Here is a 272,001-nt window from a genome sequence, read left to right on the forward strand (position 1 = left end):
TAGCCGCGGACAGCCCCTTATATTCGGAACCTGGCTCAGTGCCGAGCAGGGCCACCAGGGGGCGATGCAAGATCTCGGTTGGAGAGCGAGGAATGGAGCCGGGGTGGGAGGCGGGTGGAAAGAACCTGAGACAAGGAGCCGGAGACCCTGGGCCTGGGAGGGGGTGGGGTGCGTGCCGTCTCCATGGCAACACTTCCTCATGTCCTCCGGGGACCCAGCGAGCAAGGCCCGGGGGCTTAACCCCTCCCGTGCGGCCCCCGCCCCAGCCCTGACAGGTACCAAGTGAAAGGGCGCGGGGGGCAGACAACTAACCGGCTCTCTCGGAGAAACCCCTGCGGCGCGCCGTATGCAAATATTTTATTTGCATATGTAGACATGCAAATAAACCGGCCACGGTCATGGTGGCAGGTGGCAGAGAGCGGGAAGGTGTAGGGAAGGAAACTGAAGGAGACGAGGAGTTTGGGGACCTGGGAGCGGACCAGTGAGAGGCAGCCTGGGGTGGTCGCTGGAATGGAGTAGGCAGAGGGTCTTAAGCTTGATGGCGGATGGGGGGAGGGTCAACCTGGCCAGCTAGAAGATCCTCTTCTCTTCTGCCCGTTGTCTGCCAGGCCTGAGGTTGGCACCGCCTAGCAAGGTTGGCAGCGGGAGCCCAGGCACCATCTGCTGCTGGCGGGGAAGGGTAGGGGGAGGACAGAGGCTCAGCTGGGCTGGGGAAGAGGAGGGCCCGGGATGGGCGCGTCCCCCTTTCTTCCAGAAGGCTGAGGTGTGGTGGGGGTAGAGAAGCACACAGGAGGACACGCTGCAGAACCGGATTGTTTCCTGTTCCTTTGCTCTTGACTGTACTGGATTCCTTGGGGGACGTCGGGGTTATAAAGGAAGACTCAGGCTGCACCCCTTTAATCATGCTTGGGATGAAATAAGAACAGACCACAGGCCTCCCCCCCCCCACCACCACCACCACTATATACAAATAAAGCCTTTTGTCCCCATCCCTCCTCGGAATCTGCCTACCACGAATGGGGGTGAGACAGCTAGGACTTGGGTCGCATCTCTTCTTCAAACTGTCTGAGGGACTCAAATCCAGAGCCCCCCGAGATCCTCGAGTGGGGCCCCCCACAATGCTGAAGCAAAACCAATTTACTGGCTCATTGGGCGGCGATGCTGGTGTGGGGGTACCGAGAAGCAGAGAGAGCGGCTGTTCTCCCCGCCATACACTCGGGGGGCACCCCCCTTCCCCGCCTCGCGGAGCCGGCAGCTGTCCCTAATTAGAACGGCGGTTTAATTGGATTTATCAGCAGTTAATAGGAAATTAAGCAAAGGGCCCGAGAGAGGGAGGGCTGGAGAAGCGGGAAGGCCGGCTGTGCTGAGCTCGAAGGACGGGTGCTGGGGTGCCAGGCTAGAGACACAGGGCCCAGAATCTCGATTGAGCCCCATGGTAATGCCCCCCCACCCCCACCCTCCAGTACTTGCCCGCTGGTGGAGCTCTGGCGCGCTGGCGAAGAGCTGGTCTCAGGAGACAGAGTCGGGAACAACAGCGACCCTGTGGGGGCCCCAAACGCCCCCTACTGCCGCAAGCGGGTGGCTGAGTGATGGATAATGCTGCCTCACACTGCAAAGGTCATAAGTCTGGGCCAAGGAGCGGACTGAATTGAAAACAGACCAGAGGAGGGGCCACGTTACTAGGAACCTAGACACAACTTGCACCCTACCCCTCCTCAGTGCCCCCCACACTCTTAGCAAAGAAAGTGCCCCTTGATGTCAGAAGATTGGGCAGCACAGGATCAAGGTGATACAAAGTGATCCTCTCTTCCATCTCCTGCCTCCTGGCTGTTTGGGGGTCCCGGGAGTCTCCCTATACAGCCACCAATGTTCCTCTATGGCTCCTGCTCTTCTCCCCAACCGCTGAGGTTGGGTTTGGCCCGGTTGGCTGAGACCAGAGTGGCCCAACCTCTGCTCCACCTGCCCTTGCAGCCAAGGAAGAAAGCTTGCAGGCAGTCAAACAGGGTGCAGGGTCGACAGCTCCAGGCGCCTCCTGTCATCAGGACCTCATTATATGGCTAGGCTAACAAGGCCTGCAAGCAGGGACCCCAGCGACCTCTTTACCACACTCCACCACCGCAAGGTACAGGCAGCAGCTCCTGTATATGTGTGGGTGCCAACCTGTGAATAAGGGGGGGGGGTGTCTTTCTGTGCCTCTGGCAATTATGGGTGTCTATGCCTCTGGTGTGTGGTATGTATGTATATCTGTGCCTCAAGTGTGTGAAGTGTATATTGGTGTGCGTGTGCCCCTGCTGTATGTACCCTGAGTGTGTATCTGTATATCTTCTCACCATTCTGTTCCCTGTCCCAACCTCTATTATTTCTGTCTGTCTACGCTGCTGGGTGTCTAGGTGTGCATATATGCTTTGGCTTGCCTGTGCATTCTTCATGCCTGGGTGTGCCCCGCGTGTAGGCATTTTTGTGGGTCTCTGCATGCAGGATTGTGTATGTGTGAGAATCAGGAAGAGCCTCTAGCGAATGTGTATTGCTCTAGAATCTACACTTGCAGGTGTGTATGTGTTTCTGTGACAGTGAGTGGGCGTGTGCCTGGGTGTGAACCGCACGCCCCGGCGGGTATTCGAAAGACAGTGTGACGCAGGCGCGCTCGTGTGTGCGCGCGCCTGGCTGTTTCCCGCCCCCGCCCCCGCCCCTTCCTCTCGGATTTCTATTCCTCTCTTCTTTCCCGGCCGGCTTGGCTCCGCCGTCCGCATCATCTCCATCCATTATTGAAGGAACAGCCGCGCGTTCGCTCCAATCACATCAACACCCCCCGCCCCACTCTGTTCTGCTCTCCCTGCAGCCCCTCTGGGTGTTGGGAGGAGGGAAGCCGCGGTGCGGCGGAGACACCAGGCAGGAGCGAGCTCATGACCCTGTGCCCCGAGCTGGGCCAGGCACCAGGACGCCAGGGTCCCCGGCGGAGAGCGCTTTGCATAAACAGATGGCTCGGGCGTCTTTGTCTCGCTCGCTTGTTGGCTCTCCAAGCGGCTCCCGGCTCCCGGCTCCTCGGCTGTTTAGCTGATGCAATCATGATACTCGCAGAGCCTCAGGACCCAGAGCCCTTAATAGCGGCAGGGAGGGTCAAGGGCCCCGGGGCTCCCGAGCAGATGCAGGGCACTGAGTCTTCCCTCCTGGGCTCCGCCCCACAGCTGCAGAGGGAAGACGGAGCCCGCGCGGAGGTGACGGGCATGTGGAGGTGACAGGGAAGGGGACCCAAGGCAGTGCCCTGAGGAGGACCCAGGCTGTCCCACAGGACTGCTGCAGCCCCCCAGGAGCAGCAAGCCAGAGAATGGGGCTAGAACTGGTGAATGGGAGGGGGAAGACAGAGATGAAGACGGTGAAAGAGAGGCATTTGTAATGAGAGACACAGTGAGGTGGAGAGATGTAGAGGGAACGAGAGACAACACAGTGAGACACAGAGAAACAGCTGCAGAAGGACAAAGCCAGGTAGAGAGCTGCAGAGAGAGAGGCAGGCACAGCCAGAATGATAAAGAACAGGGAGACACAAACATACACAGAGACACAAAGATAGACACAGAGAGACAGACAGGGCCTGAGGAAGAAAAAGGCAGAAAGAAGGGCAGACAGAGAGACTAGGACAGGCAGGGGCAGAGGGCAGTCCCCGTGCAGAGACGGAGCCCTGGGCATCTGGGGCCGCCCAGCCTCACAAGAGGACTCAGCCTGAACCTGGGGTGCCCAAGGCTGACGAGGTGGGAGCGGAAATTCTGCGTCTCCTCTCCGTACCCTCCACCCCGGCCCACTGCAGGACCTACTGCCTTGGCCGCGGAGGGCCGGGTGTGGACCCACACGGTGGCGCTGACTTACCTGACAAAAAGCCGTGAGGCGCAGGGCCCACTCGGCCCCACAGGGGGCGCCGGAGGCATATCCCCCCCCGCCCTCCCCCGACAGCGTAGAAGCAGCTCAGCCTCCAGGGGGCGTCGCGCCCACAGCCCCTGCAGTTCTCTCTCTGCGCCGAATCCAGTTTCTTTTGATATGTGGCGCCACCTGCAAGCGGAGTAGTGTCCTGCGCGATTTAGCGATTTAGCGTTCAAAGTGGGTCCCGGTGGGAACCCGGCCCTCCCTTGGCCACGCCTAATCCACTGCTAATGACTTCTGGCGTCTCTCACCTGCTGGGTCAGCTTGGTCTGGAGTCTTTTTTGGTGGGAAAGTGAGGGGAGGAGGTGGGGAGAGATGGGATCTGGAACCCAAGTTCTGTGTCCCAGATCGGCCCTAGAGATCATTATCCAGAGATAGGAAGGGGCTTAAAATAGGGTCATAGCCCAGCCGTGTGGCCCAGTGGTTGAGCATCAACCCACGCACCAAGAGGTCACCGGTTTGATTCTGGTCAGGGCACATGCCCAGGTTGTGGGCCAAATCCCCAGTCGGGGCATGCAGGAGGAGGCCAATAGATGTTCTCTCTCATCGATGTTTCTATCTCTCTCTCTCCCTCTCCCTCTCTCTCTAAAATCAGTCTGGAGTCCTTGCTTCCAAGATGACCAAGAAGGAGCAATGGTTGTGCCAAAAAAGGCTGTGGCCACGTGCAGCCTATTCATTCGTTTCACCAACTGCACTCTATGTGTGCCCAAGGACAAGGCTATTAAGAGGTTCCTCATTCGAAACATAATAGAAGCCACAGCCGGTAGGGACATTTCCCTAGCAAGTATCTTCAAAGCCCCTATGTGCTTCCCAAGCTGTATGTTAAACTACATTACTGTGTGAGCTGTGCCATTCACAGCGAGGTAGTCAGGAATCTATTCTGGTGAAGCCCAGAAGGACCGAAAACCCCCACCCCGATTTAGACCTGCGGGTGCTGCCCCACGACCTCCACCAAAGCCCATGTAAGGAACTAAGTTCTTAAGGACTGAAGAAAAGTTGTCTGGAAAAAAAAATAAATGGAAATTGTACTTTGAAAAATAAAATCAGTAAAGAAGAAGAAAAAAGTTAAAACAAATAGAGGGGCTGGATTGGAGGAGGGTGTCAATGGCGGAAAGGAGAAACATCTGTAACAAAAATAAAAAAATAATTTAATACCAATCAGAAAGAATATATGGTCCTGGCCGGTTTGGCTCAGCGGTTAGAGCGTCGGCCTGCGGTCCAGAGAGACCTGGGTTCGGTTCCTGCTAGGGGCATGTGCCTCAGTTGCGGTTTGTCCCCGGCCCTGGTTGGGTCGTGTGGGTGGCAACCACTCGATGTGTCCCTTTCACGTCGATGTTTCTCTCTCTCTCTTCCTCTCTCTCCCTCCCACTCTATCTGAACAAAAAAATGGAAAAATGTCCTTGGGTGAGGATAAAAAAAAAAAAGCTGTGGTACCTGTGCACAATGGAATACTATGCAGCTATAAGAAAGAAAGATTTCTTATCCTTTGAGATGGCACGGAAGGACCTGGAGAGTATTATGCTAAGTGAAACAAGCCAAGCAGAGAAAGATAAATATCACATAATCTCACTTATTTGTGGAATATAATGAACTAAACAAACTGCTGAACAAAATTAACCCAGAGACATAGAAGTGAGGTACAGACTTACAAGCCTCAGAGGAGGAGGGGTTGGGGGGAAAAGAGATAAACTACAGAACTTACATGCATGTATGCCTGACCAATGACATAGACAACAAAGTTGGGGATGGGGCGGGGAGGAGGGTGTTAATAAGGGAAAAATGAAAAACATCTGTAACAAAAACAAATTAATAAATTTTAAAAAACATACAGAAATTTTAAAAATTCATTAATTTTTAAAAATAGGGTCACATGCCAAGGCCTGTGTGGCTCTCTGGTTCAGCATTGACCCATGCACCAAGAAGTCGCTGGTTCGATTCCCAATTCCTGGTCAGGGCACATGCCCAGGTTGTGGGCCAGATCCCCAGTGTGGGGCATACAGGAGGTGGCTAGTCGATGTTCTCTCTCATCAATGTCTCTATCTCTCCCTCTCACTTCCTCTCTCTCTCAAATCAATAAAGGGAAAAAAAATTAAACAATTTTAAAGTAAGGTTACAAAAAAGGGGCCAGAGACTGGCACCAGAAGCAGGTGAAAGGTGAAGGAGTCCCGGAGAATGAGGCAGAAGCCCAAGGCTGAAAGATCTTCAGCAGCTCTAGGAAAGGAGCATGGCAGAGGGGCCGGATGTACTAGGCATGGGTCACTGGAAGTCACAGACACAAGAAAGGACACGGGAAGGCTGGAGGGGGCCTGGAAGCAAGGGGCATGGTGCAGAAGCCAGATGTCCCTGTTGGTGTCCTGGCACACCAGCTGTGCCACATAGAACCGGATGTGCAGCCCAGCTGTGTGGTCCCTTGAGCTTGGGCTCCCAGATTGATTTTTAGTACTAGAGACTAGAGGGCTGGGTTACACAGGTGACAGGGCACCCCACTCCCCTGGCCTATGGAGTGCGGGTGCTCAGGGAAGGCCTGGCACTGTGCTGCTCTAGGCTCTGACATCCCTTCAGTCTCCCTCCTCTGCCCCACCCAGGTGTCTTAGTGAGTAGTCTCTGTCTCTTTGTTTTTGCCTTGTCTCTGACATTTTATCTCATTATCCGCAGGAGGGAGGCAGAGATTGGGACCCTGCAGCCTAATTGCAGCCGCACTTGTCAGTGCAGGGGACAGGGGAAGTATCAGGTCCAGGGAAAGGAAGAAAGCCCCCAGGAAGCCTCCTCCCTCCCTCTACCCTGAGGGCCCCAGAGGTGGGTGCACAGTTTACCGCTGTCCAAGCCACCACAGGGCTCTGGAGGGGAGGAGGGGCGCTCTGTTGGATCTGCTGCCCAGGGGGCAGCAGGGAGCAGAGGTAGGGTGGAGGTTAGCATGGGAGTGGGAGAGGTGGTTAGGGTAGGCTCCTGGGTCCCTGAAACCCCAATTCCCCAAAGATGGTGAAACTGAGGCTTCTCACCTGGACGGCTCTGCACTCTGTTTCTGTGTGTCTTGTTCTTTCCACCTTCAATATCTAGTCTTTTTCCTTAACTGTTTTTCTCACTCCATTCTCCTTTCCATCACAGCCAGAGATAGAGAGTGGCCTCCTTGGGTGGCCCCACCTTCACTCCTCCCCAAGGTAGGCAGGGAAAGCAAATTTCTCACGCCCCCAAATTTCAACAACAGACTTACTCCGCTAAGCCAGTTCAAGATTGGCTCCCCTGGCCTCCAAACACTATTCCAGGACAACCAGAACACAACTTGGAGTAACCGCCCAGGACTACAGGGGCTTGGGCCACTTTAGTTCTTTTTTGGGGACTGTCTGCCCCTCTCCTCCTTCCACTTCACTGTGGAGGGGATGGAACCAGGGCCTCCAGGACCTGCTAGTTCCTGGATGCTCTAGGGAAGCGATTTTCAACCTTTTTTATCTCATGGCACACATAAACTAATTACTAAAATTCTGCAGCACGCCCTGGCCGGTTTGCTCAGCGGTTAGAGCGTCCACCTGCGGTCCGGAGAGACCCGGGTTCGGTTCCCGCTAAGGACAGTTTGTCCCCGGCCCTGGTTGGTCGTACGGGTGGCAGCCACTCAATGTGTCCCTTCCACATCGATGTTTCCCTCTCTCTCTCTTCCTCTCTCTCCCTCCCACTCTATCTGTACAAATAAATAAATAAATAAATGGAAAAATGTCCTCGGGTGAGGATAAAAAATAAAATAAAATAAAATTCTGCAGCACGCCAAAAAAAAAAATTTTTTTTTTGCAGATCTGACAAAAAATAGGTATAATTTTAATTCATTCACACCAGACGGCTATTGTGTTGGCTGTTGTCATTTTTAAAATTTCACAATCTAAGGAAAATAGTCAGGTTTTACATGTTTTAAAAATTCTTGTGGCACACCGGTGTGCCATGGCACACTGGTTGAAAAACCACTGCTCTAGGAGTTTCAGGGCAGCACTGCAGATGCCCTTGCTCTCCCCTGCCCCCCCCCCCTCCACACCTGCATTTTTCTGAAGGTCTGTCAGTCAGCCTGTCTCATGGTGAATCTCTCCCCCCATTTCTGGATCCCCTCTCAATCAGAATCTGGGTCAAAACCTGTGCGGCCTCTCCCCAGGACCAACCCAAAGCCCCAAGTATGATGGAGTCCCCGTGGGGGATGCGGGCATCTGGAGAAGAGAATGGAGGAGTAGAAATCCCTCAGCTCCCCAATTCTTCTCCACTCTGAACCTGGAACTGCGGGAGGAAGAGAAGTGGGTGGGGGTGGGGTGAGTTGGAAGTGACAGGCTGGGCTGGGCTGGGCTGGGCTGGGCTGACCCCTCCCCAGCTAGGGGCGGGACCCCAGGAGCAGCGAGGGAGCTGAGCACTGACTGGAGAGGAGCAGACTCTGGCGAGGCGCTATGGCGGGAACTAGTCTGGGGGGCCGCCTCTACCGGCAGATCAAGAGACATCCCGCGGTGAGTTCGCTCCCCACAGCCACTGATTCTAACTCCTAAGTTTTTCACTGGCCCAGCGCTCCCTAAATCTCCCAGTCCCTTCCTCTTGCCTAGCTCCCCCAATGCTCCTAACCTTTTTCCAGGGTCCCCTCAACTATCTCTGTAATACGCCCCCCATGTCCCTTGAATCCCCCTCAGAGAGGCTCCCTGTGGGGTGCGGGGGACTAAGGCAGGAGTTATGGTGTATGAGGTTCCAGGTCCCTTCTCCCAGAAGGGAGGGAGCACCAGTCCCCAGGCAGGGGTGGGGGCAGCTGGGCAGAAAAGCTTATAAAGGGCGACTGGGAACTACCCAGAGGGGGCTGACTCGGAGTGTCCTCAATCTTCCCCGCAGCTCATCCCGATGATCGGCTTCATCGGCCTGGGCATGGGCAGCGCTGCTCTCTACTTGCTGCGACTCGCCCTGCGCAGCCCCGACGTCTGGTAAAGGCCGCACTTGGGATGCTGGCAGGGGTCCTGGATAGGGGAAGATGGGGCAGGAAAGTGGGCCTCTCGGAATGGGTGGTCCTAGCGGGGGTCCCCCCCGCAGTGCACCTGCCCCTGCCCCTGATTGCATCACCAGGCTGGAGCCGGCTCCTGACACGCGAGAGCCCATCTACCCTTTGGCCCACCCAACCACACTCTCCTCTGTGGCTCCAGACATGCCCTGGTTGCCATGGCAACACTGCTCTGCCTGCCGCAGGCGGCCTATGGGCACCTCAATATCCGTGCCTGGGCACTGGGGATGTGGCCAGTTGAGTGTCTGGGGGTGCAGTTGGGACCCGTGAGGATGAGACTCCACTGCCTGGCTAGAAACAGCAGGGGAGAGGGGGTCTTCCTTGTCAGGAGCACACCTGTGTTGTCAGAATCCAAGACACATCACAGAAACCCCAGCCCCTTGGGATCCCTGCCTGATTCCCACTGCTCTGCTCTGCATGGCTGACCTAGTGTGGCAAGGTGCAGGCCAGGCCGGAGTCCCTGGGTCAGGTTGTCAGTCCCTCATCTGGCCTCACTCTGACAATGGTGACAGACTTCTCTTGTCAGCAACTGCTACTGTTCCCCCTCCCTAATCAGTCTCTGGGAAATGGGCCCCCCAGGGTAGGACAGGGGTGGTGGGGTAGAGGCAGAGACCCTGGGTGTTACCTTAGGCTCTAGAGTCCTAGTTCCCAGGGAGAAAACCCTAACTCTCTCCCTCCCTCCCCACAGCTGGGACAGAAAGAACAACCCAGAGCCTTGGAACCGGCTGAGCCCCAATGACCAATACAAGGTACCCCTTGGTGGCTCTAGGGTTGCACCTCCATCCTCTCATCTCTTGGCCCCTGGGAAGACCCCTTGGCACTCCCTGACAAAGGGAGACTTGGGGCACTCAGTGCAAACCACCCCCCTGCCCTTCCATAGTTCCTTGCAGTTTCCACGGACTATAAGAAGCTGAAGAAGGACCGGCCAGACTTCTGAGCCTGGCTGGAGCATATCAACGTACATACAGCCAGCCTCATTTCTTCCACTTTCTGCCCCCAGCCTCCAGGGCGCCACTCTTCACTACCCTGTCCAGCTCCTGCGTACACAAGGCTGGTTCCCACGTCAAGGGCAGGCAACTCCACCCCCTCCCTCTTCCCTTGCTCCCTGCAGGAAGCACCTCTGACCCTCAGCTTGAGTCCCACGGGGGGGGGGGGGGGGGGGGGGGGGGGGGGGCTGCGTGTGTGTGTGTGTGTGTGTGTGTGTGTGTGTGTGCACGCATGTGTTTAGGAGGTGGGGCAGCCTTGTAGGGTGTGGCACAGGCTACGTGTTGAGCATGGCCAACAGGGGCCTCTGAGTGCCAAGCTACGTGGCTGGCCTCATGTTTACCCAGGCTCTGGGCACCACCCCAGGAGGAAGGCACTGCTCTAGCTTGATTGGGCTTATTGCCTGCTCTGGATGAGACACCTCTATGCCCAGGAGGGGTATCATCTTGCTGTTCCCTGTGACTCTGGAGCCAACCGGCACCCTCTCCAGCTGTGCACCTGGGCCTCCCCCTGCCATCCCACCCCGCCTTGCTTCCCTCTGTCCCCTGGGATCAAACAGAAGCAGCCGTGGGCAAAATACAATTTCATTTAACAAATTGAATTTGCTGCGCCTGCTAATCATGTCTGGTGTCGGCTCTGATCAGAGACAGAGAAAGGAGGCTGCAGCCCCCGGGGTTCTTGTGGTGGTAGGAGGGGAGCAAGGAACACATGGAGGAAGACAAATCACCACCTTGCCCAGGGGACTCCTCCCACAGTAATAGAAGCTCAGGTCAGGTTAGCATTTTATTAGATAAAAACAGAAAGGAGGGTGCCTACCCACCCCTTCCTTTGGCTCATAAGGATAACTCCCCTGTCCCCAAGAAAGAACAGGGAGTCTATAACACTGAGACAATGGGAAATGTTAGGGCAGAAAGCCCTCAGCCTCCTTCTTCTAAGTCTTCTTACAAAAAGAAATGTCAGCTACAAATTCTGGGAAGGGAACTACATACATCTGGCTCTTCCCGAGTGAGAAGCCTTCCCTCCTCCAGCCAAAAAATGGGAGATAAGTGAGCCCTTCATTGATCCAGGTAGAAGAAAGTAAAATGATTTCAGTCTATGAGCCTCATTTCCTTGGTGTCGTCAGTGCTCATCAAAACCAGGCATGGGGAAGGCCCTGGCAAACTGCTCCACCCGTTGCCTGAGGTCAGCCAGCTGATGTCCCGTTTCTGGGTCACTGAGCAGGAAGGATTTGAAATCCTGCAGTTTGGCTAGAGAGGGGTGAGGAAAAGTAGTCAGAGCTCTAGGAAAGGCAGTGAGATCACTGGGGAAAGGGCAGATAGTGAATGTAAATGGCTGGCTCAGGGGGTGTCTCACCCACTTACCAGTCTTCCTCTTCACCTCCAAGCCAATGTTGATCCCTTCATCTATAAAGTCTACAACTCTCCGGAAGTCATCCTCACGAAACTGTCGAGAGGTCAAGGCTGGGGCACCTGGGAGAGAGGAAGAAGAGGATTAGTATGGCCCAAGTCCACCTTGCAGGCCCCTCCCCTCCTGGAACCCCAGGTCTCACCAAGCCGAAGGCCCCCTGGTGTGATGGCACTTCGGTCTCCAGGACAGGTGTTCTTGTTGGCTGTGATGGATACAAGCTCCAGCACCCGTTCAGCCCGAGCCCCATCCAGGCCCTTGGGCCGCAGGTCCACCAGCACTAGGTGGTTGTCTGTGCCACCTAAAGGGAGAGCAGTAAGCAGAGAATGGTGAGTCCTGGGCCTTTGCCTGAGGCTACAGAGGCTCTCACCCACCCACCTGGCTCACCAGATACCAGTGAGTAGCCTCGATCTAGCAGGGCATCAGCCATGGCCCGAGCATTCTTCAGAACCTGCAGGGAGTACTCCCGGAACATGGGGGTGCTGACCTGGAGATGAGACAGCAGCACCTGGGACCCCAAGTCCTGCCCCTTCTCCTCCTCCACTTCCAGCAAAGTTGTAACTCCAGCCTTGATCCCTCCCGTCCTGGCCCTTCCCTTCCAACAGCTCCAACTTCAGCTAGCAAGATTCATGGTCTGAGCATCCAGGTGCCCACCACACCAACAGTAGGCTCCCCAACCTGCTTTAGGGCCACGGCCACAGCAGCAATGGCATGGTTGTGGGGCCCCCCCTGCAGGGATGGGAACACTGCAAAGTTGATTCGGTCCTCAAATGTATAAGGGATCTCCCGGCCAGTCTTGGGATCCACAGACTGCACCCCCTTCCGGTAGAAGATGAGTCCTGATCTGTGTGGGAAGAGGATGGTCAGACTCTAAGCTGAAAAGAAAGGGCAAGGGATGGGAAGAGCAAAGGAAGCTGGCTGGTCCAGGCCCCTGAGCCCCTGAGGGCTCCGAGTCCACCTCAGTTGTGCTGGGTGTGCTTCACTCCAGTGGTCAAGGGAGCAGAAACCCTCACCCCCAAACCCAGGGAACTGCCCCATGGGCAAGAGAAAGAGAATCCTCAGACTGGGTAGAACTCTTCAGGTAGAATGAGTTCCTCTCAGACCAAGACCAATGCTTTGGGAATAAAGCACGAAGGCAGGGAATGGCAAGATCTGACCTCAGGGCAGCCTGACCTGGCCCCTCGAAGAGTCTTGTGAGTAGTAGTGGTGACAACATCCGCATGCTTGAAAGGTGAAGGGATCACCTTGCTAGCCACCAGGCCACTGATGTGGGCCATGTCTGCCAGCAGGTATGCCTTGATCTCATCACACACCTGGGCAAGTACAGAAACAGGCTTCAGTCTAGGCAGGGCCCAGAGAGGCCTGCCCAAGGCTGCTCCTTCTCCAGAATCTTCCCACCATCCCTTGGGGAGTGGCAGGTACCCCAGCCCTCCAACCTCTCTCATGCGGGCATAGTCAATGAGGCGAGCATAGGCGCTGGTGCCAGCTATGATGAGCCGTGGTCGGAAGAGTCGAGCAGTGATTGCCAGCTGGTCATAGTCAATAAGGCCAGTTTTGGGCTGGAGAGACAGACAAAAAGCTAATGCCCTTAGAAAGAAGCAGTGCAGTTCACTCTGCTCCTGGACCTTCAGGGCTACCCAGGGCTTCAGCCCCTTCTTGGCTCCCAGGCCCTGAACAGCTCCCTACCCACACCCTAGAGCGCTCACTCACATTCAGTTTATAGGGCATAGATTCAAAGAAGATGGATGTGGCTGAGATCCGCTTGATATCAGACATATAGCCATGGGTGAGACTGGGAGGGGAGGAGAGGAAGTAAGAAGGCTTCTTAAGCGGATTAACACCCAAACTTAACCACTCCTTTCCTGCCCTGCTCCAAAGGCCTGTTTGGAATACTGCTCCTAGCACCACCCTCATTGCTCTGTCCACTCTGCTGAGCACTGGTTACTAGGCTCATCATATCTTCTTCCTGCACTGTAACTTGGACAGGGAGAGGCCTGTTCCATATGCATGATACATGGTAGTGTGCAATAAATAACTCCTCTTTCATGCCCATCCTGCCCCCTGAGCCTATCAGCCACCCCATCCATACTCACTGGCCACCATCAGGCAGGTCCAGCCCCATGATTCGGTCGTGAGGCTGCAGAAGGGCTGTGTAGGCAGCCAGATTGGCTGGGGACCCCGAATAAGGCTGGACATTGACTCCCCACTGTGCAGGGTCCAGGTCAAAGGCCTCCAAGGCTCGGCGCTGACATAGCAGCTCGATCTCATCCACTACCTCTGCTCCCCCATAATATCTGCCATGAGAGAGGGGCATATCAGAGCAGGAAGACGACTACTCTAAACACAGTGCGAGAGTGCAGGCAGGTGTCCCCTACTGGGAGTACCATCCCTGAGGCTGCCCCCCAGCCCTCTGATGCCTAGCCCTCACCTCTTGCCAGGATAACCCTCCGAGTACTTGTTGTTCAGACAGGACCCCAGTGCCTCCAGCGCAGCTCGGCTGCAGAAGTTCTGGGGTGAGGGGTGGGGGCAATGTCAGAAGGTACAGAGACCCTGTGGAGAGACTCCCACAGTCCACCCTGCCAGAGCCCCAGGCTGCAAGGAGCTAGCTCTATAGAAAGCTCTGTTCATTCAGGGTTCCTTGCCAGGCTTGGGGCATTGCCAGAGGCGGCATCCTCAGAAACCAAGCTGCCATGACCGGAGTCCCCGCAAGCCCACCTGTCCACTTGTACCTGTGCTTCCAGGTTCCTCTTTTCTCTTGGGAGGGGGAAGGGACCAGACTTGACTGTAAATGGCCCTGGAAGGCTACGGAAGCTCTCTAGTCCCCCCATCCCATACCCAGACTGGCTCTGCCTTTGCTTCGGAGGGCAGCAAGAAAAGAGGGCGATAAGGCCTAGCAGGAAGGCCCTGAGTCTGAAAGGGAAATCTAAAGAAATAGCAGTAAGATGACCTGTTACTTGGCCCTGGCCAGGTTGCTCAGCAGTTAGAGCATAGTCCCCATATGCCAAGGTTGTGGGTTTGATCCCCGGTCAGGGCACATACAAGAATCAACCAATGAATGCATCAATACGGGGAACAACAAATCCACGTTTCTCTCTCTCTCTCTCTCTCCCTCCCTTCCTCCCTCTCTCTCTCAAATCAATAAATTAAAAACAATTTTTATTTGCAAAAAAATAGATGACCTAAAAAAAATAAATAAAAAAAATAAAAGAATAAAAAAATAAATAAAAACAAACAAACAAACAAACAAACAAACAAAAAAGAAGCCCTGGCCGGTTTGGCTCAGCGGTTGGAGCGTCGGCCTGCGGTACAGAGAGACCCGGGTTCGGTTCCCGCTAAGGGCGCGTACCTCGGTTGCAGTTTGTCCCCGGCCCTGGTTGGTCGTGCGGGTGGCAGCCACTCGATGTGTCCTTTCACATCGATGTTTCTCTCTCTCTCTCTCTCTTCCTCTCTCTCCCTCCCGCTCTATCTGAACAAAAAATGGAAAAATGTCCTCGGGTGAGGATAAAAAAAAAAAATAGATGACCCGTTACTTCCAGTACCCACGGTGGCCCAAGCCTTGGCCTCTCTCCCCAGGTCCCACCTCTGAGGCAATAAGTTCCAGGCCACGACATTGCCTGTCCTTCTCCCTTTGCAGCAGCTCCCATATCTCAGGGTCACTATCTGACAGACTCTCCTGGCCTGTCCAGCCCTTGGTTGCTTCTCCGGTCTGGGTCTGGGCTGCCTCACTGTGCTGGCACCGTATGGTTGTCCTGACCAGCTGACCATATCTCCGCAGAGGCTAGGGGAGGAAAAGCTAGAGTCAAATAAAAGCGTTCAAACAGTCTCCCAACGACCATCAGCCAAGCTTATCAGGCCTTCTGGTTTCAAACCCATAAGCCAGCTGTGTAGCCTGCCTGTTCTAGTTTTTACCACCCCCACCTCCAAAAGGCAGTTCTAGAGCCAAGGCTGAGATCAATGTCCAGGGGGTGGTTCTGATTCGGTCCATTCACCTCACCTCAGAATCTTCCTCCACCTTGACCCATGAACCACTCTGCAAAGCCGCAGGGCAAAGTTTGTCTTCTAGAAGCTAGAGGTTCCAGAACCTCCCCACCCACGGTACAAAAGAGTCTTCCCTGAAGGGACTCCATAAACTGATAACCCAGTGAGTGGGGAAGAGGCCAAATAGCAAGGGATTAAGACAACAGGCTTGGTTAGAGGTGGTTTTCAGAACAATGGAGGTGTAGCAGGATAGATTTTCAGCAGTTCCCGGGGAAGAGGGGTGGGGCTGGGGGGTTTGATGACAGAGAAGTCAAAAACCACATCCAGTCCTCTGCCCTGCCCCCGTTCCACCTCCTTCCAGCCCAGAGCTACAGGGCCCCTGATGCAATCAGTGGGCTCGGTTACATCATCGCACGGCTCAGAACTTACAGGAAAGACTCAGCTTGCTTGTCTAGGCTGAGAACCCCGCTGTTCGCCAGCACAGGATCCACGGGGCATCCGTTACAGGGCTCCCTTACTGCCACGTGACATGGACGGTCACATGGCCCTGGGGCTTCTGATTACCGTAATGGAGAGCGGCCCACAGTTACCGGGGGTCTCGGGGATTCCCTAGTTGCGTACCGGCTCCGGGAGGACCCAGATCACGTGCATGGAAAAGCCAAGAGAACCCCATAGTTTGTGAATGGATACTACGGTAGAGGGAAACTTGCTTTCTACAGGTCACCCAGACTCCGGAGCCCCACTCTTACCCGAGTCGCCAAGAGCAAAGAGAAAGGCAGCATCGTAACCCGAAGTCGCCGGAGGTAGAGCCACCAACTAGCTTGGGGAAGCAAAGAGTCGGAAGCAGACTGATCCGAGAGCGCATGCGTGAGAACAGCGGCCTGAGAAGCCACAGGATCAGGGATAGGGGCCTACGCATGCGTGAGATGACACCTTTATGGTCTTCTGGGAATTGTAGTTTATTCCACCTTTCTTCCGCTTCCTTTTCCGTCTATAGGCCCAGGGTCAGAGGTTCTAGCTTGAAAGAAAAGAGATCTACTGCCGCCACATTTCTTCATTGTTCTGAGATCTTAGAGTTTTTTTCCCCCCTGTCGTTCAGACAACCACTTATTGGATGCCTACTGAATACCTAGCATTATTAGGGTCCCTGGGAAATACAAAGACTCCTATATATACGAGCTAGAGAGCCATGCTGCATTGGAAGGGTGAGAGACATGAGTTCAAGTTCCAGCTCTGGAACTAACTAGCAAATTAGTCTATCTGGGCCTCAGCTTCCTCATTTGTAAATCAATAGTAAAATAACATATGGTGGGGATTACATGACATTTTGTATGTATACATGCTCTGGAATGGATTGTTTTCCCTTCCTTCTCTGATTTACTAACCTGCCTCCTTGGCCATCTCCTCCTTCTCCTGGGACATCCCAGAGCTGAGTGAGATGCCGGCTCTTGTCCTTGTACTTGTTGAATTTTATTAACTGTTCTCCTCTTGGCACCCTAGTAGTCAATGAAGCTCTCTTTATTTCCCCGGGGCTATAGATATTTGGAACAGAAAGGAATCTTCCTTTTAGTTTGACTTCCTCTGGCGTCATTCTTTGGAAGAGGGACTCACTCACTGACCCTTCCAGGAGTAGGTTCCCAAACGTGGGCATCAGAATTAGCTGGGCCCTGACCAGTGTGGCTCAGTGGTCAGAGTGTCAGCCTGTGCACCGAAGGATCTCGGGTTCGATTTCCAGTCAAGGGCACATACCTGGGTTGCACATTCCCAGCCCCAGTCCTTGCACAGTGAGAGGCCATGTGTCTCTCTCACATCGATTTTTTTGTGTTTTTAAAAAAATATTTTTCTTTATTTTTAGAGAGAGAGGAAGGAAGAGGGAGAAAGAGATAGAAACATCGATGAGAGCGAACACTGATTGGCTGCCTCCTGCATGCCCCCACTGGGGGTTTGACCCACAACCTAGATATGTGCCCTGTCCGGGAATTGAACTGGCAACCTCTCGGTGCATGAGTCGATGCTCAACCGCTGGGCTACAGTAACATGTTTCTGATGTTTCTCTCTCCCCAAACCCCACTCTCTCTAAAAATCAATGGAAAAAATATTCTTGTGTGAGGATTAACAACAACAACAACAAATTAACTAGGAAATCTGATATAAATATGACTGTGGAGCCTGTCCTCAGAGGTTCTAATTCAATAGATTTTAAAGAATAATGGTCATTTGCCCTGGCCAGTTTTGCTCAGCAGTTAGAGCATTGGCCTGAGAACCAAAGAGTCCCAGGTTCGATTCTGGCCAAAGGCGCGTAACTTGGTTTGGGTCCATCCCCAGCCCAGTTGGGGTCGTGTGGGTGGCAACCAACCGATGTGTCTCTCAAACATCGATGTTTCTCTCTCTCTCTCTCCCATTTTGTCTGAAGATAAATGTAAAAACAATATGTATCCTCAGGTGAGGATTTTAAAAAAATAATTAAAAAAAAAAAAAAAAGAATAATGGTCATTTGACCACTCACACTGAGACACAGTGAAACCTCTCCTCATAATTCTAATAAGCAGTGATTTTATTGTCTCACATAGCAATATTACACATTCATTCATTCAGCATACGTATTGAGCTCCTACTCTGTGCCAGACATACCATAAGAATAGATTACTGCCCTGGCTGGTGTGGTTCAGTGGTTAGAGTGTCAGCCCAAGCACCTGAGGGTCTTGGGTTTGATTTTTGGTCAAGGGCATGTACCTGGGTTGCAGGTTAGATCCCCGGCCCTGATTGAGTCTCCTTCTGGACTCAACCAATGGATGTATCTCTCTCACATTGGTGTCTCTTCTCTCTCTTTCTCTCCTCTTTCCCCCCTTCCCTTCCACTCTCTCTAAAAAAATCAATGGAAAAATATCCTCAGGTGAGAATTAACAACAACAAAAAAAAACAGAATACTGACTGCTGGGACATCAAGAAGTGAAAGGGTGCCCTGAGCAATGTTGTTCGGTGGTTAGAGCATTGGCCCATGGACCATAGGGCCATGAGTTGAAACCCAGCCCTGGTTGGGGTGCCTGCGGGAGGCAACCAATCAATGTGTCTCTCTCAGATTGATGTTGCTCTCTCTCTACTCCCTCCCCTTCCACTCTCTTTAAAATATCCTCTGGTGAGGATTAACAATTAGAAAAAAAGTGAACAGGTAACAAAATGCAACAAGTGCAATTACAGGCAGGGGGCACCTCACTCTGCTCCCTTGTCCAGATGTCTGAAAAAGAGGGTGGGAGAAGGAGGAGGAGATGATGGCCTTGGAGGAGGCAGGTTTATGACTCAGAGGAAGAAGAGAGGACAATTCATCACAAACCAAGTTCACATGCAAAATCTCATTTAATCTTAAAGTATTTTATTATTACTTTACAAGTGAGGAAACTAAGGCCCAGATGGGCTAACTTGCTAATTCCAACCATTCTCTCTTGGCTCTCATCTCAGGCCTCAGAAGTCCCCCCTTAGCTCAAACCTCCTTCCCTCCCACTCATGCTCCAGTGTTCTCAGGTCTTTCCAGCAATAGGCCTGTGTTAGGAGTCAGCTGAGTTCTTCTCCTTCCTCCAGTCTGTGACCCAGAACCACTTCCCACCTCTCTCCTTCTTTCAGTTGATCCTGTCATCCATCCATCCATCCATCCATCCATCCATCCATCCATCCATCCATCTCCATTCATTCACCTATCCATCCATCCATCCATCCATCCATCCATCCATCCATCCATCCATCTCCATTCATTCACCTATCCACCCATTCACCCATCCATCAGATATTTATTTTCCCCTTACAGGCTTTTCACTCCTAGGTATTTCTGTGTCACACTCATCTTTGACTCAGTTTCCCGCTGGAACCAATGGGCAATCCCCCGGAGAACACTGCTCTCTCTGAGTCGGTACCTTGACCACGGACTAAAGACGAAAGAAGGCTGAAGAAGACGCGTCCTTCTGTGCCGCAGCTTGTCTGTACCCCCCTCCCTAGCCCCCGTCAGGGGTCCCGAGGGGAGGGGGGCGGCCGAGCTTGAGAACTGCTAATGAAGCCGCAGCCAATTAACGCCCGGGCCAGGGTTGGGGGCGGATAAAATTAGCAGCGGCGGCTGCAGGAGGGAGCCGGAGGCGGGGGTGGCGGGGGTGGAGAGGGTGGGCAGCTGGCTGAAGGGGGCCTTGTTTGCAGGAGGCTTGTAGAGGCGACGAAGCCCCGCTCTCCGAACTCTCTCTCGTCCCTTCCCCCACGCCCGGGTCTCAGGCCTCACTCCCTCTCTCCCTCATCCGTCTGCAAACTCAGCGCCCACGAAATTAGGAAGGAAAAGGAAGATCGATGACTCCAGATGCCGCAAACACCGTTCCCCTTCCCCCCACCTGCCGCCTCCCTCCAGCTCCACGGAGCTTAGCAGGTTATCAGCGCTCTGCTTACGATGTCCCTGCATCTCCTTGAATGGAAATTCAAGGCCTTTATACCCCCAAATCGTCCCAAATAGCCCGCTAGTAGTACCCTCTCAGGTTTTATTCCCTATCCTATTTGCTGCAGTTTCACTTTGCCCACCTCAGGCAGGGCCCCTACCTGAAAGGTCGTCCTCATCTCTATGTGATCTGGTCTTGGATGACCTACAAGGTGCTAGCTTTAATCATTATTTGACTCAGTTTCCCCACGAGCCACAAGGGGAGGAGGGCCTGGCCCGGTCTCTGCCAGACATTAAAATCCACACCATCTCCCCCTTCCCTACAAAGGTCTCACACAAACTCATATTGGATTTCGCTTTATTTTGTTCCCTTTCCCGTATGTTTTGGAGTAGGAAAAAAAAAAAAAATCGCCGAGAGGAAGCAGCCGGAAAGGGGCAGGTGGAACAGGACTGCAGGAATGGGAGGGAGGCAGGCAGAAGGCAGGGGCCCCAGTCATCGCCTATGCCCAGGAGTCTGCTTCCAGTACCTTAATTGGGGGTATTAAAGAAAGAGAAACAGGCATACGGCAGGCAGAAGGGAATGGGGATAGGCCGCAGTTTACAAGTCTTGACAATCTTTACGAGAGTACAGGGTGGAGCGGGAGAACTAGACCTGGGGGTAAGAAAGGGTAGGATAAGGGTGCCAGGCCAGGCGTTATTCAAGCTATGAGCAAAGGGAGTGTCCAGCCCAGCGCCAGGGGCGTATAAGGGACCCAACGTGGACGTAGGGGACGCGGGGATCGCCTATTCTGGGGTTGCGCTCTTGTTCCTCCACTTTGGGGTGTAGCTGAGGGGGCCTCAAAGGCACTCCCCATAAGGAAAAGGGGACCCACGCCAGCTGATAGTCCTCAGGAGGGCTTTTCCTCTCTGCCCCCATATTGGAAAGGTGGACGCGGCCACAGGAGTTTGGGGCACTGGGAGGAGTCACGTGGGGAGGCCGAGATTTGGCGGGAAGCTCAGGGCTGGGGCGAGGGCGGGGTGCACTATCCAAAGTAGGGGTGCTCGCTCTGGAAGTTATAGTCTGGGCACACCTTCTGCACCAGTTTGTAGTCAAAACTGAGGAAGGAAACGAAGATGCAGATGACTTTGAAGGGTTTGGCACAGAGCCAGGCGGCCTGACTCTGCGTGTGCTCGGTGAAGCACACCTGCGATGGGTCGTACAGGCATGGGCGGTGCTTGCGCGCGCGGTTTGTCTTCTCATACTCCACGTGGCAATTGAAAGCGCGTGACTCTTTGGCCCCGGGCACTCCCAGCGCTCCCCCGAGTGGGCCCGCCAGAGCGCCCCCTAGGGTGCCTCCCAGCCCCGCCCCTGCGGCAGCTAACCCCAGAGAGGGCCCCAACCCAGGGAGGACCCCCTCCAAAGCCAGCGTAGACTGTAGAGGATGGGGGGCGGGGCCCGGCAGCCAGACGCCCCCGAACTCTACGCGCTTGGACGGCGGCACGATACTGACACTGAGGTTGCCCAAGCTGGACGAATTGTGGCGGAAGTACACGCTGAAAGTCCCATTCACGTGGTCCACGATCTTGCCGGTCACCAGCAGCGAGAACTTGAGGGTATGCACTCGGAAGTAGAAGTCCCCCCAGCCGAATATCTTTTTGGCGCGGGCCGCTTTGATAGACGGCTTTCTCTTGGTGCGCTGCGCGGGTAGCGCCCCCGCAGCTCCCACCCGGGCCAGTGCCCCGGTGTGGTTAGCCGGCCAGGCCCAGCTCCAGGCGCGGGCGGTGCCCAGGCTGTCGGAAGACTTCGGCGCCGGGAGCCGTTGGGCAGGGGCGCCCCCTCCGGCTGCAGCCTGGCGCAGTTCCACGTACTGAGGCCTCCCGGACTCCGGTATCTGGGTGCTGACCGCCTGTGGACGAAAAAAGAGGAAGAAAAAGAGACGCTGGAGTTGCCCTTGGCCACCCTACCAGGGCATTAACCATGGCAGCCCCTTTCCAGAGCCACTAGGAGACCAAATGGAATTGAGCAGTCCGCAGCAAGTGGTTCAGTGGGTGTGCGTTGGAGTAGATCTGCAGCCCTTTTTTAAAAATCTGTGTGGTTTTGGCCAAGCCACTTCACCTATCTAGCTCTCAGTTTCTACATCTCTGAGATGACACTGAGAATCCTTATGTTCTTCCAGATCTCCCATGCGGCTGAAAAAGCCCAGGCCAGTGTGGGTTCGAATAGGGAAATAGGGACTCAGTCTCCTCCAGCCTGGAGCCTGGTTGGTTCAGAGCAGTGATTTTCAACCTTTTTCATTTCATGGCACACATAAACTAATTACTAAAATTCTGCAGCACACCAAAAATATATTTTTGCCGATCTGACAAAACTAGGTATAATTTTGATGCATTCACACCAGACGGCTATGGTTGTGACGGCCATTGTCATTTTTAATATGACAATCTAAGAGAAAAGAGGAGGTCAGTGCCTCTGACTAAATAGTTAAGTATTGCATGTTTTAAAAATTCTTGCAGCACACCCGTGTGCAGCGGCACTTCTCTGGTTCAGAATAATGGGCCAGGGAGGAGTTGAACTCAGGTAAGTGAGGCCATGACTGCCGTCAACATCCAGCATCAAGAAAGAGGTGAAGACTTCCAGATGCCTCTGTGGAAACTAGAGCCCCCACCCCAGCTTCATCCTCCTCTCCCATGTGGGAAGGAGCACGGGAAACTGGTAGAACTCAGGGGAGCAGTGGAGAGTCTGAGCATTGGGGGTTAAGGCTTGGGGGCTACTCAAGTACTTCTCCCCACCTCCAGAATTCTGGCTCAGTGGGAGAGGCTGCCTGGTGGTTCTTCCTTGGGCTCAGAGGCGGCAGGAGAAGCTGCCTGGCTTGCCCCCACCCATCTCCTTGTGTCTCAGGTGGCAGCTATCTGGGAGACATCTCAGGCGCAGGAGTACAAGATAGATCGAGAGGCGGGGAGCAGTGGGGCCAGGCCTCTGCCATCAATTATCTTGGGGGGGGCAGGGGTGGCTGGGAGTGAAAGAGATGGTTGGTCATAGGGAGAGGAAGAAATATGGAGATGCTGTTCCAGCGAGGGGAGTGGGAGGGAGAGGAGCTGTATGTGTCAGTCAGACTGTGCTAGCTGTGGCTGTTAGGGTGGCCCTTACTGCGTGTGGATTCAGATTGGGGGAAGGGATTACTGCATGTGTCAGTTTGGGGTGGTTGTATTTCTTGTCTGTCTACCTGGAGTGATGTGTGTGTGTAGCTATGGTGATGGGTGTGTGTCTGCCTGAGGTGGCTGTGCATGTGGTTATGTGTGTGTGGCTGTGGTGACTGTATATGTGTGTCTGTCTGTATGCCCATGTGTATCAGTCTGCGGAGGCTGTGTGTATACGTGTGTCTGCTTGCTTGTGGTGGCTGAATGTTTGTTGTTGTCAGTCTGTGGTGGCTATGTATGTGTGCCTGGGTTATATGTGTGCCTGGATTGTATGTGTACCTGGTTTGGCTATGTGTATTAATCTGAACGAGGCTGTGTATCAGTCTGTGGTAGTTGCATCTGTGTGACTGGTATTAGTTGTATGCCTGTGTTGGCTGTATGTGATTCTCTGGGTGTGTCACTTTTCCTGTGTGAGTGCCTATCATCCTGTGTCCATGTGTCAAGCTCCTTCTAAAGAGTGTGTGTCGGGTATATCCACAATGATAGAACACTATATTCCCCCTGTGGGGGTGCATGTGTGTGAGTTGTATATGAATAGTCCCTACTGGCTGAGCTTTGGGTAGGTAAAGAGGCCTGACAGCATGAGTGTCCCCTTTATTTGTACATACCCATGTGTATACACCATGTATCCACAGGGGACAGGAACAGCAGAGTCAAGCTGCTGGGCTAGAATCTCCACCGCCTGGTCCCCATCCCTGCAGCGCTGCGATCCTGGGTTATTAATGTGGCCACCGCCACCGATAGTCATACATATTTATCGCCCCCTCATTCCTCCTCCGGTCCATACCTTCTCCCAGCTCAGGTGAGGGGTGTGGGGGTGGGGGGTGCACACAAGAGTGATTGACTCAGACAGACGTGCTTGAGCTGGCAGCTAACACCCTGAAGGCGGGCCAGAGAGAGGCTGGGGGAAGGGGGTCCTAGGCCACACAGGAGGGGAAGGACCTCCCCAGGAAGTGGGCTGGGAGAGAGCAGCACTGGAGCCCCAGAGAGGGCAATGGAGGAGGGAGTGTGTGAAGCTACAGGGAAAGTGGAAGGGTGGGGCTTGAGGGAGGGGGCATTTGAACTCTGACACCTTATCTCCTCACCCCTCTGAGCCCAACCACTGCTTTTTCCAGGGACTTCCATCAGTCCCTGAAGCTAGCTGCTACAAACTCCAAATGCCTCTGAGCCACACCCCTGCCCCCAGCACACCCTAGCAGCATCCAATGTCCTGCACCCTGCCCCGGACCTGTGGAGGGCTGGCTCAGACCAGCAACTCCTCCAGGCAGGGGTTGGGACAGGAAGCAGGTATCGCTGGGTGGTGGTGGGGTGTCAGGTGTCCCCCCTCTAATCCCAGACAAATTGCTGTCTGTGCTTCTCTGATCCTGGCAAATCCCTGGGCTTTGGGCACCTGCACCTCCACCTGCCATAGGAGACAGCCAAGATAGAAGGGAAGAGTTGGGAGGGGCAGCCACAGTGACCTTGTGGGGGGAGCTTGGACAGGGAGGACCGAGAGTCTGCGAGGAAACGAGCCGAGAAATGGGAACATGGAATAAAATAAAATAAAATCCTCCCTCTGGCTTCCTTGCTCGCCTGCTCCCTCTCCCTCTCCCGCTCTCCCTCTTTCACTGTTTTTCCATCTCTCTCTCTCCGACTCTCCTCTCAGTCTCTCTCGCTCTCTCTTTTTTTGTTTGGTCTCTCAGTCTCTTCCTCACTGTTTCTAATTTTCCTTTTATGATTATATTTTTCTCCCTGTTTATGTCTCTAACTGTGGATTTTCCCCCTCTATCTTCAGGTTGTCTGTCTCTCTCTCTCCAGCTGTGGGTGGGGGTGGGAGTGAGGGGAAAGCAGGGTGACAAGAGAGCCCCTCTTTGTCCAGACCCATGATGCTGTCCCCCCCTTCTAGGACTAAGATGAGAGCAGGGTATTGCCCGAGAAGGGGGACCCCTCAGTCCAGAGCTGGTTTAATTAACTTAATTGAGCATGGTGACATTTGCGGAGGGGAGAAGCCAGCCGGGCTGTCGGCTTGGGGGGTGGGGTGCGGAGGTGTTTGGTGGCAGACAGGGATATGGGGGTTGGGGGTGCGCTTCACCAGGTGCCTCCAGGCCCTTGCAGGGTGGGAGCCGAGCCAGGAGCGCTTTGCCCCCAAGGCAGTGAGCCCACGCACTGGATGGGAGTTGAGGCTGCCTCTTGCTGAAAAAACTCCTCCTGGGGGGGGGCGGGTTGTGCTGTTTTGGAATGGGACTGCTGGGAATGGGGGGAGGATGAGACTGTTGACCCCCCAGCCGCATTGCAGGGTGCACCTCCCCAGGGCCTCCAGACTGGTCGGTTGCTTCTCTTCTGCTTCATGGGGCCGGCGGGGCTGCTTAGGGTTCGGCGGGAGGGGATGGCACCCTGTGGTTGGGCAGAACCGTGCTCTAGCCTGTGTTGGGGAGGAAGAGGGAAGACTGTCCTGAGCCCTTGCACCTAGAAATAGGCGGGGGCACTGCAGTCAGGGCGGGTGGAGTAACTGGGGTCTGGCTGGGAACCAGGGATGGAGATAGGAATGAAGACAGAAGTGAGGTGGACAGGACAGGCTGGGGTGAGGACTGGGACAGAAATGAAGGGGTACGGGGAGTGTGGACCTGGAAGGCACAGGTATTGGGTACAGAGATGAGGATGGAACAAGAGTAAGAACAGGGATGAAGCATGGGAACAGAGATGAAGAGATCAGAAATGGTGGACGGGCATTGGGCAGAGACGGATGCTGATGGGGTAGGGACCAGGGGGATGAAGAGAGGGGACAGAATGGGTTGGGAGCCAAACTGAGGATGGGGTCTGACAGGGATGGTGGGTGAGGGCTGGGCTTCAGGGATGGGCAGGGATGAGAAAGGGATGGGGACTGTGGGGTGGAAATGGGGACTGGTTGTGGGTGGGAAAGAAATGGGGGGGGGATGGTTATTGGGCAGAAACAGGGATGCTGAGGGATGCAGAAACCCAGGGAAATGTGAATGGGGACTGGAATGGGAAATCCGGGATAAGTAGGGAGTGGATGAAAGGGACGGAGACAAGAGCTGAGGACAGGTATGGGAGACAAGTCAGAGGAAAAGGCAGAAGGACAGGATTAGGCTATGGGGGGCGGGGAGCAGGCAGGTAGAGGTGCAGATACCTCCCTCCAGACTATATTACAGTGTGAGGGGGCGGCGACCGCTGGTGGGGCCGGCTCTGCCCTTGGGCCGGGTACCCCCTCCCCCTCAGCCCCGCCTGCTCTCGGCCTGCAGCGCAAGGCTCACCGTTATCTGAATTTTTATTTTATTTTATTTTATTTTATTTCCCTGCTTCCTAGAGCCGGCGCGGTCCCCCCGGGAACGGCGCCCCCCGCCCCCCGCCCCGCGCCTCACTTTATTATTGCAATAAATGTGCCTATAAAGGCTCAGGCTCTGGGGCGCGGTGTGGGGGGGGGGTGTGGAAGCCGTGGAGCGGGGATGTAATTTCCCGAAGCCGGAGCCGGAGGGGGAGTGGGCGGGGTGGAGATGGAGGAGGGGTAGGCGAGGGAGAGGGGGAGACTCGCCAATTTCCAGCACTCAAGGCAGAGCTCCCTACTCTCCATCCCTGCCCCGCAGCTCGCTCCCACCCCACGCCCGGGACTCCCCACTCGCCCCAAACGCTTGAGCCCTGGGACCCCTCCCACATGACCCTGCCCTCTGTTATCTGTACCCCCCAGACCCCAACATGGCGAGTTGCAGGGCTCTGTCCAAAGTTCCCCATCTCCTTGCCAATGACTTCATCTTTGACCCCTGAGATGCCCTCTCCACTAATATGCTCTCTTCCAATATTATCTCCCCCCTTCCCCATGATCCAGTCTCTGACCCTAGTGATCCTTCTTTACCTTGTTTGTCCCTCAATGACCTCACATCTCCTCCACTCACCCAGTCCTGGATCTCCAGCTCCTCCACCACTTCCACCCAGAGACCGACAATCTGAATTTTTGCAGCAGGTACCCCTCCCATACTCACAGGCTTCCACCAAGGGTACTATCACAGTGGCCCCCACCCCCACCCCTAGCCCAGCTGCAGCCATGATTACCCCCAAATCCCTACCAACAGCTATGGGCCCTAACCCAGGCTACACGTGCCTAAGTGGCTCAGCTAGAGATTAGCTGGGGGGCTAGATGGGGTTATGGGAGGCGGGAGGGGTAGACTAGACGTGTGGCTGGGGCCAGCTGGCTCAGAGACTAGCTTGGGCTTAATCCTTCCCCCAGGCAGGATAGAGCAGGAAGGTCCCACAGGGCCCCACCCCTGCCCTCCCCCAGCTAATTAGTAATTAGTGATTAGTGATTAGTAACTATTGATCGCCTGCTGCTTCTCCCGGTAGGCAGACACTTTGGCAAGGAGTGGGGAAGACACGGAGAAGAGATGGAGAGAAGGAGTCAGAGACCAGACCATATTAGAAAGATCCTGAAGAAGGCCTGGCCCAGAAAGCAGGGCCTCAGGGTCAACGGAAGCCAGGAGTCCCGGGTCCTGAGAGGAGACCAGGATCCTGGAGCAAAGAGGAAGGAAAAAGAGGTCCTGGAGGAAGGGCAAGTGAACAGGGTAGGAGAATGCAGGGTTGTTAGCATGGACAGTTAGGGTTTCCCAAAGAGCTGTCCTGTAAACTGTTCCCCTCCAACCTCTTACCTAGTGTCAACCCACTGCCAACCATGGCACTGAGACAGCCCTGACCCCCCCCCCCCCCACACACACACAAGCCACACTCAGATACAGGAACACATCCTGAGGCTTACAGCCCAATACCCACACTCAAATGCACTCAAAACCACAAACACACAGATACACACTCACAAACCCCGGAGACTTGTACAGAAAACACATGGGCCGCAGCACACAGGTGCACTGGAGATCCACTTTGGGATGCACATGTGTGCACAAGCCATATTCACAAGTGCACACAGTACACACAGGTACTCAGACACACATTTTTACACACACTCCACATGCACAGTTATAAATATTCTCACACCCATGGTCTGTACACACAGGTAAACCCTCTCTCTCACACACACATATAAGATGGTCTAAATGGCAGATACACACTTCCTCACTGACTCCAATACAGAGACCCACAGCTGCAGCTCTCACACACACTCAGCCAGATCCCCATCGCTCACGTCCTCATGCTTACTCTCCCCCAAGTCTTCACCAGATGTTTCATTCCCCTTCAGGGGGCAAAGGAAATTAAACCAGATCTGTCCACAGGGGAATGTATGTGATGGGGAGAGTGGAGAAGAGAGTGGGAGGAAGTAGAAAGGAGGGACAGGGGTACCATCCCTCCTTCCTCTCCCCCAGGCCTTCACAAATATCCAGTTGTGGGGTACAGAACGCCCTGCAGTCTGCTAAGGGCAGAGCTGAGCAGCAAGTCCAAAAGAAGTTCCAGCTAGTGCAAGCAGTTTCTGTGGAGAGGGCTCCTCTGCCCACCTTCCAGCCCCTCAAGGTCACCAGGCTGGTTTGGAAACATCAGGAAGCTCAACTGCCAGCTTCACTGGGCAGCCCCTGCCCTGCTGGAGCAGCTGAGTGTGATTTGGCTGAGCAGGTGTGTGTAGGGGTGGTCCAAGTGCTGGGGGCAGAACTATACCCCTTCCAGACTCTTGAGGGGCTGGGGGTTGGGTGCAGGGAGTAGGGGTTTAGGAAGCCACCTGCTTGCCCCCAGACTAGCTAGATTACAGTTGGGGTGCAGGAAACAGAAGTCATGGGCAGGGAAGCTGATTGAAGGAGATTGGGGACCAGGGCCTAGGTCTCCACTGTGGGACACACAGCGGGGCACAGATGGCTGTGCTGTGAAGCAGGCACTTGCATTCACCCCTTCAGAGCAAGCACCACACACCATACCAGAGCACACATGCACCCAGGTTCCCAGCACTAGACACCCAAGGCTGGCTGCCCCACAAACTCTACACCAGCACATATAAGCACACCGTGTACACGAGTTGAAGCCTTCAAGTCAGGAGGGAGATAGATCAAGTCCCGGCTCCTTTAGCCTCGGAGTCCTGGCCCAGGAGCCTCGGAAAGAGTCAGCCTACAGAGGTGGGGCCATGGAGGGGACAGGGGGAGAGACTCCCCTTCCAGACAGCCCCTACCCCCTATCAGCCGGCGCCAGTGAGGGGTGTGTCTGTGAGGTTGTGCAGGGGAGATGGTGTCTCCGCGGGAAATGTGATGGGAGATTGTAGCCAAGTTCGGCCGCATCTGTATGCGTCCGTGTGTGCGCGCGTGTGTTCGGGCCGTGTATGTTCGGAACACAGTGCCCACCTGGCATGGTGACAAGTGCAGAGAAGAGAAATGCGAAGGCGCGAGTGGAGGAGTGGAAGGACAGACAGAGAAGGTGGCGAGCGAGATTGGCGCGGCAAGGCGGCAAGGCTCACACCCTGCTGGCTTGTCTGTCTCGCACTCCCGCTCCGTCTGGCGCACTCTGGGGTCGTGCTTCGTCCCCTCCCCCGCCGCGCCCGATGCTGGATCCGAGTCGGGCCTCCACCCCTGCCCTTGCCCCTGACAGCCAACTTGCGCTGGGAGAGCGTCCGTCCTGAATGGGGAGTCTGTCTATCGGCATCCCCCACGCCGCACAAAGTTGGGATGCTCAGGGCTGGGGGTGGGGCGGGCTCAAGGAACCCCTCGCACTCTGGGACCTTTGCGTTCCGGACCCCGTGCTCGCGTTGGAGCCCTGCTGCCCTTACCTTCTTCAGGAGCCACGGGCCAAAGAGCAAGAGAATCCATTCCGGGAGCAGCCGCATCTTCCCAAGCGGCGAGCGGGTCCCGGGGCGGGCCGGAGCCGGGCCGAGGGCAAGGGGCTCCGGGCTGGGGCGCTGGGGGGTGGCTGCCTGAGCCGAGGAGCGGCGGCGCGGCCGGCGGACTGAGCGCTGCGAGCGAGCGCGGCGCTGGGGGCGGGGCGCGGGCGGGGGAGAAAGTTGGGTCTGACTCGGGTGGCGGGCGGGGGCGGGGCTCCGCTGCGCTCCAATCCGGGCCGCGCCCCGCGCGCCCCCTCCCGCCGGGCTGGGGGCACCGAAGGTGACTTTCACCCCGACACGCCCCAGACACGCCCCCGGCCCAGGTGCGAAGCGTGGAGAACAGCGGGCCCAGGGACCATGAACACGTGAGGATGGGTCTGTGCACCGACTTGGAACAGGGCAGGGCATGGGGCTCGAGCTCCCGAACAGTGTCCCCAAAGGGTCCAGCACGACCAGGGTCCCTCGATGCTCCGGGCCAAGGTGGGTCCCGGGGCAAGATCAGGGCCAGGGCCGAGGTGAAGGCGGGCGGGGCCTCGGGCGGCTGCCACCGCGTAGTGCTGACGGGGATGGATGGGCGCCCCGCGGCTCATTCGGCCGGGAGATGAGAATCATTGATCACGGACGGAAACCCCATCACGTCTGTCAATAGGGCTGACAAACGGCGCCCGCCGCCAGTCCCCCTGGCCCCAGGGCACCTCCCCGATCTCAGGACTCCTCTGCTAGACCAGCCTTTCACCTTTGCCCCTCGATCGCCACCGCTGACCCCCACTCCCAGCCCGTCTCAGAGCGTCCCTGCGTGGGGGTTGGGCAGGAAGTCCCCCTCTGCGCCGCCTTGCCTGGCCTATCGGTGTAATCTCTGCCCCTTTCCTCTCACTGTCCCATCTTTCACCATCAGCTCCTCTCGATCCTTGTCCCCTTCCTCCTCTGTCTCTGTCCTTGTCTCTATCCTCAGCCCTGTCTCTGTCCCTATCTTCTTGGCTATTTCTTCACTGGTTCCCTCCTCCTGCTAGTACCCCCCCCCCCCCGCGCGCCAGGGAGTCTTCAGCTGTCAGCTGTTGCTATGCACTGAGACTGTGGCTGAGGTTGTTGTATGACCGACACCTAGACAGCAAGAGATAGGGGACAAGCTGAGAGATAGGAACAAACAGAGAGATAGGGGCAAGGAGAGAGATGGAGACAAGCAAAAAGATAGAGAAACAGACGCATACCCTGAGACACCAACACATACACCCAGGCGTGCACACATAAGCATTCACAGAGGCAGGCCATACCATAGAGGTGAGTACCTAGGCAGAGTGAAACACATTCATACAGAGGCCAGAACACATTAGAGGCACGCCAACACAGATGGACACACTTTGTTTAAACACACACAGGAGCACACACAGAGACAGACAAATGCATAGTTGCACCAAGAGACAAGTACACCCAACCAGGTATTCAGAGCCTACCCTGCTTCCTTGCCTTGACAGAGAGGCAAACATCCAGAGATGGACACGCTCAAAGGTGTACATTGGCACTGGCAGTCCAAAAGACAAGTCCAGGCACTTACAAACAGATAGATATAAGGATGTGACAGACACACACAAAAAAGATCAGAGATGCTGAGAAGATAAGGCAGACAAACAGACGTTAGCCAGGAGGCAGGAACCTGGGTGCAAGTGGGACAGAGAGGAGAGAGGTGGGAAGGGGCAGGAGTGGCCAGGCCTGAGGCTTCAAGGCTCCAACCAGAATCTTGAGCCCAGGTCCCAAGCCCATGGGTACTGCAACAGTAGGTGGGGGCAGTGGCTACACCCAGGCCTCGGGTGCCCAGGACAGATGCCCGAGAGTCTTGATCTCCTGGACTCCTGACCCTATCTCTTCTCCTTTTGCCACAATCTCAGGTTACCCCCTTCTCTCTCCAGCTACACAAACACACACACACCACTCCCCCTTCCCCTCTCTGGGTCTTTGCCTCTGTCCCTGTATCTTTCCACATCTGTATCTCTTGTCTCTCATTCTGTCTATATTGCCTCTGCCCCTGGTTCTGCCCGTCTCTTCTTCACCTCTGTCACAGGCCCCCTCTGCTATCCTTGCCAGGTGGGGAGTTTTCAGGACTGCCTCCCGGTAGACTCTCGGCTGTTCCTGGAGGGCAGAGAGAGGATGCTGACTGGAGGGGTGTGTATTCCAAGCCGCAGCTGGGGGCCCCTCTCGCTTTGCCCAGGATCTTGAGGCGACAGGCAGAGAATCAGTGGCTCCCCGGGGGCGCCAGATGCACGGCTGGCAGAGGGAGAGAGTGGGGGGTGGGGCTGATGGTGGTGTGGTGGGGGAGCGGGCAGGCGCTGGGGTGGAGGGGAGAAGAGAAGCTGGCTGGTGGAGGGTGGAGGGGGTGTGGCAGAATAGCCCGAGGGAAGAAAGTGAGAGGCTAGGCTGGGGTCCGCCCGCAGGTGCATAATTAGTGTGTTGGGGAGGGGGCTGTGCTGGGCTTCAGGATGAGCGGCGCTGCAGGAGTACATACGCCACCTGGTGGACAGATGAGTGCACAAACCTCCCTCTCAACGATCAAGGACGCCTCCTTAGCTCAGCAGGGTCTCTGTGCCCCGGGGCCCTTTGGAGAGACTCAAAGCAGTGGAGGACCTCAGAACTGGCTTGGAGGCAGAGGTTGGAGATAAATCTCAGGGCTAAGAGGCGAGGGGAGGGCTCTTGTTTCTAGAGGTGCCTGAACTAGGGAGGGAGGGGGAATGAAAAGCAGTGCTCCCTCTTGGGGACTTGGGTGAGGGTTCTTTGCAACCATCCTCTCCAAGCTCATATTTTCTGTCGAGGGAGAGTGGGGCTCATTGTAAAGCTGTGTGACCTGTAAGAAGTTCCCTTCTCTGGCCAGGGGCTGAAGTAGACCTGGGATCCTATGATTGTGGTTGTCCTTTCCTGTCCAGCCATGGGATGTCTAAAATGATTGGTGAGTTAGGTCTATTGGTAACCCATAGGGCCTGGCAAACTGGTTTTCCCTGCTCTTTCACTCCAGGGCCCCTCTTCTCCTGAATCCAGGGTTCTACTCTTGGCATCTGATTCATTAATCTCCATGAAATGTGAGATGTTAGTGCTGTAAGAGCAACATCAGAGAGCTGTATGGGACCACCTTGAAGGATTAGGAATCCCTTCCCAAACCTACTGTGTTCACCTCTCATGGTGGGAAATCTCACTGCGGGAGATCATTTGGGTAGGGGCGGTGGTGGTGTTCCAATAAAAGTGACAATGCAGAGAAACAGATCTTGGAGTTAGTATCCTAGAGCCTGAGGGAAATAAGATCCAGAGAGGTGAAGTCACCTGCTCAAGGTCACACTCCCCAGGAGAAGCAGATATTTCTTGTCTAGTCCAGTGCCACCCCCTTCTCCTGCCACCCGGAGACGGAGAGGGAGGGAGCTCCGGGGAGAAGGGCACTCTAGACAAGACTCTCAAGCCTGCCTCCAGCACGGAGCAGGGCTCCCTCTGGTGGCTGAAGCAAGCAAGCACAGCCCAACTCCCAGAGTCTCACACTCATAGGTACACACAAGTGGCATTTTTCTTTTCTTTCTTTTTTTTCTTTTTTTACAATTTTATTTATAACAATATCTGTTATTTAGTTGTAAAGGAATTCAGCAAAAATTATTAAAACGTTCATGTCCCCAAAACGGGGGCTGCCCTCTTGCCCTTCCTTGGTGCCCCACCTCCTCCCCACGGGAAGGGAGGTTGGGGGCCGTTTACAAAGAAAGTCTCCAGCCCTGGGAGCCACGTGGGGGCACTGGAGAGGGGTGCCTGTCTGGGAGGGATACTGAGCGTGGCTATCTCAAAGGTGCCCCTAGAATGGGGGCTGGGGCATGGGATGGATGCCCCAAGAACCAAAAACTCCATCCTTCCCTTCCTACCTCAGCTAAAGCCAAATCTTCCAGACAAGGGCAGCTAAGGGCTCTCCTCCCCAGAATTAGCCCTCAGGGAGCTGGGAGGGATAGGGGGGACTACAGGGGAGAGCCCTGACAAAGTGTCTTGTACAGGAAGGGAAGGTAGCACCACCAGCTCTCCCAGTGGGGGTGCATTTTGGTGGGAAGGTGGGAGATGGGGCCCCCTCATACCTGTAAGCCAAAGGAGCCCCCAGAGCCCTCCACGCCCCCCTTCCTGAAGGCAGCAGGGGGTGGGGCGCTGAAGGGGCAGGAAGGAGAAGAATGAAAAGAGATAATACTGTGCTCGCTTGTTCACTCACATATAAAAAGTAATTCCTTCATTTTTACATTTATACATCCCAGCAGGGCCGGGGAGGGCTGGCTGGGCAGGAGAGGGGCTCACTGAAGGACTTCTCTGGCAGGGGCAGGAGGCTCTCTGGGGGAAGTCCGATGGGGCAGGGGCCTATGCCAAAGGGTCCCCTATCTCATCCTCAGGGCCCCGGCCCAGGAGTTCTCTCTTCTCATCCGTGCTGGCCAGGGAGTGGCGGCTGCCGTGACCACCCATGTAGAGTGTGGCGTACACAGGGTTGGTGAAGTTGGTAGGCTGTAAAGTGACAGAGGGTTCAGGTGGGACTCAGAGGCTGGGCTCCACGGCCTTGGAACCCCACCTCCCACCTCAGTTCCATCATCCAACCCAACCCCCTTGGTCATCCCATCCACAGCCTCTTATCCCTGCCCTGGAAGGTGACCCCTCTGTCCTCCCAGCCCACCTTGTCAGGGTCCAGGGCAAAGTCAGCATCCAGGAGGCCTCCTACATCATCAGGCTCCCCTCCTTCGTACATCTTATAGGTGGGGTTCCCAATCTCCACATTCATGGCCCCGTTGGTCATGCGCTGGTGCTGGAAGCCCTTAGCTCTGGGGAGAGGCAGGAGTATGGGCAGGGATTTTAGGGGGGCAGGCTATGGTGGTAATGGCTAGAGCTCTCCAGGCTCCCTACAACTCACCCCCGAACTCGCCGCTTGTACCAGAACACCACTCCAACTACCAGCAGCAGCAGCAGCAACAGCAGCGGGATGAGGATGGAGGCCATGTCTGGAGGGAGGAGGTGGGAAACAGTCCAAAGGCATAGGAAGCACAGTCCCCCCAGTTCCAGGTCCCAGCAGCCCTGCCTCCCCACCCCGACACCTACGTCCAGGTTGCTGTTGACTGACCACTTGCTCTTCACACCGGGGTCCTGCCATGTGGGGCGGGCACCTGCAGACAGGAGGGCAGAGCTGAGCAGGCACAAATTCCAGAGCCATGGGCACCAGGGAAACAGAGAGGCTAGAGGATCCTGATGGTCCCACTGAGATTTGGGAAGGGGATGATCTAGGCCTCGGTGAGGCTTGGGTCCAACTCACTGGCACTCAGGCATCATTTTGCTGTTCATGGTGCAGGAACCGCCATTGCTGCAGTGGCCGGCACACGTCAGACAGCTGGGGGCCACCCGGCCATCAGAGCAGCTGCAGGAAGAAGTGAGACGCTGGGGCAGGGCTGGGAGAGGGGTGTCTGAGGTGCTGAGGAAAGGGCGGGCAGGGCGGGGAGGAGCAGGTGGGAAGCATAAAGCCGGGACAGGGCAGGGTCTAGCCAGGGTGACCGTAGGGCAGGGCCCCTCACTTGCAGGTGACGTCCCCACTCTGCTTGTTGACCATGCAGGCTCCGTCCAGACAGCGGCTGCACTTATTCACATTGCACCGGGGCCCCTCAAAGTAGGCGGTACAGCGGCACTGCTGGGAGCCGTCAGCCGCCATTTGGCACGTGCCCAAGTTCTCACAGTAGCCAGAGCAATGCCCTGTGGTTTAGGAAGTAGAGAGATTTCTGAAGCCCACCCTCAAGAGGGTCTTCCATAGGTTATGTGTGTGTGGAGGGAAGAGCTGGACACCTGAGGGGAGCCCCAGGTCTTTTGGGTGATCCCCACCTCACAGGCTCCAGGGTACAAGGATATCCTCAAGCATCCTGACAGGGCACTGCTTTTGCTTGAATATTCCTGATGCCAGAGGGCTCACCTTCTCAGAGGAAGTGCCAATACCTCCACCAGGGAGCACCAGCAACTTGGGCCTGGCTGTTAATGGCCTCCCTCCCTAGCACTGACCCCCGTGGCTACCATCCCCGGCTCCCCTTCCCCTCGCCCTGGCCCAGGGATGGGTGACTCACGGTACTGGCAGCGATCACCCAGGAAGCCCGGCAGGCATCGGCACTGGGGCTGGTTGCCCTGGTTGACGGTGCAGGTGCCGTTGTTGGCACAGTAGCCTGCACACACCTGCTGGGTGCACTTTGGGCCTGTGAAGCCTGTGGGGCAGCGGCACGTGGGCATGCCTGGGGGGAGAGGACGCGTGAGGGGGGTCGCGGCCCACGGAACCACCCAGCCCTAGCAGAGCAACGGGGCTTCCAGGTCCGGGGTGAGGCAGACAGCAAAGGGATGGGACACCGGGCTGCAAACAGGAGGTGCGAGGCGAGGCAGGGTGAAGCAGGGTAGGCCAGGGGCTGGGAATTTGCCCGAGGCAGGGCCAGTGGGTTGGGGGGCTGGGCGCAGTCCTATCAGGAGAACCCAAGGGCATACCAGAGGGGGAGGCAGCGCAGGTGCCCCCGTTTTGACAGTGCTCCCAGCACTGGTCCAGCTCACACTTGTCACCCGTGTAGCGGGGTTGGCAGCGGCACTTGGGCTGCCTCCGTGCATTGAGGAAGCAGCTGCCACCGTTGAAGCACTGCAGGTTACAGGTCCCGGGCCGAGGAGCTGCAGGAAGGACCATGGGGCAGAGCCAGGGGGAGGATTCAGAGGCCGCAGGGAGGGGGTCCTGGGGCATGGGGTGCGGGCAGGGGAGGGGTGTGAGCCTACCATCCGGTGGGGGTGTAGGTGAGGGCACAGCCACACAGGTGCCATTGTCCAGGCGCTTCCCGTTGGGGCAGGTGCAGACGGGCCCACTGGGGCTCAGCAGGCAGAGCCACTCACACTTCTTGCGGTCACAAGGGTTGGTCACTGCAGGTATCGGCCAGGGTGGAAGGAGGCTGAGCCCTCTGGACCCAGAACCCTCCCCTGCCCACCAGGAACGGGGGCCACAGCTTGGAGACTCAATGCCCTAGGCCTACCCTGCCCCAGCCTGGGCTCTCCCCCCGCCCACCTTCAGGCTGCTTGTGCTGGTGGTACAGGACCACGTCGGAAGCATGGTTCAGGCCCCCTGTCAGATTGATCAAGGGGCTGTGTCCAAATTTATGGATCTTGAAGACACGATTATTGATGTAGGTGACACCATAGATGTAATCCTCAAAGACGTCGATGCTGAAGGGGTGACTCAGGCCTGGGGGAGGACATGGAAGAGGCTCAGGCCCTGGTTGCAGTCTGCAGGACGCTGGTCTCCATGACCCCAGGCTCCTCAAATCCAACATATCCGAAACCAAACACCCCCCAGCCTCTTCTTCCTCCTGTGGCGACTACTGGCCAAGGTCCCATCATGCCTAGACTTCTGGGGTCAGAACTGGCTTCTGTTGCCTCCCTCAGCTCCCTATTCGTTGGTGCAACAAATGGACGAACAAGTGGGCCAGAGGGTCAGAGGGGGCAGGCGCAGGCCTGCAGGGCGGTGCAGGGGCAGTCCAGCTGGGGGCCAGGCCGGGGAGGGGAGGATGGCAGGCACTGGGGGAGGCCTGGGGCTCAGTGGAGAGGATGAGGTCTGAGGTCAGGGCCGAGGCTGCTGCCAGATGCTGACCTCGCTTGCTGTCAGCAGCCACGATGGGGTCAGTGCCATTGAGCCGGATGCTGCCGATGACTGAGAGCTTGGCATCCGCCCAGTACAGCCGTTCATTGTGATAATCCACGGCCAGGCCTGGGGGAGACGAGCAGGTGAGGCCCGGCCTCTCCCACCTCAGGCTGGGGGTGTAGAACTGTCTCCACGTTGAGATGGCTCCACCCCATTCCCATAACCAATCGCCTCTTTTGGAAAAGCTTTCATAACCCATCTGCTCCATTCCCGTCTAAGCTTGGTCCCCTCCCTAGCTTTCGTGTGACTTCAGTGGACCTGTCCCTTCCACACCCTGTCCCTGCTGCCACAGACCTGTGGGCCACTGGATGTTGTCCTGTACCAGCGTCTCCCGCAGGGTCCCATCCATCGCTGCCGTTTCAATCTTGGGGTGGTTCCCCCAATCTGACCAGTACATGGTGCTGGGAAGGGAGAAGGGGTGAGGTGGGTCGGACCTGAGGCTGCCAGAGGAGGCTGACGAGACAGGCACCAGGTTCTTGGCCTGGGCACAGGGACTTCCAGGTCTGAGAAGGAGGGCATTCTATCTGCCTCCTCCAGAGACATTCAGGGGGGACAGCTTCCTTACCAGGTCAAGACTTACTCTAAAACCACAATGTGCTGATCCAGAGTCAGCTATGTGGGCAGAGGAGCAGCCCCGACCTTGGCTGCCCAGGACAGCCAGCCAAGTGGGAGCCAGGCCCCTATCTGAGCAGCCCGAAGGGAGTCCGGGCAAAGGCAGCCGGGAGCAGGAAGACAACCTCAGGCTGCCCCGGAGGGAAAGGACACACCTGGGGTGCCGGGCCCCCACCCCGTCCCAGCACAGATGCCTGTCCCAGAGCCCTGCCCACCCCCGCAGCGGGTCCACCACGATGGCGTGGGGCTCGTCAATCATGCCGGAGATGAGCGTCTTGCGGTTCTCGCCCTTCATTTGCGCCACCTCAATCACGTCTCTGCCCGAGTCGGTCCAGTACACGTTCCCGGCCACCCAATCGATGGCGATGCCCCTTGGCATCTTGAGCCCGGAAATCTGAATGGGGGGTCACAGTGTCAGGGGCTACCACCTTCCTTTTGTCTTCCTGCCCATTATCCACCCCCAACTCTGCCAGTCTGTCTCTGCTAAAAACACACCCCAGACAGCTAACCCCTGGCTTTGAAAAGACCCAGCGCTTACCTCATGGGCCACCTTAGCACTTTTCTGGATCAGACATCACTGCCCTGCTTTACCGAGGACAAAGTGAGGCCCCAAGAGGACAAATCGGCTGGGCAAGATTGACACCGTGGGTGGCGGTGACGGTCAGGAACTGGACGTGGCTCTGTGCCCACAGTCCTGCTGCACTGGGCGCCCACCTGTGGTCTGTGCCTCCGATGTGACCCTGAGCCCTTGCCCTCCAGTCTCACCCTCTGCCCCTCCTCTGTCCTTTTCAAACTTTGCTCAGAACCAGCTGCTCTTGGGAGCTCTCCGCGAGCCATGTAGACCCCACCCCAGGCTGGGAGCTCACATTAAGGTGGGTGACACCTCGGTCAATCTCTCGCCGGTGGCGATTGGAAGTAGTGGGAGGCGCAGCGGGGGGCAGGCTCCGGTAGGAGATGGTGCCTGTGTGCCAGTTGGTCCAATAGACGCGGCCAGCCTTGACGTGGACATCCATGGCGTCGATGCGGACACTCTCATCACCCTGGAAGGCCTGCTCGTAAGCCGAATGGGGGTGACTGGGGAACAGGCTGCGGATCTCATTGTCATCAGCGATGTACAGGACCTGATACTCAGAGCCTGAAGGGGCAAGAGGCAGATGCTGGGTGTGAGGAAAGGAAGGAGCAGGAGGCCAGGGGTGGGGCCAGGGCCTGGTGCTGGGAGGAGTGTGCCCCACCCAGCCCAGCCCAGCCCCTTTCACACTAACAATGTCTTCTCTCCTAATCAGTCTTCCCCTCAAGCCTCTGTCCGTTCCGCCACCCCAGTGCCAGCCTCCATCTCTCCTCCCGAGCTGCCATTCCAAAAAGCTGTCCCTGCTCCTCCAGCCCCAGGGACTTCTGCCTCCTCATGGCCTCTGGCTGGCATCACCAGGCTCTCTGTACACACGGTCTGACACGTGTTCACAGGTGCACATGCGTGTGGGTTTATGTGCACAGACATGGAGGGGTGTAGGTATGCATGTGCGTGGGAGTGCAGCTGGGTGTGTGGGGTGGGGTCATGTGTATGTGCAGGCCCTCGAGTGTGCATGGGCGTGTTTCTGCACAGGCACGAGGAAGCTGCACGTGTGTGTCTAAGCATACAGGCAAGAACTTACATGTTCAAAACAAAAGTTAACTATGTGAGGTGATGATGTGCTAATTAACTCGATGGGGGGAATCCTTTAACAAGTCATATGTGTATCAAATCATCACCTTGTACACATTAAATATCTGACAAATGTGTCAATTATGTCTCAATGAAGCTGAAAGAAGAAAAGCACAAAGGGACTATCCAGATAGCATACACGTGACTGGAGTGTGGCAGTGTGTCTGTGTGCCCCTGGGAGTGTGGGTGAGAGGTGAGGGTGGGACACGCGTGTGCTACGCCCACCGGACCTGACGGCCGCCCAGGACCTGTGCCCCCGCGTGGCCACCAGCACAGTGCACAGGAAGGCGCACCTGCGGGTCTGGGTCCACACCCCGGCAGGGTGCAAGGAAGAAAACACCCAATTCTAGGCGCCCCCTTTCACATCCTGGCATCGCACAGCCCACCCTCTCTCCTTGTCCCTTCCCGCTCAGGCTCCGGCACCTTCCGCCTTGCAGGTGCTGTGCGTCTTCATGAAGTTCCGAGCGCAGCTGCAGAGGTGGCTGCCCTTGGTGTTGTTGCAGAGCTGCGAGCAGGCACCGAAGCGCAGGCACTCGTTGATGTCTGGGGTGCATGGGAGGGTCATGGAGACACCCACGTGGCTGGGGTTTCCGCCTGTGCCCTCCCACCGCGCCCCAGCCCGCCTTCCTACCCTGGCATCCAGGCTGGCCTGGCACTGTGTGGAAGCCGGAGCGGCAGGCACAGTAGGCAGCTTTCTCGGTGCGCACGCAGCGCGCCTCATCCCCACAGATGCTGGCGTTGGTGGCACAGCTGGTCAGCTTGGGGTCTGTGGGGGAGAGAGTGGATCCTCTCCACTGAGCCGCCCTCAGCTGGGCTTTGGTTCTGGGGCCCAGCTGCCCCCACGCCTTACCGATGCTGCAGTCCTCCTCGTCAGACCCATCCCCGCAGTCGTCGAACATGTTGCAACGCAGTGAGGAGGACAGGCAGCGCTGGTTCCGGCACAGAAACTCCTTCTTGTCTTTGCAGTGGGGGGTCTGAGCCGTGGGGGGCTCTGGGGAGGGTGGGGGCTTCAGGTCCTGGGCATTCACCACCCTGCCTCCTCCTCCCAGAGGGGCCCCCAGTCAGTAGTGGGTAAAAGTGGGACCCAAGCCTGGCTGTTTGCCAAGCTTGCAGGGGAAACTGTTTAGACACTCAGTCTGCACCTCCAGACCTGGGGCACTAGGAAGCTGCCAGCACCTTCCCCAGGGGCTTCTCAACCCCCAGGAAGGGCCCCAAGGCTCCCAGAAATGGAACCGCCCCTTCCTGGGGGAGTCCATTCCCCAGACACAGCTCCCACTTGGCTCACCCCTACACCCCAACACACCCCACTCTAGGCGCCCTAGCTCCTCCCCACCGGCCCCCTCACCACAGTCCTCCTCATCAGTGCCGTCCCCGCAGTTGTCGGTGCCGTCGCATTGGCGCCCGATCCACAGGCAGACCCGGTCATTCTTGCAGCGGAAGGGCCGGTTGGGAGGGCACACAAACCGGGCTGTGGGAGACAGCCAGAGTCAGCCCGGGGCACACTGGGGCCGAGCGGAGGGCTGCTCCTGCCCCGGAGCCTCACCGCACTCCTCGGGGTCCTCGTCCGAGTTGTCCCCACAGTCGTCCTCGCCGTCGCATGTCCAGGCCAGCGGCTTGCACAGGGTGTTGTTGCACTGGAACTCGTCCAGGGGGCATGTCCGCACTGAATGACCGAAGGAGCAGAGTGGACATCAGCCCGAGCCCCGGCAGCTGGGGCAGGACCTTGCCCAGACCCCTTCCTGCACAGCGGGGCCCAGAGGAGTCACCAGGCAGTGGTGCAGCCAGGTGGGACCCAGGTGTACTTTCCTAACAGCTGGGGCAGAACTGCCTCCTCTAGTATTTAAAGGAGAAAAGGCTTTTTGGGAAGAGTGTCCAGAGAGCCCTGTTTCTCTGGTGGCTTGGCGGGACCGGGTCTGCTGTGTGGTGCCGCGGCAGGCGCAGAGGAGACGGGCTGGGAGCCGGGAGACGAGGTTCCAGTCCCTGTCCTCAGCCAGGATGCTTGCCCTCACTCTTGGGGTCTCTGTTCCAAACCTCAGCCAACTCTCATCTCGGCCTCACACCGCCCCCTCGAGGCTGCTGAGCCCAGGAGGTCAATCAGGGGCAGGCAGCTCCTCACTTCCGGGGAAAGGACGGTGAGCAGGGACTCTGTTTCTCAGGGCACTGCCTGCTTCTAGGCACTTACGGGGCAAGGCCCAGAGGGGCACAGCCCACCGGTTTCTGTGGGATTTCAGCCCCACTGGCTCGCTGACTACAGCTGTTGGGTGGGGATGGGGCGGAGCGGAGCTGCAGGGGCTCACCGCCGGTGCCGCAGGCTTCCTCGTCACTGCCGTCCATGCAGTCAGCGTCCGCGTCGCAGCGCCAGCGCAGGGGGATGCAGTGGCCGCTCTTGCACTGGAACTGGTCCATGTCACAGCGGGGCGTGCAGTCTTTCTGTGGGCAGGGAGGGGCATCCTGGTCAGATCGGATACCCCTGTGGCCCCGCTGACTTTCCCTCCTGTTCCTTGCCCACCTCGTCCGAGCCGTCTGCACAGTCATGGTCCCCATCGCATTTCCAGCGCCCAGCGATGCAGCGGCCGTTGGCACAGGAAAACTCGCTCTCAGAGCAGGGCCGAGGGGCTGGAAGGACGAGAGGCCCCAGGGAGGTGGGCGTAGGCACTCAGCTCTTGGCAGAGTAATGCCACCCATCCTGGTGCTCCTGAGGGCCAGAGCTGACTGGCATAATGACGAAAATGCTCAACCAATCCTGTGCGGTCAACTGGCTGCCCTGGTGGGACCAGCTGGGCACAGAGGGTGCTCACTTCCCCGGGGCAGACACACAGAGCAGGGTTCCTGGCCCTGCCCTCGGGACACACTGTGAGGAAGGGAGAGGACGGACAGGACAAGCACCAGGGTTTAGGGAGCGGCCAGTAAAGGGCGAGGGGCTGAGGCACACACGGGACGCACGGGCTCCAGGCAGAGGCAGGGTGTGGTGGGGGCACGGCACGTCAGACACCTACCTCTGCGACCCCGAGAGGACAGTGTGGAAATGGAGAGAAACATGAGATGAGGTGAGATGGCACAAACTCAGAACACAACATGGAGTGGGGTGGGGTGAGGCGGGAGGAGCTCTTGCCCCCAGCCCTGGGGGCGGCCAGCTGTCCTGGTGCAGCCGGTGGCAGTGGGCGGGGGCTGAGCAGGGAGGTGCCCGAGGTCTCCGGGTGGGGGGCACCTGGCGGGAGGGCCGGGGCGGCGGGGACGTACTGCAGCTCTCTTCGTCGGAGTTGTCCCCGCAGTCGTTGTCATAGTCACACTGCCAGCGGCCTGGCACACAGCGGTTGTTCTTGCAGCGGAACTGGTAGGGCTCACAGGTGCGCTCGTCTAGGGAAGGCAAGGTTGGGGCGGTCAGGGGCAGAGGAGTGGTCTCCACAGGTGTGGTCAGGGTGTCCAGGGGCGGGCGAGTGGGCGTTCCAGCCTGAGACAGGTCAGCGGGAGGCGGTGTCTGAGGTTCGGTGCCCACGAGGTTATGGGGCTGATGCACAAGGAGCCCAGCTCCGCCCCATTCTCGGACCGCACCCCCCCATCCGGGCAGGACGCCTCCCTGGCAGTGGGACTGGGGAAGCTCACCACACTCCTCCTTGGGCTCGTCAGAGCCGTCCCCGCAGTCGTCCTCTCCGTCACACTTCCAGCGCGCCGGGATACAGCGGCCCGAGTCCTTGCAGCGAAACTCATCTACCCCGCAGGTCATCTGGGCTGCAAGAGGGTGGCCCCCGTGGAGAGGGGGCGACTTTCAGGAATGTACTACAAGGGTTTGAAGTAGGTGGGAGGGGCCACGCAAGGGTCCCACGTGGACCAGCAGACACCATGGAGCTCCAGGGGCTCAGGAGGGAGTGGGTGGCCCTTTGTGGGAGGAGGGCTGTGGGTTCCCGGGGTGCCAGGCAACTCACTGCAATTGGCGGGCTCGTCACTGCCATCCACACAGTCGTTGTCCCGGTCACAGACCCAGACTCGGGGGATGCAGCGCTTGGTGATGGAACACTGGAACTGGTTGGGGGCACAGGTCACCTCGGCTGTGGGGTGGGGGACAAAATGAGGGCTGGTCCTTTCTGCTTCCCGCCACAGTCCAAGATCACCTTCCCCTCTTCCAAGCCCTGCTCCCCCTGCTTCCTGCGAGCAATTTCCTGGGAGGAAGGGGCAGTTGATCTCTAACTTTAGTGCTTTGTGTTTCCTGGATCTGCACAGCTTTCTACCACGCTTGATGATTTTAGGAGCAAACCAAATGACACCCAATGAAATGTATGCTGCCCTCTCGTAACATCACTCAGGAGCAGCACGGCCCCTGGGAGCAGCGGCGGGTAGCTGTCCACGCGAACTGTCCCCACCGCCCGGTCCTGCCCGCGCCCGGGCACTCACGGCAGTCCCTCTCGTCCTCGCCGTCTCCGCAGTTGTCCTGCCCGTTGCAGCGGAAGATGCCGGGAATGCAGCGGTTGGTGTTGGTGCACTTGAACTGACTGGGCAGGCAGACGTGGATGTCTGGGGTGGGGAGGAGATGGCGGCGTTAATGGTGGGCAGAGGGGCCGGGGCAGGAGCGGGCGCCCCTCCCTTTGTGGGAGAGTGCAGGCCCGGGCCTGGAGAAGCAGGAAACCCCCAAATGCGGAGGAGGAAGGCAGGACGCGGGGCAGCCCTCACCGCAGTTGGCCTCGTCGCTGTTGTCCTGGCAGTCGTTGTCCCCGTCACAGATGAAGGCCGGGTTTGTGCAGATGCCTGTCGAGCACTGAAACTGTCCTGGGCGGCACTTGAACTCGTCTGTGGGAGGGGAGGCTCAGCATCAGAAGGACGGGGTGGGGGCTGCCTGCACAGGGCCCTCTCGCCCCCACCCCGGCCACTCACGACAGTCTGGAGGCTCGTCCGAGTGGTCCCCACAGTCGTCCTCGGTGTCGCACTTCCACCAGAAGGGGATGCACTTGTCATTCTTGCACACAAACTGGAGGGCAGGTGGGGGCGAGAGGGGTTGGTGGGGGCCTGGGGAACTCAGGAGGTTTTCTTTTGAGGGGCTGGGATGTTTCAAAGGAGAAACAGGGTCGGGGTAATTGGGGGAGGTTGTGTTGGAGGGTGGGCTGGGGCAGGATGAGGGCAGGAAGACCAGGTGGGGGTGTCTGTATGGAGGTCAGCGTGGGGAGTACTGGTGAGGGAGGGTCAGGGTCAGGGTGTGGGGTGTTTGTGTGAGGTAACGGGTGTAAAAGTATTGCTGTGGGGAGACAAGAGGTAGGCAAGAAATGTGGGGCTGTTAGCGTGGGAAAACCAGATGCGTGAGGACATTTGAGAGGGTGTTGGGGTCCAAAGAGGAGTGGGGGTACTGATGTGGGGAGTCGGGGGAGCAAGGCACTGGTGAATGGGGGTTCATGGGAGGAGCCTCACCTGGCTTGCTGTACAGTTGGACACACAGGTGCGCCCATCGCTGCCCAAGTAGAAGTTGGTGGGACAGGCACATTTGTGGCCACCCCCAGGGGACAGCAGGCACAGGTTGCTGCAGCCACCGTTGTTGATCTTGCAGGGGTGACTGGGCACTGCCAGAAAAAATGGGGTTCAAGGACGGCTGACGGCTCAGGGTAGGGCCCACCACTCCCTGAGCCACTGGCCCCTGGCAGAGTAAGGGCAGCACTCGCTGCTAACACATTCTCTGGTCTTTCAGAGCCTGCCTAGCCCTAGACCACTGGTTCTCAACCTTCCTAATGCCGTGACCCTTTAATCCAGTTCCTCGTGTTGTATGTGGATGTGTCTGCATGTGGGCGGACCTGCTTGGAGACGGATAGAGGATCGGTGTCTCGGTTCCTAAGATCATTGGAAATATGTATTTTCCGATGGTCTTAGGTGACCCCTGTGAAAGGGGTCACGACCCACAGGTTGAGAACCGCTGCCCTAGAGGGACCCAAATCCTGCTCTTTCACTGGGAGCTGAAGCCAGAGTCAGAGGAGAACCTTCTCAAGGTCCCAGGATCAGGCCAGGCCCGAAGCCCATACTGCCTCACCTGTGGCCTGCCTGTCTCCAGGGTCCCTGCACCCAGACCCGCCCTGCTTGACAGGCCTCGGGCCTTGCTGCTGAGAGACTCCAGGGCGGGTCTCAGGCTGGGCTGAGGTCCGGAGAGCCACACCAGAGCCTGTCTACAGCCTCTCGAATCTCCCTGTCTGGCAGGCGCTGCTGGGTCAATGCTGGAGAAGGCGTGGGCAGGAGCCCCTGGGAGACTGTGAGGGTCCCAACCATCCTGGGGCCCCATCTCATCCCAGGGGCTCCTCGTGCCTCACCCTCCACCTGCTCCCACCCCTTGCAGACTGACCGTCTGGCTGGCGCAGGGCATGGAAGACGTGCAGGTCCATGGGCCGGTGCAGCGTGCTGATGAGGAGTGTCTTGTTGGCGCCCGTGGTCTTGTGGGCTCGGTTGATGGACTTGGTCTCCCAGTCGGTCCAGTAGACGTAATCCTCAAACAAGGTCAGTGCGAAGATGTGCGGGATGTCCTGGTTCAGCACTGCGGACGGGAGGGACAGGCCACAGTGAGGCGTACTGGCGTCTTCCCCACCGGACCTCCTTGATCCCACAGCTCTGCGGGGCGGGTGCCGGCCTCAGCCCCAGACGGAAGTGGCTTTCCAAGGTCGCACGGCTAGCACGTGGCCGAGCTGGAACTCAAATCCAGTCCTGTCTGACAGCAGGCTCCTGCACCTTCAGATGGTGTGGTGTCCTGTCCGGAAGCGGGGGTGCTGAAGAACGCCAACCCCAGGCCCCCCACTCCCATCTGCCTCGCCCGTCACCTGGAACTGGAAAGGGTCCTCACGCTTAGGCCAGTCCCAGGGGTGCACCCTGCGGTGCTCTGAACCCACACACCCCTGGACCGTGCTCTCTGGCTTCCATGCCCTTGCCCTCTTGCCCCAAAGGCCTGATCCCTTATAGCGTCAACCCCACCCCAGCAGGCCTGCTACGCCTGGGCAGCCTCCCTGGCATACTGACCAACGTGACGATTGGAGCCATCTAAGCTGGCAAACTCAATGTAGTCCTCCCGGGCATCGGCCCAGTAGATGCGCTCGGTGACGTAGTCCAGGGTCAGGCCATTGGGCCACGTGATCTTGGTGTCCACGATGACGCTGCGGCCAGACCCATCCATGCCGATGCGGCCAATGAGTGAGTGGTCACCCCAGTCTGTCCAGTACAGGTATCTGGCAAGAGTGTGGGCAGTGAGCCCCAAGAGGCCCAGCGACTGGTCCCCCCCTCCCCCGTTCCCACCTGCTCTCATGGCCCTCCCACGCCTTGCTGGCTCACCCGTTCTGCACGTCCACCACCAGAGCCCTGGGCTCGCGGAGGCCGGAGCTGACCAGCACTGTCCGATAGGCCCCGTTGAGCTTGGACACCTCGATGGTGTCCCGGCCTTTGTCGCACCAGTACAGGTTGCCGCCCACCCAGTCCACAGCCAGCCCGTCGGGGTTGCTGAGGCCGGTCCGGTGAAGCACCTTCAGACAAAGAAGGAAGAACCTGAGTGCCCTGGGTGGGACCCTCGGCTCCCCTGGGGCTCAGCTTCCTCATGGGTCAAGTGGGGAGCTCGGCTGTGAGGACAATGGAAAAGGCCCAGCCTTGGGTCTGGAGTCAGCTGAGGCTCTAAGAAAGGGGTCTCTAGATGAGAGACCATGCCCCCAGCTCCACAGTGCCCGGGAGCATAGGGTTCAGTGAGGGCAGACTTAAGGGGACTTACTGATAATCAGGGGAGGAGCCAGAGGAATCGCCTAGACCCTCCTCTGGGCTCAGAGGTGAGGACAAGCTGGTGAGATAGTGACTCAGCAAGGAAGGGGGAGAGGAAATGATTGTGGCAGGTGAGTGGGGAGAAGGGAGATGGCCTTGAAACCGAGTACCCTCTGGGAGCTGGATCCCCGCACCCCCATTTGTCAGCTGGGGAGTGGGCTTCCCTGGCCTCACCTGCACATTGCTCCCATTCAGGTGCATCCTTCGGATCATGCTGCCCTGAGTCGTCACATCCGTCCAGTAAATCATCTGCTCTCGGTAGTCAAAGTCCAAGGCGACGGCGTTGTTCAGGCCCTGGATCAGGGGTGGGGACAGGTCTGACTAGACTCAGCAGAGGGGGGCTGGAGAAGTCAATCGGGTGTGCCGGCCATGGGCCCCGTGGGGAGGGTGTGGGCTGTGCTGGGTGAGGACTGTAGCGCTGGGCCTGGGGGCAGGTGCAGAAAGAAGGTCGGGCCTGGTACCTGCTTGAGCAGCGTGTAGTTGGAGCCGTCCAGGTTGAGCTTGCGCAGGTAGTACCGGTTGGCAAAGATCAGAAATGGCTCCTCATCTGGAGACAGAGGATCCTGGCTCAGCTGCTAGCACCCCTGGTCCCTAGCCTGGCGCGAGCTCTGCTGTCCCAACCCTCCCTCCACGGCCCGCTGCTGCCTCCACGCCCTCCACGCCCCATCTTACCAGTCACAGCCTTGCAACTGTGGGGGTCGCCACTGCGGGGGGCGTAGCCCTCTACGCACAGACACTTGTAGCCGCCATGGGTGTTGACGCAGAGCTGGCTGCAGGGGAAGGTGGTGCTGCACTCATCCACATCGGCGCACGTGCGGCCGTCGTCCTTCAGCCGGAAGCCGGGGCGGCAGCGGCACTGCGGGCACAGGGAGCCTTGGCTGGGGACTAGGCAGGGGTCTGAGCCTTTCCAGGAGCTGACGGTCCCCCACCCCGGAGACTCAGGGTCAGAAGCCCCCATGGGGCTGCGGTTCCCTCCACTAGGAAGTCCCGGACTTGACACAGGTACTGAGCCAACCGTGCCAGTGATCTGACCCTCACTCCACCAAAAGCACTAGGACGAGTCCCCAACCACCGCCATGTGTCCACGTCCACAGGGCAATGCTCAGGCTCGTCTCATGTGACCCGTGGGCATCCTGTGACAGAGCCGATCCTGTCCTTCTCCAGTGCTTTCTCCACCTGCTGTTCTTCAGCCCCAGCTGCTGCCCCATCAGGTGCCTCGGCCAGTCCCCCACACCTCCCAAGCCCTTGGGGTGGCCGAGCACAGGGCTCAGGCCTTGGACGTCCCCTTTTCTATCTCCGCCCACTCCCTTGGGAATCCATCCGACTTATGGACTTAAATGTCATCTCTGTGGCCATCACCCCAGGTGTCGCTCTGCTGTCTGGCCTCTCCCCTGGACTGCAGACCTGCACCTCGCCCCCTTGACTCTGCACCCCTGTATCCCCACAGCCTTCTCTCATGTCCCAGCAGAGCCTGCCGGCTCTTCCTTCCGGACGCAGAGCCCGACCAGCAGAGTCCTGTTCTGCTCACTGCGCGGCTCCGTGGCCCCAGCGCTGTCTGGCAGCGCAGGTGCCCACGGACCCTTGCTGAACGGACGAGTGAACCCATGGGGTGGAGAAAGGGGCTCCCATCAGGCTTGGGGTGTGGAAGCTGCCAGCCTGGGGTGGGGCACACCTTGAAGCCAATCTTGAGGTCCTCGCACTCTTGGCTGCAGCCGCTGAGCTTTCGGCTGAGACACTCGTTGACGTGGCAGCCCCGCTCATCCGAGCCGTCGCCGCAGTTGTCCTGGCCGTTGCAGAGCAGCGCCTCGGCCACGCAGCGCCCGCTGCTGCACAGGAACTGCGAGGCGGCGTAGCACTTGTGCTCTGGGGAGGGGCGGAGGGGCGGTCAGTGGGGCCCGGGCAGGGGGGGGGGCCGGGGAGCGGGACGCAGCCCACCTGGGCTGGTGCAGTGCGGGTTCGCCGGGGCCTCGTCGCTCTGGTCGTGGCAGTCGTTCTCGCCGTCGCACTCCCACTGGCGGGAGCTCAGGCAGCGCCCGTTGGCGCAGCGGAACTCGCTGGGGCCGCAGGTCGGGTACTCTGGGGGAGCAGGGGCGGGTGAGGCTGGCGGCCTGGGCGCAGCCCCACGGTGAGGGCCATCCCGCCGCGGCCCCCGGCTCACCGCACTCGGGGGACTCGTCAGAGCCGTCGGCGCAGTCGCGGTCGTGGTCGCACACGAAGTGCTTGGGGATGCACTGGCGGTTCTGGCACATGAACTCACGGTCGTCACAGGTGCTGTTGTACACTGTGGACACAGGCGGGCGCGGCCCCTCAGCCCCCGCGGGCCAGGCGCCCACCGCCCCCCCAGACCGTCCTGGGGCTGCGCGGTGGAATGGGCAGATCACCGCACACGGGGACCCGGAGCTACAGAACGGGCGCTACCACCAGCGGCCAGCGACCCCTGCTGAAGCACTTCCTCTTCTTGCCCTCGGTTTGCCCCGTGCCAAGTGCGACTGCGGCTGCTTGCTGCCCGCCCCACTCCTCACGACCCCCCCACTCCTCACGACGCCCCCCACTCCTCACGACCCCCCCACTCCTCACGACCCCCCCTCCTCACGACGCCCCCCACTCCTCACGACCCCCCCCACTCCTCACGACCCCCCACTCCTCACGACCCCCCCTCCTCACGACGCCCCCCACTCCTCACGACCCCCCCCACTCCTCACGACCCCCCCACTCCTCACGACTCCCCCCCACTCCTCACGACCCCCCCACTCCTCACGACCCCCCCCCACTCCTCACGACCCCCCCACTCCTCACGACCCCCCCCACTCCTCACGACCCCCCACCCCCACTCCTCACGACCCCCGCTCACAGCAGCCGGCCGTGACGCTCTCATCTGCGCCGTCTGCACAGTCCTTGTCGCCGTCACACAGCCAGCGCTCGGGGACGCACACGTGGGTGCCCGGGCAGGAGAAGGAGTTGGGGCCACACGTCTTGCCTTCTGTGGGGGGAACAGGGAGCTGCTGGGAGGCTCCGGAGCAGGCAGAGCCAGGCTGGGCAGCTGGGTGCCTGTGGCGGGGTGCCCACGGCGGGGCGTGCGTGGGGGCTGTGCTCCCCGGGGCCGCGCCAGCCGGCTCCCCGCCCTCACCACAGTGCGCCGCCTCGTCCGAGCCGTCCCCGCAGTCGTCGCTGCCGTCGCACAGCCACTGCTTGGAGATGCAGCGATGGTTCTGGCACTCGAACTGGGCCTCGGAGCAGAACTTGTCTGGGGGGAGAGGTGGTCACTCAGAGACCCACAGCACCCTCTGTGGGGGCTCAGCAGGAGCTAAAGAGATGATCCCCCTCTCTTGAGGGCCTAGATGGGGGGCCCAGGGTGAAAGCCCTGGGGTAGAGAGGGCTGGGACAGGGTCTCAGTGGCCATGGCAAAGCCCTGGCTCCCTGCAGGTCCTCTGGGCACCCAGCTCGGGGACGCTGTGGTCACTCACTGCAGTGGGTCTCATCTTCTCCATGTTCACAGTCGTCCTCTTTGTCACATGTCCAGCTCATGGGGATGCAGCGCCCACTGGGGCAGGCAAAGTAGTTGAGGGGGCATCTGGGGCGCTTCACACCTGGGGGTGAGAGAGGGTTGAGGGCCCTGCTCTCCTGCAGCGTCGCTGCCCACCGCACACCTGGCCGTGGCCTGCACCTGGGCAGTCCCGCTCGTCGCTGTAGTCCCCGCAGTCGTTGGCACCATCGCACACCCAGCTGGGCGCGTAGCAGAGGGAGGTCCGCTCACAGGGCTGGAAGCGCACGCCCTTCACCCCCAGGCGGAAGTAGCTGCTGCAGTCGGTGGCGCCTGGTGGGGGGTGGGGAGGAGGGGTGATACCAGTCCCCTCCAAACACCCTCCCGGCAGCTGCGGCCATGCAGGCCTTTGTGTGTTTCAGAAAGTGGAACAGCACCCTTCAGAGGGGTGCTGCCCACACTGTCCCTGCCCCTCCCTGAACCCCAGGGGAGCTCAGGCCTAGAAGCAGGGAGCAAGAGCAGGACAGGCAGACCATGAGGGGACTGAGGCCACCCTGTGGGCCAGGGAGAAAGCCAGGCCGGATGGGGGAGCAGCACTGCAGGAGCCAGGGAGGCCCGGGAAGGGGGCACCACTCACTGCAGTTCATCTCGTCTGAGGCGTCATCACAGTCCACGAACTGGTTGCAGCGGCTGGAGTTCCCTATGCAGGTGCCGTCCCGGCAGCGGAACTCGCCCACCCCACAGGCCGTCTCTAGAACAGTGCCCACCGCACCGTCAGGCTAGGTCCTCCCTGCAGGGGCCAGGACGGCCCAGGCCAGAGTGCCTGGCTCAAAGCCTGGCACAGAGAGCCCTGAACCAGGCCCCTTGGGGTCTGGGGCCCAAAGCTTGGCGAGGTGGGAGTGGGGCGAGGTGGGGGTCCGGGGCTGGGCAGTGCCCTACTCACTGTTGCAGGGAATCTCGTCGGAACCGTCGCCGCAGTCGTCTGCCCCGTTGCACCACAGCATGTTGGAAACACAGCGCCCGTTGTTGCACTGGCGAAAGGTCTTCTTGCAGCGGCGAGAGTCTGTGGGCAGGGGAGCAGGCCAGGAGTCAGCAGCAGCTACAGCGCAGGGGCTGCATCTGTTCCTTTGACAAACTGAGCCCCCGCTGAGGACCCGGGAGCTCACGGAACTCCTGGGTTGTGGAGCTTTTGCTCCCCTCGCTCCTGCGTCCCACCCTGCGGGGGCTGAGGCTGGTGGCGGAGGCCGGGGTCTGGAGGAGGTGGCTCCTTACTGCAGTAGGATGGCTTCTCGTCAGATTTGTCCTTGCAGTGGGAGACGCCGTCACAGGTCAGGCTGAAGTCGATGCACTCGCCGTTGGCACACTCGAACTCATCTTGCGCTCGGCAAGAGGAATTCACGGCTGGAGAAGGAAGTGGAGCTTCATGAGCCAGCGCCCTGGGGACCCAAGCACCCCAAGCACCCCTGTACCTCTCCCAGCCAGGATCTGAGGCCATCCTCAGTGTCTCCTTGGTGAAAAGTCCCGGGGCTGGGCTGTTGGAGAGTCTGGGAGAAGCTGGCCCCCAGCCCTCCTCCCTCCCTCCTCTCACCCCGGCAGGTAAGGTCCTCCTGGAGGATGCGGCCCCCTCGGCAGGAGCAGTTGACATGGCCTTGGTGGGTGAGCAGGCACAGGTCCTGGCAGCCCTCGTTGTTGATGCGGCAAGGGGAGAGTTCACCTGGGGCGGGACAGGGACGGTGGCTGAGCGCTCTCTGCCGCGTGCCCACTCCCAGTGTCCCCGGGCTCCCACGCACTGGCCGCGGCAGGCATGCGGTGAAGGGCCAGGTGGGGTGTTCGGGGCGCCTGAGGTGGAGGATGTGCTCTCAAGTGGGGCCATATGGAATTCTGGGTGTGCTCGGGCGATTCAAGTCTAAGGAGCCTTCAGATCATGTGTGCAGTGGGGGGAGGGGTGGCCCAGGGCCTGTGTGAGAGCCCAGGAAAGCTGCAGGTCTGTGGGGGACACTCAGTCAGCCAGGCCCAGAGTGGGGGTGTCTGTGCACATGTGGTGGAGGGCGGTGCAGGCAGAGCCCAGGGGCTCCAGGGGCACGTGTGGTCTGGGAGGAAGGACGAGACCGCGTGCCGGATGTCCACGGATTCAGGGGACCAGAGGAGGGTGCAGTGAGTGTGAGTGTGTGCGCACTGGCAGGACGGGCAGCGGCCCCACTCACAGCTGTTGGTGTCATTGGCCACGGCGATGATGCCCATGGGCTGCTGGGGGATGTCCACGCGCAGCAGCTTCATGTCACTGCCCACATACTTGTTGGCTCGCTGCACCGCCCGCCGAACCCAGTCGGTCCAGAAGATGTGCTCCCCGTACACAGCCAGCCCAAAGGGGTGCACTGGCTCTGACTTCAGGATTACCTGTGGGGACAGGGCCATTGCTGTCACAGGGGTCGCTGGGGCTTCTCGCCCTGACTCCACCCCTGCAGCTGGACCCTGGCCTAGGCGCCCGGACAGTCACAGATGGGAAGGGCCTGCACAGGACCTCCACCGCACGCCCTCGACGGGTGAGGAAGCCATGCCTGGAAGGCGAGGACTGCACAGGCCACACAGCTCAGGGCCGCGGTCGGGCCTGGATGGGACTCCTCGGGCCTCCCTTTCTGCTACTCTGCGCCTGGGCGGTCTCCTCCTGGCTGACTGGCCATCCCGACCCCAGCCCCTCGTGCCCCGGAGACTCACATAGCGGTGGGAGCCATCATACTCGCACCGCTCGATCTTGTCCAGGGTGGCATCGGAGAAGTAAAGCTTCTCGGCTCGGTGGTCGATGGCCAGGCCATTGGGGGTGCGGATGTCCTTCTCGATGAGCGTCAAGGCATTGGCTCCAGACAGGGCCGCTCGCATGATGCTGGGGTGCTGCTCATTCCAGTTGGTCCAGAACATCAGGCTGGGGGAAGAGAGAGCCACAGGGAACAGGAGTCAGAGCCAAGGGGCCTGCCAGGGAGGGCCCAGGCTGGGGCACGCAGATGGCCAGAACCCAGGAGTCGGCCAGGGTGTGAACCAGATCCCGGTCCCAAGGCAAGCTTTGAGCTGCAAAGGCCAACACAGCCCTGGTGCCCAGGAAGGGCCCAGCCACGTCTGCGCATGTGCTGCTCAGCAGCTGTGGACGACCACCGTGTTCACTAAGAGCACAGCCACCTGAGCTAGGCTCTTGGGCCCAGTCCTGGCTCCTCCACTTACCGCTGGGAACCTTAGCAAGTCACTGAACCTCTCTGTGCCTCAGTTTCCTCCTCTATGAAGTGGGGATGCTACTACCTGTCCCATAGGGTGGTTTGAGGATTAAACGAGATCGTATTCATCTTAATGACAGTCAGTAAACGCTCTCTGAGTATTTATTATTACTTTATCAATGCGCTCTCCTCCTTGCATCTAGGAGACCTATGCTGAGTGTCTACTTTGCCCTAGGTCCTGCGGATGCACGGATCCTGCCCTCAAAAAGTTCTGAAGAGCCTAGCCGGTGTGGCTCAGTGGTTGAACGTTGACCCATGCACCAAGAGGTTGCTGGTTCAATTCCCGGTCAGGGCACATGCCCAGGTTGTGGGCCTGATCCCCAGTGGGGGGCGTGCAGGAGGCAGCCAAACAATGTTCTCTCTCATTGATATTTCTCTCTCTCTCTCTCCCCCCCCTTCCTCTCTCTCTTTAAAAGTCAATAAAGAAAAAAAAAGTTCAGAAGAATCACTTTCTCCATAATTTTAGGACTTTGAATATTTGGAGTCTGAGTCCCAGCTCTGCCCTTGAACAAGCCTCTTGGCCTGCTCTCAGTAAAGGTGGTGGGGCGGACCAGCCACGCCATGCTTCTTTCCGGGGTGGTAAGGCTCCAGAGACGGGTGTGGAAGACCTCAGGGCTGGTCACGCGCTACAGTGGTGTAAGGGTGTGGGCCACACATCACCTGTATTGGTTCGTGATTCCAGGTCCTCAGTCCGAAATTCACTCCATCAGGCCTGAGGTGGAGCAGGGGAACCAGCCATCCCCAGGCTATCCCATGCACCCTGGAGTTTGAGAACCACCAAGTTCTCCAGTTTTCTGAGAATCTGCATCCTCTCCCCTAGGACCTCTGTGCACCTCCTTCCTCTGCCCCTCTGATGTCTGGCCACAGAGCTGTCCTCCGGCCAGTGGACTATCTGGCTTGTGTTCTGGACTCCTTGCAACCTCAGCCCAGCCTCCTGGACCATCCTCGGGCCTGTACCCCACCCCCCAAGGGGATCTTTTCATCAGGTGTGGGAGGCTCCTTGCAGTCCCTCCCTCCTCCTCCCGCTGTTTCTCAAAGCATTCCCGTCTGTTCCGCCCTTCCCTGGCCTTTCCACGTCCAGGCCCTGTGCCAACCTGCCGCCTCCGTGATGCCTCTCAGTCACCACGGCAGCCCTGTGCTGGTCCTGGTGCTTCCCGCCAGTGATTCTCTCCCCAGCCAGGTGATTTGCACGAGCCCAGCTCAAGGCATCCATGCGATGGGTGTTCAGTGAACAATGTTTGCCTGAGGCTTGGAGTCCCAGAAATACACAGGACCTACTGTGTGCCTTGAACATGGCTCTCTGATGAATGAATCGACTAATCACCACCCCAGAAGGTCCTCACAGTCCCCTCTCTGATCCCCCACTAGGTTCAGGCCCCTAAAATATTATTATCCTTATATTACAGATGAAGAAACTGAAGCTCAGAGAGGTCATAGAGCTGGTCCAAGGTCACACAGCAAGGAAGTAGCTGAGCTCAGGTTAGGGCCAGCCTCACCTGCATCCCCTGCCAGGGTCTGCCGGGGGCAGTTTCTGTGCCCTGTGGCCCGCCCCCCATGCCCTGGTGGCTCACTTCTGGCACTCATCCAGCACAAAGGCCCGTGGGTGGTCATCCCCAGACATGGTGATGACGGTCTCCCGCTCGAAGGCTCCTGTGCGGGTCTGGTCCACTGTGTGGCGGGTGATGGTGGATGTTGTGTAGCTTGTCCAGTAGAGAGTGTCCCAGCCACGGTGATAGGCCAGGCCTTCCACAGAGCCGACATCTGTAAGAAAGGAGCAGCCATGGCTGGGATAGGGCTAGAAAGCAGAGCTGAATGGACAGCCTGGGGCACCCCCTTCCCTGGCATATGTGGGGTTGGAAGAGAAGTATGGAAGCAGGGGAGCTGGTGGGGGCACAGCCCTTGGTGCCCCCAAACCCCAAATCTCCTCACTGCTCGGTAGATTTGACTTTACGTTGAGGTCAACCTTCCCTGGAGCCAGAGTTCTGCCACGTTGGGTGCAAGCTGCATTCCAGCAAACCAAATGCTACTGGGCCTGTCCTGGGAGCTTCCTGCCTAAAAAAACCCTGAACCAGATTGTTTGCAAACTTCTGAAACTCGGGTTAAAGAACTAAGGGCACAAAGAGACACAGCATACCGGCCTTTAAGAGAAAAAGATTCAGGGGTTTTAGTGGCTGCAAGCTGTGCGGCCCCGTGGCCGGAAGGCAGCGTTAACGGGGGCACTGGGCCTGGACAGAGGCCCCCAGGGAGGGGCCCTGCCAGGCTCTCCTGATCAAGCCACGATTGTGGAGTATTGAGTTTAGTTTTGGACACTACGTTTTCAGACAGACGGGTGGGCTGGACTGCGTGAAGCAGGACATTTCCAGGGAGACTGAAAGAACAGGTCTGTTATCATCACCGATGTGCACCCGGCACCCAGTTTACTGTCTGGCAGGTCTTCATGGACGGGGGGAACGGCCGAGTGAACAAATGGGTGAGTCAAAGGACCTGGGGTTACCCAACCCAGAGAAGAGAAAACTGCAGCGGAACAAAACAGTTTTCAGGCTGCTGAAAGGCTGTCTGTCCTAGGACGACAGCTCTGCACCCACGGCTCTTCCTGCGCGGAGCTCAGCGTTCACCCCTGCGGCCTCCGCTGCTCCTGTCTCTACACAGACAAGAAATCTGAGGCTTGAGGAGCCAGTGCCTGAAATCCTGTCTGGGCTTGACCTTGGCCCATCTCTGCAGCCATGCTGTGCGCACTGGACACACAGAGAGCCGGGGCTGTGGAGCCCGGGGTGGACCAGGACCAGAGGGGGATGTAGGAAGGGCTGACTCTGCCTCCAAAGGAGGAGACACAGTCCTGTAACCACCATGGGCAGAGTGCGATCCGCTGGCCGCCTGCCAGGGGCACCGAGGCACGTGGGGCTCAGATGGGGCGGGGGTGGGCTGGCTGAGGTCTCCCAGCTCTTCTGCTCTGAGTCCGTGCTGACCCTCCCCACAGCCCACACTTCTCCCGGGGACGACTCAGAATCTGGGCTCACTCTCCACAATGGTGGTTCTCCCCGAGCCATCATCATTGATCTGCTGGATGTTCCCAAAGTGGATGTCGCTGAAGAAGATGCGGTTGGGGGTGCCTGGGGAGGTGCCTGCTCGGTAGTCAAAGGCCAAAGCAATGACGTTTTTCATGTGCTTAGGGTCCTCGAAGGCCTGCACGGGTGCGTTGAGGTTGCGCTCATCCGACAGGTGGATGCTCTTGAGGATGGTGCGCTCCGAGTAGAGCAAGTAGCCGGCGTACTCGCGGCACGACGCCCCGTCTTCTGCCAGCATCCCGTGGGCACAGGCGCAGGCCCGCTGCCCACCGCCGCGGTACAGGCACAGCTGCTGGCACCCACCGTTGGCCACTGCACACACGTTGGTCCCTGCGGGGAGGGTGGGGGAAGGAGGAGGTTGTGGAGGGCAGGGCCTGCCTCAGGGGAAGACTCACTGCTGCCTCTATGGTCTCAGCTGAGGTGGAGACTCTGGCACCTGCCCAGCCTGTCTCCCCAGTTCAGACAGCCCCCTGGGCCAGCACCAGGCCAACCCTAGAGCTCCTCAGGCCCCGCTCACCACACCTGGGTCTCTGGGGTCACTGGGAAGCAGCCTTTTGCGTCTTTTCTCCCAGCGCCCCTCACTCCGGGTTCTCGGGGTGCACACTCACAGGCAGGGCCCCTGGCCTCACCTTTCTGCCGGTCCCGGTTGAAGACCTTGATGTCTTTGAGCTGGACGCCGATGCCCGTTCGCAGGGGCACAGAGTCGGTGGCGTTGTCTTTGCTCCCGCGCTTGATGGAGCCGTTGGCGTGAGTCCTGGGGGAAGGGAAGGGCCATGAGCAAGACACCCACTGGGGCCAGGAGGGAGGGAGCAGACAGCCGAGGAGCAGGCCGGGACGAAGGCCTCACCTGTCACTCCAGTAGATGAAATCCTCAAACACAGACACGGAGAACATGTCCATGTTGTTGCTGGACAGAACCACCTCGCGGTTCTCACCTGTCTCCAGGTCGATCCGCTCAATCTTGTCTGTCCGGGCATCGCACCAGTACAGCTTCCCATCCTACAAGCCAGAGGCACCCACCTCACCTCCGGGCCCTGTGCCCGGTCAGCCCCCGCCCCCATCCTACTCACTCCTGACTCTTGGCTTTGTCCTCCTTCTTCCATCTTCTCCCACTTCTGACCTGTGACTGCTGACCTCCAGGCTTCCCTCCCGTCCTCACTGAGTGACCCTCCCCCACCTCTCGGGGGTTGCAGGAGTCCTACTCTGGGTGGGGACTCGGCCAGAAGACCCCATGATTCTGTGTCCATATCTTCCCACCAAATGGGATGCTGTTACAGGGAGACCCACAGCGGGGCAGGGCATGGGATAAGGGGAGATTCCCGAGCGCACAGGGTCCATCCCTCGGCCCTGGGGCCAAGCCTGCGTCCAAACCTGATAGTCCACTGAGATGCCGTTGGGCCAGCTGATGCTAACATTAACCAGCACCACTCGCTCTGTGCCATCCAGCCGAGACCGCTCAATGCGTGGATACTGGCCCCACTCAGTCCAGAACAAGTACCTGTGGGACGGAGGCAGACAGGCAGCTCGGTCCCCAGAACACGGAGGAGAGACAGCCTGGTCAGTGTGGGCTGTGGCCGGAGCAACTGGGTCAGACCAGAGCCAGGAACAGGGACTGTCCAGCCTGTCCAGCTCCTCACCCCTTCTCTGGATGGACAGTGATGGCCCGGGGCTTGTCCAGGCCCTGGGAGATGACCACGTAGCGGAAAGAGCCATTGAGCCGGGCAACCTCGATGACATCAAAGCCCTGGTCCGTCCAGTAGATGTTGCCTGAAAAGGAGTAGGTGTCGCTTAGAGGCTGGGGTGGGAACACATGTACTCAGTCCTTCCCAGCCTCCAGACACCCCTGCTGCTCCCCCACCTGTTCCTGCCTGCCCCTTCTCCTTCTGAGACCCCACGTCCCCCATCCTCTGCCTCCCACGGAGCCCACACCCTGCCACGCCTCACCTGCGATCCAGTCCACAGCAATGCCCTCCACGCGGCCAATGCCATTGGTCACCACATCCTCGCGCCATGTCTGATCTCGTTTGGCCCGGCTGATGGTGCTGAGGCCCATGTCCACCCAGTAAATGGTGTCATTTTCTGGAGGTGGAGAAGCCAACATGGGGATGCCAAACAAGACAGGGCCAAGGTGGGGAGTCAAACTCATATGGGTCAGGATAGAGGTGAGTGGCTGCTGGGGGTGCTTGAAGGGGAGCTAGGGAGGGGTGGGGGAGCTGTGTGTAAGTGCTCCCCCTCCAGCTGAGGTCAGGCTGACACTGGACCCTCAGAGCACACCACCTCCAAAGGTCACACCCCGCTACCTCCTGCCATCAGACGGCTCACCAGCATGGAAGTCGATGCCCACAGCCAGGGAAGTCCCAGACACTGGGACCAGAGCGTCTGACTTGTCATTGGGATCCAGGGGGATTCCTCGGATTCCCTCATGCACAGAGTACAGGAGAAAAGAGCCCACACCTGAAACACAAGAACACAGGCATGAGCCTCACTGACACCCCTTTAAACGTGGCTTCTGTCACCTCAAACCTGTTCTCTGCATCCATTTTGATATTTTCCCCAGCTATCATGCTTGCCCCCTCCACACACACCCGAGCCTGGGCAGGAAGGTCAGCTCTCCTGGAGTCAGGAAAGGAACACCCTCGGTGGAACTACCTGCAAGACCTCTAGCCCCCCACTAGAGAGCAGCAGAGGCCCTGGTTTCTCTCCCTGTGCTCCGCCCTCGGCATGATCCTGCAGCCCCAAGCCCATTGTGGAGACTCTGGGAAGGTTCAGACAAAACAACCGCGCTGCATGACTCCCAGATTTAGATTTCCACCTTAGTTTCCTCTTCAGCGTCCCCTCTCTAACACCTGCAACTCAACATTCCCAACGCCTGTCTCCTGAGCCAGTTTCATTCTGGTTTCCCATTTCTTCTGAGACAATATTCATGTACCCCAAAATCCTCCCTTGCTACAGTGTGAACCCAAATGAATCCCCAAATGGGCCCTGGTTGCTCAGGCTCCACACACACACAAAAAAAGATTCATAGTTGAGTAAGTTGGGGGAAACTCCAAACACTAGAGTCTGCTCTTGAACACTTTTCAGTGTAGTCCTGGCCGGTTGGTTCAGTGGTTAGAGCGTTGGCCTGCGGACCAGGGAGTCCTGGGTTTGATTCCGGCCAAGGGCACGTACCTCGGTTGTGGTTCATCCCCAGTCTCGGTTGGGGTCATGCGGGCGGCAACCATGGATTCATCTCTCTCTCTCTCCCCCTCCCCCTTCCACTCTGATAAATGTAAAAATATCCTTGGGTGAGGATTAAAAAAAAAGAAAGAAAATTTTTCAGTGCAGCCCGGGCCAATTTGGCTCAGCAGTTAGAGCATTGGCCCGCGGACCAAGGAATCGCGGGTTTGATTCTGGTTAAAGGCACGTACCCTGGTTGCGGTTCAGTCCCTGGCCCTGGTTGTGCGGGAGGCAACCAGTCCCTGTGTCTCTTTTTCTCTCTTCCTCCCCCTCCCATTCTATCTGAAGACAAATGAAAAAATATCCTTGGGTGAGCATTAAAAAAAAATTTTTTTTTTTCCAGCGCAGTTGAGCATATTCAAGGCTCTGAGATGTTCTGCAGCAAAAAAATACCACTAAAGTTTGTTGAACCCAGTGTTGATTTCTGTAACATTTACCCACATCAAAGAGGGAGGTGCCCAGGAGTGCACTTTGGGACAAGTTGTCCTTGGGCACGGGCTCGTACGTAAATCAGTCACCAAGTTCGTGAGACATGTCTCTGACTTTCATCCCTTCTATTAGTCCCAGCTGAGGCCCCATCTCCTAACGCTGGGATTGCTCTAACAGCCTCCCAACTGGTCTAACTGCCTCAGTTTCTCCCACCCCCATTCAGCTGGCTCTATGCCACCAGGCTAATCTGCCCCAACCCACTTTCCGTGGCCCTGCCCTACCTCATAGCCTATCACCACGACTCCCTTGCACTCAGCCCACCACTCAGGCTTGGCACCTTAGGGCCCCTGCACACACTCTCCTGTCGCTCTGGACCCCTTGCCTTGCATCATATTGTCCCTTCTCCTTTGAGCCACAGTCAAATCCTACTTGTCATACAAAACCTAGCTCACAGCACACCTATTCCAGGAAGCTGGCTCTGGCACTGCCTTTTTCCTTTTTTTAATCCTCACCTGAGGACATGTTTATTGATTTTTAGAAAGAGAAGGGAAGGAGATACAGAGACAGAAACATCGATATGAGAGAGAAACATTGATCGGTTGCCTCCCATACACATCCCAACCGGGGACTGAACCTGCAACCTGGATATGTGTCCTGACAATGAATCAAACCTGCAACCTTTTTGGTGTGCAGGACAACAGGCCAACGCACTAAGCCACCCAACCAGGGCAGCACTGTCTTTTGACATCTGTTTCTCCAAAATCCTAAGTCAGAGCCATTTCATGGTCCAGCTTCCCGACATGTTAGCCTCTCTCTCTTTTTTTTTATCCTCACCTGAGGACATTTTCCCATTTTTTGTTCAGATAGAGTGGGAGGGAAGAGAGAGAGAGAGAGAGAGAGAGAGAGAGAGAGAAACATCGACGTGAAAGGGACACATCGAGTGGCTGCCACCCGCACGACCAACCAGGGCCGGGGACAAAATGCAACCGAGGTACATGCCCTTAGCGGGAACCGAACCCGGGTCTCTCTGGACTGCAGGCCAACACTCTAACTGCTGAGCCAAACCAGCCAGGGCATGTTAGGCCCTCTTGAGTAAGGCTGCAGACTATAGGGACAGAGACCTCTGTCCCCTGGCTCCCCCTGCAGCACTCAGCCCAGAGGGTCTTACTAAGCATCTAACTCAGAAGGCCCGTAACAACACGTGACAAATGCAGTCCCATTGCCGAGGTGAGGACAGGAAGGTGAGGCTGTAAAGTAGGACGGGTCAGGGTGGAGACGCGGGGGGGCAGGAGCACTGACCCTCACAGGCCTGCTGGCCACTCCGGAGGCTGTAACCAGCTGTGCACATGCAGGAGCGGGTGGACTCTGACGTGGGCAGGCAGAGCTGGGAGCAGTCCCCGTTGTTGACACTGCAGGGGTTGGTGACCTCGTGCCCTGGAGGAGGAGGTAGGAGGCACAGAAAGGGTTAGGAGCCCTCCTGGGGATCTCAGTGTCAGCCTCATGCTGCTCAGGGACAAGACGGTCACTGTCTTCACCCTGGACCCCGTGGGGATCATCACCCAACTCAGTGCTCAGGTCTTCTGCCCTTGGCCCAGTGTATACGGTGCCTCAGTGAGAATTAGAAAGGGGAACCCCTTTGGGTGGTGAGCGGAACCCACCCCATTTTCATTCCTATTCACTTGCTTGCCCAGGGCTTCCTGTAGCCCTGACCTCTCTGACCCCTCCGGCCTCCCCGCCCCTGGAGCCCGCCTCACCCAGCTGGATGCTCTCGTCATAGACCTTCATGTGCATCACGAGGGTGGTGCTGTTCCGCAGGACCACAGGTCCTGAGCCGTCTGCCTTGCTGCACGTGCCCATCTTCTCGGACGCCTGGTCTGCCCACCACAGCTTGTCCCCTGGGGCAGCAGGAGGGGAGGGTGCCTCAGGAAGCCTCTCCCACGGCTCTGCTAAGGCCTGTCAGGGCGGGCAGGCTGCCCCGGGCCAGCCCCGTCTCCCCAGCCAGTCCGGCTGGGCCTGCTCGACTCCTTTCCCCGACCCCACCCAGCGGCCCTCACCCATGATGGCCAGGGCCGTGGCCTTGCCCAGCTGGTTCCGCATGGTGTCAATGATCTCGAGGTCACTCCCGTCCAGATTGCAGCGGTTGATGGTGTGGTTCCCGGAGCTGATCCAGTAGAGTTTGCTTTCAGGGAAGTCAATAGCCAGGCCTAGGAGAGTGGGAGGGTCAGCGGAGGGCCCGGCACCGGGGCTGCTCACCTCCAGGGGATGTGCGGCTTTGTGGGGAAGGAGGTGAGGATAAACACTAAGCTGGGAGTTCGAGGGGACAGGGGGCAGCTAGGGAACCCTGAGAGCACGTCCTGGTCGAGGACCTAGGAAAGGCTTCGGGCAGGCAGGGCCAGCTCATACCCACAGGGCCCTTCTGGTCACTGAAGAGCAGGGTGCGGTTGCTGCCGTCCATGTTGGCCATGCTGATGTTGTCACCGTCGGTCCAGTAGAGCTTGCTGGGGGAGGGAGGGGTGCAAGGAGGGGCACTCAGAGTCTTCTTCTTCCCCTGCCCACACCTCACGCTCCCTAACCCAGGCCCTGGACCAACCCTCGAAGCGGGTGGACAACCAGGCCGTGGGGCTGCTCTAGGCCCTGCACCACTGCATTCTTGAAGGAGCCGTCCAGCCGGGCCACGTTAATCTGCTTCTTGTTGGTGTCGTAGCTGGTCCAGAACAGGTTCCGGGACACCCAGTCCACAGCCAGCCCATGGGCATTTGGCAAGTCTGGGGCACAGAGGGGAGGTGGTGGTTGGGGGTTTGCAGGGCAGAGGTTGGGAGGTGCAGGGCAGCCTGGTTTCTGTGGGGAACAGGGATCAGGAAACCAGGCTGAAGTACTTCAAGGGACCCAGGGGGACAGGGAATGGGCACTGAGGACCAGGGTGGGGAGCAAGGTCTGGGTGGAGTCGCCTGTGCCCACGGGTGTTGGCAGGGTTCAGAGAACCTGCAGAGACGACCGTCTCCACGCCTGTGCCATTGATGAAGGCCCTCTTGATGGCCTGTGTTCGCACGTCGGACCAGTAAACACGCTGCTCCCGGGCGTCATAGTCCAGCACCGTGACGTTGTCGATGTCGGGCACCGTGAAGGAGATGATGTAGTTGTAGTAGGGGGCGTCCAGGTCCACTCCCCGGATCTCCATCTGGCGTGCATACAGCAGGAACTTCTTAAACTCTGTGGGGGCATGGGGTAGGTCAGAGGGCAGCCTCCTGCCTCCACGCTTCCCACCCGCCAGATTAGGGTCCCTCCTCCTTTTCATTCCCTCTGTCTGCTGCTGGTCCTTAGCTATCAAGGAGATGCGCTTCCACTGGGTGTGACCTCCCTGCTGCAGGCCCAGCCTCATCCTCCCGAGACTGTCACCCTGGAGCCCCCATTAAGCCCCTCCCAACTGCACTGTCTACCTTCGGTGACAACAGGGAGCCACCTGGGCGCTGTCACCGCCCCCTGCAGCCTCGGCTCACCGCTGCGCTGCAGGAGGGCTCCTACCGTAGCAGGTGGTGTTGTCCTTGTGCAGCTTCATGAGGTGGGGACAGGCACAGGAGACTGTCCGGTTGTAGTTGATAAGACACAGGTGGGAGCAGGGGCCACGGCCCCCATTGGCCTCACAGGGGTTGGGAGCTAGGTGGGGGTAGAGGAGAAGCAAGGCCACCCCGTGACTTGCTGGCCCTCCATGGCCTTTCTCCCCTGCAGCACGCCTCCCTCTTCACCCCTCTCCTCCTCCCCGCTTCAGCACTGCCTGCTGCCAGCCCTTCTGTCAGCGGGCTCCACCCAGCACCCCTTCCTGTCCCCACGGGCCCTTACCCATGGGCTGCCGGGAGGGGTGGTACACCTGCAGGTCGAAAGGCTGGGTGTTGGTCCTCTGCACCACGGTGACATTGTGGCCGGTCCACTTGTTGGCCTTGGCCAGCGTGTTTGTTCGCCAGTCCGTCCAGTACACCTCCCCCCCATACAGTGTCACTGCAAACGGGTGCGACAGGAACTCGTGTCCCCGAAGCACCTCCATGTGGCCGGAGCCGTCGTAACAGGCTGAGTAGATGGCATCTGACCTGAGAGCGTGGCCAGGACAGAGTGAGGGTGCTGGCTGGGGATGCAGCCTCAGGGCACCCTGCCCAGGGCGCCCCTCCCAGGCCCTGGCACACAGCCCCCACCTCAGCACACTGGGGCATCCCTCCTCCCAACCCTGCTCGGCAGAGAAGGCAGACAGAGACCAAGCATCAGGGACACATGGTCTAGGGCCCACACCCCCGTCACTTCTCCTCGGGTGGCTGTCAGCACACCGGGCTTTGGTGCAGGTTAGAAAAAGGCACCCCTCTGCAGAGAACAATTAGAGAAAGTTCCCCTTCCCCTGGGCAGACAGAGCGCCCAGCAGCGTGCACAGATCTGTGAGGACAGGAGGTTGTATTTCAGCCCTCAGCCAGGCACTCGGAGCAGGGTGACATCTCACCTCCACCTTCTAGCTGCACCTGCCCCCTGGCCCAGCTTCTCCCCTCACTGAGGTCCTCCTGCTGGGCCCAGCCCTTGGCTGCCCTGGTTCTGGATCTAAACCCCCAGGCCTTCCTACCACCCTCCTTACTGTCAAGTCCTAGGACCCTGGCCCACCCTAGCCCTGGAGGAGAGGGGGAGATGGAGGCCTCCCAGGGGTGCTGGAGGGCACCGACCTGGCATCGATCCAGAGGATACGCTTCTCCAGGTAGTCCACGGTGAGCCCGTTGGGCCAGCCACCTGAGCCTGTCTCCCGGTGGATGGTGCGGCGCCCAGCCCCACTCATGGAGGCTGCCTCAATTCGGGGCAGGCTGGCATCCCAGTCAGTCCAAAACAGGATCCTGGAGAGTGGGGAGGGGGTCAGGAGGGACAAGGCCAGGGGCCTGGGGAAGGGGCTGTGGTAGGATCTTAGGTAAAGGGCCAAGAGGGTTGAGCAGCATTAAGGAGACGGGTGTCTCTGGCTAGGCTGAATGAAGCTTTGGGGGGACCATGGAACCAGAACAGGGCTAGGCAGGGTCCTCACCCATCCCGGGGATCAAGCGCAATCGCCCTTGGGTGCTCAATGTCACCAGCCAGCAAGGTGGTCCGAAGGGTTCCATCCAGCTTGGCCACCTCAATCTGGTCCAGGTTACTCTCGACCCAGTAAATGTTGCCTGCAATCCAGTCTACAGCCAGCCCCTCAGGTGTGGCCAGGCCGTACTGAATCACCACCTCGAAACTGGTTAGGGCTGGAGAAGAGAGAGTCGTGGGAAGTTAGAGTCCCATGGGGCAGGCTGGACCGAACTCGAGACATCTTAGGAACATCCCATGACCCACCCTCAACCCTCACACCTCTGATGGGCCCCATATTCAACTGGGGTTCCCAGACCCCCAACTCTCATCTAGGCTCCCACCCCACCAGGAGGTTGAGCAGGAGAGAAGGCTAACCCATGGGAGGAGGTCAGAGCAGAAGGTGGAGGCTTGGGAGACAGCACTTTTTAGAAGTCACCCCCCAGACTGCCTTGCAGATTTTCCCATGGAAGCACAAATCTATGTGGACCTCATTCTTTTAGAAACTTGCTTAGTGTGAACATGATCCCAGTCTACTTAGCCATCCCCTTGTTGATGGACATTTGAGGTGGTTCTAATTTTTCTCTACTACAAACTTCTGTAGTAAGATGTGCTTCTTTCAAGTCTTTGCTCAGACGTCACCTTCTGAGGGGCCTTCTCTGACAATCCAATTTAAAATGTCTACGCCCCTTGCCTCCTTTTTTTGGTCCACAGTGATCCCCAATTCTGTCACATTGAACAGTGTGACACCTCTGTTCATTGACTGTTTACGGCTGATGTTCCCACTGACATGGAAGTAAGCTCCATGAGGGCAGACGTTTTGGCCCATTTTGATCACTGCTGCCTCCCAGGGTGTGGCAGGAAATCAAAATGTGTGTTGACCGAATGTGATAGGTCAGGCCACCTTGGGACAGAGGCAGAGTTCAGGTACCCCAACCCCTAAATGATGTTTTTACTTTCAAGCCTGTAATTCTAGGATTTGGGGAACCAAGCTCCAGGCCTTTTCAAAGAAAGGCTGATCATTTTGTTAATTATCAGGCTGTAACTCTTCTGACAGTAATTATGGGTGTCAGGCACTGAGACCCATGGTAAAATCTAACCCAATTAACACGAGTGTGGGGCATGGGGGTGCTAAGGGCCTCTGCTTCGGGAGTAACACCCAAGTGTCCCGTCTGTGAGCACTTCACCCCAGTCAGTCCCGGTCACCTCCATTGTCCAGCAGCTTCCCGCGGTAGATCTTATCCTCCACCACGTCGGTCCAGTAGAGGGCGCTCTGGCTGAGGTGGAAGTCCAGGGCGATGGTGTTTCGCAAGCCAGGCACCAGGACGCTGTAGTCCCCTTTGTGAAGGTCAATGCGCCGGATCTCATGGCGGTTGGAGAAGATGATGAACGGCTTGAAGGGGTCTGAGGAGGGTTGCAGTAGGGGTTAGCAAGGGGCTGGCTGCCTCTGGGCACCCCTGTCCAGGGTGTGGATGAAAAGGGCCCACATACTAAACTTGAGAAGCTCAGGAGAGGCCTGCATGGTGGGCCCGACAAACTCAGAGACCGAAAATAACCGCACAGGATGGTCTGAACATAAAAATTCCTGAGTAAAACTGAGTCATAGCAGGTAGTCATTCCCAGGCTTGTAGCTTCCTTGACAAAGGTCAATCTTTACCTCAAGTGAGCCTGTCTATTGTCTTTTTGCATCTAAGGTAAACATACTTTTAAAATGTCAGAGTGATCTTCTTTTCCAGACCCCTTAGGGCACGTGCGCACCAGGCAGACACCACAGAACCCCCCACTGTCGTTGTGCTCCCAGGATGCCACCTCTTTGTGCTGTAAACTTTAGGTATTAACTGTCCTGTACCCACCAACGTAAAGACGTATGGCCTGGCCTCTCCATTTTACTTCTTATCTAATCCCAGAGATGTCCCTGCTTTTTCGCCCCCGCCCCTTAATCTACCCAGTGGACTTCATGTAGCCCTCCTCACGCCTCTGCCTTTGATTCTCATGTATAAAATATGCTGCAGAACTGCCATTCTCCGGAGCATTTTCTCAATCCATTGAGGTTTTGCTTCACAACAACTGTCATCAATTGGATTCAAGTAAACTCAAAAAATTATCTGCAGGTTTGGATGTTTCTTCTGTCTATAAGGGGCAGGCAGGGTCTCTGTTGGCTCTGGAGCTGGGCCTGGATGGAAACCTTAGCCTTTGGCATTCAGCCGCCCAAGCCCAGCTGACCACAGCGCAGGGGCCTGCCTCGGCCTGCCTGAGCCCGGCCACCTGCCACCCTCCCTGCGTTTTACCCAGGCTGCGGCAGCTCTCGCCGTCTGGCTCCAGCACCCATCCCTCGTAGCAGGAGCACTTCACGCTGAACTTGTTCTGGTCGCACTTCTGGCTGCACTTGAGGTGCTTGGCGCAGTAGCTCTGGATCTGACAGGTGTGGTTGTCAGGCCCCAGCTCCATGCCCAGAGGGCACGAACACACAATGCCTTCCCCAGGGGCCACGGAGCAGTTGTGGCTGCAGCCTCCATTATTCAGAGAGCACTGGTCTGGGGGTAGGGATGTGGGACGGGATCAGGATCAGGATCCCAGGGAAGACCATGGCCCTGCTGGGCCCCAAGTCCGGGGCGGTCCAGACAGAGCCCTGGCGCCCTGCCCATGGCACCTTCTTTTCCATTCCTGGCCAACCTTCTGTCCCACGACTTCCCAGGCTTTCTCAGGACCAGGGTTGGGACCCCAGCACCCACCATCGGGACTACCCCTCCCCTTCCCCTTCCCACATCATGACTGCATCTCTCTGGGAGGGTTAGAAATCCCTTCCCTTTTCCTGTATCTCCTGATTTGGGGTGAGGTGCAATGTGGGGTGTCCCACGTGGGTCCTGGCACACCCTGGGATCTGCCAGCCCTGACGGAGGACCCCATCGGCGGTTCTCAGGGCCTGTCCCAACCCGCCTTATCTCCCACGCCTCTCCCTTCAGGAACCCGACGCTCTGCCTGGCTCAGGAGATAAGACTGCCCTGCTCCGCTCCTCATCCCCGTGTCACACCATGTGGCCCCCTCTGACCCCCGTTTCTTTTGATCTTGAATGCACACCCTTCTCCCCTCACGTCCTCATTCACTCTGAAAGACTGCCCATCTTTGAGAAAGCAATTAAATCCCCATCTCCTCTGGAAAGCCTGCCCCGACCACCTCAACACGCAGCCTGGAGCCTTCATCTCGGACGCCAGCTCTGCCCTGCTCCGCAGTGTGGGTGAGGGGTCTGTGCCGCAGCGAGGGCTACGCTACTCTCTCTCCACTGCACTTAGGAGCTGTGTGACCTTGGACCAGTTAGCTAACTGCTCTGTATCTCAGTTCTCTCCTCCGTAAGACGGGAACGATAATAGTATCTGCCTCACAGGGCTGCTTTATGGATTAAATATTACAATAGTGCGATGTGCTTAGCACAGCCCCTCGCTAGGGTGAGTTGTAAATCAACGGGGGTTGTCGGTAACTGCTCTGGGTACTTCTCGTCCAGCAGCCAGAACGGCCCTTTCCTGTCTCAGACCTCTCTTCACAGAGCCTGTCCTGTTCTCCTCGCCTGGCCCCGGCCCAGATCCTCAGCAGCCACCCTCCCCACTGCTCTCCTGGGGCCTCTCCCAGGCCTGGGCCTCACCGCAGAGTTCTCCCTCATCGGAGCCGTCTCCACAGTCGTCATTGCCATCACACAGCTTGTCAGGGGGCAGGCAGACCGAGGTGTTGTTGGCACAGGGGTGCGAGGGTGGCCTGCAGGCCAGGGACTCACAGTTCTCCTCATCCGAGTTATCCTCACAGTCACTGTCGCCATCACATACCCATGCTTTGCTGATGCACCGAGCTGCGGGGTGAAAACAGTGAGGGGCCAGGCCTGGGCAGCAGGGCTCCCTACGTCCTCCCCAGACTCGGCTGACTTCTATAGTAGGGTCACGACTGCACTGCCTTAAGGTCCACTAGGAACCTTGAGGTTTCTCCGTGAAACTCACACAGGGAGCGAAGAAGGCAGGACTCTACGGGAGGTGTTGAAGCTCAACTCTGGTTTGGGTTTTGGTTCCCAGGGCCTTGGTGCAGGCCCAGGCCCCTGTATGTCTCCCCATGCATCAGGCACTAGCTTCTCCTGGGCAGGCTTTTGCCTCAGTGTCCCCGCCCCCACCCCGCACAGTACTGTGCTATCTCTGCTCTCAGTACGCTTTTCTCCTGTCCACGCTGCCCCATTCCAAGCTCCGTGCAATACTTCTTTTTACCCGAGTCCTTGCAGCCAAACTTGACGTTGGGGTCACAGACGTGAGTCACTCCCTCGCAGCTCTTCTCGTCACTGGAGTCCATGCAGTCAGTGTCTCCGTCGCAGCGCCACCGCAGGGGGATGCACAGACCATCCAGTCGGCACTGGAACTCATCACTGTGGCAGCCACCGGGAGGCCTTGTGGCTGCAGGGGGACAGGTGGAGGGCAGGGGCTTCAGGTCTGCCATTCCCATCTCTGCCTTCCCATCCCCATGATGCTATGCTCAGCCCGAGGCTATGAACAGAGACAGGGACCAAGAGCTCTCTAAGCACTGCTGACACCCCTTGGAAGCACTAACTGAGAATCAGGGATGGTATACCCTTCAAACCCCAAAGATCATCTCATTTAACCTCCCTATTTTACACGCAACAGCGTGCTTGGATAAGCAATTTGCTAGGCCAGAGCTCAAATGCTGCCCCCCTTAGCCTAGCCTCTGTTTCACTCATTCACTCCACTGATGCTTATTGATCGCCTACTGTGTGTCAGGCACTGTGTCAGGTACCCGGATGAGCAAGACAAAGTCCTCACCCTCATGAGGTTGAAGTTCTAGTGGGGAAGACAGACAGTAAGAATGTGACATAGAAATTCAGAATGGAATTGCAGGGAGTGATCAAAGCCATGGACACAAAGCCGGGCTGAGGCTAGAGAGAGATGAAAATGCCTCTGAGCAGGAGACATTTGAGCAGAGGCCTGAATAGCGGGAATCATGAGAACACCTGGAGGGAGGAGTATTCCAGGCAGAGGGAAGAGCTAGCGCCCGGTCCGGGACAGGACTCAGCAGGGCGTACTGGGAAAGTACCCAGGGCACATCTGAAGCTGCACAGCCCGAGCAGAGTGAGGGGGACGAGTGGCAGGAACATAGGTCAGAGGTGGGGGGAGCCCTGCAGGCCATGGAGCAACATTTGGTACTGATTCTAAGTATGCAGGGAACCAGTGCAGGCTTGAGGGCAGGGCTGGGCATCACGTGGCTCGGGTCGAGCGGGATCACTCTGGCAGCCATGCTGAGATCTGACTCAGGCCAGGGAAGGAGCAGGAACAGGTGACTGGCCTGACATTCACAGTGTTGCTGCGGCCCCGCCATCAACATGGCCGGTGCTATCATCTTGTGCCTGGACTTGAGCAGCAGGCTGCAAGCTGATTTTCCTTCCTCGGGGCCCCTGAACCAATTTCTGATCTAACCCCCTTCCAGGACTGTCTTCCTAAAGACCTCCTACCTCACATCACCTTCCAGCTTCGAAATCCTTTGAAGGTCCCTGGTGCCTGACTTTCACCACTGTAATCAGGCCCCTTCGAAACAGCTTCACTCCTTGCTGACCCCTCCAGTCTGAGGGGACCCCGTGGGAGTGCTCAGTTTCACCCTCTAAGCCTTACTGCTGGGTTCTCCAGGCCACCCCACCCCTGCCCTGCAGACCCTCCAGCTTGTCCATTTACCCACAGTCTAATCCCTCATCGGGGCCCAGTTCAAATGCCACCCTGAATGTCCCAGACCATTTCAGCTCACACATCATAGTTACCAACTGCTACCAACCATGAGATCTGTTCCCATGCGCCAGGCCTCCACCCCCCTCCTCTCACTTCGTAGAGGAGGAAGCTGAGGTGTAGAGGAAGCAACTTGCCCAAGTTCCCCCAGCTGGTAAGTGAGGCGTTTCCCACCAGGCCACACACAGGCCTCCAGGGACTCTTCTCAGAATCCGACCTGTTCTCCTCACCCGACCTTTGCCAGAGATGGCCTTGGAAACTCAGCCACTGTCTCCTGGGCCTGGTGACGCTCCCCACCCTCCCTCTCAGTGCTGGGCCACAGTGATGCTCGGTGCCCGCCCTGTGCACCCAACGCAACCAGGCAGGAGTTGCAAGCTGGTGGCCCAGGGGTCAGATGAGGCCTTTGGAAACATTTTGCCTGTAGTGTTTTTAAAACTTTCGAAACCAATTGCCAGTTGTTATTGTGGTTTGATTTGTGTTCCCTGAAAAAGATGCCGAAGTCCTAACTCACAGTACCTGTGAATGTGACCTTATTTGGAAATAGGTCTTTGCAGATGATCAATTTAAGATGAAGTCATTAGTGTGGGCCCTAATCCAATATGACTGTGTCCTTACATAAAGAGGAAATGTGGGCACAGAGACGGGGGAACACCACGTGAAGGTGAAGGCACGGATCGGGGTGCAGCGTGTACAAACCAAGGAATGCCAGAGATGCCAGCGAGCACCGGAAGCCAGGAGAGAGCCCTGCAATAGCTTTTCCCTCCCAGCCCTCAGAAGGAACCGGCCCTGCCGACATTTGGGTCTTGAACTTGTAGCCTCCAGAACTGTGAGACAATAATTTCTACTGTGGAAGCCACTCAGTTTGTGATACCTCGTTGTGGCAGCTCTAGGGCACTAATATATGTATTTTAAAATGGGTAGGTTTCACATAAAAATCTGCACTTCTGACTCCTCTTGAAGCCAGGGTAATCCTGGGTCTGCATTCTTCCAGGGTAACAATCAGCCAGAGCTGAGAAACCAGTGTCCCTTCCAGTAAACTCAGCTCCTCTGCCCCGGCTGGGTCCTGGAGGCCTGGGCACTGGGGACCCTCAGAGAGCCAACCCCTCTCCTTTGGTCCCCACTGCACCCCTATGCCTCTCAGCATCCTCTTTCCAAGCTGCCAGGTCCCAAATATAAGCATGTGCTGAGTGTTTTTGGTGCATGATCTCACTGAGACCCCCACACCAACACTGTGATGTTGGTGCGATTCCTATCCCCACTTTGCAGATGAAACGCAGAGGCCATCGAGATGCAGTAACTTGCTCAAGGCCACCCAGATAGTAAGTAGCAGAGCTGGAGCTCAAACCCAAGGCCACCCAGCTGCAAAGCCTGCGATCTTAACGGTGTGTGACACGGAGTTGTCGGCACAGCACTGGGACCTCCTGCAGGGTAAGAGCCATGTCTGGGTTATCTCTGGCTCCCAGATGGCGGGGACATGCAGTGGGGAGGACAGATGGATAGGTGGACAGTGTCGCCCAGCCCTGCCGGCCCTGGGGCCTACCCTGATTGGTGCAGTTGGCGTGCGTCTCATCGCTGTAGTCCCCGCAGTCGTTGTCCCCATCGCAGGTCCAGTGCTCTGGGATGCAGCGCCCACTGTTGCACTTGAACTGGGTGCTGGAGCACGAGTGGCTGCAGCCGGCCTCGTCACTGTTGTCCCCACAGTCGTTGTCTGGGGGGAGGCAAGAAGGGAGAGGCAAGGGGCGGGTCAGCAAGCAGCCTTCTCTGTGACCCCAGCTTGGGGCCCCCACTCCCACCTCCCGATTTCCATCCCCTGCCCACCCCAACCCCTCCGCCCCCCACTGAGAAAAAAACAAACAGAAAAGACACAGAAACTGCATAGACTGCAGCATGCACCATGGCCCGTGGGGGAGGGGCGGGCGGGCTCCAGGAGAGCCCTTCCCTGAGTCCCAGGAGGCTGGGGGAGGGGCACGGGACTTGTCCCTTTCCTTCGGTCAGGGTGTGGGAACAGGGGTCGGTCTGCTTTTGGGGAAAGGCAGGGATTTCCCTGGTTTTAGTGGAAGAGAGATGAGAGGAGTGTGGGTGAGGCCTCTCTGGTGGGGAGGGAAGGGCTTACTCAGGTCCCGCCCCAAACTGGGGCGTTGCTGGGCGCCCTGTGCTGCGCACCGGCCCACAAGGGCACTGCCCACCGCTGGGGAGGGTCACCTCAGGGAGACTCAGTGGGTGTCTCAGGTTACTGGACTTCCCTCCACGCTTTCAGGACACTCGGGGAGACTGGGGTTTGCTCTTCCCTTCGGTCGTGCTCCGCCTCTTTCCCACTGGATGTGCTTCTCTAACTCTCTCCTCTCCCGGGTTGGGTCTCCTTGTGCCCTCCTCTCTGCCATCTCCTCTCCTCTCGGAGGTTCCCTCTGCCTGCTCTGCCTCTTTCCTCCCGCTGTCTGCTCTCTCCTTTGCTGCCTCCTCTCTAGCTTTTCCTTCACATCCTAGGAGCTGTGGGAGGGGAGCTGCTGGGGTCCTGAGAGGTGGCCAGCGGCCAGCGGGGCTCTGGGTGATGGTGCATGTGCTTCTAGGCACTGACCGGCAGGCTCGGGACAGGTCTTTTCGTCAGAGCCGTCCCCACAATCCTTCTCTGAAACACAGAAACCGCCAGGGCAGCCATTGGCACACGAGACACGGCAGAGCTGAGGGCGGCGTGGCGCCGACCCAGTCCACCCTCACACGGCCAGGGCTGGAGCCACTGGTGAGCACGGCACACCACAGACACAACCAGAGCCCCCAGACGGCACACACACGACGGTCCACCGGCCCATGCTCAGGGCTGACATCACCTGGTCCACGGCTGACCGCCAGGTGGGCTCCTGAGCCTAGAGCAGGAGCCTGGAGGGTGCACCAGGACTTCAGGAGGTGGGGTTTGCCAGGAGAAGGGGGTGGGGCACTGGGCTCTCGTTCTCTGTCCCTCCAGCCCCCTCCTCCCAGCCCTTCTTGCTTCTCTCTCCCCAGCCCCCCAGCCTCTGCCAAAGGACAGGCGGCTCAGACCTGCCTGGGGAGGAATGGTGTAGATAGGTCATGGGCAGGGTCCCCCTCAATCCATCTGGGTCCCCCCACAGCATTCTGGCTCATCCTCCTTTCTCCCAGACAACCCAGTGGGGCTCCAGGGACCTGGAGGGAGGCTCTGGCTTGATTCTAAAACCCCTGGGGTCTGGCTGAGGCTTCTAGCTTTCCTGGGACCCAGGGCGAGGGAAGGGAGCTATGCTCTCACCGTTGTCACATCGCCAGTTGATGTTGATACATCTGCCGTTGTTGCAGGTAAACTGAGTCAGGGGGAAGCAGGTGGGATAGGCTGTCAGGGAGAAAGTGTGGTTGTTGAGTAGGGCCCTCAAGATACACAGCATCAGAGCCCAGAGCAGGGAGGTGCAGGGTGCCTCTTGTACCCAGCAGCCTCAGTGCAGCCAGACAGGGCAGAGAAGGCTGAGCTGCAGTGCCTCAGCCTGCAATGCTGCCCGTTCATCCCTACCTCTCCGAGCATCCTCTTTTTTTATTTATCCTCATCGAGGACATTTTTCCATTTTTTGCTCAGATAGAGTGGGAGGAAGAGAAAGGAAGAGAGAGAGAGAAAGAGAAACATCAACCTGAAAGGGACATATCGAGTGGCTGCCTCCCGCACGACCCAACCAGGGCTGGGGACAAACTGTAACCGAGGTACACGCCCTTAGCGGGACCGAACCGCAGGACGACGCTCTAACCGCTCAGCCAAACCGGCCAGGGCCTGAGCATCCTCTTTTATTTTATTTTTTATTTTTTTATCCTCACCCGAGGACATTTTCCCATTTTTTGTTCAGGTAGAGTGGGAGGGAGAGAGAGGAACAGAGAGAGAGAGAGAAACATTGATGTGAAAGGAACACATCGAGTGGCTGCCACCCGCACAACCGACCAGGGCCGAGGACAAACTGCAACCGAGGTACGCGCCCTTAGCAGGAACTGAACCCGGGTCTCTCAGGACCGCAGGCCAACGCTCCAACAGCTGAGCCAAACCGGCCAGGGCATGAGCATCCTCTTTTAAAGCTGGCAGTTACCACACAAGGGCCCTGTGCTGAGTGTTTTTCATGCATGGTCTCACTGAACCCCCATACCAACACTATGACATGGGTGCTATTATAATCCCCACTTTGCAGATGAAACACACAGAGGCCACAGAGATTAAGTAACTTGCTCAAGACCACACAGTACTAACTTGCAGGGTCATTCTAGCCTCCCCCGCCCCAGGATGTTCTCATGGGTGACCTCCTTTGTGCCAGCCTGGCCTTCCTGTTGTTCCTCTTACCACAGGAGGCTGACTCATCAGAGCGGTCCCCGCAGTCATCGTCCAGATCACATGTCCAGGAGATGGGAATGCAGCGGCCACTGGCACAGGAGAACTGGTTGGGTGGGCAGGTACGAGCTGAGGACAGGAATAGGTGTGAGTGCTCATAGTCCCATCTCCCCTTCCTAAGTTTCCTTTCCTTTCGTATTCTCTGTGGAGTAGGAAGTCTTCCCAAGCGTTTCAAAGCTGTTTCTCTCGGAGACTTTCAAAACCACCTCTGTGGTCTCAGTGGCTGCATCACCTCCTCTCGTACTTCTCGTGGTATCCTCCCCGGAGAAGATGTACCCTGCCTCTTCTCTCCCACCTAGAGCTGTGCTCTGCCCCCTGCAGGTTCAGTCCTCCCAGCCAACCTTGTCCTTCAGAAGGGGACGGCACCCCTCTCCGGCTTGGGGCTCCACTCTCTCCATCCCAACGCCTTGCGCTCTTTTCTTTCCCCTGAGGGCCCTCTGTCTGCCCACACCTGGCTGTCTGCGACCCTGACTGAGGGGTGCCCAGTGTGGTCCCCCCCTTCCACACCTGAACAAGTGGCATTGGACTCGTCTTCACTGTTGCCACAGTCGTTGTCCCCATCACAGAGCCAGCGATTGGGGATGCACCGATTGTTCTCGCACTTGAAGCGGTCTGAGGGGCAGGTGTGCTGATCTGGGGAGGGAACAAGTCAGAGGCCGTTGAGAGGGTGGGATCTTGCTCTTCCAGCAGCCCTGCAGGCCCACCGCCCAACAGAGGGGTGGGTGACTCACGGCAGAGGGCCGGGGCCTCGTCGCTGTTGTCCAGGCAGTCGTTGTCTCCGTCACACTTCCAGCGCTCCTGGATGCAGCGGCTGTTGGCACAGGCGAACTCGCCCGGCTGGCACTGGGGTGGAGGCACGTAGGATGGGTTCGCTGTGGGCACCACAGGGGTGTGAGAGGGGATGTCAGACCCAGACCACAGATCAGGTGCTAACCCCCCTGTACTTTGCTTGTTTTATTATTTAAAAATAACACCCAGTCCGTAATTTTACCCAGTGCATAACTTCTTCGTGAACAAAGGATCTGGATGAAAACTGCAACTCTGTCTCCAGCCACAGGGTGATGTTGACTCTAACGTGCCCCATACTTCAGCTTCCATGACAGCACAGAGCCTCCCCCACTTCCGTGCCCACTGAACAGACCACTCACCCTCCCTGCCATCTCCACAGACGGCTCTTTGGAAGGTGTTTCTGGGACACCAGGGCCCTGCCCTGGTTCCTGGACTCTTCCTTCAGATGCGGCCCTTCGCCAGCAGGAGTGAAAACAGGCCCAGAACTCTGCAGGCCCAGGCCCCTGGCCCCCAGCACTCACACCACTATCTGCCTTGGACCATTAGAAATAAAGTCACTGCGTCCTTTGTGTTCGCATCAGTAACCTCGAGAAGCCCAGGACTCCCATGTCAGACCCTGTCCCGGACCTTACAGCCCTGCGTCCCCCTTCTGACCCATCCCTCATCCCCGCTCTACCCCTGAAACCTCCCATGGGCCCTGTGGGTGGCTATATTCTCTCCCACAGCCCACGGACCATCGGGCCTGCAGGTGTCTGCCTTCCTTCTCCCTACTGCTTTCCGACTGTTCTCCCTCTGTCCTGTGCAACATCCGAGTTGACTTTCATGTTACCTGATCATCCCAACCCCTACTTCGACACCCCCCCCCCCCCCCGGCCACTCCCTGTCATCCTTAAGGGTTTTGAGATCCTGGCTCAGAGTTACTTCCTCCAAAATCACTCTGCTTTATTTATTTATCCTCACCTGAGGACATTTTCCCCATTTTTTGTTCAGATAGAGTGGGAGGGAGAGAGAGGGAGAGAGACAAAGAAACATCGACGTGAAAGGGACACATCGAGTAGCTGCCACCCGCACGACCCAACCAGGGCCGGGGACAAACTGCAACCGAGGTACGTGCCCTTAGCAGGAACCGAACCCGGGTCTCTCTGGACCGCAGGTCAACGCTCTAACCACTGAGCAAAACCGGCCAGGGCAAAATCACTCTGCTTTAATGTCCATGTGGAGAATCTTCCCATTACCCTGGCCACCCAGCTCCTCTCTCTGCTGATGCCTTTGCCCTCCACCTGCCCTCCGTCGCTCGCTCTTGGCAGGGACTAAGGCCCCGCTGACCCATGTGCACTGCTGGGTTCTGTCGTAAGGACTCTCCCAGATTGTGGAAAGGCATAAAGGTGGGAGAAATAGCACAGCGGGTGATTAAGAAATGGGATCTGGGTCAGACTTCTTGGGTTCATATCCCTGCTCCAACTTTGGGCCTCAATTTCTTTTTTTTTTTTAATCCTCATCCGAGGACATTTTTCCATTTTTTGTACAGACAGAGTGGGAGGGAGAGAGAGGAAGAGAGAGAGAGAGGGAAACATCGATGTGAAAGGGACACATCGAGTGGCTGCCACCCGCACGACCAACCAGGGCCGGGGACAAACTGCAACCGAAGTACGTGCCCTTAGCGGGAATGAACCCGGGTCTCTCGGGACCGCAGGCAGACGCTCTAACCACTGAGCCAAACCGGCCAGGGCTGGGCCTCAATTTCTTTATCTGAAAATTGGGGATAATAAAAATATCTTTCCTACAGGAATATTTTAAGGAATAATAAGTTACTGCATAGGAAGTGCTTATAACTGTGCCTAGTCTGTGCTCAACAGATACTGGCGGTGATTACAACCAAGAGCTGCCCCCACGGCGCTGGCAGTACACGGGTGCAGATCGCACGCGGTTTTTATTTTTTTATTAAGATGAAAATATTCATCTCACTATGAACCGGTTGTTCTTACAATAAATAACAGTAACTTACAAAGAATTTTTAAAAATTAAAAAAAACAAAAAACTGGAAACAACCTAATCATCCAACAGGAGACAAAAGCTTAAGTACATTATGGAGCTTTTACTAAGTGAAATCTACGTCAGCCATTAGAAACTGTGCCTACGTGTCCACGGCCCACTGTCACGTGACGAGGCAGGCAGCAGGCCCACCATGCAGCGGGCACTGGGAAGGGACCGCGCAGAGGGACGTTTGGCAGAATGACCTCCCAAGTGGTAACAGTGGCATCAAGGGGTGGTGGCATTTGGGGTGACTTGTACTTTCTCCTTCTATTTTCTATAATGTTTATTTATCTTTGTAATGAGCACGACCTACTTTTATTTTTAAAATGAGGCTATTTAAAATAATGCAAGAAGCCCTGGCCGGTTTGGCTCAGTGGTCGAGATCGGCCTGCGGACCAATGAGTCGCGGGTTCAATTCCAGTCAAGGGCACGTACCTCGGTTGCGGTCGTCCCCGGCCCTGGTTGGGGTCGTATGGGAGGCAACCAGTCAATGTGTCCCTCTCACATTGATGTTTGTCTCCTTCTCCCTTTCTTTCCCTGTCTCTTCCTCCCACTCTATCTGAAGATAATTAGAAAAATATCCCTAGGTGAGGATTAAAGAAATAAAAATAAAATAAAATAATGCAAGAATAACACAGAAAATGCTCTGACACATACGAACTCAAAAGGACAGAAGACATTTTACATACAGTATGCTCACAGCTCTGTAAAAACCAACCACATAACCCACCCAACAAAAAAGGGATAGTGTGCAGTTTACCACCATGCTGACGAGAGTGGGGTTCATCTGTCGGTAGGATTTGGGCTTTTTTCCTCTTTTCTAACTTCTAATACTTAGAACTCTTGTTATATTACTTTAATAATGGGGAGATCAATGTAAAAGAAGACTGTTTTCTTGTTCCCACAGATGTCCTGCTCATCGCTCAGTCTCCCCAGTCTTTGTGCCCTCCCAGCCCCTCATCCCCATGCTCCTGCCCCATCACTCCCCTCCCGTGGCCCCGCAGGGCCCTCTTTGCCTCCTTCATCTCTGACTGGACCCTGTGGCCTCCTCCTATTGGGATCTGCTTCCCTGCCTCCCACCCCGGCTGGACCCCTCATACCCAAGCAAGTGACACCGTCTGCGTCCAACACCTGGTCCTCGGCGCAGGCACACTGGCGGCTCCCGGGGGTGGCCAGGCACAGGCTGCTGCAGCCACCGTTGTTCACCCGGCACTTGTTGGTGCCCACTGTGAAGGAAGGCCGTGGGGAGGGTCAGGGGAGGAGGGACAGCGCAGGGGTGAAGGGGAAAGGGAAGACGGAGGAGACAGAAAGGGAGGGAGCAGCGAGAGGACCGTGAATGTGTTGAAGAAGAGGAGGTGGGGGGGGCAGGAGGGAGACAGGAAAGGAAGAGCGGCGGGAAGGAAGGCGCAGAGGCGGTCAAACAAGCTGCAGGCAGACCCCGTAGGACCCCAGGCCCGATAAGGAACTTGGGTCTCACTCTAAGGGCAAGGGCTGGGGCCTCTCTTTTTGAGAGCCTCAAAAGTCAGAGCCTAGGATCCCAGGGGGAGTGTCTTCACTGCCCGGGGAGCCTCACCCCCCATCTAGGTCCCATCCTATCACCAGCCCCAGCCCCAGGGGGTACCTTGTTGCTGCTGGGCATCATACATGCGGATTTCAAAGATGGGGGGCCGTTCACTACGCAGAAGGGTCACGGTGGGTGGTGCACCTCCTGTGCCCCTTTCCAAGCGGTAGACACTGCCACTCCGGTACTCGGTCCAGAACAGATAGTTGCCGTGGTGACAGAGGCCAAAGGCATGGTTCAGCTCAGGACCCTCATACACGATCTAGGAATGGAGGGGAGATTACTAAGGGGCTGGAGACAAACAGGGGGACTGAGAAAGGTCCAGAGAGATTATTGTTTTGTACCCTCATTTATCTATATCCTGGGTGGGGTCTTGTTTCCTCCATTAGCCTGGGAGCCCCTGAGGCTGAGAGCTTTGCAGGGAGCCAGACGTGAGACCCTGAACCCAGCAGGAGGTCAGTGGCAAGCCTGTCCGCACTGGCTTCTCCTGGGCCCATCCATATCCTTCACGTCCCTCCAACACACATACCACACACACAGCGCACTGAGCAGACAGCCAGAATTTAAACATTCATTTCTTCACCCAACAAACATTTGCCAGGATTCGTTAAAGGTCAACTGTGGTAGGCACTAAGAAACGAAGAACTCGGTAACCCAGGGTGGAAGAGGAGGCAGTCCCTGAGCAGTAGGCCAGGTGAGGAGGAGCTGGGCAGAGGCAGAAAGAACCGCAAGAGCAACAGCACGGACGGCAGCGCCTTCTGACACGTGCTGGGAATTACAAGCTGTGCTCAAGCCTGCAGAGAGCACGCACAGTCACGGATGTGGTCTGACAGGGGCAACACAACACACAAGACACACAAGCACACAGGTGTACACATCCATGGGGACCAGGTAAGCACACAGGAAGCCCACAGGCTTAGCCACACTCAGATGCCCACACATCACACACACAGAGCCTCACCCACACACCCAAGTGATCTGGCGACGCACATACGAGCACCCCCACGCAGGCACGCCTGCCCACCTTCCGGTCTGTGCCATTGAGCAGGATGGTCTCGATGCGGTCATAGAAGGCATCCACCCAGTAGAGGCGCCCGGCTGGGATGTCCAGGCTCAGCCCATTGGGCCACAGCACTGTCTTGGAGGTGACAAAGATGTCTCGGTGCGAGCCGTCCATCCAGGCCCTCTCCAGCCGCCCTCGCCGACTGTCTTTGGGGTCCTCCTCCCAGTCTGTCCAGTACATCCACCTGTGGGCAACAACTGGTCAGCACCCCTGCCATCAACAGCCTCCCTGGGATCCCAGTCCACGGTGCCGTCCCAGAGCCCTTCACAGGGCTCTGCTCAATTCAACCCTGGCCCACACATTTCATTCATGTATTCCTCCATTCAACAAATACTTCTCCAGTGCCTACTGCGAGTAGGGCAGTCTGGCACTTGGGGGCCCAGAAAAGACCTGGATGGCCAAGGCTCCTGCTCTTCTGGAGTCCATATCCCACCCAGGGGCACAGATAGAAGCAAGCCAACCAACAAGGGCTCACACGCCAGAAAACGATCAACCAGGAAGAACCCGAAGCAGGTGACGGCCCGGGGAGCGCCCGGGCGGCAGGAGAGGAAGGCCTCTCTGAGGAGGGGGCACTGAGCTGAGACGTGAACGCTGAGGAGCTAGATCTGCAAGTACCTGGGACTTCCAGGCAGAGGAACCACAGAGCAGAGGCCCTGAGGCAGGACCGGCTGGGGAGCCTCTGTGAGGCACAGACGGCGCAGTGAGAACAGGACTTCCAAGGGCAGGAAGTAAGGTGCTGATGAGGTCAAAAGAGCTTCATGCAAACCCCATAGCACCCCCAGCCTGATAAGGAATGTGGGTGTCACTCCAGGGGCAGGGGAGCCAGGGGCGGGCTCTGAGCTGGGCGTAACAGGATCAGACTATTATGTTTGAGGCACCACTGCCATCGCCCTGAAGACCGGATGCCTCCCCTTCCGGCTTCCCATTCTTGCCTAAGCATCCCATCTAGCCTGGCCTCCCCTGTTCACTCTGTCTCATTTGCCACTTCTGAGACCCACAGGGTGCCCGGCCCACCAACATGTCTCTGGGAGGACTCACCCATTGAGCGGATCCACCACAATGGCTCTGGGGTGTGTCATTTTGCCCTCTATTAAAGTCTTTCGGGTCTGAGCAGCTTTCTCCAGCCTTGCCACACTGATGGTCTTCTTGGGCCCATCATCTGTCCAGTACAAATTGTCCCCCATCCAGTCCACGGCCACACCCTCTACATTGTGGATGCCTGCGGGGAGTGAAGGGGGTGATGATGGTGAGCCTCAGAGGAAGCTGAGCACTGCCTGCCTCTGGCCCTTTGGGTGCGTGTACTTTGAGCAACTTGGCTAGTAGGGAGAGCAGGAGCCTCTGTGCCCAAGACAGTGGGTGGGACAGGGATGGAGGCTGGAGGAAGGAGCTGGGAGGTCACTGGTGTTGCTCATCTGTGTTGCGGCACAAAGCCTCTCAAAACTGCACGTGCCAGCCCTGGCCAGTTTGGCCCAGTGGTTAGAGCGTCGGCCCACAGATCGAGTCACGGGTTCGATTCCGATCAAGGGCATGTACCTTGGTTGTGGTTTGTCCCCGGCCCTGGTCAGGGTCGTGTGGGAGGCAACCAGTCTATGTGTCTCTCTCACGTCAATGTTTCTCTTCTCCCTCCCACTCTATCTGAAGATAAACAGAAAAATATCCTCGGGTGAGGATTAAAAAGACAAAGAAACAACCCAAAAAACCTGCAGGTGACAGCCAGCACACCTCCGAGGCAGAGGGGGCCAGCGGGAGGGCATGTCGGGCCGCGCTGGGTGGGCAGCTGCAGCAGTGTGCTCTGGGCACAAGAGTGACGCCACCTCCCAGGCCTAAAACTCCTGAGTCAACAAAATGAAAAATTAGGAAGTGATTTTTCACTTAGCTAAAGGCTTCATCTCTGAGGTCTTTTGCATAGCAGTTCCCCTAGTATAGGGAACCCCAATCTTTTCCTGATGAGGAGTTATTTTGATTTCTCCAGTCATATGATTGCTGACTGCTGAGGTTCTCTGACCTGTGGTGGGGGGTGGGGAGCAGGGCAAAGGGTGGCAACTGGTGTCAGTAGATTGATCAGTTAGGGAGCCCTGCCCTGGGGGCCTGCGTGTAGGCTTGGACATTCCTACGGCAGGGAAGGGGCAGAGCTCAGACCAGAGCCTCCATGCAGGTGGGTATTCAGAAGACAAGGCACTGTTGACCTGCCCAAGCAGCTCAGAGGGAAAAACTGGATTCAATCCACAAAACACACTTTTCTCAGGACGCGTGAGCACGCAGCTTTGGCGGCACAGGCCCTGCCTGTGCACAGGGCTGTTGGTATGCTCGCTCCGATTCAAGGCCTCTTCAAGGCCTCGGGCCTCTCCCAGGCTGTGTGCTCCCTGCAGCTCCAGGGCTTCGGCCAATGGCTGAGAAACCTTGAGTTTTCCCAAGGGCTGGCAAGGACCGCCCATGCTGCCTAATCCATCCATCCTCCTGCCTCTTGTCAGCTCAGCCAAGAAGGGGGGTCACACAGGGGTCAGTCTGTCATCCCCTCATCTCCATGACAACCAGCCCAGCCAGCCAGTCAGCAGAGGACTCTCCATGCTGAGAGGGTACCGGGTGAGATGCCTGAACCCCAAATCTCTTCCTATCCCAGGTGGGTGATGTCCCTTGGGAGTCCTACCCATACGCTTCCCATTTCCAGGGCCCTTACCATCCTTCAAGATGGTCTCCCGCTCAGTGCCATCAATCTTCTGGCGGCCAATGAGGTAGCTGGTGGTATCAGCAAAGTAGATGAAGCCGGTCTCAGCGTGGAAGTCCAGGGCCCGGGGGTTCATGAGGTTCTCGATGGGGATCATGTGCTCGTCTGGGACCTTGGCCCCCATATCCATGCCCCGGATGATGCCTGGCCGGCCCTTGCCATACACAAGGAACAGCTCGTGTTCCGGCTCTAGGGCAGGCACAAAGGCACAAATTCAGACACACCCACGCGCGTGCGCGCACACACACACACACACACACACACAACTGCTGCCCAGCTTGGGAGGCCGTGGCCAAAGGGGCTACAATGTCCCCGCTATACTGGGTCAGCAGAGGTTCTGAGTCACAGGGACAGACACATAAACACATCAGGCCTGGAGGACAATGCGCTGAGGGCTTTACCTGTCCCTTGCGGTGGGAAACGGGGCAAGTGCAGTAAGTAGCACGTTTTCAGTGAAGTGCACTGCTCTGTAGTAAAATTAGTGGTCCAAAGGAGCACATTCAAAATCTGTTGGAATCTGATCAATTTTCACCACTTCCTCTCCTACCATCCCAATCTCAGCCACATCACTTTTTGCCTATACCACAGAAATAGCCTTCTACCACTTCCCTACTGCCGTCCTCCACCCAGCAGCCAGCGTGATGTCTTTACAAATGTGAATCAAATAATGTCACTTTTCTGCCTGGAAACCGCCAAGATCACACTGGCCTCAGCACTTTGGCACTGCTGACTGTCTCAGCCAGAAATGCTTCCTTCAGGTAGCTCCTCCCCTCACGTCACAGATGGCTCGGCTCAAATTTCATCTCTGCAGAGAAGTCTACCCTGACCGCTCTATCTAAAGGAGCTCTCCTGTCATTGCTAACTCGGTTCTCCATTTACTTTCTTCTAAACACCACCACCACCTGAAGTTTTATATATATATATATATATATATATATTTTTTTTTTTTTTTGGTCTGTCTCCCCTGCCAGACTGTACTCCCCTGGAGGACACAGATGGCATCTACCTGTTCACTGCTGAATTCTTATTTTAGGACAGTGCCAAACACACAGTACAGGCTCACTACTTACTTGTGGAAAGAAGGAAGGGAAGGAAGGAAGGGAGGGAGGGAGGAAGGGGCCAGTTTACAGTCCTCTATGGAGCTGGACTGGGATAGTGGGAAAAGCCTTGTTTTCAGATGTGAGTTCGAATTCTATGACCTCCCCTTACTAGTGGTGAAACTTTGGGTAAGTTCCTTCATCTCTGCATCTCAGACAGAAGTGGTAGGGCTGTGGGGAGGTGGGTAAGGGCACCTGCCCACCCCACCCCAGCAGGCATGCACGCCCTGCCCTTCACTCACTCTTGCATGACTTCCCATCACTGCCCAGGCTGAAGCCGGAGCGGCAGCGGCAGGTCCTCGCCTTGTGGCTGTTGGCCAGCAGGCAGATATCGGAGCAGCCACCCGGCTTCCCGTACTGGTCATTCTCGCAGGCGTGGCTCCTCACTAGAGGCAAGGTGGAGAGCTGGTCAGAGCCCCTCAGAGCCTCTGTGCCTCGGCCCTGAGAAGCCTTCCTGAAGTCTGCCCACATTCCCTCCTGCTGTTGTCTCTGCCCACTGTGCCGTTTGAGGATTTAGAAGCCACGGGACAAGAACTCCTCTGCCCACCACAACCTAGCCATGCAGGTGGGGGCTGCTGCCGCCTTGGAGAGTCACACAGTTGCCCATGCCAGGTGCTTCTCCTCTAAACCAGCCAGGGGAGGGACTGTCCTTAGCAGAAAGGGGAAGGGGCTCCCTGGGGTGGCTCTGGAGGCTGAGGGGCCAGGGGACATATAGTCTGAGGTTATTCGGAGAAGCAGTCATGATATGAGAGCATCAGGGGTTCTCACAGGAAGGCCCCTGGAAGGGCCCTGGAGCACTGCTCACCTCGGGGCTGACGCCGCTGGTGGTAGATGTGGAGGGCACCACCCTTGTCCACACGGGTGACGACCTGGTAGTCAGTGCTGTTGAAGCGGTTCACGCGGATCACACTTGTCTTCTGCTGGGCATTAGCATTGTCCGAGTTGGTGGCGTAGAGATAATTCTCAAACACGGTCAGGCCATACAGATGCTCAATCTGAGATGGGCAGGCAGGAATGGTCAACACAAGGGAAAGGATCCTCCCTTTGCCTCCGGAGAGCCCCTCAGCTTCCCATCCAAACTCCATTATTTGCATTCCTAGATTCATCCCAGTTTTATGCCTCTGTGCTCTCCTCCTGCTCTGGCTGGACTATCCTGTTCTTGAGATCTTTGCTTATCAAAATCCCACTCGTCTTTCACAGAGCATCTCTTTGAAGAGCTTCGGGAATCTTCTATTTTTTTTATTCCTCACCAGGGGATATTTTTCTATTTATCATTAGATGGAGTGGGAGGGAGGGAGAGAAAAAGAGACAGAGAGAAACATCGATGTGATAGAGGTACGTGCCCTTGACTGGAATGGAACCCATGACTCATTGGTCTGCAGGCCAACGCTCTAACCGCTGAGCAAACTGGCCAGGGCTGGACTCTTCTAATCAGAGATGGTCTCTCCTTCCACACTCCATGTCTCTGGCTATTTCGCACTATCTGGTGATTTGCGGACTTACTCACCTAGTCTGCTTAAATCCCGTGAGGGCAGGGACCACATACCCCACAGAATCAGGCACACAGTAGAGGATGGCATGATTATGGATTAAATTGGAATTGGGACCTAAACTCTGTCCAGAGAGAACATTCTTTGTGTTGTTTTTTTTTTGGTTAATCCTCACCTGAGGATATTTTTTCCATTAATTTTTTAGAAAGAGAGTTGAAGGGAGAAGAGAAAAACATTGATGGGAGAGAGACACATTGATTGGTTGCCTCCCACATCTGCCCCGACCAGGGCCAGAGATGAAACCTGCAACCCAGGGACATGCTCTTGACCGAGAATCGAACCCACAACCCTTGGGTGCTCAGGCTGATGCTCTAACCATTGAGCACACTGGCCAGGGCCACCGAGAACATTCTTATCCCAACTCCAGCCTCCAGCTTTGGGAGGGTTGTGAGGACAGACTGGCCCCAAGCAAGCCCTTTAACAGCCCCTGCTGCCCACATAACTTATCTAAGGTAACCAACGGTCCCAGTTTGCCTAAGACTAGTTTCCTGGTTGTGGGACGTTCTGGGCTAACACCAGGACAGTCCCAGGCAAACCGAGATGGCTGGCCACCCTAATTAGCCCAGAATGGAGAGCCCCCTCTGAGCTGGCAGGGCTTCTAGGCTCAGTTCCCAGCTGTGTAACCCCAGGCAAACCCCTTAACCTCTTGAACCTGCTATTTTCTCCTGCCAAAAAGGAACTGAGTCACCTATGTGCTTCTCTCTCCAGGGGTTGCTGTAAAGATCAAATTAGAAAAAAAGAGTAAAATGTATCTCTAAAATTACTGTTCCATCAGAGCTGAAGTCATATCCTGTCCTTCTCCAAAGTGCGCATGACCACCTTGCCCCCCAGAGGGCCCTCCCCCAGCGGTTCCCCTGCGAAGGTTTCCCCCTCACCAGGATGCCCTGGATGATGGTCTGCCGGCTCTTGCCCTCGTAGTCCACCACCTCAATGTAGTCCAGGTAGGCGTCAGCCCAGTAGACAAGGCGGCTGACCAGGTCCAGCGTGATGCCGTGAGGAAACACAATCTTGCTATCGACCAGCTTGGTGCGGTTCTGCCCATCCATGTCACAGCGCTCCACCTTTGGGATCTGCCCGTAGTCGGTGAAAAACACTTTCCTGTGGGCAGACGGCACATTACAAGGGTCCTGGACATTGGGCACTGTAGCCTCTGTCTCCTGGGCAGCACCCTGCCTGCCCCTCTTACCCCATGGTAGGGTCCAGTGCAATGCCCTTGGGGTTGTAGAGCTCTAGGTCTAGCAAAGTGACACATGTGTCTCCATTTCGGTTGCAGACAAAGATCCGGTCATCGATGTCATCCACAAAGTAGAAGTTGCCCGTCAGCCAGTCAATGGCCATCTGCTCCACATCTGGAGGAATGCGAATGAGAGCTGTGGGGGGAGGGCCCCCCACAGACATGCCCACCCTTTGCTGGTGCAGAGCCCACTGCTGGACGTCCACGTCCTCCAGGGCACTCTCCTTCACGACCCGGCCACAGCCGTCTCCTCCCTGAGCTCTTCTGGGAGTTACCAGCAGTGGCATATTTTGCCTTGTGATCTTTGCCCTCTTTCCACCTAGCTGGTCCCTCCAAGAAGCAGTCAGTCTTTGAGTATCTTCCCACACAGCCCCACTCCCCATGCCGAGGCAGGGCAGGCACGCAGGGGGCACTGGGTAAGTGTGGGTTGGTACAAGCTTCCCGAACTCCAGCCCCTCCTTGAAGCCCATCTTCTTGGAGTCCCCAAAAACAGTGAAGACAGGTTCACTAGCTCACTTTAGTTGTTTTTGAAAAATCTGCCTGTACTAGAGATAAGGGCACTCCGGCTAATGAAAACATCGCGCATCTTTTTGGCTGGACTTCCATATACAGTAAGTTGAGTTACCCCATGCCAGCCAGAGCACTGACTGGAAGCTGTTACATGCTGCACGACCACACCCCCCATCATGCACTCCCACAAATTGTGCTGTCGAGTTTCTCACATTTGGAGAAATCGCAAGAGTCAGCACATCCGGAGTGCAATGGATAAGCCTCGCCCTGGGAAGACCACCTTGGTGATCATGGTATCTCCCCTGCCAGGTAGATATGTTGTTGCATGACTTTTAAAAATCGAAAAGCTGCCCTGACCCATTGGGCTTAGCGGTTGGAGCGTCAGCCCGAGGACCGAAGGGTCACAGGTTCTGCTCCTGGTCAGGAGTACGTGCCTGGTGGTGGGTTCAATCCCAGGCCCAGTCAGGTTCTTGTTGGAGGCAGCCAATCAATGTGTCTCTCTTACATCAACGTTTCTCTTTCTCCCCCTCCGTCCCTCACTTCCACTCTATCTAAAAATCAATGGAAGGGTATCCTCAGGTGAGGATTTTTAAAAAAAAGGTAAAGCAGGGCACTTATCAGTAGGCCCAGTCTGAGAGAAAAGAAGGCCAAATATGGGGCCCATGTGGATGGACAGGGAAGGCTCATGGTGGCCATAAGAGGCTGGAGCCAGTGCAGAGACCAAACTTCCTCTATTCACCCCTATTTCTGTTTCTTCAGAGTCCCTACTGCTCGATTTCCTTTTGTTAGGGAGGCTGGAGGAGAGCGTGCAGAGGAGGGCCATCCAAGGACTCTGAGGACACACCGAGGCTGAGCAAGAGGGAGGTTCAGAAGGGTGGGTGCGGGGAGAGGACGGAGGTCAGTTGCCACACCCAGTCTTTGCCATGGGTCTGGAGAACACACAAGAAGCCAAAAAGGCTGGAGAGTAAGGGTGGGATGAGGGCAGCTGGAAGTCTAAGAGGCAGGAAGCCTGGGGACAGGGACCCCTGTTGACCTCCTATGGGCCCCTCCTCTCCAGGATCCTCTGGGTCTGGTCCACCCACTGTCTTCTCCAACTACCACGCTCAGAAGTGATACCTCTTGCAAACTGGTAAATTTTCAAGACAGTGACTCCCTGGGACCCCGGCTTGCACTCCACCTCCACCAATTTCCCCAACAGGGAAAAAAGTCTCTGGGTGACCTGCCTTTGGGTGGAGCTTACCCCCATTACTTACGTGTTCGACCCAGTGGGGGCTACTCTCCCCACAGAGCCATAGGTGTGATGACTGGGCGTTCAGCTCAGCCCCTCCCATCCTTCCCCTAGGGTCTGTTTCCCAACAGGGTGGGGGTGGGGGGCAAAGGGAACAGGAACATGGCTCCCAAGGAACTTGGCCGGGCCCTAACCCTGACTCACAGTCACAGGACTCAGGCTGGGGGAGGGGAAGGGTAGAAAGGAGAGAGCCAATTTGAGGCTTTCATCAAACTAGTTTCCTCTTCAGGTCCCCCTGTTGAAACCCACTCCGAGGTGACTGGAGAAGGTCACATGGATGAGTTATCTTTGTAAGTGCTGATGCCACAGTCTCTTCTGGGCCCTGGTACTGACATGAGCGGAAAGAGGGATACAGCAGCCTGAAGATGTGGGTCCCAGCCGAGTAGAAAGAGGGCCCAGTGCAGGGGTGAGGTGAGCGAAATGCCCCACACACTGTTACCACAGAGAAATCAGATTAAAATGAACGCTGCTGGGCCGCCTCCAGACGAAGCCAAAGTCCCAAAGTCCCAAAGGGGGGGACCTGCCCACAGCCAGGCAGCCAGCAGGGTGGCCGAAAGGCAAACAGGGCTGTGTGCCCTTTCCTTGGTGGGCACGGTGGGGGTTGGAGGCTGCTGGCACGTAGACAAACTTCATCATTCGAGCTGTTTTCCCAGCACCAGCTGGTGCAGCTGTGTCCTTCTATCTAACTTCCTGAGGCTTCCCTGAGTCACTGCCCTGCTCCCCACCGCCCTTCCTCAGCAAGAGGGGAACAGGAAGAAACCTGAAGGGATCTAATGCCGCATCCAGGTGCAGCTCTGCAATCATTCCCCCGGCCCTGAGCCTCAGGATGTGGCGGACCTTTGGGCTTCCCTCCTGGCCTGCCTTCCCTCCCAGCTCCAGGAAGGTGGGCAAGGGACCATCCTGCTCTCAGATATTTACCCTTGGCCAGTCTCCCCTTCCACCTCCCAAAGGCCAGGCAGGGCCCCACTCAGCAGGCCGGTGAGGAGCTGGCAAGAACTGGAGTCCTCAGCCTGGTTTGGCCTCTCCTTTGGTATTTTTGCAGCTGGAGACTATTAGTTGCAAGCAAAAATCCTTTGTTATCCAACCCCCCTCCACCACATTATTTTCCTCTCCTCTAAGTCCAGATTCCTCTGCCTGCCCCACCACACATATGCACACATTCGCACACACACACGCTCGGCCACTCACAGCACTCCAAGGCCAGTGTGGAGATGGCTCCGATGGGGAGAGCACCTTATTTCCAGGGCTCCCCATAGGCAGTGTCTGAGCCACTTCCCTTTGTCTGCGGCATGGGGGGCAAGCAGAGTCCTGAGGTTGGGCCTGGAGGACCTGAGTTTTCTGGCCCCACAAACCCAGAAAGCAGCTGTCTCTTCGTGGTCCAGCCTTCTCAGGGCTGACCCACCCCAGCACACCCTCCATAGGGGCTCTGGACAAAGGCCCCACATCCTGAGGACAGGAGAGTCTCAGGTAAACCCAAGTGGAGCGAGGCTGTGTTGTGGGAGGAGTTTGGAGGTGGTCTGGAGTCCTAGGAGTTAGGGATTCCAGGGCAGTTAGGAAGTTGGGAGGGAGACGAGACCATCAGAGGACAGACCGCAGCCTGCCTGTGATGTTGCAAAGGACTTTCAGTTCCAGGCCCCAGAATAGACCTGGGGTGTGTGTTTGTAAGTGCTAAGCCCTCCCTGTACCCCGATTCTAATGCTCAGCACTCTGCACTCCCCACAACTCCAGTTTTTCTCAACTTCTCAGTCATTCACAATGTTCAAGAGGCATTTCCCTAAATACAACAGGCCTCACCCCATTCCCAAGAAGACCCCAGTTTTAGCTGTAGGATTCCAGTCACTCTCCCTAAAATAAATCCAAGGATGGATGGGGACTCTGTGCCCTGAAGAAATAAACACCCACACACCCAAATACTGTAGGATAGGGTACGAGGACCCTGGGTGAGGAAGAATCCCGTTAACCGTCACCATAACCTCAGGGAACACATGCATCTGGCCTCGATTTCAGGAAACTCCCCACCTTGCTCATCACTCTGCTCTGCCCTGGGCACAGCCAGGGTTTGAATCATCATCCTGTCTCCTTCTGTGGGGCTATGGGCAAGAGGCTTAATGTCTCTGAATCTCAGTTTGCTCATCTGTAAAAATGGGATGGTGCATTCACAGCACATAGCACAGGGCCCGGCAGACAGTAAACAAACCACAATGGGAACTGGGATCTGCACTGCAGTTCTCCTTCACCTCCACCCTTTCCGTCCCTACCTTCTCCACCAAGTTACCATCTGTGCCTGCAGCCAGAGCCCTGTGACCTCCTGACTAGAGGTAGACCCTCCAGGTGGGCGGTTTATAGGCTCTCATAGCCCCAGTAGTTCCTTTGATCACAGCCTATTTACCTGACCACAAATATTGAGAAGCCAGGGCAGTTTTTCATCTGTCCCCAGCTCCCTTCACACACGTACTGGTTCATTCAACAAATATTTGTTGAGTACTGAGTCCTCACTTGGTTGTCCTAGAGTCAGGACATCACTTTTTCCCTTCCCTTTACTGCCAGAATCCTCCTTCTCTGGCTGGTGGATGCCTAAGACAGTGGGAGAAGACATCTGTCTGGTAATCCTCCTGCTTGAGAGGGTGGGGGAGGGATGGGGAGATGATCAAGAGTCTGGGGCTTGGCAGAAGCATTGCTAAATGGCATGTCCTCACGATCCTGTTTCCTGCCAGGTCCTGACTTCAGCTCTCCTTGTTCCACCAGCAAGTCTGGGGCTCAGCCACAGTGTCACCTCTATCCTCAGGGCTCCCTCCCTGCTCGGAACCCCCTGGGGGGTATGCCCTGCTTCCTTCCCCTGCCAGGCCCAGGTCCACAAAGTATTCAGTCCTGGGTCCCAGGATGAGACGCCTGAAGTCTGCAGCTCTGACTGAGAATCAGAACCAGGGTTTCCTGCCGCTGAGAAATCCTTCCTGGGCTCTACAACACATCTCTCTTGCTTAAGTTCCTTCCTTTGGCTTGAAAATAGTAGGAAGGAGGGTGTTGGGGGCAGGCTGGGTGGAGAGGCAACTTCAAGGAGACAGCAGGGTGGGAGGGGGAGACAGGGCTGGAGCTGTGCCAGAGACACTGGGCTGCCCTGGCCTGGGAGAGGAGAGGAGGCTGTTAAATTAGAAAGTTCGGAATGGGAAAGGGAAGCAAAAGCACCAGGCCAGAGAGTGGGGGGACCAGAGCCCCTCAATATTCTGACAACGTGTGGTAAGAAAGGCCGAGGAAGGGGGTAGCTGGCTTTCACATGCAGAGTGCAGAAGTGTTCCGCAGGTATGGGGTGCGAGGCTGCGAGGGCTTGGAGTGCCCAGTTCAGTGGGAAGACGGTCCCCTTCCAGCTGGAGAAGCCAGTTGACCAGGGGCTCGGAGAGGCTGCTCTCTGCCCTCTCTCTGCCTTCCCGCTAAACAAATCACTACCCCATTTCCTGTTGTGATTTTAAATGGGAACACACACACACACACACACACACACACACACACACACACACCACTCACACACACCCCAGAGGGAGGGAAAGAAAAAGTGAAGCTGGCCAGCTGGAACTGAGAACCCATTCCACAAACAGCTGCCTGCAGCCTAGGGGGCCTTTTCTGGGCCTCCCCGCCTACCTCCTTCTTCCACATGCAGAAGGGGAGGCAGCTTGGGACCCCTCAGGGCCCTCCAGAGCATCCCCTCATACACAGTCCAAACTAAGTGAGTTCAGCAAACCTTATTTCCTTCAAAGCCGCTAATTGTAACCTTAGAACCTGCCCAGCAGCAATCCTGCAGGGGGCTAGACAGGGCCCAAGTTCCCCCAAGAGGGTAGTCAGAGGTGGGGGGTAAGGTGGGCAGATCAAGTTCTGGTACTTCCAAGCCTGTTGACCCCTCTGGGCCTCAGTTACCAGAACTTCAGTCTTTTGTGTATCACTTTCAAAATATTCCCCATGTTTATCTACAGTTGTACTATTATTTACCTACTATTTCTTTAAATCAACTCACTTATTTTGCTGCAACCTAAACAATCTATAAAATCATAGATTTGATATGCTAGTTATAGGAGTTTCCTAATGGGTATTAAACAAAAATGTAACTACAATAATTGTAAAACTGCACATCTAGCCCTGCTGGTGTGGCTCAGTGGATTGAGCGTTGTCCCATGGACTGAGAGGTCCTGGTTCCATTCCCAGTCAGGGCACATGCCCGGGTTTCAGGCTCCGTCCCCTGTAGGAGGCGTGCAGGAGGCAGCCGATCAACGTTTCTCTCTCACACTGATGTTTTGCTCTCTCCCTTCCTCTCTTTCTCTAAAAAAAAAATGGCCCTGGCTCAGCGGTTAGAGCGTCAGCCTGCGGTCGAGAGAGACCCGGGTTCGGTTCCTGCTAAGGGCATGTACCTCGGTTGCAGTTTGTCCCCGGCCCTGGTTGGGTCGTGTGGGTGGCAGCCACTCGATGTGTCCCTTCACGTCGATGTTTCTCTCTCTCTCTCTCTCTCTCCCTCCCACTCTATCTGAACAAAAAATGGAAAAATGTCCTAGGGTGAGGATTAAAAAAAAAATCAGTGAAAACATATATTTTTTTTAAATGTACATCTATGTGCAACCGAAAATCAAGGCATCCCTGCTTTGGGAAAGGAAGTATTACAAACAGAGGGGCCCAGCCAGAGACACTGGGCTGCCCTGGCCTGGGAGAGGAGAGGAGGCTGTTAAATTAGAAAGTTCGAAATGGGAAAGGGAAGCAAAAGCACCAGGCCAGAGAGTGGGGGGACTAGAGCCCCTCAATATTCTGACAACATGTGGTAAGAAAGGCCAAGGAAGGGGGTAGCTGGCTTTCATATACAGAGTCCAATGGTGGTTGAGTGTCGATCCATGGACCAAGAGATTGCCAGTCTGATTCCTGCTCAGGGCACATATCGGGGATTTCAGGTTTGATCCCCAGTGGGGGGTGTGCAGGAGGCAGCCGATAGATGTTTCTCTCTCATTGATGTTTCTATCTCTCTCTCCCTCTCTCTAAAAAAATAAAAAAACATATTTAAAAAAACAACAACTGCCCTGGCCAGTTTGGCTCAGCGGTTAGAGCGTCGGCCTGCGGTCTGGAGAGACCCGGGTTCGGTTCCCGCTAAGGGCACGTACTTCGGTTGCAGTTTGTCCCCGGCCCTGGTTGGTCGTGCGGGTGGCAGCCACTCGATGTGTCCCTTCACGTCGATGTTTCTCTCTCTCCCTTCCTCTCTCTCCCTCCCACTCTATCTGTACAAAAAGTGGAAAAAATATCCTCGGGTGAGGATAACAAAAAAAAAAAAAAAAAAAAAAAAAACAACTGAGGGGCTGGCCTTGGTCCTCCCTAAGGGTCTCCTGTTACTCACTGTCATGTTCTCAGTCATGGAATCAGAGTCCTCAGAGACCTCCCACCTGCTGGGACAGCGGCACAGGGAAGGAGAGGCCCTTGGGTGACATCCCAGGAGGGCAGGGGAGGGATCACCCCGTCCAGGGCAGTGAAGGCACTGGAGCTGCGGGAGGAGGGCAGCAGCCTAGGCTTGGGTAAGGCAAGAAAGTGCACATACACTTTTCAGAACGTTAGGGATGTTGGTTAGTGGGTGCCCCACCCACTCTTGAGTACAAACAGAGGGAAGGAGCTGGGGTCAGGACAGGAAAAAGCAGGAGCTTCAGTCCTGAGCCTACTCCAAAAGCCTCTCCCAGAAGCTGCACTGACCACCGGCTACCCCCGGGTCTTGGAGGGGCCCTCTAGGGCTCTCAGGACTCACAGCGGGTCTGGCTCACACATGCCCCAGGACCCATGTGAAACAGGCTTACTTCCTGGCCTCCTTCCTTCTTTTTGTTCTATTTCTGTATTCAGAGTTTTCTTTGGGGCAGTCTCCTTCTTCTTCCCACACCAGCAGGCAGGCTTCCCTTGGCCTCCCGGTCTCTGGGTTCCAGCACCTCTCAATTGTCAGCCTCCTCCCTCCTGCATGGGCTCAGCCCAGGGGTCTGATGGAGGTCACAGTCATAACCAAGAATGGGATGATTGCAGGGAGGGCTCCCCCAGAGGGCAGAGAGAAAGCAGGAGAAAGCAGCAACCTTTCTTCTTCATGACCCTCAGGAAGCTAATTATAGGCCAGCAGCCCACTGCTCAGGTAAGTGCCTGGGACCAGCCACCCTGCACACCAGGACAGGCCATTCAGCCTCTCCTGTGAAGGGGGGTAAACTAGGGGTGGGGGGAGGGCTCTAGGGGAGAGACACTTCCTACTTCCTCAGCTTAGGGCCCATAATTAGTTTGTGGGATGAGAGCAAAACAACCATCCTCAGGGTGACAGCCAGACATTCAGGCGGCATGGGATATGGGGAGGGGGGCGGGGGGGACAGAGGCTGGGGCAAGAGGAAACCATTTATTTACCCCACTAGCATTTCTCCCCAGAGCCTTGAACTCTTCCCACCTCTTAGACTCTGCCCCAGAGGGGCCCAGAGAATCTAGCAGACTGGGAGGCAAGACTGTGTTTGCCAAGGGAGGGATACCTGCCTGAGGTTATTTCCTGCTTCGCCTGGGGAGGAAGGCAGGAGAGGGGCCAGGCCAGAGTAAAATCTGAGAAGGTTCCCATCAGGGCACCCCTCCCCAGAGCTCCAACCCGCAAGTCCACGGTCTGGCCTCAGGGCCAGGGAGGGAACGGCTGGAGCTGTTTGCCTAGACTAGCCTGTTGGGTGGGGCCATCGCCAAGAAGCAGGGAGAGGGCTGATGTCTCATGGGGTCTCACCCCAATCCTACCCTATTAGCCATGGGGTTCTCTGAGCTGCCCATCCCCAAGAGCTCAGCCAACCATATGGGGCAGCCCCCAGCCCAGCACTCCAAGGAGAACATAGGTTTGATCACAGGGGAGCCTGGGTCACCAACAGGCCAAGGACACCATTGGGATGCTCTGGAGGAGCTGGAGCTGAGGTGTGGACCATATGGTAAGGCCACAGGTGGCAGGTGCTCTCAGAACACCTGCTCCCCACAGAACCAAGCCCTGTGTCCTCCTGGGGTCTTTGTCTTCTGTGGGGATCATCACACAGGAACCCAAAAAGGAACTTCAAGATCTAGACAGGCCCGGGTTCACAGTCCTAACTCTTTGTGTGCCATCCTCCAGTTATCTCTGGCTTTCATTTCGATTTATCTGATCCAAGCAGACAACTTCAGACCCACTTTGCAGATCAGAAACCAAAGCAGAGACAGGGAGTTCTGGTTAACTCAAGGTCACAGATCAAGTTACTCTCCCCCGTGGGTCGGATCAACCACAGGTCCCATCTTTTCCTCAGCCCTGTGGTGCATTTCCTGGGAATGTGATGATGCCAGATGTTTTGTTTGTTTATACAACAGCATCTGAGCTGAGCAGGACTGCTCCAAACAGCGTATCTATGCCCTGGCCCCTCCCCAGTGACACCCCTTCTTCTATCCTGGGACGGCAAAGTACAGCCTAGGGAGAGAGCCTGAAAGGGAACATCCTGGATATCCTAAAACACTCAGATGGTCCCAGCACTCATCACTCCCCCTCTGGTCTCATCTATTGCCACAAAGTCCCCCAGAAACAGCCCCAGAACCCCCACACCCATGCTGCAGCAGGGGGTCTGTTCTGGAGACATCCCCAAGGGAAACAATGGGGCAGAAAGACAGACCCAGTCAGGCCCTGACTGCTTTGCCCTCAGCCACACCCAGCAAAGTTCCCCAGGCCTTAGGCCCCTCTTTCCCTTGCCCTGACTCCTACTGCGAGGGAAAGCCCCTTGGTGATTTGATCAACACTCCTCCCTCTGAGGGACAGTCCCTGGTCTCTGGACTTTGACTCGTCATTTCTCTTCTGAGGCCTTTTCAGATCTGAGCCAGAAAAGCACAGCCTTACTCTACCCTGTTCCAAACAGGCATCAGTATGTGCAACCCCCGCCCCAGCCTCCATCCAGGGCTTCTTGACCCACAGGGCTCATCCTATCTAACCATCTGCCTCTGCCCCGGCCAGGCTCCACCTTCCCTGCCCTTCTCCACCCTCCGAGCTGGGAGCAGACAACTCACGGTGCAGGCTGAGAGAGATGTTTATAGTGTGCTCATCCACGAAGCCCTTCAGGCCAGGCATGCGGGCACACTTGAGCTGCGTCTGGGCAGCACTGTCCCCAACGTGCACCCAGCACACAGTCTCGTTGGCATAGCTGAAGTCCATGGCTGTGGTCTGCCGTGTGCTGGTGGGTGTGATGGTAGACACTGGGGCCCCACTCAGGTACGTGGCCAGGATGTTTTGAGAGTTGGCGATCAGCAGTACAGGGGGCCGGTCTACGGGCTCTGTAGACGGAGGAGAGGAGGGTCAGTGCAGCAAGGACCTCACAGGCCATTCTCCACCAGGGAACAACACTCTGGGCTCCTAGCACTGGGCCCACACGTGACCCCACCCACCATTCTTGGCCTTGCAGGAGCGGTTGTCTGGCTGCAGCAGGTAACCTTCCACACAGCCGCACGTGAAGGAGCCATCTGTGTTGGTGCACAGCTGGCTGCAGGTGCCGTACACCGAGCACTCATCAAAGTCTGCCGGGAAAAAGCAAGGATATGGTCATTTCCAGTGTGACGGAGGCAGGGAAGTATGTGCCCTCAGACACCACCGTGTACGTGTCCTTCCCTAAAGCTACTCTGGAAGACAATCTGGCAGAATATTACAACAAGAAATGTGCAAACTCACCCAGTAAGTCCAGACTTAAGATCTGTCCTAGAGAAATCGCCACATATGTGCACATCATCCATTCATTCAGAAAATATTTCTTTAGTACCTACTAAGTGCCAGTACTATCCTAGGCTCTGAGGACACATCAGTAAATAAAATAAATTCAAACTGCTGCCCTCATAAAACTTAAATTCTGATAATAAATGAAATACTGTTATTATAATAACAAATACAAAAAAAGATAAATTCTATTTCTTGAGGTGCTGGTGCGCTGGAAAGTGACTGGTACTATGGAAAAATATGAAGCTGAGAAAGGGGACAGAGGATGCAGGCGGTGGGAGTGTGATTTTAGAGCGGCCAGGGATGGCCTTACCGAGAAGGTGGCATTTGTGCAAAGACTCGAGGGAGGCAAATTTAAAACAGAAAAGTCTGCATTGTTTATAGCAGAGAGAAACTGGGAACATCTTATTCATCAATAGGGCGATGGCCAGGTAAACTGTGGTGAAAGTCATACATCATGGTGGTTTTTATCCTCATCCGAGGACATTTTTCCATTTTTTGTACAGACAGAGTGGGAGGGAGAGAGAGGAAGGGAGAGAGAGGGAAACATCGATGTGAAAGGGACACATCGAGTGGCTGCCACCCGCACGACCAACCAGGGCCGGGGACAAACTGCAACCGAGGTACGTGCCCTTAGCGGGAACCGAACCCAGGTCTCTCCGGACCACAGGCCGATGCTCTAACCGCTGAGCCAAACCGGCCAGGGCATCATGGTGGTTTTTAAAAGAACAAGGTAGATCTCTACATATTAACATGGAAAAGTCTCTAGAATATACTGAGTGAAAAAATTGGAAACAGAAATGTACAGATTGATTTCATGTAAGAAAGAACACATGTGCGTGAACAGCCCTTTCACTGAGATTTTCCATGAGTACATGCACACAGGTGTACAGAAAAAGCCCTGGAAAGAGAGCAAACTGATAACGGAGTTGACCTCCACAGACATGGGAAAGGGACCAGAATTGAAGAGGATTTGTCTAAGTGGACTTTAGTTTTATCAGTAGTGCTTTAATTTATTTTTTTTTTAAACAAGAAAACTCACATTTAGCCTATATAATTCTTTTTTTTTATCCTCACCCGAGGACATTTTTCCTTTTTTTGTTGTTCAGATAAAGTGGGAGGGGGAGAGAGAGAGAGAGAGAAAGAAACATCGACGTGAAAGGAACACATCGAGTGGTTGACTCCCGCACAACCCAACCAGGGCCGGAGACAAACTGCAACCCAAACGAGGTACGTGCCCTTAGTGGGAACCGAACCCGGGTCTCTCTGGACCACGGGCCGACACTCTCCCCGCTGAGCCAAACCGGCCAGGGCTTGCCTATATAATTTTAAGATGAATTTTTAAAAATCTGGTTGCCCAGCTGGTGTGACTCAGTGGATTGAGTGTTGTCCCACGGACTGAGAGGTCCCGGTTCAATTCCTGGTCAGGGCACAGGCCCGGTTTGCGGGCTCGATACCTGGTGGGGGGCATGCAGGAGGCAGCCGATCGATGTTTCTATCTCTCTCTCTCTCTTCTTCTCTCTCTAAAATATCAATAAAAACAGTTACAAAATAAATTTTTAAAAAGTCTGGTGGAAGCCAGTGGGCTCAGTCATGGCAGAGGCTACACAGGCGTGCAGCCATGCCTCCTCTCTGGCACCTTCTAATTTTCTCCTACCCCAGCCAGGCCCCCTGGCCCTGCCTCCCTCTTCCCCCGACTAGCACACCAGCCCTTGTACTCACTTACCTTTGCAGGTCTTGCCATCTGCCTGCAGCTGGAAGCTGTTGTTGCAGTAGCAGGTGGGCCCGCTGAGTGTGGGGACACAGTGGTGCTGGCAGCCCAGCTGAGAACAGTTGCCTAGGAGCTCTGTGAGAGGGCAGGAGACACACTCAGGCTCTCAGGCCCAGTAGCCACCCCCAGACTGTAACCTTCACCCAACTCCCATCAACACTTCAGAAACCACATTCAAGGCCTGCAGTGTTGGAGATGAAAGGGGCTTAGGAAGCATCTACCATATTTTGCAAGTGGGGAGACTGAGACCCACAGAAGGTATAAGATAGGCCAAAGGTCACATAACCAATTATGGCTCAGAACCACCTCCCTGCTCTGGCTGCTCTGGTCTCCCTCTGTCACAGGGACAGAGGTGTGGTAGTTTGCTGGGCTCAAAAGGAGTGTGGACAGTGAGTCTTATCCCCTTCACATGCCTCTTATCTGTGCTGCCCAGGGACCATGATGTCGGCTCCAGGGCTGAGGGTGAAGATTGGACATGGAACCGTGTCTTTTCCTACAGGATCCAAGCTCTGGCTTGAAAGCACCCTGCAACCTATCCCTTTCGCCCTCGAGGCCTCTGAGAGAACCCTAAGTGAAGTCCAGGTGGAGGACGGCAGGAGGAGCAAAACTGGTTCCCTCAGGATCCTTCTCTAATCTTTCTCCTGCCACTGACCCAGTTCCACAGGGGAGACAGAAGGGAGTGAGACAGGAGGGGGGAGAGGTGGGAGCAGCTGCCCCCCCAAACCAGCGACCCAATTAATGGCCTTGCATGGGGCCAGGCGGCCTGGCCACAAAGACCCCTTTGTCCAGCTGCCTCACACCCCCACCTAGGAGTGAGAGCTGCCCCAGATGCTAAGACATTCAGAATCACTAAGCCTGCCAGGAGGAGCTGGGATGGGGGGCCAGACCCCAGTTATTCCTTTCCTCCCCATATCCAACTGAGATCCCAAATGTGCTGCCTTCCACCATAAAGGAGGTAAATATTGTTTGTTCCAGAAAATCTAGAAAAGAATTTCTCTTCTGGAAATGGGGGAGCAGGGCGGGGTGGTGGTGGTGGTGAGGAGAACCAACTTCTGTAATATCAGAGAAGGAAGTTCAAACCCTAGATTTTTGAGGTTCTTTGTTGTTTTTGAAGCTGAAAAGGTATTCAAGGTATTCAAAAGGAAACAAACTTGAACATGCACCATCCAATAAGATGGGATGTGTGCGGCAATCGAAGTCAACCCCTGAGCCCACACTCTGCATCCCATCCCAGGGGCTTCAGACAAGAACATGAAAATCAACCAAAGGAGAGGATAAAAATCTTCCACAAACTCCCTTGTTCCACACCCCCTGCCCTGAGTGAGCAGCATCCAGATGTGTCTCCTCCCAAGTAGACGAGCAAAACTCCAGCTCCCAGCCCCAGCTTTAATCTCAGCATCTGTTCTCTGCTCATACTCATGTTTCATGTAAGAAACCATTTGCAGAAAGGATCCCACTTATTTACCAAAAAAAAAAGTATGAAAACACTGATCTAGTATAAAGCTTTCATTTTACAGGTGGGAAACTGGGTCTGGAGAGGGATGGTGACTTGTCCAAACACAGAGAAAAGTGCCTGGGCCGGGGCTTACTAACCACGCTCCAAGCCCGAAGGGCCCATGGATTTTGGCTGCTATCTGGTGGCAATTCTGTGTAGCGGTGCAGGACAAGGCCTTATCCCCACTGGAGGTACAAGGACAGTCCTCGGATGGCAGGCCTCCAAACCCCTTAGGTGCCCAGCTGAGAACTCATTGCACCCACAATAGGAGGGTAGAAGAGTCCTTACCTCGGCAGTGGGGGCCCTCGTCCGAACCATCCATGCAGTCCTGGACCCCATTGCAGAGGCGGGACATGAGAATGCACAGCTCAGTGCCCAGGCAATTGTGCTCATTTGGCTGACATCGCTGGGCCTTACTCTGTGGGCCTGGGGGCAGATGGAAAGGTTAGCATGACCAAGCTGGTAATAGTGGCTGTTGGGCCAACTGTTCACTGGAAGAGGAAGAGGGGAACTGAGACTTGGGTTGCAGATATATGCATCTTTTAGATCTGGGGAGGCCTCAGGGATGGTCAGACTCTTCCACCTAGAGCTCTTCTCCACCATTCCCAGGAGCAGTCACACACCTGTGAACAGCCAGGTAGAGGGGAGAACTAGACTTTCAGCCAAGAGTCCACTCTCCAAATGTCCTTTGCCTAGGAACCCAAACCCCTCCACATTCTACACTCAGGAGAGGCCGAGGTGAGAGGTGAGAGGTTTGAATGAGCTAAGGAAAACAGTCCATGGTAGAGAAGCTCAAATGATAAAGAACATCTCCTTCCCATAGCTTCCCGGGTCACAGGAAATGGGCTGAGAGTTGCACCAGGTCTTCTAGAACTGCAATGTCCAATATGTAGCAGCAGCCAAAGGTTGCCACCATGCATATGAACTGTGACTAGTTGAAAATGTAAGCATAAAATACACACCGGCTTCTGAAGACTTAATATCACATGCAAACAAAGAATGTGAAAGATCTCATTAATGCTTTTATATGAATAATATACTGAAATGATACAATTTTGGATACATTGAATAAAATTAAGTTAAAACTAATTTCATCTGGTTATGTATTCCTTTTTAAATGTGGCTACCAGAAAATTTTGAATTGCCTATGTGGCTTGCATTGTATTTCTATTGGATAGTTCCGTTTCAGATCCCCAACGCCAGAGTAGCCTGCCTGATAGAAGGATTTGGGAAGGGTCAAATGTGGTAGCCCAATGGTGATCCCTGGTACTTCCTTTGTGCCCAAGAAGATGGGCTTAGGGTGGGGGGTAGAGCTCCTCAGGGAATCCGCAGGAGGCTAGGATGCTGGCTGAGCCCATGAGCTGGAAGACAGACTACCACCTATTGGCTCCCAAATCCAGACAGGGTGTGTGAGTGACCTACCCTGTGTGCCTGGGCAGGAGTCTGCAGGCACAGGTGAGGGAGGTGTGTGGCATGGAGTAAGGGTATATCTGTCTCTGTGTGTGCTGGTGTTCCTGGCCTCAAACGCATGTGCATTTCCATGTTCTTTGGGGAGTGAATCTGGGTTTGTGCGTGTGTCTGGGGGCATCTGTCTGAGTGCAGGTTGTGCTTCTGCATCCCCTGTTAAAGTGTTGACTCTGTGTTGCTGTGAGAACATGTCTGTGCCTGCGTCTGATTTTGTATATGTCGGGGTGGGGGGAGTCAGTGCCCAGGAGGGACTGACTGTGTATGTAATGGGTCTGGGAGTGTGTAAGAGTGGGCAAGTGTATAAGGTAGGGTTTGCTTCAGAAGAAGAATGGATAAAAGGAGCCAGATCCAGCCCCTCTGCAAGGCTTGCTGAATCCTTAACACCAAGCATCAGGTCAGAAATGTGGGGTGTAAAGGTGGCATCAGACAAGAAGACTCTCCAGGCTGAACCACCCCATCATAGAAGCACTTGCAGAATATCCCTGGCCCCCACTCCTCCAGGGCAGGATATGGGGGTGAGGTGGAGAGAACTGGTGGTTCCCTTTCTGGCCCTAAAATTACCCGATAATTACGGGTAAGGGTGTGGGGAGAGCACAGGGGCTGGGGCTGGAATAGCATCAACCCAGGAAACAGAACAGAGACAGACGTAAGAATGCACGGGCACCTAGACCCTGGCCCACATTAACTAAGCAGGGGAGAGGCTGAAGGTGGAGACCCCAGCACAGTGCCAGCTGCCCAGGACTCTGGGGTCCAGCAAGCAAGTCCTCCACCCCCCACCCCCACTGGCAAAGTAAAGGCTGGGTGGGGACCTTTCTCCCAGTTTAAACAGCTGCCTCTGATTACACCACTTACTGGAGGCAGGGAAGGCGGGGGTGGTGGGAAATGCACAGGGTTGGGCTTCTGGTACAGACTGAGCAAAAGTTGGTGGCCTTTGGCCTGGGAGTCTGAGGACAAAAAGCAGACCAGCCAGACCTGTGGGCACTCAGCAAGGGTCATGAGGCTCTGAGGTGGGATGAAGAGGGACAAGCAAAAGAAAAGAAAGGCCAGGCCCTCTCCTTCCAGCAAAGCTCAGTGCAGGGAACAGTCTCTGGCAGGCTTGGGGTGCAACCGCTGCAGAAGCGATCCGATGTGCCATTTCTGAGCACACCAGGCACCCTGAAGGGGGGAGAGGACAGTTTTAGCCGTGTCATGGATAAACAATCACAGAGCAAGGTCTACACCAGGATAAAGATCAGCTTGCCTCATCCCAAACTGCCTGGGCCAAAAGGAAAAAAGATAAGTCAGGGATTGGGGGAGAGGGACCCAGAAGAGTACTTACAGATCTCAGGGGCTTCATCAGATCCATCCGGGCAGTCCCTCTCACCATCACACCGCCAGCCCTTTGATATACAAGTGATCTGGTCTTTGCAGGCAAACTGCTTGGGGCTGCAAGTCTTGGGGACTAGGGGCAAAGAAAGAAAATGGGGTGTAAATGAAGGCTGGAAGCCAACTCTATGGCCCTAAAGACCCCCGTATGGCTCCTCTTCCCTCCCTAGCATCCGTCTCCATTTGGCCCTGACTCTGCGCCAGGGGGTAGGCAGGGGGCTGTGTGTCGCTCCGGGAATACTGTGTACCTGTGGTGGGGGGAGGGGAAGGGTACAGGGAGCACACTTTACTGCCCCCCACCCAGCGCCCTAGGCTGCCTGACCGGTGTGCCCCTCCTCCAGTCCTCAGGGTCAAAGCACTTGCTATCTTGGTTACTGTGGCCACGCACCAACACCTCGGCTGTGCTGACTGGGAGTGAAGGATGGGGCATTTAGGGGGCATTGACATGTTTTCTCTTATCTCCCTCTCCCTCCCACTAGAAGCCTAGAGCTGATTTTTCTTTTAATCCTCATCCGAGGACATTTTTTTTTTTCATTTATCTTCAGATAGAGCAGGAGGGAGAGAGGGTGGAAGAGAGAGAGAGAAACATGGATGTGAGAGAGACACATCGAGTGGCTGCCACACAACCCATCCAGGGCTGGGGACAAACTGCAACCGAGGTACGTGCCCTTAGTGGGAACTGAACACAGGACCCTCTGATCCATGGGCCGAGGCTCTAACCGCTGAGCAAAACCGCCAGGGCCAGAGCTGATCTTTTCTAAACTCTCTGCTCCTCTGCCCTCTGGGAAGCTCCTGGCCCTTGGAACCCATCACCCCACAATCTCCAACTCCTAACTAACCACTAGGCCCCCAGATGGGAACGGTGTCCTCAGAACACCGGTAGCTTGGAAATGGTATCAGCAGAGGTACTGGAGGGCAAGACTGTGCAGGGCAGGGGAGCGAACAGGGCAGAGAGCCCTGTCTCCACCTCCATTCTCTACAGACTGAAGCCTCCCGTGTGATTAGATCTCAGGGAGGACTTTCAGAAGATGTCCTCAGAGGTAAGAGGCACCTAAAGATTGCTCAGGGTGATGGAGTTGGAGAGCCGAGGCAGGGAGACGGCTGGTGTGACCTGTGGGAGCTGATTTCAGCCCAGCCGACCCATGAAGAGACTACATCCAGGATCTCTGCCCTGCCCCTTCATCCGCATCTGCCTTCCCGGGCTCCGTGTCATTCTCTTACCTGTTCTCTGCGGAATTAAGAATGGTAACACTAACTCTTATTGTGGGCTTAGTATATGCTGTGAATTGTGGTAAACCAGTTCTTTCCATGGATCATCTTATTTAATCCTCTCCAAAACATGACAAAGTAGGTGCTAGTAATACCACCATTTTATAGAGGAGAAAACTGAGCCTCAGAGAGGGTGGGTTCACAGAGCAGGCAAAAGACAAAACCAAGGCTCACTCAGTTTTGAGCTGACTGTAAACTTTAACCAGTGCAGTCTATACTAGTCTCTCCGTGCACACTGAGAGACGCCCAGGAGCTGCTCCTCCCAACCCCATCACCAGGTCCTCCACAAGAAAGCGCCCCCATCCTCCACCCCCACCAAGGGCTGGGTTCCCAGTCTCCCAGCTCTTCATTGCTTTTTCCTCGGCCATTTCTATTCAGCTGGTATGCACTGTCGATCAGCTCTGTGCCAGGCACTGCGCTAGGCACTGGGCTGCCAAGGAGGAGCAAAATGCCCCCTCAGGAGCCTCAGTCCTCTGGGAAGGCCACTACCTCGAATGCAGGGCAGAATGAGCTCGGGGCTGGGACTGAGTATTAGTAAAGTATGTCAGGGCTCAAAGGGAGCGACAGAGTCTGAGAAGGGCCACAGGGAGAAGATGCCCTCCCTCCCTAACCTCTATCTCTGGCAGAGGGGACTACACTCAGGCCCCTGGCCAGGATGAGAGCCGAGTTCAGGAAACACATCAAGGGTGGCTGGGCCAGGACACCTCCCCCCTCAGCCAGGAGTCCCCCCCCTCCCTTCCCCCTCCCCCAGCAGGGAATAAAGGCCCCTTGAGGAGGTGGATAATGCAGAGTTCATTGCCCCACTGGGCCAGCTGTGAGGTCTTCCCGGGGAAACAGCCTGCCAGCCTAGTTAGCATGCCGGAGAATGGTCCTCTTCCCCTGGCCAGCCCAGACTGTCTGGGGGGGGGGTATAGGGGGCTGGAATGGGACTCAGAGTCAGATGGGCTGTTTGGAGCCCAGAAATGGCCCCCACGTCCCCCCCACCTGGACTTAGTCCACACCCCCACGCCTCCTGGGCCAGAACTCACAGACCCAGCCTGAGGTCACTGGTTGGTCACTCCAACCTCCCCTTCATTCTGCATCCCAGCCACGATCCCCCCTCTTTTGGCCCTTACTTTGTCCCCTGCTGTCCCCCACCCCCATTTTTGGCCTGAACTCGACAGAGGAAACAGCAGCTGGCAAACTCCGAAAGCTGGAATGAGAGAGATTCACAAACCAGATGTGCTCTTGCAGAGGGAGGGGAGTGGGGGATGGGGAAGTGGAAGAAGAGGAACCCTCAGGGTCCCCTATCCCACATAAGCATCTCTTCAGGCCCAGAGGCAGAGGGACGTGGGGGTCCACATCTCCCAAGAGCCAGGGCAGCACAAGAATCAAGGAGAGATAAGTGAAAGAACTTCCTTCCTGTCAGGGATGGTGGAGAAATCTCCAGGAATCTGGAGTTTGAAGGCTGAGGCCTGTCTTTGATTTCCTTCAGGGGGAGAGGGGAGGAAAGAAACAAATAACCTACTTTGGGGCAGAATATACAGCCAAGGAAAGCCCCACTCTGAGGTGGGGGTGGGGGGCTGCAGTGGGGGTGGGGTAGGAAGCTGGTAATCTGCTTAGAGCCTCCAGCCAACCCCACTCCCCTCCGCTGAGCCTTCTGCATCTGATACCAGCACCCAGAAAACCCACCTTTGTGGCCTGCAGCTTAGATGAGAGAAAAACACTGCCCTAAGTTCAGCCCTAAATTTGGGATCCACTACTGGCCTTCGCTGCCTCCAGCCTGTCATGAGAATTGGGGCTTCTTAATGATATGAGCTAACACTTTACAACACGGTCACTGCTAGTCAGCCACTGATCTGAGACACTTTGTATTAAACTGTTTAGATCCTCAGAACCCTGTGAGGTGGGTACTTTGCAATCCCCATCATACAGAAGAAGAAACCAAGGCACAGAGCGATTAATAACTGAACAGGTGGTTTTCTCATTGGCGGTGATGATGCAGCCGGATGGAGAAGGATGAAGAAGGGGAATGGCATGGAAATATGTTGGTCCTCTGAAGCTGGAGTGGGGAGCAGGATCATAGAGGGTGATAGTGGCCTTCAGGGCTCATCAGAGAGGAGGGGAGGAGAGGAGAGAGGCAAGAATAGGACAGAAGAGGGAAGAGAGAGGAGGGAGATGAAGGAGGAGAGGACTAAAAAGGAAGGAGAGCAAGCGAGGTTGCAGAGAGAACACCAGGACACAGGGGCCGTCTGTTCTCAGCTTTGCCTGGAGATGAATGTGACCGCCATGCTAACTCTGGCCAACACCCCTGCCCCCCCTCAAATCCAGGCACTCGGCCCAACCATAGCCCCCAGGGCCACCGAGCTGGAGCCAGGACAGGAGGTGTAGGGTTGGATGTACGTCCGTCCGGACACCACACGGACCCCAGTGCCCTGCTTGAGCCTTGGCTGTCATCCTCTATCCCACCCTGGGACCCTGGGGTGGGAGGGAGGGGGATAGAGAGCCTGGCAGGGGAAGAGAGTGTGAGGGAAGTACAGGCCCTGAGGGAGTCTTCTGCAGAGGAGGGGACCCACTCTTTGATCCCCTTGGGAGCAGTGAGGGAAAGAGAGGCGAGACCTCAGGCAGTGCTTCCTACAGGACCAGGAGACTTGAGGCAGGAAATACACGAAAGAAACCCTTGAGGCTCTTTTCAAGACTAGACACAGCAGAGAGATAGGCTGTGTGTGGAGGGATGTTTTCTGAAGGGAACTACTTGATATATCTAAGGGAACAGAGGAGCCAGGGGGTGGCCAAGGGGTGGGGGGCAGAGGCGGCAGAAATCTAAACTTTCAAACATATGGGGGTAGGGCAGCGAGGGCCTCCCAAACCCAAACCAAGAGCTTTTCACTGAATTTTATGTATTTTGGGTGTTACCCGGTGGCTCTTTCCCGCAGCTCAGCGAGGCTCAGACACATTTTTGTCATTCCTGAGTCTGGGCCTCTGCTTTGCGGCCTGGACAGACTGACAGACAGGATGGCCTGGACTGCCAGAAGAGGGGAAAGGGTCTCCCCCTACATCTTGAGTCAATATTGACTCAGCAGCACATTAGCCTGACAAGTGACCGCCCTACCATCTTTTCCTTTCCCCCACAAGTAAAATTCAGACCCTTCAAATGTCCCCAGAGGTCATCATCTCTCTCACCGGCTGTTACATCACCTACCCCCAACACACACACATGGTTTATCCTCAGCAGAGGTAAACTCTAGGCTCCTAAACCATTCCCCACACCGTTCTCTAGTTCTCAGGTCATGAGAAGTTCTGCCAGAAGTCTAACCTCCCTCCTTCCTCCTGAAATATCTCCTTTCTCCCTCTTACTTAGCCCACAAAGGGTATCAAGTTCCCTTCTTGCAGAAGCATTCTCTCCAAAATCCATTCCCAAAATTAGTGGAGGGGGAGGAAGAGAGAGGAACTTGAAGGAAAGTGGAGGAGAACTTTCACTGCCGAACTGGATGTTCCCAGTCTGGCCAGGAGGGGAAGAATAACTACAAAATGTCGAAGTGGGAGCTCCGGAGCTTGTGAGAAAGCCCAGGAGAGACGCCTGCTCCGGGGTAGCTTTCAGGGTACCAAGAGGCCTGAACGGAGGTGGAGACAGGCAGAGGCAAAGCGAGCGACAGAGACTGAGAGAGACAGGGCAGAGAGTGCCATGAAGGATGGGCAACAAGAGAGATGAACCACGAGGGTGGAAGACAGAGTTTCTGAAAGGCCAAGAGGGTATACACATCAATGACAGACAGAAGCAAAAAAGATAGAATGAGGTCTCAGCCCAGAGGTTGCCAAGACAATGACACAGTTATCTTGGGATAAACATAGAGAGTAACAAACTCCCTGAGATAAGGTAGGAGCAGCATAGATTCTTATTTAGGGAGACAGAGTCCCTGCCATAGTAATGTCTGACCCAAGGGAGACCCAGAATAGGGGATACTGCCTCCCACAGAATTGGGAGGGTGGGAGGAAGGAAGACAGGGCTCTTCAACCAGGGAAGCCAAGGCCTGGGGAGGCTCTTACCTCCCTAGGAGGAGCAAAAGGGAAAAGTGCCTCTCTTCCACCATCCCTCATGTCTCTCCCAGGAGAGTTTTACACCGGTGCCTGGGGTCACTGCATGGGAAGCACTCCGGAGCCAACTGCTTCCTTTTCCAAACAATGCAGGATCCTGCTAACTAGGCTGAAATCTGGGACTGCACACAGAGGGGTTCTCCAAACGCTCTCACTCCCCAGTTAGCTCCACCAGGTCAGGGACCCTCACATGGTCCTACACAACCGAGCGATAAGCCCTCCCCTCCAGAGCTGGAGGACCTGAAGGCTGGAGAGTCCACGAAGTAGGGGGTGAGGGGTTGAAAAGAGACTGTTGAGGGGGAATAAGCTCTGAGCTTGGAGTTTTGATGTGCAAGGCTGAGACTACCGCAGGAAGAGAGAAAGTTAGACTTGGGTAAGGAAGGGCCCCCTAAGGTGAGGAAGGAGTTTTAAGAGTTGGGGCATTTGGACAAGATCTGGCTCTGCCCAGGGCCCTGACTGACATCCTTAGGATGCCTAGTGATGGGGAAGTTGTTGGGAACAAAAATCTATGGAGAAAATGGAGGAAGGGGGAGCAAGAATGGAAGAAAAAAGAAGTCTTGTGAAGTAGCCTCAAGCATCAAAATACTCCCCCAATCCTAAAATCAATGTCCTACATGTCCCTTAGTCCAACGTATCTCTACTTTGAAAGATGAGGGTAAGGGGAGATGTTCAAGGAACTGAGACTGACCAGGGGAGAAAGGAGTTTGGAACCGTCTCTCAGGGAGCCAGGAGGCCAGCACCTCAGCTTCATGACTCACTGCAACTGTCCAGCTTGTCTGGTAACTGGTAATACACTGGCTCAAGGGGCTGTGTGGAGGGGGATAGGACAGAGGGAGGCAGTCAGCCTTCTCCCCTGAGCCAGATCTGCCTGGGGCAGCCCTCCCCACTACAAACTGTTCTTAATCTCAGCAAGATCCTCAATAACCCTTTCCTATTTCCCACCCCATCGGTTTCCCCATCCTCCCCATAGCAAGTACACTCAATTTTGTCTACTAGCAGGGAGTGACATTGCTCTCCAAAGAGAAAGGGACGCTAGGGTAGGTTCAGGCATAGCAGAGAAGGCAGAAGAGGTGTGGAAGACCCCAGGGCTGTTCCCCTGGTAGAAGAGCAACAAGACCTGAGAGAGCAGCAGGAAGGTTAGACACTAAGTCAGGTAAGGTGGGGCAGGTTTCCTCCGCTCAAACATGAAGGAGGAAGTTCTGTGTCTACGGGCTTAGGGCTTGAGGGCAGGGGTAGGGATAAGGTAACCCCTTAGGCTTCCTAGATAGCGCTGGTCCAACAGGGCTCTGCAATTCCCCATTCTGACCAGAGTGGGTGGGACCCATAATTCATATTCCCATTCCCAAGTTAAGAACAGTAGTGTGTGTTTGGGGAGGGGTCCTGTCCCTGGGAATTTGGATAAAGTTTGGTTTGAGCTGGGGTTAAAACTGAGGACTGAGTGATAATTTTAAGAAAGGGTAGGGAGGCAGTAAGGAGAACATGTCCAGTCTCCCTCTTCCACTCACCGCCCATGAATTTGGTGTGGCAAACAGAGCCCTGGGGGCGTCACTACCTGGGCCATTCCTGACTGGGTTGGGGAACTTTCCTGTTCTCCACGGAGACCCAGCCCTTGCTTCTAACTCCATCCACCCTCCAGCAGAGGGCTCCTGATGGTCTCGAGGTTTCTCTCTCTTACATTTTTTTCCTATCCCTCCCAGAAGCGGCTATATCCAAACCTCTTTGCCTCAGTTTCCCCTCCCATCTCACAGGGCTGATAACAAGAGGAAAGAACATGCACAAGAGAGGAAGTCATGGCTAAGGGTTGGCTGTGAGGGCTGGTCTGGAGGATATTCAGGGCAGATCTTTACTTCTCTTGGGCAGATAATTGAGGTGTGTGTGGGGAGCAGACAGACAGTCCCCAAGACGCCATAATTGAGGGCCACTGAATATACCGTTTTTCTGGGCACAGCTACTTCCTGACCCCCTAACCTCCCTCTCAACCAAAGCAATTTGAGGATAGGGGAAGAGAGGAAGAGATAATCTGGTTTCAAAGAAAAACTTTCCCAATCCCAACCTAGCAAAATTAGAAGATGGAGGAGGGGTGCATGATGGTATTGGGCCCAGTTTTTTCCAGAATGACAGGAGTAAAATGACAGGAAGCAGTAAGATCCCACCCCTTCTCAAGTCAGGGGCCCAGCCCAGCCCAGCCCAAGCCCATGACCCCAGCTCAAAGCTTCGGCAAGACTTGAACCAGTGACTCACACAGTAAGAAAAAATTGCTGACATAAAAGGGGAGGGGGCACTCATTTCCCCAAAAGGACACAGTTCTAGCCCAAACCTAACTGTAGTATACAAAACGTGTGTATATGGGGGGAGGAGGGGAAATGGTGGAGAGAAATAAACACATTTACCAAAAGTGCAGGGAATTGGGGGATGGGGGCTTAGCCATAACCCCCAGCCAACCTCCAACTCCCCTTCCAGTCCAAATTGATCAAGCCAGAAGTCGGAGAGAAAGCAGCCTTCTTCCAGCCTCCCACCTCAGCATTCCAGGCCATTCTCCAGTCCCCTTACCCAACCATGACATCTGACGTTTTTCATTTCAAAGCTCCCAGGAATTAAGAAGGAAAATTCAAAGTCACATAGCATCTCCTGCTTCTCCTCTACCCCCCAGTACAGCCCTATCCAGGCTACTGACAGAGGCCCTGAGAGGGGGAAGTGTTCACTTCGGAACCCAGGCGGGCAGCCGGCTGGATCTTTGACCCAGGCCTCCAAGCCTGGTCTCCCAGGCCCAGATTCCACACCCAAGCATGGGGCCCTCTCCGGTGGCCCTCCCTTTCCACCCACATCCATCTGGGGCCTGCCTGCCCTCTGCCCAGCAGGGCACTCTTGACCTGGCTCCCCTTTCCAGATTCAGAGGCCACTGCAAAAGCCCCCACCCTCCTTTTGCAGCCCTATATTGCAAATCCGGATTCCTTCACAATTCTGATGGGGGTGGAGGGTTGGAGGATGTAGGGGAGGTGGAGGCCCTCCCCAACCAGACATAGGAAGAGAAGGCCTCTGGATCCCGGGATCAGAAAACGGGGGAACCCTCTTTTCCCTTCCCAGGCCTCTGGTCTTTGTTTGGGCTGGGGACCCCCACAGAAGCATCATTTGCCCAGGGCCACATCCTTCAAATTGGACCCCCATCCCCACCCCCAGTCAGGACGCTGCTGTGTCAGCTGGACTGTGATAACAAAAGGCACCCCCTCCCGCGTCTCCCTTCCCCATCCAAACGCAGGAGTGGGGGCTGGGGAGTGGGTGTCCCCAGGGGTCCAAGGGGGCCGCGGAATCTCACTTACCGTCGACAGCGGCGGCGACCAGAGCTGAGAGCAGGGGCAGCAGCAGCAGCTGCGGCGGGGTCAGCATGGTGTGTGCTGATGCAAGCAGCAGCCCCCTACTCTCTGGTCCTGGTACTTCTCGCCGTCACCCCCCCCCAGTTGGGGGGTCCCCCTTTTTCCTCCTTCCCTCCTCCTCTGTTCTTATCCTATCCTTCGGCAACGCGCACCAGGGGTGTGGGTGAAGAGGCAGAGTTCGGAGCCCCTTGTGGAGGGTCTGCTGACGAGGGTACGCCCCCTGCCCCCAAATCCAAACCCTCCTTCACCCCTGCTTTTTTTCTTCTCTCCTCTTTCCACCTCCCTGGGCGAAGCTCACAGCCCCATCTCCGAGCCGCCTCCGGCTGCAAAAATGCACAATTGGGAGGAGGCGGGGTGGGGTGGGGGCGTGGACTGGGTGGGGGAGCCTTTGGAAGGGGGCTGATGAAGCTCTGGGGGCTCCCCTCGTTTCCGCCTCCTCAGTGCACGGGCCTGGAGCTCGCACCACTGTTCCCCCGACTGAGGTGCCGCGGGGCGGGCTGAGGGGGAGAGAGGGAGGGGAAGGGTAGAGGAGGGAGGGAGAGAAGGGGCGGGGAAAGAAAAGGGGGGGGGGATGAGCTACGCGGCAGTCGTGTGAGTGCGCATGCGCCGATTTGGCGCGCTGCCCTGGGGAGGGGGAGTCAGGCAGCTACAAGATTTGGAGCTCTGGCCAGCGGTCCGAGAGTCGGGGTCCCGTGGCGTCGCTCGCTGGTTTGCGGCCCGGGGTGTCCTCTCCCCTGACTTGGCCTTTCTCCCCCTCGCTGCAAATTGCTGAAGGGAAAGGGGTGATTGGGCAGTGGGCGAGGAGAGCGGAGCGGCTTCTCTGCAACTCGGTGTCGTGCCCTAGGATTTCTAGCCGGGTCTGGGGATCCAGGACCGGGAGATCTGGGATGAGGCTTGATTTCCTCGAGGTACCCTGACTGTGCCTCTCCTGCCTAGGATGGGTGCAGGGGCCGCCAGTCCGCGGGGAAGATTCAGGGAAAGGCTGAGCTTTGATTCGAGGACTTTGTAAGACCGGGACCCGGACTGGGGCCTGCGGCGGGGGGGCGGGGGGAGGGGCCGCGAGGGCCCGCCCCACCTCGCTCCAGGGCTTGGAGTAAACAGGGACACCCGCGGGGACACGCCGGAGCTTGTCCGCCCTCCTAGGGCTTGGGGATGGAGCCCACCTTAGTACCCGCCCCGCCCTGCTCCCCTGGCACCGGGCGCGGGAGGGGCAGGCTCTGGTTTGGAGGGAGGTGAGTCACCAGCGGGTGGGGCCACCCCCTTCGCCCCAAGAGGTCGGGGCTCATTTTTTTGTTTGGTGTTTTGTTTTTTTATACCTTCTGACTGGCTTCCCACCAAATCAGGGTTTTAGATTCCGAGCAACAGGGATTTGGAATAAGATGAGGGACTCTGGACTCGAGTTCTAAGGAGGTGTCTGCTGAGTGCCGGACCTTTGTCCCGGCCCTGAGCCGGTACGGGAATGCTACTTTGAGTCCAGAAGGCGCCGGGCGGTTTCCAGCGCCCCATGAATGTGCTTCTGGCCACCGCCCCCTTCTGGGCGGTGTTTTAAGGCTGTACCCTGGGTGTCTGACTTTCTGGTGTCTGGAAATCAGAGTTCAGGGAGACAGCAGGCGACTTTGGCTGCCAGAAATTGACGTTAGAGATGAAAGAAGGTTGCACCACTCTTCACCCTTTTAAAATTCTAGTCCAACAAGGGTCCTAAATCCTCCAGTCTGTTCCTGGGAGAAAGCGGAGCCACATTGAGAACTTAATCCATTGATGACAGTGAGAGCAACAGGAATCCAGAAGGAACTAGACCTTTCCCTCAAACCAGAGCTCCCCCTCTGGGCTCATTTGCTCCAGGCCAAGGCCACCTACCTTTAGTAGAAATCTCAGACTCTACCAATTATGTCTAATCTTGCAAGTTTGTATTCAAGGCCTGTCACTTTTTCCTTTGAAATAAAGCTCAAATTTCCTCCATTTCCACTGTCAGCGTTTCTTCATGCAAGGGTGTGATCTTATTCATCCTATTACACGACCCTCATGGGCTAACACAGTGACAGGCATGTGGCAGAGACTCACTAAATGTTTTAAATGAATGCCTACTAGTTTCCTTACTCTCCCAGGACCCTACTCCCAATATGGTCCAAGTGAAATCAGATTGTAACAGATTTCAGACATCTTTGAAAGGAAAAAGCTAGATGGAGTGACCACATGTAGCTTGTGAGGGGGCACTCTCACTCCTCTCCCTGCTAACTACCTTACACAGGTAAATCTTTCTGAATCTGCTTTCCCTGGTTAGTCTCTTTCTGGCTGGCAAACCTCTACTGGGTGTCTATAGACAACTAAATCGAATATGAACTCCTCTCCCAGTAATGGACTTCCACAGCCTGGCCTCAGCCAGCATGTCAACACTTCTTATTTGTTACCTTCCAATCCCTACTAGCTCCTGAATGTGAAAGCGTATTTATTTTTAACTTTATCTTATAAAAATGATAATAATTAGTGGTTTAAAAAACTCAGGGTATAGGAAGGTACAAGGTGAAAAGTAAACTTGCTGCTCTCCACACTCCCATCCTTCAGTCCTACCCTCAGAGTAAACACTGAGAGTTCTGTGGGTCTCCTTCCAAGAGATTAAAAAAAAAGATAAACAAATATACATAAACATTTTTTAAAACCACAAATGAGCTCATACAATATATACTGTATATATATTCTGTAATTTACTTTTTTGTTTGTTTGTTTGTTTTGATACATGTTCCTACGGGAACCAAACCCAGGACTCTGGTCCGTCCGCAGGCCAACACTCCAACTGCTGAGCCAAACTGGCCAGGGCTGTAATTGACTTTTTTCAATTAACTTATCTTGATCCCTTTCCACATTGTACACACACATCTTAGCCCTCTTTTTATATTGGCTACTGGGAATCTCCTTGCTTGGATTCTCCACTCTATTGGGGTTGTTGGACATGCAAGTTATTTCCAGTATGTGAACTGCTGAGAGTGTCTCTATAAGACGAGAGAGTGCATATTTATACCTGAGCCTTTAATTTTACTATTCTTTCAACTCCTCCCTACCCTCTTCAGAAAAGCTCTCCTGTTATTCTCCCTCTGCCCATGTCTCCTGTTCCAAACCTGCACTCAAGGTAGCTTCAGTACCTAGACATTAGCACTTCATTTTGCAGGTTCTGTGTCTACCACCAGACTATAAACTCCTTAAGGAGAAGGATGTCTTATTTCCCTGTATCCACCCACTGTTAGGAGCTCTTGATTGATTGATGGGAAGGCTGACAGGAATGTTAGGACTAGGGGTGCCTGTGCCAGTGGAGGAGACAATCATAATTAATTCCTTTCAAATGGGATGTGACTGTAAGCATCTTCTTTGTATGTCTCCTATAGCACTCATTATGCAATCCCTCTCTGCCTCAGCTTCTCTCTTCCCCCCTTCTTCTATTATTAAGAAACGTACATTTTCTTTTTTTTATAATATGTTTTTATTGATTTTTTTAGAGAGAGGGAGGGAGAGATAGAAACATTGATGTGAGAGAGAGACACCATATGCCCCCAACTGAGGATCAAGCCTGCAACCCAGGCATGTGCTCTGACCGGGCATCAAACCCGGACCTTAGTCCATGGGATGACGCTCAATCCACAGAGCCACACCAGCCAGGCGAGAAACGTTTTCAATCTTCAAATCCTTGAGTTGAAATTATAACAAAATAGTGGGAAATCAAAGAGGAATTTTCTGCAACCAATAATCAGGATATCTAGAATGGTGACAGTAGGCAAAGAAGTTGGTGTGGAGACATATGTTTTGAATCTCCCAGCAAATCATTAAATATCTTTCCCTGTCTGAGTGTAACAGGCACTGGGATTGGGACATTAAGGGTGTTGCTCTGGGACTGAATGTCAAGCCATAGACTGACTCCACCTAGTGGTCAGCTGAAGAAGTGTAAATAGGAAGGGTGTTTCTGAAGGGTCTAATGGAAGGTGGGAAGAGACTAAGATTTATTGAGCTAGTGCTTACCATGTACTAAGTCATGCAATGGATTTTATGCGGATTAGCTCACTTGAGTCTCATAACTACCTTGTGGCATAGGTGTTATTTCCAGTTTGTAGATATGGAAATAGAAGTTCAAAGAAATTAAGGAAATCTGCCCCAAATCACAATGCAGATTGGAGCCCAGTTTTCATACATTTAATAAACATATATTAGGTGCCTCAATGCCGAGCACATATGAGGTACTAGGGACAAGAGATGGAAACACATAGTCTCAGCCTTCAGGAAGCATATACATTAGTGGAGCTGTGTAACAAGATGATTAACAGTGATAGCCCTGGTCAGTTTTGCTCAGTGGTTAGAGCATTGGCCTGCAGACCAGAGAGTCCCAGGTTCGGTTCCTGCTAAGAGCACGTGCCTAGGTTGCAGTCTGTCCCAACCCCCGTTGGGGTCGTGTGGGTGGCAACCACTCGATGTGTCCCTCTCACGTCGATGTTTCTCTCTCTCTTCCTCCCTCTCTCCCTTCCTTCCTCTCTCCTTCCTGCACTATCTGAAGATAAATGCAAAAATGTCCTTTGGTGAGGATAAGAAAAAAATTAACAGTTATAACACAGTTCCTTCATGTCTATGACATAGGCAAGTACAGATGGCCATGGGAACCAGGGTAGGATACTTATTCTAGATAAGGGGGATCACAGCAGTGCAGATGATGCCAGGCTACATGTTGAAAGAGAAGAAGGCAATGACAAGAGGAAAGTATGTTTTAGGCTGGTGGACAGGCAAAGGCATGAAACAGTTTAAAACACTTGAAGCTTTCTGATCTGCCATCTGAAGTGGAACCACCACCAAGATGCAGATTTTCATGAAGACCCCTGTGAGGAAGACCATCACTCTCGAGGTTGACCCCTCGGATACAATAGAAAACATAAAGGCCAAGATTCAGGATAAGGAAGGAAGTCCTCCTGATCAGCAGAGACCGGTCTGTGCTGACAAGCAGCTGGAAGATGGACGTACCTTGTCTGACCACAACATTCAAAAGGAGTCCACTCTTTATCTTTTCTTGAGACTTCATGGTGGTGCTAGGAAAAGGAAGAAGTCTTACACCACTCCCAAGAAGAATAAGCGTAAGAGAAAGAAGGTTGAGCTGGCTGTCCTGAAATCCCACAGGGTGGATGAGAATGGCAAAATCAGTCGCCTTGTTGGGAGTGCCCTTCAGGTGAAAGTGGTGCTGGAGTTTTATGGCCAGACCCTTTGACAGACATTGTTGTGCCGAATGTTGTCTGATCTAGTGCTTCAACAAGCCGGGAAACAAGTAATGGAACGAACATAAAAGACAGAACTAACATAAAAAATTTTTTTTGTGGAACAACTAATATGATATGGCTGAAGTTTAAGATACTTATTGAACAAGGTAATGGATAAAGTATTAGGGAACCTAATTACAAAGAGTGACTTTAGCCAAAATAAGGACTTAAACATTGTTCTAGAAATAGCGGAGACCCAGGTGAAAAATTGATGAAATCCTTAATACATCAATAATAAAGCTGGAGAGGAAGAGGATTCCAGATAAAGGAGGTAGGATCAAGTCTACTAATTGGTTTATCATGTCGTCCTAGATGATAGGGACAAAGAAAGCTGGGTCTGGAAACTTTGGCTCACATTAGAATGTTCTCAAAGTTCTCAAGTTTGGGCTGCACATTAGACTCACCTGGGGAGCTTTTAAAATCCCAATGCCAAGAAAAAGTGAAGGACTTGCACTGCTTACCTTGCAAGACCTTGCCCTGGCTGGTTTGGCTCAGCAGTTAGAGCATTGGCCCTTGGACGGGAGAGTCCCGCTTTTGGTTCCTGCTAAGGGCACATACCTTGCTTGCAGTTTGTCCCCGGCCCTGGTTAGGGTCGTGTGGGTGGCAACCAGTTGATGTGTCTCTCTCACATCAATGTTTCTCTCTCTCTCTTCCTCCCTCTCTCCCTTCCGCTCTATCTGAAGATACATGCAAAAATGTCCTTGGGTGAAGATAAAAAATAAATAAATAAAAAAATAAATAAATAAATAAAAAGACCTATAGGCAACAGTAATCAACATAGTGTGGTACTGGCATAAGGATCAACAGACAGATCCATGGAACAGAACAGAGGACCAGAAATAGATTCACACTTAAAGGTCACTTGATTTTTGACAAAGGTGTCAGAGCAATACTCTAGAGAAAGGAATGTCTTTTCAACAACTGAATATCCATATGAAAGAAATAAGGGAACCTTAACTCCTACCTCACACCATATGCAAAAATTAATTCAAAATAGATCATAGATCTAAGCCATAAAAGCTAAAATAATAAAAATTTTTGGTGAAAATCGAGTATCTTCATGACTTGGAGGTATGCAAAAATTTCTTAAGTCATTATAGAAAGCAATAATCATAAAAGAAAAAAATTAATAAAAGAAACATAAAAACTTTTGCTCATCAAAAGTCACCATTAAGAAAATAAAGCCAAAAAGGTAAGCAAAATATTGATCTGACAAAGGACTGGTATCCAAGAAAAAAAAAAATATATATATATATATGTATATATAAAATATTTCCTATAACACAATAATAAAAAGACAATCCAATTTTTTAAAAAAATGGACAAAAGGCCCTACCTGGTTTGGCTCAGCAGTTAGAGCATTGGCCTGCTGTACAGAGAGACCGGGGTTTGGTTCCCACTAAGGGCACGTACCTGCCCCTGGTTGGTTGTGCGGGTGGCAGCCAGTCAACATGTCCCTTTCACATCAATGTTTCTCTCTCTCTCCCTCCCACTCTATCTGAACAAAAATGGAAAAAATGCCCTCGGGTGAGGATAAAAAAAAGAAATGGCCCTGGCCGGTCTGGCTCAGCGGTTAGAGCATCAGCCTGTGGTCCAGAGAGACCCGGGTTTGGTTCCCGCTAAGGGCATGTACCTCGGTTGCATTTTGTCCCCGGCCCTGGTTGGGTCGTGTGGGTGGCAGCCACTCGATGTGTCTCTTTCACGTCGATGCATCTCTCTCTCTCTCCCTCCTACTCTATCTGAATAAAATATGGAAAAATGTCCTTGGGTGAGGATTTAAAAAAAAAATTGTCTTTAAAAAAAAAAAGAAATGGACAAAAGATCTGAGCAGATACTTCACAAAATAACATATAAATGGCCAATAAGCCCATGGAAAGTATTTATCTTTAGTCTTCAATAAAATGCTATTGAAGCCCTGGCTGGTTTGGCTCAGTGGTTGGAGCATCGGCCTGCGGACCAGAGAGTCCCGGGTTTGGTTCCCGCTAAGGGCATGTACCAAAAAATAAAAATAAAAAAATAATTTGCCCTGGCCAGTTTGGCTCAGCGGTTAGAGCATCCGCCTGCGGTCCAGAGAGACCCGGGTTCGGTTCCCGCTAAGGGCATGTACCTCGGTTGCAGTTTGTCCCCGGCCCTGGTTGGTCGTGCGGGTGGCAGCCACTCGATGTGTCCCTTTCACATCGATGTTTCCCTCTCTCTCTCTCTTCCTCTCTCTCCCTCCCACTCTATCTGAACAAAAAATGGAAAAATGTCCTCGGGTGAGGATTAAAAAAAAATAAAATAAAATAAAAAATAAAATAAAATGCTATTGAAGACCACAATGAGATATTTCTCCACACTCACTAAAATAGTTAAATTTTTTTTCCTTTTCTTTTTTTATTGATTTGAGAGAGAGAGATAGAAACATCGATGAGAGAGAACATCAACTGGCTGCTTCCAGCATGCCCCCCACTGGGGATCGGGCCCACAACATGGGCATGTGTCCTGACCCGGAATTATACCGACGACCTCTTGGTGCATGGGTTGACGCTCAACCACTGAGCCACACCAGCCAGACAAAATGGTTAAATTTTAAATAACTGACAATACCAAATATAAGGATGTAGAGCAATTGGAGTTCTCATACAGTGTTGGGAATGTAAAATGTACTATCTATTTGGAACAATATATAGCAGTTCCTTATAAAACTAAGCATATACCTGCCCTATGACCCAGCAATTATGCTCTTAGTTATTCATGAGAAATGAAAACAGCCAGGGGTAGGCAACAGTGAGCTTATAGTTGTGAGTACGTGAAACAGGGTTGATAAAGCTATTGTAATAATCATAACTTGCATGTCTTTTTTTTTATCCTCACTCGAGGACCTTTTGCATTTATCTTCAGATAGAGCAGGAGGGAGAGAGGGAGGAAAAGAGAGAAACATCAATGTGAGAGAGACACATCTACTGGTTGACATCCACATGACCCCAACTGGAGCAGGGGACAAACTGCAACCAAGGTACGTGCCCTTAGCGGGAACTGAACCTGGGTCTCTCTGGTCCATAGGCCGATGCTCTAACCACTGAGCCAAGCCAGCCAGGGCAAACTTGCATGTCTTTTTCCATAAAAACAACTATAAACCTACTGCTGCCTGCTCTGGTATAGTCACACAAAGACTGGAAGAATGTTTATAGCAGTTTTCTTCATAATAGCCAAAAAGTGGCTACAACCCAGGTGTTTATCATTAAGAAAAAAAAGGGTAGCACTGGCCGGGTGACTCTGTTGGATGGAGTGTCCTCCCAAACACTAAAAAGTCGCAGGTTTGACCCCCAGTCAGGGCATGTACAGGAGGCAACTGCTCCATCTTTCCCTCACATCAATGTTTCTCTCTCTCTTTTCCTTTTTCTCTCTCTAAATATCAATTTAAAAACAAACAAACAAACAAAAACATATCCTGGGGTGAGGATTAAAAAGGAAAAAGAAAGGATAAATTGTGATATATCTCTACAATGGGATACTACTTAGTAATAAAATATAAACTGACAAACTATGGATACATACAACATGGATGAATCTCAAAACACAGTGAATAAAAGAAGTCAGACATAAAAACACATCCTGTTTTATCCCATTTATATGAATTAAACAGACAAAACTAATCTATGACCGAAATGTCTCGGGTTCAACTCTGGTCAGGGGCACATGCCTGGGTTGCAGGTTCAATACCTGGCCCCATTCGGGGTTGTGTGTGTGTGTGTGTGTGGGGGGTCAGTTGATGAGTCTCTCTCATGTTGCTGTCTCTCTCTCTCTTTCTCCCTCTCTCTCTTTCACTCTCTAAAAATCAATGGAGGGATTAATTTTCGGGTGAGGATTAACAACAACAACAAAAAGAATAAAAGGGATTCTGCCAAAGTTGAAGGTCCAGAGAAGAGAGCCTGAGACTCTGAATCAACTGGAAATTGTGGCTGATAAGACAGATCTCTCCAGAAAGGAGAAGGGGAAACTAAGAGGGGACATTCTAGCTGAGTCCAAATGCCCCAAGTACTGAGGTTTGGAGCAGGAAGTTGATTTTATTGTCATAGTCCCATAGGGCATGGGCTGAACTCTGTTCCCCAAAAGATGTTGAAGTCCTAACTTCCACTACCTGTAAACATGACCTTATTTGGAAACAGGGTCTTTGCAGATGGTCAAGTGAAAATGAGGTCATTAAGGGGAACCCTAATCCACTATGACTGGTGTCTTTTTTTTTTATTCTCACCCGAGGACACTTTTTGCATTTATCTTCAGAAAGAGCAGGAGGGAGGGAGAGAGAGAGAGAGAGAAACATCAACGTGAAAGGGACACATTGAGTGGTTGCCACCCGCACAACCCCAATTGGGACCGGAGACAAACTGCAACCAAGGTACGTGCCCCTAGCAGGAACCGAACCCGGGACTCTCTGGTCCACAGGCCGATGCTCTAACTGCTGAGCCAAATTGACCAGGGTTGACTGGTGTCTTTATAAAACAAAAAATGGAAATTCAGGCACCGAGGTAGATAAGAATGGAGAAAAGATGCTGTGAAGACGATGGGAGAAGAGGGCCATCTAGGTTCTCCCCCAAACCTCTCAGAAGGAACTGACCCTTGGACTTCTAGCCTCCAGAACTGTGAGACAATAAACTTCAGTTATTTATACACATACATGAAAAAAAAAACAAACAAAAAAACAACCCACACACACCCACAAAACTAATCTGTGGTAAAAAAAAAAAAAAAATCAGAATGATGGCTCTCGGGCAGGGGGACGTGGTGGCCAGGATAATGATCTACATCTTAATAGGGGTTTGGATGTCATACAGCAACCAAGTGGTAGGGCAGGAATTTGAACCCGGGTGGCCTGACCCCAGAGGCCATGGTTTTAACTACCAAATTGCATTGCTTTGCCCATGGGATGCTTCAGCCTTGGGTATGGATAAGATTACACAGGAAGAGTTCCCTGTGAAGCCAGGAGACTAAGAAGGACCTCCTACAGAGGAAGGGGGAAGACCAGGGGAGATGAATCATGAAAACCAATGAGGGTAGAGCTTACTCAAGAGTGCCTATCAGTGTGGAATAGTGCTGAGAGTCCAGCGAGAGATGGGCAGGGACAGGCCATTGTTCTTGACATCTATGAGGGCATGTGTGGCATGGGCCAGAACAGTTTCATTGGACTGGTGGAGACATGGCCAGCTGGCACTGTACTGAAGAAGTGAGGGAGGGAAGACAGTGAGTATGAATAACTTTCCCAAGAAGTTTGTATGGAGGGGGGAGAAGATAGTAATTACAGTGCTAGTTAGATGGCTGGAATTTCCTTGCAGAGGCTCAATCCTGACCACAGCTGATACCATCCAGAGATGCTTGACTTTGCCCACCCACCAGAGCTGCTACTTGTCCTTCTGTGAGGTGAAGTTCTGTTGGCCACAGTAAGCCTCTGACAGCCCCAGGACTTCATGTGGAAACTTGAGATCAGCTGACCCCACCACTGCTCACATCCTGCCATCCTTGTCAGGACTCAATGGGCGTCTGTCCTTCTGCATTCAGCCCAGTGCTTCCTCTTCCTGACCTTGCATTGCCTCCCACCCCCATCCTTGCACCTGCACCTCCTTCAGCTCAGATCGTCCTTGCTCCTCTGCTTTTCTGAGGACACCCTTCCTTTAAAGTGATGTCACTTATTCTTCCAGGTGCACAAAACAAGTGGTGGTGGGAGCATGGACAGTCAACCTGCTCTGGGCTCTCTGTTTCCTATAGTTAGTATGGCTCAGTTAGGAATGCATCTAGCAGCAAGTAACAGAAGACCTGATTAAAGCAGATTGAATGATGAGGAGGTCTAGAGCAAGTTGAGGGCTCATTGATTCATTGAGTTTTGTTTTTTCTCTTTATTGATTTCAGAGCGAGAGGAAGGGAGAGGGAGAGAGATATAAACATCGATGAGAAAAAGGATCAATCAGCTGCCTCCTGCATGCCCCCCACTGGGGATTTGGCCCACAATGTGGTTATGTACCCTTACTGGGAATTGAACCATCAACCTCTTGGTGCCTGGGTCAATGCTCAACCACTGAGCCACACCAGCCGGGCAGGCCATGGAGAGTTTTTTACCTCCTTGCAGTTATTCTATCCCCAGCAGTTGATGGTATCTCTCTTCACAGTTGCAACATGGTCGCAGCTGTTCCAGTCTCACATGTGGACTTGCCATTGAAGAAGAACAAAATATTCCCTAAGAGCCCCCTAAGGTCCTATTGGTAGAGGGGAATGGAAATACTGTGATTGGCTAGGTCAATGAGATTCATCCCCTAAATGCATGGGAGGGGAACACCTGTACAAAATCTAGACTTTGCCTGCAAGGAGAAAGGCTTAATGCTAAGTAGGCACCATCAGTGTTTGCCTTGATAGTCATAAATTCCTCTTCCTTTATAAGAGCCAGCGATTTCACCTTCCATTGAGAAAATGTGCAGCATGCGGCTTAAGGACAATAGTGCTTGCGCCAGACTAACTGGATTTAAATCCCAGCTTACTTGCAGCTCTTGGCCTTGGGTAGGTTACTTAACCTTTCCACACGGCAATCTACTACTCATCTGTAAAATGAGGGCTATCAGCACTATCCAATAGAACTTTCTGTAATGATGGAAATGTCCATGTCTATGCTAATCTAGTAGCCATTAGCCATATATAACTGTTGATCATTTGAACTATGGCTAGTGCATCTGAAAAATTGAATTTTTAAATGAAAATAGTCACATATGGTTAGTGGCTACTGTGTTGGGCACATAGTTCTATCCCATAGTATCACAGGACAAAATGTACAGAGCTTAGATTTTTTTTTTTTTTCCTTTATTGATTCCAGAGAGAGAGAAAGTGAGAGGGTGAGAGAGACAGAAACATTGATGAGAGAACATTGACTGGCTGCCTCCTGCATGCACCCTACTGGGGATTGGGCCCACAACCTGGGCATGTGCCCTGACCGGTAATCAAACTGGTGACCTCTTGGTAAATGGGTTGACGCCCAATCACTTAGCCACACTGGCCGGACCAGAGCTTAGATATTTTTAAAGTAGGAATTGAAGTAATATATAAACCCTCACTAAATCTTAGTTATTATTTTTGCTGTCATCCACTGATGTCCTGGACACTTTCCCACACTCCTTGAACATGTTGGGATCTGACTCACTATCTTCCTATTTACCTTCAGGTCTTCTGCAAAGTCAGATGACTTTAATGTGCATGCAGGTAATCTAGCAGCACCCTGGCTTCTTGGTTTCTTACCCTCCTCAACTCTAATGACTCACCTCCACATCATCATAGCTACTCATTCCAAGAGCCACAACCTGGTCTTTAGGTCTATTGAGACTTCCAGCTCCTTGGCTATTTTTTCCTTACCCACCAGCTCCTCATGTCTTTACTTTTCTTAAACCAGCCTCAGTTCCACTCTGCTTCACCTCTATTCTGCCAATAAATGGTCTCTTCCTCCATCTGAATTGTTCTCCTGGCTTCATACTTACACCTTAAATCCCTCCACTACGCTACAGCTAGACTGGTCTCTCTACTAAATTTCATTATATTACTCACTTGCCCTAAATCCTCTAATGCTCCCCATTGCCAATTGTTGCCCATTTCCAGAAGGTACCATGCTCCCATAGTATCTGTGCTTTGGCATAATCTTGATCCTCTTCCTGGTTTAACTATTTTCTTGTCCTTTGCCTAAATAACTCCTATTTTTCCTTCAAGATTTAGTTCTGTCATCACCTTCTCCAAGAACATCTCCCTGGTCTCACCTGTCCTTTACCTAGTCTAGGTGTCCCTCCTGTGTACTCCTACAGTACCCTGTGCTTCCCTGCAGTCACAGCCCCACTTATCCTGTAGTATCATTGTTTGTTAACTAATCAGACTCCCCCTCTCAGCTTTAAGAGCCTAAGAAAAGACACCCAACACATTTTTGTTTTTTTAAAATCCTCACCTGAGGATATTTTTCCATTTATCTTCAGATAGAGTGGGACAGGGAGAGAGAGAGAGAAACATCAATGTGAGAGAGACACTGATTGGTTGTTCCTGCATGACCAGGGCCAGGACTGAACTGCAACCGAGGTACATGCTTTTGATGGGGATCAAATGCGAGACTCTTTGGTCCTCAGACCAGTGCACTAACCACTGAGCAACCGGCCAGGGCCCAATAAATTTTTGTTGAATTAACTGGACATAGATTCTGGGCAGATTGGTTTTGTTTGCTTGCTATCAGTTTGATTATACTTTTTTTTTTTTTTTTTTTTTTTAGTAAAAGGCGAAGAGAAACCAGAGTATGATTATACTTTTTTTAAAGGTGGGAGAGATTTGAACATGTTTAAATGCTGAGGATAAAACGCTGTAATAATTAGAAACGAGAGGTTGCAGATTTGGAGGATTGAGGGCACAATATAAAGGAACAGTGCCTGGGGAAGCAGAAGGGAGGGGCCCTGAGCACAGGTGAGGGAACATACCTTGGGCAGGGGCAGGGATACAGATACGCTCTCCTCTGAGCCTGAGAGAGGACACAGGTGCTGATGAACACATTTGTTGATAGGGTGCAGGAAACTGGGGGAGTTTCCAACTGAGGGCCTCTGTTTCCTCTAATCTAGGTGGGGGGTTGGTATCAAGGTGGATGGAAATTTTGGAACAATGGCAACGGTCTGAGAGTCAGTACTGGCTAGGAGCCCACAGCTGCTTCCCACACTTCTTCATTTATCCTTCAATCCTCCACAAATCCCAGCCTGCTGCCCAATGCTCCTGAACATGGTACCCACTCATCTTATCTGTGAAGGTACTGAGCTCCTGCCATCAATCCATCACTAAATTTCGTCCTTATGTAAGAGAGTGTATGTAAAACATTTAGCCCAGCCCCAGGTACACAGTAAACACTCAGTAAATGGCAGTCCTTGTATTTACTAGCAAGAAAAAATGTTGTCTTCTGTTGCTACACAGCAGTGTTTACATGATGATTTGATTCCCTGTCTTCCAGGAGCTTATGTTCTTGTCAGAGAAGAAGGGTGTACCTGTAAAATAATTAAAAAACAATGCAAAGTGATTTGTGGTGGTAACCAACTTCCAAATGATGCTTTTAAAAAATCACAACCTGGCCCTGGCCGGTTTGGCTCAGCGGTTAGAGCGTCCGCCTGCGGTCTGGAGAGACCCGGGTTCGGTTCCCGCTAAGGGCACGTACCTCGGTTGCAGTATGTCCCCGGCCCTGGTTGGTCGTGCGGGTGGCAGCCACTCGATGTGTCCCTTTCACATCGACGTTTCCCTCTCTCTCTCTCTCTTCCTCTCTCTCCCTCCCACTCTGTCTGTACAAAAAATGGAAAAATGTCCTCGGATGAGGATAAAAAAAAAAAATCACAACCTGGACTAAAAATATCTTTTACATCAAGACCTAGAATTCAGTTACATATATAAAACAAACAAGTTTCATTAGATACTACTTATCCTAACTTCTTAGTGTGATGCATTCTGGTATTTTCTATTCTACTTTGTTTCTTTTTTTTTTATCCTCACCTGAGGACATTTTTCCATATTTTGTTCAGATAGAGTGGGAGGGAGAGAGAGGAAGAGAGTGAGAAACATCGACGTGAAGGGACACATCGAGTGGCCGCCACCCGCACGACCAACCAGGGCCGGGGACAAACTGCAACCGAAGTACGCGCCCTTAGCGGGAACCGAACCCGGGCCTCTCCGGACCGCAGGCCAACGCTCTAACCGCTGAGCCAAACTGGCCAGGGCTCTACTTTGTTTCTTAAAAAGTGATGATAGTGTTTACTGTTATGGGTTGAGCTGTGTCTCTTGAATATTCATATATTAATATGCTTAATTCCTATGTCCCTCAAAAATTCACATTCATATTGGGTAACCCCAGTACCTCAGGATGTGACCTTGTTTGGAGACAGTATCTTTACAGAAGTAATCAAGTTAAAATGAGGTCATTAGGTTGGGTCCTAATCCAATCCAACTGGTGTTCTTAGAAAAAAAGATGTTTGGAGACTCACATACAGAGAGAGCACCATGTGTACATAAAGATGGCCACCTACAAACCAAGAAGAGAGGCCTGGAACAGAGTCTTTCTCTCAGCCATCTGAAGAGACCAACCCTTCCAACACCTTGATCTTGGACTTCTAGCCTCTAGTACTGTGAGACAATACATTTCTGTTGCTTAAGCCACCCGGTTTGTGATGTTCTGTTATGGCAGCCCTAGCAAACTAATGCACTCACCAAATTGATGTTGTGACTCAATTGGGTTTCAACCTGCAGTACACTTACCACAAAGTTCTTTTTTTCTATGGTTTCTTTTGTGCAATCTTAACAGCCACTTGGTGGGGTGGTAGGGTAAGGCAAGTATGACACTCACTCTCAGGGTCATGAAAGTAGGGGTGTCATTACTGAAACTGTAGCCAACCCTGCAATTGTACAACCTGAAGATGAGTGCCTCCTTACATTTTACATCCTAAACACCTCCCTAGCCTAGGTCGTGTAAAGTAGATGTAACTGTTGTCTCTATTTAAGGGGTTGACACAAAGGGGAATCAGACCCTAACCAGATTTGCCTTTGAATTGTGGGTTCTTTCCATGATAGCACAGCATCTCTATCGGTGCAGTCAGTTAGAGGGTATGACAATAAATACTGTTTCCTACCAGTACTTGCTCTTCACCTTCCTACCCACAAAAGTAGGCAAAGTTAGAGACTGCATTCACTCCTTTCCTTCTCTTGCAAAAATTCAGGGTAACTTGGACCTTCTGAGACCCTTAGTTGACGAAGCCTGATTCAGCCACTGTCTGTGGATGTCTGCAGGCAGAGTGGGCACCTGGGAACATATACAAACCGTGTGTGTTGTGAGTTCCTTTGTGCAAACACCACGATCCTAGGACAGATTTCCTGCTGGCCAACTCCACCCTTGCTCTCCCTCTTTTTCAATTCACTGCCTTTCAGACACAATAAACATAAATACACATACCTCCCACAGGCTTTGTCTTAGTGGAGCTAATATTACCCCCAAAACCAGGGACCCCTACGGGATGGAGGCCCTTCCGCCTTCCTCATGTCTGGTTTATCCTGGGCCATAAAAATAGTGTCTCATGTTTACTATGTGCCAGGCACTATTCTAAGCCTTCACTTGTATTATCAATTTCATTCTCACAACCTTATGAGTTAAGACTATTATTTGTTCCATTTTATGGATGACAAAACTGAAGCACCAAGAGTAAATTGCTGAATTGTGCAGTTAATAGGGTTGGCAGGATTTGAATCCAAGCAGCCTATCTCCAGAGTCCCAGTTCTTAACTGCTACCCTCTGTTGCCTGGCTGGGCCCACACACCCGTGCATTCTTGTACACACAAGATTATCCACATGGTGAGAACGGGGAGTAGCTGGGTTCTGGGGATCAGTTCAGGCACCAGGGGGCAGCATAGACCTAGCTTTGGCCCCTCAGCCCTGCCCTGTTTGGGAAGCGGGGGTGGGGGGCTAGAAACTTCCTCCCACCACTCTGTTCCCCCAGGGACCACCCTTTCCACACACCAGTCTCGCAGGTTTGGGGGCGTGAAGGCCTCTCTGTGTCTCTTGACCTTCTTCAGCTACTCCTCCAGCAAAAGCTGCAAAAACTATCCATTAGTTATGAAGATGACTCAGAAGCTGAGCAAGCCTTGTCTATGCGTCTCCTTGTGGCTGCTCTGAGTGCTGACATGTCTATGAACCTGCCTGCATGTGTGTAAGCCTGTGTGTGTGTGTGTGTGTGTGTGTGGTCTGTGGCCAGGGAGTTGTTCATATGTGTTTGTTTCTGGGTGTGTCTCAGTGTTTACCCCAGAAACAGGAACTTCACCAAGGCTGTCCAGCAGACTCTATTCCAACTTGTTCCTTGGGAATCTGCAGGCAACAACTCCATTCAAGCTCATTCCCACCAGGTTCTGATGAGTAGTGCCCTGTGAGGAGGGGGGTGTCTGAGGAACTCCTACAATCTTCCAGAATTCTGAGCTTGGGATCCCCTCCCCCATACTCCCTTACTATTAGTGGTCACTCAACCTCTAAGGCGTTCCCTGCCAAGAAGGGAGGAGGACCTGGGCTTTCCTTCCAGCATCCTGCTCCCCTGCTGCTTTTCAGGGTCCTCCACTGGAGGGAGTGCAGAGCCCAGAGGGATTTGCTTTTCCAACCGCACCGGGAGCCCAGTCCCTCGTGAGCCCAAACGCTGGAGCCCCTGTGCAAGTTTGAGTATGGGGGAGGCAGTTTGGGGCGGCATGTTTCTGCTTGATATTAGGTGACTTTCTGGAGAAAAGTTTATCACTTTTGAGGAAACAGAGTAGGTGGGGATCAGTCTCCCCTCCAGCCAGGCCCTAGGGCCCAAGCTCCAGTCCTTCCTCGCCCCCCCCCCCCTTTGGCACAGGAGGTACACACGCTCACCCCACTTTCTTCCTCTTCCTCCTCCAGCCTACTTTCTCTTCTCTGTGTCGTCAGAGCTCCAGGGAGGGACCTGGGTAGACAGAGAAGCCGGAAACAGCGGGTTGGGGCAGCCACTGCTTACATTGAGGAGAAAGGACTGGAGAGGAGTGTGTGTGTGTGTGTGTGTGTGTGTGTGTGTGTGTGTGTGTATGTGTGTTTTCTTTTTGGTGGTGGTGGTGGAGGGCGGGTGCTAGCAAGGCCAGCCCTGAACTCGCTGGACAGAGCTACAGACCCATGGCCTTGCAGTGCCTGCCGAGAGAGGGAGAAGACAGCAGAGAGGTTGCCAAGGTGAGGGGATGCCTCCGAGGAAGGGGGGGTGGGGGCTCTAACTACTAGTGTGTGTGTGAGGAGGGTGGGGGGTGGGTGTAAGCCCGGGGCATCTTAGGATCCTCCCCTTGGCTGGTGGATGGTCCCCAAGAAACTGTTTCAGCTGGTGGTACTGGGTTTTGGCAGTTTCGAATCTCAGACGAATCTGGAATGGGTACAGGCCCAACATTCCCACCTCCCGACCTTGGGTCACTTTTTCCACACCTCCAGGGGCTGTAAAAGCTGGGGAAGGAGGACAAGGTGGTGTCCTTCTGCCCGCTGGGTGTGTGTGGGGGGAAGTGGCTGCCCCTCCCTAGAAGGTTGATGCCAGAGGGCAGTGGGTCCTTGACAAACCCCTATCCTTTTCTCCCATGAATGTTCCTGTTCAGGAACTGGGAGATGAGCGAGCCCCAGATATAGACCTCATGGTGTCCCAGAAGAGGGGGAATTTCCCCCTCAAAACTGCTCCACGCTTGGCTGCTGTAGACGCCGAGATTTCCCGGCGGCGCGGCGTTAACCCTCCTCGTGCTGAACTGGCTCCGCCTCCCCCGCCCCTCCCCGCCCCCACTGCCCCCACCGCCGCACACACGCGCGCACACACACGCACACACATTGGGCAACTCAGAGAAGCTCTTTTGACTTTTGATCCTGTGGTCCCACGGTCAGAGGACTCGGGAATGTAAGGGTTGGGGAGATTAGGTTTAGGCCACGAAGCAGATGACGAGGGCCCTGGACGTCGGGTTTTCCCTCCGGGTTTGGCAGGCACTGGCCCCACCCCTTCACGCCGCGGCTCCGTGTCCTGCCCGTCTTGGGGGCGCTTTAAGCAGGTGGTGCCCCTGCACTGCCCAGCCGATCCATCCAGCCCTGTTATTGGGTGAGGGTGGGGGAAGTGTGGCCTGCTGATGTCTGGAGATGGAGTAGGGGAGGAGATTTGAAGCCAGGACCAGGCCAGGAGGCTGGCCACTCAACACGGATATAGACAAACAGGATTGGCTACGACTTAAAAATCACCCCAGCTCTCAACAGAGTAGGGGTAGAGGGTTAAAGATCTTAGTACCAGAAGAAACAGGAGAGGAAGAGAGAAGGAATGGAGTCCTCACTTGAATTCGAAACACAGACCAAAATGTGCCCCACCCCAAAGGGGGAGTAGAGAGAGGCCTATTGGAGGACCCTGAGCAGGAGGGGTAAGGGTTCTGTTTTTAGGAGAAAAGAGGGGGTGAGGGAGCTTAGGGACAAGAGGGCAAGAGGATTCTACTTTTGGGGAAAAAGAGCTGGGATGGGGGGGCAGACTGGGACTGAGGGGAGGGTCTAGAAGCAGGAGTCTCCAGAGAAGGGCTCCTCTGTTCTCTGTTTGGGAGTCCTGGGAGAAGGGAGAAGCTAAAAGCACAAGAGGAGAAATTGGGGTTACTGAGCTGGGGGAGACCCAGGGAATTTCCATCCCCTTCCTCACTCTCACCTCTGGAAGAGGGACATTACAAAAAATATGAACCGAGAGACCCCCTGGGAAACCACTGGATAACTTACCCCATCCTGCAGCCCACTCAGAAACCGGGACACAACTCTCTCCCCTACTTCTGCCATCTCCTCCTTCTCTTCTCTGTCCTCGGCCGGCCTTCTAGCCAAGTCTTGAGCTTCCTCTCCCACTCTTGTAGGCTCTTTACTCTAGGCCTACTAACCCCACTTTTTCTTCACTCTCTCACCTTCTTCCTGAGTTCTCTCCACTTTTGCCTTTGTTCCATCTCCCCTTCAACTCTCCTCCCTCAGCCCCGCTCCTCTTAGAATGATGGGATTTGGATCTGGACGGAATCCCAGCAGTACAGTGTGGTAGTTAATCCCTACTCAGATGCAAATATTGATTCTGAACTTGCTTGCTGAGTGGCCTTGGCAAGTTAGAGAACCCCCTTGAGACTCAGTTTCTTCATCTATGAAAGAAGATAATTATATATTTAAAAATTTTTTTGTGAAGCTCTAACGAGATAATGTGCTGAGTGTAATGCCTCATACACACTGAGTGCTTAATTGATGGTATCTATTATTGCTCTACCATCCTCTTCTTCATCATCTAGCTGGCTAGTTTGCAAATTATCTCATAGAGCCCTGGAATTTTTAGGGGTTCCTTAGGAACACCTTTGGGGTCAGGAGGTGGGAGGAGGCAAGTAGAAGCAGTAGAGTTCCAGGCCTGCCATACATGCTTTCAACAGAGAAACTCCAATTTTATACCTGTTATATAATTGGGATTCCAAAGATGTAAACTATTGCTTTAAAATGTTTGGAAAAATTGCTTCTCGGCCTTTTGGCTAAGCTCAAGTGTAGTATCTGTTCTTATCAGTTTAATAAAAAGTTCAGGCCAGTTTGGCTCAACAGTAGAGCGTTGGCCCATGGACCAATGAGTCGCAGCTTTGATTCCGGGCCAAAGGCACGTACCTCGATTTCTCAGTTTCAGTTTGTCCCAGCCGTTGTGGGGTCATGTGGGAGCAAACTATCCCTCTCACATCAATGTTTCTCTCTCTCTCTCTCTCCCTCCAACTCTGTCTGAAGATAAATAGAAAAATATCCTCAGGTGAGGAATAAAAAAAAAAGTTTGGAAAGCCCGGCTGGTGTGGCTCAGTGGTTGAGTGTCGACCAGGAGGTCACCAGTTTAATTCTGATCAGGGCACATACCCAGGTTGTGAGCCAAATTCCTAGTGGAGGGCATGCAGGAGGCAGCCAATCCATGTTCTCTCTCATCGATGTTTCTATCTCTCTCTCCCTTTTCCTTCCTCTCTCTCTAGAATCAGTAAAGGCCCTGGCCAGTTTGGCTCAGCGGTTAGAGCATCGGCCTGCCATCCAGAGAGACCTGGGTTCGGTTCCCGCTAAGGGCCCGTACCTCGGTTGCAGTTTGTCCCCGGCCCTGGTTGGTTGTGTGGGTGGCAGCCACTCGATGTGTCCCTTTCACGATGATGTCTCTCTCTCTCTCTCTCTTCCTCTCTCTCTCTCCCACTCTACCTGAACAAAAAATGGGAAAATGTCCTCGAGTGAGGATAAAAACACACACACACAAAATAGAATCAATAAAGAAAAAAATAATAATAAAATAAAAAGTTTGGAAAGTTCTGCCCCTATCCAAGCATATTTTATTTATTTATTGATTGATTTTAGAAAGAGAAGGGAGAGGGAGAGAGAGATAGAAACATCGATGAGAGAGAACATCGATTGGCTGCCTCCTGCATGCCCCACACTGGGGATCGGGCCCACAACCTATGCATGTGCCCTGACCAGGAATCAAACTACCTACCTCTTGGTGCATGGATCAATGCTCAACCATTGAGCCACAATGGCCGGGCTTTCTTTCTCTCTTTCTCTCTTTCTCTCTTTCTTTCTTTCTTTCTTTCTTTCTTTCTTTCTTTCTTTCTTTCTTTCTTTGTACGTGCCCATAGCGGGAACCGAACCCAGGACTCTCTGGTCTGCAGGTCAATGCTCAATCGCTGAGCCAAACCAGCCAGGTGCTTTATTTATTTTTTAAATGTGTTTTCTTTATTGATTTTTAGAGAGAGAGAGATAGAAACATCGATGAGAGAGAACATCGATTGGCCACCTCCTGCATGCCCCCAACCTGGGATTTGGCCCACAACCTGGGCATGTGTCCTGACTGGGAATCGAACTAGCGACCTCTTGGTGCATGAGTCGATGCTCAACTACTGAGCAACACCGGCCGGGCTCCAAGCATATTTTATAGATGAGAAGATTGAGGCCCACAGAGGGAAGGTTCCTTGCCCACAGAACCAGAGCCAGGTTCAGAGCTACAACCCAAGACCTCTGCCTTCTCTCAGAGAACTTTCCCTCGTGCCCAATCTTCCCTGTCTCCCCACTCCTCTGGCTGCAACTCAGCTTTTCCCACCCCATCACCCCTGTATCTACCACTGAAGGGTTCACCTTGTCTCAGACACTGACCAAAAATGTTCATGGTTTGAGGTGGTCTGGCTGTAGTGGTGGGGATGGTCTGGGGTTGGGTTGGGGGGATCGGGGCTGTCTACGGGAGGTCCCTGGCTGCTCCAGAACATAGGCCACCTTTCTTGGGCACCTCTCAGAGTGGCCTGTTCCTTTCCTCTAGATGCCCTCCAAACCCCAGATCATGTCTCTGTGGGGACTGGTCTCCCAGATGCCTCCAGAAAAACTGCAGCGGCTCTATGTTGACTTTCCCCATCACCTGAGGCATCTCCTCGGTGACTGGCTGGAGAACCAGCCCTGGTGAGTCTCCAGTGCCCCGTTCTAGTCCCCCAGGTCCTTCCCCACCCACTTTCCCTTTAATTAGATTTTCCCTGCACTGTTTCAGGACTTGGGACCTATTATTTGACATTTGGTAGCCTAGATTTAGCAGGAAGTCAGTGCCGCATTAACCAGACTATGCATGTTGACACATGGAATCCCCTACCCCCTTAGGAGGCTGAACCAAAGAGGAGGGAGGTCAGGGATGGGGCGAGGGCACTTTCCATCACAGCTGGAAAATTGGGGAACAAGGGCATAATGAAGGCTGCAGAGGGCCTGGATAGAGAATAATAGAGGAAGGAGCCACTGAGTTGTTTGCTGTGGGGTGGAGGGTCAGTAGAGCTGATGAAACCCTGACCCAAGGCTGCCTCATCCCGATCTTTCCACAGGGAGTACCTGATCGGCTCAGATGCCTTCTGCTGCAACATGGCCAGCACCCTACTTTCTGCCACTGTCCAGCACCTTCATGCCTTGGCCAGAAAGCCTGGGGAGGGAAGCGCCATCTTGCAGCACATCAGCACCCTAGAGGTGGGGGCACAAGGGGAGGGGACACGGTTGGAATGGGGCTGGAGTGGAGCTGGGATGAGCATTGGATGCTGTAAGAAAATTGGTTGGACATTGGAAACAAATTGGTGTTCCTGTGGTTAGCTGTTAGCTAGCATGCAAAATAGATTTTAAAAGCATGCAAATACAGGAAAACTTCTGGAGTCTACAGTTGTTGCCTTTCTGTGTGTGTGTGTGTGTGTGTGTGTGTGTGTGTGTGAACTGAGGTGGGGGATTGCAGGGGGAGACTGACATGGATAAAAGCCAGGCTAAGTCTGTCTACCACTCTTCATTTCTATAGACCATTTATCAGAGGGACCCCCTGAAGCTGGTGGCCACTTTCAGACAAATACTTCAAGGGGAGAAAAAAGCTGTTATGGAGCAGGTATTGTGATCCCCACCTCCTACCTCAACTCAATTCCCTGGAACTTTGGCTTGAGCCATGAGAAACTGGAAGGAATTTGAACTTAAGATAAGGCTCAGTGTTCTAGGGCCAGGATGACTAAAGAAGATTCCTAGAATCAGAGTGAACCTTAAGATAAACTCAGAGAAGCTTCAAATTAGGGACCAGAGGTAGTGAGGCCTGGGGAGGAGAGCAAGGAGTAAGGAGCTGATTCTGCAGGAGAGAGGTCTTGTCTTTGGGAGATTCCAAAAGGTCAGGAAGAACTGTCAAAGGGAAGTGGACTGTCTCCTGTTCTGCAGAACATGGCAGCAGGCACCCCTTTAGGGAGTGAAGGCTGAGTAGAGAGGAATGGGCAGAGTGTTACAATTCTTGATGTCTGTCCCTCCTGTGCAGTTCCGCCACCTGCCAATGCCCTTCCACTGGAAGCAGGAGGAACTCAAGTTCAACACAGCCCTGCAGAGACTGCGACACCGCGTTGGGGAAACGTGTCTTCTTCGAGAAGCCCTGCAGCAGAAGGCTGAGGCTGACCAAGGTGGGATCCTGGGCCTGGAGTCCTAAGAGGGTTTTGGGGAGTGTGTGGGAGTGATTTCCTCTTGGACCTTCACCTTGACTGAACCTCAAAATTTTCTACACCTCTGATATCTGCCCCTACCCTCAGTGTCTCTGCACAGCTTAATAGAAACTCCTGCCAATGGGACTGGGCCAAGTGAGGTGAGTAATGGACTGACAGGTGGAGATTGAGCCCAAACTGTAATCTTTGAGGGATCTCAAATCTATGAAGTGATGGAGATTAGACCTCAGGGAGACAGACTGAGGTGGGGTAAGGGAATGCCAGAGAAGTGAGAAGGACAGTACTACCATCAGGAGCTGCTGGGTGAGGAGGCAGTGTACGGCCCCGGCTTAGACCCTCTCTGCCCGCAGGACCTGGCCACGTTGCTGCAGGAGACTGTCGGGGAGCTGGAGGCTGCCCAGGCCCTGGTGCTAAAGAGGATCCAGATTTGGAAACGGCAGCAGCAGCTGGCAGGGAATGGCGCACCCTTTGATGAGAACCTGACCCAACTACAGGAAAGGTTGGGGCAGGGCAGATGGGGAAGGGAGTGGGCTGGGGGTTGGCATCTGCTGTTTCTGCTGGAGGACCACAGGTGTGAGAGAGGAAAAGCCAGACAGAGGGCCTTGGAGTGGGCCAAGGCTCAAAGAAGCCAGTCCCAGCAGAGCTATGCGTACTGTCGTTCAGGTCGTGTGCTGTACAAGTACACCTGGCCAAAGGGGCACAAGCGGGAGCTCATCCAACCCACACTTCTCTTCAAGCCCATGCCCAGAGGAATGGGAATCCTTCTTCTGTCTGGCCTGTTGGGCAGAGCACCATTTCATTTGCACAAAAGCACCATTCATGCAGGCGGCTGACCTGGGTATCACAGCTCTGGGGAAAATCAGCTGGGTTTCTATAGGGATCCAGGCACTGAGAAGGAACCTCCTACCCAGAGTCAAGGCAGGTCCCAGAACTCTTTCAGCCCAGGTGCCTTGCAGCCACACCCACTGACCATCTCCCCCTTCCACACACATTATGCTGCGTTCTTCCTGGATTTAAGGGCAGGGTGTATGGGGCCAGAGCAGGTAGCCTGAATCCTGTGCCCCCTGACCACTGTCCTGCCCTCAGGTGTGAGAGCCTGGTGGACATTTATTCCCAACTGCAGCAGGAGTTGGGGGCAGCTGGTGGGGAGCTTGAGCCCAAGATCCGGGCAGCGCTGATTAGCCGGCTGGATGAAGTCCTTCGAACCCTCGTCACCAGGTATGTCCTGTGAGCCCCTAGAGCAGGAAGAAAGAGGGTTAGAATTGTGGGGAGGACACTAGGAGGACCCAGCTGCTAACTCTCCCATGTTTTCCTCACTCCTCCCAGCTCTTTCCTGGTGGAGAAGCAGCCCCCTCAGGTTCTGAAAACTCAGACCAAGTTTCAGGCTGGAGTTCGATTCCTGCTGGGCCCACGGTTCCTGGGGACCCCAGCCAAGTTTCCACTGGTCAGGGCTGACATGGTGACCGAGAAGCAGGCGAGGGAGCTGAGCATCCCCCAGGGACCTGGGGCTGGAATGTAAGCTGGGGCTGGAGAAGGCCTCTTGGGTGGTGGAAGCCAGAGGAGCCTGGGGGACTGGCACCTTCAAGAGGGAGGGAGGGCCATGGGATGAATGATCACGGCAGAGGAAGGGGAGGGTCCAATCAGTGTTGGAATAGGGTTGGGAGGCATCATGATTTGGCCAAGATGGGATGCCTGGCTGGTTGGCTCAGCAGTTAGAGCGTCGGCCTGCGATCCAGAGAGACCCCGGTTCAGTTACCGCTAAGGGCATGTACCTTGGTTGCAGTTTGTCTTCGGCTCTGGTTGGGTCATGCGGGTGGCAACCACTTCATGTGTCCCTTTCATGTCGATGTTTCTCTCTCTCTCTCCCCCCCACTTTATCTGAACAAAAAAATGGAAAAATGTCCTCGGGTGAGGATAAAATAAAAGAAGCCAGGCAGGGAGATGGAGATGTGGAGCCAGAAGGCCACAGCATTCACCCGTGGATTCAAGCTCCTCTCCACACCTGGTCCAGCCCTCTCACTCTGTGACCTCCCTTGGCAGAGAAAGCACTGGGGAAATCACCAACAACACCGTGCCCTTTGAGAACATTGGTTCTGGGAACTGCTGCTCTGCTCTGTTCAAGAACCTGGTGAGGGCTCCAGGGTGCAGGGTGCAGGGGGAGGGGTCCTTAGACTATGGGACTCTCCTTGGCGAGGGTGTTGGGAGCCCAGGAGTTTCTGTCCTCACTCCTACTCTTCCTCACCCCACCCTGCAGCTTCTGAAGAAAATCAAACGGTGTGAGCGGAAGGGCACTGAATCAGTCACTGAGGAGAAGTGTGCTGTGCTCTTCTCCACCAGCTTCCTGCTTGGCCCCAACAAACTCCCCATCCAGCTCCAGGTGAACCAAGGCCCTAGCCCTGCCCAGTCTGGGACCCCAGACCCCTCCATGCAACACCCTGGGGCCCCGGATCCCCACTCCTTTTTCATGACTGCCCCTTACCCTTTGTGTCTGGCACTCATGCCGGGATGAGTGGGGAGGAGCAGGAACACAGAGTGCACATGCCAGAGAATAGATGTAGTAGCAACTAGCACCTTTTTATAGACCAGGGCATTATTTTAAGTGACACACACTCTCTCTCTCTCTCTCTCTCTTACACACACACATACACACACACGCAGTTCTCACAGTGACATTATGAAGAGGGTCGTATTACTAGCCTCATTTTACAGAAGAGGACATTGAGACACAGAGAGATTGAGTAATTCGCCCGAGTCACACAGCTACTAAGTGGTGGAGCTGGCATTTGAAACCTGGAGATCCGCTCCATGGCACTGACTCATAACCACTTCTTTACAGTAAGGCCCTAATTGAGCTTTAGAAAGCATTTGATAACACGTCATGATCTTTTAACTATGTTGTGTGAGTCCAATAGCTTCCCCCTCAGAGCCAGCTCCCTAAGGAGGCCCCTTGTCCCAATAGGAAGAAACCCCTCTCCTCAACCCCTTTAGGCTCTATCTCTGCCCCTGGTGGTCATCGTCCATGGCAACCAAGACAACAATGCCAAAGCCACCATCTTGTGGGACAATGCCTTCTCTGAGATGGTGAGGAAAGACTTGGAATGGGGGAAATAAGGGGGGAGGGGGGTACAGGCTGATGGGTTGGCAGGCATGTTGAAATGGGAGTGCCCTTAACTTCTCATAGACCTGCTTTCATACTTCTGACCTCTTTTATACCAGTCTTAACTATCACGTAGCACCCTAAACTGCTGGAACGGCACCATCTTTGTGAGCAAATTCTGGGGGACAATGCCTGGGAGGGTCAGCCTCTGAGAGGTGGACAGAATGAAGGCCTCTCCTGAGGAAGAATGGAAATGATAGCCGGAGGCACCCTTTCCTTGCCCCTTCACCCCAGGATCGTGTGCCATTTGTGGTGGCTGAGCGGGTGCCTTGGGAGAAGATGTGTGAAACTCTGAACCTCAAGTTCATGGCGGAGGTGGGGACCAACCAGGGGCTGCTCCCAGAGCACTTCCTCTTCCTGGCCCAGAAGATCTTTAACGACAACAGCCTCAGCATAGAGACCTTCCAGCATCGTTCTGTGTCCTGGTCACAGTTCAACAAGGTCATTCCCCTGCCCTTTGGACTTTCCCCCAAACAAACTCTTCATCCCTGGGTCACTCAGGGCCTCCCCAACCTCTGCCCCGGTACTAACTGCTGGGATCTTCACCTTGCCCCATCATGTCCCTCAGGAAGGCCTTGTTATGGCCCAGGCAAGAAAACCCCTCAGCTTGGGGGTCAGCCAGAGGTTATGTTCTCTGGCATTCCTTAGGTTTTGGTTTAGGGGCCCTCTGTCTCCCCCCTGTATCAGTGACTTGCGTGACTCACTCAGATTGTGTGTAAACACAGCTCAAAATAACTTTGACCAGTTGGGAAAATAGTTCCTTTTGCAAAAACCAGAATGAGCCCTGGCCAGTTTGGCTCAGCGGTTGAGCATCGGCCTGCGGACCAGAGAGTCTCGGGTTCGGTTTCCGCTAGGGGCATGTACCACCATAAAGAAGAAGAACAAGCCCTGGCCGGTTTGGCTCAGTGGTTAGAGCGTCGGCCTGCGGTCCTGAGAGACCTGGGTTCGGTTCCCGCTAAGGGCACGTACCTCGGTTGCAGTTTGTCCCCGGCCCTGGGGTTGTGCGGGTGGCAGCCACTTGATGTGTTCCTTTCACATCGATGTTTCTCTCTCTCTCTGTTCCTCTCTCTCCCTCCCACTCTACCTGAACAAAAAATGGAAAAATGTCCTCGGGTGAGGATAAAAAAAAAAGAAGAAGAACAAAATTATATATATTAAAAAAAACAGAATGAAATCCCATAGAGACATGAGACATGTAGTAATATCAGCAACTGTGTGTTTACAACTTACTATATGTCAGGCATTGTGCTTAGCACCTTACATATTTATCTCATTTAATCCTCCCAACATCCCTTTGAAGTAGGTACCATTATTATCCTCATTTTGTAGTCCAGGAACCTGATGCTCAGAGGGGTTAAGTAGTTTGTCTACGGCGTCCCAGTAGGTTAATGACATGGCTGGGATGGAACTCCATATTTCTGACTCTTGCTCTTAGTTACTATATTTTATTCTCTCCAAAATAAGATGGTTCAGAACTGGGTCAATTACAAGAACACAGGGAAAAGATCTGGGTGTCTTGGCTGACCATCAGCTGGGTAAATGCAGTCATGTGCTGCTTACTTAGAAAAAAAGAAAGAAAGAAAACCCCACGTGAAGATGTCTTAGCAAAGGGAGCAGGACACTCACACCCCACAGTTGCCTTCTCTGAACTCCACCTCCGTCAGGCCTCATTGGGGACCAGTGGAGCATAGTGGTTATGAGGAGCTCCAACCCAGACTTCCTGGGCTAAATCCCAGCTTTGTGGACCTGGGCAAGTTATTTGACCTTTCTGGGCTTTCATTCTTTAAAAACAATTTTTTCCCCCTTTATTAATTTTTTTAGAGAGAGAGAGAGGAAGGGAGAGGGAGAGAGAGAGAGAAACATCGATGAGAGAGAACATTGATTGGCTGCCTCCTGTATGCCTCCATCTGGGAACCTGGCCCACAACCTGGGCATGTTCCCTGACTGGCAATTGAACCGGTGGCCTCTTGGTGCATGGGTCGACACTCAACCACTGAGCCACACCCACCGGGGTGGGCTGTCATTCGTTTTTTTTTTTAACTTTTTTTTTTTTTTTATCCTCACCCGAGGACATTTTTTGTTCAGGTAGAGTGGGAGGGAGAGAGAGGAAGAGAGAGAGAGAGAGAGAGAAACATCGATGTGAAAGGGACACATCGAGAGGCTGCCACCCGCACGACCAACCAGGGCCTGGGACAAACTGCAACCAAGGTACATGCCCCTAGCGGGAACCGAACCCGGGTCTCTTGGGACCGCAGGCTGATGTTCTAACCACTGAGCCAAACCAGCCAGGGCTGGGCTTTCATTCTTTTTTTTTTTTTATTTTATTTTTTTTTCATCCTCACCTGAGGACATTTTTTTTTTTCCATTTTTTGTACAAATAGAGTGGGAGGGAGAGAGAGGAAGAGAGAGAGAGAGAGAGAGAGAAACATCGATGTGAAAGGGACACATCGAGTGGCTGCCACCCGCACGACCAACCAGGGCCGGGGACAAACTGCAACCGAGGTACATGCCCTTAGCGGGAACCGAACCCGGGTCTCTCCAGACCGCAGGCCTACGCTCTAACCGCTGAGCCAAACTGGCCAGGGCTGGGCTTTCATTCTTTATCTGTGAGATGGGATAGTTATAAGACCTACCTCCATAATCTTGTAAAGATCAGATAAATTAATTTATGGAAAGGGCTTGGAATAATGGCTTGGAAAAATAAGTACTGGCCATTATTATTGATGGGGTCTTAGGACCATTTTGGTCCCTCAGCCCTGTGACTCTGTCATGAGGGCACTCACAACCCATGCCTGCTCCTATCCAGGCTCCAGCTCTGGCCTGTCATGCTCACACCAGTTTCCCCCTCCCCACCAGGAGATCCTGCTAGGTCGTGGCTTCACCTTTTGGCAGTGGTTTGATGGTGTCCTGGACCTCACCAAACGCTGTCTCAAGAGCTACTGGTCAGATCGGTGAGTCTCTGCCCCAGGTGGTCTGAGCAGCTGTACCTCCAGCTTCCTCTGCAGTGCCTCCACCCCCGTCCTTTCCTTCATCCTGGCCAGGCTGATCATTGGCTTCATCAGCAAACAGTATGTCACCAGCCTTCTTCTCAACGAGCCTGATGGAACGTTCCTTCTTCGCTTCAGTGACTCAGAGATTGGAGGCATCACCATTGCACACGTCATCCGGACCCAGGATGGTGAGGTCCTCTAGCCAGTCCTCTGTCTATGTGCCTTTGCCCTCTGGGATTTCTTCTGGGAAGGAAATGTTTTGGCTTCCTTGATGCCAACTCTGATCTTCAGAAAGTTCTTCCTTAGGTTCAACTTCTCTTCCTTCTGTGGTCTAAACTTCCACTTTCTCATTGTGAGCTTTGTGGGGATGGAGACTAGTAGGTCCCTCTCCCCAGACCCCTTCCTGAGGTCCTCTCCTCTTTGCCTTGGTACATGGAGAATAAGTTCTGTGTCGGGGTTAGGAAAGAAGAAGAATCTGGACAGAGGGACTCAAGGTCTCATTCCCATCATAGGTTCCCCACAGATAGAGAACATCCAGCCATTCTCTGCCAAAGACCTGTCCATCCGCTCACTGGGGGACCGAATCCGGGACCTGGCTCAGCTCAAAAACCTCTACCCCAAGAAACCCAAGGATGAGGCTTTCCGGAGCCACTACAAGCGTGAGCTGGAGCTGGCAGTTCTGATTCCTTCCTGTTGCCCACCTCCTCCCTGGTTCCAGTTGCCCTCTTCCTGCCCACTGTGTATCATCCCTGGTCTCCCCCTCCTTTTTTTTTTTGTGGTACGTGCCCCTAGCGGGAACCGAACCCGGGACTCTCTGGTCTGCAGGCTGACGCTCAACCACTGAGCCAGACTGGCCAGGGCTCTCCTCATTTCTGTAGCTCCACTTCTCCTACTTGCCCATCGGCCATGCTCACTATTCCCACCTCCCCTCCTCCCTAGTCCTGGAGCACTCCATAGCTCTCCTTTTTCCCCCATAACAGATGAACAGATAGGTAAGGATGGCAGGGGTTACGTCCCAGCTACCATCAAGATGACGGTGGAAAGGTGAGTATGGTGGTGAGGATGGGTGAGGCCTGACACTTACTTGCAGGAAGGAGTGGTAGCAGCTACAATTGGTCAGTCATACGTACCTCCTTTCCTCCTCCAGGGACCAGCCACTTCCCACCCCAGAGCCCCAGATGCCTACCATGGTGCCCACTTATGATCTTAGAATGGCCCCTGACTCCATGAACATGCAGCTCTGCCCAGATATGGTGTAAGGAGCACGAGAGGCGGGAATGGAAGTGGTCTGTGCAGGCAGCTTTCGGCTTGGGCAGCTGGGAGAGTTGGCCCTGGGGGCTGAAGGAGGGACTTTTCCTTTCTACGAAAGGGATTCCTCATCCTGAGGCAGGGGTTGGGGGTATCCAGGAGAAGGGCTGGCATCAGGAGATTCTGCTTTCTTTCCTCAGGCCCCAGTTGTACCCACCACACTCTCACTCCATCCCTCCGTATCAAGCCCTCTCCCAGGAAGAATCAGTCGGCGTGTTGCCAGCCTTCCAGGAGTAAGTGAAGCACCCTTTGGGGATGGGGCAGGGATAGGTAGCTGCAAGGGGGGGGGCATTCAAATTTGTTAGGAGAGGTTCTTCCGTGAGAAAGGGGTAGCAAAAAGCTTTCTTTGTCTCTTCTGTTCACTCCACTGAGGCTCAGTGGTTAAGACCCAGACTTCGGGGGGGTTCAGATTCCAGCTCTACTATGTAACTGACTTTGGGCAAGCTACCTAATTCTGGTGCCTCTCCTGTAAAATGGACAATAATAATACCTTCCTCACAGGATTATTGTGAAAGCTAAATGAGTTCATAATATTGTGTAAGCTGAGCAAAGTACCTGGCTTATAGCAAGGGCTAGGTATATAAGGATTAGTATTCTCTCTTCTCTCCCTGGGATCTCTAGCCACTTATTGCTATCTTGATTTTTATTTATTCATCTGTTTTGGCCTCTCAGTGATCTAATCATTTTTATTCCCCAGGTAACACTCAGGCACTTACTCTTAGTCAAGGCATGACATTTCTCCTCCAAGGAGTTGACATGGGGGACTTAGAACCACCCAAGTTAAGAGTCCAAATAAACACCAGAAATCAGATAATCTAGTCCCCCCTCTCCTCACCATCCCCTCCCAGTCCCCACCACATACTTTATGATGGAAAAACTGAGCTCACATTGTAGAGATGGCTTGCCCTAGGCTATCCAGTCAGGAGAAGAAGCTGAAGATTCTCTTTCTTTATTCAGTGGTCTTGACTTTGTAACACCCAGCTCTTGCCCAGCCTCTGTACTCTGTGCCCTTCTTTCTGCTTCCAGACCTCACCTGCAGATGTCCCCTAACCTGAACCAGATGAGCCTGCCCTTTGACCAACCTCACCCTCAGTGAGTGCCATTCCCCATATAATTCCATGTGCCCCACTCACTTCCATCCTCAACCCCCAATTAACAACATCTTGTTTACTTTCCTGGCCCCAGCAGGGGCCTGCTGCTGTGCCAGCCTCAGGAGCATGCCATATCCAGCCCTGAGCCCATGATCTGCTCTGATGTGGCCATGACAGAAGAGAACTGCTTGAGCCAGCCCATGGGAGGATTCTCTCAAGGCACCTGGTGAGTGGTGGCCTGGGGGTGGCGGCTGAGTGTGGGCTAGAGGATTGGGTGCCACGCCCATCCCACTGCTTTTCTTCCTCCTGGCAGGGTTGGTGAAGACCTGTACCCGTCCTTGCTGCCTCCCACTGAACAGGACCTCAACAAGCTTCTCCTGGAGGGGCAAGGGGAATCAGGAGGAGGGTCCTTGCAAGCCCAGCCCCTCCTGCAGCCCAACCCCTATGGGCAGTCTGGGATCTCAATGTCCCATATGGACCTAAGGGCCAACCCCAGTTGGTGATCCCAGCTGGAGAAGCTCAGAGAGAGATTTTCTACCCCAGTGGACCTGCTTTGGACACCTGCCCATGCTCCTGCCAAGTGGCAGATGGGGAGGGTGTCCTCCTATCCCCACCTACTCCCTGGTGAGGAGGAAGACTTTACCAGGAGAAGGCACAGTGGGTGGAGCCTATCCACTCCTTCCCTCCTACCACACACCCCCACCCTCTCCCTTCCAGTACTGGAAGAGAAATTCGGGTTCCAAAGTGAGATGCCCCAGCATGCCTGCACAGGCAGAACACACAGCTCTCCCCGAGATGGGGCTGAGCAAGAGCACAGGTTAGGGCATAAAGGACTTCTCCCGCTCCCAGCCAGACCCAGTATGCACATGTAGGAAATGCAGGTATGTGCACACACTTGCACTAAAGGCTGGGGATGAGGAGGGCATGGGCTGGGTCCCAGACCTGGGGGTATGAGGAAGGAGCTCAGAAGACACTGGGTGGGGAGAAAAGGGGCCTGTACATTTGGTTACTGATGTGGGTTTTGCTCAGATTAAAAAACAAATCCCAAACAGCTCCAGATTCCTGACAGTCAGATGGAGGCCTTCAGTTGTGTATGAAATGGTGCAGAAGTACACATGCTGAGTATCTTGGTATATACTGTGTCAAAGTGTGTGTACATGAGACATGGTAACATATAGATGTCACACGTTAGTCACATAGCCACATATAACATTATCTATCCGATTTTGCCTGTGACAATACAAGTTTTGAAGTTATGAGACACTGCACAAAAGATACTGGCAAGTGTACTGGCCTCTGATACATGCTAACCCAGATGTACTCAGCTTTGAGTGCGACTGTGCTCAGGTAGGTCTATGTGACTGTGACATCCGCACATAGCTTAGCCTCTGTGACTCAACACTGCCAGTCCTGCCCGAGACAGGGGTGAGAGTCCAGGGCCAGGCCCAGGTGTGTGGTCCTCTCCATGTATTAGGGACCCTCCCAGTTGCTTCTTTTCTACTTCCCCAGCCACTGCCAGTTTTCCTCCACTCCCATACCACCCCCTTCTCCCTCTTGGGGGTCATAGATCATAAGCCATAAAATAAATTTTATTCCAAAATAACAAAATAAATAATCTACTGTACACAATCTGAAAAGAAAAACGCTCTAACTGCCAGACAGGTGCTGTGGTCCAACCCCAGCTGAGGGAGACACTGAGTCCGACCCAGGCCTCCCATGGGGGCTGATGAAGGGGAACCCACATCCACCCCCACCCCACCCCAGAGAGGGCAGGGCAGGAGGAAAAGAATGGCTGAGACTTGGGGGAAAGATGGGGACGGGTGGGTAAACTGCGGCACTTGTTAAATTAAAGAAACAAACTAGAAGCACAAAAATGGGGGAGAGGAGGGGAGGAGGAACAGGTCCAGTGTTCCCAGGCCCCCATTTCTGGGGTGAAACGTTTTCATTTTTAGCTGCTGGACCTTCCCAGGGAAGTTCCCCTTTCCCCCATGTCCAAACGGAGTCCAACTGCTCACACCACTGGTTCAAACTAGGGAGAATGGGAGTGTGTTGTGTAAGGGAGGGGAGAACCCCAGGTGCCCTGGAGGCGGAGTCCTCTTCCCGTACTGTGGGCAAGAATGAGGGGACAGAATGCACCCTCCTGTGTCCTCTCGCCAGGCCCCTGCTCGTTATTGCTTGAAGCCCCATAGTTTTATGCCCATGGAGCAGGTGGGGAGGCAGGAGAAGGGCAGCGGAAGGATCCAGAATTGTGACTAGATACCAGGGATGGTGAGTGTAGGGATCTGTGGGAGTCAGAAGTCTGGGGGTCTGGGTGTGAGGATACCAGTCCATCCCTCACTGCCGGCTGGCCTCAGCCTCCACTTTCACACTGCTTCTGCGACCTTCCACGAGAGCTGGATGGGGTCCTGGGGCAGGGCACCGGTCTAGCAGCCCTTCCTCAAACTCTGCAGGGAGAAGGGGTAGGTTAGGAGGCTGTGGGGTGGATGCCGCAGAGAGAGGTGACTGAGAACAGAGCATGGCTAGAGAAAACTGCAAAGATGAGCTTGGTTTACTGTGGTACTGCCTCCTGCCTACTGCATGTATATGGAGGGTTCCATATCCAAGTATGTGCACCCTTCCTCTTTCTGGCTGTGTGTAGCTCTCTGTCTCTGCATGTGTCTCTCTTTCTCTGTCTCTCCCGCCTCTGCTCTGCTGGAATTTCTGGTTCTGTCAGGAGCTGTGGGGGCGGCTTGGCTCTGACCTCTCCCCCTCCCCTTTCCTAGGCTCTGTCACCCCCACTCATCTCTGGCCTCCTCCCAGGCCCCACCCACCCAACCATGCCCCCCAAATTTCTTAGAAGCCAAGTCAGGGGGAACACAGGAAGCCAGCCTCCCAGCTCCTCCTCTAAGAAGAGCCCCCCTCCAGTCCCTGCCCCCACTTCCCACCCACGCATAGTTTAAAAATACCAAGCTAGGGTTGGTGGCTTTGTCTGCTGCGTCACTCTCAGCCCAGCCGCTTTGGCCCTTTGCTGGCCTATTCCCCTTCCCCCATCCACACACAAAGCAACCCCCTTCAGGCTCTTCCACTTTCAGGCTGGGAAGCTCCATACCAAATGCTAGCCTGCTCCACCCTCCTGCATTGGTAGAAATTCTCTCCAAGCTTCCCTTCCTGGTGACCCTCCTGCTCCCCTTCATCCCCCATTCTGTGTCCCTGCTCACCCCAGATCCCCCTTCTCAGATCTCCATTAGGGTCAGACCCTCCCCAGTAGGAACAGTCCTGCAGGTTCCTCTTCTCAATCCAAGGCCTGGTTGGCTGGAGCCTGACCATTACTGCCCTCTCTGGTGACTACATCCCTCTTCCTCCCACCTGGCCCCAGAGTGCCAGGACTGCTAAATGGGGCCTGGGTGGTGGGGGTGCTTGGGGACAGCACTGCTGGCTGCCTCACCTGCGAGAGGCGGCTTTGCAGGCACACAGGGGCTGAGGCGGCCCACGCGGTCGTGGGAGACGAGGCGGGCTAGCCGCAGCCCCTCATCCATCAGTGTCTGCTGCAGGATGTGGCGGCTCCACAGCCCATGGGCTGGCAATGCCAGAGGCAGGTCAGCAGGGGGCGGCGTCAGCCTTGGGCATGACCCCACAGCTGTGGGCATGGGCACTGGTCAGGTAAGGGACTACAGTTAACAGAACCCCCACCCTCAACCACAAAGCCAGACCCATAGGTCCAGGCCCTTTTGCCCCCATCCAGTCAGGCCTCCCAACCCTGTTTCAGGCAGTTGCCTCCTGGCTCCCTCCTCCCATACCTTCTACCTCCCCCAAAAGAGGAGAGAAGTGTTCTGATGTACACTCACCCTGCAAGTGTCCATCTAGACTCTCCCCAGACAGGCTGGCACTGTCTTCCTCCAGGCTGGGGCGGTATGAGGGTGCATAGGACTCAGGGCCTGGGGGAGGCTGCTGGACTTCAGAGTGACTTTGCTCTCCAACCTGTGATGCCCCAAATGGGGAAATGAGGATCTGACAAGGGAGGGTGTTGGAGAAGGCTGACCTAACCCCCTACATGCACCCTGGAAAATCTACCTCCTGTTTCAGCTTCTTCAGTGGGGGGCCTCCCAATTCTTCAGCATGGAGCCTGCAAAAATGAAGAGGAATAAAGAAGGTGAGACTAGGGAGGAATACATAGTGGGCAGGGCACTGAATCTCGTGACAGGCATGCATTATTTTTTTTTTTTAAATAATTTTATTGTTTTTTTAGAGAGAGAGAGAGAGAAACATCGATTGGCTGCCTCCTGCATGCCCCCTACTGGGGATTGAGCCCACAGCCCCAGCACATGCCCTGACCAGGAATCGAACTGATAACCTCTCAGTCCATGGGATGACACTCAATCCACTGAGCCACATCTGCCAAGCAGGCATGCATTATTTCAAGACCCTAGAAAGGAGCTGGCTGCACAGGAGTCCCCAGCGCAGGTACTACCATTGTTGGAGTTTAGAGCAGACCTAAGATGGAGGGGAAGAGGGGCCAGGCCACAGATAAGTGGACTTTGTCAAAAGCAGGGATGGCAAGTTGGTGGCAAACAGGTCTGGAAGCACCTCGACTACAGATTAGGACATTAGAATTCTGCCAGCTCCTTGGCAGAATTCTAATCTAGGAAGGAACTGGAGAAGGGGTCTCACCTGGAGCCCTTCAAGGAGGACAGGTAGGTGCTCTCTCGGGCCACTTGGCGTGATAAGGAGAAGAGTTCTACTCTCCGCAATAAGAGCGTGTTGTCCCTCATGCAGAACTGGGCAGCAGCCTCATTGATGGTCAGCTGTGGAGAGGACCACCAGAGCAGTCAGAATCCTAATTCCCCACTGCCTTGCCCAGATCTCCTTACCACCCTTCACCATCAGACAAATGAGGCCCACCCATCAGATGCTTGCTTGGGTTTTGACTCTACCCAGTTTTCTGAGGAAGGAAGACAGAGATCAGCACCCACAGCTTCCTAGGAATGCCTGGGGGCTCCTCCACTCCTGTGGGGTCTTGAGCAGCATGAAGCTGAACAGCTGGGCTCTCACCTATGTCTCTGCTCCCCCCTCAGTTGAGGGAAGCACTGCAGCCGCTGGAATTGGGTGGGGGAAAGGGGATCAGGGCCTGAAGTCCTGGTCAAAGGACAATGAAACAGGGTTGAGGAGTGTGAGGATTCCCAAAGGTGAGTAAGACCTGGGAGCCAAGAGCAATCCTGGTAGACTAAGGTGCTCACCTCATGCAGGCTAAGTTGCTTGCCTTCCCGCCGCTTAGAATCAAAGCGGCCATAGATGATGCTGTATTTGCGGATCTCCTCCTCCTTCTGGCTGTCATTATCATCCATCTCAAAGATGTGCCCCACGCTCCGTGCCAGCTTCTTGTTCAGCTTCAGCAAAGACGTCACCTCCCCAGCATCCCCCCTCGGGAAGCTCCGGAAGATCCTCTCCACACTCTCCACCACCATGCGTACCATCTCTGGCTCCAGTCTATCAGGAGCACCCCCAGCCCCAGCTGCTGCCAAACCTCCAGCCCCAGTTCCCTCAGGGACTCCTCCCCCTGCAGGTGGGGAAAAGGGGGGTGAACCAGCCTCCTCTTCTCCTCCCACCCCAACATCAGACTCTGGAGTGTTCCGGCCTGGCCAAATTCGGGCATCTCCTGCCCCAGGTCCCCCAGGCACTGGTGACAGCTTCTCTCCAAGTTCAAGAGGGCTCTTGGGGCTAAAACTTCGAGCACTGCCAGCCTTTTCTCCTGGGCTGCCATGACCGTTGCTCATGCTCCCTTTCCGGGTGCCCGCAGTCTCAGAGATCTTGAAAAGTGGAATGCTGGAGACAGGCACGGCAGGCACTGGCTGGCTGAAGAGCCCTGGATTGGTAGCCCACTCTCTCAGTGCCTTTTGCAGGCGTCGGACATGGAGGGGCTTGGTGGCCATGCCCACAAGTGCCATGATCTCCAGGAACTCCTCCTCACCCGCTTCGCACAGTTGTTGCACATCATCCCCTCCCTGCTGGATGAAGGTCTCATAGTAGGAAAGAAGATTGGCACGCTGCAGGACCCGGTACAGTTGCAGCTCCCCTAGTGTCCGAGGCAGTGCCATAACTCGGGCACTAGGTCTGAGAAGGAGGCACACAAGAGAAAGAGGAAGACAGTCAGTGCAAATCCCCCTGCTAGGTACCAACTCACAATCACAATTGTCTTCTCATTCATTCCTGCCTGCTTCTCCCTCTCTTTTTTGAATACTCTCCCTGTCCAGTACCCAGGCCTGGGCACAAACTATGAGAGTTAGGCACTGCACAGAGGTATAGATATGCCAGTGCCATCCCAGACTGGCCAAAAGTACCAAACGCCAGCCCAGTCTCTGCAGAAATCAAAGTGTCTTAGCCCCCATTCTCAGTTTTACTTTTTACTTTTCAGGTCTGGAACACGGAGACCTTGAGCACTGAGGCTAGCCAGCACACCCTGGGATGGCTAGATATCCCTCTCCTCCTTCATCCTAAACACTCACCATTATTCAAGGAGCTATCCCCCACACTAAGGTGACTATAGGACTCCCTGCCCCCCCCCCCATAGTGGACACCTGGGCCCACTACTGGCAGGCTTCACTCCCTGGTGGCATCCTGCTCTTAAGGCTGAGAGGGAGAGGTGTGGCCCCTTTCCATGCCTTTTCCCACTCTATGAACCAGGTGAGTTCTTGCTCTGCTACCTGAAGCTTTCCCTACGGATTTAGCACGCTCTTGCTCCCTGTCCTGAGGACCGCCCCTTTCCTCCAGACTGCCCAGTGCCCCCAGGTGGCCCCTCTCCCAACAGTGACCTGCTCAGTAGGTAGGCCTGTCCCTTCAACTCAGTCACTGGGAGGGGAGGAATGCCTCAATTGTTCTGCTCTGGGCATATTCCGCCCACACACACTCCCACAGTGGTAGCGTCTGTGGGCGAAAACCGCCTAGGGGCTCCCGCCTACCCTCTCCCTCATTTCCCACCCACATCTCAAGTGGAGTGAGGGAGCGGCTCAAGGCCTCCTGAGGGAGGGGCTGCACCTTGAAACTCCTCTTCCCACACAGTAAATAAAGGGACAGAAATGTGAAGGGACCCCCTAAGGCATCCCTTGCTTCTCCACAGCCTTGCTAACGCTCTCTTAAGGCTCTGGCTTCTCCCGACCCAGGCCTGCCTGCTCCGTGCCAGCGACAGACCAAGCCAGCTGAGCGCCGCCCCCCCCCCCCCAACCCCCTGCACTGTTGCCAGCTAGAGCTCCAGGGCTTCCCCTGGCGCTTGCCCCCCCCCCCCGCCCCCTCCCCGCCATTCTTTGCAAGGGACTCACAAGCCAGGTCATGTCCACAAAGTAGTCGATGGGATGGAGAACTGGAATTTATTCTTTCATTTCCAGATTCATCAGATCCCTGACTGCTCCTAGAGCCCCTCTAATTCAATCAGTATCCACCCCCTAACGCTGGTCTCCTCTCGCTTCCCCTCGACCGACCTCAGAGATCTCTGCCTTCCAGACTCCTTTTCGGAGTCCACCTCTACCCATCCCCACTCCTCGCCGCTTCCCTCTGCCCACTAACTTGAGTCTGGGCTGTGGCGTCCGGCGGGCGCTGTCCCCTCCGCCCGGCGGCTGCTCGGTAGTGGGGGAGGGCACTCTGTGCATGGACGGCCGGAGACCACCAGCAGCTGCCCTTCTCGGTGTCCGGCGCTCGGCGCCTGGTGAGCGCTGCGATCTTTCCGGCACGCGAGGCCGCGTCCGCCACTGTCCGGGCTCTGTCCCTCCCTCCACGTCTCCTCTCTCCGAGCCTCCGCGACTCTGTCTGTTCCTCTGCCCCCCACCCCCCTCCCCGGCTGCGCTTGCCGCCTCTCCGCGCCTCCGCCCCCGCAGGACGCACGGGGAGCGAGGCCCGGCGCGGCGCTGGCTGCCGGGCTGGCGGAGGGCGTGGGCAGAGCCGGGGGCGGAGGCCGGGGGCGGGGGGCGGGCGCCCGGGCCGTGAGGCCCGCGGTGAAGACGCCGGGGCGGAGAAACTGACAGAGGCGGAGACTGGAGGGTGGGGTGAGGCGGAGGGTGGGGGGACGGGACGGGGTGTGGAGCAGGAGGCGGGGGCGGAGACTCGCAGCTGGGGCGCCAAAGTGGGGACTTGGGTGACCCGGGCCCGGCTGGGGAAGGCAGGCTTTGGGACCCAGAGGGCGGGGCGAGGTCGCTCCTTGTCGCCCACGCCGGATGCACAGCCAGCCTTCTCCGCGCCCACGTACCCACGTGAGCGCCCAGCCGGCGACATTCCTCTTTCCCCCGCCACCCCTACCCCTCCGTATGGAGAGCGGAGTTTCACAACAGAGCACAGGTACACAAAGACAGAGAAGCGCAAGGATGTGCACGCGCGTTCAAACAACTACGGGGACGCCCGTTGCCCACACTCAGGCCTCCCGGTGGTGGACATGTGAATGTTAGAAGTAAGCCGAAAAAGTTGGCGTTTCTCAGGGTGCGCAACTCGGCTCCTCTCGGTGTGTGTTTTCATGGCACGTTTGTGAAGGTGGGGCTCTGCAGGAATCTTTTAGGTACCGCAGTCCCCTTATCGAACCCCAAAAAGAGTAGTGTGAAGAGGCCCTTGGGAAACTCAGGCCTCCTCCATCCCTGCCTCTAGTCCGTGCTGAAGTGTGGGGAACAGGAATGGGCGGGTTATGGTAGAAGCTACCACTTAGACGCGTTTATTAGACGTGTAGGGTTTTGTTAGTGAATAGGTCAGGCAGAAATGGGAGGACTACCCCGCCTTACTCCACTTGTCACACCCTATTTGCTGTGGATGAGAACCTGCTCCTGGGGAATTATGTGTGGCAAAGCTGGGATATGGAAGACAACCCTTCTGGGGTCGTCTGTTAGGGGACTTCCTCAGAGAGGCTAGTGGAAGATGGGCAGGAGGGCAGAAGGCCAGGAGGGTACCAGGCGGATCCCTACGTGAAGCCTGATCTCCCTCCGTAGAGCCAAATCTCCCTCCACAACCCACCCCCTCCCCCACTCTATTTCTCCTAGCCCCATCTGGTTCCCATTACACTGCCGCCCACGGCAGGGAGGGCTTGGGGGGCGGGGGTGGACAGGCTGGGGCTCTGTGCGCCTGGCCCTGCGGCTGCAGGCCCGGAGGAAATGAAGGCGGGGGGGGGGAGGGGGAGGGAAGAGAGCGGACAGGCCAATGGCAAAGTCCCCCCTAACCCGAAACCTCCGTCCCGCCCCACCATTCCGCACTTCTGAGTGGCCCGGCAAGGCCTGGGCGGCGTGGGCGGGGGTTGGTTCTACATTTGGGCCTAGGGAGAGAACCTTTCTGTCGCCGCTGGGGGCAAGAGAGGAGGGGTGTATCTCTGGGGAAGGGGAGATTTCAGTAGCTAAGTCTTTTCCCCATTCCATTAAGCCCCAAACACAGTGTAGGGGGTAGTGATAAGAAGAGCTGAGTCCGGTCCCCCCATCCGCTAGCCCGCGACAGGAAGGCTCCCTGGAGGGGCACACCGCGAACCCCTTTGATATGTATGGGTGCCCCTCCCCCACTTCCCTCTAGTTATTTTGGAGCCCGGGCTGCCAGCCACTGGCCGCGGGTTTCCACGTGCCTCCTCCCTCCCTCTGCCCACGCTCCCCGTGACGCACATCCTCCGCCCACGCAGCCTTTGCTGGAGGCACCCCCCCCTCCCTCCCACCTGCCCCATTGGGGTGGCGCAGAGCCCCCGGATCGGAGGAAGACGCAGGACCCGGGAAGAGGGCGGAGTAGGGCGTGAAGCAAGGGGCAGTTACCAACTGGGCTCCGGGCGCCCGGGTCCTCGCCCAGGAAAGAGTAGGAGGGAGGAGCCGATTCCACTCTTCGCTACAGGGGCGGGTACTTGACCACAGAGGGATGAGGGGAGAAAAATCCCGCTAATCAGGACTGCCCACTCCCCTAGGGACTCTGAAGAGGTCTATCTGGGTGCGAACCTCCCAAGCTTTGTATCTTTGTTTTTCAGGGTTGTCTGAGGATCAAAAGAGAGAATGTATATGAAAACTCTGTAAATTGTAAAATGCTAAGCAAATTTAAGGTGCGGTCGTCAGTTTATGCCTCTGTACCCTGAGATTATGTATTTACGTGTTTCTTTACATCTACTTGTGTATCCGTGTCTCTGTCTAGGTTTGTATGTGAGTGTGAGCCCCTATGTGTGGATTAAAAAATATGTACATTAATCATTTAAAAAAATCATTGGTTTGTCAAGCCCCGCCAGAGGCCAGGGAGCCAGAGCTGCTGAGATGTCTGTTCTGGCTTCCCTCCCACTCCTACCACCCCCAACTCCCCTCCTACTCCCTTGCCTTGAGAACAAGGAATTTCCAGTCTTTAGCAAAAGGAACGACAGAGACAGAGAGGCTAAGACTATGAGAAACTGTAAAAAACAAAGATAAGGGGCAGGGGGGTGGGGGAGATGACAAAAAAGCTTGAGATAAATACAAAGATCTTCATTTCTTCTCTTTTTCTCTATGGGCCCCATTTTCCCCAGGGTGGCTCAGGACCACTTCCCTACCTGACTCACCTGCTCCCTCCACTCCTACGTCAGAGTTCTCAGAGGCATGGAGAGCCAAGCATCGGATCCCGTTTAATCAATTGACTTATTATGTATACTTTATTAATAAATAATTGGCTGATTAATTTATTGTCAACACTGGTTTTTTCCAGGAAGGGAAACAGTATCCTCAGTCCCAGTTCTCCAAGAAAAGGAGAAAAGATTGTGAAGAAAATGTGTGAAAGACGAGGAAATTTGGAACCAGGACTGTCATTGCTAGGCAGCGTAGATTTTCATCTAGCAGTTTGCTTTGCTCACTTCCCTCCTGCCCCCAATTTTTCACCGGGCTAAATCAAACTCATTCAGCAAGGTCTGGCTTAAATGTCACCTTCCTGGACCCTTTCCTTCGTGCACCCACTCTAGGCAGAATAATTCCTCTCATCCCTCAGTGGCCTCGTGGCTCTCTGTACACAATTCAATTATAGTTGCTTGTTTCACCCTCAGCCGAGGACGTTTCCTGGGTTGGTGTCACATCTGGTAGGCCCTCTGAAATGAATGAGTAAGATGATGCTGTTTCCAGGCCTCAGCAACTTTGCAAAGGGCACTTGAAAGATTTTGCTCCAAAAGGAGCTGAACCTGGGCAAAAGTCTTCAAGTGAATCCCTGGCCAGTTTGGCTCAGCGGTTGAGCATTGGTCTCTGAACCAGAGAGTCCCGGGTTCGGTTCCTGCAAGGGGCACATACCACACACACAAAAAAAGAAATTTTCAAGTGAAGAAATTTGTTTTCCATGTCTCCTTTCTTCTTTAAGTGTCCGGTAAATTTCACAAGTCTGGCTCCTTGTTCTTTTAAAATGTCCAGTATTCTGGTAAATTAATTCATGTCCACGTCCAAAAAGATTTGTTTGAAATCCTTGCTAGCAGTAGAGAAATATAAACATAAAGTAATGATCCTCCTTTTTTTCCTCTTTCAGTAACATGTTAGAATTATAGTCTAAGGAATGTTATCCTTCAATTTAGTCATCTTACAAGAGATGCTTTACTCCTCAAAGAGACAAAGGAATTGCTTTTAAGGAACTCCTAGACTAGTAGAGGAGATAGACATATAAACAAATAATTACAATGTAGTGCTATAACAGGGGTACAAACAAATGACCATAGGATAGGGGGCAAGTGATCTATTCTGCCTGGAGTTGTGAGGGACACCTTTAGGCAGGCATCCAAAGGAGGTGATGACAATGCAGCTTAGGATTTTGAATTCTGAATAGGAGATTTCCAGGAGGAAGGGGTGGTCAAATCAGAGAGAGCAGAATGTAAACTTACATGGACATATGAAACAGAATGATATGTTTGAGAAATTGGAAACTGTTCATTGTTGCTGGATGGGGGGGTGGGTGGTGGTGGTAAAGAGGAGCCCAAGAAGGTGTACAAAACCCTTTCATTAAGATTATAGACTAGGGCCCAGCCAGTGTGGCTCAGAGGATTGAACGTCCTCCCATGAACTGAGAAGTCCCAGTTCAATTCCCAGTCAGGACACATGCCTGGGTTGTGGGCTGGATCCCCAGTAGGAGGCCTGCGGGAGGCAGCTGATGGATGTTTCTTTCTCTCTTTCTCTCCAAAAAATCAATAAAAACATATTAGAAAAAAAAAATTATAGACTAGGACTTCTCAAACTATGGTAAAGGACAAATTTTTAAAAATTCCAATCTATTATCCACTACTTCTATAAAATACACAAAAAGTGAGTTATTAGAAAAATGAAATAAAATCCCCATTTTTATTAGCCTCAATAAATATAAAATTTCTGTCAAGTTTCTGTAAAAGTTTCTAAATGTTTACATTTAATTTTTGAAATTGTTTCATTGCAGATTGGTAACAAACTTTGAATAGCATTGCTGTAGTTGTTTCTTTACATCTATGTTTTGGATTATACTAAGGACCCTAGACTTCATCACAGAAGATACTGTGGAACCATAAAGACTTTGTAACATGGGAGTGAAAAGGTCAGATCTGCACTTAGGAGTAATGTGGAGGAAGGGTTTTATGGCTGCAGAAACAGGGAGGCCAGCTTGAAGAAAACTAAAATGTAAGAGATCTCAAGGTGCTGGACTAAATCACTGGCATGAGATAGAGAGGAAAGGAGAGATTTCAAAAGATTCAAATCAATAAGACTTGGTGATTGAGTGGCTAAAGGATTGGGGAAAGAGAAGGGTTAGGGTGACTCTTGGGCTTCTAACTTGGGTGATGGAGTAAATAGAATAGAGTGCTCCTTCTCAAAACTTTGGGAATTGTCTTCATCAAATATTCATCGTTCGCAATTCTTTTTCTAAATTTAAAAAATTATGAAATGAGTTTTTCATAACTCATTTGATGACAGAACCTAATTTGACCTGAACTTATTTTGTGGCAGAACTGACCAAAACTTAGATGAGGTAATTTATAGTTTTTGTTTATCACACAGGTTTATCCCAGTGTGAATATTCATATATCTCATTGCAGAAATACGTTTGTTCAGTTATAGGGTACTGCCTCAGACCCTGTTGGGATGTTGCTTTACATTATATATGCACCATATTACCTTTCTAAAATCCAAAAAAATTGATGAAACACATTTGCTACCCAGATTTCCCACCCCATTTAGTCATCAGTCTTGGCTTGCGTTCTTTTGGTTATTTGCATAAATGAGATCCACCTGCAGATAATGAATATTCATTCCAGTGTATGCTATAGGCTCTGAAGATGAGTCTCAAAGTGTTTTGAGCAGTGTCGTCATTATTAAAACAATGCTAAAAACATCTTGAGCCCTGGCCAGTTTGGCTCAGTGGTTAGAGCGTTGGCCTGTGGTCCAGAGAGACCCAGGTTCAGTTCCTGCTAAGGGCGCATATCTTGGTTGCAGTTTGTCCCCGACCCTGGTTGGTTGTGCGGGTGGAAGCCATTCGATGTGTCCCTTTCACGCCAATGTTTTTCTCTCTCTCGCTTCCTCTCTCTCCCTCCCACTCTATCTGAACAAAAAATGGAAAAATGTCTTCGGGTGAGGATGGAAAAAAAACATCTTGAGTGATTACTATGAAGTGACAGAATTCATTTGGAAGGTAAGATGTGAAGTATTTATAAACAACCAGTCATATTACTGTACACCTCATTTTTTCATTTTAGTAGTAAGTGGTCAGTGATCTTCTGGAATTAGTTCCCAAACCTGGAATTAGTTCCCTGGTTCTCTGGCCTTTAGTTAAAATCAAAGTGTGAGCTCTGAATGGTGAGAATTTGGGGACTGGTAGGAAATGAAGTGTGTGTGTGTGTGTGTGTGCATGTATACACAAATTGTTTTTTTTTTTTTTATGAATTTTTATTTATTTTTTTGTTACAGATATTTTACCTTTTTACCCCATTGGCACCCCCCCCCCTCCACCCTGTCCCCGGCTTAGTTGTCCATGTCCATTGGTCATGCATACATGCATATAAGTTCTGTGGTTTATCTCTTCCCACCCCCCACCCCCCATCCCCTCTTCTAAGGGATGTCAGTCTGTGCCCTACTTCCATGTGTCTGGGTCTACTGTATTCCTCAGACTGTTATGTTCATTATATTCCGTATATAAGTGAGATCATGTGGTATTTGTCTTTTTCTGCTTGGCTTCTTTCACTTAAGATAATACTTTCCAGGTCCCTCCATGTCGTCTCAAAGGATAAGAGATCTTTCTTTCTCACCGCTGCATAGTACTCCATTGTGTATATGTACCACAGCTTTTTTATCCATTCGTCTACTGGTGGACACTTGGGCTGTTTCCAGATCTTAGCTATTGTAAATAGTGCTGCTATGAACATGGGGGTACATATATTCTTCCTGATTGGTGTTTCAGGCTTCTTAGGGTATATTCCCAGCAGTGGGATCAATGGGTCAAATGGAAGTTCAATTTTTAATTTTTTGAGGTACCACGATATTGTTTTCCATAGCGGCTGCACCAGTCTGCATTCCCACCAGCAGTGTATTAGAGTCCCCTTTTCTCCACACCCTCGCCAACACTTGTTGTTTGATGATTTGTTGATGGCGGCCATTCTGACAGGTGTGAGGTGATACCTCATTGTTGTTTTAATTTGCATCTCTCTGATGATTAGTGATGTTGAGCATTTCTTCATATGTCTCTTGGCCATACACAAATTGTTTTTAAAACAGCTTTAGGTTTGCAAAAAATTGAGAAGATAGTACAAAGAGTTCCCATACACCCCACATGCAGTTTCCACTATTATTATATTAGTATGGATACATTTGCCACCATTAATGAATCAGTATTACTATATTGTCATTAACTAAAAGTCTATAGTTTATTCAGATTTCCCTAGTTTTTACCTATTTTTTTTTTCTGTTCTAGGATCCCATACATGATACCATATTATATTTGGTTCTCATGTTTCCTTAGGCTCCTCTTAGCTGTTACAGTTTCTCAAACTTTTCTTCTTTTTGATGATCTTGGCAGTTTTAAGGATTATTTGCCAGGTATTTTATAGGATGCCCCTCTGTTGGAATTTGTTTAATGTTTTTGTCATGATTATATTAGTTTTATGGTTTGAGGGAGGAAAACCACAGAGGTAAAATGCCATTTTGATCACATGCTATCAAGGGTACCTAATATCAATGTGATTTATTACTGTTGATATTGACCTCTATAGGTCAGCCAAGGGACTGTGTGTGTGAGACATAGGGTGACCATTGTCTCAGGGGTGGCCTAGACTTTTCTTTTTTCTTTTCCTTTATTGATTTCTAGAGAGAGAGAAAAGGAGAGAGAGAGAGATAGAAACATTGATGAGAGAGAACATCAATTGGCTGCCTCCTGCATGCCCCCTACTGGGGATTAGGCCCACAACCTGGACATGTGCCCCGACTGGGAATCAAACCTGCAACCTCTTGGTGCATGGGTCAGTGCTCAACCACTTAGCCACACCGGCCTGGCTAGACTTTTTTTTATGAGCATAAAATTTCTTCTCTTGCTCATAGCTTAGCCCCATTTTGATTTTTTAAAAATTCCTTGTTTTTCCCTGGCTGATTTGGCTTAGTGGTTGGAGCTTTGACCTTCAGATCAGAGAGTCTCAGGTTTGATTCCGGTCAAGGGCACATGCCTTGGTTGCGGTTCGTCCCTGGCCCTGGTAGGGGTCGTGTGGGAGGTGACCAGTCAATGTGTTTCTCTCACATCGATGTTTCTCTCTCTCTCTCTCTCTCCCTCCTACTGTATCTGAGGATAAATGGAAAAATGTCCTCAGGTGAGGATTGGGAAAAAAAAAAAAAAAATTCCTTGTTTCTAAAAGCTCAAACAATCCCCAGCAGTTACCTCCTTCCCTGACTTTCTCTTCAACTCATTAGGTTCTGTCATCTCTAGTGTTCCTACCCACCACTCAGCTCCTCTTAAAAAATAAGATGCTTTGCTTTGGCTGGTGTGGCTCAGTTGGTTGGTCATCATCTCATGCTACAAAAGGTTGCTGGTTTGATTTCGGGTCAGGTCACATGCCCAGGATGTGGGCTCAAACAGTAGAGGGTGTGCAGGAGGCAGCCAGCTGATCGATAATTGTTCTGCTCTCATAACAATGTTTCTCTCCTTCTCCCTTCCTTTCTCTCTAAAAATCAATATATATATATGTAAAGGATGCTTCAATTTTTACTAACATTTACTGAACACCTATTATGTACACCCTGTTAGGCCAACACTGTGTGAAATTATTTAATGAGAAGCAGCTTGATGTATGGAAAGAACTCAGGCTTTGTAATTTTTTTAAAAAATATTTTTTTCTTTATTGATTTTAGAGAGAGAGGAAGGGAGAGGGAGAGAGAGAAACATCGATGAGAGAGAACATTGACTGGCCTCCTCCTGCATGCCCCCAATTGGAGATCAAGCCCACAACCTGGGCATGTGCCCTGACTGAGAATTGAACCAGTGACCTCTTGGTGCATGGGTTGATGCTCAACCAGTGAGCCACACCAGCCGGGCCAGGCTTTGTAATATTAAGACTTGGGTTGGAACCACAGTCCAGCCCAACTAACTATGCAATCTTGGGCAGGTTCCTTTACCTTTCTTAGCCTTGGCTTCTTCTTTTTCTCTTTAAACAAAAATTTTATTTTATTGATTTGAGAGAGATAGGGAGGGAGAGAAAGAAAAACATTGATTTGTTGTTCCACTTAGTTATGCTTTCATTGGTTGATTCTTCTATGTGACCTGGCCAGGGATCATACCTGCAGCTTTGGTACATCAGAAGGACGCTATAACCAATTAAGCTACCCTGCCAGAACTGCCTTGGCTGCTGCTGCTTCTTTTAAAAATCCTCACCCTAGGATATTTTTTCATTGATTTTCAGATAGAGTGGGAGGGAAGAAGGGAAGGAGAGAGAGAGAGAGAAACATCGACTGGTTGCCTCCTGCACGACCCCAACCAGGACTGGGGACAAATGGCAACCAAGGTACGTGCCTTGTACCGGAATCGAACCCATGACTCTTTGAACTCGAACCCGTGACTCTTCAAACTCATGACTCTTGTCCACGGACCCACTCTCTAACAGTTGAGCCAAATTAGCCAGGGCATCTTGGCTTCTTCTTAAATTGAAATGGTATTTGCCTCACAAGATGTTATGAGGAATAAAAACTTTTTCTTAATCTTCACATTCATTTCTATTAAAACAATTTCCTATGACTACATTTTTATCTTTTTAAAAAATATATGTTTTCTTTTTTTTTTTTTTTATCCTCACCCGAGGGCATTTTTCCATTTTTTTTTTTTTTTCTTCTTTTTTTTTTTTTTTTTGTCCTCACCCGAGGATATTTTTCCATTTTTTTTTTTGTACAGATAGAGTGGGAGGGAGAGAGAGGAAGGGAGAGAGAGAGAGAGAAACATCGACGTGAAGGGACACATCGAGTGGCTGCCACCCGCACGACCAACCAGGGCCGGGGACAAACTGCAACCGAAGTACGTGCCCTTAGCGGGAACCGAACCCGGGTCTCTCTGGACCGCAGGCCGACGCTCTAACTGCTGAGCCAAACCGGCCAGGGCCATTTTTCCATTTTTTGTTCAGGCAGAGTGGGAGGGAGAGAGAGGAAGAGAGAGAGAGAGAGAAACATCGACGTGAAAGGAACACATCGAGTGGCTGCCACCTGCAAGACCGACCAGGGCCGGGGACAAACTGCAACCGAGGTACTGCCCTTAGCGGGAACCGAACCCGGGTCTCTCTGACCGCAGGCCGACGCTCTAACCGCTGAGCCAAACCGGCCAGGGCAAAAATATATGTTTTCTTAAATTATTTTTTAGACAGAATGGAAAGGATAGAGAGAGAAACATCCATGTGAAAGCGAAACATCTATCCTCCTACTGCATGCCCCCTACTGGGGACCGAGCCCACAACCTGGGCATATGCCCTTACTAGGAATCAAACCAGGATCTCTCAGTCCATGGGATGACTCTCAATCCACTGAGTAACACCAGCTTGGCTGACAACATTTTTTTTTATCCTCACTGGAGCACATTTGCATTTATCTTGAGATTGAGCCAGAGGGAGAAATGGAGGAAGAGAGAGAGAGAAACATTAATGTGAGAGAGACACATTGACTGGTTGCCACCCACACGACCCCAAACAGGTCCGGAGACAAACTACAACTGAGGTATGTGCCCTTAGTGGGAACCGAACCTGGGCCTCTCTGGTCCGCGGGTTGACGCTTCTACCGCTGAGCCAAACTGGCCAGGGCAATGACTACCTTTTTAAATGCTGATATTTATTCCTATAAAACACAGCACATTTTTTTTGTGACTTCTGTTTTAAATCATTTAGGACTTTGGAAGACACCATCATCTTTAAAAAATTGTCCCGTCAGGACACTACTTATATACGGCTCTCAACTATAAATTTCCCATTTATAAAAAAAATCGTGATAAAAAAGAAAGAAGGAAAACAGAAGGAACTTGAGACAATTTCCATGGAAATACCAAGTTTGGTCGAGGAGGCTTCGCCCATTCTCGTTTTCTATTGGCTAAACTTACCGTCAATTGCACCAGTTGTAAATAAACTGGAGACGGAAGCATGTTAAAGGGTGGAATCTTCCTGTCGCCATTGCTACTGTGAGAACTGTATTCTAATAGGAGGAAAGCTGCTGCTCCCGCCCTTTCATATCAGTTGCTTAGAGGCAAGATTAGAGGGTCCGTAAAGGGACTGCGTGTTGAAAGCTCCGCTAATCCGATTGGTTGTTATGGGGCGGGTCTTGTAACGGATAGGTTGCTGGCCCTGCCTGTTCGGGATTAGTTGCTGGGGAGAGACACGTGAGGAGGTGGAGGCGTAAGGCGACTATGGCGGGAGGAATGAAAGTGGCGGTCTCTCCTGCAGTTGATGCCGGGCCCTGGGGCGGGCGGACGGGTTGCGGTGGGGCAGTGCGGCTGCTCCTGGTTCTCTCTAGCTGCTTCGTCTGCGGCACAGGTACTGCCGGGGCAGCAGCTGCCAAGGGGGCGGGTGTCGAGGGGGTTACATTCAGAGAAGTGGGGAGCGTTCCGGGGCGCGGCCAGTTACTCTGCGGAGTGGCGCGGGCGTACGGAGAGAAAGAAGCTTGGTCGTCGGAGAATGGGCGTCGGCACTAAGGGGTCAGGGCCTGGGGCAGCGTGGTGGAGCTGCCCAGAGTGGGGAGGAGCCTGGAGCATTTTGGCAGAGACAGGAAGGGAGGCCTGAACTAGGTGAGAAGCGGTCCCAGGGGCTGCGTTGCGCTGCAAGGGCCTCCTCGAGTTTCCTGGTTAAAAGGAGGGAGACCCGAAGATCTTTCCGGGTAGGCAGAGCTGCCGCTGCAAAGGGAGCATCCCATTCATACAGCAGATTAGCAACACCTTCTGAGTGTATGCTTTATCAGGATTTGAGGTATGCGTGGCTGAAATGCAGTAATCTCTATCTAATGTCTTCTGTCCTTGTAAGGTCCTGGCTCCTACAAACCCTACAGAATGGACCTGGAGCCGTTGAATTCTCATGTCAGGGGAAAAAAAAAATACAAGCGCCATTTAGCACGAATAGTTTTCTTTTGGAAATTTAATTCCTTAAGCAAATTTATTTGATACTACTGGATAATTGGCTTTGGACTGCGTTGAAACTTTTCCCTTTCTGCTCTAATACAGAAAACCTAGATTGTAAGAACCTCCATCTATCCGAACCCCCTTGTCGTTAAATGCACAACAGAAAAGTGAGGTTTCCAAGGGAACCTCACTGAAGGGAGCTGAAACTCACGGGGTTAAAGATAATTGTGTTCTGTATGCACATACTGTGCTTGTTTGTTGCCTATCTCAAGTTGCCACTTATGGTTATCTTTAGCAGCAGCTTTAAGGTTGTCTCAGGATCCATGCATCTAGTTCCAAAGCCCAGCGTCCTTCTGAAACTTTTTGTATTTAAGGGAGAGGAGAATAGGTATCCAGGAAGGTACTTTTCTAGAGGCAGGGCCCAGAGTAACATTTATTTGAAGGGCTGTTTATGATCTGAATGAACTTGGGTCAGATAGTTAACCTCTAAAATGGGGTTGTGGATTGTGGGGATGAATGAGAAAATATACACAAAAATGTTACATAGAGCTCTATCAGAAATCCCTTTAAGTTTCCTTAGTGGAGAGAAGGACAGGTAGGTATAGGCTGAAAGAAGGGTAAACTTGGGGGATGATACTTGTTATGTGTGACCTGATAGATCATGTGGGTGGCAGCTATAAAATGACAATCATGTAATAGAGAGGACCTTTCTAAAAGTCAGAGGTATCTGAAAACAGTGGAGTACCTCAAAAGGCAGGGAGTTCTTTCTCACTGGAAGTTTTTGAAAAATTTGATTACAAAAATAATCTGTTTATTTTACACTACATGGCAAGTACAGTGAAGTAGAAAGAAGTAGAAAAAACCCTCACTGTTTATTCCATGCAGAGGCAATCCATTTTAGCACACTTTCTTTTTTTTTTTTAATTTTTTTCTTTCTTTATTGATTTGAGAGAGAGAGGAAAGGAGAGGGAGAGAGAGAGAAACATCAATGAGAGAGAACATTGATTGGCTACCTCCTGCGCCCCACTGGGGATTGAGCCCACAACCTGGGCATGTGCCCTGACCAGGAATTAAACCAGTGAGGGTTTTTTCTACTTCATTGTACTTGCCATGTAGTGTAAAATAAACAGATTATTTTTGTAATCAAATTTTTCAAAAACTTCCAGTGAGAAAGAACTCCCTGCCTTTTGAGATACTTCATTGTTTTCAGATACCTCTGACTTTTAGAAAGGTCCTCTCTATTACATGATTGTCACTTGGTGCATGGGTCGACGCTCAACCACTGAGCCACACCAGCTGGGCATTTTAGCACACTTTCTTCAGATATTTTTCCACATGCTTTAATTTAAAAAATTTTTAAAAATTGATAATACATTCATATTCCTGTCAGCAATCCAGTTCTCTTCCCTAGAGGCCATCAGTTATTACCAGGGATAGTTTTCTCATTTGATTTTATAGCATAAGCATTTTCCTATATCACTTAAAATTCTTTATAAATGTTATTTTTACTTATCTGGACAGATCATTTATTTAATGTTTCTGATTAAACATTTGGTTGCATATTTGTGGTGTTTCTAGCTTTTTTTTTTTTCCCTTTTATTGATTTTTAGAGAGAGAGGAAGAGAGAGAAATAGAAACATCGATCAGAGAGAACATCAATTGGCCTCCTCCTGCATGCCACCCACTGGGGATTTGGCCCAAACCTGGGCATGTGCCCTGATCGGGAATCTAAACGGCGACCTCTTAGAGGTGCATGGGTCAACACTTAACTACTGAGTTATACGGGCCAGGCTGTTTCTAGCTTTTAATTGTAGGTAACACTTTGTATATAACTTTTTTTATTGCATTCGGATTTTTTTTTTTAGGGTAGATTCTCAAACGTGGATTTACTAGATCAATAGCTAAAATATATTTAAGACCTTTGAAACATCTTGCTAAAGTACTTTACTGAAAAGTTGTGTCAGGTTGCACCACTATCAGCAAATACTTGCTTGTGACACTTGACAGCACTGGATATTCTAAACTGTAACACCTTTGCTAATTTGATAGATTGAAAGTAGTATCTTAATGTACTTTGCATTTCTTGCATTATTTGTGAGGAAGCATCTGTAAACTGTTTATTAGCTATTTAATTTTCTGTTTTGACTTTTGAATCTTTTGGAGTTTCTGTCCCTTGTTCTTGGCCTATTTATTATGATTTATATTTATTGTCATTTTTGTGGACTTTTAAAATTTTTTTTCTTCATTGATTTTTAGAGAGAGGAAGGGAGAAGGTGAGAGACATAGAAACATAGATAGAGCCCTGGCCGGTTTGGCTCAGCGGTTAGAGCATCCGCCTGTGGTCCGGAGAGACCTGGGTTCGGTTCCCGCTAAGGGCATGTACTTCGGTTGCAGTTTGTCCCCGGCCCTGGTTGGTCGTGCGGGTGGCAGCCACTCGATGTGTCCCTTTCACATCGATGTTCCCCTCTCTCTCTCTCTGTTCCTCTCTCTCCCTCCCACTCCATCTGTGCAAAAAATGGAAAAATGTCCTCGGGTGAGGATTACAAAAAAAAGAAAAAGAAACATAGATAGAGAACATCAATTGGCTTTCTCCTGCATGCCCCTCACTGGGGATCAGACCCACAACCTGGACATGTGCCCTGACCTGGAATTGAACTGGCGACCTCTTGGTTCATGGGTTGATGCTCATCCACTGAGCTAGCCAGGCAGATTTTTGTGGACTTTTACAATTATTTGTAGAAACTTTTTTATATATTAAGGATATATATTTATACTCTTGTTTATTTATTGCAGAACTTTCATTTGTTTGCCCCCCCCCCCTTTTTTTAAATCCTTACTGGAGGACATGCTGAGAGAGACACCCGTCAGTGTGAGAGACAAACATTGATTGATTGCCTTCTGCATGTGCTCCAACCTAGGATTGAACCCTCAACTGGGTTGGAACCAGAAACCCTTCAGTGCATAAGATGATGCTCAACCAACCGAGCCACTCTGGCCGGGTTTACCTTTTTTTCCTTATCCTCACCTGAGAGCATTTTTGTATTTTTATCTTGAGATAGAGTGGGAGGGAAAGAGAGAGAGAAAGGGACATATCGAGTGGTTGCCACCCACACGACCCAAGCAGGGCCGGGGACAAACTGCAATCGAGGTACGTGCCCTTAGCAGGAACTGAACCCAGGTCTCTCTGGACCACAGGTCGACACTCTAACTGCTGAGCCAAACCGGCCAGGGCAAGATGCTAGTTTTTAAGGAGGCTTTTAAGTATGAACTGGATTGCCTCCTTACAGAAATGAATAGAGACTATTTAAGAGTTAGAAGAGATTGTTTTTCATAACTTTTTAGGGTCCATTCTGGTCCTCACATACTATAAATCATTTTTTTAAAAAAACATTTTATTTATTTGTTTTTTATCCTCACCTGAGGACATTTTTCCATTTTTTGTTTAGATAGAGTAGGAGGGAGAGAGAGGAAGAAAAAGAGAGAGAAAGAAAGAAACATCGACGTGAAAGGGACACATCAAGTGGCCACCACCCACACAACCCAACCAGGGCCGGGGACAAACCGCAACTGAGGCACATGCCCCCAGCGAGAACCAAACCCAGGTCGCTCTGGACCGGTTTGGCTCAGCAGTTAGAGCATCAGCCTGTGGACCAGAGAGTCCTGGATTCGGTTCCCACTAAGGGCATGTACCTTGGTTGCAGTTTGTCCCCAGCCTCGGTTGGGGTCGTGTGGGTGGCAACCAGTCGATGTGTCTCTCTCACATTGATGTTTCTCTCTCTCTCCCTCCTGCTCTGTCTGAAGATAAATGCAAAAAAATGTCCTCGGGTGAGGATAGAAAAAAGATAAAAAAACAAAGGTATGTTTGTATTGATTTTTTTAGAGAAAGAGATAGAAACATTGATGTGAGAGAGAAACATCCATCGGCTGCCTTCTGCTGAGCCAAACTGGCCAGAGCTGAATCATTTTCATTACCTTCTATCTATAGATGTTAATTGATCAGTGCTGTTGATTGAAAAGTAAGTTTGTAATGATCATAAGTAAACATAAAGTTATTAACCTTTGAATAGCTGCTTTATGGGTAAATAAAGTAAGTAAGTTGTGATTCATTAAATTGTAAGAAGGCAGTTTTCTGTGAAGAAGTAGATCTTTGGGTTCAGAAAGCATTTTCCTTAATATTTAATTCATTCTGCCTGTTTTTTTTTTTAATCCTCACCCAAGGACACTTTTGCATCCATCTTCAGATAGAGCGGGAGGGAGAGAGGGGGGAAGAAAGAGAGAAACATTAATGTGAGACAGACACATCAACTGGTCGCCACCCACACAACCTCAACCGGGCTGGGGACAAACTGCAACCGAGGTACATGCCCTTAGCGGGAACCCAGCCCAGGGCTCTCCGGCGGACCAACGCTCTAACCACTAAGCTAAATTGGAGGGCCATTCTGCTTTTTAACATGCTGACTGACTCATTTTAGGGAGGGAAAGAAAGGTGGTGTCCTTTTGCTATGAGAAGCACAGCGTTCTATCATGAACATTTTGACAACTTGTACAGGTTTAAGGTTATTTGGTTTAAGTTCTGTGTTTCTAACAAATTACGCTATAGCTGGAGTGGTGATTGTTTCCACAGATTATCCTTTTAGGCTGAATTGGTATTTTATTTCTCAATGAATTTCCAAAGATGTGGCTGGCCAAGGTGCTGATTTGCACAGGAGGTTGCTATTAAAGAGGTTTGTTTGTTTACTTACTTATTTACAGTTCTTTCCCTTAAATGATGTGGAACTTGGGAAAAGGAAGAACTAGATTTTAAAACATGTTGCTTTTTATAAAAAAGTTTGATTTCTTTAGGAAAAATGACGTTGGAAAATTTAGAGTTAGTTTAAAAACACCATTGCCTTTTCTTGGCATTGTTTCAAGTGGCCTGTATTATTGGTACATTATTTTTATCTTACTATCCTACCCTCTTGAAAATAATAATGGGCTTGAAAAGGTATGGTATTATGTTACTTGGTGCTGTGGGAAAGGGCTTAATAAGTGTGAATCTTGTCTTTTTAAAAATTTGTAAATACAATATATTTTTTAAAAATATGTTTTGCCCTGGCTGGTTTGGCTCAGCGGTTAGAGTGTCGGCCTGTGGTTCAGAGAGACCCGGGTTCGGTTCCCGCTAAGGGCACGTACCTCGGTTGCAGTTTGTCCCCTGCTCTGGTTGGGTCGTGCGGGTCGCAGACACTCGATGTGTCCCTTTCACGTTGATGTTTCTCTTTCCCTCCCACTCTATCCGAACAAAATATGGAAAAATGTCCTCGGGTAAGGATTAAAAAAAAAATACACACACACACATGTTTTTAGCCCTGGGCAGTTTGGCTCAGCAGTTAGAGCATCAACCTGTGGACCAGAGAGTCCTGGGTTCGGTTCCCGCCAAAGGCATGTACCTTGGTTACAGTTTGTCCCCAGCCCCGGGGTGGGGTTGTGTGGGTGGCAACCAGTCAATGTGTCTCTCTCACATCGATGTTTCTCTCTCCCTCCTGCTCTATCTGAAGATAAATGCAAAAAAATGTCCTCGGGTGAGGATAGAAAAAAGATAAAAAAACACGGGTATGTTCATATTGATTTTTTTTAGAGAAAGAGATAGTAACATTGATGTGAGAGAGAAACTTCCATCGGCTGCCTTCTGCATGCCCCCGACCAGGCATGTGCCTGACTGGGAATCGAAGCAGGACCTATCAGTCCATGGGATGACAATTCACTGAGTCACACTGGCTGGGCTGATTTTTATCTTTATTTATTTTTTATTTGGGTGCAGCCACTATGGAAAACAATATGGTGGTTCCTCAAAAAATTAAAAATGGAGTTGCTATTTGACCTAGTGATTTCACTTCTAGGAATATATCCTAAGAAGTGTAAAACACCAATCAGAAAGAATATATGCACCCCCTATGTTCATAGTAGTACTATTTACAATAGCTAAGACCTGGAAATAGCCCAAGTGTTCATCAGTAGATGAGTGGATAAAAAAGCTGTGGTATATTTACACAATGGAGTACTACTATGCAGCTGTAAGAAAGATCTCTTACCCTTTGAGACAGAATGGAGGGACCTGGAGAGTATTACGTTGAGTGAAATAAGCCAGTCAGAGAAAGACAAGTACCACATGTTCTCATTTATGGAATATCGAACAAAATAAGCCGTTGATCAAAATAGATCCGGAGTCATAGAAGTAGACTGACAAACCTCAAAGGGATGGAGGGTGAGGGGAGAGAGAAGAGATAAATCAAAGAACATATATATATATATATATATATGTGCACAACCAATGGACACAGACATCAGTTTGGGAAAGGCAGGAGGGGGTGGGAGTAAGTAGGGAGGGAGTCAATGGGGAAATAAAGAGGGACACCTGTAATACTTTCAACAATAAAAAAGAAGTAAAATAGCCCTGGCTTGTTTGGCTCAGCGGTTAGAGCATCGGCCCGTGGACCAGAGAATTCCAGGTTCAGTTCCCACTAAGGGCATATACCTCAGTTGCAGTTTGTCCCCGGCCCCAGTTGTGGTTGTGGGGGTGGCAACTTGTCGATGTTTCTCTCTCTCTTCTCCCCTCTCTTTCTCTCTCTCTCTCTCTCTTCCCCCCTCTCTTCCTCTGGCTTTATCTGAAGATAAATGCAAAAATGTCCTCGGGTGAGGATTAACAACAACAACAAAAAAGCAAAACAAAAAAGAAGTAAAATAGTCCTGGCTGGTTTGGCTCAGCGGTTGGAGCATCAGCCTGTAGACCAAAGAGTCCCAGATTCGGTTCCCGCTAGGGGCACGTACCAAAAAAAAAAAAAAGTAAAATAAAGTTGAGATATAATTCACATACCATAAAATCCACCCTTTCAGTGGTTTTTAGTGTGGTCACAGGTTGCAAAACCATCACTACTAATTACAGAATATTTTCATTCATCCCAAATGAGACCCCATACACCTTAGCATTCATGACCCAATCCCTTCTCCTTCCAGTTCCTGGCAAACACTAATCTACTTCCTGTTTATGTGGATTTGCCTATTCTGAACATTACGTATAGATGGAATAATTCAATATGTGATCTTTTTTAGTCTGGATTGTCATTCATTATAATTTTTCAAGGTTCATCCTTATTATAGTATGTATCAGTACTTTTTTCCAGTATTTTTTATGGCTGAATAATACTCCATTGTATACGTATGCCACATTTTGTTTATCCGTTTATCAGTTGATGAACAATTCAGTTGTTTCCACTCTTTGGTTATTGATATTGCTGCTATGAATATTTGTACAACTTTTGGTATAAACAGTATGTTTTCATTTTTCTTGGGTATATATATAGAAGTGGAATTGCTAGGTCATATTATAACTTTACGTTGAACTCTTTAAGGAACTGCCAAACTGTTTTTAAATAAGCTGCTCCATTTTACATCCTTGCTAGCAGTGTCTGAGGGTTCCAGTTTCGCTACATCCTCACTAACACTTGTTATTGTCCTCATTTTGATTATAGCCATCCTAGTGAGTGTGAAGTGGTATATCATTGTAGTTTTGATTTGTACTTACCTAATCACTAATGATGTTGAGCCTCTTTTTGTGTGCTTATTGGCCATTTGTATATCTTCTCTTTTTTTTTCAGTTTTATTTTTATTGGATTCAGTTGTACATCTTAGTGGTTAAACAATCATATATTTACAGTGTTCTCCTCAATACTTCCAGTACCCCAACTGGCACCATACATAGTTATTACAATATTATTGACTACATATTTCCTATGCTCTACTTATATCCCTGTAACTATTTTGTAATTACCAATTTGTACTAAATGCCTTCACCTCTATTACCCAGTCCCCAAACTCCCTCCCTCCTGGCAACCACCAGTTTGCTTTCTCTGTCTATGAGTCTGTTTCAGTTTTGTTTGTTCGTTTATTTTGTTCTTTAGATTCCACATATAAGTGAAATCATATGGTATTTGTCTTTCTCTGACTTATTTCACTGAGTGTAATACCCTCTAGGTCTGTCTATGCTGTTGCAAATGGTGAGATTTCATTATTTTTTTATGGCCGAGTAATATTCCATTGTATATATGTACCACAGCTTTTTTTTTTTTGTATCTTCACCCGAGGATATTTTTCCATTTATCTTCAGACAGAGTGGAAGAGAGGGAAGGAGGGAGGGAGGGAGGGAGGGAGGGAGGGAGGGAGGGAGACAGACAGACAGACAGACAGACAAACATCGATGTGAGAGAGACACATTGACTGGTTGCCTTCTGCACGACCCCAACCAGGGCTGGGGACGAATGACAACCAAGGTACATGCCCTTGACTGGAATCGAACCCGTGACTCATTTGTCTTCCGGCCAGCACTCTAACTGCTGAGCCAAACCGGCCAGGATTGTACCACAGTTTTTTTTTATCTACTTGTCTATTGTTGGGCACTTGGGTTGCTTCCATATCTTAGCTGTTGTAAATAATGCTACAATGGTCAGAGAGGTGCATATATTCTTTTGAAGTAGAGTTTGTTTTTAAATTTTTTTTATACATTCCCCAGATGTTGAATTACTGGGTCATAAGGCAGATCCATTTTTAATTTTTGGAGAAACTCCATACTGTTTTCCATAGTGTCTGCACCAATCTGCATTCCTACCAACAGTGCATGAGGGTTCCCTTTTCTCCACATCCTCACCATTGTATATCTTCGGTGAAGAAATGTCTATTCAAGTCATTTGCCCGTTTAAAAAATTGGGTTATTTCTCTTTTTATTGTTGAGTTGTAATAGTTCCTTATGTATCCTAGATACTAAATCCTTATCATATATATAATTTGTAAATATTTTCTTTCATTTTGTGGGTTGTAGTTTCAAAAAAACACAAGTTTTAATTTTTTAAGAAGTCTGATTTATCTTTTTTTTCTCTATGCTTTATTGTCATATATAAGAAACCATTACCTAATCCAAGATCACGAAGATTTACACTTTTGTTTTCTTCTAAGAGTTTTATTTGTTATGTGCTCCTAGCGGGAACTGAACCTAGGACTCTCTGGTCTGCAGGCCAATGCTCTAACCGCTGAGCCAGACCAGCCAGAAATGCTGTTTTATTTCTTAAAACTTGAAATAAAACAGCATAGGAAGACAAGCAACTTTGCAATCTGTTATGTGTTTATTGATTTTTTTTTTTTTTTTAGAGAGAGAGAAAGGGGGAGAGAGAGAGAGAGAGAAACATCGATGTGAGAAACATCTATTGGCTGCCTCCTGCATGCCCCTTACCGGGGATTGAGCCCGAAACCCAGGCTTGTGCCCTGATTGGAATCTGGAATTGAACTGGGACCTCTCAGCCCATGGGATGACACTCAAATCACTGAGCCACACCAGCCAGGCTCTTTAGCATCTTAAAATTGATAAAACATCAATTCTGGCCTGACTGGTTTGGCCCAGCAGTTAGAGCGTCCAGCAGTTAGAGCGTCAGCCCAAGGACCAAAGTCATTTGCCCGTTTAAAAAATTGGGTTATTTCTCTTTTTATTGTTGAGTTGTAATAGTTCCTTATGTTTCTGTCTCTAACTGCAGACCAGCAGTTAGAGCGTCAGCCCAAGGACCAAAGAGTCTCAGGTTCAATACCGGTCAAGGGCACGTACCTTGGTTACAGCTCAGTCCCCAGCCCTGGTCGGGGTCATGTGGGAGGCAGTCAGTTGATGCTCACATCGATGCTCTCTCTCCATCTCCCTGTCCCTCTCCCCTCTCCTGAAGATAAGTGGAAAAATTTCCTTGGATGAGGATTAAAAAAAAAACCAAAACATCAATTCTTTTCATCCTCCTCAGGAAAGGGATAGAGAAAAATCACCACATGGGATTACTTTAGCTGTACCTTTTTAAGGGAAACAGGACCTGGGTGTGAATGTCAGTTAAGCTGTTTAATAGCTGTGTGGCTTTGGGCAAGTTCATCCTTCTTAAACATGTTTCCTCATTTGTGAAATAGTGATTGTGAGACTACCTGCCTCATAACATTGTTGGGAGGGTTAAGTGAGGTAGCATACTGTCTGTCTTAATAAGTACTTCATAGTAGTTTTTGTTATTACTAATTCTGGGTTAATGACTATTTGTAATATTTAAATAATTAAATTTGACAGAAATAAGACTGCCTTATTTCTTCTCTCATCTCAGTTGTTTCTGTCTCTAACATTTTAAGCCCAACTTTAAGAAAGTGGTCAGTTTAAATCTTTGTGGAATGAGTTATAGTTATTAACTTGTTCTGTTATATTAATTCTTATTTCCTTTCTTTTCATAAAGCTAAAATTGACGTAAAAGTGGTCACACTTCAGGAATCTCGAGTTTATAATATGATTACCAGACAACAATTCTGTTATGAAAATGTGCTTATCCCAAAGTGGCACGATATATGGACACGGATACAGGTAATAATTTGGAGGCCTCTGGCAGGGGCAGCTTCTGTGAATGTCTGTCTGTCTCTCTGTATTAGTGAGTACTTTGACAGTCTTCTTTTTCCCAAAGAAACTCCTTTCTTCTCTTGTCCTCTGTCCTTTTAAAAGGCCTTATGCCTTTCTTGGTCTGGAAACTGTTGGGCTGCCTGTCAGGATGTAAACTCTTTTGCCTTGCTGCTTCTATTTTGATTCTACACAACATGTTTCATAAACCTCCTGAACTGAAGTTTCCCCTTGATAGAATGACTTGGTCTCATTTTTTTCATAACACCATTAAACCACCTGGCAAAGCAAGAGTGTCTGGCTGTAATAATGATTGAACAAAATGAGCCCTTTTGAAAATGTTGCTACTGCCATAAGCATAGTTACTGATAAGGGTATTTGTTGTTCACATCAAAAACATAAGGGTGGGTTTCTTTTTTTAATTCTCTCTTTTTTTTATTGTCTAATATGAAGATCATATTCCATCTGAAGCAAATTATAACCAACATTTACCCATAATCAGTGATTTGTGTGACAAAGAATTAAACTTCTCAGCCTGTCATTATGGGAAACAATTTTGGGCCTGTTTGTGCCTGGCAATTTTCTTAATATTCTAGACTCTTGCTTTGTATGATCTCTTATAAATAGCTGTATTGTGGAAGTCTTTTTTTCTCCCTATGTTCTGGCCTAATAGTAGATTCAGATCATGTTAACAGAAAGACATTGTAACGCTGCCTGTCTGTACCATGTACACTGTTATTTGCCCAATTATATTGTAGCTGTTGTATCTCCATATTTCCTATAAGCCTTGTGGAAAACTAGTGCCATTTCTGATTTAGATATTTACTCTAAAGGTTTTTTTTTTTTTTTATTTATTGTGTTGTGAAAAACTCATCTTGATTTTGTGTTATAGATCCGGGTAAATAGTTCCAAACTGGTGCGAGTTACCCAGGTGGAGAATGAGGAGAAGCTGAAGGAACTAGAGCAGTTTAGTATCTGGAACTTTTTTTCCTCTTTTTTAAAAGAGAAATTGAATGACACCTATGTTAACGTGGGTCTGTACAGCACAAAAACCTGCCTCAAAGTTGAGATTATAGAGGAAGACACCAAGTACAGTGTCACTGTGACCCGCAGTAAGTCTTACCTGTGTTTTTCTGATGGATTCTATAGTGAGAGGGACTGAACTTTGGAGGGACTGAAATTCGTGAGACAGAAAAGTCAGCCCAAGATAATTCCATTTTGGTTCTGATTATAACCTGAGTTCACCACTGCTCCAGTTTAGAGAGGCTCCGCCCATATAAAGCCCTTTAGGCCTAGAATCAAGACTTCACCTTGATCATTGTATAAGTACCTCCTTACCTAGAATTGTGAAGATGCACATTCCTAATGCTTCCAGTGGCTCTGACCTGATATTCCTAGTATTCTTCAGTAAGAAAGATGTATTCCTGCCTGCTAGGATAGATGTCCTGAAATGTACAGGTCTACATTTGAAGACATGAATGGTTAAACAATAAAAACTGAAGAAAGGTAGAACTGAATATTAATACTTCACAAGTAAAAAATATTTGTGGAATGATAAATATAAAGATCACTGCAGTTTAAGGCTTACTCAGTGGAACTGGGAGAAGTTCTCTTTTCTCTGAATGTCTGAGAAAGTTTCACAGAGGAGGCGAACCATTACCCTATTGAATTCTCTGACTTTTGGTTTCTTCTTGGTTACCACCCAGGGTCCTGGATTGTTGTGAAAAGTAGAAATGGTCCTGGGTTTTGCTATGAAGTGTGGTTTGTGACCTAATTGTTCTGGAGTTCCAGTTCTTTGGTTGTATAGGATTGGTCTGTTTTGTTTTGTATTTCTTTTACATTTACTAATCCTTTCTCCTGTTTCATTTGTGGACCTCCCCTAGACTCAGCTCTTGAGTGTGAAAGCTGTGGGAGGGTCTGCTATGCCCCTAAGGGGCCTTTGCTTGGACCTCCTGGTCCTGGATGAGATGTGTTTGTAGCCTTTTCCAACACAGTGGTTGTGTAGAGGGAAGTAAATTGTCGTGTTGGGCAAGCAAAACAGCCAGTTAGAGAACAACAGAGGGCCCTGATCCAAAGTTCTAGGCAAATCTGTTATATCCCCAGCCTGAGTGACTTAAGGCTTGAAAGCCAGAGTGGTAGAGACCCCTTGTGGGCGATTGCATGAAGTGCTCATGGCACCATGCCTGGTTCTATCCAAAGCAAAGCTTGGTTTCTTTCAGCCTTGTTGTAGGTAGCCAAAATAAAAATAAGATCTTCAGGAAAGTACAGGTTAGACAGAGACCTAATTACACTTTCTCTTTGGAAGGGTGCCCAGCCCAAAGCTGGGCTGTTTGGGTGGGCTGTTTACATTTATTTTATTAGCTGACCAATAATGCCAACATTGCTTTTTATTTTATAAAGTAATTCCCTCTTATTCATGGTTTCACTTTCTGTGGCTTCAGTTACCTGCATTCAGCATCAGTCTGAAAATATTAAATGGGAAATTTCAGAAATAAACAATTCATAAATTTTAAATTGTGTGCTGTTTTGGGTAGCGTGATAAAATCTCACACCATCCCATCTGGACATGAATCATCCCTTTGTCCAGTGTATCCAAACTGTATATGTTACTCTCCTGTTGGTCACTTAGTAGTCATTTGGTTCATCAGATTGATTGTCACCCCTGACTGTCCTGTATTGCAGTGCTTGTGTTCAAGTAATCCTTAATTTACTTAATAATGGCTCCAAAGCACAATAATAGTGATGCTGGCAATTTGGATATGCCAAAGAGAAGCTGTCACGTGCTTCTTTTAAGTGAAAAGGTGAAAGTCATTGACTTAATGAGGAAAGAGAAAAATATTGTGTGCTGAGGTTGCTAAGATAAATGGCAAGAATGAATCTTCTATACATGAAATTGTGAAGAACAAAAAATAAATCCATGCTAGTTTTGCTATCACACCTCAGATTGCAAAAGGTACAACAGCCATAGTGCATGATAAATGCTTAGTTAAGACGAAAAAGGCAATCAATTTGTGGGTGGAAGACCCGAACAGAAAACGTGTTCCAATTGATGGCAGTGTATTGCGCCAGAAAACATTGAACCTGTACTGACTTCAGCCAGGGAATCCTTAAACGAACGGCCACATTCATGTAACTTTATTATAGTATGTTGTTATAATTATTCTATTTAATTATTAGTTATTGTTGTTAATCTCTGATTGTGTCTATTTTATAAGTTAAACTTTATCAAAGATGTGTTTGTATAAGAAAATATAGTATATGTAGGCTTCCAGTATCATCCACGATTTCCAGTATCCACTGGGGGTCTTGGAACATATCCCCCTGCAGATGAGGGTGGACTACTGTAATGCCTTAAATTGTTTGGTTCCCCTATTAAGCAGAAGTCTCTGTTTATTTCAGGATTTGACCCCAAACTCTTTCTCGTTTTCCTCCTTGGACTTATGTTATTTTTTTGTGGAGATTTACTGAGCAGGTAAGTTTCAAGGCTAGAGTGGGAAATGACGAGGCTCAGACCCACTCTGTTTGACTTTTATCATAAAAACCTTAAGTGTTGCCCTGGCTCGTGCTCAGTGGTTAGAGTGCTGGCCTGCGGTCCCAAGAGACCCGGGTTCAGTTCCTGCTAAGGGCCTCGGTTGCAGGGCATCCCTGGTTGGGTCGTGTGGGTGGCAGCCACTCGATGTGTCCCTTTCACGTCGATGTTTCTCTCTCTCTCGCGCGCGCGCGCTCTCTCTCTCTCTCTCTCTCTCTCTTCCTCTCACTCTATCTGAACAAAAAAATGGAAAAATGTCCTCGGGTGAGGATAAAAAAAAAACCTTAAGTGCTGCCATTTCCTTTTCCAGGAACTTTATGGCTAGGCCATTGCTTGTTTGGATAATTCTAAAAAATAATATGTGTGTTATTTATTTATTTTTCTTCTTCTGGTATTGAATAAGACTGGTAATAATGAAATCCCCCTATTAAATTGACCTATCTTGTGATGGGATTTAGCCAATAAATATATCAATCACTCTCCACCATTAGAAATAACCTGTTAAACCCTTATTTTTACTGGGCTGTGTGTTGATAAATTTCATGCTCTTCAGAGGTAAAGAGACAAACATTAACCACTTATTCATTTCCTGCCTTTAGGAACCTACTTGCTAAGCTAGGTGCAACTGGTATGTACAAATATAAAGAAAGCAGGTAGATAACTAAACAAACACTGAACAAAGATAGAATCAACATTATCTTTGTATACAAGTAAAGAGAATATTTGTGGAGTAGTGAATGAAAGATTGACAATAGGAGTTTGAAGTGGGGCTGGAGTGAGGTTGGTGGAAGTTGTTCCTTCTTTGGGTGATCCTGAGAGAAACTCAGTGAGGGAAGAATAATTGATAGATAGAGCCTAGAATGGGAGTAGGAGCTCTCTGTTCTAGGCCCTGTGTTTGGTTGATCCTTCTCAGTAATCAATTCTGGATAATCAGTTCAGTTCTAATTTTCTGTGTCCACAAGGCAGTATTCTTGTCTCTTTCTTCTAGAGAAGTTGTACAGTTCCTGAGAAGAAAGATTCTTCTTGAAAATTGGCTTGGGAGAGATGCTGTGGATGGGAGTGGGAGACTAAGCAGAGGTTTATTTTGGGGATATACTTGAGGGGACCTCATTGATACTAATCCTTATAATCTGGCAGCAACTACATCGTTCTAGTCTCTTTAATTTTCTGACCTCAAGTTTTGGTCAAATACCTGCTATAATCTTGTATCTTTTTTCTATCTTTGGCCGAGATAGTTGTCCTAGTTGGAACAATGTCATGTATGAACAGTACACACATAGTCATGAAATAAATTTTCTCTCTGTAGAAGCCAAATCTTCTACTATTCTACTGGGATGAGTGTGGGAATTGTGGCCTCTCTGCTAATCATCATTTTTATACTGTCCAAGTTTATGCCCAAGGTAAGTAGCAGAATACTCATGTGGTTAAGATGAGCTTGGGTAGTTGAAAGGTAGTTTTCTTAGGTAATCTAACAGCACTGAAAATTTGCATTGGTGGCTAAGTCATTGTCCTAAACTCTTGCCTTGATTCAGAAAGGTACTTTCCAAGATGAAACTTGGAGCCTGATTACATAAAAACTCTCCCTTTTTGTTTAAAATTTTGTTCTCAGTGGGGGATTAAAGTCTATTTGCTAATTACGTAGGCTTTTAAGTTATTTAGCATCTCATTTTCCCAGACTGTACCATTTTAAATATTAAGGAAAACTTTGTAAGAATGTGTTTTTCAGTAGTTTGAATTTTTTAAAACATAGTTCTATTTTGCTTTTATGTATGGAATGCCTGTGTAACTTTTTGCTTTCACTTCTACTCTGTCTTAGAAAAGTCCCATTTACATCATCCTGGTGGGAGGCTGGTCCTTTTCGCTGTACCTCATTCAACTAGTTTTTAAAAATGTACAGGAGATCTGGAGGTGTTACTGGCAGTATCTTTTAAGTAAGTGTTGTCGGTTTTGCTTTCCTTTTTATATGTTTATAAGCTACTTTAGTTAATTTGGTCATGAAATTAACTTTTAGGTGTTTAATAGTCCATGCCATTTTATTAACTTTTGAGAATCATAGTTCTTTACTTATTTTTAACCCTCTGCAATTGTTACCATCTCTTAAATTAAAACAATGCTTCCCAGCCGGTGTGGCTTAGTGGATTGAGCATTATCCCATGGGCTGAGAGGTCCTGGTTCAATTCCGGGTCAGTACACATGCCCGGGTTTTGGGCTCAGTCCCCAGTGGGAGGTGTGCAGGAGATGGCCAGTTGATGTTTCTCTCTCACATAGATGTTTCTAGCTCTCTCTCCCTTCCTCTCTCTCTAAAAAATCAATAAAAACATATTTAAAAAAATTAAAATGCTGCTCTGGAGAAGACTTTAATTTGTGTTGTTGATAAGTACACCTTTTTTTTTTGTTCAGATAGAGTGGGAGGGAGAGAGAGAGAGAGAGAGAAACATCAACGTGAAAGAGACACATCGAGTGGCCGCCACCCGCACAACCAACCAGGGCCGGGGACAAACTGCAACCGAGGTACATGCCCTTAGCGGGAACCGAACCCGGGTCTCTCCAGACCGCAGGCCGACGCTCTAACCGCTGAGCCAAACCGGCCAGGGCGGTACACCTTTCTTTACACAATAGGCGTCATTCTGAAAAACTGTAAATCGACTTTCTTCATATAATTGTATTTCTTTTGTTTATATATTTTATTGTTGGCAGTATTACAGATGTCCCCCATTTTCCCCACCTTTGTCCCCCTCCACTCAGCCCCTGCCCCACCCCAGGCCTTCATCACACTGGTATCTGTGTCCATGGGCTATGCATATAAGTTCTTTGGTTAATCTCTTCCCATCGCCTTCATCCTCCTCCCCTCTGAGATCTGTCAGTCTATTCCATGCATCCATGTCTCTGGACCTATTTTGTCTGTCATTTTATTTTGTTCATTAGATTCCACATATAAGTGAGATCATGTTATATTTGTCTTTCTCTGACTGGTTTATTTCACTTAGCATAATAATCTCCAGGTCCATCCATGCTGTCACAAAGGATAAGAGATCCCTTTTATAGCCACATAGTATTCCATTGTGTAAAATGTACCACAGCCTTTTTATCCACTCATGTTCTGATGGGCAGTTGAGCTGTTTCCAGATCTTAGCTATTGTGTATAATGCTGCTATGAACATAGGGGTGCATATATTGTTTCTGATTAGTGTTTCAAGATTCTTAGGATATATTCCTAGAAGTGGAATCACTGGGTCAAACGGAAGTCCCATTTTTAATTATTTTAAGATTTTTTTTTTCTTTATTGATTTTAGAGAGAGGAAGGGAGAAGGAGAGAAAGATAGAAACATCAGTGAGGGAGCTCATCAATTGGCCACCTCTTGCGTGCCCCCCTCTGGGCATTGGGCCCACAACCTGGGCATGTGCCCTAACCAGGAATTGAACCAGTGACACCTTGGTGCATGGGTCAGTGCTCAACCACTGGGACACACCAGCTGGGCCCATTTTTAATTTTTTTTTTTTATCCTCACCCAAGGACACTTTTGCATTTGTCTTCAGATAGAGCGGGAGGGAGTGAGGGAGGGAGAGAGAGAAACATCGAGTGGTTGCCACCCACATGAACCAAACCAGGTATGTGCCCTTAGCGGGAATTGAACCTGGGACTCTCTGGTCCGCAGGCTGGCAATCTAACCGCTGAGCCAAACTGGCCAGGGTCCATTTTTAATTTTTTGAGGAAACTCTATACTGTTTTCCATAATGGCTGCACCATTCTGCATTTCCACCAGCAGTGTACTAGGGTTCTCTTTTCTCCACATCCTTGCCAATACTTGTTATTTATTGATTTATTGATGGAAGCCATTCTGGCAGGTATGAGGTGACATCTCATTGTAGTTTCAATTTGCATCTCTCTGATAATTAGTGATGAGCATTTTTTCATATGTCCCTTGACCATCTGTATGTCCTCTTTGGAGAAGTGTCTATTTAGGTCCTTTGCCCTTTTTTTAAAACTGGATTGTTTGTCAATATAATTGTATTTCAAATACACTCGAGGACTTTACGAAATAACTCTTCCCGGCCAGTGTGGATCACTGGTTGAGCATCAACCCATGCACCCAGAGGTCACCGGTTTGATTCCCAGTCAGGGCACATGCCCAGGTTATGGGCCTGATCCCTAGTGGAGGGCATGCAGGAGGTGGCCAATCGATGTTCTCTTTCATCGATGTTTCTATTTCTCTCTCCCTTCCTCTTGCTCTAAAATCAATAAAGAAAAAAAAAGATAAATAAAACAAATTTTTGCCCTGGCTGGTTTGGCTCAGCAGTTAGAGCATCAGCCCACAGACAAGAGAGTCCAGGTTCGGTTCCTGCTAAGGGCACGTACCTCGGTTGCAGTTTGTCCCCAGCCCCAGTTGGGGTTGTGTGGGTGGCAACCACTCGATGTGTCTCTCTCATGTTGATGTTTCTCTCTTCCTCTCTCCGTCTGGCTTTATCTGAAGACAAATGCAAAAAAAAAGTCCTTGGAGGAGGATTAAAAAAAAGAAATAACTCTTCAGTGAATCTGATCTAGAAAACAAGAATCCTTTTTTTGTACAGATAGTAACCCTTAATTCCTTAATCTACCCTTTAAGAGGTGATTAATCTGGATTTCCATATATTGTTTTTTTTTAAACAGACTATTCTAGAGTTGTTTACTGTATAGCTGTGCTCCATTTGACCAAATAAATTTGGTATAAAAGGAAGGATAGAGTCTTAAAGAGATAAACATATCTGAATAATTTTTAAAAATATGAATAATTAAGTAAAGACCTTGTCCATTTTCCTGGTTCATTTGCTGCTATATAGTAAATTTACTGCTGCTCCCCACACAAGTTGTTTTACTAATTATAGATGAAAAATAATGTCTTCTGTTAACTCTTCTCATAGGCTATGTCCTTATAGTTGGATTCATGAGTTTTGCAGTCTGTTACAAGTATGGGCCCTTGGAGAATGAACGAAGTATCAACCTGCTGACCTGGACCTTGCAGCTGATGGGACTATGTTTCATGTATTCTGGTATCCAGATACCACATGTTGCCCTTGCCATTGTCATCATTGCTCTGTGTACTAAGAATGTGGAGTACCCTATTCGGTGGCTGTACATCACCTACAGGTGACTGGAGGCAGTGTAACTATTGAAATGTGCAATGTGTGATGCAGTTACAGCAAAAGGATACAAAAGTGTTGACCTGGGAGCCTCTTTGCTAATGGAAATTTATTGTATTATTGTTTCTGATTTTGTCCTTCCTGAATCTTTTTCTTTAGACATTCTATTGGCATTTTTATAATTTTATTCTAGTCTTTTATATAGAAGTACCCAGTAAGGTGTCATGTGTTCATGTTACCACTAGGTGGTGCAAAGTATATTACTTTTATATCAAACGCCTCAGGTCATTTGCTTTCAGATTATTTCATGTTGGCTCTCAGATTGTTCTGGCAGTACTGGTCCCACCCCCCAACCCCCTTTTTTTTAGGAGAAAGAGGAAGGGAGAGAGAGAAATATTGATATGAGAGCGGAACACCAGTAGACTTCCTCCTGCACACCCACTATGGGAGATCAACCCTGAAGCCGGCATGTGCCCTGACTGGGAATCGAACCTACAGTCTTTCAGTGCATGGGCTGACACCCAACCAGCTGAGCCTCACCAGCCAGGGCTGAGAGTCCTAGTCTTAACTTAAGATGTAATTCATAGCATGTTATCACCTTGTATAGTGGATATGGATGGAATGGTTTAATTAATGGTTGTTTCACTGCAGATAGTCAAGGTGATACCTTCAGTTTGGGGAACCACATTAATGGAGTACAATCTTATACCATCATTTTTGGTCATTTTCCCAGTTTTTGGGAAATAAATACTGCTGTCTGTGATTTATTGGAAAATAGGTGAATTTATTCACACTAATGAATAATATTGACTATTCTAACTTGTAACTAATAGTCTGACATGTCAAGAGTACATGATAACTAAAGATACCTGTGGAAGAAAGGTGGGAGTGATGACTCAAGGTTCAGGCTCCCTGCTGTACGCTGGGCCCACTGAAGGGAGCTAGAGGTAAAGGTGCATGTAGATTACTGATTAATGACTCATGGTGTTATTTTGGTGAGCACAGAAAGATGTGTAAGGCAACAGAAAAGACTGTCCCCCCTCGTCTCCTGACAGAAGAAGAGTATCGGATACAAGGAGAGGTGGAGACCCGAAAGGCTTTAGAGGAGCTTCGAGAATATTGTAGCAGTCCAAACTGCTCTGCTTGGAAGACTATTTCTCGAATCCAGTCTCCAAAGAGGTAAATTCAGGCCAGATATGCCAAGCATCTGTCAGGGTAATTGTGACCTTGAGTTTTAACAGAGATCATACTTCTGGTAATCATTTTGTATTTGTGGCTTTATTTTCCTGTTCATCTAGGAGTAGTCAAGGGAAATGTATGCGTATCATCATATGTTAAGTGGTAGCCTGTTTTTTGGTTCCTCAAGGAACTATCTACTCTAGCTTTGATTGTAGCATAGAGGTGAGAAGACTCTGGTACCATAGCTGGTGTCCCCTCTGATGGTATTGCATTGCTCTTTGCATGGTGTTTTCTGTTTGTTTGCAGGGGAGAGGGGGTGGGATTTTTTCTTTCTTTCTTATTATTTGAGAGCAACTATGCCAGTGAGTGTGTGAAGCTTCAATTTGGAATCCTGATGGCATAAAGTTTATAGGACCATAAACATTGAATGAATGTGTAAATGACCCTTAATCTTTTCTTATCAGGATTACAGATGACTAAAGGAACCTTGGCACTTCCATAACTAAAAAGGAAAGGCTAGTGCTTATTAAGCAGGATGGGGTTCCAGGGGATGTTGGCCTATGACCTCAGCTTTCCTTTTCTCCTTGTTTTTTTTTTGCTTTAATCTACTTAACTGCCAGAGTGAGGACAGGCAGGGCTGTTGTCTAGACTCAGTATAATTTGAGCATATCAAGGGTTTCTATTTATTCTTATTTTGAAATAAAACTAGAGAGGACAGAAGGTTCATAATGAGTATTATCTTCTCTTTTCCAGATTTGCTGACTTTGTGGAAGGTTCTTTTCACCTTACACCAAATGAGGTTTCTGTCCATGAGCAGGAGTATGGATTAGGAAGCATTATTGCCCAGGATGAAATCTATGAAGAAACATCCTCTGAGGAGGAGAACTCAGATTCTCGGTACCCCACTATTACACAGAAAAACTCTTTTACTTAGGTAGTAGTCGGTTATTTTTATGTGGACTGGCTTGATATCTTGATGGTCCATGTTGCATGTGTTGTGTAATTGCTTCTCAGCTCTTTGAAACTGCGTGAGATAGTGCATAAATTCTCCTACTGAAATTAGAGGCCTGAGAAGGCCTCCCTCTGGAAATGGTCTCGGTGGTCTCTGTGGGATCCCTGAGGTATGAGAGTGGATGAAGTAGTGAATGCTTCCCATTGGTTAAGCAATCAGCTCACCTTTTATGTTTCCAAAGAAACTGGATGAGTATAGCTGGCACAGCTTTCTAGTTCTTCTTTGGAAGTTGATTCAGTTGTGGCAGTTCTGCCACTGTGGCTGGCACTCAGAAGTGAGAACTGTTATCTGGGCTGTATCTTCCAGAGAGAAATCCACAAATCTGAGCCTTCTTCACTTCTGCTTTTATTTCAGTGACTTTAGAATAATTTTTTTTTGTATTTAAAAAAGTTTTTTTTCTTGTCCAGCCAGTGTGGCTCAGTGGTTGAGCATCAACCCATGCACCAAAAGGTCGCAGGTTCGATTCCCAATCAGAACACATGCCCAGGTTGTGGGCTCAATTTCCATTGTGGGGGACATGCAGGAGGCGGCCAATCAATGTTCTCTCCATCGATTTTTCTATCTCTCTCTCCCTCTCCCTTCCTCTCTCTCTAAAATCAATAAAAGGAAAAAAAAATTTTTTTTAAGGTTTTTTTCTTTATTGATTTTAGAGAGAGGGAGAGAGAGAGAAACATTGATGAGAGAGAACATCGATCGGCCACCTCCTGCATGCCCCCACTGGGGATTGAGCCCACAACCTGGGAATGTGCTGTGACTGGGAATTGATCCGGCAATCTCTCGGTGTATGGGTCGAACCTCAACCACAGCCACACTGGCTGTGTAGAATAATCCTTGTTTAAGAAGATGGATTTTTATTTACCTTATTCTTTAACTGAATATATATAACTTTAACTTTCTTAAAATGTAAGAAACTTGTGTTCCAGAATCAGCAAGTGCTCCACAGTGACAAGCCCCATAGGCCCCTACGTATTTATTACTATGGATTATCCATTAAAGCCCCAAAAGCTGTTGTGTTGAGCTTTGACTTGATTTTCGAACATGTGATATTCTGAGTCCTGCTTGCTTTTACGAAGATGCTTATAGGCTCTTCTGTCAGGGAGGTCCATTGGGCTTTTTATTATATTCAACTTTCAATTCCATCTTAAAAATAAATTTGCATTATTCCTTTTCATTCTTTCTAGCTCCCTTTGCCCTTTCATGCAGGGTCTGTTCCCATACCTGTGAAATATGTACAATTTAGAGTTTGTTTCATTTCTTATAGTTTCTTCCTCTTGGTTTTTAGCATTATTCTTGCTATTTAGGAGAAGTTATCTTATTAGGGAATTTAAATGGTTTTTACAGGTTTTTCATTTTTCTTGTCAGTGAGTCATATATCTTTGAGTTGCTGTGGAATCAGGAAACGATCTCCCTTTTCTTTCTTCCTTTGTGTACCCATTCTTCCTGTTCCTTTCTGTGCTTCTTCACCGTCTATACCCTTCCCCAGGAAATCTGGGTAATTTTGAATTTGTTTTTCTTTATTTATTTTAGACAGAGAGGAAGGGAGAGAGAGATAGAAATATCAATGAGAGAGAACATCGATCGGCCGCCTCCTGCATGCCCCCCACTGGGGATTGGGCCCACAACCTGGGCATGTGCCCTGACCGGGAATTGAACTGGCGACCTCTTGGTACATGGGCTGATGATCAACCACTGAGCCACACCAGCTGGGCAAATCTGGCTAATTTGATAAGCCCTGAAACTATGAAGTTTTTTGATAGAACATACAGTTTGTAGCTATGTAGCTGCCACAGTTTGTGTTGCCAGAAAATAGACCTTCAGGTAATCCTCATGCCTCTGGATGCTCATTCGTCCATCAGGATTAGACATTTTTTTAAAAGATATTTCACATATACATTTTTTAAAATTGATTTTAGAGGGAGAAAGAAACATCTGTTCTCATTTTTGCATTCATTGGTTGATTTTTTTTTTTTTTTTTAATTTTTTTATCCTTATCCGAGGACAAGGACATTTGCATTCATCTTAAGATAGAGTGGGAGGGAGAGAGGGGGGAAGGAAAAGAGAGAAATATCGAGGGGCTGCCACCCACAGGACCCCCACTGGGCCCGGGGACAATCTGCAACTGAGGTACGTGCCCTTAGTGGGAAACGAACCTGGGACTCTCTGGTCCTCGGGCCGATGCTCCAACCGCTGAGCCAAACTGGCTGGGGCCATTGGTTGATTCTTGTATATGCCCTGACTGGGGGTTGAACCCGCAACCTTTGTATATTGGGACAACACTGTAATCAACTGAGCTATCTGGCCAGGACTAGACACTTTTTTTTTATGAATTTATTATACTCATTTGCAATTCCATTTCTGACCAGAGATTTATGCTGCCTTTTATTACAGTGGCATTAGTTTCAGATTCTTTTGCCACTGGGAAGTACTCTTATAAACCAGTAATGCCATTTATGAGGGAGTACATTTCCAAGTCTCTGTTATTAGCTGGTTCTGTCTTTGTGATCGTCCCCTCATACCTTGAAAAAAGCTATGGTTACTCTAGCCAGGAAGATAGACACTGATGATAAGAGCACAGCATTAGACTTACTGGATTACCATGATCATAGAGATGATTTTTTAAAAAGTTTTAATGACTCCTTTGGATTAGCCATTTAGGAGGTAAATTCAGAATGGCCCTGGGCTCCATTACTGACTTTCAGAATGTCAGTTCTGAGACTCCCCTCCAGGTGGCCAGTTGATTATTTCCAGCAGTGTTTCCCATAGCTTTAAACTGTCCTAAAGTGTCAACTACCTCAATTGGCAGCAGACAGACATATAGTGGAAGGTGAAAAATAAGCAGTTTGGGGGCAGATGCTGTGGGTTCAAGTTGCAGAGTAAAGGAGCTTTATATTGGGAAACCTTAATGACTTTGTGAGTTATGTACATGGTAAGATTTTATCCCTCTACAAAGAACTATTAAGACCTCTGGAATATACTATTTTTGTCCTCTTTACAGAAATTGAGACCTAGGATATTTAATCGTAAGTTGATTTGAAAAAGCAATTCACGGTACAAGTAGCCCCAGATTCCCTGGAGACTGGTACCTTCCCCAAAATAGCTACTTAAGGAGGGTGATAGCTTGCCTCCAGGGTGACTTTTCTTGACTCATATCCTTATTTTAGTGAGAAAGCATTGTGAGTTAGGAAAAGACTACTCTCTTTTTATTATTTAGTAAACTTGTGCAATAAAGTTTCCATCTCAAGACTAGTTATTTTCTCTGTGTTTGAATTTGGGATGAGTAAAATCAAACTCAGCTTATTACTTCCTGTCTGGTAGGTGGAGACTGAGCTGTAGGCAGTGGAGATGACAGTGGATCCCGCAGCATAAGGGCTGCTCTCAGATAGTGAAGGACGGTGCCTCTGATGTTCTGCGTGTCCTTGTCTTGCTTGTTTGTGTGGCTCTGCCCTAGATGCTTCAGAGCTGTGTGCCCGGAGATTGCTTAACTTAGTAAACCTTTAGAAGCTGCTCTGGTCTCTCTCTTGGCCACTTAGTCTGCTGGCTCAGTCACTACTTGAAGCCCCCATTTAATTTTCTCTGGCAGCTACAGCTCTTGCAATTTCAGCATAGTCTCAGCTCTCAGACTGATCTCATCAAAAAGGATTGAAGGGATAACTATGGAGTGAGCTGGACATTGGAACCATGTTTGTTACCATGTGGGCATCTTGCTCTGCAAATATCCAGCTGTAAATTGGCCCTAGGGCCCAGGGACTCAACTGCATCGGAAATCTATCGCCTCTAATTGGCCTGCCTAAGTTATGTAGAGCATGTCTCTCTTTAATGGGAATATAGGAACTGATTGGCCTAAAACATTTCCCCTTTACTTTCCCACTAAGATTGCTTTCATGAGACCAATGATGATCAACAATAAGGAAAATTGAGCAACTGTGATATCTTCTAACAAGAAATTTCTATCAGCCAAATTTCATGTCACCAAAACTAGTTTATTTCTCTCTCCAAATTTATGATTTTCCTGTCTAGTACAAAGGTGATTTTGCTGATAGTAGTTTCATTATAGTTCCAGTGTTTCATTTTGTGCTAATACACCCCACTCTAGGGCCTAGCCCTGTCTTTATTGACTGTGTTCCCTTCAATCCACTCTCTACTGAGCATATATGATAAAGATTTGATGAATGAAGGGATCCAAATAGGCCAGATATCCATAAAAGGCTTGGGACTGGATTATGCAATTGCCCTCAATCTTTTTGTTGTTCCAGGAAAAAAAGATGGGCTCAGATGGATGCCTGCGTAAAAATGGTTCTTAGCTGTTCACTCATAACTTTTCTCTGAATTGAGTAGTGAGAGTTGAAGTAGGAGGAAAGGAAATTAAATGTCCTTCTCGTATTCCTTTGGACTCAGGTCTGACATATGAGATAATAACCTATGTTGAAATGCCAAGAATTTTATCTGAACCAAGGAGAGGACAGTTTGACAGATTTATTGTGCCTTCATGTTACATAGGCACAGAAACCAGAAACCAAGTAATAAACATAAAAATAGCCATTGTACAAGGGAAATGCACCTAAAACCTTTGCGTCTGTCTTGATGTAGGAGAAATTATTTTTCTAGGGAAACCTATGCAATTATAACCCAGTGGTGTCTCTTGCTAATTTAACTTATGGACTTAGTTACCGTTGAGTTGGATTCTACATGGTTGCTACCTTCAAAAGGGTGTTCAGTGCCTTATGTGGTGCGAGCCAGAGCCTGCTGGGAATAAACAACACAGATTCACGTGAATGTCAACGCACAGCTTTAGTGAGGATGGAACTGGCACACAGCCTCCCAAAATGTGGGGCTTTGGGTTCCCACACCCCAACCCATGTGTGTCATCTCCCTCTTCACACTCTTGACAATAACTTGAAAATGGTGAAATTACATTCTATGAACTTTACCAGAATATGGGCAACATTTTTATCATGTTAATGTAATAGATAACTCATAATGTATTAGAACTGTTATAGGCTGCATTTGCCTCAGTTTCTCATGATGGTGAAATAGCAGGGGTAAAGAATTACCGGGTAAGTTTTAGCCTATGGGTAATGCCTTAGTGTTGTTTTAAAAGATTTTTCATTATATGTAACATGAATGTTTGAAAGGAACAAAATGATCAAGGATGGCCCTTTGCCATGTGTCTCATTTTCGCTCTTTTCTGTAAGAAAAAATGTCAATGTTTTATTATATATTTTTTCATTTTTATTATACAAGTTTGTAAGTAATCTCAATTTTAATAAAGTTTTATAGACTGTATAGTGGTTTCTCTTAATGAACATGTACTTTTCTTGTTTGGATCTCTTGTTTTCAGGTAATCAGTAATTAGCTTCTCCATTTCATCTTCTTTAATGAGATGGTTTGCATGCCATCTATTTTCCTTTCTTAACCACTGCTGCCCATCCTGGGTCTGTCTTGCTCTACTTCCATTCCTGGACTGGATGATTTCCCAAGATGCCAGATCTCTAATGGGTATTCTTACAGAAGTAGCAGGTTGTACTATTGTGCTGTCTCATAGAAAAACAGTGTATAGGTTATTCCTGGTTCAGGGAGCTACTCTGTACTTTAGTTCTTTAAATTTTTTTTGTTAATGATATATAAAGTATTTGTTTTATTTCTCCATTGGGCTGGGGGGAAGACCTGTGGATCCAGCTGTGAAATGCCTGCTAAAAACTTTGTGTAGGGCGGAAGAGGGAGCAGGGCTGTAGTGAGCATTAGGGGGCATGGAATAAAACCTTCGATTATGTCTGTGCCCAGCTTCTGTAGTAGGAGTCTGGTACCTTCCATTTTTTATGTTTTGGCTATTTTCTTTGCTCTGGGAAACTGTTACAGCATTTGCATTAAGTCTGTACCTGTTGCCTCTTTTCTTATTTAGATTACATTGAAATCCATTGTCCATTTTCAAAGATGGTGAAAGAGAAAGAAAACAGAATGCAGACTATATGTAAATTTATGTAGATTAATGCACACTGATGGCATCTTTTTCCCTCTTCCTTCTCTAACTATACTAGGTAAATAAGACATAAGTAATCATTAATTGCTGAATTAATAAAATCTTAAAACATAATTGCCAGGTATGCTGCATCATATTGTTTTAGGGAGGATAGAAAAAAAGAAAGTGTTTAAAGTTCTTCTCACACTTTAAACAAGCATAGGAAACATCTGGGGAGCTTGTTAAAATGCACACTTCTGATTCAGTAAGTCTGGATTGGGGCCCAAGATTGCATTTCCAATAAATTCCCAGGTGATTCATATGCTGCTAGTCTGTGGACCTCACTTTGAATAGCAAGAATGTGAAGCACTTACCTTGTCTGGCACATAGTAAGTACTTGAGCAATATTACTAATTGACCCTAGATAATTTGTCAGAGTCAAGAAGACCCTCTACCACCAAATATCTTCACCATATCTGAAAACTCTGTTTTTATTCTGTAACATCTTTTAAAAAGTGAATATCCCTGGGAGGACTAATAAATGTGAATTGGTTTAATCATATTTTTGGCTTCTGAACTCTGTCAGAAATCAGCACTAAAGAATTTAGAAGTTTTGCCCTGGCCTGTTTGGCTTAGCGGTTAGAGCGTCCGCCTGCGGTCCGGAGAGACCCGGGTTTGGTTCCCGCTAAGGGCATGTACCTTGGTTGCAGTTTGTCCCCGGCCCTGGTTGGTCGTGCGGGTGGCAGCCACTCGATGTGTCCCTTTCACATCGATGTTTCCCTCTCTCTCTCTTCCTCTCTCTCCCTCCCACTCTGTCTGTACAAAAATGGAAAAATGTCCTCGGGTAAGGATAAAAAAAAAAGAAAAAAAAAAGAATTTAGAAGTTTTGCCCGGGCCGGTTTGGCTCAACCATTAGAGCGTTGGCCTGCGGTCCCGAGAGACCTGGGTTCGGTTCCCTGTAAGGGCATGTACCTCAGTTGCAGTTTGTCTCTGGCCCTGGTTGGGTCAGGTGGCAGCCACTTGATGTGTCCCTTTCACATCAGTGTTTCTCTCTCTCTTCCTCTCTTTCCCTTCCACTCTATCTGAACAAAAAAATGGAAACATCTCCTCGGGTGAGGATTAAAAAGAAAGAAAGAAAGAAAGAAAAAAAAATTTAGAAGTTTTTTTTTTTTTTTTTTGGTGCTTTCCATATCATTTAGGATTTTACTGGTTATAATTGCAGTGGTTATGTCATGGGAATAAAGAAAATTAAGAAAAAATATGAAGACCTTTAAAATGCAATGACCAAATACAGAAAAGACAGCCTTTTTTCCATAAGAGAGTGGTATAGGGAAAACAGTATTTTCCATATCTTATTTCCAAAAATGTTTCTAATATGAGAGCATTTTGCTACTGGAAGAGCTGCCCTAACTACTGTTTAGCCACACTTGCGTAAGTATTTTCAATTTCTTTGTCTTCAGGACACGTGTGAGTAAATTCTTCACGGACATAAGCATTGTGGAGATAGCGCCAGACTCCTGAGAATTCTGCTGGAATGTCAAAGTCACGGTATTTCTTGGCAGCAATCTTCGAAGTTTCTTTCTTTGCCAGCTTTATTGAAGTATAATTTAAAAAAAATATTTTCATTGATTTTGAGAGAGAGGAAGGGAGAGAGGGAGAGAGAGAAACATCAGTGCGAGAGGGGAACATTGATTGGCTGCCTCCTACATGCTCCCTATTGGGGATTGAGCCTGCAACCTGGGCATGTGCCCTGACCGGAAATCCAACCAGTAACCTTTTGGTGCACAGGATGGCACCCAACCAAATGAGCCACAGTGATCAGGGCTGAAGTATACTTTATATATAATAAAATTCACCAGTTTTAAATTTTGCTGAATTTGACTAATGGAGATGGTTGTGTAATCATCTTCACAATCATGGTATAGAGCATTTCCATCATCCCCAATAATTCCCTCATGCCCCTACACAAACTAGAGAAAAACTTTTTTTTTTAAACAATTTGTTGTTCACTTATTTATGCATTCATTACTTGCTTCTTGCATGTGCCTGACTGGGGATCAAACCCACAACCCTGACATACCAGGATGACACTCCAACCAACTGAGCCACCCAACCTGGGATAGGCTAGAAATGTTAATGGGGGGAAAGAGGAAGGTGATTTTGGAGTCACTGGCGGAAGACCAAGAAGCTCCAGTTGCTTCAGTTTTGTCTGAGAAACGAGATCACAACCTGCAATGCGCGTCCCTACCTCAGGAATACTTGAACAGACCTTGAAATCCCTGCTGACTTGGAGGTGTATTTTATACCTTATTAATTTAGAGTGACTCACTTGTTCCAGTTTTTCTAGAACTTTCCTAGTTTTGGCACTCAGATTTCCATGTTCAGAGAACTCATCTCGGGTCCCAGATAAACCAGGATGGTTGGTCACCGTAGCTTGTGGTATTTATGCCATTGTTTCTAAGCCTGAGGCTGCCATCTCTCTTTAAATCACTACTCTTGTGAGCACATAGTAGGCGCTCAAATGAGTGGATGGGTGGACACGCAGATAAACTCCAGTTGTAGGTGGCTGCAGATTCTTGGCCTGGAAGACAGGAGACCTGGGTTCTGCTTCCACCTCTGCCAGGTTTGCAGTGGTGTGATCCTGGGAAAGTGGTAACTCACTCCAGGTCTGTTTATCTGTGTCCTCCACTGTAACAGGGAATCTGCAGTCATTTCTGACACACTGCTCTACCTATATATGGGATTATGTTCTGATGTCACTTCCACTCAGCTTTCTTTTCCTTGCCTTTCCCCCCCCTTCATATAAATATATAGTAAGTCAATAAATTATGAAAGGGCAGGTTGATAATGGACTGCTGATGGGCCAGGCTTATGCAGAGTGCTTCTGCAAAGCAATAGTGTTTGGACTTTGAACCAAACCGCTGTGACAGCAAGTTGGAGAATCAACTGTTTTCAGCTAAGTGTCCTCTGTAATTACCTAATTTGCTCTTTGTGCATGCCTGGGAGGGAGAATGGTGGGCAGAGGGAGCCTGCTGTGTAGGAATTTTCCTGGGTTGGTGAGGGGATACCCTGGAAGATAGGATTTTATAAGCTTATCTATTGAAGGCAGATATTTCCAGCTGGACTAGTGCCCAGGTAACATTATCTCAAGGTCTTATCCTAGCACAGAAGGATTAAAATGAGAAATACCAAGACTTGGGCTGCAACCTATGGCTGACTTGGGGTCAGGAAGCTGCATTCTGTTCCTGGTTCTGCCACATACTGTCTGTGGAACTGTGGGCACATTGTGTAACCAACCTCTCTGAGCCTCAGTGTTTGCCTCTAATTTTTTTTTTTAATGGAGCATCTGCACTGCCTACCTCACAGGGCGGTGTGATTCAATGTGATGTACAGGTGGGAGTTCAATGAAGCCAATTCTATACAAATGTCAGGTGTTACTACTAACTTTAAATCTATATGATGGTGTCTGATTCATTGGTAGGGGGTAGTGGAGAGGTATTTGGGTATTTTGTCTGCTTAGTTCCTCAAGTAATGTCACTGACACCCCCTGATTCTCAGTCAGATAGGAAGGGGAGGTTTAAGGGAGGGACTGATTCTTGTTAGGAAGATACTCACGCCTACCTTCCTCCTTGACAAATTCCTGACTTTGGAAAAGCTTGTCCATGGCTATAAATTCTACTCCTGCTCTTATTTCCAAAAGTGTGGGACAGTGGCACAAGAACTCAATTTGAGCTGCTCAGCTAAGGCCAGCCAGATACCCTTTCCTACTTAGAAGCACTTTCGTGTGACCCTCTTCTGGGCCTCAGGCCTGTGAAGGGTTAAGCGAACCACACCCTCAGCAGGAACAGCCTCGGACTTTGTGCTGAGCAGCTGTCTCTGGCTTCTGGCTTGGCTGACACAAGGAGCCCTGGCTAGAGGAGGCAGCACAGAGGAAGGTCAGAAGAGTGGAAACGGGCAAGAGGAGGGCAGCTTCTTTCCTGGCCTCTCTGACACCATGGACAGCTCCTGTTAACAAAGGCACCTCCACCTTTGGGGCAGCCATCCTATGCCCCCTTCCTTTTGAATTGGGATTTCATCCACCATTCTCCAAGGGACAGTGAAGTTACACCCTAGTTCCAGTGTTAGGTGAGTCTAGCCTTGACCTGTCACTGCTCCTCTTTTTACGTCTTGGGGTGCCTATCTGGGGGCTGCTTCCTTTTCCCCTTCCCCATCTCCAACCAGTCATATTTCCACTTTCCTAAAATCCAAATTCAAAGAAGATGCCTTCTTTTAGCCCTACTTCTTCTCACCCTTCCCTGCCAAGTTACTTAACTTTTTTTTTTTTTTCTAAATCTGGAAAATGTGGGATAAATATAGTACCTAGTTCATGAAGCTCTTGTAAGCATCATATGAATGAATACATGTAAACTGTTCAGAGCCCTGCCCGGCCCATGGTACTCGCTACTTGATTGCTAGAACTGCTATTATCAGTATTCTCAATGCTCCCTTCATTGTATCCTTCCAGGAAGTGACAAATGCTTTCTTTTCCTGGAGCATGGGGAAAGCAGAGTGAAGGGAGAAAGCAGCCTGTGTCCCCTTCATGCTCCACCATCCATTCCTGCTCCCTTCCCCTCCCCCACACAGGTTCAGCTATGTAGGAGTGGAGAAGGGTATGGCTCTTTTATTCCTGTAGGGAGTGGCACTGACCATTGTACTAGTAATTCTGTCCTGAGCCAGGCCACCCCCACCTACTCAGTCCCACAGGAAAAACTGGGCTTCCTCCTGAGGGAACACCTACTGTGTGCCTACTGTGTGGGGCCCAGTCAGTAGACCGAGTCTCCCTGCTTCTCCAGCTCTGCTCCTCCTCGCTCATTTCCATCAGCTACTAAAAATCTGGGAATGTCCCGCTGGGGCAAACAAAGTCTAGGCCAGGTTATAAGAATTTGTATGAAAGCCGGAAGTAGAAAAATAGGGACAGAAGTGTAGGCACATCTACAGGTCCTGGCAGTTGGGGAAATAAAGCTAACTTCTATTTTCTTTGGGGTAGTCTAATCTTTTATGGAGGAACTCCTGCCTGTCCTCAAACTCATCACCTCTATGGTCCTCCTTTAAAAAATGAATCTCACTTTTGAATGAGAGGGGAGGAGAGATCTTTGAAGGGACTTTTGAAATGGGCTTGGGTGGGTTGGGTGACTGAAATAGGCTAGGCTGTGGGAGATAGGGAGTTGAGAAGAACTGGGCACAATGGTCAGGGAGTCTAGACTTTGGCCAGGGTCTCAATGCAGGAGAGAGAGAGCTTTCAATGCCTGGCTGTGGCACAAAGCTTATCTTGTCCTCCCCAACACGCTCTCTTGCAAGCACAGTTGTGCTTCTATACTTGCTACCTGTAAAGCCTTCCTTACCCTGGTGGTCAGAGGTAGGTGACCACCATATCCTCCCTGTCCCTACCAACCCTGACCCAGGGAGCAGAAGGTCCTCCCACCTCCTGCTGGGTTTTATGCAGCCTCCACAGTTATTGTGGGCTAGTCCAGAGGCCTCTCCTGAGCCGGGGACTCTAGGACTGGACTGGGGGGGGTGGCTCTCAGGGCTTCTGCTTTCCTCTGTTACTGGTCTCTAAAGCTGAGCAGACGTCAGCAAACAGCTCCCCTTACTCCCAGGATCAATAGCCCCTGTGGACATGACTCTCCTGGAAAGTTCCATAGGGGTAGAGGACCTTGTACTCCTGGAACCCCTGGAGCAAGAGTCTCTGCTCAAGAACCTCCAGCTGCGCTTTGAAAACAAAGAGATTTACGTGAGTGCATATGGGCCCCCTGACTGGGTGTGTGGCTAGAGAGCTCACATGCCCCACTCTCCCACCCTCCTCATTTCCTTCACTTCCTTCCCCGGCTCCAGACCTACATTGGGAACGTGTTGGTCTCCGTGAATCCCTACCAACAGCTGCCCATCTATGGCCCAGAGTTCATTGCCAAATACCAGGACTGTACCTTCTATGAGCTGAAGCCCCATATGTAAGTAGAGGGACCACGGGAAGGTGATGGGCGTTCCTGATGATGAAACACCCTAATTTCCTCTATCCTTTCTCCTGAGGGAGATGCTCCAGCTGCCCTTTCCTCCCCTGGCCCTCGGGAGGCCCCTTCCTAGGCCGGTCACTTGCCACAGAATTAGAGGGTGGATGACTTTGGAGGCTGGACATTGAGAGAAACACAGTCTTGGACGGGCCCACCTTAGCCATTACCCACTTCTTCCCCTCAAGCTACGCACTGGCCAATGTGGCGTACCAGTCGCTGAGGTTCCGGGACCGAGACCAGTGCATCCTCATCACAGGCGAGAGTGGAGCCGGGAAGACTGGTGAGGCACCTGGCGGGGAGCTATGGTGTCACCGTGGGGACCACTCCCGCCTCTCCTAGGCCAGGCCTCCGTCCTGCCCCTCCCTGTCCCTGAAATTCCCTCTCCCGACTCTGAAGGGTCTGAGGTGCTGGAATGAGGGAAGTTAAGGAGGGAGGGGTGGATCCATGTGAGGGTTTCTCTTGCACAGAGGCTAGTAAGCTGGTGATGTCTTACGTGGCGGCCGTCTGCGGGAAAGGGGACCAGGTGAACTCTGTGAAGGAGCAACTGCTACACTCAAACCCAGTGCTGGAGGGTGAGGATTCTGCCCTCTGTACCCCTCCCTGTCACCCCTAGAGTCACCCGGCCCTAGACCCTCTTCCCCATCATTCCCAAACCACTGTTTCCATTCAGCCTGAGAAACCTGAGATGGGCACAATGACTGGAAGACATTCCTCCTTTTCCTTCCCTAGAGTCCCTCTTCTCCCCTCAGCCACCTCACTGCCCCTCTCCTCATCTCTGCAGCTTTTGGCAATGCCAAGACCATTCGCAACAACAACTCCTCTCGATTTGTGAGTGGACATCTCCCCGGTCTGGGAGGAGACGGTGTTGGGACTTGAGAGGGAGAAATGTGCCACAGACCCGTCCTGGACAGGGTGGTGACGAGAAGAGGAAGCAACATCTCTCTCTTTCTCTCTCTGGTCTCTGAAGGGAAAATACATGGATATTGAGTTTGACTTCAAAGGATCCCCCCTCGGTGGTGTCATCACAAACTGTATGTCTCCCTATTCCACTTATTGCCTCTCTCTTCCACCTGCCCCAGAGTGTCCCTTTCTGCTACTGTCCCTGCTAATCTGCTACTGTAGGTCGGAGGGACAGTAGACTCCCAGACTTCCCAACCACTAGGGATGTCAGGGATGAGGGCAGAGTTAGAGGGGAGATGAGGTATCTCCCAGACTCTCAAGACATTATTTTCTACTTCTCCGTCAGATCTGCTTGAGAAATCCCGAGTGGTGAAGCAGCTCAAAGGAGAAAGAAACTTCCACATCTTCTATCAGCTACTGGCTGGAGCAGATGCACAGCTGCTGAGTATGTGCCTGCCCCAGAGCACCCCTGGCCACCATTCAGTCCCCTCTGGGCCCCGCAGCCTCTTCTCCTGAGCCCCTCGGGTTTCTCCTTCCTGCAGTTCTCATCTGAATCTCATCCCCCGTTGTTGGGAGCAGATCCTGTGACCTCTGTGCTCTCTTCCTTTTCTAGGATTTTATTGTTAGGAATAAGCTTTCTTGCCTCTTCACTGCTTGTATTCCCCTGTCCTGCCGGGGTTCCTCTTTCCCCAAGCTGGATTCAAAAGTGGATCACTCATTTCCATCTACCATCCTTTCCGAACTTCAAATAAAGGGATTTTATTGATAGTTCAGCAGGAAATTAAGCAGGATATTGCAAGTGTTCGAGAATTTTTGATGAGCTTTAGTTGACGTTGTCCTGAGTCTACATCTGCCTTATCCAGGACCCTGTACTTGATTTTTCTCTTCTTAGATAGTTCTACATGGGATCCATTCATTCATTCATTCATTCATTCATTCATTCATCAAACATCTCTTGAACACCTATTATGATCAAACACTGTGCTAATCTCTAGGGATGTAGGGTTAAGTAAGACATGGATCCTGTCCCTGAAGAACTTACAGTCTCCTAGGAATGGCAGATGTGTGACCAGATACACTGCAATACAGGGTGATCAGTGCCAATAGGTCTGTGCAGATGGCCATAGAGCAGAAGCCTGGGGCATGCTGCCTAGTCCTGGGGAAGAACCCGTCCCAGCTTGAATGCTGTACTGGCCTGAGGGGGCTCTGGGTGGGCATTACTACAGGGTCTGGTGAGACTGAAGGCCCTGCCAGAGTTTTCCTCCCAGTCCTCCCTCTAGCTGTGGGCACTGTAGGTATCTAGACCCTGAGGGCCCATTCCTTTGGTTCTGATTATTCTGTTCTGGACTTGTGTTTATTTCCTTTTTCCCCCCGGCAGATCTCTATGGTTCAGGTGCCCCCACAGGTCTCATCCTCCCTCCTGGCTTAATAGTCTTGTTGTGTTCAAATTGTCTGAATCATAGGACACTTGTGTCTTGTTCTGGCTGATTCTGTCACTCATCGGTTTAAGATGAGTCCAGGCGGGGCCCTCCGTAGTGTCCTCCTCCCAAGGGCCTTTCCGACTCAGTCTCTGTTCAGATGTTCCTTTTCAGCAGGCTTCGGTTTTAAAATTGTGTTTTGGGATAAGCTGCCATTAAATTCTAGTTTGAGAGATACTCAATGAATCTCATGTCATTTGAATAACAAATAATTAATATCCTTAAAGCTCCATGATTAACCCACCTCTTCCCATCTCAGGTAAACAGCTTTGACCATTCCCTTGATTCATTTATTAAAAAGAAAAAAGTTCCTGCCTGCCAGCCGGGCATACAGAATATGAAGGGGCAAAACACAGTTCCAACACACAAGTTGTTTATCTGTGGGAGAGAGAAAAAATAACACTTAGCCCATGTGATAGGGGCTGGGATAGAGCTTCACCTGGGGGAACACAAGAGAGCCATGCGACAGCCCCACAACACCAGGGAATACCTTCCAGAAGAGGGGTCAGGGCTGGGGAACATAGCACCTCCATTGCGTCAGTGCTTAGTGAACAAACAGTGAGTGCACCTACAAGGGTGAGGGCTGAAGGCTGGGGTGGTGGGAGATGTGTGCTCCCCTTCTTCCCTTACCTTCACCCCCCCAGAGCCACTGAGACCAGAGCAGTGTGGAGGGTTGGTTTGTTCATTTTATTGTTTGAACCCTGAGGGTGGAGAGAAGCGTAAAATGAAATGTTCTTTTATAAAAGTTGGAGGGAAATCCCAATAATGACAAACACCTAAACCCTAAATACCACTTAAAAATTGAGTTGCCTGGCCAGTGTGGCTTAGTGGATTGAGCATCGTCCTATGGACTGAGACGTCCCAGTTCAATTCCCGGTCAGAACACATGCCCGGGTTTTTGGCTTGATCTCCAATGGGGGGCGTGCAGGAGGCAGCCAATCGATGTTTCTCTCTCTCCCTCCCTTCCTCTCTCTAAAAAAATCAACAAAAACATGTTTTTTTTAATGTAGTGTATTATAGGAATTAATGATCTGAAAACAAAGGAGGCAAGGGAAGAGACTAAAACAAAAAAGTCTTCTTTGAATAAATGAATGAACCAACCTGGGCCAGGGCTGTGAAGGTCAAGGCTGGAGGGCTGTAGAGAGCCCGTGTACTAACTCTGTCCCTGCACGCTGGCCCTCCCAGACACCCTGAAGCTCGAGCGGGACACAAGTGGCTATGGCTATTTGAACCAGGAAGTGTCCAGGGTGGATGGCATGGACGATGCCTCCAACTTCAAGGCTGTGCAGGTGGGTGCCTAGGGTGGGGTGTGCTTGGGCTCTTAGGCCAGCCCCTGAGCCCAGGCTCTGACTTTGAGAAGGGAGGCATTGGACTGGCACCACAGTTCAGCTTCTGATTTCTGCCTTCTCCTTCAGTGTGCGATGACTGTGATCGGGTTCTCAGAGGAGGAGATTCTATGGGTGCTAGAGGTGACAGCCCTGGTGCTGAAGCTGGGGAATGTGGAGCTGTCAGATGAGTTCCAGGCCAATGGGACACAAGCAAGTGGCATCCGTGACGGGAGAGGTCTGCACCCCTTGCTGAAGTCCCCCCCCCCCAGCTCCCTGAATCTCCTGCTGTCCTTCCACCATTGCTAGCATACTTAACTTCACTCTGAGTTAGTCCCACTCGGCCCGCTTCTGAGTTCTTCCCCAAACACTCATTGACGACTCCAGGTAAGGCATATTGGAATGAGGTTTTGAAGTTTGATAGACATAAGTTCTGACTCCTTTCTGAGTCACCTATTTCGGGTGATTCTCATATTAAAGTAGATAATGCATGAAAAGTTCCCAGGTCTCCTCGTTCTCCTCCTCCTCCTCCCCAGACCTTCTTCAGGGCTATGTTGTGGATTGGCTGCAAGGACTTGTCCAGCAAGACCCAGGAAACCAGTCTCCCAGCAATATAACTTACCAACCCTACCTCCCTCTCCTGGGAGAAAGCCCTCTCTCAGGCCATGCTGTATTTCCTCATCACCCCAGGTGTTCAGGAGATTGGGGAAATGATGGGTTTGAATTCAAAGGACCTAGAGAGATCTTTGTGCTCAAGGACCGTGAAAACTGCTAAAGAAAAGGTGGTCACTGCACTGAATGTCATTCAGGTAAGGGGCCCTATGGAAGGGGTATTTGGAGTCTGTTCTGTGGCTGCCACACTAACCAGCTTGGCCTTACCCTGTAGGCTCAGTATGCTCGGGATGCTCTGGCTAAGAACGTCTACAGCCGTCTCTTCAACTGGATAGTGAATCGGATCAATGAGAGTATCAAGGTGAGAGATCACCCTCCTCCCTCAGCACTCCCCCGCCTGTCTCACTTCTCTTGCCCTGGTCACCAGCCCTCAACCTTGGGTGCTGAGATGGACAGAGTCAGGACAATGAGGTGTAGTGTGCAGTGTCTTCCAGTAGTGATGGCTGTGGAAACATCACTGATTTTGAGTTCGGCTATCTGGACAGGCTCCTTGCCAGCCAAGCAGCCTTTCAGTTTCACAAAGCTTCTGAACTTCAGTGTCCTGATTTGGAAAATGGAACGTTACTGCCTACCTGCTTCACAGGTTTAGTGAGGATCAGATGAAATTATGTACATGGTTGTCATATAACCAACAATTTCACTCCTCGGCATGTATTCAAGCAAATTGAAAACAGATATACATGAATGTTCATAGAAGTGTTATTCTTAATAACCAAAAAGTGGCGACAATCCAAATGTCTGTCAGCTGGTGAGTGGATAAATAAAATGTGCTATGTGCATACAATGGGGTATTATTTGACCATGAAAAGGAATAAAATACTGGTACATACTCAACAGGGATGAACTTTGAAAACTGTTGAATGAAAGAAGCCAGACACAAAAGGCCACATTTTGAATGACTCCATTTATACAAAATGTCCAGAGTAGGCAAATCCATAGACATGGGAAGTAAATCGGTGGTTACCTGGGGCTGGGGTAGGGAGGTAGAGGGGAATGGGGAGTGATTGCTAATGGGTGTGGGTACAGGGTTTGTTTTGGGGGGAATGATGAAAATGTTCTGGAATTAGGTAGTGGTGATGGTTGTGTACCTTCTGAATATACTTTAAAAACCCACTGAATTATATACTTTTAAAGGGTAAATTTTCTGGTGTGTGAATTAGACCAAAATAGAGCTATTATTTAAAAATTATGTACATGAAAATGCCATCAATTTGGAAGGTATTATTGGAAGTCAGTGGAGTAAAATGGGATTTGATTTTAGGTTTGGTAAATGCTTAGCCCTTTTGAAATTTGATTTCCTATAAAATAGGAATAATCATACCTTATAGGGTTATGATATGCTCAATCAAATAAGAACATAGAATTTTTTGTAAAATGTTCAACAAATTAAGAGATGGTTATTTTCCTGAGAGGATTTCAATGTCTTTCTGTGTCATACCATGGGAGCATCACCCTGGAATCTATTTACATCTTTCCTTTCCTCCCTCTTTGCTGGTCCTACAGCACCTAGAAGAGGAAGGAGAATAAAATGACAGTTCCTTTCCAGCTTGGTCAAGCTCACCTGAGTTCTGTTTGCTCCTTGCTCCAATTACATCCATCATATCCACTGCAGGGCCTGTCCTCAGGTTTACCTTTTCCTCCTCTTCAGGTGGGCACCGGGGAGAAGAGGAAGGTAATGGGGGTCCTGGATATCTATGGCTTTGAAATATTAGAGGTAAGACAACTTCACCCAACCTCGGTGCCCTCCTTCCCTGGGGTTAGGGGTGGATGGGCTCCCAGGGGAATGTGAGAGGTGGGTTAGGGCTGAGAGGAAGGGGACATCTTGGACTGAGCTGGTCTCTCTCGTTAACCTACGTACCTTCCTTAGGACAATAGCTTTGAGCAGTTCGTGATCAACTACTGCAATGAGAAGCTACAGCAGGTGTTCATAGAGCTAACGCTGAAAGAGGAACAAGAGGAATACAAAAGAGAGGTAAACCAAGCCTTCTCTCCACTTCCCCAGATCTTTCTCTCTCCTTGATCACAATTTCCTCTCAATTGTTCCCGGGTAGGGACACAAAGAACAAAAAGTTCCTCCTGCACAGCTGAACATTCCAGCTTTACCAAGAAGCCCTAATTTTCTGCTCTCAGTACCCTCAGCTTCCCCTCCTCCCACTCCAGGCCAGGCAAGGAAGGGTGATGGAAGGGTGTGTGGAGGGGGCACTCATGACAAGAGTGAAGTGACAGCTGCGCTTGGCCTATGGCGCACTGTGAGCCAAATTTGGAAGGGACATTTCTCCTGGGCTTGGCTCCCCACCACATCCCTTTCTGAGCTTTTCTCTGACTCCTCCAAATCCTTTATCTCCTCCAGGCCCTGGCTGATGTCTCCTTCCCCTCTTGTAGCACCCTGATCCCAACTTTCTCACCAGAAGTGCCCATGGCTCAGAATTTCCACACTCCTTCCCCTGTTCAGCGAAAACCCCTGTTCTCGAGGGCTAGGTGTTAGAGCAGCTCTCTGATTGAGCTATTTCACTGCAATGTGTGAATGGCTGTCTCGCTCATCAGAATCCTCCCAGGGATGCTCCCTGCGAGCTCTCAGGAGTCTGCTGTGGCAGAGCTTCAGGCACTGTGGTGATGACGTAGGGAGGATTTTTTTAGAGCATTTTGTATGTTTTTATTTTAAATTTTTACTGATTGATTATTAGAGAGAGAAAGGGGGGAGGAGAGAGAGAGAAAGAGTGAGAGAGAGAAAGAGAAACTCTGATTTGTTGTTCCACTTATTTATGCATTTGTTGGTTGCTTCTTGTATGTGCCCTGACCGGTGATCCAACCCACAACCTTGGCCTATCAGGATGAGGCTCTAACCAACTGTGCTACCTGGCCAGAGCTTATTTAAACATTTTAAATGATCAAATAGATAATACATTTCCATGCTTCAAAATTCAAAAAGCTGTCCTGGCCGGTTTGGCTCAGCGGTTGGAGCGTCGGCCTGCGGTCCAGAGAGACCCGGGTTCGGTTCCCGCTAAGGGCACGTACCTCGGTTGCAGATTGTCCCCGGCCCTGGTTGGTCGTGAGGGTGGCAGCCACTCGATGTGTCCCTTCACATTGATGTTTCTCTCTCTCTCTCCCTCCCACTCTATCTGAACAAAAAATGGAAAAATGTCCTCGGGTGAGGATAAAAAAAAAGAAAAAAAAAATTCAAAAAGCTTAAAAAAGTGTATAAAGAAAGACCTCTCTCCCACCCCATCCCCAGCCTCCTCGATTTTATTCCCAGCTAGAGGCAGCTGAAGCGGGCCTCCTTCCGGAGGTCTTTGAAGTGTAATCAAACAAGTCTGTAAATATATTTCCCCACAAAATGTATTCACATAGCAGTGAATACACTCTCCTGTACATCTTGCTTTCATAAGTTAACAAGAGGTCTTTCTGTATCAGTATGTAAAGATGCTTTTTTAGAGCTACATAGGATTATAAGAATATCATAATTCATCTCACCAGTCAGGGAAGCATTTCTGGAATGAAGTGAGAGGGCAACTGAATTCCAGCCTGCATCCCCTGAAGACCTGTGGGTGAGGAGGGAGAGAAAGGCTTATGTTGCCTAGTCACGCCTGGGAGTGGCCTGAACTGCATCGTCTGGCCTTTGGGTGGGATCAGGAGCTATCCTGCCTGCAGGCCCGGTGCCCAACAAATCCCTAAACCAGAGAAAGGTTGTCTTTGGGTTTTCTGCTTCTGTATCCATTCTTGCTTTTTTTTTTAAAAGTATGTAGTCCTAAAGTATCATGTTCAGCTGCAGTCCTGGATCAGTGTCCCCTGTGAACATGTTAGAATGCAAATTCCCAGGCCCTGTCCCAGACCTGTTGAATCAGAAACTTGAGGGCAGGGGCAGCAATCTGTGCTTTAACAAGCCATCCAATGCACACTGAAGACTGAGAATCGCTGATGTAGGTCTTTGAAGGTGTATCAAATTAGCTTTGTTGTTTGATGATAAACTCACGGACGGACGTGTTTGGTTCTGTAGTTTGTTGCCGGAGCAGTGTGGCCCTTTGCTCTTCCATATACTCCAGGATCCTTCCCCACCCCAGAGTTGGCTGATCCCTACTCCAGTCTTCACCCAACAGCTTATACTCCCCTCTCTGCCCTACAGCACCTACAGGGCTCTCTGCATTGACTCCCCCTCAGTGCTGCTCTGGTTCTTCCCATGTGTCCCTCTAGCCACACCACAGATTCTCCATCAACCTGGAGGAACAGGGACATAAATAGAAACCCACCAAGGACCCCTCTGAACTATAGGGTTTTCTGATGGTCCTTTGTGGGATGGGTGAAAGGGAGCCTGGGTATGGTGGGGTCTTTGAGGACTTGTCTTGGACCTGCTCCCTGTAATTTTTTACATCTCCCCTTGCCAGGGCATACCGTGGGAAAAGGTGGACTACTTTGATAATGGCATTATCTGTAACCTTATTGAGCATGTGAGTTATCCTTTTCTTATCTTTGGGACCTGCCCTGAACATCCTTCCCCTAACTCTTTCATCCCCTTCCCCTCACCCCACTTGGTAAGGATGGTTAAAGAGGGCAAAGGATGAGTGGGCAGAGGACCTGGACATCTTGGGGGACCAGGCCTAGGTTGGGCTGATGCCATTCCCCTGGCCAGAATCAGCGAGGTATCCTGGCTATGCTGGATGAGGAGTGCCTGCGGCCTGGGGTGGTCAGTGATTCCACCTTCCTAGCGAAGCTGAACCAGCTCTTCTCCAAGCATGATTACTACGAGAGCAAAGTCACCCAGAACGCCCAGCGCCAGTATGACCACACCATGGGTCTCAGCTGCTTCCGCATCTGCCACTATGCGGGCAAGGTGATATGGCAGGGCTGGAGGGTCGAGACTAGGGCCTGAGCACAGGCTGAAGGCAATGGGGAAGGAACTGGGGGGAGATGAGAACTGGGAGGGCCAAGTGCTGGGACAAGGCCTTGGGTTCTCCAGACCAACAGATGTTCTTCTCCAGGTGACATATAACGTGAATGGCTTCATCGACAAGAATAATGACCTACTCTTCCGGGACTTGTCCCAGGCCATGTGGAAGGCCCAGCACCCCCTCCTTCGGTCCTTGTTCCCTGAGGGTGATCCTAAGCAGGCCTCTCTCAAACGCCCCCCAACTGCTGGGGCCCAGTTTAAAAGTTCTGTGGCCATCCTCATGAAGAACCTATATTCCAAGAACCCCAACTACATCAGGTGACATACTGGGTACACAGGGAAACATGCTACATACGTAAAAGCATGCACATGGTCTGGGCACTGTAGAACATGTCCCTGTTGAGGGGAGGTCAGAGGCCCTTTCCTCATGGAAAACAGCCGGATGAGTCGCTGAGAGTCCTGTAGCAGAGAGAGCATCAGCTTTGGGTAGGGACCGTACTATAGTGAGTTACACTGCAAAGGCTAATGTATACACACCCTTTGAAATTTTTCACCTTAGGGGAATGTATGCAGAATTGGGGTGTAGAGACCAGGGTGGGTTACACTGGCAGAGGTGAAGCTCCTGAAGCCTGGACATTGCTCTACCTCCCACCAGGTGTATAAAGCCCAATGAGCATCAGCAACGAGGTCAGTTCTCCCCGGAGTTGGTGGCAACCCAGGCTCGGTACCTGGGACTGCTGGAGAACGTGCGGGTGCGCCGGGCGGGCTATGCCTTCCGCCAGCAGTACAAGTCCTTCCTGGAAAGGTACCGATTGCTGAGCCGGAGCACTTGGCCTCACTGGAGCGGGGGAGACCGGTAAGACTCTGGGGAGTGGAGAAGGGCAGTGCAGGGAACATCTGTGGGGGAAGAGACTCAAGTCTTGTTCAAGCTTTGGACTCGTCTCCCGGGTGAAAGGGTTAGGGGAAAGGTGAGAGGATCCTCTCCTGGGTTGCCCCTCAGCAGCTCTCTCCATTTGCTCTTGTAGGGAGGGGGTCGAAAAGATCATGGGGGAACTGAACATGTTGTCAGAGGAGGTGACCTTTGGGAAGACAAAGATCTTCATTAAAAGCCCCAAGACTGTGAGTTGGAGTGCGCACCTGCCCGTGGTGGGGGTGGGAGGTGGAAGAGTTGGGGAGCTCCTCTGAATGAGAGGCTGGGTGGGGAGGGGAGCGTGTGTAGTTCTGAGCGGATAGTGGACGAGGAGGTCTCTCTGCAGGGACTGAATCCTCGGCTCCCCACCCTGTCCTGAGAGCCCTGGGAGGCATGTGTGCTTGCGCGGCCTGCCCCGAGTGTCTCTGCTTGATGCTTGAAGCAGGACTCCTTGTGGGCCTGGCTGATGTGTTGCTTGTGTCTGAGTTTCCAAATCCTGGCATAGTGCCTGCTGCAGAGTTAGAGTTCAGTAGAAGCTTTTTAAATGAAGTAATAAATAAATGAGTGAACTAAGAAGACAAAGGGATGATCCAATAAAACCCTGGCTGGGAAGCTCCGGTGCTGTGGGTACAGGAAGAGAGTGGGTTCCTCTAGGCCAGCCTCTCTGCCCCCCCTTCACCTCCCCACAGCTTTTCTACCTGGAAGAGCAGAGGCGCTTTAGGATCCAGCAGCTGGCCACACTCATACAGAAGCTGTACCGAGGCTGGCGCTGCCGCACCCACTACCAGCAGATGCGCAAGAGTCAGATCCTCATTTCCTCTTGGTTTCGGGGCAACATGGTACCAGTTACCCCCAAAGTCCCATCCCCTCAATCCAATATGAGAGCGGGAAGTGGGAGAGGTGGTTCAGGAGGTAGAGTTTTCTAACAGACCCATTGTTTTCTGCAGCAAAAGAAACGCTATGGGAAGATAAAGGCGTCAGTATTGTTGATCCAGGCTTTTGTGCGAGGGTGGAAGGTAATTGGAAAGGGGAGAAGGGTTCCCTTCCCACACATGCTTCCCTCCCCACATGTGGTTCCTTCTGGATTGTCTCAGCTGCTGGGGGAAGGAGTAGCCGAAAGCAAGTCCTGCTCAAACCTAGGACATAGCACTGCAATGGCATGTCCTTGTCTGGGTGTTTCTGGGTATGCTCCCTGTGTGTCTGGGAGTATGGTGCATGCTGGGAAGGTTCGGATACATGTGTGGCTCTGCCTTCTGCTCCGAGTGTCCTCCTTATTGCCAACTTGTCTGACTGCTCTCCCCAGGTACGGTCTCAGCTCCTTATCCTACTCTGTTCTTTGTGTGATTGACAAAGAGTAGAAACTCTTCTAGGTCTATCTTCTGTCTTCTAGATCTAACTATCTTTGCTTTGGCTCCTTTATTGTATGTCCCTGCCAGGCCCGCAAGGATTATCGAAAATACTTCCGGTCAGGGGCTGCGCTCACCTTGGCAGATTTCATCTACAAGAGCATAGTAAGTGGTGGGTGTGGAGGGTGGAAATGGGTGGGGGTTGAGGATGGAGAGACAGGTTTGAAAGAGAACGATGTGGGGTTTGAGAAGAAGTGACTCAAAGCTTTCCCCACAAGAGCTTCCTTGACCTGCATGTCTCAGGGCCCAGGGGCAGAATCAGAGCACATTTGGGGTTGAGTGAACACTGTAGGCAACCTGGTAGGAGGAAGGGGTCCCAGCAAACTCAAGAAGAGACGGGCTGGATGGTTTACAACAGTTGAAGAGCTGAGCCTCATTGAAGACCAGAGTGAGGGCACATCGGGTCAACTAGTTCAGTCTTCTGAGGTCAATTTTAGAGTTGGAGTGGAGGTGGAGGAATTATATTTTTCTTCTATCTCTTCTGAAACTACTGCAGGCGAGTCTGAAATTAAGCGTCAGGAAGGATCTTAATCCCGGAGGACTCTGGTCAGAGTGTGCAGGAAGAAGCCAGGACCAGGGCAGTTTCCAGTGAGAGGAAAACAGGGGCAGAGAAGGGTGACAGATGGCTATGCTGCTCCTGAGGAGGGTCCGAGGGAAACCAGACAGGGCGGGAGCCTCGGGAAATGCCAGAGAGTAGGAGGAGGAACAGAGGTTTTAGACAGAGGGCCGGGTGAATTGGAACTGCCCCCTGCTGATTTGATTTTTGATGGTTAGGACTCTTACTAACTGTAATCATTCAGACAGGAGACACGTTCATTGGAGCTCTTCTTTGTTGTCGGAGAGGGAGGAATGGGGGCTCTGGGCCTCTCCGCCGCCTCCCTGAACATTCACTGTGTCCTCCTCCCCTGCCTCGGGGAAGCTCCGTTTTCCTAGGCCTGGTCCCTCCAGTGGCTCCGTGGGGTCTGCCTTCTCAGGGCTCCTGCTCTCTCTGCGGAACTGCATTCCTGAGACCTGTGACTGGTTTGCTCTTATCTCAGGACTTTCCCTTCTTCTGCCTTTTCTTTTTGTTCTTTTATTTATTTATTATTTTTTCTTCTTCCACCTCTTCTTTCACCTGTATATTATCAGGCATCTGCTGAATATCACCCCAGGACCTGTTGGGTTTGGAGCAGGATTTCACCAAATCGCACCCCTGCAGGAGTGCATGCAGGGAACCACTAGGCATTGATTCCCCCGGTGTTTCTGACTAGTCTATATTTTGCAATTGCCTTGCCTATAACTAATACTAAAACTAATGCCTGCTATTTCTTGAACACTTAACCATGCACTAAGCCCTTTACCTGCATTAATTCTAATGCTGTCAACAACCCTGAGAGGCAGACCAGAGACCAGAGACCGTAGTTGGTCTGCCAACTAAGGTCCAGAGAAGTTGAGTAACTTGCTAGGGGTCCCACAGTTGGGAAGTGGTAGAGCTGGGATACAAACTATTTGACTTTAGAGTTTTAACCACTGCCTGAAACTGCCTAATAAAGGCCTGGGCAACGTGGCCCTGGGTAGACCTGGGGATAGGAGGGCTACGTAGGGAAAGGCAGAATTTTCTAGACCTGGAAAAAATATAAATGGATAAATAAATAAAACTCTCACAGGCTCCACATGGAGGATTTGGGGAGACGCTTGGGAATGTTCATGGAGTTAAATCAAACTAGACCAAGGACCAGAGATTCCAGGGTGATGAGGCCAAGCCCACCAGGTGTTTGTAGTGGGAACACGAAGAGCTTGGCTGATTCCTAGAGCAACATGCTATGTGCTGTGCTTTCTTCTATTTTAATTTTTTAAACCTAATGTCTTAGTAAAAAGTTTTCATAAAAATTTCAAGAACTTGAAGTGCTCAAGATCAAGTTCTATACCTTCAATAATTCTATCCCATAAATGAAAAGGGTGCTGGGTGTCCCCTGAAGTATAAAGACTCATGAGTCCTGATTCTAGATTGGGGGAGACTAAACAGTCAGATGCTACGGGTGAAGCTTGATTGGATCCTGGCACAGTAAAAATAAAAAATAAAAAGATGAAAAGGACATTTTTAGAAGTTTATAAAAGACATTAGGAAAAATTTGAGTGTGTGTTGTTGTTGGATAAGTAAATCTAATTAATGTTAATTTTCTTAGGTGTAGTGATGGAGTTATGATTGTATAAGTGAATGACCTAGTTCTTGGGAGATGTATGCTTAAATTTTAGGGGGGATGTTTAAATGTTATGAGATCTGTAACCTACTTTAGGATGATGTGACAGCTTTGTATACGTGTGTGTATGTTAGAGAGAATGCAGATAGGGTAAGATGTTAACATTATCAATTGGTGAATTTAGGTGAAGGGTATACAGTACACAGATGTTTATTGTAATGTTTTCTTTATTGTAATGTTTAAAACTTTTATGTAAGTTTTAAAACTTTCATAATTATAAAATATATTGTATTAAATTTTTTAAAATCTTAAATCAGATTATGTCACCCTTTGTCTTCAAACCCTCTAGTGATGTTCTCTTTCACTCCGAATGAGAGCCTGTGTCCTTGCCTACCATGCCCGTTAGGGTCTGTCCTTGACCACCCATCTCTCTGACCTTCTCTCCTTTTACTAGATTTAGTTCAATCACACTAGCTTTCTTTCTGTTTCTGGAATAGACTCCCATTCTTTGCTGTCTCGGGCCTGCTTTTTTGCATCATAGCATCTATAATGAACTGGCATTACACTATATGTGGTTATTTGCTTATGGGAGGCCGCCTTTCCCTCCCCCAGTAGAATATGACCTCAGTGAGAATAAAGACTTGCTCTGTTCACTGCTGTGTCTCCATACCTAGACCCGTGCTAGGCACAGAGCAGACACTCAAATGGTGAAAACACTCAAGACCTGGGGCACTTTTTAAAGAGAGAGATTTTTATGCAAATAACAGTAGTACAAAAACAGGAGTACAGATAAAGTGCAGGGGGCTCCAAAGAAAGGAGGGGCACCCTCAAGCAGAGAACCAGGAGGCTCTGGAAGGATGGGTGGAGTCGGCTGGCGGTGCTGAGCTGAGAGCAGCGTGAGCCTAAGGGACAGGTGGCGATGCCTGGGCTGGGCAAGGGCACGGCGAGGAGTCCTGTCTGGTTGGTGTGCCAGGGTCGTGCAGGGGATCCTGGATGAGGTGCTGCTCTAAGTAAAAGACTTCGAATGCCAGGTTGGGATGTTGGGCTTGGCTGCTCAGAGAGGAGGGGACATTTGGTATCTGTTCACTAGCCAGCCATAGGCAGCTGTGAACTGAGAGAGCAGGAAGCTTTTGGAGCAAACTATTGAGACCAGTTATGGTTCTTCTCACTTCACGTTCCTGGCTAGCGGGTCTCTGCTTCGAACTAATCCTTCCCTCCCTTCAAACTCCCATCATGCTCTTTCTGCCCAGCCTCAAGCCTACACTTCATGCTGAAAGAGATCCAGGAGATGACACCCTTCTGTGTCCTCAGCTCCAGTCTCCTCAGTGCCACTCGTTGCTTCTCACTCTGGGTGGCCTTCCCCCATTTACGTGTCAAGATCTGGGTGTGAGTTTGCCTGTCAGGGGGTCTGTCTTCTCATCACTGAACTCTCAATTCCCCTGCTTCCAACCCAGGTACAGAAATTTCTACTGGGGCTGAAGAACAATTTGCCATCTACCAGTGTCTTGGACAAGAAGTGGCCAGCTGCCCCTTACAGGTGCTTCAGCACAGCTAACCAGGAGCTGCAGCGGCTCTTCCACCACTGCAGGGTGAGTGGTCCCGGCGCCTCTCCTCTCATTGGTCTTCTCTCCTCCCTCTGATTCTCTTCTTCCTTCCTCTTCCCTTCTTTTTCCCTTTTAAAAAATTGTGGTAGCTTTGACCGGTGAGGCTCAGTTTGTTGAGTGCCATCCCCTGAGCTGAAGAGACACAGATTTGATTCCCCGTCGGGACACATGCCCAAGTTGCAGGTTCAATCCCCCATCCAGGTGCATGCGGGAAGCAGCCAATTGATGTTTCTCTCTCACATTGATGTTTCTCTCTCTCCCTCTTCCTTCCTCTCTTTCTAAAATCAATCAAAAACTTGTGGTAAACATACATAACAAAATATACCATTTTAATCATTTTGCAGTATATGGTTTGGTGGCATTTGAGCACATTCACATTGTGCAATCATCACCACCATCCATCTCCATTTTTTGTCCTCCCAAACTGAAACTTTGTACCCAGTTAGCAATAACTCCCTACACCTCCTGCCCTAGCCTACTTTCTGTCTCTAGGAATTTGCTACAAAGGATGCTTAACGACGGGGCTACGTTCTGAGAAATGTGCATCATTAGACGATTTTGTTGTGCAAACACCATAGAGTGTACTTACACAAACCTTCGTGGTATATCCTACTCCACACCTGGGCTACAGCCTATTGATCCCAGGCTACAAGCCCGTGCAAAACAACACGAGATTAAAGTAAGCACATGAGAAAATGATGTCACCAAGAGACATGATAAACATGAGATATATGAAGCTGCTGCTGGCATAACATGGCATATACTGTTTGTAGCAAACATTTTTATATATTAAGTAGAGTGCTCTCTAAAATAGCGATTAAACCCAGCTGGTGTGGCTCAGTGGATTGAGCGTCGTCCCATGGAAGGAGAGAGGTTCCAGTTCGATTCTCAGTCAGGGCACACGCCCGAGTTGGGGTCTCGATCCCGGGCACAGGGCGTGTGCGAGGCAGCCGATTGATGTTTCTCTCTCACATCGATGTTTCTCTCTCTCTCTCTCAAAAGTCAATTAAAACATATTTTTAAAAAATAATGATAAAATAAAATAGCAATTAAAAGTATAGTATAGCAAATACATAAACCAGTGACATAGTCGTTTATTACTTATCAAGTATTACGTACATAGTTGTACGTGCTATACTCTATACACCTGTCAGTGCAGTAGGGTTGTTCACACCAGCATCACCACAAACACATGAGTGATGCATGTGCTACAATGTTACCATGCATGACTACAATGTCACAAGGTGATAGGAATTTTTCAGCTCTATTATAATCTTATGGGACCGCCATGGTACATGCAGTTCGTCGTTGACTGAAATGTTGTTCTGTGGTGCCTGTTTTTTTAGGTACCTCATGTAAATGGAATCATAAAATATTTGTCTTTTGTATTTGGCTTATTTCACTTAGCACAGTATTCTTCTATTTAGGAAATACTTATTGAGCACCTGTCTGGGACTTGGCCTTGTGCTGTGTGCTAGGCATATACTCCCTCCCCCAGCACCCCTCAGTCCCATCCTCCACCGCATTGCTTCTCCAGCCTCTGCCCTCTCTGAAGTGTCCAGTGTCTGTCCTTTTCCCTCTGTCTCTCTTCTCCAGTCCCTGTCCCTCTCCTTCTACATCACAATGTTCTCCCTTCCCAGCCCTGCCCTCTTCCTCCATGATCATAGCTTCTGCTCCAACTCACAGTGCAAGAAATTCCGGGATCGGCTGTCTCCAAAGCAGGTAGAGATCCTGAGGGAGAAGCTCTGTGCCAGCGAACTGTTCAAGGGCAAGAAGGCTGCGTACCCCCCGAGGTGAGAGCTGCTCAGACCTGCAGTCAGTGTCAGCAAGAGCAAAGAGCTACTCCCAGGTGGGATAGAGCAGTGGGTCTCAAACTTCGTGTCTATCAGAGTCACTAGGCTTGATAACCCCAGACTGCTGCACCCCCACCCCTCAGGTCTGGGATGGGGCCCAAGAATTTGCCTTTCTAATAGATTCCCAGGGGATACTGATGTTGGTCCTGGGCCGTGCTCTGAGAACCACTGAGATAGAGGACATGGTGGAGACGGGGGAGGAGCATTGGAGGACTAAGATGGGAACTCAGTGGAGGGAGGTGCGGGGCCTTGGGGGTCAGTGGGAAGGGCTTTGTCTCCACTGCATACTTCTTGTGTGTCCTCAGTGTTGCCATTCCATTTCGTGGTGACTACATTGGGCTGCAGGGGAACCCCAAGCTGCAGAAGCTGACGAGCAAGGAGGAAGGGCCTGTTCTGGTGGCAGAGACTGTGAAGAAGGTCAACCGTGGCAATGGCAAGGTGAAGGCTGGCGTCCTGACCTCCTCCCACAGCCTGATCCGGGCTAAGATGGTAGCTGGAAGGGAGGGGGTTGATCCCATCTTTCCTCACCCTTTCCCGTTCTCTCTAGACTTCCTCTCGAATTCTACTCCTGACCAAGGGGCATGTGATTCTCACAGACTCCAAGAAGTCCCAGGCCAAAACTGTCATTGGGCTAGAAAGTGTGGCCGGGGTATCAGTCACCAGCTTCAAGGATGGGCTTTTTTGCTTGCATCTGAGTGAGGTATCAGAGCGGGTGGGGGGAGGGGTCTCACCCTGCAGAAGGCAGTGGGCATCACAGGGCTGGAGTGGGCTGGAGGTGATGGGAACCAGACCTCTTGCTCCAACCTTTAATATCTCTCAGGCTGCTCCTGAGGAGAAAAAATTAACCCCTTCCCTACTATTTTTTCCTTCCTTAAGATATCATCAGTGGGTTCCAAGGGGGACTTCCTGTTGGTCAGTGAGCATGTGGTTGAACTGCTGACCAAAATGTATCGAACCGTGCTGGACACCACACAGAGGCAGCTTCCAGTCACTGTGACCGAGCAGTAAGGCCATGAGCTGGGGCTGAGGGACGAATTGGGACAGATGACGAAACTGTTGGTTGTAATCGGGAAAATTCGTGCAGTCAGAAATCGAAGCATACTGTGTCAGGGTAGGGCTCCGAGGGGCTTCTTAGTCCCCATACCCAGGTTCTCTGGAGTATTGAGTCTTCTGACCTTAGGGATGGGGGATGTATTTGTGTAGGAGATGAGGGCACTAGCTTTGCCTTTCTGTCTGTTCCTCCTCCAGGTTCTCAGTGAGGTTCAAGGAGAGCGATGTGGCTGTCAAGGTCATCCAGGGGCCTAAGGGTGATGGGAATGGCAAGCTAAACTGCAAGAAGAAGGGGAGTCATAGCCTGGAAGTAACTGTTTAGTGAGGAGGTGGGGCCTGATGCAGAGATGGCAGTTTCTTCCTCCTGGACCAGCCCCAGCCCCACCCACCCACCTCTGACCATGGGGTGGTGCTCAGAGACTGAAGAACCCTTGAAGAGGACCTTTCTTTTCCCAAACCGTCCTAGTCCTTTCTCCAAAGTTAGGTTCTTCCCACCCGCGCCTCTCTGCCCACTAATAAAACAAGTGACTTCCCGAAGGCTTGGTCCCATCTTCTCACTGACTTGTACTTAGCCCCCTCTCTTTCCCGTCCCGCAGGCTCCTCGGAACCAGCTACAGCAGATAATAAGAATGGGAAAGAAGGGAAATTGTCTCTGGGTCCTTGACCGGCTGAGCTTTGGAGGAGGGGCAGTTTGAAGAGCCGGGTGGGGGGGACAGTCAGGGACAGGACTGAGGTCGCAGGTGGCTGATGGGCTGATTCATTAAGTACGTCCCTGGAGGGAAGAAGTGAGAATCCCTATCTTGGCAAAAACTGGGATCCTTTGGAGATTCAGCCTGAGAAGAGGCCTAAGGATAGGGGGCTCATGTGAACTGAGGTGACCTGGGGAGTGCAGGGTCCCCTATACCCAGGAGTTCCAGCACCCCCATCCCCAAACTCAGCACTGGGCTCATCATAGCTGCCCCACCCTGGCACCCCCTTCCTTCCCATATACCAGAAATGCCAGGCTGCTGCCAAGAGCTGTCTTGCTAATCACTGTCCACAGCTGGGGCCTGCAGCTGGTGGCATTTGACAGGGAGGCTCCCCACCCAGATTCTCCCATCCTTGTGATTGACCTCTTTCCTCTTGTCTTCATTTACTTCCCCTGTGTCATTGTCATTATTTTTTCCTTGGTTTCCAACTGTCTCACACCATCTCGTTGTCCCCGTTTCTGTGGCTGCTAATATTAATACATAATCTTTTGTATAATGCTTTAAATATGTCCCTTTCATATGGTTTTCCTCCTAGATGGTCTTGTTTCACCCAGTGTCTACCTTTAGGGAAGAAGCAGCTCCTATATTTGCAGTAAAATTTAGATCTGTGCTCTGTAAGAGTGTGCAAATGGCTGCCTTTGTTTCTGTCTCTGGGTATCTCTCCCTCCTTTCGGTGTCTACCTTTCCTGCTGCCTCTTTCTTGTCTCCACCACTGAGCCCACTGTGCCTGGAGGCTGAGGTCTCCCTCCACCTGCTTCCATCCATCTGCGGGGGGCTCAGGAGCCCTGATAAACTTCTTGTTTGCAGATTAATCTTGCTATCTGAGCACAAGCCCCGCATTCTGGCACAAACTGCACTGAGCTGAGATAGGACACGGGGTGAGGGGCTAGAGTTGTTATGGGGGCTGTGTCCTGAACAGGGGTACCTCAGGCTCTGGCCAGCCTTCTGCCACCCCCATAGCTCCCCCCATTCTTGACTTCTCAGAATCACCCGGAGGAGATCCTGTTGTGACCAGAGCCTGACTTCCCTCGCTCTCTGCCTCATCTCCTGCTCCCAGGGCCCAAATTGTCGTCACTTTTCCAGTGAAGTGTCTGGTTATTTTCAGAGGCAATTTCAGGAGAATATGCGGCTACTGCTCCCTGCCTTTCCTTTCCCCGGGCTGAAGGCACTGTCAGCTCCCTGGGCTCGGCATGGTGGGGGTGGGGAGGGCCTGGGTCCCTGCCCTGCCTCCTGTCCTCCCCCATCAGTCATGTGGAGGGGTGCTAGTTTGAGGAAGGGTAGGGGTTCCTTCTTTACTTTGCACCTCTCTCTTCCTCTTTACTGTCTCTGCCTCCCTTCTTTTTTGGGGTCCAGGAGTATGTGTTTTCCTCCTCTGAAGCCTAGGGGGCTCAGTTTCCCCACTGTGTTATGGGGCTTGAACTGGCTGTCATGATGGGAGAAGCTGGAGCTCTGCTGTCCTGAACCCCCCCCCCCACTCAGCCAGTCCAGCATTCTCAGTGCAGGTCGTTTCAACCCTGAGGGGCATAACTATCCTGGAGTCTCCTGACCCCCACCAGGAGCCATTCCTGCATCTCACAGCTCACACCAGCTCCAGCTCAGCCCTTCGGGCTCTGCTGTTTCTTCTAGGCTCTGAGGAGCTCTTTCAGTTCCTTGCTCTGTGGTTGTCTCCTGGCTGCAGGACTCGGCAGGACACAGAAGCTGCCATCCTTCCATTCTTCACTGGCACCCCAGCCAGTGTCATTTATGGCCTTGGCTCCTCCTCCCCACCCCGCAGCCCCCCCCAGGATAGTGCGCTCCGGGTGTGCATGTGGTGGGCACATGCAGGTCGTCTGTGTGCACAGCACAAGCTGAGTTGGCTTCCACCTCTGTCCTGGGAACAGCAACTCACCTGTCTCATCTCAGCTCCACCGAATACACCTTTCCCTGGCCACACCCTCAACCCTCCCCAGCAGCGAAGGGGAACTCTAGAGGGAGTCTCTCAAGGGACCCTGCCCTCTAGGCCGGTGACAGCGTCTGAGATGTGGCTCAAATAAAGAGTAGGTGTTCAAAGGAAAAACCACCTAGGTGCTATATGTGGGCAAAATGAAGCCTGGTCTGCCCTAGCCATCTGAGGAAAGAGTGAAAAAACAAAATGGAGTCATCATAGCCAAGCTAACAAAATTACTTAGGTCAGAATGGGCTGAAACATGAGGAATAGATTTTATTTTATTTTAACTAGCCTGAGAACTTACACGTTCCAGTTGTGCATCGATGCCTGGAAATGTACCAAATTCCTATAGACACCCCCTCAAGAGCTTGGGAAGGAATGTTTACATGTCCAGACCACCTGATATCCATTATCTAGACCATGACATCTGGAAGATTACCATCTCGGGCCAATCCAGAGCCTAAGAATGCAAGTCTGAGTCTTCTCAAGAATGTACTTTTTGCTATAAGAACTTGCAACTTTTTCTTCAGAACACTCGGTGTTAACCTGGAAGTGTTTTTTTGTTTGTTTGTTTCCAGTTTGCAAATCTTAAGACCCTTGAATAAAACTTTGTCATTTAATTCTAGTGACGCCTCCTGATTCATTTTTGCTTGGTAAACACCTCCAAAGCCTTCCTCCTTCATCATCTCTGACTTAGTTTAGCAGCAGCTCTTTCAAGTTTTTGCTGATCCCAGAGATCAAGGGGCGATCAGTTCTCCCTGCCATTCCCTTGCCACCCCCACCCCTGGCTCCTGCCATGCTCTGTGAGATGCCACATCATCAAAGGACATTATTCATGGTGAACCTTTGCGGAAGCCCTGCTTCCCTGGTGCCAGGGCTCAGGGGCAGGGATGGTTGGGTTGGTGGGGGAACGGGACCCAGGAGGCTTTAGTCTTCAGCCTTCAGGCCAACACATTCCTCTTCCTGCATTCCCAACTCCCTTCAGCCTCCTAGCTTGGACCTCCTCCAGATTGGTGGGAGGCAGGAGGTGGGAGATGGCGAGGTCCAATTAGAGCAGCCCCTGAAGTTCTCAAAGACATGAACCAGTCATGCCATTTACATGTAAACAGCCTCCCACTTCTATCCTCATCTCACCAAAGGCTCCCAAACCTCGGTCCTGGCTCTGTAATTAGGTGGGTAATGGGAAGCTTTCAATGAGGCCTCATTTGCCTTTTACATAATAAAGGGGCCTTGAGACCCAGCTGCTGCCCTCACTCAGGTGAGCATGGACAGGGTCCTGTGCAGCCAGAGTGACTCCTTTCAGTATGACCCGAGTCCCAGGGTGGGAGGGATGCAGGGAGTGGGGAGCCACACATTTCAGGACCCTAACTGCTCTGGAGAGGCTCTATGGAGGATCCACATTGTGGGTTGCAATGCAATGTTTTATAAATAAATGTTTGTTGAGCACCTATTATATGCCACACACTATAGAGCTAGGGATCCAGTAGCAAACAGAACAGACAAAAGTCCTTGCCCTTGTGGTGCAGATATTCTGGTGGAGGGTGGGGTAGGCAGACTCTTAGTAAAACATTTAGCTGATTGGATGTCGGAAGTGCGTGAAGAAAAGAAACAGGTGGGGGACATAGAGCATGAAATGGTAGTAATTTCAAGTAGGGTAGGTGGGGAAGGTGCTGGTGAGCAGGAGGCCTTGTGGTAAATACAAAACAGAGTTACAATCTCAAGATGTAGAAGAATACACAGTCCCAAATCTCTAACTGCCTCTGAGAGAGTTAGCTATTCCCTTGCTGGTCAAAGTTCACGCCAGGAAAGGCCTAGAGTGACAAAACCTGAATTTGAGGCTGTTCTCCAATAGCTGCATGTCCCAGAGCATGTCCTGAATTTTTTGAGCCTCAATCTTCTCATCTGAAAAATGGGAACATTTCCTACTCACGTGGTGGTGGTGATGGAAATCAAGTGGATTGCTCTGTGCTAACCTTGCAAACACGTCAACCCTGCACCCATTATAAAGGATGGGAGCGTGGATCACTCTGCAGCGGCTTTCACTTCGTCTCTCCCTTAACCTCTATCAGCAGCATCTTTTCTCTCTGGGTCTCCTTTCTGATCCTGACTATGCCTCTGACTCTCCCCTGGGGCTCAACCTTGGGTGTGAGATGAAAAGCATAAGCCTCCTCAACAGTGTGGGCCATGAACAAGAGGCTTGAAAGGTCAGGGAAGAAGGTGCCTGAGCTTCAGGGAGATAGATGAAAGTGGCAAAAATGTAACTCTAAGGGAAAATGAAGCAATTAAGAGATCAGTGCTGGGTTAGGGGCGAGGGTAGGGGAACAGTTTAGCTGTAGTGTTTTGTTCTTCCTTTCTGAAATTAGGACAGCTAGAAATGAGAACTCTAGAAGGATGCAACTAAGTCAGGCTGATTCCGGGGTTAAGAAGGAGTGGGGTGGAGAGGGCAAGGAGAGAGGCATTGGCCCTGGGGAGGTGGTGGATGGAGCCAGACACTGACGAGCTCTGTATTCAACAGCAGGGAGAAGTGCTGACCCTCAGTTGATCTGAGGGCAAGGTGACAGGTCTGCTCCAGCCGAGAGGAGAACAGAGGGTGAAGTGAGGACTAGAGGGGATGCCAGGATCACCTTCCCATGTTCAGGGACCTAAACTTGGCTGTCCTAGTTGTCTTCGTAGTGGGAGGGCCAGAGGAGCACCCCCCCCCCCGAAATTGTTCTGGCCTGGCAGTCTAACCTGCAGGTTTAAAGGGCAAGGAGCTAGTGGGTGGACAAGGAGGAGGAAGAGGCCCAGGGACCACATCTGTTGAGCTAGATGCGGCATGCAAATTTTGTGACAAACCACACACAAATTATTCCTTAGCGTGCCCAGCTCAGGGGCTGTTGGAAAGTGGGCTGCTGAATAACCCCAGCTCACGGATGGATTTGGTGTGTGTGTGTGTGTGTGTGTGTGTGTGTGTGTGTGTGTGTGGCTGCAGCCTATACCCTCCTTCCCACCAGCCTCCCCCTCCTCTCCAGCCATCCTGGGATTGGTGATTCTCAGCCCCTCCCCCGGTTCCCCCAGACCTTCCCAGAGCCTTTATCAGGGAGCTGGGCCAGAGATCCTGCCACATTTCCAGATCCCCTCCATTCCCTGTTTCTCTCTTCACAGCAGCACCAGCTTTTGTGGGACGCAGGGCAGTAATTCCGGCCAGCTCCCTGACTCTACTAGACCATCCAGCTGTGGGCTCAAAGCTGCTCCACAGGTAGGCATGGACGGGAGAACGTTACCTACAGCTGGCACCAAAGGGTAGGGGCCAGAGTCAGGAGAAGTACAGGAAGTGGCAGCCTTTGATCTGGGAGCAGGTACTGGGAATTGAGTAGAAAGCAGAAAGAAAGGGGTTGAGAGCTAGTGATGTTTGGAGCCTGTGGGTGCAGACTGATTGTTCTGTGCTAGAAAGTTTTTGCCTAAGTCTAGGGGTTGCCTAGTGCTGGAAAATAGAGTCCAGGATCCCTCCTCCAGCTGAGTGAGGAAACAGACCTGTGCACGTCCTGTAAGTCTACCCTCCTCCTTTGGAGCCGAGTCCCAGCACTGCAGCATCATTGCTCATTGCCACCAGGTGCACATCTGGGGAGATGCGTCAGATGGGGGAGCAGGGAACAAGCCCAGTGGACGTCCCCCTGCTCAGAGATATTCTATCTAGACCAGGGGTTGAATGAGAGAGTCGGGGGCTGAGGAAGCAGGGTCAAACCAGGCTGCTGGTCGGGAATGTTCCCTGTGCTTGCCCTCGCCTGTGTCCTCCCCCGCCTTCCCTTCCTGTCTCTTTGCTCTTGTAGGCACCATGCGGAGCGCCCTGCTGCTGGCAGCCGTCCTGGCCCTCAGCCTGGCTCTAGGGGCCGTCTGTGAGGGGTCACAGGAGCAGGTGGTGCGCAGTGGGGGCCGCAGGGAGGTAAGGCACTCCCCAGGCCGGGCTGCCTCGGCAGAGTACTGGGCAGCATCACGGGAGCAAGAGCTTTGCTGGTTCCAAAAGCAGTAGGGGAAGGTGTAGCCGGTGGGTTGGGAGTTACCTGGGCTATTTTTTAGAGGCTGGATTTCCCTGCCTCTCTGATCAGCTCCTGTTCTCACTGCCTTTGGGTTAGTCTGTAAGAATCTGTCCCGCGGCTCGAGTTTGACACCTTGTATGTAAGGGGTGCCCTACCAATGTGACTGACTGGTGATGGTATTTCGAGGGGTAGGCCTGGGCAGGCCGGGCTGGTCTCAGGTTCGTGTGGCTCAGCTTGGGTTCTGTCCCTTTGCAGGGAGGGGGACAGGGTTCTATCTACTCCCTGGATGATATGAAACACAGTCAGAATTTCTCCCCCAAATCGTCATTTGTGTACTAGTCTACCTATCAGTTATGTGTATTATTTTGTTTTAAAAATTCAAATAAACTCCCGTATCCCCCGCTCATCCACCCCCCTAACCTCAGGTGCTCCTAAGATCCCAACCCTTTTCTCTCTCCTCTCCTTTGACCCACTCTAGCCTCTGCTTAGTCAGGATATCAAAATAATAACAAAAACAAACACCAAATGGGTTAGGCCCTAACTCCTCAAGATCCTCTAGGAAAAGGAATAGGACTTGCCAGGGTAGGGCTACAGGGGAGCAAGGAGGAAGTCTTTTTAAGGTTTTGAAATGGTAGCAATGACATTGGTAGAAATGCTTTTAAGATGATTGTAGGTGGAACTTATTCCAAATTCAGTGTGTGAAGTCTAACTGCCTTTCCAGCTCAAATCTACTTAGCATCTCATTACAGGAAGTGGGCAGAGCATTTGGAAAATTTGGACCAAGTGGCTGCCTGGGAAGCTGTGCGCTGGGCAAAGCCAGAGATCGCCAGCCTTGGCCCAGCTGGGAGGTGCAGCAGACACACCGGCTGGCAGCCTTGCAGGTGGCAGCAGCTGCACCAGATACAAAAGACAAGCACCAGTTCGAAAAACACATAGGGGGCGCCAGACATGGGCTGGGCACTGTGTCCGGAGCCCAGAGTTCCAACCTGAGATAGAATATCTGTATATATTCCTCTGAGGCAAACTTGCTTCCAGACCTTGCCTGTCCTGGTCAATGAAAGGGAAAGACTGCTGTCCCATCCCTTCTCCTCGCAGGTCTGTAAGAATGAGGGAAGTTGGGCAGGGGAGAGGTAGGGCATATGAGTGCCTAGGTAACCAGGTTGGTCTGTGTGGGGGTGCGTCCTGTGTCCATGTGCTCCTGTGTGTGCTCAGCAGCCCAGGGACACGTGGACTCTGGAGAGAGGGGCACCTCTGATAGTCAGGGTGAGCATCTCCAAACATGGTCATTGTCATTTGTCTCTGCGGCTACAATGAACGGGGAGTGTGGTGCGTGCCCACTGACCATCCTGCTGTGCCCAAATTGCTAAAAACATCACCAAGACAATTAAGAGCCCCTTGGCAGCAGGTCCAGAATCTGGGGTTCATCTGTGGGATGGAGGAGAAGCGACATCACTCTGAACATGCTGCTTTCCTGAAATTCTGAGTCTAGGGTCAAAAGGGAGAAGGAAAACCAGAGGCAGAAACCCATGGAGTAGAAAAGAGAGCGAGAGGCCGTGGGAAAGGCAGGGAGAGAAACATCCACAGACATAACACAGAGTCGGGGCACTTCAGGGTTGCAGACGTGCCCTGGCTTCCTGCCCCTGGCTGTCCCCAGGACCGAGACTTGTCTGCAGCTCAGTCATGGAGCCCAGACCAGAGAACACTTGCTCTGTCTGGTGGGCCTTGCCTGTGAGTGGGGGGATTCATGGCTCATTCAGCGGGGTAACCTCATCCATGGGCGAACTAGTTCCTGAAGTGCCAAGGAGCAAAGAACCGAAGGCCCTTCTCACTGAGAGGTGGCAGGAGTTGGGAGAAGGCCTCAAGGGAGAAGCTCCAAGGGCCTGTGAGCTTGGCGATAGCATGGCCAAGGGTCTCAGTTTTGCTCAGACCATCTCAGCCTGAGCACTGAAAGTCCCACATCCGAGGAGAGCCCTTACTCTTGGGCAAACAGGAGCAGCAGGTCAGCCTGCGGGGATCACCGGTATGTTCCCTTTACCAGGGCTCTGGAGCCTTGCCATGCGCATGAATCCGCCGGGGGCCTGGTTAAAGGGCAGACTCTGTCTCACCTGGGGTAGGCCTGAGATTCTGCATTTCCAACAAGCTCCCGGGGTGATGTTGCTGGCCCACAGCCACAGGCTCTGAGAGCTCACTGCTCTTCCACTGTAAATCAGAGGAAATCCTGGAAGAAATAAGATGTCAGGTTCAGCTGTCTTGGACTCAAGAAGAGGCTGTTTCTTGTGGGAAAAGAGTGGGTTGGGTGTGAGCCTCCTGCCTCAGCCCTTGTTCCTCTTCCCTAGAAAGTCCCGGATATTAACCAGTTGCTGAAGACACTCTCTGGCAGCGGCTCAGTCTCCGTGGATGAATTGCTCAAAACTCTGGGCAGAGCTAGCAAGGGTAGGAGGCAGCCTCGGGAGAGGGATGTGTGGGGGCAGGATTCTGAAGATTAAATTGGCCTGGGAGACCCCTTCATGTGGGAAGGAGACTGGAGACGGCTTAGTGAATAATTGAGAGTTGTGATTTGAACCACCCCCTAATTGTCACTTTCCAGATTCCACTCACCAATTACAAACTTGCTCTTATTCTCACAGATCCTAAGAAATTGTCACTTCTCCAGAAACGTGAGTAGCCTCTTCTTCCTCCCTCTCTCTGCTGGCCACTAGTTCAGAGCTCCATGGGCATGGGGCCCCGTGACTGATGGTTACTGGGGATAATGTTGGCCCTTTTCCTGCAGGTGACATGCATGACTTCTTTGTGGGACTTATGGGCAGGAGGAACATCCAGCCAGGTAAGAGTGTGTGGAGGTACAGTGATAGGTTTACGGGACTGGCCAAGGCATGCAGAAGTCAAAAGCATCATATTTGTCCTCAGAGGGAAAGACAAGACTTCTCTTAGGTACAGTGAGGGTTCCTTGGCCCTTTCTACCCAATCAGCTTGGTTCTACAGTGCAGGGTTCCCTGGGAGACCTTTATAAGATGGTCCTGCCCTGGCCGGTTTGGCTCAGTGGTTAGAGCATCAGCCTGCGGTCTGGAGAGACCCGGGTTCGGTTCCCGCTAAGTGCACGTACCTCGGTTGCAGTTTGTCCCCGGCCCTGGTTGGGTCGTGTGGGTGGCGACCACTTGATGTGTCCCTTTCATGTCGATGTTTTTCTCTCTTTCTCTTCCTCCCACTCTATCTGAACAAAAAATGGAAAAATGTCCTCGAACGAGGATTAAAAGAAAAAAAATGGTCCTGAAGCAGCTTGAGGGTGGGGTGTGGTCAGAGAGGCTCCGCATCCTCCCATCTCCTCTTCTTCCCAGCTCTGCCTTCCAGTGCTGCCCTTCATAGCCAGCCTTTTGTTGTTGGGTCAGGGTGAAGGTCACATTCAGAAAAATCCCTCCTAACTACATTGTTTACTTTACCCCAGACACTCCTATTGATGTGAACCAAGAGAATGTCCCCAGCTCTGGCAGCCACAAGTACCCCCCTGATGTGGAATGAGGTGAGGAGTGTTTGTTAGGGAAACAGGTGTGTGCGTGTGTGTGCGTGTGTGTGTGTGAGTGCAGGTTGCCAAAGAAGCATTTCCTCTGATGCCACAAGCATTAATGCTCAAAAATTTGCCCTAAAATACATTGCCAGTGCCCAGTACGCTGTCAGACACACCAGTACTTACAGGCCCTGTGCTCTTCCACAACCACACATACACACACACACGCACGCACGCACTGCACACGCACCAGCCCTCTTTTTCATCTCATCTCTGTCCCCTGGTGCTTCTCTGATGGGCAACTTCTGTTGTTTGGATTCCGTTCTCTCTTGGTCTGTGCAAAGATGGAGAGCTCATCGTCTGATGATTACAGGTCCCACGTCCTAGTCACAGGTGAAGTGCTTTGCCTCCCAGGCAGGCTGAACTGTTCAGATTATTCGAATGTCTACTTACTGGGTCCACTCTACATAAGAATGATTTAGGAAGAAATGCAAGGAACTCCTGAAATCTAATAGGGGACAGCTGGAAACTCTCTTAGTCACTCTGTGTAGTGTAATGGACAAAGGCATGGCCTGAGTTCGAATCCTAGATCTGCCACTCACTAGCTATGTTCTTTTGGACAAGTTACATAACCCCCTGTGCTTCACTATCCCCATGAAAAATGGGGGTGATAATAGGACATTGCAGAGCTGTGGATCTGAGGACTGAGTATAGGTCAAGTGTTCAGAACAGTGCCAGGCACACAGGCTCTGTGTCGGCCTGGTTGATTGCTGTGGTCTGGCAGGTGTGGGGAACGGCCCAGTGTTTGCCCTGGCTGGCTCTGGTCTGTCTGCCTAGGGCGGTCTGGGCTGAGCCGAGGCCTGAGTGGGCTGAGGATCTCTCACTTGGTATGCAAGTGTGAGTGCCCCAGGGAAGTGTCTCGTCAAAACAGAACCTTCCGCCTGGACACTCTCTTCCCACACACGGCGACAGCAGCTCAACTGATGTGCTGGTTTCCAAAGGAAGAGGCAGTGGGGGTGGAGGAAGAGAGGCATGTGGAAGCCTCACTTATTATGGAGAGATGGTTGCCCCTCTCCCTGTGTCCCTATTACCCACAGTCGTTGGTCTCAAGGGAGACCGAAGGAGCAGGAGCTGGCTCTCCATGAAACTGCCTGTGCATGACTCCCGGGGCCCAGAGACGAGGTCTGGCCCCCCGTTCAGTGTTGGGTGAGAGGGCACAAAGAGCCATAATAATCGTAACTCGCTGATTACATGGTACTTACCATATCATTTTGCTCTCATTAGATGGTTATTTCAATCCTGCCGACCGCCAGATAATTACACGGGCAACTATATCTGGATGACACACTCTCCCCTAGCGTTAGGCATCAGCCATAAAGATAATTACAGTGCAATTTTGCCATAGTATTTTATACAAATAGCAGAAACAAGTGCATTGTGGAAATCTACTTTTACTGCTTGCTGGTGAATCTAGGCTCTTTCAGAGGGACCAGGCCCATAATTGCAGCTTTCATAATCTCACCACTGATGGAGCATTCTCAACCTGTTAGGTGCCAGGAAGAATAGGACATAACGTCCCTGGCTGGCATTGAAAGAAGATTAGATGAGATGAATAAACAAAGATCATTGTATCATCTTGTTTCATTCATGTGAAAATGCTGAAAAAGGAAGTGATCCCTGTCCTTGCTGGGGAGCTGGGGTGGGAGGTCTGGAAAGAGGAGGGACTGGGTGAGGCTGGGGTGCATTGGCACCAGGGCTCATTGGATGGTGCTGTGTGTATGCCTGGTTTACGGGGATGCTGGGATAATATAAACTTTGTTTTGGTCACTACATTTTTTGTACGGGCCTCCCCCACAGACTGTGATCACAGGTGTTTGTAAGTAACATCAGAAATACACAGCTGGGAAGGTGCACCCGCAGCAGGAGCGTTGGTCTCTAGTTCAAGGACTGAGGGGCTGTGCCTAAGACTTCTATTCTCACTCCTTCTCCCTTACAGATGCCCCTCCCCTTCCCCTGCTGCTTCCCCGGCAGGTGGTTGGTGGGAGTCTTACCGGACAGAGGATGTGATTTTATTTTTTTGGTCCTCAGCACTCCATTTCTAGACTCCTGGGCTGCATCCGGAAGACACTCTGTCGCCCTCTTCGAATCCCCAGGTGCATGCACTCCTATTTTCTTTTCTCTTCCCAACCTTGTAACATTCTTGTGCTTAGACTCTTTCCCCATCCCTCTACCCACTGCTGATGTACAAAGTGCACAGTGAGCATCCCCAGTTTCAGCCGGGCACTGGTTCTAGATTCCCCTGGCTTCCTCCACAATAAAGGATTTTTACATATGACTTAGAGTGATGTTTTTGTTTGGTTGGTGGATGGGTGTTTTTTTTTCTTTTCCTTAACTCTTCCAACTACATCATACATACATACATACATACATACATACATATGATGTGCACACATACACAAATATATCATATATCAATGGATATATCTTTATTTTGTACACATCAATTTTCCCAACAGTAACTAACTCAGTGTTTTGTACAATTAGTATGAGGAGATTATTTAGTGATTAAAAGGATAGATAAATGAATTTAGAAGATAGTTCCTAGCACTCAAAGAATTTCCCAGACTAGTTTCAGTTAAGGAAAAAACAGATATCCTGAAGGGCTTATCTGCATTTCTAGGATGGGCCTGGGAGACATTAATCTCTGTGCAAAGACCCAGCCACAGAGGAGGATGTATCTCTAACACTGTATCATTATTCTACCCCCAAATGTCAAGCACGGGTCCTGCAACAAATGTGGGGATGACATGGTGACCCACACACAGAGTTTACAGTCTAGCAGGGCTGTGGACATGCAAACAACTCTTGACCTTGTTAGGATGGAGCGTGGACAGGGAAGTTACTGCAGCAGCTGAGAAGGAAGGGGGAAGAGCCCAGCTGATGTGGCTCACTGGTTAAACGGTGACCCATGCACTAAGAGGTCACCGGTTTGATTCCTGGTCAGGGTACATGCCAGGGTTGTGGGCCAAATCCCCAGTCGGGGGCATGTAGGAGGCAGACAATCGATGTTCTCTCTCATCAATGTTTCTATCTCTCTTTCCCTCTCCCTCTCCCTAAAAATCAATAAAGAAAAAATATTTTTAAAAAAAGGGGGGGTATTTTTAGTGTTAACTGGCCACCTTAGTTATTATAACAGGAAACATTTATTTCAGATTCTTCTATAATACAACTGTTACCAGCCTGTAATGCTAGTCTAGTAGTCTGCAGTATATGTAAGTCACTTAATTGAAGTGTGTATGGGTATCTTTTATTAATCTTATGATGTGGCCCTGGCTGGTTTTGCTCAGTGGTTAGAGCACTGGTCCACACAATGAAGGGTCACAGGTTCGCTTTCTAGTCAAGGGCACATACCTTGGTTGCGGGTTCGATACCTGGCCCCAGTATGGGTAGTGTGGGAGGCAACCAATTAATGTGTCTCTCTCACATTGATGTTTATCTCTATCTCCCTCCCTCCCTCTCTGTCTAAAAATTAGTGAAAAAATATCCTTGAGTGAGGATTAAAAAAAAAATCTGATGCGCTATCAGCTCACTGGTCTCAAGCAGGGTTCTGTACCCTAATGGAGCAGCCCGGGAAATCCTCAGGCCGCCTATTTTAGCCTGGAGCAGGGGCCTTGGCCACGCCTCTGAACCACTCTGATACAAGTCAACATTCAGCTCTTCCTAGGCAGCATAAAGAGGGCCATGGAGCCACAGGCCACTTCCTGCAGTTCCTTTACCCCAGTGAAAGTTCTCGCTTCCCAGAACCTGACTGGGGGCAACTTCGGACCCATAGCTGTACATAGGGCTGGGGAGGAAGAAGCGCTCACCTCAGCATCTTTAGTGTCGGTTTTATTGCTCGAGGTCAAAGAATGTCCTCAACCCAGATCCTCAGGCCTTTCTTCAGTGGGTCATCTTGTTGGCTTTTCACATTTATCTATCTAGAAGGTTTAATTTTTTTAGTCTGGGAATTTATGTAGGTCACGAAAGCTTTAAGAGTTAGGACTGCTCAGGCTTGGGAGTCTGACAAGTGTGCTGAGATGACTCAAGTGCTTTGCCAATAAGAACATAAATGCAGAAAGGCCGCTCTCTGGTGGGACTGACAAAAATTGCAGTACTGGGGATTCCTGAAAAAATGGAGACATATTTTAAATCAGATTCTTCTTTTGTACTTGGAAAGTGCATAAAGAAATCCTGACCCTCATCTTCCTGTAGTAAAGAGGTTGATGCCTAAGGATACCTGGTAAATGAGACCTTGACCAAATTTATGGCCCTTCTCCATTTAGCTTTGTGTATGTGTGCTATTATGATTGCATGGTGATTTACTTTATTATTATTATTTTTTATTTAATTAAGTAATTTATTTTTGTTACAGATGTTTCTCCCCCCCCCACTGACACCCCCTCCCCCTCCATCCCCCCCTGTCCCCAGCTTTGTTGTACATGTCCATTGTTCATGTATACATGCATAAAAGTTTTGTGGTTCACAGTGATTTACTTTAAAAAGACAACCAAATGTTGCCCTGGCCAGTTTGGCTCAGTAGTTAGAGCACTGGCCTGCGGACCAAAGAGTCCCGGGTTTGATTTCAGCCAAGGGCACATACCTCGTTTGCGGTTTTTGTCCCCAGGGTCATGCGGGTGGCAACTAGTCCATGTGTGTCTCTCACATCGATATTTCTCTCTCTCTCTCCCACTCTGTCTGAAGATAAATTTAAAAATAACCTCGGGTGAGGATTTTAAAAAAGACCACCAATGTTAAGAGCGTACCTCTGTGGCAGGACAGAGCAATTACATTGCAGTTCCTCAAAGTGGGGTCAGAGCCCTTCTCTCTAGTTCTTGCTTTATTGGACCCCAAAGCAAGTTCTAAAACTTGAACCTACTTAGAGAGATTGTCCAGAATGTAGCACATACTGTAATTTACCACTTAAGGTTGACTGCCTCATTTGCGGGCCTCAAACATAACACTGTCACTTAAGCTTGGAATCACAGACTTGATTGAATTCATTACTGCTGAAAAAAGAAGCCCTATGGAATTAAGTCTCTTTTGATTAAAGCCTCACGTCACCTAAGTGCTAAAAACTTACCTATTTTTGTTTAAAATACTACCTATAGTTAAATGATTAGCATTTGTACTTTGCAACTTGCTTACCTGGGATTGGGAACTGGGTACTTGCCATGTAGTATAAAACCAGTCTGTGTACATTTTGCCTATTAGTATGCTGTGCTATGCAGAAATCTGAAATGTTTATCAAAATAATGCTGACAATTTTTCTTACACTGGAAAAATAAATAAATAAATAAATAAAAATATTTCAGTACTAAATTCCAATTCCAATGTGTGTGTCGAGGAAGGTTTTCCTACACCAACAAGCCGTGCTCTGACACTACCTACCCAGAGATGATATCAGATTCCACTGGTTGAGGGTTTATGCTGACAAGACTTCAGATGCCAATCCAGGCCCAGGTTGTTACCTATGCTTCTGATCGATCAGCTACAAATTGGAGGTTCCCATGACCTATTCACTAGAGCAGCTCACAGAACTCAGGAAACCCATTTACTCACTAGATCACGAGTTTATTATAAAGGATATAACTCAGGATTAGCCAGGAGGGAGAGGTGCACAGGGCAAGGCATGATGACAGGGACATGGAGTTTCTGTGCTCTCTCTGAGCGCACAACTCTCCTTTTCCAGAGTCTCGTAGGGTTCACCAACCCAGGAGCTCTCTGAACTTTCCTTTTTTATGGAGTCTTCATTACATAGTATCAACATAAGAAATGTCCAAACCTTTAAGAATTTTTATGAGTTTACGCTAAACTGACAATAATTGCCAGGAAGCAAAATCTCAACAGATTGAGAAAATGCTCCAGAGAATGGCAGTTTCTAACCTTATTTTATACATTACAATAGAAGGAGGAGGCGTAGGGAGGATTACAGGAGAATTACTGATGATACATTAGGGAGGCAGAGAAAGCAAACCCCTGAAAACTCTGAGATTAGATACAGAGTAAAATGAAGAGACAAATAACTTATTTTACATTTACAGGATAGTTAATAAGTAACATTTACAGCACACAGAGATGTTATGCAGGAGAACAAGGTAACAATGAGGGGTTCTGTGGTCTTGAGTTCTAATGGGAGATTGTGCCCTGAGAGGTCTGGAAAAAGGGGTTACTCTGACATTCCAAAGCTATGTTGTAGATGCGAAAAAGACATAGACAGGCTCAGTTAAGGGTACCTTTGTCGAGAAAGATACGGGCCTAGGATCTGACTACCCTCCATGGACTCACTTTTAGCTAGCAAGTTTTAATTTCAGACTATTCTATATGGTTCCTTAGGTCTCTGAGTTGGTCTGGCCCATCATGCAGTCCTCCCCTGAGCTTGTCAGGTTTAGTATGTGACCCCTTTTTGTCCACAATAGGCATTGAGGAATAGTGAAGAAATAAAATGAAGTCACCATAGTTAAGCTGCTAAATCATTTAAATCCAGTAGGTTGAGGCGTGAGGAAGTGATTTTATCTTTATTTTAACTAGCCTGGGGAACTTAAACTTTTGAACTTTCCAGTCCTTTGTCATTGCCTGGACATACACCAAACCTCCAAACAACTCTCTGATTACCCACTAAAGGTCCAAAGACAGACTATTCACATATCCAGGCTATCTGACATCCATTATGCAGACCACTGGTCAACTAGAGGATCACCATCTCAGACCAATCCAGAGGCTAAGAATGTCAGACTGATTCTTCTCAAGAATGTACTTTTTATTGTAAGAACGGTTAGCTTTTCTTCCTTCTTCAGAACACTCTGGGTATTGCCTAGTTGTGTTTCTGGTGCGTAAACCCAAAGACCCTTGAATAAATCTTTATTGTTTATTTCCAGCCAAAGCATTCAGACTCTTTTTTAGTTCACTTGACAGCATAATTGATTAAATCATTGACCAGTGGTGATTGATTCAATCTCCAGCCCCTGCTCTCCCCTCCTTGTAACTCAGAAGGTTGGGACAGAAAGTTCTAATCTTCTAATCATAAGGTTGGTTCTCCTGGCAATCAGCCCCCATCAGTACAAACATCAGTCATTAACATAACAAAATAGCTCTCAATTACTTAGGAAATTCCAAAGTTTTTAAAAACATCATGCCTGGGCCAGGGAGGAGGATCAAATATATACAAGTGTACCTTGGAGATACTACAGGTTTGGTTTTGGACCACTGCAATAAAGTGAATATTGCAATAGAGTTACATAATTGTTTTGGTTTCCCAGTGCATATAAAAGTCATGTTTACACTATACTGCAGTCTATAAAGTGTGCAATAGCATTTTGTCTAAAAATCAATGTGCATACCTTAATTTAAAAATACTTCATTGACAAAAAAAATGCTAAACATCATCTCAGTGTGTTGGAAACATGGCGGTGATGGATAGGCTTAACGCAAGGTTGCCTCTGTTATATTCTTTTTTAAAAAATGTTTTTTTACTGCCCTGGCCGGCTTGGCTCAGCGGTTAGAGCGTCGGCCTGCGGTCCAGCGAGACCCGGGTTCGGTTCCCGCTAAGGGCATGTACCTCGGTCCTGGTTGGGTTGTGCGAGTGGCAACCACTGGATGTGTCCCTTTCACGTCAATGTTTCTCTCTCTCTCTCTCCCTCCCTCCTACTCTATCTGAACAAAAAACACGAGAATGTCCTCAGGTGAGGATAAAAAAAAAAGTTTTTTACTGATTTTTTTGGAGAGATGGGAAGGGAGAAAACATCATTGTGAGCGATCAGCTGCCTCCTGCACGCCCTATACTGGGGATGGGGCCGGCAACCCGGGCATGTACCCTGACCAGGAATGGAGCCGGGAACTCTGTCCATGGGATGATATTCAATCCACTCAGCCACACTGGCCAGGCAAACTTACCTCTGTTAAAAAAACAAAATTCAACCAAGTAAATTTAAAGATCAAACTGGCTTTATTCAACAATTCATGAATTAGGCAGCCAATCCCATGTAGCAAATAGGAGCTCAGAAGAGCTGTAAAAAAAAAAAAAAAAAAAAAAAAGTGGGTTTTTAAAGGCAAAAAGGGGGGTGGGACAAGGAAGTGATTTAGCCAAGAGTGGACTGTTTTTAGGCAGGGGCCTATTAGGCAGATCACCTCACTAGTTCTGACCAGGAAATTCCAGACTGACTGGTTAAGATTACATTCCTGGGAGAGGTTGGAACTGCAATTAAGTTAGGTATTAAGTCTCTGTTTGTTAATGTGCACTTAGCACCAGTGACTCCATTTGGGACCTGTTGTCTCTTTGTTTTAACAGATGGTTAAAGTAGTTGGTTCTGAAGTAGGCAGAAGACTCCTGAAAGTCTTGCAGCCTAATATCTCAGAGTCATACTGGAGGCTTGGAGTCTATTGGTTGTATGATGTTTCATTTCATTGGTTCTCGGTGGCCTCATCCAACTGTAGGGGTTGGGCCTGCCATTGAAACATGTATCAGTCTACAACTGACCTTTTCAGGAGAGAGCTAATTGGTACTGCCTGACCCCAAACTACAAGAACAGGTTGTATGGTGGTTTTGGCATCTTCCTGTTAATAAATATTACATGTTTGGCAGCATTGAGTAGAATGTTTGCTTTCATTATAATCTACCACCAGTTAGTGAGATTGAAATCTCCCAAATTCATCAAAAGAACTGATGATTGCTTAACAGCCAATATGGCTTAGATCAGTTAGCACCATCTTGTGTGTTCCTCTCTTCCCATCCATCCATCCAGGAATTACTGAACCCTACCATGTGCCCGCGTGCGGGTTGGTACCTGGCTGCCTTCTATCCCTCGGCAGTGGTAAATGAGATAGGAGAGAGGCTGAAACAGAAGGGTTCTGGGGCCTGAGGGGTTCCTACGTGTTGAGGACCAGGGGCGTAGAACAGGGGAGGTGACAAGAGAATGAGTTGGGATGGGTTTTTCGCTTCTCCCAGGTACCAGCAGGAGGAGGGAGTGGTCCTCCACCTGGTGGATCAGCGCCTCAGAAACGCCAAAACAGAGTTGGGGGTTGAAAACACCCCCGCAACTGCTCGCCTGGGGGCCGGCCCGCTGTCCCAGGGCCGCGAGATGGGTGGAGGCAGCCCCGGGGCGGGGGTCCCGGGTCGCGCAGGGTCCCGCTGGAGGCTTGGTGGCGTTGCGCCCTGCCCACCTCGCTCCTGGTCCCGCCGAGCGGGGGCGCTGCGGCCGAGCGGCGGGGGGCGCTGCCTCCTCCGGGACGGCGGGGGGCGCTGCGGGCCGGGCAGCGGGGGCGGCCCGGGCCGGCGCGGCGAGCGGCGCGGCGGATGGAGAGTCTGGCCGCGGCCGGCGGCGCCGCCTCCTCGTCGGGCCGGGCACGGCGGGCCGGGGCCTTTGTGTGAGGCGGCGGCGGCGGCGGCGGCGATGGTGCTCGGGCCCCGCGGAGCCGGGTAAGCGCGGCTGGGCCGAGGGCTGCCCTTGGCCGGGGTCCGACCCCCGTCCCGGCCTTTCTCGCTCTCGGCGGGCTCCTCCTGCACGCTCTCCTCGGCCCGACCCATCCTCCCCGGCCGCGCGCCTGCTCTGGCCGGCCCCCCGCGCATCCCTGGCCTCCGGGCCGGCCCTGCGCCCCGCGTGCCCCTGACCCTCCCGGAGTCGCCCGGGGAATCGCGGTCCTTTGGGGAGGGACCGAGGTGCTAAGGGCCCCCCAGATGGAGTGTCCCAGCCCAATCCAACGCCCTTTCTCTCGGATTCGACCTCCAGAGGGAAGACTGCGGCGCCATGGGATTGTTGGGGTGCCTTCTCGGAAGTTCCAAATCTGCTCCCCTCCTATCCCCACTCAGGCTTCCCAGCGCCCCGACATGCTGACCGTTGATGTGTGGCCACCAGGACCTGGGAGATGCTTGGCAGGCACCCAAACAATGCTCAGAAGCTTTCTGAGCCCCCGTAAAAGTTGGGAGTTAGTAGAAGGTGGTGATGTGGAGAAGGGGACTGTAGCGCAGGACGAGAAGTGGGACAGAATGCCACCAGCCCTCTCTTCCTTAGGCCCGCAGGATTCGAAAGAGGGGGAAAGTGGTATTGAGCAAGCCTTTTAGGAGTCTTATTATACTATTAGATGTCTTCTTATGGCAACAAGTAAATCTCTTAGTTCTGGCCAACATAAATATAAATCCTGGAAAGGGTGGTATTACGGAATAAAGCATATTTTAGTAATATTAAATGCCATAGTTACATTCTACTTTGCTTTACTCCTTTGGATTCTGAAGTATTTTAACTTCACATGTGAAAGAGTAGTATCTAAATGGCTTTGGGTCGTGGAGGCAAGAGAGTAGGCAGGTAATACAGGTAGGGAGAGATGGGAACTTAAGAATGAGCAAGAGATTTTTTGAGGGACTGAAAGAACACATCAGTGTTAGAAAATTAAAAGGTGAAGGGAGCGTCCTTGTCTTTTCCTCAGCAGCTAAAGGAGCTTTGTTTACTGTATTCAAATATGTATATGACATTTGACATGGTAAGGAAAGAGAATATACTCAATGAAATAGGAAAGCTTGTGTTTAGGAGGAAATTAATATGAGAAAGATCTGGAAATGAAGTATAAGATTGTGTCTGAGAGGATACTTCTGGCTGGCTTGGCTCTAAGGCCTACAACCTTTGCTACTGACTTTCCTAAAGACCAAGCCGTCAGATTTGTTTCAGTGGTTTTGGCTTTTGTCATAACAACTCTGTATTTGGGTATATGCAGAGAGAGAGGTCATTGTTCTGTCATTTTTGCTGTGCTTGCTGTCAGCAGAGTGGAGCAGCTCTTCGTGTCTATTCACTTCGCTCTCTACCTGAGACTTAGAAACACTTAGCCTGGTGGTGTTTTCTCCTGTAGAGCACCTTGCTTGCAGGGATGTGTTGGGCCATCCATCTTTTTCCCTTTGCTGTCCACAGATTAACCGTGCTGATAAGGAGGCAACTTCATAGGAGCTGCTAAGATGGGCATGAGGATTAAACTGCAGAGCACCAACCACCCCAACAACCTGCTGAAGGAACTCAACAAGTGTCGGCTCTCGGAGACCATGTGCGATGTCACCATTGTGGTGGGGAGCCGCTCCTTCCCGGCCCACAAAGCTGTGCTGGCCTGTGCAGCTGGCTACTTCCAGAACCTCTTCCTGAATACTGGGCTAGATGCTGCCAGGACCTATGTGGTGGACTTTATCACCCCTGCCAACTTTGAGAAGATTCTGAGCTTTGTCTACACGTCAGAGCTCTTCACAGACCTGATCAATGTTGGGGTTATCTACGAGGTAGCTGAGCGCCTGGGTATGGAAGACCTCCTCCGGGCCTGTCATTCCACTTTTCCTGACCTGGAGAGCACTGCTGTGGCCAAGCCCCTGACCAACACCAGTGAGAGCCACTCTGGCACCCTGAATAGTAGCTCAGCAGAACCTGCCCATTCCCTTGGAGAACTCCGGGGTAGTGGGGAGCACTTTGGTCCTGATAGAAACTATGTCTTACCTAGTGATGCTGGAGGAAGCTATAAAGATGAAGAGAGAAATGTTACCAGTGACTCTAACCATAGCCTGCCTCTGCCACAGCAGTCACTGCCGCCAAAGACAGAAGAGCATGATAATCCTGCTCCCTTCACATCTGTACCTAATGTGGTGACCCAGCCAGTCCTAGGCACTGTCAGCATGGGCATCCAAACCAGCACGAGCTCCTGCCAGCCATACAAACTTCAGAGCAATGGAGACTTCAGTAAAAACAACTTCTTCCCCGCTGACAATGCAATCGACATTACCACTGGGACCAACTCTTGTCTGAGCAATAGCGACCACTCCAAAGATCCAGGCTTTGAGCAGATGGACGAGCTCCAGCTGGAGGACCTGGGGGATGATGATTTGCAGTTTGAAGATCCCACTGAGGAGATAGGCACAGCTGAGGAGGTGATTGAGTTGAGTGATGACAGTGAGGATGAGCTGACTTTTGGAGAGAATGACAACCGAGAGAATAAGGCCATGCCCTGCCAGGTGTGCAAGAAAGTTCTAGAGCCCAACATTCAGCTGATCCGACAGCATGCTCGGGACCACGTGGACCTGCTGACAGGCAACTGCAAGGTATGTGAGACCCACTTCCAGGACCGAAACTCTCGGGTGACCCATGTTCTGTCTCACATCGGTATTTTCCTCTTCTCCTGCGACATGTGTGAAACTAAGTTCTTTACCCAGTGGCAGTTGACCCTCCACCGACGGGATGGAATATTTGAGAACAACATCATTGTCCACCCCAATGATCCCCTGCCTGGGAAGTTGGGTTTGTTTTCAGGGGCAGCCTCCGCAGAATTGAAATGTGCTGCCTGCGGAAAGGCATTGGCCAAAGATTTCCATGTGGTCCGGGGTCACATTCTAGACCATCTGAACTTGAAGGGCCAGGCCTGCAGTGTCTGTGACCAGCGCCACCTCAACCTCTGCAGCCTCATGTGGCATATGCTCTCCCATCTCGGCATTTCAGTCTTCTCCTGCTCTGTCTGTGCGAACAGTTTTGTGGACTGGCATCTCCTAGAGAAGCACATGGCTGTGCACCAAAGCCTGGAAGACACCCTCTTCCGCTGCCACTTGTGTAGTCAGAGCTTTAAGTCGGAGGCTGCCTATCGCTACCATGTCAGCCAGCACAAATGCAACAGTGGCCTTGACCCACGGCCTGGCTTTGGGTTACAGCACCCAGCTCTCCAGAAGCGGAAGCTGCCAGCGGAGGAGTTCCTGAGTGAGGAGCTGGCTCTGCAGGGCCAACCTGGTAACAGCAAGTATAGCTGCAAGGTCTGTGGCAAAAGATTTGCCCATACAAGTGAGTTCAACTACCACCGGCGGATCCACACTGGTGAGAAGCCGTATCAGTGTAAGGTGTGCCACAAGTTCTTCCGAGGTCGCTCAACCATCAAGTGCCACCTGAAGACCCACTCAGGGGCCCTCATGTACCGCTGCACAGTCTGTGGCCACTACAGCTCCACCCTGAACCTCATGAGCAAGCACGTGGGCGTGCACAAAGGCAGCCTCCCGCCCGACTTCACCATTGAGCAGACCTTCATGTACATTATCCATTCCAAAGAGGCAGAAAAGAACCCGGACAGCTGACTGGGTCCCAGCAGAGCCAAGGGGAGCTCCCAGGTGACATCCAGGACACTGATTCTCTAATGGCTGTTGGTCCCACCCCAGCCGAAGTTACAATTTTGCCTTGCTAAGAATTCTGTTCTGTCTTGTGTTTAAAGAAGAAAAAAGAAGAAATAGCACATGAGCTGTTACTGTTTTTGAGAAGCAACGGCCCTATCATGTTTACCTCCTTACCTGTTCCTGCCCATGAAGGGCTGTGTTTTTGATTCTTTCAAGGTTGGTCTTGGGATCTCGTCAGGCAGTTAGTGTCAGCTAGATTCCCTTCCCCAGCCTCTCGAGTTTTATGCTGCTAAGAATCCAACCAACAGCCTCACTGAATAGAGGAGGTGCAGAGAGGTTTTCACTGTGTGTATAACTGCCAGACCTCCAACTGGGACAACCAACTATGAGAGAGATTTTGACAATGTGATCATTTAGAAAAGACTAGTCTCAGCAGGGCAGCTCACCTCAGGTTCCAGTTCCAGCCCTCAGCAGGGAAAAAAAAAACAGGGATACAGGTGCCTGCTTGTTCATGGCTCTAATCTGCTGATTGGACAGTAAAATCTTTTGGAAGATAGATCCAAACTGGGGACTAAGCTTTCTTTTTAGATCAGAAAGCTTTGGGATGAATCCTTGCCAGCTAGAAGAGGTCCTGCAGAGCCACTAGAAGTGGCAGCCTGGATGGACAGGAAAGGAGGTTTCTCTTTTCTTCTCAATTCCAAAGAAATGTGATTTTATGGAGTGATGGCCCAGGACATCAGCCTTCCCTGTGGGGCAAAGAGAACAGGGAGCTGTTTGATATAGTCAGTCATCTGTTATCTGGCCACCTCCATCAATCTTGAATTTTCTGGTGGAGAGGTGGGGATGTCTCTGACAGCAGCAGCCTTGCCTTAATTTATATCCTGTCTCCCACCTAGAAGTGTGTTTGACCTGTAGTATAGATGAGAAGACCCTATGAGGTGGAGTGGTGTACTGGGAGCCCTTCAGGATTAAAGGGAGCGAGTAACTGGTGGTGTGTAGTGGGATGCCTCTTTGTCCCAGTTGGGTAACATGTTGTTTACTTGGTGCAACTGGGCAGGAGCTTTGGCAGCTGACTTTTGACCTGCTGGAATTTATCCTGATCTGTCTCTATATTGCCACCAGGGGGCGCAATTGGCTGGCAGCTAGTTCAGGCCCTCCCTTGGTGGCTGGGGGAAACTTTTGTCCAGCCCATGGGGCTTTGTTGTTGGCTTTTGAGGGGGTCTTGCCCAAAGAAGACTTGAGTCAGAGGGCCCTTGATCTCACATACTCATTGGCTCACCTCAGTAACTCATACTACCTCACGTGCTCAGGCGAGCTCTGGGAGTCCCTGGCCTGGGCCCTGATACTCCCTGGTGGGACTTGGCAGCACCCCAGGCTGTTTCACAAGCAAGTGGTTTTAATGAACTCACAAAGCCTTTTTGGACATTAATATTTATTTATTTTTTATTTTTGTATGCATGTTACCCAGCATCTCTTTTGGATAAGAGACTTCAGGAAAATGAGTTTCTCTCTAGCAAGGAGCCATATTCCAGGGGAGAATCCTGGCCATACATTTGGGAAATAGTCTAGAACTGGAAGAGAATGTGTCAGGCCTTTAAACATTCAACTTCTTTTCTTTCTCCCTAGATCGGCTCTTGCAGAATAAACCCAGGGAACCCTTTAGCAATGGATGTAATTTCTAGAAATTTGGGCTTATTCAATTCCTAGGCCTTTCATCCTTCCATCCTGTGAAGGAGTAGTTTGGGGACTGGGCTGAGGGGGCCAAGTCACATGAAGGACCTTTTTGCACATTTTCTCATCCCTCCTAAACTCAGAAAGGTGTACTAAGACACACAGGCAAACCAAAGCTTCATCTTTGGTAGACCTGCTGCCTCTCTCCCCAGCCCAAAACATATAAAGCCTCTGAGTTGGAGTGCACGGCTCTCTGGTGGGGTGACCACTATATGATATGAAAGGACTTGTACAAGTGGCCACCTTTCACCATCTAGATCCAACTTGTTGACTCTTCCCTTGGGACATTCTTGTCGGGAAAACAGTGCTGAGACTTTTCATCCCTGACTTGCTTCTCCCTTTCCCACACTGACTGTTAGAAACTGAAGAAGGAACATATGTGAAGGACTACTGTCAAATGTCTGCTAAGCTTTTCAAGCCCGAGTGATACCCCTGACTGTTGATGAGGACTGATTTTTGAATGGCCAGATTTGAGAGAGGTGGTACTACAACCCAGCTGGGTATCTGAGTATGGATCGGTATGCTGGAGAAACCCATTTCCTTAACAGAGGGCATCATGGATGCTGGGTAGTCTGTATATTTAACCTGAAACTGTGAAGTATTCCCTTTTTGCCAGTAAACCAAAAAGCAAATCCTTGAAACCTTGCCCCTGAAACACTAAACAAAAAACCACCCCCTGATCTTCCTGAGGTCAAGAGGTTGATCACGTGGCCAGGTTGGTTGCAGTCAGGCATGTGGCAGGGTCAGTAGCTCATGAGGCTCATTGACCAAACCCTGTTCCTGCACATGTCCCTGTATTCATTCACATCTGACCCTCCCTCTGTTTGGGGTCATGTTTGCTGCCTCTGCCTCAGCTCACCCTTTTCTGAACTGTTTTACTTGAAACACTATGTTGTGGCAAAGGGCACTCTAGGATACCTAGTGAAAGGTATTCATTTTATTTTGAGTTTGTTTTTTTTCCCAACCTTTTGTTCATTTGATTTTGATGCACCCTTTGCCCTGGAACGCAGTTAAGCACCGTCTCCTGCTGTATTGTTCCGAGTTTCTGTTCGACCCTTGAATGTCTTGTTTTCTTCCTTTTCTTGTTCTATACTCTACCGGCTGTATGATTCTTGTTTAAAAGTTAAGAATTTCAAGATGGCAATTGTAGAGCGTTAAAGCAAGCATGAGGCAATTCTCAACCTGTTTCCTGAGGGGAAAGGGTAATACTTGTATGGCACACTGGGATAAAGAGCAGAGGCTGCTTGTGGCCAGAGGAGGGGATCACTCCTGGCTCTTCTGTGACCCACTGCCCCACTGGGAAGCTCTGCTGTACCCTCGTATTGGGTCCTAAATTTTGAGACTCCATGGAGTCTATAGGTCACGGCTAGTTGGGAAGAAAGGAGGTGGGGGTGAGGTTCTGGCCGAGGTGACCCCTAAGAACCAGAAAATGAGTCAAAGTTCTTTTTGACTTCTGATCTGACAGCACCCTTGTCTCCAGGATAAGCCTTTGGGCTTTAATATCTTCTCCCCAGTCTGTTTTGCTACTGATGATTGTTCTTCCTCTTCTGGCCTCCTGCTGTGCTCTACCCCCTCCCCCCCCAACTACTCAACTGTGGAAGTGAATTTAAATCCCTATGTAAATGGACACTGAGAAGTCTGCCCATCTGGGAATCGCTATGCGTCCTTTTTCCTAAACCCTGCTCTGAAGGAGTCAGGAAGTAGGGCCCAGCATTCATTTCAATGTGGCTACTCATCGTGAAGCTGACAGGGTGAAAATGAAGCTGTTTGGATTTCAATATTTCTTTAATGCCCTTCCCTTGTCCAGTCCACCCTCCCCTCCCACCTCTACTAGCTAAAGTCCCTTATGAAATGGAGAAGAGTTGTTGATGTCTAACTCCTTCCATTAAATTAATAAGTACTGACCTCCTAATATTTAAGTGTTTACTATCTATTGCTGTAAAGTTTTGTATATTTTGTAAACTTTTTTTCCCAAATAGTAGATGTCTAAAATTGTTGTACATCTGATTCTTTTATATTCCATTGTTCAGCACAAAGTGTGGTTTTTATTTAGAATAAAAAAAGGAAATTGGAAATGGGAGTTCTTTTCCTATTTACTGTGATCATGCTTGTCCCCTGAGCTCAGAATCTCTGGGCCATCCCCATTCGGTTAGCAGAATTCTTTTAGTCAGCACTTTTTCCTTCCCTGTAGCTGGAATTCCCCAGGGTTAATTTGTTGACCTGTTTTTAATGGGAGATTAAGTCAATGATCCAACCTTTTCAGGGAGAACATCCCTGAGGGGGGATCTTCTCTTGGCCCAGAGAGCGAAGTAGAACTTGACTAATGTCTAGTTGGACTTGAAAATTGGCCACAAATTGTCTTGCCAATGCCATTTAACTCACTGTGACCTGATATGTTGGAGTGGAGAGAGGCAGATCAAACAGGAGACGGAGGTTTGGCATAATTTCCTGAGGTTGATAACAAATGAACCCCTACAGAGAAGGAGACAAACCTTTTGAAGTTAGGGTGTGATGTGGGCCGTTTGGTCTCGGCACACTGGCTGGCCCTGGCCCCAGCACAGCCAGTTCCCTCTCCAGAGGCCCTAAGGACTGAAGTCTGTGAGAAGAGCACAATCCTGGGGAAGTGGAACCTGGGTTGTGACAGAAATGTAAAATTGGTTTTCCTTTAGGAAACTTCTGGAACCTGAATCAGGGGAGGCAATGATATGGGGATAAGGGAAGAAAGTCTTTTTAATGTATTTTCTGCATTGTTAGGTTAAGTCCTTACTGCAACCCCAGGTTTCAACCTGGACTCTCCTGGGGGCAAAAGCCTTCAGCTCTGCAACTGAGCAGTTGTTTGGAACTTAAGACCCTTTGAGGTTTGGGCCCAGTGAACGGGGGATTGTAGATACAGATTTTCCCCCATGAGTCTGACAAATGGGCACCTACACCACTGGAGCACATGTTTTTTTATCCTCACTCGAGGATATTTCTTTACTTTTTGTTCAGATAGAGTGGGAGGGAGAGAGAGAGAGAAACATCGACGCGAAAGGGACACATCAACTAGCTGCCACCCACACAACCCAACCACGACTGGGGACAAACCGCAACCGAGGTACGTGCCCTTAGCCAGAACCGAACCCGGGTCTCTCTGGACTGCAGGCCAATGCTCTAACCGCTGAGCCAACCTGGCCAGGGCTGGAGCACATCTTTAATGCATCCGGTGAATGTGGTTTCAGGTTCTAACAGAGGAGACAGCACCCCAGGCCAATGAGTTATTCCAAGTTAAACAACAGACAGTGAGCACTGAGCAAGACAGTGGCTCGCAGTCCTTACGTCCCCAGGCCCTTCAGTCTTCAGGCAGGATTAAGAGACTAAGGACTTGGAACTAGTGGACTTGAACCTGTTCTAGGCTTTTACTTCAGTCAGAATTCTTCATGGACATGACCCTAGTTTCCCAAACTGACCAATGAACCTTTCCAGAAGACCTACTTGTTACCAAAAGGACTCCTTGTCCTATCTATATGACAAGTGTTACTAGAAGTAAGTTGCTGGATAGATAAATGATGCAAAGACTAGGCCAGGGAGAAAGAAGTATGAGGATGAGAACTGACAGAAGACCAGAACTCTGTCCTGTGACAGAATTGGAAAAGTTAACTTCCCTGTCCTATGGAGGGACAGAGCATCTGTCAGTGCCGGCTGCTGGCTGTGCCAGGGTCTGCTCCCAGAATGGATGTCCCTTGGTATTCTATGATCTGGGGGAAAAGGGAGGGATGGGGTGGAGGTCTAATAGCATCTCATCTCGATCTGAAATGTCCTAGATCCAAAGCTGGGAGGAGATGGGCTGTGAAGAGCAGTGACTCTGGGGCAGCTTCTCTGCTTTCGGGGGAAGGGAGTAGGATGGACATGCGAGAGAATCAGCAAGGAAATAGAGTTTCCTGGATGGTGGAAGTGTGTGGAGAACCACCCTGCCAACCCCGCTGCTGGATGCCTGCTCAGACCTAGGCTTCACCCCGCCCCTGCTTCCCCACTCCCTCCATTTATCACAGCACTGAGGATGCGCTGCTGGGAAACATCCTGCCGAGAACTTCTGGTTCCTTGGCCTCTGGCCTCTTGTCCCCACAGCCTGCATGTAGTGCTGGGAGGTCAACAAACACACAAATAACAAAGGAAAGTTTGGTGAGGTTCCTGCGGAGCTCACTCTTTCCGGCCAGGGTGATTTCTGTAATGAGTGTGGTTTCTGCTGAGCATCTCGAGCCTTAGCTCCTTTCCCAATCACAGCTGCAAGTGCGGGTTTTTTAGAGAGTCAACATCATGGCTGTCTATTATTTATTTCACCCTTTCCCCTGTGTCTGCCTTAGACATAAGGACTGAGACAAATAGTACAATACCAAGGACCCGTTCTTTATCCCTCCCTGCCCCTTCTCCCTCTGCCCACCTCAAGATACAAGATAAATTCAAAATTGATCATGAGTGCTTTGACCCTTTCCCCTGCTCCCCACCAAAACCTCTCACCTACACCTCCAGCTTTCTACTCCACTGACGGAGAAGACCGCAATCTACCTCAGCTGGCTATAAGAGGTTGAGGAACAGGGATGGGTGAGGTGTTTGGTGCCTGGAAGTTCAGGCTGGGGTGGGTCGGGGGCTGCGGCAGGGTGCCCTCCTTGGTGATAATGATGGAATGCTGTGTGGAGGAGGAGGAAGAGGAGGCACGCCTGCCCGTCCTGGCCTGGACCTTGGGGAGGTAATGGACCACAGCTCTCAGCAGCTGGCCCCGGAAGCCCGGGCTGAGAAAGTTGTAAAGGATGGGGTTGACGACGCAGTGGAGCATGGAGAAGCAGTCGATGACATCGTAGAAGAAGTAGAGCAGGTGGGCCAGGTAGCAGTGGAGGGAGATGTGGGTCCCATGCAGTGAGAGCAGCAGCAGGGTCAACTGGTAGGGCAGCCAGCAGATGACAAAGACGGCCATGTAGGAGCACACCAGCAGGCAGAGGCGCCGGCTCTCGGGCCGTCCTGCCCGCCTAAGCCGGCAGGCTGTCAGCACATTGAAGACTGTGATGAGAAAGAAGGGCAGCAGGAAGCCCAGGACAGTGGTGGACAGGGTCACAATCAGAGCCCATATGCTGTAGGTTTCAAAAGGTGCCATGAAGAGGCACATGGGCTCAGAGCTCTCCACCAGCTGAATGTGGACCACCTCGGGCAGCGGAATGATGGCCGAGAGCACCCAGACGCCTGCACACACCGCCCGCCGAACTCGGAGCTGGCGGCACTGCCAGGAGGGAGAGGCGTTGGTGAGGGTGATGTAGCGGTCGATGCTGAGGCACACCAGGAAGAAGATGCTACTGTACATGTTGGCAAAGTAGAAATAGTGGGTAAAGCGGCAGGAGAAGCTGCCCCAGAGCCAGGTGTAGTCCAGCGTGACCTCCAGCATCCACACGGGCAGAGACAGGATCATGCCCAGGTCTGCTATGGCCATGTTGAGGATGTAGAGTCTCAACAGCCCCACCTGGCCCGAGCAGCGCCAGTTGACACAGATCACCAGGAGGTTCTCCACCAGCCCGACCACAAAGATGGCCAAGTAGAGGACAAAGAGGGCCACTCGTTTGGTGTTCTCACTGAGCTCAATGTGGCACTCGGGCATTGTGTGGTTGAAGAAATAGAGCAATTCGGTCCAGTTGTGGATCTCTCCAGTGTCCCTGGCAGGCCCTGCAGTGACTCCCATGGAGAGGCCAGACTCCATGCTGGCCGTGACTGACATTATGACCTGCAAATGCCTAGTGGGGAGAAGAGAGGGTTGGAAGAGAAAGGAGAGTTGGAAAACAGCCTTGTGTCCCTCAGATAGCAGGTCACTGGGACCAGGAGGCTTTGGGGAAAGATTCTGGGTCTGAAGAGTCAAGAAAGGGAAAGTGAGCGTTCAAACTGTGAGTAAATAATATACAACTCACTTGTCAGCTTTGACCCAAGAGCAGAGGTGCTTTGTCAAGGGGCCTCAGTGGTGGGAGAGACTAGAGCTGTTTCTGCCCAACCAAATTTCTTCCCAGCCTGGCCAGTGCCACCCTTCGCCAGCTTCATGTGGGCTGGCTCTGACCTCCACTTCTCTCCTGGCACTTCACACCTTGGCCCTTTCACAGTGGCCTTCCTCAGGAGGCTCTCGCTCTGTCTTGTCACTTGATCTGTGGGTGTAGGACACACACACGCACACAGATGCGTGCACGCGTGTGCATACCCCTTTAATTCACCCCCGGGAACATCTGTGGATCATGTAGGAAAGGCAGTTGTCTCCGAGCCCCATTCCCTTCTTCCCTGAGAGAGGGTGACACTCACCTGAGTTTCCTTAGGGCGCACCTCTGGTCCTGGAGGGCCAAGGGGTCTACACTGTTGGGGAGCTGCAAGGAGGCGGGAGGGTCTGTGGCCTTGAGGCTGGCTTTGCTCTGGGCTTCAGGGCGGTCCTTCTTTCTCATCCAGGAAGCAGTATCACTGGCTGAGGCTCTGTGGGAGAGAAGCGGGTTATTTTTCTGCCTTCCCCCAATCCAGTTAGAGGGGAAGTCACAGCAAAAAAAAACCCAGTGTGCCAGTGGCCAGTGACGGGGAGGAGTCAGGCCACAAGCATTAAAATCCAGACTCCTCACTCACTAGCTGTGAGAATTTACCTCTTAAAGTCCGGGTGGTCTTCTTTTGCAAAATGGGATAAAAGTATCTACCATTAGGGGTGTTGCATGAGAATTAGATGAGCCATCTAGGTGAAGTGCTTAGCACAGGGCTGGGCCTGTGTTTGATGCTTTACATAGGTATGTGTTTTCCACTCTAAATCAGCTTGAAATCGCACTCTCCCAATCTGTCTTCATTCCTACTAAAACAGAACTGGAGAGGGGTGGGAGGGCTAAAAAAAATCAGAAAATCAGTCAGACTCTTTGTCACCTTGGCCCTTCCCCTCCTGACTCACCCCACCCCCCGCCATTCTCCCCAGCCTTCATTAGGAGATCTGAGTTGAGAATCTGGAGAGAAAGGGAAGACTGGACGTGGGGTGGGGAGGGGCAACACTGAGCTTCGGGGAGATTCCTGGTTGGAGAGGACGAGAACTGCGAACTGCATTCTTTCCCCCGGGGCTCCAACTCGTGAGTGTGTGTGTATGTCTGAGAGAGGGAGAGATTGAAAGTCACTCAGCTTCTCTCTTCCTCCAGCCCATAGGGTAAGGCACCCAGAATGGACTGTATTGTGATATGACCCCCGAGGTACCCCTGTGGGGAGGAAGGATGGGCTTTATCATCCTCTGTGAGGCCCAGAGAGGTGCCTGTTTTACACAAGCCACACTGTGCAGAGGGCAGAGCCACCTGCAGCTGGGCCCTCGCTTTGAAAGATGTAGAGCAAGGGTGTGTGGGCTGGAGGGGATTAGATATATATATTTAATCAAGGTGAAATTCCCAAAACAATATCAACCATTTTATTTATTTTATTATTATTATTTTTTAATATCGACCATTTTATTTTATTTTTTATCCTCTCCCCAGTACACTTTTGGATTTATCCTCAGATAGAGCGGGAGGGACAGTGGGAGGAAGAGAGAGAGAAACATCAATGTGAGAGAGACACATCGAGTGGCCGCCACCCACACGACCTCAACTGGGGCCAGCGACAAACCACAACCGAGGTACATGCCCTTAGTGGGAACCAAACCCGGGTCTCTCTGGACCACAGGCCGACGCTCTAACTGCTGAGCCAAACTGGCCAGGGCTAATATCGACCATTTTAAAGTGTACAATTCAGTGGCATTTAGTACACTCATTTGGTTGTGCAACCACCACTTCTATCAAGTTCCAAAACATTTAATCACCCCCCAAAAGAAAACCCATGCCCATTAAGCACTCACTCCCTCTTCCCTCTTCACCTAGTCTCTGGCAGCCACCATTCCGTTTTCTGTCTCTGTGATTTTACCTGTTATGGATATTCAATATAAATGGAATCATACAATGTGTGACCTTTGTGTCTGTTTTTTTTTTATTTAGCTTAATATTTTTGAGGTTCATCTCCATTGTAGCATGTATCAGTACTTCATTCCTGTTTATGCCTGAGTAACAGTCCATTGCATGGATATAGCACATTTTGTGTACCCATTCAGGGAGCGGATTTTTATAAAGTTTGCTAATTAATTTTAATCTTCACCCAAGGATATTTCTCCATTGCTTTTTAGAGAGAGTGGAAGGGAGGGAGAAAAAGAGAGAGAAAGAGAAACATCAGTGTGAGAGAGACACATTGATTGGTTGCTTCCTTTAGGACCCAGACTGGGCTGGGGATTGAACCTGCAACCCAGGTATGTGCCCTTGCCCAGGAATCAAACCCATAATTGTTCTGTCTGAGGGCCAATGCTCTAAGCGCTGAGCCAAACCAGCTAGGGAATGACACCAACCACCTGGGTTAGTGTCAGACTCCACAGGTGTAAAGTCTCAGTCCCACAAGATTGTCCTCACTTTATTTTTATTTATTTTTTTATCCTCACCCGAGGACATTTTCCCATTTTTTTTGTTCAGACAGAGTGAGAGGGAGAGAGAGGAAGAGAGAGAGAGAGAGAGAGAGAGAGAGAGAGAGAGAGAGAGAGAGAGAGAGAAACATTGATGTGAAAGGGACACGTTGAGTGGCTGCCACCCGCACGCCCAACCAGGGCCGGGGACAAACTACAACGAGGTACGTGCCCTTAGCGGGAACTGAACCTGGGTCTCTCTGGACCGCAGGACGACGCTCTAACCACTGAGCCAAACCGGCCAGGGCTGTCCTCACTTTAGATGCCAGTCGCTAGCAATTGATCCCCTGGGTACCCACACTTCTTCCCACATGGCTATAAAGTCAATTTTGAAACTCCCCCTTAATTTCAGTAGTTTGCTGAAATGGCTCACAAGATCAGGGAAACATTTACTTACATTTACTGGTTTATTATAAAGGATACAAATGAACAGCCAGATAGAGAGGTAGGTACAAGGGTGGCGTCAGGAAGGGTCCTGAGCCTCTGTTCCCATGGGGCTGAGGTGCACCACACTCCTGGAAAGTGGATGTGTTCACAACCCGATCTCTGAACCTCATATTGAGGGATTTTTATGGAGGCTTCATCACCGAGGCATGTATTATTAATTTACATTAATTAATTATTAGTTGCCAACTTTGTGTGGCAACCTAGGATTGATTATTAATTTAATCTCCAGCCCACTCTCTCCCTATAGGATGGGGAGTGAGTCTGCAGGTTCCAAGCTTCTAATTGCTCCCATTACCCAGGAGCTAGGGGCAGAGATCAAGGTATCTGTCATGATGATCTGTGACGATATAAAATGTGGTTTACTTTGACTTTTCAGACAGTTCTACTCTCTCTCCTTCTCTTTAGGATCTCCGTTTCTAGCCTAAGGATATCTTTTTGAGTTAGCAGCCTTGCGAGAATTGTTCCTTCCTTCTCCATGCCTTTGACCCATAAGATGGAGAGTCCGCTAGACCAAACTCCCCTAGTTCTGGTCTCTGTACTGTCCACACTGACCACACATTTGGACCCATGGCCATTTTTATTCCTCTCAAGCCTGAATTAAAAAAAATAGATATTTTGCCCTGGCCAGTTTGGCTCAGCGGTTAGAGCATCGGCCTGCGGTCTGGAGAGACCCGGGTTCAGTTCCCGCTAAGGGCATGTACCTCGGTTGCAGTTTGTCCCCGGCCCTGGTTGGTCGTGCGGGTGGCAGCCACTCGATGTGCCTCTTTCACATCGATGTTTCTCTCTCTCTCTCTCTCTCTTCCTCTCTCTCCCTCCCACTCTATCTGTGCAAAAAATGGAAAAATGTCCTCGGGTGAGGATAAAAAAAAAAAAAAAAAGATATTTTTATTGATTTTTTAGAGAAAGAGGAAGGGAGAAGGAGAAAGAGATAGAAACATCAATGTGAGACAGAACCATGGATTGTCTGCCTCCTGCAGGTCCCCAACTAGGGATTGAGGCCACACCTGGGCATGTGCCATGACTGGGAATTGAACCAGTGACCTCTTGGTGCACGGGCCGATGCTCAACCACTGAGCCAAGACTGCATTTTAACGGCTCATGTCTCCTGTGTCTCTGAATCTTCCTCTCCATGACCTTTTCTCTCGGGTGAGGGGACATCGCCCCCGCAGCCTCACCTTCACCTGCTCCCAGCCCCCGCCCCTCAAGCCGCCAGTGTATGTGCAGTGTGACTGGAGGAAATGGTGGTGCACCGGCCTGGCAGAGGCACACAGGGAGATCTGCTCCCTCAGGAAGAAGTAAGTCATAGCTCTGCAGTTTTCATGTGGTGTTTATCTTGGGAGGGAGGAGGTGCGCAGCTGGAAAGGGAGAGGTTGGAAGGAAGGGAGAGAGGGAGGGGCTGAAGGAGCGGAGTAGGTCAAACGGCTCTGCTCCAGCTACAGGGGCAGCAGTGAAACAATTCCTGGAAATGTACTCTTTCTTCTTCCTCCTCCCTCCCTCCCCCTTTTATTTTTCAAAAAATGTAGACAAGACATTGTAATCAACAATCAGAAAGGAAGTAAGGTACCAAGGAGGAGTTATTGGAAGTCACAGATAAAGGCAGGCAGCTTCCCAGGGTTCGTTCGGGGTCAAGGGCTTGTGCCTGGAGGAAGTGGCAGGATTGGCTGTCCCAGGAATTCCCCCCAACTTTGTAGCCTTTGTGGCTTAGAACCCTACTTTGTGTGGCAAGGGCAGGTGGATTGTGAACAGGTCAAGGCTGAGGAGTTTGGCAACAACTGCACGCCCAGCTCCAGCCTGAGCTTCCAGAGGTCACTGAGTACAGAAGCCAAGTCCAGCCAGAGAAGTTGCTTTGCTCTCTGGCCACGGTTTCCTCCCACCAGGGAGGCAGTCCTATCTGCCCAGCAGCACCAGATATGGGGCTTCCCAGGCTCCCCAAAGAAGGATGTGGCCAGCAACTTTGTCCTTGGCTTGGCTCAGCTCTTTCCTGCTCATTCATGCTTCATGCAGACAGTGGAGTAACACTAGTTTGGGGACTAAACTTGGCTCTGACCCCTTGTTCCACCACTTAGTAGCTGTATGACTTCAGGCAAGTCACTTTGCCTTTCTGAGTCTCAGTCTCTTTATATGTAGAATGAGGATAATGATACTTCCTTCACAGGGCTATTGTATGGGATGAAATATGTAAAGTTTGGGCATAACTATGGCCCTGTTCTACATGGTGGGGGTGAGGAAACAGAGATCCTTATTGTGGACTTAATCTTGAGATAATCTCCACCCCCCGCCTTTTTCTCTGAAATGGATCAACACCAGCTTCTTTTATTTAGGTGTTTGGAATTGGTTTCTTATGTAGAAGGTCAAAAATATCCCCAAATGCCACTATGAATTACCACAGAAGAGGTGTAGTAACAGCTAACAATTATTGAATACCCACCTTTTGCCAGGAACCATTGCTTTTCATGCATCACCTCAACTAATCCTCCTAGCTTCCCTGGTGGGTGCCGTGGTAGGCAAGGCAGTGGAGGCACAGAGAGGTTGGGTCACTTGCCTGCGTCACAGTGCGAGTAGTTCAGTGAGCCCTGCCTGCAGTGATGCAGGACCAGGATTCCTGGCACATCATGGCTTTAGGTGGTCTGTGCACTCCCTGAGAAGAATACACAAAATCTTATTTGTTAAGTCCTTTTATATGGGGCTTAGAACCTTCCTTAATTTTTCAAATGGTTCCATGGTGTACAAAAGGTTAAAAATGACCGCCCTAGAAGAGTTTCTCATGGACGGGGCTTTAATAAAAAAAATTTTTTTTTTTTTTTTATCCTCACCTGAGGACATTTTTCGATATTTTGTTCAGATAGAGTGAGAGGGAGAGAGAGAGAGAGAAACATTGACGTGAGAGCGACACATCGAGTGGTTGCCACCCACACGACCCAACCAGGGCTGGGGACAAACTGCAACCAAGGTATGTGCCCTTAGCGGGAACCGAACCCGGGTCTCTCCGGACCACAGGCCAACGCTCTAACCGCTGAGCCAAACCGGCCAGGGCAATAAAAAATTTTTAAAAAATGGGGTAGGGCATACACTTCTGGGGAGGTGACTCAGCCCTGGAAATTCTGGGAAATTTCTTGAGTGAGGGGGAAGCCCTCTTCAGGAAGACTGAGAGAGGCATGGGATGATCTAGGGAGGGGTTTGAGAAAGGGATGGTGAATTGTCCTTGTTTGTTAACCCTTATCCTTCCACAAGATGAAGGACAACTTCCTCTCTGTGATTTCAGCGAGGTGGGGAACGGGGGCAGCGGGATGTGCACTGTTAGTCTAAGGACGAGGACGCTTAGAGAGACTGGAAGGGCCCTACGTACCATTCCGCTCAGGGAAACTGACAGCCTCCCCGTAGGCCTGAGCTCTTCCCCCCTCCTTTGGTTTCCCATCCCCACTGTTTCTCCCTCAGATTCTCCCACCTTCTGATTCCTAGCACCTGGCCCCAGGACTTTGCAGATGTGTTGATAGTCCCTTGCTGATTTCAGACTTATTCAGGTTTTTTTTTTGGTAATCATTTGATTTTTATAAATCTTGCTAATTTTTATTTATTTATTTATTTATTTATTTATTTATTTATTTATTTATTTATTTTAATCCTCACTTGAGGACATTTTTTTTATCTTTATTGTTGAATGTATTACAGATGTTCCTCATTTTTCCCCCATTGACCCCCTTCTCCCCACTCCTGCCCCCCTCCCTCACCTGAGGACATTTTTGCATTTATCTTCAGAGAGAGCAGGAGAGAGAGAGGGGGGAAAAGAGAAACATCAATGTGAGAGAGAGACACATTGAGTGGCTGCCACCCATACGACCCCAATGGGGGCGGGGCCAGACTGCAACTGAGGTACGTGCCCTTAGCGGGAACCGAACCCGGGTCTCTCTGGTCCACGGGCTGACGCTCTAACCGCTGAGCCAAACCGGCCAGGGCCAGACTTATTCAGTTTTGACTGACTTCAGTTTTGAGCACCTAATGTGTGCTGGGCAGAAATTCCCTTTGAATTCTCCTAATACCCTGACTTCCTAACGTTTTACCATTTTCATGACAACATGTGGATTCTTGGACTTCCTGAGAGTAGGAGTTGACAGGACTCAGTTCTCCTCCCTCATTATAAAGATGAGAGAAATGGGGACTTTGGGGAGTCTCACACTGCCGGACAATGCAAGAAATGCGGGTGAAAATGGAGAATGAAAGAGGACGTTGCAGTGCTATCTCCCTCAGCATGCTAGGCCCTGCCAGGTGCTGGGAACACAAACACGGAGACTCAGTCCCTTTCCTCCAGAGGCTGCAAGTCATCGGTCTAGCTAGCGTTCAGCACACTCAGGCACAGTCTGTGTTGCTACCTTAAAATGAAACCATTGCTTCAGGCTTTACCTGGAGCTTCTGGATTTTTGTCATTTCTCTTCCCCCAAAACAATGATCATTGAGCCATCTTGTAGCCCTCGAGGAAAGGTTTTCAAGAGGTTTGGGTCTACCTCCAGGAGTCCCCTCCAGAAAGCCAGGGAGCTGTGCACTGGTTAGGTCTCTGGTCTCTGATTGTACTTCTGGAAGGACACAAACCACTGATGCTTACTCCAGGCTCCACCAGGGCTCCCACTGGAGGGCGTTGCCACCAGGGAAGCACTGCATTGACAAACAGGTCCAGTGGAACTCAGCCTCAAAGTCCCTCAGCCTCCCCCAGCCTCAGCTCGTCAGGCCTCTTTTCCTCAGAAGGAGTCTGGTCCATTCTGGTGGACATGAGCAGGGCCTAGGCTCAATTGGGCCGGTGCCACAGGGGTGCCACGAGGAGGCTGCCCCACTCCCAGCTTTGTTCCACTCTCCCGTCCACCTCCTAATCCCTGCTCCTGCTGCCATGAGGTCTGTGGCTGACAGATCTTGATGTCTTTGGGACTGTCTCTTTGAATCTTGTAGAGAGATTTCCATGAAGCAAGGTGAACTATGGGGCCAGGGCACAGGTGGGGGGAGAGGGTGTCCTGTGCAAGTGCCAGGAGAGAGTGGCATTGACTGCGGCACATTGACTTGCCAATCAGTGCACCGGCCCTTCCCTGTCTATGAGGAAAGACAAATTTCCTCCCTTTTCTCTCTTCTCTCAGTTGTGAGCTCTTTCACAAGCCCGTGTCACCAGCCTAAACAGAACCCTAACACAGGTTGCATCAAGGTCAACCACAGACCTGTTCTCCACATTTCCCCACCCCTGGGATTTCAGGTCTATGTTACCGAACCAAACTGTTCCCAGATATTAGCCATATTTTATTCTTTTGTCTTTTATTCAATGTGGTTTTCTTCCTCTCTTTCACTCCGCTCTTCATTCTCTCTGTGTCTCTCTCTTTCCCTCATTGATAGTTGACCTGATAATGTCTGCAAGGACAGCATTGATGTGTGAACAGGCAAACATGGCTCTGTGATCCACACTGTGGTCTCACTAGATTTCATCAGCATCAGTCCTGCCTCATCAAATGTCCTCTACCAGGCAGGGGGCTGGGCCCAAGGAGTAAACCAGGAGGAAGGCATACTCTCTGTCACCAACAGCTTACAGGGTCAGCACTACCCCAAACTATGCAGACAGCATGTAGTTACCTGTTCTACCCTCTCCCCATGCCGCCTCCTCATACTGTCCTCACTCCGTTGGACATGAATTGGAAGCACAGCCTCGTCCTCACTGCAAGTTCTCAGCAGAGTGTTGCTCTCTCCCCTCTGTGTGCCCAGGACTCTGGGGCCTGGTGAATAACGCTGGCGTCTCTGTGCCCACGGCACCCAATGAGTGGCTGACCAAACAGGACTTTATGAAGATACTCGACATAAACCTGTTGGGGGTGATTGAGGTGACCCTGAGTCTGCTGCCCTGGTGAGGAAGGCGAAGGGCCCCGTGGTCAACGTCGCCAGCGTCATGGGTCGTGTAGTCTTGTATGGTGGGGGCTACTGCATCTCCAAGTTCGGTGTCGAGGCTTTCTCCGACTCCCTCAGGTACTGGACTGGGACAGGGGCCCTCCCTCGTTTCTTCTGCTTCTGTGCTTCTGGGGGAGCCTTTTTCAACGGGTTGACTTCACACAGCCTCAGAGATTCGTCCTTCCAGATCCTTCCCTTTTGCTTTATGCCAGGCATTCATTGGGAAGCATCTTTTAAAAAATTCTTGCTCGAGGATATGCTTTTATTGATTTGTAGAGAGGGAGGAAGTGGGAGAGAGAAAGAAATATTGAACTCACAACCTAGGTGTGTGCACTGACTAGGAATCGAACCCACGACCTTTTGGTGTACAAGACAATGCTCTAACTAACTGAGCAAACTGACCAGGGCTGGAGGCATTTTTTCTTGTTGTGCTAGATATTGGTTTGTGCCCCACACAATAGAGTTTGAATCAAACTCTATTGCCCACAGTCAGCAAGCGTCTGGGGCAGAATTTGAAGTGATATTATTCGGCTGCATAGCCCATCCCTGTACATAACTGCAACACATGATAATTGGGTCCCAGGAGCCCTGTTGGCAGTGAAGCCCCAGGGGGGCACTTATTCAGAGGAGCTTCTTCATCACATCCGCAGTAGAGACTCCTGAGGATGGCAGTGATGTGGGGGAGCTGAGACTGCAGGCAGAGAGATGCTCCTTGGAGGACAGATGGCCGGGGGGTTGACCTGGGTGGGAGAGAAGAGGGAGGGCATTTAGGAGTATGGGAAGATAGAATAGGCACAGTCTGGTGACCCAATGTGTGTGACAGAAATATGAGAAGGTAACATTTAAATGGTGCTTTGCCGCAGAATTGGTAGGATTTAGACAATAAGCAAATGAATGTTAAATATTTGGAAAAATACTCAGATTCTGTAGAGGGACAATACCATCATCCCGAGTTTTCTCCACCGGCTGCTGCACTTCACAACTCCGCACACATCCTCCTACTGCAATACTGTATTGGTGTTTTGTTTGTTTGTTTGTTTTTTAATCCTCACGCAAGGACACTTTTTGCATTTATCTTCAGATAGAACTGGAACAAGAGAGGGACGAAGAGAGAGAGAGAAACATCAATGTGAGAGAGACACATCGAGTGGCCGCCACCCGCACTACCCCAACCGGGCCGGGGACAAACTGCAACCAGGGTACATACCTCAGCTGGAATTGAATCCGGCCCGGGTCTCTCCAGACTGCTGGCCGATGCTGTAACCGCTGAGCAAAACCGGCCAGGGCTGTATTGGTGTTTTATTGGTATTTTTATCCCAGGTGCTTTGTGTTTTCTTTTCTAAGGTCTCTGAAGTCTTTGCCCTTCTGTCTGTGTACCTTGCAGGAGGATGCTCTCCCATTTGGGGTGAAGGTGGCCATGATCCAGCCTGGTTACTTCAAGACCCTTTGGTCCAGTACTGAAATAATTTCTAGGAGTTTAAAGGAGACATGGGATCGGGCCAGCCCGGAGGTCAAGGAGACCTGTAGGGAGAAGTTCCTGGCATCCAGTGAGTGAGCTGTGTGGCCCGTGGGGAGAGAAGCAACCCATTTTCTGGAAGCCTAGGTTCATAATTAGTACCTTCTACAGTCTTGGGTCCAACGTCTGTGCTCTGACTCACCCACAAACAGAGGACCTTTAGTTCCTTCTCCATGGCCCTGTGTGGTCAACTGGTCCCCTAAGGAAAGGATCCAGACTGTTAGACCTGGCAGCACTGTCTCATGTGAACCCCTCATTATGTTGAGGAGGAAACTGAGCCAGAGACAAAAGACACTGTGGACTCAGGGCAAGCGGTAGAGCAGGTGGCGTTCAGGCGCTTAGGTCTCTAGTGTTTGTGGAGGCTCCGGTTCATGTGTTCCAGATGTTCCCAGGAATAAAGCCCAGGGTGGCTTAGAGCAGAACTATGGTTCCTGGAGTAGGAGGAGGCACTCTCTAAGGAATTTGGCTAGATTTAATTCAGAGGGGTCATGATTTCTGAAATTTACTGTATAAATTGACTTTAATATGGGAGTGATAGGAGGCAAGAATACATCTGGATTATTTCTTCTTCAGGACTGATAATACTAATTGGATTGTTGGAGAAAAAGTTCACGCAGGATCCATTCTTGCTGACAGACTGCATGGAACATGCCCCGACCTCCTGCCACCTCCACAGCGAACCTCACCTGGCTGGGGTGCCAAGCTCACCTATCGCCCCATGAGATGCACACTCACCATCCTGGTGGATGCCACCATTTGCTGGAGCAAACCAAGGCCACCAAGACCACGTGACCAAAGTGTGGTGCATAGCAGGGCAGAGTTGGGTGCAAGGGAGGGGACGCATCAGAGGAAAGAAAATAGAGGCTCCCAGGTCACCAGGGGCACTGACCCCACCTCCCCCCACCTTCTGCCCTTGTTTTCCTGGCACATTACTCAGAACTCTGGGGTTATTAGCAGGAAAGAACCAATTTTCCCGCTGCAGAACAGGGACCCAATAGCACACATCTGTGCCTTGTTCCGTAAGCGGCTTCTAATGGCTCTGAGATGCATGACCCTCAAGACACCGTGAGGAGTACACACTTTGGGAGGGTGTGAGCAGCTGTGAGTTTTCAGCCCCCACGTCTTCCTCAAAGTGTGCCTTGAGCTTGCCAGTCTTCCCCTCCCACACGATGCAAGTGGCCTGGGGAGGAGACCCCTCCTTAGAAGATGCCTATGGACAGGGGTAAAGGTGTGTGACTTGACCACAGTCCTGACCCATCAGCCTCGGGTGCCAACTGAACAGGGTGGCCTGTCATCTGAGAGTGTTATGGATTCCTAGCTTTGGAGGAATCGTCCTTTATGGGGTCCACAGGAAATCAGTGGTAATAAAGAATTGTGTGTGAATATGCAATATTATTGTCCTAATTTTGTAAGAGATCTTCATTGTCCAAAGAAATGCCCGAAGGTCTCTTTCACTTTATTTATATGTAATATTGGAGCCAATTTTCCCAGTCACTGAGATTTCCCAATTGAATCCAAAATTATAATAGAAGCAGCACCAAAACAGGTTTTGGTATTTTACTTTCTCATATTTATAATTGAGACTCACTGCTTCCAATCATCAATATGCATTGAACATTTATTATGTACCAGGCACAATAGAACACTGCAGGAAACCATTTTTCCTGCTCTGAGGATCCTCTGTCCTGTGGAACAAAAAATATAACTCTCTTAATATGATCTTAGTTTGGTGTTTACTGAGAAAATACTCTCTAGGGACACCTTTTGTTGTAATTTAGCCCCATAATTCTCCAGAGAATCAAAGAAAAGGAAGGGTTTCAAGGCGATCAATGAGAGATCACTCAGGATAAGTAGCCATGATAGGCAGAATCACAGCCCATCAGAAGAAGTTCCTGTCCTAATTCCCAGGACTTCTGAATCTGTTACCTTGCATGGCAAAGGAAAATTAAAATTTCGGATGGATGTAAGATCGCTAATCATCTCATTTTATTACAGGGAGATTGACTGGATCATCCACGCAGACCCAGTGTGATCACAAGGGCCTTTGTAAGTGAAAGGGTGAGGCAGAAGAGCAGGTCAGGACCATGTAATGTGAGCAGGAGTCAACCTGCCTTGCTGCCTTTAAAGCTAGAAGAAGGTTGCAATAGCCGAGGACCGGGGCTCACCTCTAGAATCTGGAAAAGGCAAGGAAATGAATTGTTCCCCGGGGCCTTCCGAAAGGGATGCAGCCCTGCAGTTCCTTGAGCGTAGCTCGTGAGGCCTGTGTCAGACTTCTGACCAACAGAACTGGAGGACTACAAATGTGCTGTTGGGGGCCAGTTTGTCATGATTTGTTACAGCAGCAATAGAAAAAAGACAGTGGGGATTACAGGAAGATAGACATAATCTCACGACCAAGGAGAGATTTGCTGCAGTATATAGGATGAGGAAATAGTTTGTGAGGTGGCAGCAAAGGACCCAGAGGGGGAGACAATAAGTAGAGCCAAGATCATGTGTCTTTTTTTCCAAGAACAAGGCCACAGAAATAGAAATGGTTGGAGACTAGATAGAAAAAGAGAGAAGGCTGAAAAGGAAGGTACAGTAATGCTGTATACCTGACCAATAGAAAGAATAAGGATTAAGAAATTCAAGAAAAATTCAAGGTAAGGTTTAAGATGTCAAGAAATTCTTAAAAACCTACAGTGAATGCTACACATTGCCATTGTGGGTCAAAGACATGTTGTCTTCCTTAATTAGAAGATGCTGTACCCCAAAACTTAAATGATATGTGTTGCTTCATTGAGAGGGATTTTTTCCAAGGAGGAAAGGGGACTGGAACATGGCTGAAAACAGTAATAATCATATTAGTAGTATTTTTCTCATTACAATAAACTTTATTCTTTGGTAAAAGAATATTTGTTGCCAAGAAGTATAAGAAATTAAATATACATATAATTTCTTTTAGAGACGTTTTAGAAGCCAAAGACTAATCTACATGAAAAGCTGTAGAGAAAGTAGTTCTTAGCTTGGTCTCCGTTTTCTCTCTGACTTCTCAGCCACCAGCTGTTTTTCTCTCAGCACCTTCAGTGCTGGGCTCAATACCTGAGATCCCCTCCAAGAGGACCAGCGGCTCCTGCAACATTTTCATAAGCAACCGGGAGAGAATTCCTTTTCCCCATGGGTCATTCTGCTCCTTGCTCCATTGCAGACTCCTGCAGCTGCCATGTCATCGTAGCACTCCACCTACTCAGCCAGTTTGACCTTCCTCACCAGCTCATTTCTACCTCTCAGTGCGTGTTCTGGGTCTGGAGTAGGTGGTGTAGACAGAAGGGGAGAGAAAGGGGTGGTAACAAGGCTGAGACTCTGTTCCAGGGTCTCGATGCCCGTAGACTCTACCATCACTTTGATTCCTAGACTCCCTTGCCATGGCTTACCTGGTTAGTCACAGGGTCACTGGCTTCCGAGTCCTTTTCTCCCACTGGCACCACATCCCTTAGGTTTTCAGCTCATCTCATCACCTCCAGGTGCCTGGTCCTGAGAGTTGAGGGGAAAAGTCCTCAGGGGCTGATGGCTGGGGAGCTGGTATACCCTCAGTCCTTGAGTCCCACCATTCGCCTGGTCTCTGAGGAGAAGCAGGGCCTGTGTGCAGTGCAGCGGAGCTCCCCAGGAGGACCCTGGTATTGGCTTACATCTCAGAGAGCAGAAAAAACATCTACAATGACACGTTTTCTAAAGTACATGCTCTAAGAAAGAGGAGTGGGCACTCATTCCTTTACTGCACCAGTAAAATAAAAGTTAATTTTATTTGTTCTTCTTTGTATTGACATAACAGGTATCTGAAGGCCACCAAACAGATATTTTGGTAGCTGCATTATCAGCCTTGGAGCCCTTGGGTCTTTTCACTTCCAGCAAGTTGGGGGTTCATCCAGCATTTTTCTCCATACGAGGACCCTGCTGCCGCCTCCTTCAGGACACTTCAGCACAGCGGAGGTACATTCATCCTGGGGGGAAAATCCTTTTATTCTCACAACTGCTAATATGTAGACTCAACTAGCGGTGGAGAATTCCAAAAAGTTGCTGACATGGAATTTATTTGGTTTTGATTTGGAGGGCCTAGAACCAGTTGTTGTTGTTTTAATTTTAGAGAGAGAGGAAGAGAGAAAGAGAGAGAGAGAAATATCAGTGAGAGAGAACATCGTTTGGCCGCCTCCTACATCTCCCCTACTGGGGATTAGTCCCACAATCTGGGCATGTGCCTTGACTGGGAATCGAACCAGCGACCTCTTGGTGCATGGGTCGACGCTCAACCACTGAGCCACACTGGTGGGCAGAACCAGTTTTTGCTTTGAATCGATACCATAAATTTACCTTGATTGTCTTTGCTTTAGAATATAAGTTAAAACGTTTGCATGTGCCCAATGAGGTGACCCTGTCTCAGAGAGCCAAGGATGTAGACCCAAAGCAGGAAGAATCAGGTGCCTTCATGGAGGCCTGCAATGGAATGTCCTGAGAAGCATTTGAGAGAGAAGTTGCATCATCGTTACCCCCACTTTCTTCCACAAAAGTCAGGTGTAAGTGCTTCCTTTTCAAGGTTTATCACGATATCAAGGATCACAGGATTAGACAAACAAGGAGACATTGGTATAATACTGGTAGGGCCCAGGTCCTCTCCTCAGGGACATCAAGCCTCTCCCCAACCACTGTCCTCTATCGCTCCTCTCCTTTAGAGTCACCATCCTCCATCTTCTGCCACCCCCCAGGTTCGCCAACCCAGATCCCCTCCACACACCCCTCCAGTAGAGAAGAGTAAGAGTCACTGCTGGACTCTTAGCTTCATTTTCCGCTAACCTTTAATGAGCACCTACTGTGTGCTGGGCAAGAATTCCCTTAATTTCTCAGTGCTTCCTATGTCCCCAACTCTCTCTGTCTCCATTATTTTCACAATGTTCTGAATGTGGACTCAACAGAGAGGGCATTTTTACATATTGATACAGAATCTGAACTGAGTACAAAAACCTTGCCAGGTAAGTGCCTTAGGTTTCCTTCTTTACTTTAAAATCAAGGATACAGACCCTTTAGGGCAGTGGTTCTCAACCTTCCTAATGCCATGACCCTTTAATACAGTTCCTCATGTTGTGGTGGCCCGGACCATAAAATTATTTTTGTTGCTACTTCATAACTGTAATTTTGCTACTGTGATGAATTATAATGTAAATATCTGATATGCAACATGTATTTTCATTGTTACACATTGAACAGAATTAAAGCATAGTGATTAATCACAAAACAATATGTAATTATATACTGTGAAATATTTATTTCTAATTACAAATAAATGAAATTTTGTCTTGAAGCATGGTGTAGCATGGGTAACAGTCTTAATTTAACAACAGTAAACTGCATTGCTACATTTTGCTACAGTATGGGTAAAAAGCCAACATCAGTGCGAAGGTTGAGATTGCTTCTTTCTCACCAGGTCAGAAATTCACGGGGCAGTCTTTGCGAGAACACAACAAAGATCATCTTGCACAACAAGTCTACTTCTGTATTTAGACTTGGTACCCAACAAGCTGGAAAACCTTGTTTCACAAAGATATGTTGTTGGAAATGGAAGAAGAAGGTGCAACACAGTCTCAGACAGAACAGGATATGACTGCAAACACTTGACCCAGAATTTTGTAAATGACATTGTAGAGAAATCAGTACTTGCTGCATCACCGTTAATAAGTTCAATGAACTACTGTTGGGCTGTCTCAGGAACATCTTCAACTTTGACTGTGAATGGGCTTCTGGCAAGTACAAATGGGGTGTCAGGTATATTTGGAAAGTACGATGAAATTTCGTCTGCAAGCATCTTTTCACAGAAATTATCATTGTAATCCTTTGGTTTGGTTCAATGTCATGTTCCTCAAAGAAAACAGATAAGGTAGGCAACGTGTGAATTTTATTTTCATTCAATTTTTTGTGCCAAAGCTGAAGTTTCATTTGGAACGATCAGATCATTACAGACAAATCGAGCCATGTTGTATTTGGTCCTTGCAGTGATAAATTCAACTCATTAAAGATGGCAAAGATGTTAACCAAGTAAGCTATTTTCTTCAGCGCACTTTTATCACTGAAAAGTGCTTCGAGCTGCTGTCTTACTTTCTGAAAAAAAAAGTTTTGAGTTCATCACAAAGCTCAAAAACACGTTTTAAAGCTTGTCCTGTCATCAATCATCTCACTTCAGTGTGAGATAGCAGAGCATTGTTCGGCACATGTAACTTCTTGAACAGTTGCAAAAACAGTCATCTATTTAAAGTGCTCGCTTTGACAAAATTGACAGAACTTATGATGCTTTTCATTACTTCTTGTAACTCTTGTGGCAGCACCTTCATTGCTAATATTTGCCGATGAATCATACAGTGAGTTCCGATGACTTTTGGTGAGTCATTCAGTACCAAACGTTGAAATCCAGATCGACATCCTAGCATAGCTGGAGCACCGTCTGCGCAAACACCAGAAACCTTTTGCCAAGAGATCTTATGTTCTCTCAGAAGTGAACCAACTGTGTGAAATGCATCACGTGCAGTAGTTGTTGTTTTAAGAGGTTTGCAAAAAAGAAACTCATCTTTAAAGTTGCCATCATTAATAGACCTCATGTAAACCCGTAACTGTGAACAGTTTGCAACCTCTGTAGATTCATCAAGCTGGATGCTAAACATTGGAAGTGGAGTAGATTTAATTTCCTGGATTACCTGTTCAAGAATATCAGCAGACATGTCATCTATTCTTCTGTGGACAGTGTCGTTAGATAAGGAAATTGCACTCAATTTTGTAACAAATTGGTCTCCGATCATAACTCGAACAATGTCTTTGGCCACTGGCAACAGTAAATCCTCAGCAATGGCGTGAGGTTTCATAGCTCTGGCAATTCTGAGTGCCACGAGATATGAAGCTTCAATGGCTGCTACGTTTTGTTTGTGGTGCTTGTCACCAGTATCGTCTGGTTTTCTTGAGTCCATCAGCTTTGCTTCCAAAATAGTTGGTATCCTTTTCAGCAAAGCTCGGATGCTTGCTATCCAAATTGTTTTAGTATGTTCGGCTTTATAGATTCACCTGATAGAAGTTCACAACAAATAACACATTGCGGTTTCTCAATTCCTGCAGTAATTATTGAGGTGAAACCATACTGTAAAAATCCTAACTATATATTTTTTTGTTAACATTCTTCTCTACATGATCCATTGTTATGGTATGGTTTGCTAATGAAAATAATATATAACAATAGCTTTAACAATACAAAAGAGGATACATGGCATAGTTAAGTTCATTAAAGTTTCCCATGATTTACCATTCTGTGTTGTTTTTTTGTACATACCTGATTCTATCACAAGGGGGCAGTATTCACATCAACCACAGCTGAATATCAAAAGACCGAGCCTTGGCCTGTTGGCTCAGCAGTTGGAGCATTGGCCTGCGGACCAGAGAGTCCTGGATTTGGTTCCCTCTAGGGGCACATGCCAAAAAAAAATTCGCCCTGGCCAGTTTGGCTCAGCGATTAGAGAGTCCCAGGTATGGTTCCTGCTAAGGGCATGTGCCTCGGTTGGAGTTTGTTCCCGGCCCCAGTTGGGGTCGTGTGGATGGCAGCCACTTGATGTGTCTCTCTCAGACATCAATGTTTCTGTCTCTCTCTTCCTTCCTCTCTCCCTGCTGTTCTATCTCAATATAAATGCAAAAATGTCCTCGGGTGAGGCCAAAAAGACCAATCAGCATCCAGATTAAGTTCCCATGGTACAGCTATTTTATTTCTGCAGTAGTTGATGATTTTACAGTACATGATTTTACATTTGCCCAATAATTATAATTCATAAAGTATTGTTTTGCCTCCAATACTGTTGCTTTCAACACAGTAGCTGCTTTTAACAGAGTAGCTGCTTTCTACACAGTAGCTGCTCTCTACACATGTGTGACTGGTCCGCATAAATACATTATGGCGTCAACCTTGTCACATACACTTGTATTTGTACAGGGTGTTTGTGATGGGGTTGGCGAGATGACGTCATTATGTCGGGTACTCGTATGTGGGCTTGTCTGCATGTGGGCGGACTTGTACTTGGGGGTCAGAGCTGCACTCAGAGTCCAAAGTATGGACTCTGACTCAAGGGTGCCAATTTGACAAGATGGAACAATGGTGTTGCAAAAGAAGTCCAGTGCAAACCAGCCCAAGTCCTCACCCTAGACCCTGGGAAGAGCTCCATTGCTCTACCTTCCAGGCTCCAATGGACCTGTCAGGGGCTGAGACCCATGCTATGAGACACCGTGGGGTGCCACAAGGACACTGACCTCAACCTTTTCTTTGGCTATTCTGGACCTTTCTGAGGAGCACTGGGTCAATGACTTTCCACCAGCAACTCTCATCGACTGCAGGGCCAGACCTTCACACCTAAAGGCAGGGGTGCATCTCCATGTTTTTGGATCCACACTCCAGGAAGTGGGGCTGTGTACCTATAAAATTGGAAACAAACTTGTACAACTAACCCTCCCTCCCTTCCCTTTCCAGAACCCTTTTTAGTTTACAATGCAACCCCCTCTTTAGAGACCCAGACAAGGAATAGAAGGGGGAATGTGTAGAGTCTGTTCTGACTTTTTAAAAATATATATTTTTATTGATTTTTAGAGAGAGAGGAAGGGAGAGGGAAAGAGAGAGAAAAACATTAATGAAAGAGAACATCGATTGGCCACATCCTGTACACCCCACACTGGGGATTGGGCCCACAACCGCATGTGCCCTGACTGGGAACCGAACTGGTGACCTCTTGGTGCATGGGTCCACGCTCCACCACTGAGACATACTGGCTGGGCGACGTTCTGACTTTTCAGGGAAGTCCCCGATAAGACTCTGTGGAGCCGCCAGGGGGCAGGTGTCTCTGTTCCAGCACTCATATTGCTCAAGTGTGCCCTGGAGCCTGGCCAAGCTGCTGCCCTTGTGAAAGATATCCTGCAGAGCTTCACAGTGGTGAGACGCCATCAGAGAAGCCATTTCTGCCACGCCTCTGAAGGATTTCTCGTCTAGTTCCTGTAGCTCCCAGGAGAGTGAGTGTCATTGAGACGACTTTTCTCTCTTATTGCTCTCTCCTGAACTTCATGTGATTATTCTCAACTGGAATGGACTCTGAAGCTCCGGACAAACACCAAGCAGTTATATAACTTCCAGGGCTCACAAGAGTGAAGCACAAATCACATGTGCTGGGAGATTTCTCTGTTTCCTGGCCCTTGAAACGCTGTGGTAGAAGGACTGTGGTCGCTAAGGAAGAAAATCTCCAGTTGCTTCCAAGAAATCACGATTTATCTTTTAGCAGCATTTGGTGTCTGGTCAGGGTTTGCTTGTCAGTGGCCTTGAGTGATTCCAGGGCCATTTTCTTCCTCCTTGCTTTCTTCTTTCTCTGTTCTGGGAAGGTTTTCTAGGAGGGTGCTGACAGCCACACCGGGAAGCGGGGACAGTCTGGTTTCTGCAGGACCAGCTGGTGCCATCTTGCTGCCACCTACCACCTTGAGGGACACACACTTTCAGGACTACACATGGACAAGCTCCTATGGACAAGCTACAACTAAAGGCTGAACCTATGCCCCGTCTGTCTTTTCTGCTTGCCGGCATAGTTCTGGGACATTGGAGTCTGTGGTTTCTTCAAGGAAACCTCTCCTTCCCTCTCCAGTGCCTCTACACCCAGGCTCACCCAGGTATTTCAAGGTGCACTGGGTCACACTTAGCACTGAGCTGCATGAACACAATGCAAGCCTGATACCTGGAGATTGTGGGGGAGGTGAGTCTCACTCATGACCTCCAGGCTCTGTCGACTCTGTCAGACATGTAGCCGGCTCCCAACAATCTCTTGGCTCAGGGAGTATTCCAATTACTGAGGTTACTTTGACTAAACAGGTTCAGCTGGAGAGCACACAGTGACTTTCCCAATCATCATTTATGGAGCAAAACAATAATTTACCAATCATCAACATGCCAGCACACAGTTATTGGGGTTCACAGTCCTTCCTGATGAAGTTAAGGACCCATCCTCGGTCCCTATTTAAGTGGGTCCAGAGTCTGTGTCTGGGTGTGGATTCTGCATGTGTGGCTGGCAGGGCAGAGCCTCAGCACAGGGTGAACCGAGGGCCATTTGACCAGACACCCAGAGCTGGGACAGGCCATCTTCATGGAGTGAGAAGGTAACAGCTGTTGGAGCCTCTTTCCACAGGTCCTTCCTTGCCACCCTCCCAGGTGCCAGGAGAGCTTTCACTGAGCATGTCTGCCCCATTCCCTTCTCTTCTTCGCCTCCGAGGTAGTCAGACACCCTCTGCTGTCTCCAGAACATTTTTCTGCCCCTATGCGTTTCTAGGTCAACAGAGGACCTTATACTCTTTTTCCTTCTCTTTCTAATCTAGAACTTAGTTTTCTAAACCGAGCTTAGTTTTCTCAGGAATGAATTCTGTGCTGAGCCAAATGAGAAGAACCCAGGCTCAAAGGCTATGCTACCTGCCAGGCCACACAGTAGGTGGAGCAGAGCTGGATATCGAGCTCACCTGTGTCTTGATTCAATGTGTGTCCTCTTTGTGAAAATCTCCAGTAGGTCAGGGAGACAAGGGTTCCAGACACGAACAGGAAGAAGGTAAGAAGGCAGTTCTGGACCTTGAGACCTTGAACATAGGTTGCTCCAATTTAGGGCAGGTTGATGTGGGGAGAGGCGGGTGGAGGGAAAGAGTGAAGAGTGGGAGAACCAGGAGAAGGTGGTTGGGAAAACTATCCTCAGGGCAAGAGGTTGCCTGAAAAATGCAATCTTATCTATTACAAAGAGTGTAAGTATACCAAAGATCATAGGGGACTGAGCAAGAATCATTAATAGTTATCAACCACACTGAATAGGAAGAACCAGAGGACTCCACGTCAGAGAGCCTGGAGGTGGATGTGCCAACTCATACCCTGTACAGTCTTAGTTCTCCTGACTGAACACTGACCACGTTCTTGTTTCCCCCTTCCCTGCCGCATATCCTCTGCAAAGCCATGTGGCTGTACCTGGCGACTCTCGTGGGCCTCTACTACCTTCTGCGCTGGTACCGGGAGAGACAGGTGGTGAGCCGCCTCCAAGACAAGTATGTCCTTATCACGGGCTGTGACTCGGGCTTCGGAAACCTGCTGGCCCGGCAGCTGGATCTGCGAGGCTTGAGGGTGCTGGCTGCATGTCTGACAGAGAAGGGGGCTGAGCAGCTGAGGGGCCAGACGTCAGACAGGCTGGAGACAGTGATCCTGGATGTCACCAAGACAGAGAGCATCGCTGCGGCTACCCAATGGGTGAAGGAGAGAACGGGGGACAGAGGTACCACACAGATTTCTCAAGTCTGTTTCTTCTCTCTTTGTGCCTAGAAGACCTCTAGTCTGCTACCTGGGGAAGATTCCCAACATGTTTTCTAGGATTTGAAGTCATACTAGCTTTCTTCCCCTCACCCAGCTTACCAGCTGAGCCCCTTTTCTTCCTACTGACCTCCCTCCCTCTGGCAATCACCATACTGTTGTCTGTGTCCATGAGTACATATATATATATTTTTTTTGGTGGTATGTGCTCCTAGAGGGAACCGAACCTGGGACTCTCTGATCCAAAGGCCGTCGCTCAACCGCTGAGCCAACCTGGCCAGGGCCATGAGTATTTCTTACTTTTTAAAAATCCTCACCCAGGGATATTTTTTATCTATCTTTAGACAGAGTGGGAGGGAGAGAGAGAGAGAAACATCTACTCGAGGGAGACACATTGACTGGTTGCTGCACGACCCCAATCAGGGCCAGGGATCGAACCGCAGCCGAGGTACGTGCCCTTGACCGGAATCGAACCCGTGACTCTTTGGTCCTCGAGTGATGTTCCAACAGCCAGAGCCATGAGTATTTCTTTTTGTTTTCCCTCTGCCTAACCCTTTCCCCTTCTCACCCAGTCCCCAGTGCCCTCCCCTCTGATAGCTACTATGCTCTTGTGATCACTATAGCCTTTTAGTATTGTTTGATATCACATAGCGTGATAATTTCAAATTTGTTCATCTTTTTCAAGATTGTTGTAGATAGTCAAGGTCTTTTGTGATTCCTTATATATTTTAGATTTATTATTTCTAGTTCTGTGAAAAATGCCAATGGTATTTTGATAGGGATTGCATTGAATCTAGATTGATTCCAATAGTATAAACATTTTAACAAGGTTAATTACTTTAAAAAATTCTTTTTTCTTTATTGATTTTAGAGAGAGAGGAAGGGAGAGGGAGAGAGATACAAACATCGATGAGAGAGAACATCGATCGGCTGCCTCCTGCATGGCCCCCACTGGGGATTTGGCCCACAACCTGGGCATGTGCCCCGGCTGGGAATCGAACCAGCAACTTCTTAGTGCATGGGTCAACGTTCAACCACTGAGCCACACCGGCAGGCTTAGGTTATTTAGTTCTATCCATCAGCATAGTATATGCTTCTATTAATTTGTATCTTCTTCAGTTTTTTTCTACAGTGTCTTATAATTTTCTGAGTTCAGGTCTTTTACCTCCTTGGTTAAATTTATTCCTAGGTATTTTATATTTTTAAATGAAATTTTAAATGGAATTGTTTTTTTAATTTCTCTTTCTGTGTGTTTTTGGTGTATAAAAATGCTACCGAGCTCTGGTTGGGTGCTCAGTTGGTTGGAGCGTTGTTCCATGCACCAAAAGGTTTCAGGTTCTGTTCCCTGTCAGGGCACATATCTTGGTTGTGTGTCTGACCCTTGGTCGGGGCGCAAAAGGGGGGCAACTGACTGATATTTTTCTCTTTCTCTTTTTTTCCTTTCCTCTTTCTAAAACCAATAAACATAATCTTGGGTGCGAATTTAAAAAAAAAATTTTAAATGCTATCAATAGCTGAAGATTAGTTTTGTTTTGTTTTTATCCTCACCTGAGGACATTTTTCAATTTTTTGTTCAAAGAGAGTGGGAGAGAGAGAGAGAGGAAGAGAGAGAGAGAGAAACATCGACGTGAAAGGGACACATCGAGTGGCCGCCACCTGCACAACCCAACCAGGGCTGGGGATAAATTGCAACCGAGGTACATGCCCTTAGCAGGAACCGAACACAGGTCTCTCCAGACTGCAGGCCGACGCTCTAACCGCTGAGCCAAACCGGCCAGGGCTGAAGATTAGTTTTTTAACACGCTACCTTTACTGAATTTATTTTTCAGTTCTAATAGTCTCTTTGTGGACTCTCTAAAGTTCTGTCTGTATAATATCATGTGATATGCACACTTTCTTTTTGTTTTTAATGGAAGATTTTATTTATTTATTTATTTATTTATTTATTTGTATTGATTTTAGAGAGAGAGGAAGGGAGAGACAGATAGAAACATCAATGAGAGAGAACATCGACTGCCCACCTCCTGCATGCCCCCCACTGGGGATCGGGCCCTCAACCTGGGCATGTACCCTGACTGAGAATTGAACCGGTGACTTCTTGGTGCACGGGTCAACGCTCAACCACCGAGCCACACTGACTGGGCCATATGCACCCTTTCTAATTAGATGTCTTTTATTTATTTTCTTGTCTGATGGTAGGACTTCCAAAACTGTCTTGAATAGAAGTGGTGAAAGTGGACACTCTTGTCTTGTTCCTGATCTTAAGGAAAACAAAATACTTAATTTTTAATAATAGAGAATATTCTGTCTTTCTGAGTGACATTTACTAAGGCAGTATCTTATGGCATACTGTGAAATTGTTTCCTGTATTTGATTCATCATATTCAGCATAGATGATGTCTTGGCTGCCATCTCTCGGCCTGCCAGGATCTGTGCAACGCAATGAAACTATAAGCACAAGCTGCTTGGAGTCAGGG

General features: G+C 51.1%; 12 protein-coding genes, 1 non-coding gene and 4 pseudogenes across 18 annotated transcripts; 11 read left to right on the plus strand and 6 right to left on the minus strand.

The window, feature by feature from the left end:
* The first annotated feature begins 398 nt into the window (after positions 1-398).
* LOC118623748 lies at positions 399-4,878 on the plus strand (annotated as a pseudogene).
* Positions 4,879-8,294: 3,416 nt separating this feature from the next.
* Positions 8,295-9,863, plus strand: NDUFA4L2 (NDUFA4 mitochondrial complex associated like 2). Its single transcript, XM_036252619.1, has 4 exons — positions 8,295-8,384; positions 8,755-8,843; positions 9,606-9,666; positions 9,798-9,863. Exons 1-4 carry the CDS (start codon positions 8,328-8,330, stop codon positions 9,852-9,854), a joined length of 264 nt encoding a protein of 87 aa, XP_036108512.1. The 5' UTR covers positions 8,295-8,327; the 3' UTR covers positions 9,855-9,863.
* Positions 9,864-10,671: 808 nt separating this feature from the next.
* Positions 10,672-16,160, minus strand: SHMT2 (serine hydroxymethyltransferase 2). The gene is made up of 12 exons (XM_036252124.1): positions 16,033-16,160; positions 14,886-15,083; positions 13,734-13,813; positions 13,399-13,599; positions 13,016-13,097; positions 12,742-12,864; positions 12,479-12,618; positions 11,984-12,149; positions 11,693-11,792; positions 11,451-11,606; positions 11,263-11,370; positions 10,672-11,148 (listed from the first exon to the last, which is right to left on the minus strand). The coding sequence occupies exons 1-12, from the start codon at positions 16,063-16,065 to the stop codon at positions 11,021-11,023; spliced, it is 1,515 nt and encodes a 504-aa protein (XP_036108017.1). The 5' UTR covers positions 16,066-16,160; the 3' UTR covers positions 10,672-11,020.
* Positions 16,161-20,168: 4,008 nt separating this feature from the next.
* On the minus strand, positions 20,169-29,643 carry NXPH4 (neurexophilin 4). Its single transcript, XM_036252511.1, has 2 exons — positions 29,548-29,643; positions 20,169-21,574 (listed from the first exon to the last, which is right to left on the minus strand). The coding sequence occupies exons 1-2, from the start codon at positions 29,602-29,604 to the stop codon at positions 20,711-20,713; spliced, it is 921 nt and encodes a 306-aa protein (XP_036108404.1). The 5' UTR covers positions 29,605-29,643; the 3' UTR covers positions 20,169-20,710.
* Positions 29,644-33,197: 3,554 nt separating this feature from the next.
* On the minus strand, positions 33,198-113,398 carry LRP1 (LDL receptor related protein 1). Its single transcript, XM_036250686.1, has 89 exons — positions 113,332-113,398; positions 104,625-104,747; positions 102,128-102,265; positions 100,300-100,419; positions 98,252-98,380; positions 97,877-98,140; positions 88,003-88,165; positions 87,692-87,914; positions 86,072-86,261; positions 85,509-85,652; positions 84,122-84,358; positions 82,483-82,663; positions 81,406-81,628; positions 80,442-80,643; positions 79,921-80,046; positions 76,729-76,869; positions 76,505-76,630; positions 75,950-76,066; positions 74,888-74,968; positions 73,172-73,339; positions 70,114-70,296; positions 69,510-69,710; positions 68,161-68,406; positions 67,079-67,276; positions 65,847-66,051; positions 65,500-65,664; positions 64,643-64,887; positions 64,328-64,459; positions 63,788-64,015; positions 63,396-63,570; positions 63,209-63,303; positions 62,860-63,009; positions 62,560-62,700; positions 62,105-62,239; positions 59,483-59,614; positions 59,105-59,239; positions 58,798-58,927; positions 58,532-58,658; positions 58,008-58,159; positions 57,790-57,914; positions 57,113-57,490; positions 55,667-55,856; positions 53,548-53,752; positions 53,037-53,229; positions 52,421-52,546; positions 52,105-52,233; positions 51,776-51,895; positions 51,470-51,583; positions 51,016-51,165; positions 50,816-50,938; positions 50,479-50,595; positions 50,203-50,331; positions 49,510-49,632; positions 49,287-49,427; positions 49,024-49,214; positions 48,024-48,207; positions 47,813-47,898; positions 47,526-47,645; positions 46,878-47,065; positions 46,569-46,774; positions 45,904-46,092; positions 44,988-45,136; positions 44,460-44,553; positions 44,259-44,375; positions 43,983-44,102; positions 43,517-43,639; positions 43,197-43,322; positions 42,834-42,950; positions 42,103-42,209; positions 41,891-42,023; positions 41,137-41,256; positions 40,939-41,061; positions 40,444-40,584; positions 40,225-40,359; positions 40,017-40,136; positions 38,761-39,029; positions 38,110-38,288; positions 37,577-37,683; positions 37,232-37,348; positions 36,650-36,826; positions 36,367-36,507; positions 36,091-36,264; positions 35,685-35,846; positions 35,148-35,322; positions 34,892-34,993; positions 34,681-34,745; positions 34,496-34,583; positions 34,262-34,406; positions 33,198-34,095 (listed from the first exon to the last, which is right to left on the minus strand). Exons 1-89 carry the CDS (start codon positions 113,396-113,398, stop codon positions 33,955-33,957), a joined length of 13,632 nt encoding a protein of 4,543 aa, XP_036106579.1. The 3' UTR covers positions 33,198-33,954.
* On the minus strand, positions 88,709-88,877 carry LOC118624886. Its single transcript, XR_004958546.1, has one exon. It is a non-coding gene; the product is annotated as a U1 spliceosomal RNA (small nuclear RNA).
* A 4,815-nt stretch (positions 113,399-118,213) lies between the features above and the next one.
* Positions 118,214-118,679, plus strand: LOC118624429 (annotated as a pseudogene).
* Positions 118,680-130,464: 11,785 nt separating this feature from the next.
* STAT6 (signal transducer and activator of transcription 6) lies at positions 130,465-147,304 on the plus strand. 3 transcript variants are annotated; one of them, XM_036251061.1, is made up of 23 exons: positions 130,496-130,571; positions 131,092-131,391; positions 135,500-135,636; positions 136,044-136,182; positions 136,499-136,582; positions 136,994-137,132; positions 137,259-137,311; positions 137,522-137,670; positions 138,258-138,389; positions 138,498-138,686; positions 139,212-139,299; positions 139,426-139,548; positions 140,160-140,252; positions 140,563-140,769; positions 143,185-143,279; positions 143,370-143,506; positions 143,831-143,977; positions 144,299-144,362; positions 144,466-144,573; positions 144,767-144,859; positions 145,653-145,718; positions 145,812-145,943; positions 146,031-147,303. In XM_036251061.1, the coding sequence occupies exons 2-23, from the start codon at positions 131,338-131,340 to the stop codon at positions 146,218-146,220; spliced, it is 2,619 nt and encodes an 872-aa protein (XP_036106954.1). In that variant the 5' UTR covers positions 130,496-130,571; positions 131,092-131,337; the 3' UTR covers positions 146,221-147,303. The 3 variants fall into 3 exon arrangements, with proteins under 3 accessions (XP_036106956.1, XP_036106954.1, XP_036106955.1); XM_036251062.1 differs by having other exon boundaries at positions 145,815-145,943; XM_036251063.1 differs by lacking the exon at positions 131,092-131,391 and having other exon boundaries at positions 130,465-130,571; positions 146,031-147,304.
* Positions 133,687-133,867, plus strand: LOC118624921 (annotated as a pseudogene).
* NAB2 (NGFI-A binding protein 2) lies at positions 147,289-153,493 on the minus strand. Of its 2 annotated transcripts, none has more exons than XM_036251064.1 (7): positions 153,251-153,493; positions 150,931-151,804; positions 150,365-150,498; positions 149,768-149,819; positions 149,542-149,674; positions 149,142-149,333; positions 147,289-148,161 (listed from the first exon to the last, which is right to left on the minus strand). In XM_036251064.1, the coding sequence occupies exons 1-7, from the start codon at positions 153,331-153,333 to the stop codon at positions 148,052-148,054; spliced, it is 1,578 nt and encodes a 525-aa protein (XP_036106957.1). In that variant the 5' UTR covers positions 153,334-153,493; the 3' UTR covers positions 147,289-148,051. The 2 variants fall into 2 exon arrangements, with proteins under 2 accessions (XP_036106957.1, XP_036106958.1); XM_036251065.1 differs by having other exon boundaries at positions 153,007-153,301.
* Positions 153,494-164,488: 10,995 nt separating this feature from the next.
* On the plus strand, positions 164,489-193,952 carry NEMP1 (nuclear envelope integral membrane protein 1). The gene is made up of 10 exons (XM_036251534.1): positions 164,489-164,615; positions 175,468-175,592; positions 176,515-176,734; positions 179,022-179,094; positions 180,458-180,551; positions 180,968-181,082; positions 184,051-184,276; positions 185,275-185,448; positions 186,202-186,345; positions 193,877-193,952. The coding sequence occupies exons 1-10, from the start codon at positions 164,489-164,491 to the stop codon at positions 193,935-193,937; spliced, it is 1,359 nt and encodes a 452-aa protein (XP_036107427.1). The 3' UTR covers positions 193,938-193,952.
* A 1,701-nt stretch (positions 193,953-195,653) lies between these two features.
* Positions 195,654-217,078, plus strand: MYO1A (myosin IA). Of its 2 annotated transcripts, XM_036250888.1 has the most exons (28): positions 195,654-196,541; positions 198,053-198,186; positions 198,288-198,403; positions 198,649-198,743; positions 198,931-199,035; positions 199,245-199,291; positions 199,431-199,494; positions 199,710-199,808; positions 202,027-202,130; positions 202,257-202,404; positions 202,857-202,975; positions 203,053-203,139; positions 204,487-204,552; positions 204,706-204,810; positions 207,218-207,280; positions 207,463-207,663; positions 207,812-208,038; positions 208,376-208,576; positions 208,746-208,839; positions 209,320-209,469; positions 209,578-209,646; positions 210,067-210,141; positions 213,671-213,805; positions 215,507-215,613; positions 215,979-216,111; positions 216,221-216,373; positions 216,550-216,677; positions 216,922-217,078. In XM_036250888.1, exons 2-28 carry the CDS (start codon positions 198,073-198,075, stop codon positions 217,043-217,045), a joined length of 3,129 nt encoding a protein of 1,042 aa, XP_036106781.1. In that variant the 5' UTR covers positions 195,654-196,541; positions 198,053-198,072; the 3' UTR covers positions 217,046-217,078. The 2 variants fall into 2 exon arrangements, with proteins under 2 accessions (XP_036106781.1, XP_036106782.1); XM_036250889.1 differs by lacking the exon at positions 207,463-207,663 and having other exon boundaries at positions 195,656-196,541; positions 216,922-217,077.
* Positions 217,079-222,519: 5,441 nt separating this feature from the next.
* Positions 222,520-229,231, plus strand: TAC3 (tachykinin precursor 3). 2 transcript variants are annotated; one of them, XM_036252376.1, is made up of 7 exons: positions 222,520-222,637; positions 223,209-223,321; positions 225,752-225,848; positions 226,043-226,072; positions 226,186-226,239; positions 226,858-226,932; positions 228,914-229,231. In XM_036252376.1, exons 2-6 carry the CDS (start codon positions 223,214-223,216, stop codon positions 226,929-226,931), a joined length of 363 nt encoding a protein of 120 aa, XP_036108269.1. In that variant the 5' UTR covers positions 222,520-222,637; positions 223,209-223,213; the 3' UTR covers position 226,932; positions 228,914-229,231. The 2 variants fall into 2 exon arrangements, with proteins under 2 accessions (XP_036108269.1, XP_036108270.1); XM_036252377.1 differs by having other exon boundaries at positions 229,006-229,231.
* Positions 229,232-236,251: 7,020 nt separating this feature from the next.
* ZBTB39 (zinc finger and BTB domain containing 39) lies at positions 236,252-243,766 on the plus strand. The gene is made up of 2 exons (XM_036252914.1): positions 236,252-236,368; positions 237,849-243,766. Exon 2 carries the CDS (start codon positions 237,893-237,895, stop codon positions 240,026-240,028), a length of 2,136 nt encoding a protein of 711 aa, XP_036108807.1. The 5' UTR covers positions 236,252-236,368; positions 237,849-237,892; the 3' UTR covers positions 240,029-243,766.
* Positions 243,767-246,338: 2,572 nt separating this feature from the next.
* GPR182 (G protein-coupled receptor 182) lies at positions 246,339-248,138 on the minus strand. The gene is made up of 2 exons (XM_036253102.1): positions 248,099-248,138; positions 246,339-247,548 (listed from the first exon to the last, which is right to left on the minus strand). Exon 2 carries the CDS (start codon positions 247,530-247,532, stop codon positions 246,339-246,341), a length of 1,194 nt encoding a protein of 397 aa, XP_036108995.1. The 5' UTR covers positions 247,533-247,548; positions 248,099-248,138.
* Positions 248,139-252,933: 4,795 nt separating this feature from the next.
* LOC118623750 lies at positions 252,934-261,376 on the plus strand (annotated as a pseudogene).
* Positions 261,377-268,883: 7,507 nt separating this feature from the next.
* On the plus strand, positions 268,884-269,547 carry LOC118623751 (17-beta-hydroxysteroid dehydrogenase type 6-like). The gene is made up of 2 exons (XM_036251535.1): positions 268,884-269,489; positions 269,537-269,547. The coding sequence occupies exons 1-2, from the start codon at positions 269,177-269,179 to the stop codon at positions 269,545-269,547; spliced, it is 324 nt and encodes a 107-aa protein (XP_036107428.1). The 5' UTR covers positions 268,884-269,176.
* Positions 269,548-272,001: the final 2,454 nt, after the last annotated feature.

Source organism: Molossus molossus, unplaced genomic scaffold (assembly GCF_014108415.1).
Source record: "Molossus molossus isolate mMolMol1 unplaced genomic scaffold, mMolMol1.p scaffold_m16_p_10, whole genome shotgun sequence".
NCBI lineage: Eukaryota > Metazoa > Chordata > Mammalia > Chiroptera > Molossidae > Molossus > Molossus molossus.

Coding starts and splice junctions, on each gene's coding strand:
- LOC118623751 (XM_036251535.1), top strand. CDS start 269,177: ATGTGGCTGTACCTGGCGACTCTCGTGGGCCTCTACTACCTTCTGCGC.
- STAT6 (XM_036251061.1), top strand. CDS start 131,338: ATGGCCTTGCAGTGCCTGCCGAGAGAGGGAGAAGACAGCAGAGAGGTT. Junction 143,280..143,369: donor AAGAGCTACTGGTCAGATCG/GTGAGTCTCTGC, acceptor CATCCTGGCCAG/GCTGATCATTGGCTTCATCA. Junction 144,574..144,766: donor CAGCTCTGCCCAGATATGGT/GTAAGGAGCACG, acceptor TTCTTTCCTCAG/GCCCCAGTTGTACCCACCAC.
- NAB2 (XM_036251064.1), bottom strand. CDS start 153,333: ATGCACAGAGTGCCCTCCCCCACTACCGAGCAGCCGCCGGGCGGAGGG. Junction 149,820..150,364: donor TCCTCCTTGAAGGGCTCCAG/GTGAGACCCCTT, acceptor TCATTTTTGCAG/GCTCCATGCTGAAGAATTGG. Junction 149,675..149,767: donor TGAAGAAGCTGAAACAGGAG/GTAGATTTTCCA, acceptor GGGGCATCACAG/GTTGGAGAGCAAAGTCACTC.
- NDUFA4L2 (XM_036252619.1), top strand. CDS start 8,328: ATGGCGGGAACTAGTCTGGGGGGCCGCCTCTACCGGCAGATCAAGAGA. Junction 8,844..9,605: donor CTGCGCAGCCCCGACGTCTG/GTAAAGGCCGCA, acceptor CCCTCCCCACAG/CTGGGACAGAAAGAACAACC. Junction 9,667..9,797: donor GCCCCAATGACCAATACAAG/GTACCCCTTGGT, acceptor GCCCTTCCATAG/TTCCTTGCAGTTTCCACGGA.
- MYO1A (XM_036250888.1), top strand. CDS start 198,073: ATGACTCTCCTGGAAAGTTCCATAGGGGTAGAGGACCTTGTACTCCTG. Junction 199,495..199,709: donor CGGTGGTGTCATCACAAACT/GTATGTCTCCCT, acceptor CTTCTCCGTCAG/ATCTGCTTGAGAAATCCCGA. Junction 202,976..203,052: donor CTGCACTGAATGTCATTCAG/GTAAGGGGCCCT, acceptor CTTACCCTGTAG/GCTCAGTATGCTCGGGATGC.
- ZBTB39 (XM_036252914.1), top strand. CDS start 237,893: ATGGGCATGAGGATTAAACTGCAGAGCACCAACCACCCCAACAACCTG.
- LRP1 (XM_036250686.1), bottom strand. CDS start 113,398: ATGCTGACCCCGCCGCAGCTGCTGCTGCTGCCCCTGCTCTCAGCTCTG. Junction 80,047..80,441: donor TGATGCCCAGCAGCAACAAG/GTACCCCCTGGG, acceptor CTTCCTTCACAG/TGGGCACCAACAAGTGCCGG. Junction 51,896..52,104: donor CGAGAAGCCATCCTACTGCA/GTAAGGAGCCAC, acceptor CCCTGCCCACAG/ACTCTCGCCGCTGCAAGAAG.
- NEMP1 (XM_036251534.1), top strand. CDS start 164,489: ATGGCGGGAGGAATGAAAGTGGCGGTCTCTCCTGCAGTTGATGCCGGG. Junction 164,616..175,467: donor CTGCTTCGTCTGCGGCACAG/GTACTGCCGGGG, acceptor CTTTTCATAAAG/CTAAAATTGACGTAAAAGTG. Junction 186,346..193,876: donor GAGGAGAACTCAGATTCTCG/GTACCCCACTAT, acceptor CTTTGTCTTCAG/GACACGTGTGAGTAAATTCT.
- TAC3 (XM_036252376.1), top strand. CDS start 223,214: ATGCGGAGCGCCCTGCTGCTGGCAGCCGTCCTGGCCCTCAGCCTGGCT. Junction 223,322..225,751: donor GCAGTGGGGGCCGCAGGGAG/GTAAGGCACTCC, acceptor CCTCTTCCCTAG/AAAGTCCCGGATATTAACCA. Junction 226,073..226,185: donor ATTGTCACTTCTCCAGAAAC/GTGAGTAGCCTC, acceptor CTTTTCCTGCAG/GTGACATGCATGACTTCTTT.
- NXPH4 (XM_036252511.1), bottom strand. CDS start 29,604: ATGCGGCTGCTCCCGGAATGGATTCTCTTGCTCTTTGGCCCGTGGCTC. Junction 21,575..29,547: donor GCCCGTGGCTCCTGAAGAAG/GTAAGGGCAGCA, acceptor TTTCGTCCACAG/GCGGTCAGCACCCAGATACC.
- GPR182 (XM_036253102.1), bottom strand. CDS start 247,532: ATGTCAGTCACGGCCAGCATGGAGTCTGGCCTCTCCATGGGAGTCACT.
- SHMT2 (XM_036252124.1), bottom strand. CDS start 16,065: ATGCTGCCTTTCTCTTTGCTCTTGGCGACTCGG. Junction 12,619..12,741: donor ACTATGCCCGCATGAGAGAG/GTTGGAGGGCTG, acceptor GTACTTGCCCAG/GTGTGTGATGAGATCAAGGC. Junction 11,371..11,450: donor ACCAGGGGGCCTTCGGCTTG/GTGAGACCTGGG, acceptor CCTCTCTCCCAG/GTGCCCCAGCCTTGACCTCT.